The following is a 277,711-nucleotide window of genomic DNA, read 5'->3' on the forward strand; positions in this document are numbered from 1 at the left end:
AGCTACACCTGCATCCTGTGAGACTGTGAAAGGAAACACCGACCCCACACGAGTGGAGCCTTCAGAAGTGGGGTATGGAGGGAGCAGGTGTCTCCCATGGCACTACTAATTGAATTTGGCATCATGGGCAGCCCCACCAGCCTTTTCCAATGCCTGGGTGTGTTTTTTGCCATGATGTGGAATTCTCTGACTGTGTGGGATAACTGACCCAGCTCTCAGCAGAGCAAACATGAGTGGGTTTGATATTCAGTAGTGAAAAAAATTAGATTGTTTCTACATAACCTTTTATTTGGTTTTCTTTCAAATAAAACCCTGTGTGGAAGTTATAACTTTTATAGTAGGAAATACAGCAAAAATACTTTTTCCTGCACATGAGGTGTAGTTAAGCTGTGGAAGTTGCTGCCCCAAGGCCTTAACAAAGCATTTTGGCCAATTTGACCAGGATAAACACATGCCTGTGCACACAAAGCTGTGAAAGCTGTTTGTGTGGGAAGGTTCAAGTACCAGCAGCCACCTTATGCTGGGGTGAATTGTTTTTTCCTACTGCAGCTCCATCAGATTTCTTAACTTCAGGAAAAAGGAAAAAAATAATCCAAAGAATGACTGGATTTGAGGTTTGTGAAGATTTTTCTTCACTTGTCAGATGCTCCCCAAATTGGACATGTTTGTGAGAGGTTCAGAAAAAGTGTATCAGCCATGAAGGGCTGGGGAGGAGAGTGGGGAATACAGACAGATTCAGTTCTGAACTTTAGGGACCAAAGGCTCTGTGTTGCCACTAGAGAAAAAAGCCTCTTCAAAACACTCCAGTGCTGAGTTACAACTTGGAGGTGCCTCTTTTCCCTTCATTAGCCAGGGAACACAGGGATATCATTCTCTTTGCTCAGCAGCACAAATCCTTCTTCTTTCTTTCCCCTTCTGCCAGTTGTGTTTCCTGCTAAGAAGCAACTTTTAATTGTCTGGTACCAGGGCAGAGCTTGTTCCTGGGAAAAGCTGCCTCCTGTGTGTTTCTCTGCTCTTTCTCTTGAAGCTTCCAGTGCTGATGCCTTTCAAGGCACCTGGAAAGCTGAATTTCAGTGTACTCCAATATTCAAGGCATGTACCTGTCCAAAATTGTTTGTCCCAAAAAACACCCTCCTGGGTTATGAAGACTCTGATTTTCTACTGGGTTGAAAGAGGCATAGCAAAAATCAGCACATCCAAGCTTTTCTGTCTTTTTCCATTATGGTTTTTAACCCAAAAGAAGTGTTTGAGAGAAGTTTTAAGGATCCTCCAGACCTTCACCCTTCAAATTCCCAGTAGGGACAACAGCCCTGGCACTGGTTTCTGCTGTTGCTGTTCCCAAATGCAGGTAGGTGCCTCTCTGGTGGTGTTTAAGGCAAATTTAGGGCTTAACAGAGCTTCTACACAGGGCTTCAATTTTGGGGAGTTTTCTCTCACCATGCAAAGCTGAGCTGTCCTCTCCAAGGTCTTCACCCTGTACAGCAACAAGAGAGGAGACTGGAATGATAAATTCTTCAACCAGACCTGGCTTCTGAATGAGGACAGTTTTCCACAAGCCCTGTGGATGTCCTTCTCTCTTTCCAGGTCTGTGGGCTGTGGGAGAATAGCCAGTTGTGTTTTCCATCTCGGAGCAATGAGCTGGCAAACATCTCTGCTCCATCTGTTTTCTTTCATTGATGGATTCTTTAAAGTCAGATTGTGGTCCCACAGGGACACACTCAACTAATCCTCTGCTTTTAAGATTTTATTTGTGCAATAAATGGATGACAAGGTGGTTTGCGAGTACATAATACAATAAATGGGTTTATAAATGCAACTTTTTTGCAGAGCGCTGTAGAATAAAATACAATACCACTCCGGCATTTAACACTGATCTCTGCTTCATTCATATTTCAAACAGTAATGCGCCCATTTTCTCATCTGGGAAGCCTCTTAAGTTTTTTAATACATTTTTATAAATTAACCAGGCACAGATTTAATAATAATAATGTGCTTTTGTATGGCTTTTTTCATCTCTGAAGATCTTGGATTGCTCTGCAGATTTAACAGTGTAATATAGGAATTCTGTGCCAAAGGATCTGTTTGCTCTCTGCCAAATGGCAGCAGTAGTTTGGATTGCTCAGGAATGCTCATGGATGCAAACAACATCAAGGAAGGAAGCTTGAACCCAGCACTGATGGCAGTGGAACCTGGAGGGAAAGGTGCTCCATGGCTGCCCAGGGCAGGGTCCTCTGAAGAGGTTACAGGGATGTTTGGGATGGTTCTGAGCCCAGAAATCAAAATTATGGAAAACAAAGAAAATGCTCCTTCACCTATTTTTCAAACTTTTGGGATGCAGCATCCTTAGTCACAGTGAAGCCAAGAGCATGGAAAACCTTGGGAAATCAGGCTTTTCTGTCCATACTGCTTCTTTACCAAGGCACCCATGTACAGCAGGAAACTGCATCCCCTAGGACAGGAAACTCCTAAGCAGGAGGATGAGGATTCTCCATCAAAATCTCTTCGATTTTGTCAGGTAGGATCTTCTCCTTGCTGGCCAACTTAGGAATGTGTTGAGCTTCTCTCCTTGGAGAATTTCATGCTCTTTGAAGAGCTCCCAGCCAAATTCTTTGCTTCTGGGATCTCCAGGTGAGATAAGGCTTTTCCAGCCCTCTGCCTTGCCCAGTTTCCACATTTTGGTGTCACTGACAGTAGGATATCTACCGTGGAGGTTGCCCATTCCCCATCCCAGAAAGTAGAGTTCAACTCGTGGATATAACATGCAATCAGAAAAAAATATTTACAGGTAGCAAATTGCCATCACTGTAGAAGGAAAACATGACAAAATCAAAACGTGATATTTATGTTAATACAAAGTTTTAAAAATTTAATTTTAGAGACCAGCTGTTTCTGCTTCTCTTATAAGAGTTTAATTGGTATATAATAGCATAGTTAATTAAATACAAATCAATAGTTTAAACCAGCTAATTGATATTTAATATGTATGGGAAAATATAACTTAGTTGTAATATCATTAGCTCAATATTAAATAAGCAATGGAATTGCAATTTTGCCTTTACAACGATTATAAAGTTTATAGTTCTTTAATAAACTTGCAATTAGACAGGGTGAGCTGAAAATTATTAAACAGGTATTATTGGGCTATTAAATGTTTATTATCATTCCTGGTGGGATATAGCTACACAATAGTACATATTATGATTATGTTAATAAACCCTTATTACAGCTTTGCAGCTTTAGCCTTTAGTGCACCGGTGATCTGATATTTCCTTCCCTTCCTGAGTGGTGAGGGAAGGAATTGCCCTAAAATTGAGAAAAAAAAATCCCATACAATGAAAGAACCAAGGAAAAAGCAGAAGGAATCTGTAGTTTGGGCCAGCACTGAGAGATCTTTCTTCCTAAGTAACTTTTCCCTCTATTTCCCAGGCTGAGGATCCCTTGATCCCTTTCTCAAAGACTCCAAAGTCTGTCTTTTAATCGGCTTTTGCTTTGTTGTCACTGGCAATTTGTGGTTTGAAGTTGCTCCTGCTTTACCCAGTGAGTGGCTCTTCTGCCAGTTTGGGGGTGAATTAATGCAGGTACTCCTGAGAGAGTGGAAACCGTGGTTCTGATGCATGTTTTCCAACCAGGATACCTTAGCTCCCACTTCATCACAGTGTGTGGGATGATCAACTTCAGCTGTAACTACTTTTGAGATGCTGAGAAATTCAATTATCATCGCAATGAAATGGATGGGATTGATTTGGGGGAGATGGGGACACACAAGGGTTAAAACATTCTGGTTTTGGTGTGTCTCAGCAGCCCTCCTATAGCCAAGACATTTAAAATGCTGCGTATCTGCTTAACTATTTTAGCTTTAGGTAGCCACTAAAAGCCAAAATGGTGAGACATCCTTAGGCAGCAGAGTCATCTTGAAGTATTTTACCTTTTAAAGGCTCTCTCAAGTATTTAAAGGTGCCTTTGGCTATAAAGATTTTTGCATGTTCTCACAAATTTATGGTATGAATTATTATAATGCAGTGCTTTTGTACAGCTCCTTTCATCATGGGATATCAAAGTGGTTTATAAGTGTTAATTATAGCACCCCTTGGGGAGGCAAACGGGAGACAGGCACCCACAGCAGCCTGCTGAGCCAGGCTCCAGAGAGGCAAGAACCCACATTTCCTCGGGATCCAGCTCAGCCTGAGCCTCCCGCCCTCTCTGAGGGCTCAGCTGGGCCTGTTGGGCAGCACAGCCATTGCCTGGGGCTGCAGCCCCTGCCCACAACCCCCTTTTGGGGAGCTTTCTGCTCACTGCAAGGGGAAGGTGAGAGCTGGACACCTGAGCGGTGGGATTGTCCCAGGACACTGCAGCTCCTGCTGCCCTCAGCACTGCCCTGGCTCGGGTGCTCTGGGGCCACCATCATCAGAAGGAGCTGGAGCTGCGGGGGTGAGTCCAGAGAGGCCACGGAGCGATCTTGGTGATGTTTGTGCTCATGGTGTGTGCAGGGGTGGTAGGCCCCCTCACCCCAGCTCTGTGTCCAGGAAAACCCAGCCAGCATCCATTCACAGGCCCTGTGTGCACATCTGAGCAAGCAGAGCTGGCTTGCTCAGCTGCACTGTGGGCCCTGCTGCCTTGTCTGACACTAATCTAATTGTGTTGTTTTAATTACTTTGATACCTTGGTGCTCGTTGGAGGCTCAATAGCAATCGATGTGGTTTTGTTTTCCTATCAATAAAGACATAAAGGCTCTCACCTGCTTTGCTGGCTCTGCACAGTCGGCCCTGGGGGCTCTGGGCAGGCTCAGGGCTCTGCCAGGCACACGGAGTGTGTGTCCTCACAGGATCCTGCATGGAACCTCCCCCAAGGTCAGCAAAGTCTTATCGATCCTCGTTATCAGCCAGGGCTGAGGGAGGCAGCCTGAGCTGGCTGTCCCTGCCGTCTGAGGCACCCAACTCCCTGCAGGCCAGCACCTTTCTGAGTGTGTTTGTGGCTGTTCACTTCATGCAGACCATGATGGAGCACGTTATCTCCGTCCTGGAAAGCAAGAGAACTGGTTTCCACCATCAGACCCGGACAATGGTTGTTCGTTACTCCTTCCTGTTAATTCAAGAAGCCACTGAGAGTTCTATTGGTTGAGTCATCTGCCCTGATCTTTAGACATCTTCACCTGAGTTAGTCACCGCCTTTTGTGGCCAATGAAGGAGTTACAAGCACCCCCAAAGACAACATGAAAGCTGGAGTCACATTCTGGAAACATCTGTTTCTCTCCAGGGCATTCCCTCCAGGACAAGGCAGATTTAGGGGAGCAATTAAATTTCAGCTTACTCTGATTATTTCAAGAGACTTGCCTTTGTCTGAGCATCAGCCTCAGTGGATTGGCATATGTGATTTGTTTTGGTTAGATGCTGATTCCTCCCTGGTGGGAGCCTTAGACCAGGGGCCTCCTGCAAGGTGGAGCCCTGTATAATGCTAGAGAAAGTGCTTTAACTGGGCTTGTGTGTGGCATCAAAAGAAGTCTGGTTTTTTTCTAGGTTTAGGCTCAAACTCTGCCTCATACTGTGCACAAGAGGAGGATATAATCACTCTGCTGGCATGCCGTGGCAGCGAGGACTGCTAGGGAGGGATTCTCTATGTCTGGGTCTATACCCAGGTGGATCTGGGGATCTTCCCTCATCACATCACACTTCCCTCTTCCTCTGGACACAATCCAGATCTGCAATTCAACCCGAAGTTTGCCTCGTGGCACTGAAAGCCAAGCTTGCCAGGCAGGTCCTGCTCCACTCTCCAGCCACCGCTGCGCTCTCCAGCCTCGCGTTCCGCCGCCTTCCCCTCCTGCGAGCGGCACAACTTCCTCGGCAGAGGGGGCTCCGCAGAGTCCACAGCCACATTAAGTAAACATCAAAGGGGCTTTGATCAGCAGGGCTCTGCAGAGCACAGAAGCCCCCGAGGAGCTCTGCAGGTCCGCAGGCAGCGTTGGGGACATGGTACCTTAATTTTCTGCACTGTGACACAGGAGAATTTGTTTGAAGAACGAGAGCTCTCTGCCTCTCTGAGATGCGCACGGGGAGAGTGCCTGTGCTCGCAGCCTACTTCTGGAAAAACCCACGCTCAGATCTCTCTGTTTGTTACCAAGAGTCAAAAAGCTCCATTAACAAATCAAGGCATCAAAGGCCTGTGCCTCCTCAGACTCTGGCACACTCCTGCTCATAGGGTCACTTGCTTGCTTCTAAAGAGCAAGATTCCTTAGGCCAGAATTATCTTCCCTACTGAGGCCCATTTCCCGTTTCACTTTGCTCCCCACTAAGGGAGAAAGGGATGAAAGAGTCCTGTTGTTGAAACAAGCTGCTGTGGAAGAAGATGCAGCTCATTCCCTCACTTGGAATGGAGGAGAGCTTAAGGACAGGCAAGGGAGGGGATGCTGTCCCTCCTGTCTTTAGATACAGTCTAGGGGCCCAGCCAAGCTCAGCTCTGTGAGGCTGACCAAAGACTTCAGTTAGGTGCTCACCTTCCTGGCACTTTTCCTGAAGGGTGTCTCCAGCAGGATTTGCTCCCTGCAGCAGCCCCAGGTGCCTGCTCCTGTCCCCAGCCCAGTCTAACCCCACGCTCTCTTCTCTTGCAGAACTGGGGCTCCCAGGAAGAGGATGCTGCCTAGTACTGGGGTTCATGTACAAGGAGAAGTACCGCAGGATGACTGAAGGTGAGCAGTTCCCTCACCTTCTCTTCTTCTTCCTCTTTAGCTATCTCATTGTGAGGGGCTTCACCTCTGAGGGTGTGCTGAAATCCTGCTTCCCCTTTGATCTCTGGAACATCTTAGAGGGCATGTGGGGAGACCCCTGTGTGAAGCTGCAAGAGAAGAGCAGGAGCTTTGTAGTTCCATACATCCATGACCCACTGTCTTTTCCTACAGAAAGGATTTATCACACAGGAAGCTCTTGCAGCAATTGCTGCATCTACTCTTCTTGTTCTATTTGGGTGGCAGTGGTCACCATGTCACTTCCAGAATCCCAGTTTCCAGTGCCTCTGAACCTCGCAGAGTCACTGTTACATAGCTCTTCAAACTTCTGCTAAAATCTCCCTATTTTATATTCCAGTCATTCCCCAAGTACTTTATGAGCATTGATTAATCCATAGAAATATCATAAATAATTATGAAGCATAATAACTAAACAAAAACTATTTATGCTCAGAACTGCCATCCTTGCTTCTGGTCGCTTCTTTTCCTGGTGCAGCCCCCTCTGATTAATGCTGGATGAGAGAAGGAAGTCCAGAGCCTGGTGAGATGGGAGGGTCTCCAGGATGTGTCACAGTTTGGCTTCTGTGAGGTCACTCTGGGAATTGGAAACTTGATCCAAGTGTGGATATAACCCTTTTTGGGGATTCTGATTGAAAATAATTTGGACAAAGGGTGTGATCTCTTGCCCTGCTGCACTTCCTTTTCTGGAAACATCCAAGGGATGGGGCTCTGAGTAACCTGGTCTAGAGGAAGGTTGGGTGACCCTGAAAGGTCCCTTCTAACCCAAACTGTTGCATAATTCTTTTTCCCTGCATGGGATGGAGTTTTGCCAGCAGTTAGCCATGGGGGTGTCTGCTCCTGCAGGAAGCCTTTTTCCATGAGAGTAAAAGGTGAGTTTGTTTCCATGAAGTAAAACTCTAATGGAGGCAAGTTTATGGTTCAAATATCAGTTAGAAGATCAAAGGTTCCTTCACATTCCCAGGAGCCCTGATAACATGGGGAAAGTACTTCACGAGGCTTCACCTCATGCTTGTTAATTACCACACACTCTTTAAACATTGATTAGAGGACGTTTTTAATGGGAAGGGGCTGCCCCATGGGACACAAGTGCTGTGAGAAGGTGCAGCCTCCCTCTCGGTACCTTCCTGTCCCTCCAGCCTCTTGGACAGGCTGTCTGTGGTTGTGCCCAGACCCTGGGGATGCTCACAGGGTGTTGGAGGCTGACAGGACCCTGGGCATCCTGCCAGTCCTTTGGGATTGCTCTGGTCCCCTGATGGATTCAGAGCCTGCGTCAGCCTACGAAGTGAGCCCCCTTTTCAGGCTGAGCATGGCTTTGTGTGGAGAGAACAAAGAAACATGAAAGGCCAAAAGTAAAGCTTTTGTGAGGGAAAGGGAACAAAGTGTTCCTGCCTGACATGCAGCCAGTTTCTGGCCCCTGCAGGCTGCAGGGCCATTATGTTTAAAGGTACAATCTGCCAAAAACAAAAGTCAGGGGGATTTCCATGGCTACAAAGACCACCTAGGACTTGTGTTTTCATTAGAAGCAGTTACAGATGACAATTTCAGACATCCAGCTTCCCAGGGTTTTGGTGGATTGCAGTACAGATCCACACTGTATGGTGTGAGCTGGGGTGGGGTCAGGTGCCTAGTCATCTACAGGAATTTCCTGCCCAAGGTGCCTGAGCCAGACTCTTTGGGCCAGTTCCCTTGCCAGGGTGAGGAGAGAAAGTAGCTCCCCTTTTGTATTTATGCCAAGTGAGAGCTTTTTCTCCCTTTAAAAAGAGGCTGAAGAGCAGCCCTATTAATAGTTACAAGGGAGCTGAGAGAACTGAAAGCAAAGGAAGGCAGTGGGGCAGTGGGATAATATGAGGTGTAGGGTCTCCATCCCAGAGGAAACAGGTAATTGCAGGGACACTTAGAACCTTCCTGTCATTTACTGCAGACATCTACAATGGCTTGGAGGAGGATAAGCACAAGAGGGGTTGGAAGCCTAGACAGTGTTGAAGAATCATTTTCTGATGGGAAATAATTTCTTAGGTCAGATTTCAGGAAGAGGTTCTGCCCTCAGAGGGCGCTGGGCACTGCCCAGGCTCCCCGGGAATGGGCACGGCCCCGAGGCTGCCAGAGCTCCAGGAGCCTTTGTGCTGCCAGGGATGCCCAGAGTGGGATTGCTGGGGGGTCTGTGCAGGGCCAGGAGTGGGACTGGATGATCCTTGTGGGACCCTTCCAGCTCAGGATATTCTGTGATTCTGTGAACATGGTGGTTTTGGCTGTCCCCACAGAGAAGATCCAGTCTGGATGCACACAGATCTGTTTGGCAAGCTCTCCCAGCAGAGTGAAATAGATCTGGGTTACAGGTGTCCAGCAAGGGCCTTTGGTGGCATTGTGCTGTTTGTTGACCAGCTGGCAAGGGATGATGTCCATTAGCACAGCTGGCTGCAGATGTGGCTCTTCCAGCTGAGCTGGGCCCCAGGATGAGGAGCCAAGATCGGTGTCCATGGATGTGCCTCTGCCCACGTCAGCTCCATCAGTTCCATCAGCTCCATCAGCTCCTCATCTCAATCTCTGTGTAGTGATCAGACAGGCCCAGGTGCGGTGTTGGAGCCTCTCCCAGCTGTCAGGCACCACATGACAGGTACAGCAAAAGCAGTTTGGGCATTGTCCTTGCACTGCTGTGCTGTATCAGGTGCGACCACTTCTCACTTTGTAAAGCCCTCAGCAGGAAAAGTCTGGATTTGGGGGTGGAATTTGGCTGGGGAGCAGGAAGGCACAGCTCCAGCGTGGCTGCTCTGTGCTCATGTGATTGATGATGAGCTTGTCTCGTGCTGGGCCCGCGCTCTGGTGAGCACTGGGGGCTGTGGGGTGAAATGGAGCTGGTGACAGTTGCAGACAGAGGGAGAGGGAGAGCTGTCTGCAATGACGGCCGCGCAATAAAGACACTTTGGAGTTAATCCTCCACCATCTGTCTTCATTCTGCTAATAACCTACTCAATCAGCTGCTGCCAACTGTTTGTTAACATTCAGAAACAGATACATAATCAGGAGGAGCGTGCTGTTAGCTCAGGAGGGGCTGGATTGCTCCTTAGGAACAGCTCTCCCATGGCCACGAGGGTGGAGCAGTGGGAGCCACGGCAGGTGTCCTGCATGTCCCAAGGCACCTGCAGTGCAAGGGAGGTGCTGCTGGGGCTGGAGGTGATGCTGTCAGCTGAGTTACCCTGCTTCTCCCAGGGCTTGTGCCACCCTGATTCAAGGTGATTTTGGAGTAGAAATATGTTTTCTAGGACGTGGGTCACCTTCGTCCCCCAAGAAAAAGGATTTTGAGCTACTCTGAAAATCTGGGCTTGTTCCTCTATTCCCACTTCTCCTTTCTCATGCAGTTCTCTCCCCGGGGGCAGGCAAGGGTGTGCTGGACTGCTCACCCATCATGCTTGGTCCTTCATTGTCCATACCTGCAGGTCCCAAGCCAGGCTTGCTCTGCTCTCCTCTGCAGTGGTCCAAGGCAGGAATTCAGATGCTGCTCCTGCAGTTTTACTTCTTGTCTCCTGCCTTTGACTACTTGCCAGATCTAACTCGAGTCATTAGCAAGCGTCACTGCAGCAATTATGGCACTTTTTGGCTGCCATTCATAAAGCTACTAACAGGAACGATTAAGCACTGAGAGGTGTCAGCCTTCACCTCCACCACCTGTTCCCACCAGCCACCAGCTGCTGGAAGGTGCCTACAGCAATGTCCCCCCACGCAGGGCAGTGGGGCAGGGCAGCTCCTCTGACCTCCCCTTCCAGACACTTCGCTGGCTCTCGTGTCCTTACATGTGGAGGGCAGGTGGCATCTCCATGGGATGGACACAGCTCTTGGAGTATGAGGGGTGAGCTCCATCCCCATGTCCAGCACAGAGCAGGGAAAAGGACAGAAGGATTTGGTGCAGCATCTTCTCCTGGAGCAGTGAGTGGTTAATGATCTGTGCTGAGGGAAGGACAAACCCTCCTCTTCAGAGGGATGCAAACACTGCCTGCTGTGCCAGGAGGAGGTTGTGCCGCAGTTATCTCCGGCAGCAGCCACTCTCCGTTTGTGTCGGGGCTGGGTTGTGCATTCAAGGTGTCTCCATTCACCACACAAAGCACAACAGAACCAGCAGCCTGTGCTGCAGAGCTGCAGCTCCACATAGCAACGAGTGCTCTGCCTTCTGTGTGAGAGGGAGAGCTTGGCAAGTCGCCTCTGCTGGGTCAGGGCTCCAGAAATCAGCTCAGGGAAGGGCTGCCCAGATCCTGGATGCACAACTTTTCTTTAAAAGCCACGTGCAGCTGTTGGGCAGCATAAGACAAATATTCACTTTTGGGAGGGTAAAGAGTAAGGCTTTGAAAGTTTTGCAATCTCACCTTGACTCTTCTGTTCTGAAGGTTTGGGATCTTATCTGAAGGCACTAATGGAAAGGACTAACGGAAGGCTCTGTTCTTTTGTTCATGGACTCCCCAAATGTTAAGAGTTGGAAGGGACCTTAAAAATCATCTGGTCCCAACTTTCCCCTGCCATGTTCAGGGAGACTTCCCACTAGACTTGGATGCTGAAGGACTTGTCCAACCTGGCCCTGGACATTTCTGGCAATGGGGCATCCACAGCCTCCCTGGACAACCTGTACCAGTATATCTCCACCCTTGCAGTGAAGAATTTTCTCCTGACATCTGGTCTAAATTTCCATTTGTACCCAATCCCCCTTTTCCTGTCACTACAGTTCCTGACAGTGTCCCTCTCCAGCTTCCCTGTGGCTCCTTCAGATACTAGAAGGTGCTGTAAGGTCTTCACACAACCCAATATTCTCCAGGAAGGTGCTCCTGTCCTCTTGTCAAGTTTATGGTCTCCTCTGGCCTTGCTCCAACAGCAAGTTCTTTGGGGCAGGGGGAGGTGCTGCAAAGTTGGGATTCATCCTCATACCTCAGACATGGGACAGGGGTGAGTTGGCCCAGAGAGACAGGGACAGTGGTGGCCTAAAGGCAAGGAGAGCCACCAGCCTGCTCTGTTTGGGGTGATTCCTGCATCCATGCAGCCCTCACAGACTGCAGCTTCTAGGGATCAGAGAACCATGGAGTCAATACAGTGTTTGGGTTGGAAGGAACCTTCAGGATCACCCAATTCCAGCCTCTGGAAGGTTGATTCTGCCCAGCCCCTGCCTGCCTGCAGAGCTGGGTAGCTGCTCGTGTTCCAGCTCATGTTCCCAGCTCTGGCTTCACATGGTGACCTGCGAGCAGCTCTGCATGGGGTGTTTGTCCTGAGCTTCAGGGTGTCTCCAGTCTGCAGCAAGGTTTTGGTGCTGCCAGACATGGGGAGAGAATTGTGTGTGCATATGAAAGCTGGGTTTATGGCTTGTAATTATCTCATACCCATCCTTAGAATAATTATAGCTCCTCCATTATTAATAACTGGAATTCCAGTCCTTGTCATAGATCACAAAATGGAGAGGAAGCTCAATCCAGGGTTTGCATAATGTACCTTGGCCTAAATTGAATAATTGGTAAAATGGTGAAAATTGTTCATTTTTTCCCCCATTCCTTGGTGCTGGAATTAGTGAGATATTAGTGCAATTAGCCAGTGCTTCCATTTGAGGCTGCAATCATTTGGTTTGTAATTTAGAATAAATGTAAAAGCCCACTTATGCTTCCAAACGGATTATTTGTCCTGTTTAAAAGTATCTAATGGGGTGGCTGTCATCTAAGCAAGATACATTTGACCCATTTCAATTTGTTTCCCTTTTAATCTGCTATCTGTTTTCCTGGATCTTTTTTAATAAAAACATAAAGAAGAAGTGGGCAAGAGAGACCAAAGAGGGAGAGAATAGAGGCGTTATAGATCCAGAGTTTATCATAAGCCAAAGTAACTTGAAATCAAGGCTGTTAAACTGCAGAAAGCAATAAAAAGAAAACACTATTTGGAATCGTTTAAAGGGCCGAGTGCCTTGTCAATGAAAGGTTGCTCTATTTGACTGCTTCTTAATAGCTTCTCTGAGGCAATCTGCAGCTCCCGCAGGAGCCAGGGCTGCAGCTCCTTCTGCAGCAGCGCTGCTGCGGGGCAGAGCTGGGGTCCCTGGGGAGCTGGGCAGCAGTGCTGAGGTGGAGAAACACAACACCAAGGAGGACAAAGAGGAAAGGAGATGGATCTGAACACCAAACTGGGTTAAAGTTTTAAAGGATGTCACAAATATTGAAATCCTAGATAATGTGGTGGGCACAGAGCATGGATGCATTGCTGCTTGTAGGGCTGTGGGCAGATGTGTGCCCTGTTCAGTCACAGAATCACAGAATCAAAGAATGGTTTATCTTGTAAGGGACCTTAATGCTCATCTCATTCCACCCCTGCCATGGCAGGGACACCTTCCACTGTCCCAGGCTGCTCCAAGCCCTGCCCAGCCTGGCCTTGGGCACTGCCAGGGATCCAGGGGCAGCCACAGCTGCTCTGGGCACCCTGTGCCAGGGCCTGCCCACCCTCCCAGGGAACAATTCCTGCCCAATATCCCATCCATCCCTGCCCTCTGGCAGTGGGAGCCATTCCCTGTGTCCTGTCTCTCCATCCCTTGTGTCCAGTCCCTCTCCAGCTCTCCTGGAGCCCCTTCAGGCCCTGGCAGGGGCTCTGTGCTCTCCCTGGAGCCTTCTCCTCTCCAGGTGAGCACCCCCAGCTCTGTCAGCCTGGCTCCAGAGCAGAGGGGCTCCAGCCCTGGAGCATCTCCATGACCTCTCTAGACTCACTCCAGCAGCTTCACATCCCTCTGACATCCCACCCCTCATCATCCATCCCACCACACCCTTCTATTTCTCCAGTGGAGAACAGAGGGACTCACAAAATTTTTTCCTCCTGGAGCCTGAGCATCCTTTCTACAATGGTCTGATTTGCAGTTCCTTTCTCTGTCAGGCCCCGTGTTACTGCCTGGAGAGAAACCAGCTGGGCTCTGGGATGGAGTCTCTGCTCTTTTGGGAAAAAATGGCTTATTCAGAGAAGCTGGCTGTGCCCCTGCTCCAAATGTCTCTCTGCTTGACCGCCTCTTCTGCTCCCTGCCATAGCTCAAACTGGGTTCAGTGAACCCTTCCTGCCAGGAAAACCTCTGATTAGAGCGTGGCACTGAGGCACAGTGGCATATTTGTGCCACCCATTAACAGCCCAGCAAGGCAGTTGCTGCCTCGGAATTACTTGGATTTATGGGAACACTTAATCTGGATCTTGCAAGTGACTTTTACATCTGCAGCAGCACAGGCTGAGCATGAATCTTCCTGAGCCTCAAGGATAAATAGGACCTAGTCCTCTTATCCCTGTAAAACGTGACCTTTCTCCTCTACCAGATGCCAAAAACCTCAGTGCTGCTGTAGAAGGTCAAACTGCTCTTGGTTCTCTGGCCTGACAGTGGAAAGGGTCTGTCCTTTGGGAGCAGACCTGTGACATGTCACTTGGTTTAGTTCAAACAGTGTTGCCTCTGTTCAGCCTCCTGTGCACACAGCAGAGCTCAACAGCCCAGAAACAGCTCCAACAGCACACCGGCATCTTCCTACAGCCTTGCCCTCTGGGCTTTGCATGGTCTGCACCCTGGAAATGGGATTTCTGCCAAGCTTTGCTGCAAGCTGCAGGAACCCTGGTGCAAAGGCGGTGGTGGCTCCATTATCAGCTGATCTCCAGGGCTGGAGACTCCGTTATCAGCTGATCTCCAGCTCCCCGCGGGATGCAGCGGGAACTTTGCATTGCTAACGCTGCTGTCACTCCCAGTGAAGGTGCCACCCGCCCCGGGGCTCGCAGCTCTGTGATGGGGGTGCTGCCCTCACCCAGCGCTGTCACTCAGCAATTGATTAGGGCCGGCAGCTCAATGAGCTGCATTGAGCCTTTTGTTCTTTATCTGACAAAGGCGTTGGGAAGGGAGAGGAGAGTGGATAGAGCCGTTCTCAAGGAGTTGTTAAGGATGCGTTGTTATCTCAGAGGTCGCATTGATATTTCCGTGATGCTTTGTGTGTCTGGGAGCTGAACAAGGCAGGGATGTAAGTGAAACCTGAGGAAAACCAGTGTAGGAGCTGCCTGTGTCTGGTGTCAGGGGGAAACTGTGCCTGGGTTGGGTCAGCTGGAAAACTGGGTAAGGCAGGACCTCTGTGGCCACGAGCCAAGTCCTGGTGGGTGCAGCATGCACATTCCTGAGGATGCTGCCGAGGGAAGGATCCCGTGTTACCTTCTGTTTGTTCTCCCTAATTTCCTGCTGCTCTCTGCTCCTTTGGAGAGGGGGAGCAGAGCTGCATCCGTGATGTCCCAGTCGTCTAGAGCAGCTGTGGAGCGGCTGAACAACTCTGCTGGTCATAAATCTGATCAAAGCTCAGGAGCTTTACGGTAACAGTGTTGTTGTAGCAGTTAATGGTCGAAGGGTATCATTTTATCTATTGATTTGAGCAGCAGTCCCCTGTGGAAAACTATTGCTGCATGGTCTTAAATAAATGAATACGATCTTTCCTCACTCCCTGAGTACCAGCATCAGACATTTCAGGAGCTGCTTCTCTCACTGTTCAGCCTGCAGGTGTGTACAGGAAAACCTGGATCCTGTGGAATCTGTGCACTGTTCCCTTGCAGGGACTTCCTTTGGGGAGCACACTAAAAACATTTCAGGAGTCTTAGGCTGGAGAAGGACTCTTCACAAGAGCATGTAGCAGTGGGACAAGAGGAAATGGCCTAAACCTGAAGGAGTTCAGGGTTAGGTGGGATACTGGGAGGAAATTCTTCCTTGTGAGGGTGCTGAGGCCCTGGCACAGGGTGCCCAGAGAAGCTGTGGCTGCCCCATCCCTGGAAGTGTTCCAGGCTAGGTTGGATGGGACTTGGAGCAGCCTGGGATACTGGAAGGGGTCCCTGCCCATGGCAGGGGGTGGAACAAGATGGCCTTTAAGGTCCCTCCCAACCAAACCATTCTGGGATTCCATTATTTGTATACATGGATCAATATCTAGGGTGGAATATAGATTATTTCAGCCACTTGAATTCCACTGCCCTCACCATGCCCCTTTAGTTCCTCTCTGGCACTGAAATGGGATGTGCACCTGAGGACTATGGCAAGTTGTTGGTAAAAGCTTGTCCTGTGAACTGCACCTGGAGGATGACAGAGATAAGGTTGTGGATCTCACCTCACCTTGCCACAGCTGCCTGGACATCTTTTGGTGCTGTGGGCTTTGGGCCAGTTTATTTTTAATCAGGAGATGGGGGGACATGAGTGACAGGAGATCCAAGGCTTTTGTCTGGAGATGGCAGCTCTGGCTTTCCCACCTCCACGCTACTCCAGGCTGTTTCCCCTGGAGCTGTATCTGCTGGTAGTTTTCCCCTCTCTGCAGAGCTGCTGCTGCAGCCTGGGGTCTGTCATTTAGCTTTCCTCCCTTGTGTCCCTCATGGGGACCCTGACAGCAGTGTGATCAGTAACCCCAGTCACACAGCCAACACACAGTCATGGAACTGTTTAGATTGGAAAAGACCCCGAAGATCTCTGAGTCCAACAAATAACCCAGCCCTGCCAGGCCACCACTAAAGGATGTGGTGACCACCAGAGCAGAGCAGATCTGGCTCTGCCATTGAGTCAGGTGCTGATGATGCTGTAAATCCCCCTGACATGGACATGATAGCCTGGCTGTGTGGAAGTCTCCAGCTCTCAAGGTATCTGGAAGCCATTGCTTCCAAGGAAACAATCCAGATTTTGGTCAGAAAGGGGGAAAGATTGTGACAGCACATCTCTACCCAAGGCTGGAGAAAGGGAGAGCATAATTTCTGCTATTCTGGGGGGCACTTGTGGGGCACAGACATGGCTGCAAGGAGACACCAGGATTGTTCCTGCCTGCTCTGGATCCCTGACCTCCCTCTCCTGGAGACAGCCACGTGCTTTCTGCAGGCAGAGATGGTTTGCTGATGCCCAGACTGGAGCAATGAAGCAGCACCAAGATCCTGTCACTTAGAATATCAATTAAAACAACTGCAGTCTTGTAAGTCCCACCCTGAGACACACTCAGGATCGACAAACAGCCAGGCCTGCCATTGAAATGGCTCTTGAACCAGCACGAGGAAATCTGCTGTGCAATTGTGAGCAGAAACTGGAGTGCTGGAGCACTTCCAGCCCAACAGGCTGTGGGTGGCAGCTAAGACTGGTGTGAAGATGAAACCCTCTGGTGTTCTGGGCACTGGGGAGCCAGTGGTTTTGCTGTGCTTGAAAAAGGCTTAAATAACTCATTTTGAAGCTCCTTCCCCAGGGCTTCCCTGTGTGCCACATAACACCATCCCTGCAGTCCCAACCTGCATCATGAAGCTCCTCTCTTACAGGAGCACTGTGAGGCAGCTCTATTTCACTGCTGTAATGACAAAATGGGATGAAATTGTGTGTTTCAGGCCAGCAAAAAGATCCTGCTTCCATTCCTCAGTGAAGTGGGACTGTGTTGGATTTGACTGAAAGGCACTGCCAAGCACCCAGCAATGCACACAGCTGTGTTTGAGCTGACTTGGTTTTAAACCCTTCTAAAAATCCTTTTTTTATTGTAAGGAAATAGGGAAATCTGGTTGTGAAGTATCCAGCTGAATGCTGCAAGTCCTGCTTTTCTTGTTTGCCCCAAATTATTTGCTGTATCTGGCCAAAGTCTCCCACCTGTGTTCACTCAATGTGATTGAAGCCTTCAGGTTGAGGCTGATGAAGGTGGAAGGACCGGGAATGGTCAAAAACCTGCAGGATAGGCAGGGATCATGTGTGAGGGGAATCCCCCAGGCCAGGCAGCCAATGCAAGGATTATTTAGCACCCAAGGCTGCCATGATGAACCTTAAGAGGGAAAAGAACATTAGGCACAAACCTTCCCAGTTCCCTCCAGTGCAGCACCAGTCTCAGAGTCAGTATCTCCATGCCCTTTTACACCCTTTATTTGCTCCCATGGGTATTTACTCCTCTATAAATGTATTAATGGAGCTAATCTTAAAGCATATCCAGAGATATAACTTGAGATGGATTTTTTTTCCCCTTTAACAAAGATGAAGCTTTTATATAGATGGGAAAAGAGAAGGGAAGTGAAATGTTCAGTGACTAATGATCCTCATCAATATTCATGAGAGTCAGTAGCATTCCAAGATTTAAAATAAAGGAAGAAAGAGAGAAAGGCATTGACTTCTTTAGAAACTAAATGAAATATTTAGGTTGACCTGGAGATAAGTGTGCTGGGTTGTTGTTGCCATCAGCTCAGACCAGTGTTCAATCCTGGAGCTTTCAAAGGGGGAGCCATGCTGCCCGCAGATTTTTCTGAAGACAGGAAATGACTGGGTGGGCTCACCTTCAGCTGAGGGTCAAGTCCATGCTGGGCCAGGTGCTGTGGCACCTCCCAAACAGGGCGGGAACAATCCCTGCCCCAGAAACCTGCTCCTAGCCAGCCAGAGCTGGGGTATGGAATTGCACCCAGGGGTTTGTCCAAGCCAGGCTGGGATCAGGCATGGCCTGTCCAAGGTGAGTCCCAGCTCACACCAGCCACCAAAGGGCTTCTGTCCCAGCCATTCCCTTAGTGAGGCTGCTCTGTGGGACAGGGGACAGCCTGAAGTGCTGGCTTGGAGGGTGCAGTGTACATTGATGGATCTAAAGCAGCTGCAGGGCCCAACTGCCTCGTGAGAATATCCTTCCTTCAAGCTGCAAACAGCCGTAGATACTGGGGACCTGATTTGCTGTTGTGGGCAGGGTCTCCTTATCTGTTGTGCTGTTTTCCTTCCTTCTTGCCCATCCCTGCCCCCAGAAGAACACCCCAAGTGTACCTAACTTGGAGGCAAAGCTTTAAACCCCTCAAGATACTTGTAAATATATGGGGGAACCTTAATCCTTCCCCATCTCAGTCTTTTGTCAGCTGGGTGGGAGGAGAAGGAAAACTTCTGCAGGGAAATAGCTGAAATACAGGTTTGTGAGGAAGTAGCTCTGGATGTGCAGCAGTGATGGTGGAGACAGAGAGAATACCAGGATTTAACTGCAGACAGAGCACTCCAGGCCAGGAAGAAAGGCTTCCCCCACCTTCTGCATGTCTCCTCTTCTAAATCCTTTTCCTTTCTGCTTCTGCAAGTTGCCCTTGTCTCCCTCTGCTTCTGAGGCTGCTCCTTTTCATTTCAAGCCATCCCTTCCCTCCTGTGAATGACAGCTGTCCCACCCCTGCCGAGGTCGTTTGCCCTTGAGACCATCTTTGATCTGTGCCCTGATAGAAGGGCCGAGTATTGACTTTGGCTGCAGCTTCATTAAGAGGCAGCCTCATTTGTCAACTTGTTTGTTTCCAGAGCTGCTTGGGGGACGGCAGAGCTTGCATCCCCTCCGAGCCGAGCGCGGGCAGAGTCCAGAATTAACTCCCTTTTCAAGGGTTTCCATCAAGGGCATTGCAGGTGGCCCTGCACAGGTCTCTCCTCCTCATTTATCGATGTCACTGATGTTTTAAGCAATGTTAGATCCAGTGGGAGTGTGGATGGGAGACCTGCCCAGGCTCTGGGGCCTGCAAGGACCCAGGGACAGGTGTGTTAGTCAATCCAAGGCACTCCCAGCTAGAAAAGAGGTCTGCTTCTAGGGAAATCAGAGCTGGGGGCTGGGATGAGCTCTCAGTGGTGGGATCCTTGCAGGGGGTTCTCTAGCTCTGGCTGTGTAAGGATTGTGAGTAATGCAGATGAATTTCTCTTGTCAGTTGTCATCAGGTAGCTTGTCTGCCAGTAACAGCCTTGGTTCCCATCCAGGTGCTCAGGTGGGTGAAGTGAGTGAGCTGCCCAGGCTTTCCTGCACTCCTGGTGGTCACTGAATAAAGCACTGACCAGTGTTTGCTTGTAGGGTTTGCCCTCTGCAGGGGTCACCTCCCTGCCCCACAGGTGTCCAGGGCAGGGACCTCAGCTGGTGCCAGGTACAGAGATGCCAGTGATGGATGTGCCCCATGGGCTGGTCCTTGGACAGTTTGGGGGAAACCATCTTGCCCTGCAATCACATGAAACTGAAGCTCTAAACACTGGCACTCTCAGGGTAGTTCAGGGATTTGGAATGGCTTCACACAACAGCCCTGGGAAAGAAGAGAGACTCATGGGTATCACAGAATCAAAGAATTATGGAACAGTTTGGGTTGGAAGGGGTCTTAAACACCATCTTGTTCCAATCCCCTGCCATGGGCAGGAATACCTTCCACTATCCCCGGTTTCTCCAAGCTCTGTCCAGCCTGGCTTTCAACATCTCCATGGATCCAGGGGCAGCCACAGCTGCTCTGGGCACCCTGTGCCAGAGCCTGCCCACCCTCACAGGGAACAATTCCTAATTCCCAATATCCCATCCATCCCTGTCCTCTGGCAGTGGGAGCCATTCCCTGTGTCCTGTCTCTCCATCCCTTGTCCCCAGTCCCTCTCCAGCTCTCCTGGAACCCCTTTAGGCCCTGGCAGGGGCTCTGAGCTCTCCCTGGAGCCTTCTCCTCGCCAGGTGAGCACCCCCAGCTCTCCCAGCCTGGTTCCAGCCCTCAGAGCACCTCCATGACCTCCTCTGGCCTCACTCCCGTTGGTTCATGTCCTTCCAATGATGAAGACCCCCAGCTGGAGGCAGCACTGCAGGTGTGGTCTCATCTGAGCAGGGCAGAACCCCTTCCCTCACCATCTGGCCACACTGTCCCATCGCTCAGGGCCAGAGCAGAGGGTGGAGCTTTGCTGCTGGGAGCTGATGCTGCAGCACAGGGCGTTTCCAGACCTGTCTGACCCTGTGCAGGAGAAGCAGGTGAAGACAAAAAGCCAAACTTCACTGGGGTCCACTTTCCTGCAGACCCTAAAGTTTCACTGCCCTTTGAGGAGGGGTTTGGTGAGGCTGTTTCCATATTCCTGGGGGATGCAGCAGCCTGAGCAGGAGGTGTGGGAGCACCAGCCCAGCCCATGTGAAGGAAAGCAGCTCAGAAACCAGAAGTTCGACAACTCAGCTGTGCTGCAGGGGTTAAAGCTCTTTGAGTGCTGGGTACTTCCACACTCCTGACAGCACTGAGGGAGCTGAAGGAAAGATGTTCCTGGCTGTTGCCACGGGCATTTTGCTTCAGCAGGTCCCGAGGTGATCAGCAGCAGTAATTGTGCAGCTCCACGTGGGCTGTGATGGGACTGGCACCGCAGCAGCACCGGGCCCTGCAGGGGGGAGCACAGAGCAAAGCCAGGGAGAATTCTGACTGTGGTAGCAGGAATGGCCCAGGGATTCGACAGCAGGTTGTAAGAGGAGAGACTGGAGGAGGTAAATTTATATAGTCTAGAGGAGGCTCAAGGGGAGACACGACCAGAGTCTATAAATACACGCAGAAATAGAAACCAAGGGAGGAAATTATTCAGAAGGAGGGAGGACAAGGAGCAGTGCCTGAAGCAAAGCAAGAAAAGTTTATTCTGGGTCTTGCATGGAGGGAGAACAGCCTTCAGTGCCCAGCAACTGGCTGGGGGGGTTCCAAGCACTGGCAAGCTCCTGCTCTGCTCCCCACCCCTCTGATGCCTCCCAAAGCTGGATGCTCCCCCTCCTGACACAGCTCTGCTGTTTTACAGCAGCCCCACCTCATTTCTTCCCTGCCAGCCGTCTCACACGGGCGTCTGGCACCCAGCCACCCCAGCATGCCTTCGAAGGTTTAATAAAACAGATTGAGATGCACTTGGGCTTGTGGCTTGACAACTGGCTCCCCTTGGACAGGAACATTTGCCTTGCTGGGTGACAATGCTTTGAGTCCGTCGCCTTAGGCACTGTGGCTCATTGCTAGTCATCTCTCCAATGAATAATACACAGGCCTGAATATCTGTCTGCATACATCTTCCTTTTCTGTAGGATAATTTAATGTTATCATTGGGCCTTCTGCTTCAAAGATGAAGAGATTACTTCGAACCTGCAGCCTGCAACCACAGCCATTGGTTTCAAACGTCATTAAGTTTCATTATAACAAATAAACACTGCAATGACATTTATAAGTTACCAGAGAGCACAGAAACACAAATATGAAGCAGATAAACTGCATTTGATCCAAATAATTACTGCAGGCAATATCGAGCTTAGGCTGAGCTGGCAGGCGAGTGCTGGGTAATTTATAGGTGTCCGTAAGGCACTGTGGTGCACATTGCTCCTTAAAAATGATGATGATGGTTATGTGTCTCTCTCTAAGGCCTCAAACAGGTTATGTTCGTGCCGCCTTGAAGGCAGGGAGCTTTTCCTCAAGTCAGAAATAGACGTGGCACAGGCAACTGTTACTGTTTGGGGACTTTCCTCTCACCATTCCTCAGGATTTCAGCTTGAGAAGGGGCTTGCATTTGAAGTTTGCTCTGATTTAAGCTGCAAAAGAACCTTATTTATTTATTTATTTGTTTGTTTATTTTTCCTTAGGGGTATTTATCCCCTCTGTGGATAAGTTCTCAAGAGTGGGGAATCCTTGGGGAGAAATTTCCGCTGATTTACTCCAAGGGACTATAATTCTGTACTTAGAGAATAATGCAATACTAGAATACACTGACTCAGAAAGGATCTACAAGGATCACCGAGTCCAGCTCCTGATTAATGATAATGAAGTTCCTTTCATTTTGACTCCTGGCTTTACACTACCAGCTCTGAACCTTGAGCAAGAGCTCCTCTACCAGCAAACCAGGTGGAAAAGCATTTCCTCCAGCTGTCCCCCAAGAACTTGAGTGAAAGGCCTTTGTTGCTGTGCTGGTTGTGTGAGCTCCCCCAGAGCTCTGCCTCTGCTCTGGGGTGAGAGCACTTCATCTCCTGAGTGACCCCAGCAGGGCTTGTCATTCCCGAGTCCTGCAGGCAGCGCCCAGGAGGGGGGTCAGACACGGCTGAGTTTATTGATGAGCATCTCTCATTACCTGCTAATTAACACAGCAGGCTGGAATGTGCTAATCTGCTCTTGGGCTGGGGTTTTGCACCAGGCAGCCATTGACTCTGCAGTGGGAAACATTGGGAAGGAGTTGGTGACAAAACAAACAGCAAAATCCGTGTTAAATAATCCGAGTCCCCTCCGACCCCCCTTCTCCAGCAGGGAAGGGGAGAAGCCACGGGGTCTGTCTGACAAGGCACAGCCCCTTCCCTGGGCCTTCTCCCAGGGCTGCACCTGGGCTGACAAAGCAGTTGCAGGGCTGTAAATATTGACTGGATTCACGTTGCCTCTCATTTTTCATGGTTCTTTGCTTTACTGGGTAAAACCCAGGTAAAAAGCACCAGCTGGTTGTCAGCAGTGGTGCAGGTCACTGGCCTCTTCTGTGATGGATAAATGCACTTTCTAGGTGTTTCCTTGGCTCTGGGGATAGTGCAACCATGATTTTTATGGAGAGGAGCATTTTCTACGCTTCCACATATAGACAGAGAAGTAAGTGAATTTTTAAGCACCTTCCTGGGATAACAAGATGGGCACGTGTGTGAAACATTTCCTACCCCAAGATGATCTGCTCCCTGTCTGTTCATCTCAGCATCTCCAACCCCTCCTGCCTTCCCCCTGCCACTTTTTTTTTTTTCTGTGTGTGTTGCATATACTTCACTTTAGGCTGTTTTTCAGAATAATTTGTTTTAATTTTAAATATGAATCTTGCATGTGTAAAAAAAAAAAATGCACATATTTACAATCACTTCCACTTGTAAAAATCCAAGCAAACAATAATTATAGCAGAAACCTGCTAATTCTCACTCCACTTCATCTTCAGAGCTGATAATTCACACAGCACAACCCCGAGCAATCCCGCCCTGCTCTGGTAAACAGCAGGAGCTGGAGCGAGTCCACGGCCTGCTCTGCAATATCCCGGAGCTCATCTGGCCAGGGGCTCCCCCAAAAGCCACCCAGGTGATGTTTCATGCAGACAACAGCTTCCCAGCCTTCCGGGGGAAGTTTTATTCCTGCCTTCTCTTCCCTCCATCCGTGAGCTTTGAAGACAACAGCTTCCCAGCCTTCCGGGGGAAGATTTATTCCTTCTCTTACCTCCATCCGTGAGCTTTGGTGCCACCAAGATGTTTCTTGTTCAGGGAAGTATCTGGTAGGGGAATCACTTCCAACACCTGCAACACCCTGTAGAGAGACTCATTTAACCACTCCTTGGATGGATTCTCCAATCTACACAATATCTCACCAATCTGTAGCAAAACTAGTTAAAATTAGTGTGAGAATGAGCAGAATTTTCCACTCATTTTAATATTATAGAATCCCAGAGCAGTTTGGGTTGGAGGGGACCTGAAAGATCATCCAACCCTGCTTCCATATGCAGAGAATGTAACATTCACTATCTGTATTTTCTGTTCTGAGCTGCATCTTCATTCTGATTTCTCTGCATGCCTCATAGCGTGCGATAACATATTTTGAAAAACGAGGATGGAAGTGAAACATGGTGCGACCCAAGGCAAGCTCTTTGCTCTAATTTTCCACCCCGTGAACTGCACAACTTCCAGTTGCCGCTCTTCCTGGGAGCAGAGCCAGACTTTGAAATCTCCAAATCGTTTGTGAAATGGATTATTCATCCTTCTCGTTTTCCTATGGACGAGTGTCCTCTGTGCCCTCTAACTCAAAGATGAGCTGAGATTTAAAGGACTCTATTTCAAAAGAGCAGCGCTGATCTGGGAATAAAGGGTGGGCAAAGGGGAGGCACTTGGATTTACTGTAATCCAGGAAAGAGGGATCACCTGAGAGATTTCAGAAGGTCACAAGGGATAAAATCCTTAAGGATTTTATCTGGGAGACCTGGTGCAGGCAGGCTGCTGCCCACTGGTTTGCATATCTGCTGTTATTTTTAGAAGGAAAAGTTCCTTTTTCTTCTCTGTGGATTGAAGTGGGAGGCTTTAGGTTCCAGGAGTGTCTGTACAAGATTCCTGCAGCTGGGGACCTGCCACCGCCTTTCTGAGCTACAAATAGTTATCATCTAAAAAGCAGCTGGAGTTACCACAGAGAGAGCTGCTTGGCTGGAGTTACCAGAGAAGGAGCATCCCCTGCTCTGTTCTCCCCTCTGAGCCCATCAGCCTGGCCCTGGGGAGATGTGCCAGGACACTGTACCTTGACAGGAGAACAAATGGTGATTTCTTACTGTGCCACAGCCTCCTCAGGAGCGCCGTTAACAAAATATTTCTTGGAGACATTGGCAGCGCTCAGTGGAGCCGGGCATGCAGGTGGATCAATGGGAGGAAATCTATTCCCCTCTGCTCTTGTCTCCATGAGGGATTGGTGCTCAGCGCCTGCCCAGGGTTTCCAGTGCCTCTGGAACAGCTGCTGCTGCCACTGTCCCTATTCCCAACAAGGACAGGCATCACCCTGTGCCCTGAGCAGCCTTGGCACAGGCTCAGAGCTTACAGCTGCCCTTGGAGAGGGAGCCAGCCCAGGCTCTGGGCTGAGGTGCTGGCCCCAGCCCAGGGTGTGGGGAAGCTCTCACACCCTCTGCCACAGCTTTAGTGACACCACCAGCTTTGCCTCTTGCTGATCCTTCAGCTCCTCTGCCACTCCCCTGCAACACCTCGCCTGCTTTTCCCCCTCCTCCTGTACTGGCCCTGGGTAGAACACCACGTAATCCAGTTTGCTGCCTCTACCTCCTACCCTGCAAAAGTCCTGTGTGCCCTAAAGAACGCATCCCAGCTCTAGCAGTTTGTCTAATAGGAGATAATGCTGCCTGCTCAGAGCTCGGTGTATCTGGGCAGCAGGAGAGGCTGGGAGAGCGGAGCAGCCAGGAGCCATCCATGAAGCCTGGAGCCATCCACGGAGCTAGGAGCCATCCAGGGAGATAGGAGCCATCCAGGGAGATAGGAGCCATCCAGGGAGATTGGAGCTGTCCATGGAGCCTGGAGCCATCCATAGAGCTTGGAGTCATCCAGAGAGCCTGGAGCCATCCACGAAGCTTGGAGCCATCCATGGAGCTTGGAGCCATCCATGGATCATGTAGTCATCCACAGAGCCTGGAGCCATCCACGGAGCCTGGAGCCATGCATGCAGCTGGAATATTCAGTGTGATCCAGTTTGTAAGGTCACTTGAATGCTGCTTTTTGGCACCTCAATGCAGTACATTAGTTTGTTTCCTATCAGTGCAGCTCCCAGGAGCAGGTGTTTAATCTCACAAGAGGTAATTCTGCAGGCTGCTGCTGGGAAGAGTTTGCTAATAAATATCCCACGGTAAGGATACTCTTACACCTTTCCCAATTGGCAGCTAATAACAGAGCAGCCGATGACATTTCAGCCCTTTCTGCATGGCTGATCAAACTCCTCACACTGACTTTGAAAGGAGTGCTGGGATTTCATGTGGGTATCAAAGCCAGCGGAACACTCGATAGTTCAGATCTCTTGCCTCTGTGACTAATAGACAAAAAGATCTCTGAAAGGTTTAATGTCTTACTCAAAATTTCCCTGTTTCCTGTTTGAAGCTACTTAGTGGACACAGTGGGATGTGGATGGTTCCTCTCAAAGCAGTGCTAGGAAAATATCTGACATCACTGCGGGATGAGCTCAGCTGAGCACGTGGGCTTGCTGAGGGCTGGTCATGGCCAGGAGACAATGCATTCCCGGAGGCCAGGCAGGAGTGCAGAGCACTGGCTTTGCACCTTAAACTCTGCTCTGGCAGCTGGCATTAGGACCACAGGGTCATTTAGTTCAAGAAAGACTTCAGATCATCAAGTCCAACCCTCAACCCAGCACCCCCAGCATGTTCATCATTAAGCCATGTCCCCAAGTGCCACATCCACACATCTTGTGAACACCCCAGGGATAGGGACCCCACCACTGCCCTGCCAGCCCCTTCCAATGCTTTGCAACACTTTCTGTGAAGAGCACTTTCCTAAATATCCAACCTAAACTTCCCCTGCTGTGACTTGAGGCCATTTCCTTGTCCTGTCCCTTGTTCCCTGGGAGCAGAGTCTGGTCCCCACCTGGCTGCCCCTTCCAGTCAGGAGTTGTGGAAAGGGAGAAAGTCCCCTCTGATCCTTCTTTCCTCCAGCCTCCCTCAGCCTGTCCTGGTTCTCCAGCCCCTTCCCCAGATTCATTGCCCTACTTTTCATTGCTCTTCCTGGGCATCCCTTTGGCTTTGGTTTTACCTCATGCATCCCACACCTCCCCCTGGGAGCTGCACAGGTGGCTGGACTCAGTGGGGACCCCCAGGCTGTGCTTCCAGGGAAAGCCTCATCTCCCTGTGTTTGTGGGTGAGCAAGGCATGAGCTCAGCTCCTGCTTCCCTCCTGGAGCAAGGACACCTCTGCCAGGTCACACAGCTGGTCAGTGACCAGCACCATTCCACACACCTGAGTCATCCCTTGACTGAAGGTGTTGTGCTTTCATTTCTTTCAAGTTGAATAATTCAGCACTGAGGCCACATGAGCCAGACTTACGCAGTCTCTCTAAAAAAGGCCAAACTGGCATTTTTGTTCAAACAGATTTGATTTTCTCCCCAAGGAAGCCAAATTTTAAAAAATTGGAATCTTATGCAAGGGCTGAACTCAAGCTACCTCTCTTATTTGTGCTGTGAAGCCCAAGGAAGTGTCTGACTTGGCTGTGGCCATACCAGCAAGGGGCTGTCCCATGGGGAGACTGATCCACATCTCCTCACTGAGGACAGCATCACTGGTGCCATCCCTCTGCTCCTGTGTGGGCAGCCACAGCTGTTTCTTTCTCTGCTGGTGCAAAAAAAGCTCATCCCTGTCCTTGGCTGGAGAAATCCTTGCCCCTGGGAACACATGGCTCCCTGTTCCCTGTGCTCTGTACCTGGCCAGGCCTTGGGCTCCACCTCAGCACAGGTGTGGGTGTTGTGTCCCACCAGGGAGGGAATTGGGCTGCAGGCAGGAAATGAGCAGCTCTGCTGCCTGCATGGCTCTTCCCCGTGCTTCCCCATGACTGACAATTCCAGAGAGCTTTGTAAATAATGTAAAGCTTTTGTCTGCTTGCTCTTCCTCCTCATCTGAAAATCAATGCGGGCGCGTGTTCCGGAGCATGATGGGCCCTGTGCAGGGGGCTCGGTGTCCTTGGCTCCAGGGAGGGGACCCAAAGGAGTGCTGGGAACCAGCCTGTTTGTCACAGAGCCATAGCAGGAGCTGTGTGGGGTGGTGCAGAGCCAGGCCCTGCTCTGCTGGGAAATGTGGGCATGGAGCCATCTCTTCCCAGTCCTCTCCATGGCCAAGAGATGGCTCCATCTCTAGGTGTTGTGCCACAAGAAACCAGCCCCAAGCTGGGCTGATTTTCCTGAAATCAGGTGTAATTTCAGCCCCTGGGCTGAAATGCCCTGATTTCCATTGGGTGGGATCTGCTTGGTCTGAAGACAGCCCCTCCTGGGATGTTGCATAGGATTAGGATGTCTCACAGCAGCCCCTTGATCATCCTCCTACCACACGTCGTGACAACTCCAAGCTGAGGGAAGGATCAGCTCTTCCCACTGAGGGACAAGGAGAATGTCCCACCACTCCTAATCACCAGGCCTTTCATTTCAGAACAGTAATATTTTGACAAGGAGCTCATAGTCCTCCTTCTCCACTTCTATGCTCTCCTCAACAAAAAGGACTAATTCTTTTCAGAACACAATGGACATTCAAAGCTTCACTTATATAAAAGCAGCCACAATGTCTCCATTTCTAATGAGTCATTGTTCCCTCAGTGAGTCCCTCGCTTCCTACTACAATACTCACTCCTCTTGGGTAATGAAAATTTAACTTTCTGCTGCTCCCGGTTGCTGGTTTGGGCACAGGAGGCTGCAAGCTGAAATAATTCAGCCAGGAACTCATGCAAACAGATTTCAGTCTTCAGAGAGCTTTAAAAGCCTGTCAAAGACTCTGGCTTCAGCAATGGAAAGGACTTCAAGGTCCTGCTGCAGCACAGACCGTGGCAATGTCATTGTGTAGGTGCCTTCCTCTCTATTCTGGGTTGTTAAACAGGATTTTTGGGCCTTCTCGCCATCCGTGGGCATTGAGACATCTGAAAAGCAATGCCCTGGCACTGGCAGTGTTATTTCCCTTGGAAGTCACAGAGAAGAGTCTCAGCCTTTGTTTGAAAGAACAAGGCGACATTACAGAGAAACACTGAGAAACAGGAGCCACAGGTGCAAAATTCATTAAGGAAATAGAAAGAGTTCTAAAGTGGTTCTCTCTTTTTCCCTCCTTTTTTCTTCCTTTAGCTTTTATGACACACTTGTAACTTCACAAAGATCCAGCCTGGGGTTTTTGAAAGCAGAGTTAGTGTTCTTGCCTGCTTGCTCTTCACTGTGGTGCCTTTATTGTCCCCTTTTGTTCCTGCCCTTCAGGATTGCAGTGGCTGCAGAAGTGCCCCCATGAGAGAGACTCCTTGAGGAAGGCAGGAGCTTGGGGACCAGCAAGGGGGCCCTGCTGGTGCCTGGCAGTATAGGATCAAAGGCGTCCCAGAACATTGGAGAGGAGAGAATGATGCATCTGACTCCGTCTTATCAGAAGGCTAATTAATTACTTTTTTATACTATATTACATACATCTGAACTGAATCTGCCATGCACTCACTCTGCACACAACTGCACAGAACTGCACTCATCTAGTGACTCTCCTGTGGCTCTCGTGACTGTCCAGACACACACACACTCTTGGCCCTGACAGGCCAAGGAAACAAAACACCATCACTCTGGGTAAACAATCTCCATATTGCATTCTACTTTTGCACAACACGGGCACAGCAAGTGAGATAAGCATTGTGTTTTCTTTCTCTGATGTTCAGAGATGTGAAACCCAGAAATATTCTTGGGAAGAAGTGTGCCTTGCTTTTCTCTGTGAAGAGAAATGTGGCAACATGGCAGCTCCTCAGGGAGAGGGGCAAAGCAGCAAGCAGGAGGAGATGGGAAGGCTCTGGGATCAAGAGCTCCTCTGGGCACAGCAGGTGACCTGTGGTGACAGCACATCCAGCTGCAGGGCAGCTCCAGAGTGCAGGTGGGACACTGGGCTCGTGCTGGACCCTGGCCAAATGGCATCATTAGCATCTCATTTCCATAGCTGTTTGCTTTTAAACGAAACCAAAAAAATTCAACAATGAATTCAGAGCCCTGAGCTTTGCTTCTGCTCACACAGATCCTCACATGGAGACTCTCAGGGGCAGAATCAGTGCCCAGCGACTCCCTTTGAGGAAGCCAGGCATCAACTGAGTAATTTCTTTGAAAATATTCCAAGTCTCTGCACTAGAGGGAAGATGGGATGTGGAAGTAAAACAGGGCTACATTTGGGCTGGGGACACATGGACATGTTGTTGCATTTCCCTGCTTTGTTATGCGGCACTTCCCAAATCCAGATTTGGGGATGCTTTGTGCAGCAGGAGGTGACAAGGAGATGGGTGACGAGGGTGCCATGTCTGGACTCTTGTTGGGCTCATGTGGCGAGCTGTATCTGCCTCTGGGGTCCCAGCACAGGAAGGGCCTGGAGCTGCTGGAGCAAGTCCAGAGCAGCCCTTGGAGACACTCCAGGGCTGGAGCCAGGCTGGCAGAGCTGGAGGTGCTCACCTGGAGAGGAGAAGGCTCCAGGGAGAGCTCAGAGCCCCTGCCAGGGCCTGAAGGGGCTCCAGGAGAGCTGGAGAGGGACTGGGGACAAGGGATGCAGGGACAGGACACAGGGAATGGCTCCCACTGCCAGAGGGCAGGGATGGATGGGATATTGGGAATTAGGAATTGTTCCCTGTGAGGGTGGGCAGGCCCTGGCACAGGGTGCCCAGAGCAGCTGTGTCTGCCCCTGGATCCCTGGCAGTGTCCAAGGCCAGGCTGGACAGGGCTTGGAGCAGCCTGGGACAGTGGAAGGTGTCCCTGTCTATGGCAGGGGGTGGGGCTGGATGGGCTTTTAAGTTCCCTTCCAACTGAACCAATTCCATGATTCTCTGATGAACTCCTATTCTGCAGAGATTTGGATTAACCAGTATTTATGGCTGAAACTCTGTATAGTGGAAGAAGAGAAACTGGGAAGCTCCTGCTTGCCCAACAGGTTGGAGTCAAACCTCTTGCTTTGAAACCAAAGCATCATTTTGTAATTCCATTTTAAACATTCCAGAAAAAATACCCAACTGACATCTTTCAGCCCATTTTCTTGTAGCTGAAATCGCTCAGCCTGCATTTGTAAATCACCCTTTCCCAATCTCCCCATTTTCAGTTATTTTCTGTCAAGTATCTTATCTCCCTTAAAACTTTTCTGCAAATTACTTGTTCCTTTGACATTAAGACATAAGCTGTAACGTGGACAGGCCTCTGATCTTCCAAACCCAGTTAAACCCAGTAATCAGACTTTAAGCTGATTTGAAAGTGAGTTGAGCTCTGTCTTCAGTACTTTTTTCTTTTTTTTTATCTGAGATTTAGGGAGAGATGATCCTGCTGTGGAGCAGGGACTGGGCCAGGTAATGCTCTTAAGGTCCTTGCACCCATCTTTTCTCTCCTGTGACTGAGTCTGAGCTGTTTGTAGATGAAATGGAGCCTTGGATGAATAAAAAATGGGTTTAAGTGACAATTCTTCTCACTGAACAAACACAGGGAAGGAAAATACAGGAGACATATGCCATGTTTCTGCTCTGATTTTCCATGGCCATCAGCTCATCTTTAAAACAAATCAAGAAATAAGAGAAAAAGGGAAAATAAAACATAAAAAGAGCTTCATTTCCAGCAGCAATTACCAAATGAAGCCTGTGCTTAATGGGCATTTGCAGAGGGCACAGACACCACTTTGTGCCTCTGCGTTCTCATTAGAGTTCGTGCAGCTCCCAGCTGACAAGCTGATAATTCTCACTGATAAAACAAATCTTTTTGGGTTATTGCTGCCTTCCTGCGCTGTCCCTGCTCGCCCAGCTCTGCCTTGAGAATTGTCAGGATTACAGAGTGAGCTGTGAAAACCCAGTTAGTGGGTGGAAAGTATATATTAAAATAAAACAACAAAGCAAAACACCTACTTTTTCTGCTTTCTGAGTTTTCTCTCTCATCCCGTTTTTCCCTGCTATCCTAGGAGTGTTTTTCCTTTATGAATCCAAAACCAAAAAATACAGAGCTGACTCATATTCCCTTTGAAATCAAATATTTAAATCTCAGCACAAGGGTTTGTGTCAGAGGCCATGACTTCCAGTGAGTGCCTCCCAGCAGGAAAAACTGGAATCTCCTCTGGAATTAACCTGCCCTGTTGTGCAGGCAGCACCATGCCAAGAGCCACAACTGTGGTCTTTTGCACTATCTGGGGTGAAAATCAGAGTTCCTTGGAGATATGGGGGTGCTGGGAGACCTGGGATCTCCAAAACACCCATGAATGAAGTGCCCAAGGAGCTCCTGGAGATCTGCAAAAATTGCAGCTGGGCTTCTTACCGTCCTGTAATGTAAAGCATCTGGAATTTCGAAAGGACAGCTTTGCTTTTCCCTGTGTTCCTTTAGGTGGCTAACAGCGAGCTGAAGCTATAATAAATTAAAGTGAAATATAAGCACTCATGTGGGGGCACACGTTGGTTCAACAGTGTGAGCTGGAAAATGATGGAGCTTTGGAGCCTTGCCCTGTAGGAAAGGCCCAGCAGCTCATCTGGAAACAAGTTCAGATGTAAGAACTTGTGTCACACTTAACCTTGGTTCCGGATTAATCATCAGTCAATGATTAAATGGAGTCGGTGTAAATTAGGATTGAATTGATTTGGGGTGGATCACGTGGAGACGGTCCTGCTTTGATAAATTGGTTTTAAAGAGGAATTTTTCCTCCAGCCCAGTCCTCTTCCATGGACAGAACAGAAACTCAGTGGAGGGCACAGGCTCTGAATTCCTGCCTGATACAGGGCCATAATTCCTGCCCAGAGAGGTTCCTGGTCCTACAAACCCCACAGAGAGGCAATTCAGTGCTTCTGCCTTCCCCCCAACACCTCTCTTTCCCAGGTCATCTCCTGAATCCAGAATCAGAGCAAGAATAAGTGGGGGCAGAGCAATTAGGATGCTCTTCAACCAACTCACACAAAAGACTGTACTCACAGGAGCCCAGATATCAGCAGATCTGCCTGAAATGGCCCCACATTTAGGATCTTCCAGCTTCAGACTGTGGCTCTGCAGGGACATTTTGGGATTGTCCCATGCACTCATTATGGAAAGAAAAAAAAAAAATAGCAGGATTTAACACTTTGAATCCCTGGAACATCCAAGGCCTGGTTGGATAGGGCTTGGAGCACCCTGGGATAGTGGAATGTGTCCCTACCCGTGGAAGGTGCCCCTGCCCATGGCAGGGGGTGGAATGAGATGGGCTTTAAGATCCCTCCCAACCCAAGCCATTCTGGGATTCTCTGATTCTCTGAATAATTTTCAATCATGGCAAAGCCAAGGGAGAGTGAAAATAAAACTTAATGCTGGGTAAACTCTGCTGTGGAAGAGGTTAGAGTGACTAGAGTGCTTCCCATGGAAAATGAGAAGTGCCATGTCACACCTGCAGTGTGAAACATCCCACCATGGCAGGAGATGACCCGGGGCTGGGATTTGTTATTGCAGCATTGCAGCTAGGGAAGGATGAGGAGAGATTTGTGAGTCTGACAATGCCGCTTCAAGAAAGGCAGTGCTGAGGGAGAGCTGGGCCTTCCCTTCCCCTCCAGATGTGTGGAAAGCTCCCAGCAAATGCCAGGAGGTGACACCTGGGGAGGGAGCAGAACAGCAGCAGTTGGTTGTTTCCCTGTGTGTTTTATAGCAGGTTGTTTCCTTGCACATCCTGATTTCAGAGAACACATGAGGTGGGAGCAAGGCTCAGAAGCAGAGGATCAACATCCTCTTTTATTATGTGTAATATAAAATATTGCTGCTGCTGAACATCCTGCTGCTTTTCTGTCTGTGATCATTGTGGCTGAAACACTACCACGACAATTTGGAATAAAACAGTTACAGGAAATTCTGGTACCTCTTGGTTGGAGCTTTCTTTTCCCCCCAAGGAGCAAAAATATTGCAAATATTTGTCTGTCACAAGGTGCAGTGTCCACCTCTGGGTCCCCAACACAGGAAATATTGGGGGAATGAGTCCAGGGGAGGCCACAGAGGTGCTCCAGGGCTGGAGCCCCTCTGCTTTGGAGCCAGACTGGCAGAGCTGGGGGTGCTCACCTGGAGAGGAGAAGGCTCCAGGGAGAGCTCAGAGCCCCTGCCAGGGCCTGAAGGGGCTTCAGGAGAGCTGGAGAGGGACTGGGGACAAGGGATGGAGGGACAGGACACAGGGAATGGCTCCCACTGCCAGAGGGTGGGGTTGATGGGATATTGAGAAGGAATTCCTCCCTGTGAACAGGATGAGCTTTAAGGTCCCTTCCAACCCATTCTATCATTCTATGGGGCAATCACATAATTAAGCAAACACATCATTAAGAGCTGCCGAGCTCAGTCTCCCATTTGTGCTGTGCCAGGAGCATCCTGGCCTGCTGCATCCCAAGGAACTGCACCGTGTTGGAAGCCACTGGAGAGCTGACAGCGTGGTGTTCCTCTCTTGTTCCCTGTGCAGGCCAGGCGTCCTCGTTCACGCAGCAGCCCCAGGACCAGGTGGTGATCGCGGGGCAGCCGGTGACGCTGCTCTGCGCCATCCCCGAGTACAATGGCATCGTGCTCTGGATCAAGGACGGGCTGGCCCTCGGCGTCGGACGGGACCTCTCCAGTAAGTGGGGACACCACCCTAGGCACTAAGCATTGTAAACCTGCTGTACTGGCAAACACTAACCCCTCAAGAAAACACTACATTTAACCTAAAACCATAAAAAAACTTCCAAAAAGTAAGTGGGGACACCAACTGTTAGAAACCTAGGTACTAAGAATAGTAAACTTTCTGTACTGACAAGCACCCCCAAGAAAACACTACATTTAATCATAAAACTGTAAAAAAACCTTCCAAAAAGTAAGTCAGGACAGCACCTGTTAGAAACCTAGTTGCTAAGAATTTTAAACTTTTTGTACTGACAAACACTAACCCCCAAGAAAACACTACATTTAACCTAAAACTGTAAAAAAAACCTTCCAAAACTAAATAATAAAGCAAAAATTATGTATGTATACTTTAAATAAATGTGTTTAATATAATGTAATGAAAAACTTAAAATTTAACATTTTTAAATATTACTATATTTTATATATTCATATATATTTATATATTTTCTATATATATAAAGCAAAATAATATCTAGAATAAAAATTATATATATAAGATATAATATAATAATATAGTATAGCATAGTACAGTATAGTATATATAATAAACATATATATTTTTTATATATAACGAATATGTAATATATAATATATAGATATATATAATTTTATACATATATATACCAAAATAAAAGTTTTAAAATAAAAACTAAACCTTCTTCTTCACCTTCTTCTTCATAAGTTTAAATAATATTATATAAATAAATAAAAACAATAAAATAATATAAAATAATAAAGTAATAAAAATCTTTTAAAATAATAAAAAACTAATGAAAATAGAATAAATTATAAATTAAAAATAAATATAAATAAAATACTAATAAATAATAAATTAATATAACAATAATAAATAGAAATAGAATAAATAATGAATTTAAATAAATTATATATTTATAATTATCAATTATAAATTTAAATATAAATAAAATAAAACAAGTCACAAATAATTAGTTATTAAGTTAAAAATAAAAATAATTTAAGTGTAATTTTTTAATTAAACAATTTATCCATTAGAAACCTTATAAATAAAATACAACTCCATTTCTAACTTATTTAAATAAAATACTATGAAACTCACAATTTATAAAATTGTAATAGAAATAAAAAATAATAAACATCTATATCCAAACAAAAAATACCATCTCACACATTTAATCCCAACTTTAACAAAAAAAAAACAACTGAAGATAACAAAAAAATCCATAACGACCGTCCATAAACAAGGAAAGCAGGAGCTCTCCTTGCCCAACATTTATTTGGGGAATAATGTTTTCATTTCAACTCCAACACCTTCCAGTCCCTCCAAACACAGGCACTGGAATAAACCAAAATCTGTTTCACTCTGACCTGAAACAGAACTGTTGGCTCCCACAGACGTTGCCTGACCCTTTAGAAAGGTCTGGTTTCATTTCCTTGGAAATTAATGTCACCTTTCCAAAATGTGGGATGAAATGTTTTATAGATGTTGCAAGTGCCTGTTTTGATATTCTCAAAAATGAAAAGAACGATAGAATACCCTGAGTTTGAAGGGACCCACAAGCCTCTGTTTGCTTTGGACGAGTGTTTGTGTCTTCCTCAACACTGGTTTTGGCAAATCATAATTTGGTCAGAAGTCACATGCCTTAATCCCACTCCCACACTGTGATTGAGGGTTAATTGCAGCTGGTGAAGACAGGTGCAATACTGGGGAAGTTTTGAGTTTATTCTGTATATTTAGCTGGAAAACACTAATTTAAAACAGAAATATTTTACATGAATAGGAAGAGTGTTTGCTGGAAACAGCCCGGGAGGACATGGATCCCTGCAGGAGCTGCAGTGTCCCCCAGGCTCTGCAGAGTTTGTACACGTGTGACACTGCTCAGCTCCCGGTGACCTGAGAGAGTTTTCCCCAAGGCAAGAAGCAGCATTGAGAAACCAGGGGAGGCTCCATGCTTTTTGGTCTCTAGGGATCCTGCTCTTCCCTAAAGTGCAGTGCCTGCTTCTTCTTTCCCTCTATTTTTTATTAATACATATAATTGCTCATTTACAGCTGTGCCCGAGTGAGCAGCCCCGTCTTTGCCTGTTTTTCAAAGCTCTGAGCCACAATTTTTGCATCTATTAGAGAGCTGAGCTTCCCATGCAAGACCTTGCAACACGACTGAGTAACAAGAGCTCCAGTGAAGTAGGGAGCTGATGTGAATGACTTCCACAATTAACAGAGCCGGGGCTGCTGGAAGCCACAAGAGCTGCCAGCTCATGATACCAGCTCAGCCAGTGTCTAATTAGCACAACACAAACAAACCCATCATTTGTAGTCCTCGCAGTTCAGGAGAGCAAATCCTGCTGTTGATAACTCGAGAAACAACAGAAGCACAAGCGTGTGCCAGTGCTGTGTTACACAGGGCATTGGGCACGGGAGGGCACGGGGGTGGTACCTTTCTTCCTGTGTGTCCAGCCAGGCTGACCAGAGCTGCTGGTGCCCCCAGACCCCTGCCCAAGCTTTACACAGAGCTAATCATGGTTCTATTCCAGGGTGTCACTTCAGTTGACTCCAGGAGCTGAGGATATTCCATGATGGGTTGCAGAGGAGCAGGAGGTGGTGGGTTTCCTGATGGAAGGGCTCACCCCTTTTTCTTGCCCAGGGAGGCTGGGAATGCCCCAGCCCTGGAAGGGTTCAAAGCCAGGCTGGAGAAGGCTTTGAACAACCTGATCTAGTGGGAGATGTCCCTGCCCATGGCAGGGGGTCTTGGGTCCCAATGATCTTTAAGGTCAAAACCAAACCTTCCAACACTTAACATTCTATGATCCCATGATTCCTTGGGATTTCAGTTAGTGTTCCTTCATCAGCACTTCATTTTTGAACCTGTAGAGCAAAACATGCAGTCCCTTTCCTGGATTTGGCAGGTTCTTTCTCTCTCTTTTGGCTGGCTGCTAAGGAGGGGAGGAAGCTGCCTGGATCCTGGGAATTGCTGTGCAGTGCTGGGGCTCTGGACCCATGCTCTGCTCTCCTCATCCCTGGGCTCAGGGCTCCAGCTTGTCGCAGCATATGTTGCAGTTAAGACAGCCACGAACACAGAGTATCATCATACAATTTCAGAAAGCTTCAACCCATACAGAGTAACAGCACTGCAAAAAGCTACAAGTGCCTGCCCTTCTTGTTCTTTAGCCCAACCTTTTATCCCCTCATGTCCATGCCTTACACCTGGGTGCCCTCTGTTCCCTGTGTGGTTGCTCAGCACACCTGGGCACTCCATGGCTCATTGCTGTCAGTGCTGCTCACCTGCTGCTCACAGCTGCACCCGCTGGGGATGAGGTTCAGCCCCATCCCAATCAGCACACACCCTGTGCCTACACCGGCTGCCTCCTGACCTGTGCTTTGCCTTGGGCAGGTTACCCGCGCTATCTGGTCGTAGGAGACCATCTGTCAGGTCAGCACCACCTGAAAATCCTGCGAGCTGACCTCCAGGATGATGCCGTGTACGAGTGCCAGGCCATCCAAGCCGCCATCCGATCCAGACCTGCCCGGCTGACCGTCCTCGGTGAGTCCCAGCTCCTCACACCCTCAGAGTGTTTGTTGGGGTTTCACTGCCTTCATGGGCACACTGAGTAGCTTTTAACAAAATGTTTTGTTGCTGGATCAAGAGGACTAGGAATGAATCCGTGGTGAGAGCAGTGGGGGAGCAGCTCAGTGCTGAGAACAGGATCAAAGGAAGCTGCTTGGGGAGTGGAGCAGCTCTGGGGTAGAGTATGACAGTTCTAGGAGTAACACAGCCACCAAGGGTTTGGCACTTCCGCTTTATGGATTTATGCCCCAATTCAAGAGAGTCTGTCCATAAATATAAGGATATGAAGAGTGTCAGTGTCATCACTTATGCGTCACTCTGCCTACAGGATTGGGACAACTCCACCCCCTGAGGAAAGACTGGTTTCATACTATGCAGTACTTTTAAACTATCTACTAATATTTTTAAGCTATATACTAATATTTTATCACCCTGCGTTTCTCAGTAATTCATCTTTCCCATGAGCAGCACAGGAGGATATTGCCTGGGATTGCAAACTGGAAGTGGCTCCCAAAATCATGCAGGGGACCTTTTTGTGTGGTAGATGGGTGGGGAGCACTGGCAGAGCTGGAGGGCTTTGTTGGCCATCTGGCAGAGCAGGAGGGAGGCTCTCCCCACAGGAGTGCTGGGAAAAGGCAGGCACGTCAGCGAGGCTTCCCGGCATGGACGTGGCTTCAGAGAAATTAATGAAAATGGCATTTTTCTTAAACCGTTTGGACAAAACCCAGTCTGTATTGCTACTCCCAGATTCATCCTGATTATTCAACCCTCAAAATGAAACTATTTGCATATTTAAGTTTGTTTAAATTGAAGATTGGATTTCTTTTTCCTTGTTGTCTTTATTCCTGGTTAGTTTCTAGGGAGAAAAAAAACCCACGTTTTAAAAAGATCCAAATCAAGAATTTCTGTGCTTTTAGTCAGATCAAGGATGATTAGTTTTAAGCAGCCAAAAGTAGTAAATTAAGCTACCAGCTGTGGTTGAAGGTGCACCTCACTGGAGTCTGCACTATGAAAATTAGTTCAAATTCCTGGTTTGCAATTTCCCCTGTATTTGTTTTCCTCCCTCCACAACCCTACAACATTCCCTACTCCCAAACTTTCACAGCTGCCATCCCTTCCTTCCCTGACCCTGACGATAATGATGATTTTCCTTTGATTCCTCCTTCTTCTTAATCAACCCTTGGCAGCAGCTCAGAGCTCTGACATGTGCCCATACATGAAATAATCCTGGGAATGAATAGGAAAGGGGAACGTTGTCTTGCTTACCGCCAACCCCTCCTTCGCCTGGACTCCCTCCTTCTGTTGTGAAAGCAGAATACATTGAGGGAGCCAGACAAAAGAAATAATGTTATTTAATTAGAGCTAAAGATTTCAAAACTAATTTAGTCCCAGGGCGTACGTCAGAGCTGCTGTGAAGCGTTGATTGAGCAGAGAGATGTTTTTATGGATCAAAAGGAAATCGTTATTATCTTTGGGGTTACAGAATGTGTTGAATAGATGGTAGTTAATGTTTATGTGGATATACATAGTAGTTGCTAATTGGTACATTTACCTAAGATGTTCAGCAACTTATATTTGCAGAGTGTTTTCCTTTTAAGAAAATTAAAGTTACAGCGTGTTCAATTTAGGCCAAATCGATGAGCCAGTGTGGGTTTGGAACTGACTGGTAGCTCATCTTTAGCTTTAGGGAAATTTAGGCAGATGTTCTGAGGGGGGAAAAGTGGTCACAGCCCCAAGGCTGCCAGAGCTCCAGGAGCATTTGCACAATGCTCTCAGGGATGGACAGGGTGGGATTGTTGGGGTGTCTGTGCAGAGCCTGGGGTTGAACTCAGTGATCCTGTCCAGCTCAGGTCCCTTCCAGCTCAGGAAATTGTGTGATTCTATGACATTTCAGGCTGGGTGGGGAGGTAGGCGCGATGATCCCACCTTTGCAGGAAGTTGGTGATCAGCAGCTCACACTGATCCTTTGGGATGGGGTGCTCTGTGCTGGCAGCGAGGGCAGGGGCTGCTGTGGGATCTGTGCTCTGTGTTTTAGCCACCCCAGTGGAGGGGACAGATGTGGCACATGAAGAGTAGAAGCCTTAAGCCCCCGTGTTCCTGACAGCTGGGGACAATGTGCAGCCTGTCAGGCTGAACTCACTGCATGACAGGGGGTAACACTTGTCTGTGAAGGGGGAGAGACATTTCTGTTGCTTCCAGATGTGCAGCATCACCAGCTGTGCAGACATGTCTGCTCTTAGCATGCAATGTGTGAGCCTGCTGTAGCTGTGAGCTAAGCAGCTGTGTCTGGAGGGAGCTGGATCTCCCAGATTTCATCTCCCTGGGTTGGGAAGAGATGTGCCAGGCTGCCTGAGCCGCTCACAGGAAGGTGCCTGGGGGGCGTTCCTTCATCCCAACTCCCTCCTGCCCAGCTTCACCTGAGGCTGCAGGCATCCCCTGGGCAGGAGAGGATCCTTGAGGCATCCCTGGAGCTGGGTGCAGACCATGCAGCCCTCAAGGAAGCGATCGATCACAGCTGAGGCAGCGCTGAGAGGCTCTGGTGGCTGGGAGCCCGATATCTGCTGCTGGTTTCTCAGTGACTCAAGGGCTGTTCAGCCAGCTGGGTGTTAGAGGCAGTTCTGGGGAACTCTATCCTGCTCTATCACCCCCAGCCTTGTCTCTGGAAAAATGACCCTCATTGGTTTTTTGTATGGTTGGTGCTGCATTGTCTGTCCTTGCCAGATTTTCCACTTCCTTGGTATCAAGAAATCCCCTAATGCCTCCAGATTCAGGCTCCAACTGCTGTCATTCATGTCTGACAACAGCTTTATGGGGCTGATGCCTCCTACCTCCCTGCTCAGATACAGAGCTACACCATATTTTAATTAAATATTTAAGGTTTTGTCACATTGTTTTCAAATCTACATCGTTAAATGTAGTGGAACAGATCATTCCATAGCTTGGAAGTCCAAACACTCAAACAGACGAGCCTATTACTGTCATCAACATCAGGGAAAGTCTTTTCTTTGTGGAGTTCCAGGGACAAATATTGCTGGGAAATGTTGTTAATGCATCCCAAAGCTGGAGGGTTCCCCTTCTCCGGGTCTACCTCACCTTTCCTCCTACCATTGCCCAAACTCTCTGGGGAAGGAGTCACTGTCCAATATCCTCAGGATATCTGCCCCAAGCAGGGAAGGTTGATAAATCTGACAGGATGGGATTTGGGACATATGGAGGCATCCAGATTTTCTGCAAGTGAAGAATGTCAAGGCAGTTTGGCAGGGGAGCCCAAGCCAGGCAGGCTCTGGGAAGCCACTGGAGGGCTATTTGCTACCTGGTACATCTCTAATGGCAGGACTGCTTAATTTATGATCTATTTAACTAAGCCAGGGTATTAATTAAATAAAGTAAGAGCCTGATTAGGACTTGGAGAAATTTAAAAATAAAATCAGGCAGCAATCGAGCGAAATTGCAAAGCAAACACTTTGGCTGTAACCACTGGAGAGTTCCCTCCAGTCTTCCATCAAAGCTCAGAGCAGGGAGGGCAAATACAAGAGATTATATTGCCAACAGATGTGTGTTGTTAAAATATGCATCTGCCAGCCGTGTAGCTTCAGGAGCCAGAGGGCTCGCTCGTGGATCCTTCTGCACTCGCGGGACCGTGAAGGAATTTGAGGCCCCGGCAGCCGAGCTGGGATTTGCAGACACGTTAATTAGCGTTGAGTTCCCAGATCTCGGAGGCAGCCAAGCGAGGAGAAACTTTGAAGAGAGCTTTGGTTTCCGTGGGAGGGAGCAGGGAGGGAGAGGGGAGCCGTGGCTCACGGTGCCAATGCGGCTGTGGCATGGTGACACCTGGGCCTGCGGGGACATCTTGGCCTGCAGTGACATCTGGGCCTGCAGTGACACCTGAGCCTGCAGTGACATGTCGGTCTGCAGTGACATCTGGGCCTGCAGTGACACCTGAGCCTGCAGTGACATGTCGGTCTGCAGTGACACCTCAGCCTACTGTAACACCTGGGCCTGCGGTGACACCTCGGCCTGCAGTGACACCTGAGCCTGCAGTGACATGTCGGTCTGCAGTGACATCTGGGCCTGCAGTGTCACCTTAGCCTGCAGTGACATGTCAGTCTGCAGTGACACCTCGGCCTGCAGTGACACCTCGGCCTGTGGTGACACCTGGGCCTGCGGTGACACCTTGCCCTGTGGTGACACCTCGGCCTGTGGTGACACCTGGGCCTGCGGTGACACCTTGCCCTGTGGTGACACCTCGGCCTGTGGTGACACCTGGGCCTGCAGTGACACCTCGGCCTGCAGTGACACCTCGGCCTGTGGTGACACCTGGGCCTGCGGTGACACCTTGCCCTGTGGTGACACCTCAGCTTGTGGCTGTAGCAATGTATCTGAACAACTTAGGCCACACTGTGCACCAGCCAAGCCACTTGTAGTTATTCTTATCAGAGCCCTCTGGAATTCATCAAGGTTACTAAGACATAAACTGTGTTAAATTAAGAAAGAAGTTGAGAAACAGAATTCCAATACCACAAAAACTAGATAAAGGAGGGTGGTGAACCACCTGGACTGTAACCAATCACATATTCTGAGAAGGGTGTGCAGAACACGTGGACAAGCTGGAGGCACCAACCAAGAGATGCGTGATCAGCCTGTGCAGGAGGGTTAGAATGTATAAATAAGTGCATAATGTAAACAATAAAGGGCTCCTGCTTAGTCATATTGGTTAGTTGTCCCGGAGTCCTGATTCTCCTGCATGTGGTGACACCTCGGCCTGCAGTGACACCTCGGCCTGTGGTGACCAGGGCTGGCAGGACCCACCGTGCCCAGAGGATGGAGCAACCAGGACAATGAAGTAGATGGATGATGAGGTGTTGGGAAACTGGATGGCTCCTCTCCTTCATGGCACCTTGGCAGGAGCATGCCAAGGCTGTCCTGGTCTGTCCTCCCCAGCAGGAGATGTGGCACTGCCAGCCTCGTGATGCCTTGGGAAGCTGACCTAGAACAGAGACCAGATGGAGTTAAAGTAGGGATTTATTAGGAGGCCTCAACAGACACACCTTGGGCAGCACAAGAGCCCATCCAGGGCTACACCCAAGATGAACCTAAAATGGTCACAAAAATGAACAACGGGTCACGAGGCCTCACACTTTGATAAATTCTGGTCCATTTGCATATTGGAGCTAATTGTCCAATTACAGCTTTAGGTTATGAAGTCCCATCCTTTTTGTTTTTCTCTCTTCAGCCCATGTTGTTTATGCTTTTGGGCCTGAGATCTGCATCATTTGTCCCTGGTGCCCAGCTGGAGCAGGAATTGTTTTGTCTCCCTGCTCTGTGCAGAGCTCACCATCCCATAATGTGAAGCCCAGACCCACACACTAAAGCAGCACAGAATCTGAAAAATAGAAAAGCGAAACCTGAGGTATCGCCAGCCACGTACCTCGGGCTGTCCCAGGAAGCTCCCAGGCAGCACTTGCTGGGCACAGGGGAAAGGTTGGTCCCAGTGGTGCCAGTGGGAAATTGGCCACAAGCAGGAAAGGCAATATGAGGGTGTGAGGAGGGAAGCAGGGGAGCTACTTCCAGAGACTTAAGGTGAATAATTGATAGGCAATTAACTTCTACCTTCACCTTTTATAGTCTAATTCCTTCTCTCCTCCCCTCCAAGGCCTCGTCTAATATTAACTCTGTCTTCACGTGTGTCCCATTAGGAATAAAGCTTTCTTAAATCAACATGAATTATTTAACTCTACAGATTAAGTTAATTTGAAATGAGAGCTCCTGTCTCTCTTACAATGGCATAAGGCAGAGACAGGAGGAGGGTCACTGGGGTGTCAAGTGCATCCACATCCACAATCACAGCCATTTTCCTCTTTTTATTTTATTTTTTTATTTTATTCCAATCCTCTTTCTTGCCAGGTCTTTCCAGTCCTCCCCTGCAGAGCAGAGTAAGCATTTCCATTACCAAAATGATGGTTGGCAGCTTGAGACATCTGCATTTCCCAGCTTTCAAGCCCTTTATGGAGTTTGATCAGGAAATAAAGAGGTTATGTCCTGGGTAAAGGCCCTTTCTCAACATTTGTTTGTAATGCTGAGCTGCAAGGAGAAAATATGAGGAGGTGATGTTTCAAATCCAGAAACAATTCCGCTTGGAACCCTTTTTCCACACTTTTTAATAGAATTCAATTATCTGAATGCAAAATTCAGAGCACATAGAGGTGGGATGTCAATTCAGAACAAAATTTAAAAAAAAAAAAAAAAGAAAAAGAAAGAAAAAGAAAAAAAAAGTGATGAAAATGTGATCATTTTCTTCCAGACAGTCTCTTCTCCTTGAACAACTTTAGGTCTTCACAAAGCTGCATTTTCTGCTGGGAATATTTTCAGTGGCAAAACAGCAAGTGGCTCTACTGGGAATGAAACAGAAACATCAAACAATCGAGCGCAAATCCCAAATAACCTAAATATTTGATGTCATGTCTGAGCAGCTTAAGTTTACAGCTCTCTGAGCCAGCTCCTTCTGATAGCTGAGGGTGGCCGGGTTTCCTTGCTCTCATCCCTGTGTGGCTCTGGGGTGGGAAGGCATCTCCATGGGATTGACCATTCCAGGCAAACCCAGGGGCTCAGAGGGGAAAGGCAGCCACTGCCTTGAGCAGTCTAGAGCTGGAAAACAGATCACAGAGAGAGCTAAAAAACTGGGTCTTGAGATCTCCCTAGGTGGATTTCACTATTGGAATGAGACTCCATTTTCTTCATAGTGGAAAAAGCCCCTACTGTATCCACATAACTCATTTCTATGCAGTTTTACAGACCTCCTGTGTGACTCCAGTGCGTAAGGCAGCTTTCTTCCAATTACTTTATTCGTTAGTAAAAGGTATTTTACTTGTCCATCAAATTTCTCTAGTCTTCAATTGTTTACATATTTTCTTCACTGGTTTTCATGGGATAGGTTTAATGTTTATGCAGGTGTTAGTGGTTTTTCACTCAGGAATAGTTTGTTATGTTAATGAACTGCTCACACCAGGATTGCTTTCACATGGGAACTTGCAAAGTGCTAGCTTGACAAGGCCAGCCATCTATTTAACAGAGCAGGCCTGATTTTATGAGATTTTTTTTCTTTTCTAATTTTTCTACCTTACTGCAGCGTTTCACTTGGGTGTTGGGAGGGGCTGCTTCCCCCATTCTGGAGGGGTTTGCGACCTGTCTGTGAGGAGAAGGAGGAGAAGGGAAGGCAGCATCTGCATGAGCTCTGTTCTAATAACTTTGAAGGAGACAAGCAAAATGACATCTTTATATCCCCAGTAAGTACATCTGGGCTGGTGCTGGGTGCCAGGATGAAACTCTCCATGGGACAGAGCCACCCACCTCAGGCTCTGCCAGGGTCATAGCAGTGGAGTAACAACTTTGCAGTCGTACAAACATAGGGCGAAGAAAGCTAAGGAAGGGGTTTGTTTCACCTTACAAACATTAAAAATTATAAATATAATAGAACCATAGAATGCTTTGTCTTGGAAAGGTTATTAAAGATCCTTTAGCTCTGCTTCCTTGTTCTTCCACTATCCCAGGTTGCTCCAAGCCCTCTCCAGACTGGCCTTGGACACTCCCAGGTTCCAGAGGCAGCCAGAGCTGCCCTGTGCCAGGGCCTCACCACCCTCACAGGGAACAATTCCTTCTCCAGCTCTCCTGGAGCCTCTTTAGCCACTGGAAGAGGCTCTGAGCTCTCCCTGGAGCCTTCTCTTCTCCAGGTGAGCACCCCCAGCTCTCCCAACCTGGCTCCCGAGCAGAGGGGCTCCAGCCCCTGGAGCATCTCCATGGCCTCCTCTAGACCCCTCTGCCAGGTCCATGTCCCTCCCCACAGGACAGGGATGTATGTGAGCAGTGGTTGGTGTTCAGTCACATCGGGAGAAGTTCAGCAGGGCCAGGCCAGCATTAAGCAGATGCTGTCTCTGCTCCCTCAAACCCTGCTCCAGATGGGCTCACAATTTTTAAAAACTTTGTATTTCCTAAATGCCCTGGGCCCTGGGGTTGACTCATGCTGCCTATCCCATCTAAGCTTCCCTTCCCTAAACCCTGAGAGCCACCAGCATTCCTACCTGCACACTGAAGTACCACAGAGTAAATAGGAAGAGACACAGATAGAAATGATTAATGTTCATGTTCCTGCACCAATCTGTGATTCCTTGTCTCGATTCAGGGAGGGCATCGTGGTTCTGACCCCTGGTTTTATCGAACACAGAGCACTTGGCTTCTCTCTGCAGTCTGCTGGGCTGGGCTGACCTGATAGATGCAAAGCACAGAGGGCTGATAAAAAAACCCTCCTGATCTTTAGTCATGCCTTTGTCTTTTCCCAGCCTCTTCTGCTGGCTCTGCCACTGCCCTGTCCCCCGTTACTCTGGCTGTGATGGCCATGAGGGTGCTGTGAAACGATGTGGGGGTGCTGGTGTCAGGACCCCTCTGTGCTGCTGTGCTCACCACTCGTTCCTGTGCCTGCACCCCCTCCTGCTCTGGGCACGACCCCTCCGCACCTCACTGCAATTCCCCCACCTGCACAAGCCAGCTGGGGGCCAGCAGCTCCCTCCACATCACACCAGCCTTTCCCTCTGCTGCACCCAGCGCCTGCAGCTCCCTGGGATGCCTGTGGACAGCGGGCATTCTTTTGCTTCATGCGCTGTTGAACCGCTGACACCTCACATTCTGCACCAGCCAGACCTCCCGCACGAGCAAACCTCGCTTTGCTTTCACTCCTACGCACGATTCTCCCTCTTGCCAATCAAGACCCAGCTCCCCCATCTGCATCCTGCCCTGCTCCTCTGCATCTGTGCTCACAGCAGCCCCTTTTGTGCCTCTCCCAGCTGCGCGCACGGATGCGGTGCCGACTGCAGCGCCGGGAGCCGCCACCGCCAGGAGCCCGGTGGGTTGTTAGTGACCTGACACAAGTATTGACTGCCTCTCCCCTTGTCAGCCGGCAGAGAAGAGCGAGGCTCTCGGAGCGTGACATCACCTGAGCGACAGCCCCCGCTTGGCTATCGATCGCCCGGTGACAAATGAACCGGCGGCTCGGCAGGGCAGCGCAGGGCCGGCCGCGAAAGCGGAGGAGCCGCTCTGGGAGAGGCTGCCTGAAGGCATGCCAGCCCTCTGCCCGTGCCCAGCCTGCAGGAATGTTGTTTCCTGGTTCCAAGAGCTTGGCCAGCCGTTTTTGCTTGTCTTGCCTTTCCCTGCTCCGTGAAGCGCTGTCCAGCCTTGCCCTACTATGCCTGAGCTTCGCTGTCATCATTGGATGGTTCAGGCGTCCCAGCAGAGCTCCCAGCACCTCCCAGCTCAGCTCCCAGCTCAGCCAGTGTCTCCCAGCTCGTGGTGAAGGAGTCTCTCTGTTACACATCCATACAGTGCATTCCCGCTGCCCCTGGCAGTGTGAGGGATGCCAGCCTCCCATCCTGCAGGAGCACTGGCATGGGCTGAGAGCTGTGGCATTCCTGGCTTCAGCTGGGCTGAAAAATTGGATGGTCATGTCTTAATAACTGACCTGTGGGTGCCCTTGGTAATTAACAGAGAATAACCTCTCCTGCCTCAGGATATTTCTCACATGCCAAGATGGACAAATTACGCTCTTGAAGGGGCTGTTACTCTTTTTGACATTAAAGGTGCCTGATGCTCAAATTTGCCCCCTTCAGTGGCAAAGAGAGGTGGAAAGCATGGACATGGCATTGGGTGACCTACCCAGCACTCTCCAGCCTCCTCCTGCTCCGGGGAATTGGGCCACTGCTGTCCCACAGGGAGAGCCACAAAGCCATAATATCAGGTTCCTTTAAACTCAACTCTGACCTCACAGAGAGAGACAAGGGATTCATGGCAAATTATGGATTTAACACCTATGATGAATCCCCATTACAGCATGAAATGAGAAAGGAAAATGTAGCTAAATGGAAGATTTCCCCTGGGCAGCAGGAGGCTGCAGTTCCTAAGAGGCTGAGGAAAATAGAATGAAAAAAAATGGGAAAAAAATAGAGAACTAGGAAAAACCTTGTTCCATTAACTAAATATTGCAAAACCTTTGCAAGCCACTGCTTGCAGGTTAGTGGGGTTTAAAGGCCAGGGCGCAGACTCGTGACACATCCAAGGTTTCCAAATCCATCCCCTTGGTTGTCATGACAAGAGGAAATGAAATGCTGTTGATGATGGTCCCTTGGGGGCTCAGAACAACTGATCCCCTCTCTCTGGGGCCAGGACCTGCCCTTTACTACGTTCTGAGTGTAGCCTGATCCTGCATCAGTCATCTCCCTTTGGGAAATGCCAATGAAGCATTGTAAGGATAAAAAAATGCACTGAAAAGTGTACTTTTATCTTAGAGCAGGCTCCTGGCTCCCAAACATGAGGTTTAAGGCCAGGTTGGACAGGGCTTGAAGCAACCTGGTCTGGTGGAATGTGTCCCTTCCCATGGCAGGGGATGGAATGTGATGATCTGTAAGGTCCCTTCCAACCCAAACCATTCCAGGATTTGGGATAATGCATCTGGAGATGAATTCCCACAGGGAGAAGCTGTCAGTAGCTGCCACTGGGTGGCTTTCCTTGAAATGCAGGAAGGAAGACAGCCTTTAGCAACCAAACAGGGGAGGAAAACTGGGGAAGGGGCTCCCAGAGTGCTGCCTGCTTGGCTTGTCCTATGGGCAATTTATGGCCTCAATGGAAACACACACAGCCTGGGGTCACTTCTGTGGTGCCAAAGCCTCCATGTGCAATCCTTCAGATCCCTCTGGCGCAAATCCCTCCCTTAAAGAACAGGAAAAAGGAGCAGGGTGAGGCAGGAACAGGAGCCCTTGGGTCATGGGTTTGGTCCCTGTGCTCACTGCAGCTCCGGCTGAGACAGGAGGGTGTCCAGGAGCTCGGTGCAGTCACTCATTCCCAGGGTTGGGCAGCAGCCAAGCAGAAACACTGCAGAGTCACAGTTGTGGAGACAAGTGTCTATAATCTCCACTGAGTCATAAATCAAGGAGGAGCTGAACTCTCCTCCCTGTGACCCCGTGGATCCTCTCCCCGTCCTCACGGCGATGAGCACCGGACAGCCTGCGGTGAGTTTGGATAATCCCAGGAACATCCTCATACCCAAGGTGGCTGTTTCTTATTCAGGTTGTTGCTAGGGAATTCTGCAGAGATTTCTCCTAGTGGGTGAGAAGTGACTTTCAAATCAGTGGCAGCATGAAAAAATTGCGATGGAAAAATAAGAGTCTTTCATGAGATCCCATTTAATTGCTAACGAAGACAAAAATCACAGCTTTCACATTTGGTTCCCCAACAAAACCCAGATAGCAGCTGCCCTGTACGTATCTGATTCCAACTGGTAGGTTTAAAAGATACAGAAGGTGTTTAATGATAATGATAATGATTTACATTTATATAGTGCCTTGTATCCGCTGGGATCACAAAGTGCTTTATATATGTATGGATAAAAATATACTGGATAACAAGCACTCCATCCATCACCAAATCACAGCCCCTTCCCTGGCGAGCCTGCAAGCTGTTCAGGAAGAGTTGCTGCATTTCCAGAGCCGCTCTCCCCGCTTGCTCCTACAGCACTTGGGGTGCTCGACAGTAATTTTGTAATAAAACCAGGTGATAAAAACACTTTAAAAACAATGTCATAAAAAAGGAGAACCCTCAGTGTCATAAAATGGCACACAGAGGAACAGGAGGGGAAACTTGAGAGGGTGAAGGTTATAACAGTTTTAAAACAGAGTAGGTTTGGGTTGGATATTGGGAAGAAATTCTTCCCTCTGAGGGTGGGGAGGCCTTGGGACAGGTTGCACAGAGAAGCTGCCAAACCCCTGGAAGTGCCCAAGGCCAGGTTGGACAGACTTGGAGCAGCCTGGGACAGTGGAAGGTGTCCCTGCCCATGGCAGGAGAGTGGCATGAGATGAACCTTCCAACACAACCCATTCCATTATTCCACAATAAATAGGAACTGTTGCCATCAGAAAGATCAGCTCTGGAGGAGAAATGTCCTCCAGCTGCTCTGAGTTAGAAAATAAAGAGCTTGGCCAGCAGGAACAGGCCCAAAGCATGGGTACCATCAGAGCTGGGTTGTCAGGAACCTCCCAAAATTACTTTGGAAGTGACAACACAAAGAAAACTCCTGACACCTGATGCTCAAATGACGCTTCTTCTTCCATGCTCTGCTTTGTCCTGCTGTGGAGCAAATCTGTTCCCATGGGTTGGGTGCAACTCAGCCTTCCCCCAGCAAGCTCTGCCCATGCCACCGTGTTTTGGTGCCTGTCCCAGGAGGGATAAAGCCTTCCCAGCCCAAAGTCCTCCTGAATCTGAAAGGAGCCACTCAGTTATGCCCCTTTGGTGGCAGCCTCTGGCTCAGCTGGGCCTGGGAGGCAGGCGAGGGGAGGGGAGGACGGAAGGCTGAGAGAAATCGAGGCTCTCAGAGACATTCATTCAAAATTCATAGGCGCAAAATTGCAGTCTGCATGGATTTGTTTCCTTTGGAAAATTACAGGAAGCTACAGGCACCAACAACTGTTATTCAAATAGCCACTTTGGATGATTAGGATGGCAGGAGGCTGTACTTACACATGCAGACCCAATATAATCAGGCGTGAGGCAGGGTGGGAAGGCAAAGCCGGGGAAGGGAAGCTGGAGGAGCTCAGAAGCAAAAACAGCAGCAGGGTGGCTCTGTGGGAAGAGCCACGGGGCCAAACCCAGCCCCACTGCTGCATGCAGCAGGAACAGCCTGTTAGCTTCCAGGTTTGGGTGATAAGGAGAGCCCAGAGCTGGGAGGTGATTCCTGGGGGTTTCTCAGCCCTCATGGGTCAGCAGCTGGGAACAGGCAGTGCACAGGGACAAGCACCACTCCTGCAGCGAGGCCTTTGCTCCGCCCTGCACATACATGACAGCCAGGAAGCACCACAGAGTCACAGAATCCCACAATGGTTTGGGTTGGAGGGCACCTTAAATGCCACCTCGTTCCAATCTTCTGCCAGGGCAGGGACACCTTCCATCACTCCAGGCTGCTCAGGTTCACCCTCCTCATCTCCTGCTCTCCTGCCTTCCAGCAGAAAAATCCATCATCACTCCCCTGCCTGTTATAAATCAAGAAAAAAGTTTTGCCCACACTGAATTTATTTAAAAAAAAAAGAACTTTAAAGCCACACACACACAAAACCCTGAGCAAATACTGCTTTGAGGATTGGCCTGTGGGTCAGCAATGAAACTCAAGCAAAACATCTGAGCCGTGAAGGGTGAAAATTGTATAATAAAAGTAAACTCTGCAGTACAAGCAGAGGAAAAACTCCTAGCTTTGTACTGGGGAGCTGCTTCTCTCCTTTTTAAAATGCTTCTCTGCAGTACCAGAGGTGTCATGCAGTGCAGAGCAGCCAAGAGCATCTCATCCTCCGCCGGCAGCAGCTCCAGCTCAGCCCAGCCCTCCCCACGGCTGCGCCTCTCCCGCGGATGGCCGGGTTCCAGCCGCCTGCCGCGGCTTCGCGGGCGCCTCGAGGTGTGGGGGAATGTTTGCACACAGGCCCTCGAGGCCCATCTGTGCCTCGGCAGCAGCGGAACACGTGGCTTGGCAGGGTTTGGCTGGAAGCACCGTGGGAGCAGCGGGCACAGACATCCAGAGCCATGAATCCCAACCTGCGGGGCCCTCAGCCTGCCGGACCCGCAGCCCTGCAGTGTGGGATTCACATTCTCTGAACCTGAGAGAAGCAGTGAGAGAAGCAGAGAAAAGAATGATCAAACCAGTTCTTATCTCATTTGCTGCTCCTGTGTTGTGCCAAAGTAGAATGCAATATGGAGATTGTTTACCCAAAGTGGTGGGGGTTTGTTTCCTTGGCCTATCAGGGCCAAGCACGTGTCCAGACTGTTGGTCAGGAGACAGTCACAAGATTTTGTTGAGTTGAGTGCTTGTGCAGTTTAGATGTAGCGTAATATAGTGTAACATAGTATAGAATAATATAGTGTAATAAAGTAATTAATTAGCCTTCTGATATCATGGAGTCCTGCTCATCATTCCTCCCGCCAGTCGGGCGAAATATCACCAATCCTGTAGCAGGAGGGTCCCAGCTCCTCTCCCTGGCTGCAAGGGCAGCAGGGCTCCACAGGGGGAGGGCTTTAAACTGAGAGACATTTGGGTTGGATACTGGGAAGAAATTCTTCCTTGTGAGAATTGCCCAGAGCAGCTCTGGCTGCCCCATCCCTCAAAGTGTTCAAGGCTTGGTTGGATGGGGCTTGGAGCAACTCAGTCTGGTGGAAGGTGTCCCTGCCCATGGCAGGAATTGGAACTGGATGGGTTTTAAGGTTCTTCCCAACACAAACCAGCCTGGGATTCTGAAGATTCTGTCATCTCTGTGATGTCAGTCTCTGTCTCTGCCACAGAGAGAGAACCAGACGGAAGATCAAAGCTGTATTTATGGTGAAGGTGGATGGCAGGGATGGTGGCAGTAGGATTTCTGGAGCTTGAGGCTTGGAGCAACCTGGTTGGGTGGCAGGTGTCCTTGCCCATGGCAGGGGGTTGGAACAAGGTGATCTTTAAGGTCCCTTCCAAGCCAAACTATTCTGGGATTCCATGAATCAATGGGTTTATATTCCATCAAGCTCTTTTCCTGGCAAGTCAGCACTGTTCTGAAGCCCCTTGCTGATGGACAAAGGTGGATGTGGTTGTTTTGGAAAGGAGAGGGACCTAAAACGACAGAGCGCGAGGTCTGGAAGTTGGCTTTCAAGCACAGCTCAGAAGGCAGCTTGGACATCCTGCATGTGCAAGGAGACCTTCACAGGGCCTGTGGACTCCCCTTAAACACAGGTTCCCCCTCCCTGGGGCTTTTTGAGGTGACCTTGAGCATGTGTTGGCTGGACACGGATTGTGACGAGCTACTTTGCACATCCAGCCTCTTTCTTGTCCTTACAAGTGCTTCTCTCTTATCTGGTAGTATTTTGCAAAACTTCACAAGCTTTTAGTGGCAAGACTTTTGCTAAGAGGCTGTTGATAAATCTGGAGTAGGCAGCAGGAAGGCTTTAGTGACGTATTCTCTTCCTTTTGACTGGAAAAAGCAGCTTATCTGCTTTGGAGAATACAGGTTCTTCCTCTTTATCCACGCTAAAATCTTATCTAAACTGGTTCAGGTGGCAGAGCTGAGAGAAGGAAATAATTAAGCAAGAGACAGGTGAAATGCTGGCATTATTATTACTTAAATGGCCCAAACCTTTTACCTCGTGTATTTTTTATTATTATTTTACCTTTTTTTTTACTGCTGGTGACACATAACAAGGGAGAAATCGGTTTTTCCAGGTTATCTCACCCATCCACACACTTGCCACTTCACCCCCCTCCTCCCCACCCAAATATAAATCTTGTTTAACTGGTTCTGTTGGCAAGACAGAGAAATAATTAAGGCGAAGGTGGCTGCAGTGTTGATGTTATTACTGTAATGCAGCAGCCTGTTTAGTTTCTTTGCCAATGAAATGCAACCAGGGGAAAATCAGTTTTAAAGATTACCTCCCAGAGATGCAAATAAAGGAGCGGAAACCATGTAGTCAGGAAGAAATGGTCTCAAACTAGGAAACATTTCAAAGTCGGTGACAGTCTCTTAGGGGCTTTTAAGACCACAATTTACCTTTTGACTGCATTCTATTTTCTCTGAAATCCTTTATTTCCCTCTTATTTATTGACTGGAGAGACAGCACAGAAACGAGAAAGTGATTCTCCAGCCGCTGGTCTTAAAAATCCATAGAAGGAAATTGTTCTCAGGAGTGAGCATTTTTGTTGTTGCTGGGCACTTCTTTTTTCCTCCCTCCTTGTTTTTAGCCCTCTCTGTGAACCAGGGCTTAATTGAATCACTTTGCTATGGAGGGGCCTCGAACTGGAAGGGATCAAGGTCAGTGGCTCTGTCTGAGGGCGAGAAGCCCTGATTAGAGGTGGAGCCGTGGTGATAACACAGCGAGATGTGGCACATCCCGCGCCAGGCCAGCTCGGGGTGGAGGTGGAGGTGGTGATCTATCCATCCACACACAGCAACAGCAGCTGAACCACAGCAAGGTGCTGCAGGGGGATCTCTTCTGTTTCAGGGATGGCACTGCAGGTTGGGAAATGGGCATCTCTGTGTTTGGATTAGCATCCTAGTCTTGGATTAACATCCTGCTCTTGGGACAGGCATCCTGCTCTCCATGGAACATCCCACTTCAGATTAGTATCCTGCTCTAAGATTAACATCCTGATCTCAGATGGTATTCCACTCTAAAATTAACATCCTCCTCTCAGACTGGCATCCTGCTCCTGGTTTAGCATCCCAGATTTAGATTAGCATGAGACTCTCAGATTAATTTCCCACTCTCAGATTAGCATCCCACTCTTGGATTAGCATCATGCTCTCAAATTAATGTCCTGCTCCTGGTTTAGCATGCCAGATTTAGATTAGCATGTCACTCTCAGATTAGCTTCCCACTCTCAGATTAGTAATGTGCTCTCAAATTAACGTCCTGCTCCAGATTTAGCATCCCACTCTGAGAGCAGCACCCCTGTGGGCACAGTGGCTCTGTGAGCCATCCCTTTGTCAGAGCAGCATCCCTGTGGGCACAGTGGCACCGTGAGCCATCCCACTCTCAGAGCAGCACCCCTGTGGGCACAGTGGCACTGTGAGCCATCCCACTCTCAGAGCAGCACCCCTGTGGGCACAGTGGCACTGTGAGCCATCCCACTCTCAGAGCAGCATCCCTCTGAACACAGTGGCACTGTGAGCCATCCCACTCTCAAAGCAGCATCCCTGTGGGCACACTGGCACCGTGAGCCCCACGCCTTGCCTGCTGCCTCCTGCTCCTCTCGCGGTGGTTCCCCCCACCCCACGCACATGTGCTGCCCACAGGTTCCTGTTTGCGGGTGTTCCCTGCTGGAATGATATTGAGACGTGCAGAAAAAACCAATCCCAGAGAATTCCTGCAGTGCTGGCCTAGTTAGCCCGTTCCCAGCTGTGAGCTAACGCTGCTGCCCAGGCGAGCCCCTGGAGACAGCTCTGCTTGGAAGAAATAACTCGATTAAAAACTAGCGCATCAGTTCAGGGTCAGAATTGGTGCAGCCCCGTAATTAGAGCCTGGATTTCATATATTAAATCCTTTAAGGCCAGCTTTCAGTAGCTGTGTTTAATTACTGCTCGCATCTCCCAGCCCTGTCTTTACAGAAGGGACCATGTCAGGACAGCTCCTGCTCCATCACTGAGGTTTCCTTGTTATTGATACTTTTCTGCCTAATTCCTGAGGCTGCACCATTTCTTGGCAATCTGAGCAGGTTGGTAGCAAAGTCCTGCATGGCCACGCTGCAGAGCCTGAGCTGTGCAACTCCTCCAAAGCACACTGGGTGATCCCAAGGCATCACAAGGATCCACAGTAGGATGGTGTCAGGGCGGGGAGGAAAGGGAGAAGCCAGTGCTCTGGGTGGTGCCTCTGGAAGAGCTGAAAAGGAGGATACAGGTTCAGAAACATCCCGGAGCAAGGATTTCTATGCAGAGGCTCCTCAGGTCAGGCTGCACCCTTTCCTGGCACTATTGGTTTCTGTCTCAGCTCTCCAGACAGCACTTGGAGGTATTTGGCTGGTGAAGAGGCAGCAAGAAGAATGGGAGAGGAAAATTGCACAGGTTTGAAAAGTTTCCCCTTTGGAGTGAAGGATTCTGCTACTGAACTGAACAGAAAACCAATTTATTTGGGCAGACTTCCCCAGGGACAAAACCAGTTCATCCAAACCCACCCCCCAGGAAAGCTGCCACTCCCTGGGTGTTCCTGTGATCCTTGGCCTCCCTGGACCTGGAGGTCCCCCGTGATGTGCTGTGAAATGTCTCGGTGCATGAGAGCCCTGGGCTCTGTCCTGGGGTCCGAGCTGTGTCACAGGAAGGTTTGGGGGGATTCTGTCCATTAACACAACTGAAAAAATGAAACAGGAGCCATTCCCAGCCGGCTCCCAGCTTTCTGTGTAGCCTTTCCTGTTTTCTCACCTCCCCTAAACCCTCTCTGATTTCTGCTGCTGTTGCAGACTCCAGGAGGAGCAGCATTCCTGGGACGTGGGTCAAGGCAGCAGGACCCCTCACCCTGCGAGCCCCCCGGCACCAGGACACCCCATGTCCCTTCACCAATCCATTGCTGCGGCGAGAGCACCCTCTCCTGTCTCAGCTCTGCCTGCCTGTCTCCCTGCTCCCTCCCCTGGCAGATGCCAGGGCCGAGGCTCCATCACATCCTGGGGTGAGGCCGTAGGGACAGGGACACAACAGCCCAGTGCCCACACCCTGTTCTGGCATCAGTGTAACCCAGGGACCTCCTGACAGCGGCACAGACAGCTGTTTAGGAGGATCAGGGGAATATTTAAGAAAAAAACAATTTCTAGGACAGGTCTGTTATAATTACTAATTAGATCGGGTTATAATTATCTCTCTTTGAAATCCCATACCTGCCTCAGAATAGCTCCAGTTCCTCTTAACAATTAACAGAGAAAGTCTTTTACGACACACCGGGTGATTACATCGCAATCACAGCCTCTGTGGCCAACACTGCCTTATTAAAGAAGGGCTGATATTTACAGAAGAACATTGTGATCAAATTAGACTAAAATTAACTGGAGTAAATTAAGAATAAGAGGGTTTCTTTCGTCTGCTTCCCTTTATTTTCTGTCACAGAATTGCCTCTGGGTTGGTTATAATGCTCTGTGTGTTGATTGTGGTATTTGACTGGGCAAAAAAACACAGAAAGTGGCAGCAACTCATTTCTCTAGTTTGCCTCAGAGTGAAATCTGCATTCACATCTCCTCACTCATCCACTTCCTCCTGCTCCACAAAAGCTCAGGCTTGAAGCCTGCCATAGCTCAAAGAGCTCAAAGCTCCCAAGACCAGGGTGCAGTTGGGTGTCTGTGCAGGGCCAGGATCTGGACTCAATGATCCTTGTGGATCTCTTCTGACTCAGGATATTCTATGAAACTACAGGGCCAGAACCAAACCTCTGGTGTTTCAGCCCTCCCAGCTTCAGTGAGCTGGGCTTGTCTAGCCGGGAGAAAAGGAGACTCAGAGGTGACTTTATCACTCTCTACAACTTCATAAAGGATGATTGTAGGCAGGTGGAGGTTTGTCTCTTTCTCCAGGCAGCAACTCACCAAACCAGAGGACACAGCCTCAAGCTGCACCAAGGGAAACAGAGGTTGGATATCAGGAAGAAGTTTTTCACAGAAAGGGTGATAAAGTTCTGGAATGGCTGCCCGGGGAGGTGGTGCAGTCACCATCCCTGGGTGTGTTTAACAAAGCCTGGATGTGGCACTGGGTGCCAGGGTTTAGCTGAGGTGTTGGGGCTGGGGTGGACTCGATGATCTTGAAGGTCTCTTCCAACCTGGTGATTCTGTGATTCTGTGAATTCTGTGAATGAGCTCTGCCTGTGAGTCTCTGCCATGCCTGGAGCATCCCAAAGTGCTCATCCCACACTTCCTGCTCAGGGCACGGCTTTGCTCAGAGCAATAGCAGAAATGGGGTGGATTTCCCCCAGCGATCCTAAACCCAACACTTGCTCACATTTAACATGCAGCTTAATAGCTCCAAAACCAAGGCTGGTGCTCAGCATTACCAACAATCCTCCAACAAGGAATTGTGCAATTTTTTTTTAGTAGCAATGGGCCAAACAAAACAATCATCAGGAGGTTTGAGGGTTTTTCATTTATTTTTCAGCACCAATGGAATTACTGGTGAGCAGAGTGTGGTTTCTGGGAGGACCAGCTCTTTCTGCAGTGCTCAAGAAAATGGATGATCAGACTTTTGGCAGTGGCAGTGTGGGGTGGGTACATGGACTGTTGCTTTGCTTCTCCTGAGTAGAAGGCTGAATCATCCTAAAGAATAGCATAGCAGAGGCTGCTGGAGCGAATGAATAGCACAATCTCTGACCCAAGCCTTTGGATAAATAATCCTGCCAGTTCAAACCCATGAATCTGACAGGCTTTGAAAATTTTCTTATTACAGTTTCACCAACTTCTCCACCTTTACCTGATTGCTTCATCCCTAATCCCCAGATCAAAGCCCCACTGAACATGGGGGCCCTTATTGCATCTTTAGCCACTCCTGGTTTTTCCCTTAATCCAGGAGCTCCACCCCAGTTCGGTTTAGCCTTCCATCAGCAGTTCCTGCAGGCTCAGCCTCCATCCAGGCAGCTCCACTTTGAACTGGAATTCCAAGCTGGCCTCTCGATGGGTAAACCCAGGCCATGAGCAGGGAGTGGTGGCGCTTCCACGGTGCCAAGGATGCTGTTAATGCAGACAGTGCCATCAACGTGGGAGGGAGATGGACACAGGGCACACTCCCCATGGACTTTGGGAGATACTTGGGGAAGATGCAGCAGTTGGGATGAAAAGTTTATCAGTGAACAGGCCAAGATGTTCTTTTTCCTCCTTGGTTTCAGTGGAAGACACTCATGTGAAGTTGTTGATAAGGTTTTAAGTTTTGTCCTCCTCTTTCCTCCATTTCTTTCCTCCAGAGAGGAAGAAAGAAAATAAATGACTGAGTTAAATTAGGTGAATAACCTTCATTTTTCAGGTTTTTTTGTCACTGAAAAACTGAAAATTCCATCTTGTCTGTCCAGAATGAAATGTTGGAGTTTATTGTTCGTTCTATGCAGACATGATGAGTTCTGATGGGGTTTTGCCTGCTCCTCTCAGTACCTGCAGAGCTGGCAGTCGGCAAAGACCCCTGCCCTGCTCATGGGGTGACAGGACTGGAGGGGCTGGTGCTGGCAGTGTCCATTGTGATATCTTGGGGGGTGCCAGGGCAGAGGGACAGGTACCAAGAGGGAGGTGGGAAGGGCAGAATCCTCCAAGGGTGTTTGTGCTGCTCCCATTCCTGCACCCCTGCACTCATTTCCCCTGGGGGCTGGCCATGGCTGTATTAGAGGATTTTCCCCCTGCAGGTCGTGCCCTGGGGAATCAGAGAAGGAAAGTGGGTGTTCTTTATTCACATCACACCTGATTATTCACGAGAGCTGTGAATTATCCAGCTATGCCACCTGGGCAGGGCTGGAACGTCTGCCTGGAGCCCCACCCCATTCCTCCAGCAGCCTTGCTGCAGTGAAGGAGAAAATTAACAGCACTTCTTCTGGGGACACTTCCTTCATCCAAATCACTTTTGAAATCTGGCGAGTGTTGGGGGTTTTATTTGCAGACAGCACTCAGGGTTTGTCAGGAACAGGCAGCCACCCCAAGCCAGGTTTCTAAATCTATTCGACCCATTCGAGGATCCAACAAAGGAGAAACCAACCCTGCTCCAGGCAGGGCAGAGCTGAACCCCCGTGTCAGGTGTTCTCCCTGTCCTGCTCCTCATCCTGCCTTTGCATTAGTGCAGCACAGCAAATGGGGAATTGAATTGGTACAAAATGAGCCCAGGGCACGAGCAGAAGCATCGTTTTCTCAACTGGAATGAGTCATTTTTTCTGAAGTATTCCTGCTCTCCTGACCTCACAGTGTTGCTCTTCCTGGTCAGGATCTCCAGATGATCTTTGCAGCTCATTGTCAGCTCTAATTGCTCTCTGCTTGGGCCCCAAACATGGACAAGAGCAGAGCAAGGACAGAGGAATTGGTGTGTTAATCCCTGGCTTTGCTAGGCCACTTGGACACTCCTCTTGGACAAATGGGAACAGTCATCCCTTTCTCTTTTGGGATGTTGGAGAGCAAAATCACCACAGAAATAACAAACCAATGATTGCCTCAGGTGGCAAATCCCAGTGTCAACCACAGTCCTAATGAGCCCCTGTGAGCCCCCCAACAGGAGCTGGCAGGACTTGGCATGGCCAGGATGAGCCACAGCCTGGGAAATCATGGAATGATGCTGGTGGGTGGCACAGTGTGAGGGAGGGACCTGCAGGGACAGCTTTGTGTGTGCAGCAATGCCACAGGCTCTGAGGATGCTCCTGGTTTTGTGCTGTGAGCTGGCACGGTGCTAGTTCCAGCCCTGAAGTGCAGTGACCAGGGCTGAGGTGGCCACTGGCACTTGCTGGTGTCTCTCCAGGAGGCAGAAGTGGCACCTGTGTCCTCAGCATGGTCCCAGTACGTTGGTGCTTGGGACTGGGACTGTGAGTCCATCACTCCTGTGCTCCCAGGGGACCCACCCGAACCCACAGCATATTCCTGCCTGTAGAGCTCCCCAAAAACCAGTGCCAGACCATAATTTCCCACACAAATAAGGCTTTCCCTCCCTTCCATGGCTGCAGATGGTGTGAATGTGCTGGCAGTGCCACAGCCAGGACTGTGGCATGTGCTGTGGGTGCTCTCCCAGCACGGAATGCAGTGAGAACATCCCCATGTCAGTGGTTACAGTGACTAGAGCTGGACAGCCCAACAAAAGCTCCTCAGTGTGTTTTTTTCTCCACAAACAATCCTCCAAACAAGCTCTGGCACAAGGGTGGCTGTTTGCAGACATGTATAACCCTTTTTATTTCAGCTGGGTTTGTTTGGGAAGCAGCTGCTGTGAGGCCCTGGGATGAGGCTTAGAAACAGCTGTGCTGCACAAGTGGCACTCCAGAATCAGATGTCAGGTCCCCAAAGCCTTGAGACTGCATGAAGGACTGAGGGAATTTCTAGTGAAAATAAAACTGCTTTTCCTCTGTTATTGGTGGAGCATGCCAGGGTCATGTTCTGAAGCTTTGCAGTGCTGAACACAAGCGACGTGTTGGTTTTCCTTGATGAAAAGCTCTGCTCCTCCTCACCTCCAAGGGCTTTGGAATCTGGGCTGGAAGAAGAGTGAGAGATGATGTGACAAGCAGGGTACAGCTGCTGTGGATTTGGTAACGCTCAGTTTGCTGGCAGATGTTCACCCCCATCCCTTCTGCTCTGCAGAAGCCGAGCAAGGCTCTGTCTAAACAAATCCAAGACCCTTGGGAGCTCTCTGGGCAGTGCCATAGGGGCCATTTCTGGCAAGGGGGTGACTCCTTAGGTGGACAGCTGTGCCCTGCATTCCCTGACCCCTCTCTGGGGTGGAAAGCAAAGCTTGAGGTGGAAGGACCTTCTTGTATGAAGTCACTATGCCCAGCCTGGGACCAGCCCAGGGCTCCTGCCAGAGGCAATTCAAGAGCCTGTGCTGAGTCAATCCACCTTTCCCCCTCCTTTCCATCTGTCTTTCCAAGGTCCCCCTCCTTTCCATCTGTCTTTCCAAGGTCCCCCTCCCCTGGTGTCAACACAAGCTTAATGAAAATGCAGCAGATGTTGCTGTGATTTCAATTTACTCAAGATTTTAACCTAATGCAAATAGTAGTTTGCATCCAGCTGTGACAAGGCAACCTGTGCTGAGGCCCGACATCCCTGCCTGCAGATCTCCTACCTGTCCCATGGCTGGGATGGCAGTGACTGACTTCCAAAAATCTTCTCCAGAAGGTTGTCTTGGGACCTGCCCTGACCCAGAATGTGCAACAGGACTTGCAGCAGCTCCTGGTGGGAGAGCATCGCTGTGGCCTGGGTGGAAATATTTGTGTGTGTTTTGGAGGTTTCTCATGAAATGGAGAAATAATTGAGAAGAAGAGCAGTCAGTAGCAAGTGATTCATCTGCCACATTGAGCTTTGCTCTCCCCCTTAGGATTGCAGAAGCCAAGTATGATTTCCTGACCTTATCTCCTCTCCGAGTGGGTAAACAACAAACCAACTCCTCTGTCGCTGCCTGGAGCAGCTGGAACATAGTCACAAGCAGATCTTGTTTGTTTGTTTGTTTGCTTCATGGGAAACAAACACCTTCTCCTCTGCCTTGTATTTTCACCACCTGAATTCCTGTGTGTGGGCAGAGCTCCCCCATCACTGTGGCACCGCCAGGTCTGTGACCACCATCCTCCTCCAGAGCGTGCAATGCCACGGTCACAACACACCTTGGAGGCTCTCTGTGCATGGAGAGCACCCCCAGCTCACCCCCACCACCTGCCCCTGATGCTGTTGAGTCAGGGAGGGAATGAAAGACTCCAGTCTTCAGGTGGATCAGAAGGTTGGAGGAGAAGGTTAACTTTAATAAAAGTAGTGGGTCTTTTATAACGTGACTCACTAAGGTGATCCTTGATTGGTTTCAAAGTAGAAACATCTCACTCTACTTGTGACTATGAATAGCACACTGGAAAAACCACAACTATAAACAATGGTTACAGAAAGAGAGATAAAAATTGCTTTAATTCTTTCCTCTAAGATTCCCAGGCTCAGCCTGGGAGAAATTATCTCTGTTCTTTCTTCGACTGAACTGAGAATCTCCACAGCCCCCATCCTTGAAAAACTCTGTACCATTCACAGCCCTTAGGGCCAAGGGTCTTCAGCACAGGTGGAACAGGCATGGGGAAAGCACAAATCCACATTCCGGTCTTCACCACCTTCCACTTCTCAAAAAAAGATGGGAACAGGAGACAGCCATGTTCTTGCAGAGCCAAAGTAGTGGTTTGCCTCTTTGTGAGACACTTTTCAGATGGTTTTGGTGGTGTGCAGACCAAAAAAAGGAATGGCATCCTAGTCCATACATCCCTTCCCAGAGACTCCTGCCTCCCTCCTGCCGGAGTCCTGCAAACCCATAATGGACTGAGATGAGCACAAGGGGAAGGAAAGTCTTCTGTCACTGGGAAAAACATCCTGCATTTCCCCCTGGAGCAAGACAGGGGAGGAAGGAGTGTGGTCAGCGTGGAGCCCATCAGAAATCTCTGCCTGATTAGGAACAGTGATCCCCTGACACGGAGCAGCAATTTACAGGCACCATTAGCCCACGCCGGAGAGACAGAGATGCCGAGAATGTCCTATTTTCTGCACCTCTGGAATGCCACACAACTCGTGAAGGATAAAAATAATTAGCTGGAACATCTCAGGGATAACTGACAAGTACCCAGGGGCTGGGAGTTCCCCCGATGTGCTGTCCTCATCTCCAGCACTTCGAAAGGGAAGGAGAGAACTTTGCTGAGAGCTGGCTCAGGGCGGCAGATGCTGCAGGATCCATGGGAGTGGGATGGGCTGAGTGGAACTCGGAGAGTCACTCCAACCTTCACACAGGGCCCTGCTGCATCTGGAGGGGCTGCTGCCCCTAAATCTGCTGCTGCCAGAGGAGCTGGTCACACAGGGACAAGCCAGGCTTTGGCTGTCCCCTCCTGCTGCAGTAGGACTTGGATCCTCCTTCATTGACCTCTGAGCAGCCTCTCTGCTTTTGAACCTCGTGGTATTTTCTAATTATTAGGCTTGTTAAATGGCACCATCGGGCTGCCATGAATAATGGTGAGGGCTCAGGGACAGGGCTGGGAACTTGCTCCATGGGCTACAGGGATGAGTGGGGAGCTCAGGAAGGACCTTTGCATCACACCCCTGCCTTCCAAGCCCACATGTCCAGACAGGACCTCATCCTTTCCAGCCAGGTTCCCACCAACTACTACTTGGATCCCCCTTCTCCCAGCTTTTTGCCTCTTCTTCCTCAGTCTATTCTGTTTAACCCACCACCTCCAGGCCTGCATGCCCTGTCTCTCCGGTCAGGCAGAGCTTGTCCCAAAATGAGAGCTCATAAAGTGATGGAGCCAGTGATCCAGAGCTGGGTGACTGGTTTTCCATTGCTGATAAACTCACTGGGAGCTGTTTGTTTTGTGAGTCAAAGCTGGGAAAGCATTCCAACTGGGGCTGGGCAGCAGAGGGCTTTATGTTCCTGAAAGTAGCCAAAAATTTAATATGAGCTTTGCAAAATGAAAGGCTAGGCAGGGAAAAGCCCATGTCCTGTGTTTTGACATCTTCAAAACATCTCCTTTTGTGCTAACTCAGCACTTCTTGTTTAAAAAAAAAAAAAAAAATAAATAAATTCCTTAGTAGGATTTTCTTTCCATTCCCTTCCCATCCAGCACAGTTTCTGTCCTGCCTTCTCCCTTCTGCTGTGACAGAGCAGGGTTCTGTCCTGCCCCTTGGGCCAGCCATCTTTGGGCTTTGTCATCTCTCTTCCCTTTCTCTTCCTTTCAGCAGCCAGGACCCCACTGATGAAACCCTCAGGAGGCAGGAGGGGGATGGTGATGGATGCTTTGGGTAATGCCAGTGGCATCTCTCTCTGTGCTCCTCACCAGGGAAATTCATCTCCCCAGAACAGGAGCACCTTGGGGCTCCAGACCAGGGGTACAAAGATGGTGTTTATTTATCTTTTATGGGTTTATGATAGATAAACTTGGGGATCAATTAGTGAGTCAAATGGAGAAAGAGCTCCTCATGCACTTGGATAGTGGGAATAATGGGAAAAGTCTGGTAGAACCCCTCAAAATGGGCTTTCCCATGGAATGAGATGCTGATATTCCATTACCAACAGCAGCATCACCTCCCAGCTTGTTCTGTGTCCTTGGAGGCTCCTTTGCTGTGACTGAGCAGGGTCATTTCTGCTCTAACCTGGTAGAGCCAAGTACACCTGGTGAGCAGGAACTGGGTGTGGGGGGACTGGTGAGCAGGAACCAGAGCTGGCATGTCATTAGTGCTGTCCTAATTGCTTTGTGCATGTCTCAGTCTAAGGAGGGGAACAACCCTAGGGGAGCTGCTGCTTCTCAGCCCGTAACATTTCAGAGGTGTTGGATAGAAAACCATAATGAGAACTGCCAGGAAAGAGAAAACAATAAAAAAATCAAGTAAAAAAGTCAGAAGGAAACACAAATATTTCTGCTGCAGAAGCTCCTGGGAGCCATCACTCAGACACCTGATGCTCCCTCCTGTGCTCTTTCCTCGCCTCATTTCCCAGGTCAGGCCAAACCTGCTCAGATTCACCATCACCTTTCAAGAGGAACGAGACCAAAACATTTCCCCTATTGACATGTTGCTGCCTTTTTTTTTTTTGCTATTGATTCCTTAATTAAAAAAGAATAAAATTCTACCAAAGCAGACATTTCTCCGAAACACTCCATCAGTCAAAATAAAAAACTAAAAAAAGAAGACGAAACAAAATCAATATCCTATTAAAAAAAAAAAAAATAACAAACACATTTGGGAGCAGATTTTGGAGCAGCCCCAGGTAGTACATCTACTCCCTTCTCTTGCGAGTTCTGTTTGCTCTGCCTTCCTATGCTCTCCAGTCCCTCTTCTCTTCACTGGCGTTCTTTCCTCTGGACTTTACCCACAAATCCCACTATTTCTGGCATGTTGTCACTATTTCTAGAGGGTGAAGCCCGGGGAACCTGCCTGTTTCCCTGCAGGGTCCTGTGCACAGGCACCATGTCCCTGAGGATGGGTGACACCTCTATCTTTGTGCTCCTCTCAAAGAAGAACCTTTGGCAAATCATGGAGGCAGAGCAAACCCAAAGCCAGTATTCTCAGGATCCTTGTGTCATGGCTTTAAGCAGGATTCCTGCTTTTCCAGCCCCATTTTCCTGCTACTATGCAATTTGCAGGCTCTCTGGAAATGCTGTATTAATGGCTCTGGCTCCATAGGGATGCCTTCACAGAGGGACTTGACTGTGAACAGCCACCCCAGGGGATTCCCTCTGAGCAGAGGTTTAAAGATTTGGGTAATTTATCTTAAAATGGGGCTATGCTAATGGTCTATACAGGATGAATTATCCTGGGAAAGGCTGCGAGACTGGAGGGCAGACAAGGGCACTAAAGCGTCTGTGAGGCTGAACCTTTCCCTATGGAGCTGTACTGCTGCCTGATAAGGGATTCAGACCAAACCCAGACATGTGTCAATGCTGGGACATTGGGATTGATCGTGCTCCATCCTGGGCAGGCTGGGTTTGGTTTGCTCCAAAATGTGTGGCCCAGCCACGTTGGAGATAAGGAATTGCACTGCATTGATCCAACTCAGCTGATGGATGCTGGATTCCTCCCTGGGGGTTTGCTCAGCCCTCACTGCAGAGCTGCTGAAGGTCTGCAGAGCCTGTGACCTCTGCAGCTCAGGGACACATCCCTGGTGTCCAGCAAGCTCCCGGGGGACCCGCCACAACACCATCAGTGGCTCGGTCTGTTTGATCTTTAAATGCTCTGCACGGTGCTTAAAGCAGAGCTGGGGGGTGTTCCTTGTTTGCCACAGCTGGGTGCCCAGTTCCAGCTACACTTTTCCCTGGGAGATGGTCAGCATGGCTTCCCTGGCATTCCCGTGTCCTGAAGGAGGGAGAGGGTTTAGGACCCTGTCCAGCAGAGCAGTGGGAGGATGTGGGGTGTGAGGACTGAGGTGGCTCAGGCCAGGTGTGTGACCTGCTCCCAGGTGTGTTGAACAGGGAGTGTTTTTATCTGGCTGGAGCTGCCACAGGGGGGTTGAGTCCAGCTGTTTGCAAGCCCATGGTGCTGGGGAGAGGGGAGGGAAGCAAGCCACTGACAGACCTGGGACATGGGATTAGTCTCTTTCCAATTGATTTATTTCATTTATTATTTCTGATGATGTCTTACACCTGGGAGGGTTTGGCTGGTACCCAGATCAAAGCTCCCAGCCCAGCCCTTCCTGCCTCATCCATCTCAGTGCCACCACAAGGCAAAAGCAAAGCACTGAATTTCCATGTCCCTGTGGGGCTTCCTGGTGTGAGCTGCCCTTGATTCCTCTGCAGCAGCACATCCAGGGATCTGAGTGGGAATGTCTCCTGGTGGAGGCTGGAAAGAGCATCATTCAACACAATGCACAGCCTGTTCCTGCCAAGGAAGGAGGGATGCAAGAACTTCCATTTGGTGACCTGGAAATGAGAGTATTCACAGAGTCCAACGATGGCTTGAGTTGGAAGGAACCTTAAAGTTAATTTCATTCCATCCCCTTCTGCCATGAGCTGGGACACTTTCCCCTATCCAGGGTTCCCCCTATCCCAGGCTGCTCCAAGCCTCATCCATCCTGGTTTTGGACACTCCCAGGGATCCAGGGGCAGCCACAGCTTCTCTGGGCACCCTGTGCCAGGGCCTCACACCCATGGCCTGGAAAGGGTGCTGGAAAGGGACAGATCTGTCACAGCTGTCCTTTGTTTCCAACAGCCACAGCGTAGACATGAGCTGTAGGCAACACCCCACATCCTCCTCTGGTCCCATGTTAGCCCATCTCATCACAGTCACCATGCTCTAAGGTCTTGGGAACCTCTCCATCCCTCCAAAGTCAGTCTGTGCTGATGTCAGGTGCTCAGCACTTGGGAACAAGGATCCATGCCCAAGGAAGGGTGGTTGGGTCAAGAAATTGTCTCATCATTCCTGCAGAGTGAGGTAGGAGCTTTCCCAGCCCTGGTGGGTCCATCCCAACATGTCCATGGAGAGCAGCACAAGACAACAGCCTAAAATCCTGGGGAACATCCACACTTCCTAGTGACCCAAATTGAACAGGTGTGAAAAATCTTCATCCTTTCCCTTGGTTTGATTCTCCTGCTGTGCAAACAGCCAGGGACAAATCCTTCCCTGTGAGGGTGGGCAGGCCCTGGCACAGGGTGCCCAGAGAAGCTGAGGCTGCTCCTGGATCCCTGGCAGTGTCCAAGGCCAGGCTGGATGGAGCTTGAAGCACCGTGGGACAGTGGAAGATGTCCCTGCCCATGGCAGGGGATGGAATGAGATGAGCTTTAAGGTCCCTTCCAACCCAAACCAATTCTGAGATTGTACAAATGAAAAAGCATCCTTCTTCCTTGAAATGGCAGTCATACTTCAAATCCTAGACACTGGAAGTGCCAGGGAGATTTTTCCCAGCCTGGCCTAAAGTCTTGTCTCTTCTCACCCTTTCCTGTTCCCAGTTTCCTCGGTGACACATCCCAGCAGCCAGATCCAGGTCTTCTCCAGCCCTGGGCTGCAGCTGGGAAAAGCAGCAATAGCCGTGGCTTTGGGACAGGGAATGGTTTAAGGGGCAGCACACAACAAAGCTGTGGCCTTCAAGGGAAAGAGGAGAAGAAAGGAAAAATCAGCCTTTCACCTTAAAAACAAATGAATAAAATCAGTCCTTCCAGAGCCAAAGGAAGGTGGAATCCCTCCGCTCTTCAAAGTGCAGTCTGGGAAATGACAAAGCACCCCTGGGATGTCTCCATCCCGTGCTGGAGTGCCTGGCATTGGTGAGAGCAGACACTTCTCTGCCATTTGAGTCTGGAATAGCTGGATCAGACCAGGAACCTGCACATCCCAGCTGGGCCAGGCAGGGAAATGCCAGGGGAGAGGGGAGGGCAAAGCCTCTGGCACTGAGCAAGTGAATCAGCACTGGGGCCACAAGGGCAAAAATGAGATTTTGAGCTGGAAACTCAATCTCGTTCTGTCTCCTTGTCCCTGAGCACCAGACAGGAGCCCGGGGCTGAGGCTAGGGATGTAGCAAGGCTCAAAATACAAACCTCCCCTCGCTCTCCTCAGCCTGCAGGGCGTTGGGAAGGGCTGTGCCCATCCCTGGGACCCTGGATGCAGGCTGAGACAGGGAGGTCTCCTGCTGCTGCACAGTGGGAGGTGGTGCCTGCCTTGCTCTTGGACCTTTCCAGCTCCCTCTCAGGCCCATCCCAAGGGAAATGCAGGATTCAGCTGTGCTCAGGCTCCTGGGCCTGGAAGGTGCTATTAGGATAGTAAATACCACAGCTAATTAACAGAAGAGGTGTTGGCTAATGAGCTCAAGGCACGTGCAGCCTCAAAACAGATGCAGATAATCAAGCCCCAAACCTTAACGACCGGGTCCCAGTCTCCCATGTCACCCTGCTGTGAATCACTGAATTTCCATGGCACCTCCTGGGAGGAGACAGGCAGGAGTTCTCCCCCCATTCTGCAAGAGAGGGGATCTAAGAGCAGCTCTCACTAGAAGGGGACCAGCTCAGGGTTTTGCTCCTGTTTTCATTTTTTTCCTATTTTTAATGAACAGTAATAATGCCCCTCTTTTTTTTTTTTCTTTCTCTCTCTTTTTTTTTTTTTTTTTTTTTTTTTTTAACAATTTGAAACTATCTGACATATGGGAAAAATAATGAATTCAGTTTTTCGCCTGCGTTCTCTGATCTGTCAGTCTGCACCCGGGAGCTGCGTGCAGGGGGAGGAGAAGGCAGGGGTGCTGGCCTACATTGGGGAGATAATGATGTTCCTGCTGATCCCCCTCCCAGGAGAAGGTTCAGGCATGTCCTGCAGCTGAGGCGAGCCAGGGTATGGCTCAGCCTTTTCCTTCAGCTTTGTGTTTCTCTTTGTAGGAGGGTGGTTTTTAGCTACAGCAAAGTGAGATGTGCTTGGAACATCTCTGCAATCTCCTGTGCTCTTCCCTGATTCCCAGGGGCTCCTGGATCCACCAGGTCCCTGCTGCCTCCAAAGAAGATTGACCCAGGACTGTGCTCTTTAGTTTCAGCATCCCTAACCATCACCCAGTGCAGGATCAGTGAGGATGCTGCAGCCTCTGTGGAGTCCCAGATTCATTTGGAGGGTTCCAGAACCATTGTGGCTGGAAAAGACCTCCCAGACCACCAAGTCCGACCTGTGACCAATCCAAGCCCAGAGCACTGAGTGCCACATCCAGTTGTTCCTGGCACACCTCCCGATGTGGGGACTCCAACCACCCTGGGCAGCCCCTGCCAAGGCCTGATCACCTTTCCATGGAGAAATTCCTCCTGATGTCCAGCCTGACCCTCTCCTCATGCAGTCTGAGGCTGATTCCTCTTGTCCTGTCTGTTGTTCCCTGGGAGAAGAGCCAGACCTTCACCTGGTTCCCCTCTCCTGTCAGGGAGTTGTTCCCCCTGAGCCTCCTTTTCTCACAGAAGATCCCAAAAATTTGGGACACCCAAACCACAGCCCCCTGCTGTCCCTCCAGTGCAGGTGGGGGTTTTGCACGGGACTAGAAAAGGTCTTGGTGCTGGGCAGAGCAGGAGGCCTGCACAAGAGCAGAGATGAAGAGTCCCCTGCCATGCCTCCAGTGGATGGGAGGGGTGTGGTTTGCATGGGACTGCCACAGGTCTTGGTGCAGGGCAGCTGGGCAGAGCAGGAGGCCTGCACAAGAGCAGAGATGAAGAGATATTCCAGCTGGGAAAACCTGGGATTCAGAACACCTGGTCTATCTGTGCCTCAGTTTCCCCTGTGCCCAGAGAAGCTGTGGCTGCCCCTGGATCTCTGGCAGTGTTGAAAGCCAGGCTGGACAGGGCTTGGAGCACCCTGGGACAGTGGAAGGTGTCCCTGCCATGGCAGGGGGTGGAACAAAATGAGCTTTAAGGTCCTTTTCAGCTCAAACTGTTCCATGATTCCATGATTTTATATTCAGCTGCCTGTGCTGGGGAGGGGCATCCCCAGCACAGGGATCCTGTGTGTGACAGGGGCTCTTATCAGTAAATTTGATTACATCAGTGGTAACAAGGCCAGGTGGGCAGGTAATTTTTCCTCCACTCCTCTCCCATCCCTGCTGACACGTCTGGGAAGCTTTACCCTGACTTTCCACCATCCTGACAGGTAGAATTGGAGCCATTAATCATGGTTGTCCTGGATCACGGACCCACCTCTCTCAGTTGTGGGCAACAATCTTCAGTTTACAGGCAGGGCAGACACAGCAAAGCAAAACAGCTCCCTCCAAATCCCCCTGCCCTGAGTCAGGGCTTGGCAGTAGCTGTTGACAGGATCCACCCCCAAACACTGCCTTGTTGGGGAGAATCGAACGAGGACCTGGCAAATGCAATGTATTCTTTGGCATTGTGTTGCCCTTTCAGCTGGGAGAGAAAATTTTAAGTTTTTTACTCTTTGCAGAGTGAACATTCCACGTAAACAATCCATACCTGGCCAGCTACCTGCCTGCACTGCATCTGGATCTTTGTTGAAGTGTGGAAAGGGGCTGCCAGAACTTCTTTCTCCTTGCATAGAAGGCTTTTCACTGGAATACAAATGCTCACTTATCCCATGTCAGATCTGCTTGTGTGCTCTCTAAAATGGATCCTGCCCAGAGCCAGCTCTCACAAAGGATTTCAGAACTCTGACATTTGCTTTAATTCCAATCCATTGTGAAAACTGAATATTTAAAACACTCTCTAGCCAAGAATCTGGGAGCAAACCCCTCCTCAGCATGAAAAAGCAGAGTATTCCAGTGATATTCTTCAAAATGACCTGGAGAGGGCTTAGATGGAGGAAAATCAGCCCCTCCTGTGCAGTGAGTGGGAAAGCAGAGCTGTGCTTTGCTACAGTGAGATGAAACCGTCTCTAGGAATCATTTCTGAATTTTAGGCATCTGCATTCTCCAGCAAGACACTGTTCCACTGGAGAAATCCATGCTGCTGACCCTAGAAATGTGGAACATGTGAGACTTTCAGTGGTTGGATGAAAAAAGAGACAAATCATCAGGAGAAAATAGGGGGAAAAAACAGGGGAGGAGAATTTCAGGAAATATTAATGGTTTGTTTCTCATGAGCTCCTTAATGTGAGGAGGGTCCATGAATGAGGCTCAGCTGGGAAAGCAGGGACACAGGTGGGTGCTTGGGATGGAGAGGAGGCAGCATTCCTGGCAGGCCCCCGGCCCCTCCTGCTTACACACACACACTGAAGTGCCACAAGACAAATAGGACTGAGAGAGAGATGCACTATTTAAACTTTCATCACTATTTTTCTCCCTGGCTCCCCTTGTTTCTTTTGATTTATTTTTTAGTGTGTTTTCCCCAGGCTGTGCTGTTTGCCTGCATCTCTTTCCTCTCCCTCTCCTGGCAGCAGTTCTGGAGCATCAGGAGCTGCCCAGCATTTTTCAGGCTCTCCAGGCTCAGCTTCCATGGGCAGGAGGGAGGAATGAACCTGGGAAAGATGTGCCAGGACACAGCAGGGACAACAGGGAACCTGTAAACACGACATCCTCCTTTTCCCATCCACCCCTGACCGAGCAAGGACTAGGGGACAGCTCTGTATTGCACAGAGCAAGAATCCCATCCCACTGCCACCCAGCCCAGGGTGGGTGACCCTGCCAGGGCTTGGCATGGGATGGATGCAGAAAGGCACCCACAAAACACCAGCCTTCCATGCCATGCCAATCTCAGCAGGGCCAGGGGCTGGCAGCACACAGAGGGGGCTGGATGCTTGGAAACAACGCCAGAGCTCATCCCAGAGTAGTGTGGCCTCTGTAAATTGGCCATGGACAGCACAGGCTGGGCTGTTTTCAGCCTGTCGTGTGTAGGGAAGGTGCAGACAGCTCCAGGGATTGTTTAAACAATCACAGAGGCATGGAATGGTTTAGCTTGGAAGGGAACTTAAAGCTCATCCAGTGCCACCCCTGCCATGACAGGGACACCTTCCACTGTCCCAGGCTGCTCCCAGCCCCATCCAGCCTGGCCTTGGGCACTGCTCAGCTCTGTGGATGGGGCTCACAAGGGCAGAGCAGAAGGGCAGGATCCCCTCACCCATCCTGCTGCCCACACTGCTGGGAGTGAGCCCAGCATGGAAAGACAAGGATGAGAGTGGAGCCTCCTCCTGCGGAGCAGCTGCAGACAGGATTGGTCTCCAGGTTTCAGATGTAGGATGCCAAGGAAGATCTGCTCAGTCATACTTGAAGGGGGAATATTCCACTCTGGAGTCAGGAAGGACTCTGAGCCCCTTGCTGACCCCATTTAAACTCTGACCACTCACTCTGTGTGGTTTGTTTTTCCTTACCTGCCACAGCAAAAGGATTGAAATCCTAATTGCATCAGGAAGGGGAGAGGTAGAACAGATGAGGACAGTGGAGGGGAGGATGCAGTCAGCATCCAGGGCTAGGTTTCCTGCAGATCTTTGGTCACTGAGCCCCACAGTCCTGCCCCAAGTCCCCACTTGGTGCTGCCCTGAGAAGCCCAGCCCATGGCAATGCTCAGACAGCAAAATCCCTGCCTTTCAAGTGTTGGACAAAACCTAAGAGTCTGTTTATATCCTTCCTAGCTCTGAAGAACTGCTGGAAATCTGAATCCTAAATGTGTAAAGTCCTGATAAACGGAAAGCTAAACACTCCTGGAGCTGTAAGCTGCTCTGCAGTGGTTTAGGCCCTCACAATTTGCAGCCTTCAGGGTTGATAATACAGCGAGACCCTGAGCAGTCTGCTGGAAAACTCTGCCAGAAACACAATCCCTGTAAGGGGATTCTCTTATCCCGTGTAGCAAGCTTCATCCTAAAAGCAGTTTTGTGTTCTAGCCCCTTTTCCCCCCCCTGGAAAGCTTTCCTAGACACTTGATGGAACAGAGAACCTTCTTTCTCCCCCAGCACCCAAATTTTCCTGCTTTTTCCTTTGTCTTCTCCCAACCTACTTTTGGTTCTTTCACTGTAACTCATGCCAGTGAAGCCTCCCAGCCTTCATTTTGCCAATTAAACAGCCCAACCTCTGCCGATTTCTCCTGGCAGGGGAGCTGCTCTTTTCCTTTGATCAGCTCCAGGGAGTTCTGCATCCATGAGTGTGGCCAAAACACCCCAGAATCTCAAAAGCATCGTGCAGAGCAACACCACTAAAGCTCCAAAATGCCCCCAAGGCTGGTGGGGAAAGCAGATACTGTCTGGGAAGAGAAGGCAGCTCCCTGCAGCTCTCAAGCAGAGAAGAGGATGCTCTGATCCCAAATGATGCACAGAAATGATACCACAGCCAATTAACTCTTCATTCTGCTGAATATCATTAGCAAGAGCTTACTGCCAAAGTCACAGCTCCAAAGTCTTGATACATTGACCACCTTTTGGACCAGGACAGAATAATAGAGACACAGAATTTTTGGGGTTGGAGGGCTGTCTGGTCCAACCCTCCTGCCACAGGCAGAGACACCTTCCACTAGATCAGAGGATCACAGTCTTCCAGGGAAGGATTTTCCAGAGGCTGCAGGTTGAATCCTGCATCTTTCACCAGTGCCTTGCCAGCCAGCAAACCTGCACTCCCAAAGCCCCAGCATGGAGCAGAGATGGGATTTGCAAAGGCAAACTCTGTTTGCAGGGTTTGTATTCCAAACCCTCCCCAAGGGCAAGCGGCTCTTGCAGGTCAGGGCAGCGCCAAATCCGGTCAGGCCCAGCAACTGCTCTGTGATGCCTCATAAGCCTGGCTTGTCTACAAGAGCTGAACATGCTTCCCTGACAAGCTGCAAGGCCGTGTCAGAATGCACAAACACTTGGCAGTGCAGAGCAAAGCTCCCACATCCCCCCTTGCTGCACGAGGTGCTCAGCTGAGCCAGCTGGATCTCTGGGGCTTCCCTTCCTGCAGGGTCAAAACACAGCAGCAAAGGGACCTGCGCTCAGCCTGGCTTTTTCATCCCCACAGGGCCTTGTGTTCTCACTGAGTGCTCATTGGGAGGCAGCTGTCCCCACTGGGGAGGCTGGGGATACTCTTGATTCATCACAGAATCACAGAATAGGTTTGGAAGGGACCCTAAAGCCCATCCAGTTCCACCCCCTACCATGGCAGGGACACCTTCCCCTGTCCCAGGCTGCTCCCAGCCCCATCCAGCCTGGCCTTGGGCACTGCCAGGGATCCAGGGGCGTCCCTCTCCAGCTCTCCTGGAGCCCCTTCAGGCCCTGGAAATGGCTCTCAGGTCTCCCCAGAACCTTTTCCTCTCCAGGATAAACAAGCCTAAATTATTTACACTTGTTCTCTCACCTTTGGGGCCAGGAAGATCCTTCCAGTGGTTCATGGCACATGGTGATCACCAGGAGCTTCCTCTGGTCACTGTTATTTGTTTAACTCCCACATGAGCTGGGCCCAGAGCTCATGAAGATGAGCAATGCATCAGCAAGACCTTATCCAAGGGATCTCATTCCACAGGGGATCTTGTGCTGAGTCTAACACCAGCTGAACACTCCTGGCAGATATTTGGCTCAGGGCAGCCCTCAGGGGCTGCTGTGTCTGCCTCTCCAGCCCAGCAGCTGGGTGACCCTTGCCACCAGAAGGTGTTGGGGTTGAATCACTTAACACTGAAGGAGAGCTTGGCCCCAAGAAGAGGGGTGGTTACACAAACCCAGCAGCAGTAAGGTACCAGGCACAACAAGACAGCAAAACAGCCTTAATTAGGGAAAATGTACTGCTGGCTGCAGGGCTTTTTGCTTCCTGCACTTCCAGGACCTGGCTGCTGGAGGATCCTGTTATCTCAGCAACTATTGCTAATGACTGAGGCTCTGTTTGCTTGCCACATCCTTGTCCAGCTGCTGGGAGCATTTAAAGACATCCAGGTCATTCCTAAAGGCAGCGTTAGCCTGGGGTCTCAGCCCAGCAGAAGAATTCTGTGGGGGTCACTAATTAACCAAGTTGTGCAGGATAGGACAGTGTGCAGGAAAGCCTCTAACAAGTAATTTTAAAAGCTGATGAATGCAGCAAGAGCACCATCATTTAGTTGTGTTTCTTTGTGATGATGTGCTGTAAGTGCACTTTTCCATAGGGCAGAGACCCCAAGCTGTCCCCTCTCATCCAGGCAGCCCAGAGCTATGGAGAATAGATTGAAGCCTGTCCAAGACTGGTTTAAAAATATTCAGCAAATCCTGTATTTTGACAGAAAATGAGAGGTTTGGCAGGGAAAAGTTTGTCAGCATTTCTTTGGAAAGTTTTTTCTGCAGTGAAGAGAGAGACAAGTGTCCAGCTGAGGTCTTTAGGGCAATGTGAGGAACAGGACTCCTTCTGCTGGGGTGATTCACCTCCACCCCAGAAGGTCTCACTCTCATGTCCATTTGGGGACAATTTATGGGGACATGGAATCATTCAGGTTGGAAAAGCCCTGTAAGCCCATCGAGTCCCCCCAGCACTGCCACCATGTTCACCACTAACCACGTCCCCAAGTGCCACATCCAGGGATGGGGACTCCAGCACTGCCTTGGGCAGCCTGTTCCCACTTGACCATCCTTTCAGTGAAGGATTTTTCCCTAATATCCCAACTACACCTCTCCTGGTGCACCTTGAGGTCCTTTCCATCCAGCTTTCTGCTCCTGTGGGCTTGAGCTGTCCTGGGTCCCTTCTCCATCATTTCAATCTTCCTGGGCATGAGCAGGTTAACTTCATTTGCTTTGCTGTCAGGAATAACCCCCCCTGCAACCCCAAACAACTCTTCCTATTTATATCCCTGGTTTAATCAGGAAGGCTAGTGCTTCCATAGCTACGTGATTAAAAATTAGGAGACCAGATTCTGTAGTGGTGCCTCATAATAACAACCAATCCTGGGAGCACAGTGGATGAATAATGGATCACGGCTTCTTGCTTTCCCTCCTTTCTTCTTCTCCCCTTTTCATCTTTTCATTCTTCTCCTCCTCCTCCTCCTCTGCCTCCTCTCCAGGCTGGAGTAGGGGTGGGGAAAGAATACCTCCATCCTTCATATTGCAGAAGTTAGAGAGACATCACTGATTCCTCTTCATCAACCCTCCACCCCAAGCAAATTCCCTGTTAGGGAGCCGGGAGACATCAATAATTCATGGCTACCTGGAGGACTGGGTGGTGAAAGCCATTTACTTGGGAAGAGATAGCCAGAACCCATCCTCTCCTCATTGCCATAAGCAGCTCCTCAAGGCTGGCTGCTGATCCCATAAGGAGAAACAGGAGCGAAACTAAAAACTGAGGATTTCTGGCACAGGCCAGACAAGTGATTCTATGTTTGTTTGCATTATGTTCTCCCCTGTCCCATAATATCCCCTAATGGACACGCTAGATTGCTTTGCAGGGGAGATGTTGCTGCAGGAAATGCCAGGAAAAAAAAGTCAGGAATGTCAAGCATCCCACCATAAAAGTTCCTTCATTAAATTCCAAGATGGTCTTCAGAGAAAGATTTTTGGGTTGTTTTTTTCCCACTCTACAAGATGAATTTTCAGTATTTTTTACAAGCAGAGGTCAAATTCAATTAATGGATTCAGTGAGGGGAGAAAAAACTACTGAAAAATGCCAGATTTTGTTTTAAACAGCATAAACTCATCCAATGAAATAAAATAAATAAATCTTAAAAATTAAAATTCATACTTCCTTTATAGTTAAATAACATCAGAACAGAGCAAAATTGTTCCCATTTTCACATCTCAGTGACAGCCATTCCAACTAACCCAAACCACAGATTTTCACTTTCTTGTTCCACTCTTTTAGCCTGAGGAAAAAAAAAAAAAAAAAACAAAAAAAAAAACATTTTGGATCCGTGTAGAAAGCTTTTTCCCCGGTCCTTGGGTTCCACCCACTGAGCTGAAAAATCCCATTACTCCAAGCACTTGGCAGCCGCGTGTGCGCAGCAGGGTGTGCCCGCAGCACATCTGCAAATCCCGGCCTGGGGCAGGCAGCCGCCTCTGGATTGTCAGGGACCATAATCCCTTCCCAGTTCCCACCCCAGCCCGGCACTGGAGATTTTAGATCCTCCTCAGCCAGCCACAACGCAGGGGCAGCTCAGGAGCAAAGCCAGGCTTGGGGATATCAGAGGGGGCTTAGGCCAGCTTTGGTTCTGAGGGGGAGCAGCACTGACTTGAAACAAAACCAGCTCCACTTTGGCAGAAAATCGTTGGATTTCACACAACTGCACCCCCTCTGGAGATGATGAGAGTTGGAGGGTTCTGCCACCCACTTCTGAGCAGGGTGTGAAGGAGCAATTTCCCAATTCTTGAGAATGCCTTTCACATGTCCTTCACATTCCTGCTGGTCTCCCAGCCCCACACGGGCCCCAGGACAGATGTGCCCCAACACATCTGTCTGTGGCAAGAGCAGCATTTGTTTTCCCAAGGGTGATGGTTGGGAAGAGCTCAGTGCCTTTGGGCAGTGCTTTGGGCTGGAAGGGCTCTCAGGGAGGGGGTTGCCAGCAGCTTTCAGCAACAAGGAGGTTCCCTGCTTTTCCCTGGAATGACGTGAGGCGCCCATGGGATTGGGGATGCTGTTAAAGAGCCAGGGAGAAGGAGGGCTGAGCTCGGGTCTCTCACAGAGCAGAAATGAAAGTGCACTTGTCTTACTTAGTCAGGAACTTTTTATCCCTTGATGAAACACCCACCAGTGGTCAGTAAGGCCAAACTTTTTCTGGTTCACCTCTGGAACAGGCTGGAGTCCTCATCCCTGAGAGGATTTAAAAGCCATGTGGATGTGGCACTTGGGGACATGGTTTAGTGGTGGGCTTGGCAGTGATGGGGAAATGGTTGGACTTGATCTTAAATGTCTTTTCCAATGCCCTGATTCCATGAGGAGCTGGACAAAGCTCCATCTCCAGCACAGATCCTGGATGGAGCAGACCCTCAGGGTAGCAGAGATAACAGCTCCTCCCTTCAGGATTAAAGAGCAGCCCCTCCTCTCCAGCTGGATTTCCCATCTCTTAGCATTCTGGGGTGCCAGGTTCAAGAGCTGGTCCCAAAAGAGAAGACCACACTCAGGTGTCCCTCCTGTGCTTCCCTGTTTCCACCTGTCCCTGTCTCTGGTTTCATTTCCAGCAGAGATGCCCAGGGCTGTGAGATACCAGCAGAGCCTGGAGCTGCAGCCTCCCACGGGCTCTCAGGTGCCTTCAAAGGAACACTGAGGTCTTAAATGTCTCTGTTCCCCCGTTTAGATCTGCATTCCCAGAGGGAGGTGCTGAGAAGCCTCTCTGTGGCAGGACCACAACCTGCTTGTGGGAGTGAGAGGGACATCAAAGAGAGCAGGGAGTGCCCCATTCCTCCGTGGTCCCTCTGGGACAGAGGGCTGCCAAGGGAGCCCTCCTGAAAGGCAGGCAGGCACCTGGAGGTGACACTCCTGATGCCCAGAGGTTATTCCACCCTCAGTCCTACAGGTCCAAATCCAACTTCCCCTGCCCTTCCACCCCAAAGCAGCCTCACCTCCCTCCCCCTTTGCAGCCAGAGCAGGGGTCACACCCATCCTCTCCAAGCCCTGTACCTGTGTCCAGCAGCAGCCAGTCACAGATCCCCAGGGAGGAAGAGAGGAGCAGACACAGGAAACAGGCATATTTCAAGCAGGGATATTGCTTTCAATATTCACCATCCTCCCAGAGTTTGCAGCTCAGGGACATCCAGGGCTTTGAGGATTTAGTAGCCCTCGGTGGATTTATCTGCCACAGACCTGATCCCTCATATTCCTGCAAAGCTTGCAGCCACCTGGCCCAAGGCCCTTCAGAGGCTGCTGCTGCTGGAGGTCAAATCTGGGGCACAGAGCAGCAGAAGGCAGGTGGCTCTCACTTGGGGACAGGAGGTAGCACTGCCATGGCCATCCCAAACCATCTGCAGAGTCCGAGAGGTCACAGGCCAGCCCTGGCAGCTCAGCCCCCACAGATGACTCCAGGAAGGTGGGGTTCATGCTTCTAATGACATTGTCTGCTCTGTGCTGTTTTGTTGCAGTTCCTCCAGATGACCCTGTCATTTTGGGGGGGCCCATCATCAGCCTGAGAGCAGGAGACCCCCTGAACCTGACCTGCCACGCAGATAACGCCAAGCCAGCAGCCTCCATCATCTGGATGAGGAGGGGAGAAGTCATCAATGGAGCCACCTATTCCAAGGTGAGGCAGGATGGGGCTGGGACAAGGCCTGTGCTCATGAAAGGGCTACCAGGCCTGGCACTTCACACAACCCCAAAATATTTGGGGCAGCACCCTCTGCAGAGCTCAGACTCACCCTGCATCCCCACTGGGGAGCCTGGAGGAAAACAGTCAGCAGGATGCAAGTGAGAAGCCACATACTGTCACCAAAATGGGCTCTGCTCTGAATTTGGCTTTTTGTACCTTCTCACAGCTTGTATTCACCTGGTGTGGCCACTTCTCCCCTGTTAATCCCACCTGGGTGTGGTGTTAATGTTCTGTACAGCAGCACTGACCCAGCCCTGGTTCTGGCTCTGCAGCAAGAGCTCTGGATCAAAGGGATGGTTGCAGTGAGATCTGTCCCCTCCTCTAACTGCAGTTTTCCATGAAAAATTGTCCGGGTTCTTGGCATTTTTTAATTTAGACAGAAAATCTTTATTGGGTCATGAAGGAAATAATCAAAGAGCAATCAGCAGCACACTGGGAATGGGACCCCAAGTGTTCTCCTGCTTATGGGCTCCTGATGGCTGGTGAGTGTGAAAGATTCAGTAACACTTGACAGTTTTAATGAAATTTTCTAAACAGCAAAATTTGAAACCTAAAATGGGTCAGTTTGCAGCCAAAACTTCAAAGTGGGCAGTCAGAACCATTGCTCAAGCTCCCAAAGATCTTTAATAAACATTTCATCCTCTGCTGCCACTGTACAGCATCCATCCAGCCTCATTCCAGCAATATCCTGATTTGCTGGGGAGAGCAGAGGAGGCAGAACACCCTCCATGCCTCCTCCCTCTCCTCCTCTTCCTTGCTGGAGCTGAGCTGCTTCCCTGCAACCAGGGGTGAGCAGGGGGAACGTGCCCCATCTCCCTGCCGGCCATGCGAGAGGCAGCACTAATTAGAGCCAGGGAGAACTGACCCCTCTCTCTCTCTCCCTCTCTCAAATCGAGTGGAATTAATTAAAATCCAGGCTGTTGATGTGCAGTTGTTCACAGCTTATCCCCCTCGCCCCCAGATTTCCCTTCCAGGGGTGTCAAATTTTGAGCCCTCTCCCTTGCAGACCCACAAGCAGTGGGGAGCAGAGAAGGAGGAATGCCCATCTTTAAAATATTTCTGACAAAACACCCTTCCAAAGCAGAGTTTTCCAGGCTGCAGATCCATCTCCCACAGCACAGAGATCTCCATGGCATTTTAAGCAGTTGGCAGGAATGGGCTGGGAGAGGACCCCTGTTCTGCATGGGGGGAGGCATCCTTCCCTCCTCCTGGAGTCAGAAAACCTCTGTTTCTGAAGCTGAACCTCATTTTTTCCTGACTTCCTGAAGGTTTCCATGAGACCCTTCCACATTAAAAAAGAAAGTCAGCCTTTAGAAAACTAGCAGACAATTTTAGACATTTTTTGAGTGGGAAGTTTGGATTTTTTGGGGTCTTAGAAACATTTCCCTTTTGAAGCTCCATTTAAAATAGTTCATCAATTTGTCTCTTTCTGCTTTTTCAAGAGAACTGAAACCCAACCCAGCTTTCCTTTGATCCATATATTCTAGCCAACCAAAAAAGAAGTCCTGTTTGGGTTACTGACTGCCTGAAACCATTCACACTGATAATTTCGCTGTTACTCTGAATTTCCAGTCCACCAAATGATCCATGTACAGCCCCCTGCAATCCCAGCCAGGCAGCACAGAACAGCCACAGCTGACTGAAATCCCCCTGAGCCCTACTGAACGGGACAGGGAACATTACAAGATCCTGCAGGATTTGGAGGTTAACCTCAAATAGGTGAAATTCTGCACAGACTTAGGGTTCACCTCCACCCCAGCACCAAAAGTGGGGTCTTGCTCCCCAAGGGAAGAGCACAGAGGGTGACAGTAAAGCAAGGACAGGGCAGCATCCTGCATTTGTGTCCAGAGGTGGGAAAGGAGCTGGGGAAGAGGCTGGAGGACCAGGAGTGCCTGAGGGAGCTGTGGGGGCTCAGCCTGGAGAAGAAGAGGCTCAGGGGAATCTTCTTGCTCTCCCCAGCTCCCTGGGAGGGGAGGGAGCCAGGGGAGGAGTCAGGCTCAGCTCCCAGGGAGCAGGGACAGGAGGAGAGGAAATGGACTCAAATTGTGCCAGGGGATGTTTAGATGGGATATTGAGAAAATTTCTTTACTGAAAACGTATTCAGCCATTGGAACGGGCTCTCAGCATGGTGGTGGATTCCCCATCCCTGGAAGTGTTCCAAAAACCTGTGGATGTGGTGGAGAGGGACGTGGTTTAGTGGGTCAGTGCTGTCAGTGCTGGGTAAATGGATGGACTCAGTCTCAGAGGGCTTTTCCAACCCTCATGACTCTGGGATTCTGGGCTAATAGTGGTGACAATTTCTCAGCATAATCCCTTGTCTCATGTGTCTGAGAGGCACAAACCTGTGTGCATGAAGGCTGTGCCATGATGACCCAGGGAAAGCATTAGTCTTGGAATCAAAGAATCATTTAGGTCAGAAAAGCCCTCCAAAATCAAGTCCAACCACTCCCCCAGCACTGCCAAGGCCACCACTAAACCACATCCCCAAGTGCCACATGCACACATCCTGCTGACATCTGTGTATCTCCCAGTAAAGTCCTGTCTTACACTGTGAGGAACAAACTTGAAGGATACAGACTTAGAAGGAAAAACTGCCTGGCAGGGTCCAAAATCCACTGTGGATAAACTAGAGAGAGGTCAGAGGTTGGAGAATGATTAAAAGACTGAAAATCACACAACATCTTGAGAGCTCTGAGGGCTCAGCTTATCAAAGTCAGGGTTACGGGGTGACGTGACCTCCTGTAAGAACATGCAGGAGGATTAGGGGATGGTAAGGAAGCACTCCCAGGCTCCTGTGCTCCCAAAAGAGGTACAGCAGGGCACCACACTGAAGTCAGATAAATCCAGGGAAGAAGCACAGTGCCAAGGCTGAGCAGGCAGAGCTGGTAACCACCTGTCTTGGTTTGAACAGCCAGGTGTCTGCTGAGGAAGGCAGGAGCCTCCGTAACACAGATATTATAATTTATGCCATCACAATCAGAAGCCAACTATCTCCTAATTACAATACACTATAAGTGTTTCTTGGCCTATCAGATTTGCCACACCATGCCTTAAAGCCAAACATCTAAAATTACCCCTTGTGGGTCCTACTACAACGCATCTTTCATAGCTCTATTTCTCCAAAGTATCCAGTCTTATTTGTAAGGCCACCTTTAAAACTTGTTTCTAGTTCCATTTCTCTCTCAACAATGTCTGTCCTGCTCCATGGCATTTCTAAGTCAGCATGTCTTATCTCAAGGTTTACATACAGATGCACACTGTGTGAGCCTTCTGTCAGGCTTTGAGAGTTTTCTACAAATTCATTTCCAGCACTTTCCTCATCCCTGTTTCCCCCTGGCAGACACTCCTCCGTGATGGCAAGAGGGAGAGCATCATGAGCACCCTGTTCATCGCCCCGTCCGACATCGAGAACGGGGAGAGCATCGTGTGCCGTGCCACCAACAAAGCCATTCCCAGCGGGAAGGAGACCTCTGTCACCATTGACATCCAGCGTGAGTACACAGCTGCCTGAGCCACCTCTGGCTGCCGGGACACCCAGTCCTGTCTGCCCTCTCCAGCCAGGGCTGCCCGCAGCGCTCTGACTCCAGGCAGGAGCAGCATGGGGGGTTTCTCCTTACTGGGATTTACTGATGTATCAAGAGTGAAGTCACAGCCAGGAGATTTCATGACCCCTGAGCTCCCTGAGGAACACCCACACTACAGAGATATCCTGCTTCCTGTATGTCCATGGATCTGAGCAAAGCAGCACCAGCTGCCATGCTCTGGGTGGCCCAGCTGTGCCCTGATCCAGGCCGTCGGGGGTCTTTGGAGCAGGGAGGGATTACAGAGGGTTTGGGTGAGCAAGCAACATCTCTGGTCATGGCCAGTAGCAGAGATAAGTCCCGTTAGGATTTCTAGTGCAGAATTGTGTGTTTCCAAACTTACAGGCAGTTCAGTGATATGTTTTTTGTGAGACACCTGATCAGGACAGTGCCCCTCCCATGACACAAAGCCAGAGCCAGTCACCACCTCAGGGTACAGGGCTTTACCATTCACCCTTTACTGTAAATCCACAGAGCAAATTCTGCCTTCTTCCAAAATTCACATTTCACAGGCCTCTTCCCTCCTCCTCTGCAGCAGCCATTGCTCTTGGGTTCCTCCTAACCCCTTCCAGCCACGCTCCATTCACACACCCAGTTCCTGCAGCTGTATTTACCCACGACTTGCAAAAGCAGGATGTTCAATATTAGCATGCCAGCTGCTTTCCAGAGACCAATTAAAACTGGCAAACTCAACTGAACAAACTCAAGCACAGCAGAAAATTCACCATTTAAGACTTCCAGCTTTTGCTGCCGGAAGATTACCAGGCTCTTGGGTTGCTGGCTGCATGTCCTGACAGAACTGGGCAGATAAAATGAGATAATAGCTTGGGTTATTTCACAGCCAGCAAACAGCTACAATAGCTGGAGACACACTCACACAAACAACGTGGAGCGGAGACATCATTACACCAGGGCAGTACAGTGTGGGCTGGAGACGTGAGCTGAATCCCCGAGCCACATGGAATCTGCTTGGGAAAGAGAAAAACCCAATAAAGAGCACCAATTTCCACTCTGAGCTATTAAAATTCTCCATGCTGTGAATATAATAACAGTAATATTCTACCCAGCTATTAAAAGTATGTTGTTCTTAATGGTAGCTAATGAGGATATCAATTTTCCAAAGCTGGATGGGTGATGGGATAGAAAAATAGTAAGATGGATTAACCAAGCTGAGGTGGGATGGATTTTGAGCTGGATGCAAAAGCCTGCTCTAACTGCATCCAGTAACAGAATCGTGGAATCGTTAATGTTGGAAAAGACCTCTAAGATCATCAAGTGCAACTTTTAACCTTGCTTTAGCTCATGAGGTCTCACTCCCAGCCTAGTAGACAACCAGCTGCTTTCACTTTGCAAAGAGCTAAAGGTGCTTTTCCTAAGCAAAAAATATCTGGACCACTTATTTTTCCCTAAGGAATTATTCTGGGAAGTCCTGCTTGTGGGTCTTCTTCCAATATCTAGCAGAGAAGCAGCACTCAGGGAGAGAAAGAAGTGGTTTCTGGAGGAATAATGAAAAGCAGGCAGCAGCTCCCCTGGCTGGGGAGCTCTTCCCAGGCTGGCATGAGCTGCAGCATCCCCCTGGACCCTGCACTCCCCACCTCCAGCAGTGCAGGTTGAACTCACACCATAGCAAACATCACCCAGCTGCGTGGTTTGAGAGGTGGCCTTACAAAAAAATCCCAGGGAACCAAAAATAATCCTTCCCAGGAAGAAGCAGCCTGGTAAATCACTCCTAGTGCTTTCTTTCATTTTCTTCTGCAACTCAAAAGAACATCAGCAATGCTTACAGGCAGCAGAGAAACACCAGGATGGAGGTTATCCCTAGGAAGGGTGTGTACATGGTGGGAGAGATTATCCTCTTTCAGTTGATGGAAAATTGAAATTGGGGTCCCATCAATCTCATGCCTGACCATGAGAGCAGCAATGAAAGAGCTGAGTCATAAAACCCTCCCCTCCCAAATATATATAAAAAAGGGGAGTTGGCAGAAAGAGCTGGAAAAAACCCCAGTGCAGGCTCTGTAATGGAAACACTAAGCGGCTCCAGCTGGAACATCTGTTCAATGTGATTTCCGTTCCACCAGCCACATCAAAGTCAGCCTCCTGTGAGTTATGCGTCGAACATCACAAGTGGGATTAAAATCATGTTTAATAGTTTGATATGCCATAAACTATTTATACTGCAGGAGCCCAGTGGCTCCATGGAAATGCACACCCAGCGTGCCGGGATGGGGAGGAGCAGGGTTATTGCTTATCCAAAGCCATTGCTCCAAGCCTCTGCACACACATGTGCAGTTGCTCATTTTTACACCTTTTTTTGTCACAGCAAGAAGGGATTTGGCTGCATCTGTATGTTTTTACAGGAGGTGGGAGGAGGAGAAGGAAAGTGGAGGGTGATGAGGGGCACATCGCTGTGCTGGAGGGTCTCCTGCTGTGTTTATCCTTGGAGTTTTGCAGTGTTTGATTCCCTTTTGTGCTTCCCACTGGGGAGTGGAAAGCCCAGGGCTGAAGTGGCACCTTAGCCCCAGTGAAGAGGTTGGGAAGGGCTTGTCCACAGGGCAGAGGAGCACGGAGAGGGATCTGCACCTGGCAGGGCAAGTGCCAGCACAGCGCCTGCCGCCCCCAGAGCTCAGCCTGCGGCCATTCCTGAGGTGCTGAGGGGGAGCAGTGGGAGCTGAGGGGTTTGCCGAGGTGCCTCCCAGGCTGCAGGGCTGCCGAGGAGTGATGCTCACCCCGGTGCCCATCCCAGTGCCAGTCCTGGTGCGACACAGCACCCGCATGAGCACTCACACCCTCTGCTCCTGCCACCTGTGGGCTGGCTCTATCTCATTCCATCATTCAAATTCATTACAAGAAGCCAGGCAGGAATTATAATTGTAACTGAGTGGAATTACATCCTGATGAGTTACAATTTGTGTCTTTTTTCCCTTTAAAATGCCCCGAAACACAGTGGCACACGCAACCCACGCTATCCGCAGCACCCACAATACTCGAAAGCCCAATCCCCTTTCTGAAAGGCGAGATCAAAGACTTTAATTCATTTCCTTTGCTTTTTTTTTTTTTTTTTTGTCTTTTTAATTTTATTTTTTTTTATTATTTTGAGTGCAGGAGGGAGACGGGCTCATTTTAATACAAAGAGGTTCCTCTCTGTAAATCGTAGGCACAGCTCCTAACCCATCAAACAATGGGGAAGCTACTAAAGAGAAGTGTGATTCATACTTAACAAAGGAAGGTGATTAGCTGTTGTTGTCTAACAATAGGGAAGTGTCAGGATGCCTGGGAATGAATTAGGAGCCCGCTATACATCTCTGGGCTGCTGTGTCAGGGAAGCTCATTTATATTCCCAACTGCGCCCATCTTTATTGTCATTTGAATTGCACATTTTAAAATGAAATTAGGGTAAATTGAAAATACCTATAATTTCCTCGTCATAATTTCCCATCAGGAAGGCAGGTGGCTTTGCTCACAACAAAGCCAGGCTCCGGCTGGGTAAATACCACGGGGTGGAGAAGAAGGAGGCTCTGGAGCGCTGCCGGGACTCCGCCTTTCCTTCTCCCCTCCCGCCCAGCCAAGGTCACTGCCGAGGCCACCTCCGACCCTCCGCTGCTGTCCCCGAGCTGACCTGGCACCTCGCAGGGCTGGAATAACCCGGCCGTGCTGTGGAGGCAGTTCCCACACCGGTGTGCCCAGCTGGAGCCCGCAGCCTCCAGCAAAGCACTGAGCAGGTCACTCCAGCAGGACCTGACCTGGCTGTGCTGGAGGGAGAGGCCAGCAGGGAAACTTCCATCCCTGGAAAACCAAGGACACTCCTTGGGCTTGGCTGGAGCCGTGGCTCCACAGCATCCCCACAGGAACTCGAGCCCTGTGTCCAGTGCTGGCCCCACACCCAGCCCAGGGCTCCGGGATGCCCCAGCACACCTGGGGCCAAGGGAGGTGCCCTGGCCCAGGGGGTACCACGCATCTTCTCTGCCCCCCTGCCCTGTCACCTACAGCCTTTCCCTGTTTTCCAGCTGGGAAGGACATTGCTGGAGCACTTGGAAGAGGAGAGAGGCAGCAGGGAAAGCTGAACACGTAACATGTCCTGGTTTAGGATGTGGTTTTGCATATGTGCAGCAGACTCTCACCTCAAGGGGAGGAGAGCCCCTCAGCTGGGTTGATGAGCCCCAAGTACTTCTGCCATGGGACAGCTTGCTCTTCAAGCACCAAAAAAAAACCCACAAGGCCTTTTCTTTCTACTTTTTGCCCTCAAATAATCCCATGCTTAAAACCAAAATCTGAAGACCTCAGTCATCATGAAAAATTAAAACTCTGGCTATTCTGCATCTGAATGTTTCACCCATTTCCTACTTGCTTTTATCAGTTCTTTCCTAAGTTTTATTTGCTGCTAAAGCATTTAGATGCTTCTCATGTGAAAAGGAGGAGAGAAACTGAGGAGCAGTTGGAAGACTGGAGCAGGCTGTGACACCAGTAAGGCCTTGGCAGAGATGATTAGGCTGATGAAAGAGCAGAAATGCCACTTTAAAGTTAGAGAATAGACAAAAAATCATTGTTATACAGTGAGATATTAAACTGGAGTGTCTCAAAGCAGGCGAGTTTATGTCCTTAAATGAGAATCAGAGCCAGCAGTCACATTTTCCAAGTGAAATGTTACATCAAATGGTGTCTGTGGCTCCTCTTCCTGTCTTATTCGCTGAAGCCCCTCAAGAGAAGAGCAGCGTTCATGGCATCAACCTGTCTGACAAACCTTACATGGCTTTAAGCTGAAAAATGGCTTCCCACTGCCAGAGGACAGGGTTAGATGAGATCTCAGAAAAAAATTCTCCCCTGTGGGGGTGATGAGGCCCTGGCACAGGTTGTCCAGAGAAGCTGGAAGTGTTCAAGGCCAGGCTGGGCAGGACTTGAACTTGGTCTAGTGGAAGGTGTCCCTGCCCATGGTAGGGGGTGGAACTGGGTGATCTTTAAGGTCCTTCCAACCCAAGCCATTCTGGGATTCTGTGATATCACAGCACCAAGGAGCCTCAGTGCTTTTGCCAGGCTTCCTTACAGCCAAATTTTTCTTTGTAGCCTGAGAAGCTGGCGGGCAGCAGGCAGGGGATGCCTCAGCTGTCCTGGGTTGCTCATGGGCCTGTCTCTCTTTGCAGACCCACCCCTGGTGAACCTGTCCGTGGAGCCGCAGCCGGTGCTGGAGGACAACACTGTGAAGTTCCACTGCTCTGCCAAGGCCAACCCTGCTGTCACCCAGTACAGGTGAGGTGGCACTCCTGGCACCCCTGGCACCTCAGTCCAGCCCTCTGCTGAGGGCATCTCGCCTTCCCCTCCAGGTGACCCAAAAGAGCTCAGCACCTCTGGCTGTGGTTTCTGGTGGCCGTTCCTCCTCCTCCCGCGTTTCTCCCTGCTTGGTGCTCAGTGTGGCTCATCCCCAGGGCCTCTGCTGCCCTGTATGCCATGGCTGGAGCCAGCCCCCCTCCCTGCTGTGGCAGGGTCCTTGTCCCCACTCTGGTGGCTCCCTGGTGCCACTGTGGCCTTGATGGTGCTGTTGCACGTTGAGAGGCTCCTCTTCTGCCACTCACCAGTGTCTGCCACATTCTACAGCTTCTCAGTCAGGGATTCATGGGCACCTGGAGGAGGTTAAGAGGCCTGGCACTGAGCTGGCAGAGCCGTCTGTTTGGGGGCATCATGAGCAGTGCACGCTGAGTGAAAAGTCTATTATGGGAGAATTCCTCTCCTTTTTTTGCACACTCTTTTATGATTTGAACAAAGCGGCTCTGTCACCACCTCCGTGTAACCTTTAAGCAGCCGCCTCTCTGTGCCCTCCCTCCCAGCTGAGCTCGGGAGGGGCCAGAGCAGAGGTGCAGGTGCCAGAGATGTGAGGGGACACAGGGGATGGGATCTCCTTGAGTGGGACATTCTCCCTGAGTGGGTGGGGTCACATCTGCTAGCCACAGTCTGCAGTGCCCCTGCACGAGGTGAGCTCAGAGCAGGGCACAGGTGCTTGAGGAGATTTGGAGCAGCAGGAAATGTGTCACTTTTTGCTGAGGGAGGTCTGGGGTACAGGTAGTGCATGGGGTCCCTGCCAGCCACAAGCCTCCCTGGGTTCTCTCTTCTCTCTGCTGACCAGGGAAAGGATCTGAAGGAACAGCTGGAGCTGTGCCAGGGGAGGTTTAGGATTTTAGGAAAAGGTTCTTCCCCAGAGGGTGCTGGCACTGCCCAGGCTCCCCAGGGAATGGGCACGGCCCCGAGGCTGCCAGAGCTCCAGGAGCCTTTGGGCAGCGCTGCCAGGGATGGACAGGGTGGGATTGTTGGGGGTCTGGGCAGGGACAGGGGCTGGGCTGGATGACCCTTGTGGGTGCATCCCAGCTCAGGAGATTCTGTGATTCTGTGAGTGCACATCCAGGGACTGATGGGCAGGAGAGCAGAAGCTCTGCACTGAGCAGAGTCACTGCTGTGGGCCCTTGGCTTTAGGTGTGAGGTCTCCTGCATCAGAAAGCACCCCTCCTATCATAGTTGGGTTTTTTTGGTTTTTTTTTTTTGTCTAAGCAGACAAAATATGGGTCTGGGAAGCGGGGCAGGCTGTCAGCACACTTTGGGAGAAAAGAGCTTTGTGTAACCAGGTACATCCCTGTCCCGCCTCATCCATCAGCCACTCACCCCTCCTTCCTGGAAGGGCTGAGCATGCACACACAGGCTCACCACCCACTCTGGCTCTGCACAACCATCCATGGGTAATAACAGGAGGCACCTCCGGGGACAGGTTACCTGACCTGCCTCCTGTTAGGCTCATACAGCTTGATTAGTACAATCAAGTTTCCGGGTAGGAACTATCCCTTCCAGCTGGATATCAGCACAACGAAGCAGTAATTGTGTTCCTGGTTACACAGAAGAGTTATTAATTCAAGAAGTCAATTAATGTCAAAGATACAAATAGCTCTGGTTTCATATTTACAGCTGCTAGGAAAACAAAGTGCGTGGCAGGCTGGGTGAAGGACCCATGTAGTTCTTACCCCAGGACTGATTCTGGTACAGTCCAAGGCAGAACAACCATTTCTAGTCAAGGAACCAGACAGTGGCAAAACCCTGGCTCCATCAGCCTGATTCTCAACAAAGGAACCTTCCACATCATCCCTGAGCCCAGCTGGGCTGATCCCTTGTGCACTGAAGCAGCCTGGAAGGCTCCAGTCCAGGGTTTCCACTTCCTTGGACTTTGGACAAGGGAGAATGGCTTCCCACTGCCAGAGGGCAGGGCTAGAGAGGATATTGGGGAGGAATTCTCCCCTGTGAGGGTGGGCAGGCCCTGGCACAGGGTGCCCAGAGCAGCTGTGGCTGCCCATCCCTGGGGGTGTCCCAGGCCAGGCTGGATGAGGCTTGGAGCAGCCTGGGTAGGGGAAGGCGTCCCTGCCCGTGGCATGGGGTGGAACAAGAAGAGCTTTAAAGTCCCTTCCAGCCCAAACCTTTCTGGCATTATGTGATTTCTCTCAGCTGTTTCCAACCTTGGGATCCATGCACAAGCCAAGTTGAGTGCTTTTCTCCACCAAGCAGAAGTGGATCCAACACTCCTCTCCCATCTTTGCTGCTGCCTTGATAATGCAGGTTTTTGCTGTCCCCTCTGGCTGCAAATGCCACCCTCTGCCCTCTTCCTCCCTTCTCACCTATCCTGAGGCCACAGGTCTTGTCACCCTTCCTGTCCCCTGAGCCTCCGTGATTCTACTTTGCTTCAAATGGCTTTGGGATTCATTTCATGATGGATTTTACTCTTAAAACTAATTGCATGTTTATTCAGGCTATGCTTTCCCATATAAAGGATTCTGGGCAGGAAGAAAAGAGGCATGACAAATTCAATCACTTTGGATTTTTCATTTCTTGAGTTCCCTTAGCATGTAAACTTCACAGGAGGTTTTTTTCCCTACCACTGTGACAAGCAAACAGGACTCAGCAGTGCTCGCTGGGGCTTCCTTCTGCTTAAAGGCTCTGATTGATGAAGGGGGGATTTGTTTCCCTTCCATAAGATCCCAAAGCTCTTCACTATGTAAAAGTGGCAGATGTTCCAGCACTTAAGCTTGGAGCCCTCTGGAGTGGGTCATCCAAGCAAGGAGCCTCCTGCACCTTGACCTGGCCAGGAGAGAAGGATGGGACGTGTAAAGCCCCAGGACTGAGACATCTGCAGGTTTGAGAAGGAAGAACATGAGCTTGGTGCCATCCCCAGGCTCACTCAGGACCCCACCACTGGTGATAGTGAACTTAATTCTGCCTTAAAAAAACAATAGGAACTTTTTTTCTTTTTTTTTTTTTTTTTTTTTTTTTTTTTTTTTTTTTGTCCTTCGGGAGGACCACTCTGATGTATCTCCTATGGCTTCCCTCAGGCTTGGACAGAGATCACAGATCTTCAGACAAGATTTATTTTTTTTATTTTTAATCTCCCCCAATATGTTTATCAGTAAATAACTCTGAATACAAAGGAAGAATGTTTAAACAACCTAAATCCCCTTTTGTGGCCATAAATCCACAGCCAGCTTCGTGGGGCCATCCCTGCTACCAACACACCAGCAAGCTGTCACCTTGCTGGAGTTTTTGAGGAGCCACAGGTTTTACACTGGGTTTGCATCCTGGGTTTTCTTCCTGGGAAAAGCACATGAGGTCAAATATCTCACCCATAGATGTTCCTTTGGGAAACATCCATGAACTGGGCTCTCTGTTAGGATGAAGCCACTAAACCACCTCCGTGGTCCTGCCAACCCAAGATTTTAAGCTCAGGCCTCCTATTCTCTTAGTTAGGAGGGCAAAGGAAAAGAAACAAAATTCAACACAATTCCCCAAGAGATGAAAAGGCCCCTCTGCCCCTATAGAGAACATGGTTTTGATTAAATTGAGCTGCTTTTTCCTTAGGAAGTTTTCTTCATGCTCGCTTATATAATCACACAGAGGTCGATTTTAATGCAAGAAAAACCTGGTTGGAAAAGAGACCTTGGAGCAATCTACTCCCAGAGTCAGAGTGGAAAGTTACAGCCTGCACCTTGTCTTCTCTTCTGAAAGCAGAGGGTTAATGGCATTTTCTCAAAACTGACAGACTTTCACAAAATCTTTGGCCTCAGTGGCATTTTCTAAGCAAGAATCCCTCTTCTCTAAAATCTGTTGGCATCTCATGGTGTTGGGAAGCAGGCAGGGCTGGGGCTGGCTGTCCTGTGCTGGAGGCACAGCTCCTCTGCTCCTTTCCTTAGCTGAGGAGGCTGGAGCTGAAATCCCAGCCCCGCTCCCTCACTGGCAGCAGCGGTTTCGTGGTGAGGAGCAGCATTTCCCCAGAGAGGTTTGTTTGCCCACGATGTCACTTGGGCTGTCACTCGCTTTTGGACCCAGGACAGGCCAGTGTCACCAAAAGCAAGGGGAGGGCAGAGGCTGGTGAAGTGTCACAGTGATCCTGAGCAGGCGGTTCTGGCACAGGGGTGAATTAACCCTCTGGCAGCAGGGGTTTGCTCATTTGGATGTTTTCCCTCCTTCCAGATACAGAAGTACAGACACATCCTACAGCTTCTGTAGAGTCTTATACACCATCTGGCCTGGGTTTATCCCACCTCTGCCAGGTTCCCTTTGGAGCTGAAGAGCAGCTCAGCCCACCAAAAACCTCCTTGGGTATTGCCAGTGCAGCATCCTCCACTTGGAAAAGGCTCAAGGGGGCCTGGGCTCCTCAGCAGCACTTCCATGGATGTGTCCCCATCTGCTTTAGCACCATAGACATGAGGCTGGAAGCCCAAAGAGGCTCCCTGGTGTCCCAAGGGTGGTAGGGGACCACACTAACCTTTCCTCTCCCCTCCCTTGAGCCACTGCCAGCCTCTGCCATCCCGGTGCCAGGCTGGAGCAGCAAACAGCTCCAGTGCACATCCCACCCCAGCACCCTCTCCCACGCGCCTCTGCAGCTTCCTGGACAGGTCTGGGATGGGGAGGGGGGAGTTTGGGAATTTACTGGCTTTCTTTTGCTGCAAGCAAACGGGCAGGAAAGGGAAAGGGAGAGTAATTAGCTGTCGCCGTTGTTCTGCTACCTGCGATGGCGGGTGAAATTAATGGAAAGCAACAGAAGTCAGGGCGACGTGAACCGACTCCCAACCAGGCCTCCTCTTTGCTCCCTTCAGATCTCTCTATTTGCCAATCTTCTCGTGGCTTTTGATGTCTGTTGTGTGTCTGTGGGGTGTTTTTTTGCTGTTATTATTTATCACTCGCAGTAAGAAAGAGAATCTTTAAAGTGGCAGAAGAAAATGGGAAGGTTTAATATTGCAGGAGGCAGAGTCCCTGAGCATTTCAGGCTCCTCAGCTGATGATTATTTTTGTGGAGCGATGGGGAGCTGGTGCAAGCAGGGCAGTGATACAAATCTCATTCTGTGCATCCACACAGAGCTCTTGCCCCCAGGGCTGGCGGAGACCTTTGCAAATAATGTTATCTTTGGTGGCAGAGGGAGACCTGTGCAGGCACCCTCCAGCACCAGCTGCAGTTCTGGGGACCACTGCACTTCCAAAGGAAGGTGTGGGACTGACAGACAGACACACAGACATAGCTGGGAAGAGGGAGACAGCCCTCCCAGCTGCTGCAAGGTGTTAAGCACAGCAGCTGTGAGCAATACACAGCTAGCTCTTCATAGCTGAGGGATGTTGCAGAAGGTCCAGCAGGTGCTGCAGCAGGAGCAGAGGTCAGGAGGAGCTGGGGGGCATTTATTTGTCAGCTACCCAAGGGATGGTGCTGCCTCACTTCTTCCCATCCCACAGCCAGACAGGGATCACAGCAAGAGCAGTCCAAGCAAGTTCCAGCCATCCCTGCTGGGCTGAAGCCCAGGCTGCTGCCTGCCCAAATCACAGCTTTGTGAGTGGCAGCTGCAGCTCAGGGCTTGAGCCCCGCCATCCCCCTGGACCTGCTGAGCCAAGCTCAGAGCCATCCCACAGCATCCCCTGTCCTCACCTCCACATGCTTCCCCCTGAGCACTGTTTGTTTGCTGGCTCAGGGCTGGCAGGAAAGCCCTTGCTCAGTAAATAATGTTTTATCTCTGAACAGCAGCTCAGTGTCGCTCATCAAATATTAATCCAAACTCAACTGCTTCTTAACGAGGTTTTCTTTGAAGCTATTGGGGCTGGAACACACCTGGTGGGAGGCAGTGTCCTGGCTTCCCCCTGGCTTTGCCCAGGGAAAACAAAGGGACAACAACAGGGAAAAGCTCCCTTGTCCAGCTCCTCCAGCTTCACCACAGGATAGGTATTTCCCACCCAGCTTTAGGAAAACAAATGGATGAAAAGCCCAAGTGCCTTTGGTAGGTCTGGTGTCTCCAAGGATTGTACTCCAAGGTGCTGCCCTTGGGGGGAAAAGTGGCAGAATTTTGTGGGTTCAGAGAAAAATTTCACCTGATATCAAGGAGCTGTGAGAGAGAAAGAGAAAATCACAATGTGCATCATCTGTGCTTTGGCCTGCCTGCCTTACACTGTGCATCTTGGAGGCATTCCTCCCACGGAGACACATTCCCACAGTTTGTTTGAACAAACCTGGGGAGAAGTTCAAACTCCACAGAGCTTTGCCGCTCTTTATCCTCTGAGCCTTGTCTGCACCATTTGGGGACCTGATGGCATCTCACCAGATTTATTCATGAGATGCCTCAACTGCCATGGGAGAGTCAAGTTCTCCAAGAGCACGTGCCCCATGTCTTGCTGTAAATGGCTTGGAAGTTTGCTCAGACACTTGAACCAGCTCCCTCGTGGCTCAGCATTGCTTTGGAGCCTGGCAAAGAGCAGGAAAAGCAGCAGAAATCTGGGAAAGCCTTATCAAAGGGGTGAGGAATGGAGGAAGGAGTGAGCAGCTGGTCAGCCCTTGCTTGGCTTGGCAGAATCATTGAACTTTCCCTGCCCCAGTGGACGAGGCTGGATGGACCAACTCGCTGCCAGGAGCACTTCCATCATCAGTCAGTCGTGGGCTCAGCACACAGACCCAGCTTCTCCAAAACCAATCCCAAGGAAAGAGCCAAGAGACATTCCCTGACAACCCTGAGTGGTTGGTTATGGCAGAGGGGGAAGCCCAGAATGAAGGTCAGCAAGTGGTGGAATCATAGAATCAATTAGGCTGGAAATACCCTCTAAAATCATTGAGTGACCTGCACTTCCAAGGCCACCACTAATCCCTGTCCCCAAGTGCCACATCCACACATCTTTTAAAATCCTCCAGGGATGGGAACTCCACCACTGTTCTGGGCGGTCTGTTCAGATGTCTGAGCCACATTTTAGTCAAGAAATGTCTCCTAATATCCAATCTAAACATCCCTTGATGAAATTGAGGGTGTTCCCACCCCTCCCACATCATTGATTCACATGGAATCCCAGGGAATCCCATCCCTAAATTCCTCACACTCACTTCCCATGGATCAGACCTGTTCCCATGCCAGAGGTCTGCCCCCAGGGATACATCCCTAGCAGAATAAAAGGGAAGGTGAAATAAAACTGCCTCCCACACCCAGGCAGTGAGGAGAGCTGGGCTCATGAATGGGTGCGCCCTGTTCCATTCGAGCCTGAGGAAGCCACATCTATAATAGAGTCAAGGAATTCAGGTCTTAGGGAAGGAAGAGCCACGGGAATTGTTTGCTGCTGCAAGGTCGGATGAGCGGAAGGAGAAATCACCACAGACAGTGGGAGCAAGATGTCTCTGTTCCAGCTAGATCTCCATTGCTTCTTTGCTTGGTCAGTCAAAATTCTGGATGTGCACAGATCCCTGTTCTGGGTGAAAGGCCAGGGAAAGGCATGTTTGGGGTTTAACACCCTGTCATGACACCAGAGTTGTCCCTTCCTCTTCCAGTCAGCTGAATATATTCACACATCCATAGGCTGTAAGGGCCAGAAGGGATTATTGGATTGTGGGAAGCTGATCAGATATTCAGGGCAATGATTTCATTGGCAACTTTTGAGAGAGAAGTGGCAAATGATCCATTTAATGGGCACTGCCTCCAGCCAAGCCAGAGCAGGGGCTGTTTTCCCTCTTCTGGCACTATAAAACCTGGAGATATTTTAATATGCAATTCTGGTGGCTTTGAAAAGTGTCTCCTGGGAGCTGGTGTGTTTTTGTGTTCCTTGCTTTCCTCTGCCCATTCCTGGAAGGCCCAGGATAAAAGTGACCAACCCCTCGTGCCTTACATTCCCAGAGCTTCTGATCACCAAGACCACAACCAGGGAGGAGGATCTGCCATATTAACTCCTATTAAATTACAATCACGCCTCTCTTAGTATTTAAAAGGGATTGTCAAGTGTTTGAAATGCTGCAGGGCCCCGGTGGCTGCAGACAAGGTGTGAAGTCTGTGGGTGCACGGGCACTTTTCTCCACATTCATTGCACTCAGTGCTCCACTCACAGAAAAATCACCCAGACTTCTCCTCTGGGGACTGCACAGGGACCCTTCCAAGGCTGGTTTGGATGGGCCTTGGAGCAGCTTGGTCTGGTGGAAGGTGTTGGAATGAGATGAGCGTTGAGGTACTTCCCACCCAAACTGTTCTGGGATTCTATGATCTGGGGCAGCCCCACAAGAGCTTCTGCAGAGTCTCAGGGTCCCCAGAAGGCTGCAGAGAGATGAGGTGGAGAGCAACTCAACAAACATCTGGTCCAGACCAGAGGCATTTCAGCATCTTGAAATGGAATGGTCACTTTGGTTTTGCTGCCATTTCTTGGCACGCTTTGGCCCTTCTCCCCCCCATCCAGCTCCCTCCTCCCGTCCAGCTCGGGAAAGTTCTCATTTCTGCCAGTGTGCAGTTTTTGTTGGCCTCCTCCCCCCGCTCCCATCTGCTCCCTCCCGCTGCAGTGGCCGAGGCTGCCGTCTGTCCGGCGGCAGGACGCTGGGAGCCCATATGCTGTCCCTCGGCAGGGCTGTCACCTCTCCTGCTGCCTCCTGCAGCCAAACTTGGCAGGGGAGGGAAGAGAAGCTGGAGTGGGGAAGGGGCCCGCAGGCATTTCACAGCAGTAACAGAATAAATCTAATTTATAGACATAGCAAAATGCAGCTAAAGCGGGAGTTGAAATAAATGCAAAGCACACCGAGGTCTCAAGTTATCGGCACTGTAACATTTTTCCTGACTATCTCTGTTTTTCTGCCTGGGTTTGTCTTTGTAGCTTCCTCCCAGACAACTGGACCTTTGCTCTGAAGTGAAAATGAAAGCTGGGGGGAAAAAAAAATACCAGGAAATGAATTCTTCAGATCTCCTTCGTGATGCATCAGCCCCATCTGCCAGCTCCCTGTGACAGGGAGCGGAGCATGGCTGGGTGGCAGGTGGAGAGACAGGCTTTAAAAAAAGGAAATAAAGTGAAATAAAAGGCATAACTATCCCTGCAGCTGGGAAGTGAGACTGGGCTGCTGGGGGGGCTCTGCCAAGGCACAGAGCTCCAGGTGAGACTGGGAAGACAGGGTTGGAAGAGCCTTCACTCATGGAGTGTGAGGACAGGGAGATTTGTCTTCCCATTCCCTGGCTTGTCAAGGTAATGGGAACAAGCGGGTGGGAGATGTTCAGAGGCAGCTTGAACTAATTAGAAGAGAGAACAGAGGGGAGAGAGTCTGATGGAGGGGGGGAAAGGCAGGGGAAGGAAAACACTTTGTACTGGTGAGCACCATCCCTGACACAGAGATGATGAAAGGTACCAGAGCAGAGTGATGGAGCAGCCAGCCCGGGGCTGGATGGAGCCTCTCCCACGGTGGGGCTGCCAGAGGGAGTTGGGTGCTCAGGGAGAGCTCACAGAAACATGGGGTGCCCCACGGTGGTGCTCAGCACCATCCCAGCCAGGACCACCAGCATTCCAGGAGGCATCAGCATTGTGAGATTTCCAAACTCTGCTCCAGCCCTTTCCCAGGGTTAGAGTGAACCTGTCTCCATCTCATTTCCAGCAGACCTCAGGGTTGTGGTTGTGTGTTCCCAGCCTTGTCAGTCACCCCTCCTTCAAGACTTGCTCCTGGAGCTGGGAATGAGATTCAGAAGGGAGCATCATTGCCTCCTCTGGTCAGATCTCCTCTCCCTTTGCAGAAGTGGCAGCTTTTTGTGCCTAATTTAGCAGTCTTTAATCTGAGTTATTCCAAACCACACTTGCCACTTCCTTCATGCGTTCCCGCAGGATGATGGGCTGATTTCACAGAACGAAAAGCCTTAAGCAAATCTTGTCACACAAGAAAATTGATTTTTCAAAACTGACTTTTACAAGATTACTGGTGGTTTTTTTCCCCTCATCTTTCTTCTATATCGTTCCCTTCCAGTCTCACAAGGTGGCTTCAGATCTAAGGAAATTAGAGATGCTGTGACTAAATTGAAAATGTAAAAATGGGGAGAAAGAGGGGAAAAAAAGACACCCAGCACCTCCTCTGCTGCTGCCTCTGAAGGATATGGCTGCATGTGCTTATGAAGGGGCAGAGCTGTCTCCTTGACCTCTCCCACTGCCATAACATCAATGCCACGTCACAGTAGAGTCTGTCCAAGGATTATGCCAACACCTCACAGGCAACATCCCCTGATGGGCATTCCTTGGTGATCCCAAGCTAGATCATGGGGGTTTTTCGTTCTCTCCCTCAGTCTGTACATATTATTTTATCTTTTGGAATTAAAAAAACAGTTTCCCCCTGCTGCATGGTTCAGAGACATCTCAATGTGTTTTGTTAAAAAAAAGAAGACAGAGGAAGAGTTGCCTTGAAGTTGTTTCAGACAGCTTAAAATATGCTAAGCTTTTGTGTTTCTGCCACATAAATAATGAATCCTCTTACAGCTTCTGAGTCAGGAAAGACGTTGATTTAAGAGGTCTTCAGCTCTGTTTGAGGCTTTTCTGCCAGAAAGGGAGGAATGTGACCAGGGACGAGCGAGGCATGAAGGATGAAGCAGAGTGTGCAAGGAGGATGTGGGATAGGGATAGAGGTGGCGCCCACCACAGCCCTGCAGGAGCTGTTCTAAGGGATTTCACTCCTTGATTCCCTCTTTGCTCCTTTATTACAGACCGTGGGGGCTAGAGATGTGTTTAAATGGAGGACAAATCTGTGAGCATCTACTTCTGTCACTGTCTCTGCCCCAGTAAACCAGTGAGGATTTGGTGACTGCAGCAGCATCAGTTGTTGTTCATGTGACATTCCCCAAGTCACCCTTGGAGATGTCTCTGCCAACAGAGCGGTCAGGAGAGCTGCAAAATGTAGGCCTGCAGGCATGGCAGGAGAATGGGAAAACCCAGTGGGTGCTGGTGCCCCACAACAAAGCCAGGGGGTCCCACATGACCTCCAGGACAGCGTGTCCTGGTGACCTCCCCAGTACCTGTGACCGGACCCTGCAGTCAGAGGGCTCAGCTGCTGGAATGTGGATCCACTGCCGAGCTGGAGCTGGGAGGTCAGGCTGAGTTCATCAGGAAACAGCAAAAAGAGAAGCAAGGGCCAAGCTGGCTCAGGCTGAGCTGGGGCAGGGGAGCCTTTCCTCCCCAAACCTGCGTGACAGTGGTACCTGTGCCGAGGACGTGCTGTGCACCTTGAGCATCCTCCCCACCTGGCTTGGCACAACTGTTTGGGGTTCACAGCACCTACCCTGCACACCCCATCCCAGAGAGACCCCAAAGGAGTTCTGGGATTGGAGAGTAACCCTGTTCACTTCAGGTCTCAAAAATACCCTTGGCTTTCTGTTCTGCTCTAGAAGCTGCTGGCAAATATTAAAGCAAAGAGAAAAGGCAGGGTGTTGTCTCTGGGTTAGAAAGTTGTTTGGAAACCATCAGCCAGCATTTATTGCTTAGCTCCAATTTGTAACTGAAGTGGGTAATGACGAACTTCATGGCTGCTACTTTGGGAGATGTCTTTTTTTTTTTTTTTTTAATACTGTTTCATGCTCTTTTATGGAGAAGTCGGTAGATAACCACAGACCTCTTTGGGTCAGTCTCTTGTACCAGGACAGAACCAGACTGGGTTGTGTTCCCATGACATGGCTGAGAAAGGCAGAGTCGTGCCAGGGTGTCAAGGGCATGCAAGAGAAGAGGGACTTGACCATAATTTTGGGGATGGATGGATGGACCGATGGATGAACTGATGGATGGCTGAGGGAGCTGGGGTTGTTTCAGCTGACAAAAAGGAGGCTCAGCACAGACATTATTGCTCTCTGCAGCTGCTTGAAAGGAGCTTGTAGAGACGCGAGGGTTGGTTACTTGTCTCAAATAACAAGTAATAGAATAAGAACAAACAGCCTCATGTTGCACCAGCAGAGGTTTATATTGGATGTTAGGAACAATTTCTTCCCCAGAAAGGTTGAACAGCCCTGGCACAGTCTTCCCATGGCAGTGGTGGAGTCCCCATCCCTGGAGGGATTTAGAAAGTGTGTAGCTGTGGCACTTGGGGACACAGGTTAGTGGTGGCCTCAGCAGTGCCAAGTAATGCCCAGACTCAATGACCTTGGAGGTCTTTTCCAAACTGAGCAATTCTGTGATTCCATGGGATGAAGAGATCTTTTGGTGAACTCCTAGCTTTATTCTACTCCCCTGTGAGCTGCCTGTGTGTTTGCATTAGCACGAGACAACACTTTGGATATTTATTATTCCTCCTCGTGACTTGCCAGATCCCCAAGCTGCTCACACTCCAGCCAGCAGAAATCCAAGTTCCTTACACAGAAATCCCTGCCCTTGGCATCTTCTGTGAGGAGATTCCCACAAAATGAGGGCTCAGCCCATCTCACCTGCGTGACTCAGCTGCCTCTGTTGATAATCCTAACATGAACCTGATATCCTGTTGATAATGCTAATGTGAACCATCTGATCTAGACACAGTTGAGCCCTGAATAATTAACTGTTCTGGCAGGGCAGGCCAGGGAACCTGCCAGAGAAGGAGCTGTGCTTCACACCACCCTGAGAACGTGCCAGGAGTCAGACAGAGCACAAGGAACAAGCCTGAGTGATGAGATGGGAACAGCGGCTGTCATAGGGAAGGAGGAGCTTTAGGGGCACTGCTGGGGCTGGAAATTCAGACAGAGACTGCTCAGGCTGGTGGGCACCATTTTTGGTAGCTCAAAGCATTGCCTGGGCTGCTTGACATGTCCAAGGTTGGCCACCATCCTTGAAGAGTCAATATAAGCTTGGCCTGAGGTCTGTCTCCTCTTGCCATGCCAGAGAGAGAGCAGACCCTCTCATGCTGCAAAGATCAAACCACAAAGCTCTTGAAAACAAACTCAGGACCGGGTCAAGGCCTCAGAAGAGCTTTAGGAGCCAGCCAAGAAAAAGAAAATCCTTGGAGAAGACCCAGACACCCAGCAACTCTCTGTTGCATGAGTTCCATGTGCAGAAAGGCACAAGCCATTCCTGCCTCCTGTGCCAATCACATCTGCCCTGAAATGTGTGGATTTGGCAGCTCCAGTGATCTGGAACATGAGGTCCCAGCCCAGCACCACTTTCAAGATCCCCAAGCAGCAGCTTTCTTATGCTGATGAAGACCTGTGAGTTTCTGTCTCCTTTCACCATTGTCTTTTTTCCTGCCAGTCTCAAAGGAATTGCACATCGAGGTGTAAAGTTGCAAAAGCCTCAAGAACAGGTGGAAAATAAGAACTGGAACAGAGGAAAAAGCAAGTTTGAGCAGCTTCACAGCACTAAGATTCACTTTGCACTGAGGAGGAGGATAAACAAAGCAGAGAATTAGCTCCTCAACATGCCAGCATCCATAAATCTGGCTAAAGACATTCTGCTACGGGGGTGGAGTGGGGTAGGAAGACCCCAGAAAGGACTAATCCTGTTAGACTATTTGAGAAAACACAAACCACGTGATGAAATTGGATTACCCAAAATAATAGTTAAGCTATTAGTCATGTCTATTGTGTGGCAGGGTAAGTCAAGATGATGTAGGCAGGAAAAATGAAATGCAGCATCACTGCCAAAGGGGTAAAAAACTCTCCGAGGAGAGGTGACATCTCCAAGCTCATCCAGGACTGGAGGTGATTCACATCCCCAGTATTTCCCCAGGATAAGCAGTTTTGGCAGCTGGCTGTCACAGTCTGAATGGTTTTAAGCTTTCTCCACATGCATTAAAATGAGGAATTTAATGTTCATAATTTAACTTGGGGGGGAAGTACAATTTTCATATGATTCCATGACACTGGGGCCAAAGATTCTTAAATCTAAAGTCCCCTCCTTAGAGGGAAAAGGAGTTCTTGTGAAAGAGGGTGAATTTGTGAGAGGGGAGGGGCAGAAAAACACCCAGAGTGGCAAGAGAAGTGCCAAAAAGGGATTAATGGGGACAGGTTTAGTGCCCAGCCCTCTCATGTGATGGGGTGGAGGAGGAGGGGGGATTTTAAACAGCAGGATTAAAACAGCACATCTAAAGCATCTGCATTTTGTTTTGATCTGTCACGAAAACAGCTCAATTTGCAGAAGGAATCATCCAGTCCATGAAGTTTAATGCTTTCCCTTTGAAAAAGTAGCAGCTTTTCCAGCAGGGCCTCTCTGGTTTCCTTCCAGGGGAGGGACGAGCGTCCTTCCCAGCCCCTGGTGCAGGGAAGGAGCCAGGAGGACACAATGGGATGGGCTTTGGCCACCCCGTGTGTCTTGTTTTGAAAAGCCAGGTGTCTACTACGAAAGACAGGAACCTTCCTTGAAATGGAAAATGTAAACCTCCTCCCTTTGAATTATTATAATTTTGAAATGAAGGGGATCTCAGCCAAAGATATGGGAATACAAATAACAGATCTTTAATAGGAAAACTAAAAACACAAATGCAATAGTACAAACAAACAAAAAAAAAAAAGGCTGACAGCCCTCCCTGCTGCTAAATCCAGCATTGTAATCCTGGCGGCTCTGCTCTGCTCTGCACACTCTGGGGTGCACGTGCACGTCTGGGCAGGTTTTATTCCCCCTGTGCCCTGGCCAAGCCCTACCAGGGTCTCCGAGGCCCCTCGGTGTCTCTGGAGCTCTGTGCAGCCCAGCTGCAGCCCCGGCAGTGCCGGTCCATTGATTACCTGCACGGCTCATCAGCCCTCTCCAACTATTCCCCACGGTTGATCAGTCAAGTCATTGACAAGTTAACAGCTTTGTTTACTTCTCCCTCTCGCTTCTGCAGCCAATTTGTTCCGATCATGGTGCTGAGAGAAAGGCTGTTTTGATTGGTTTCTCACCCAAAATGAACCATGGTGGGTGCATGGACTGGTGACATGGCTTTAATTGTGTCATCTGCGAGAGAGAAACCTTCTCACCCCACTTCTTTCAGGTTCCTGTGCCTTGGGCAGCACAGACCTGATCCCTGAGTGTCCCTGATAATCTCTCCTCCTGTACCCCAATGCTCTCCTCAGAGCTGAACTCTCATTGAACATCTCCAGGTGTGATTTGGGGAGCTCTAAGTAGCTCCTCATGGGTTTTTCCCACCCACGGGACCTGCTGATGGCGAGGAGGAGATGCAAAACCCAGGCACTGCCCTTGAAGACTGCAGCTGAGGAGCAATCAGGCTCATCCCAGCCTCCTGACTTGGCAGGAGTGGGAGCACTGGAGCCGAGATGAGATGGAAAATCAAGCCAGAATTTTCCTCTGCATTGAGGTGTTATTATTATCATCAAAATCCCGGAGTGTTTAAAAACAATCCAAACTCAGTAGCAGCAACTGCTGCATCGTGGTGAGCGCAATCAGACACCAAACATGTCCTTGTCAGGGGTAAAAATCTGAAATTTGGGGAAAGGTTGCAATCTTTCTCCCTCTTTATTTGTTTTAAAAAATAAAATTTAAAAAAAAAAAATAGGCAGGAGGAGATGAGCGAAGTTGACATCTCTGCATCTGAGCTGCAGCATTTCCACAATTAGAACTCGAGGTTCACTTTGTGGTGGAGCCAAGATCCCTAAATTGGGATAGAGAGGTTTGGGAAGAGGTGATCACTGCAGCAGCTGTGTGTGCCTGGAGGTTTGTCAGGATGGGAGCTGGAGGCCTGGAAACATTTCCTCAAGTACAGGAGATACAATACACAAGGAAATGTCTGTCCATGTGCTTTCTTCCCCTCTAGTCAGCACAGGTGAGGCCACATCTCAAATCCTGTGTCCAATTTTGGGCCCCTCACTACAAAAAAAGACATTGAGGTGCTGGAGCATGTCCAGAGAAGGGAATGGAGCTGGGAAGGAGCTAGAGCACCAGGAGAGGCTGAGGGAGCTGAGAAAGGGGCTCAGCGTGGGGAAAAGGAGGCTCAGGGGGGACTCCTGACAGGAGGGGACAGCTGACAGGACAAGAGGAAATGACCTCAGGTTGCCCTAGGTCAAGTTTAGATTGGATATTAGAGAAGATTTTTTATGGAAAGGGTTGTCAGGCATTGGCACGGGCTGCCCAGGGCAGTGGTGGCATCACCATCCCTGGAGGTGTTAAAGAAGCTGTGTGGTTGTGGTGCTTAGGGACACCCTAGGGTTAGTGTAACCTTGGCACTGCTGGGTCAGCAGCTGGACTGATGATCTCAGAGCTCTTTCCCAACCCAAACAATTCCCTGGCTCTGTGATTCCACACCCCAGCCCCTGTGCTTGAGGGCCAGGCAAGCCTCAGCCAGAATCCTCAGGTCTCTGAGTTGGATGGAACCCAAGCTGGAAGGAGCAGCCGTGTAATTCAGATGGGGAGAGGTTACCCAGGGCCTGCTGCTGATAAATGAACCCACGCTCAGAGGGGGAGGTGGAGGAGCCACACAAGCCCCACACGTCTTCATTAGGCAGGGAGAAGAGGAACAACCCCATACATCACCATTATGAAAATTTACCCGTAATAAAGAAATAATTTGTGTGATGCATCACGCCGCAGCGGCGCGGGGGGTACCGTGACACCGCTCAGGCTGGGAGCCTCACTCCATCATTCCTCACAAGGCTGGTGCTAGCAGGAGCCATCCATTGTCCCTGTCCCCGTCGGACCTCCAAAGGATGCCAGAATGTCAGCCTCAAAACACCATCTCCTCCCCGTGGAGGTTACCGAGGCTCTGGGGCCTCGGGGGATTTGGGGTAGTGCTCAGGGCATCCCTCTGGGGACAGCTCTCCTGTGAGGGTGAGAGGAGGGGACTGTCACATCACACCCTAGGAACTGAAGGTACTGCTGGCAATAAAGCAGCAAAACCCATTCTCTGAGCAATTTGTAGCAATTAATAGCCATTCCCAGGAATGAAATGTTAATTAATTCTTTCCCTGAGCCATGCATTTATTTAAGGTATTTGTGGGTGTTCTTGGTACTTTTATTAAGCAATTAAAATGCGTCCAAGAAAATATTTATCCATTTTAAGTAATTCTTAGTAAACACGATTTATATGGCAAGCAACCACTTTATTTTGCATTGTTAATTAAAACCGACGACACACTCCACTTCCCCGGGTTATTCGCCACCAGAGCAGCCTCGCTGCCAGGAGTGCTGGTTCAGAGCTGCTGGCAGCTCCGAAATCCTCCCTCAGAACCTGCAGGGTGGAATTGTGCAGTGCTGGATGGGCGTTTCAGAGCCCAGAGACCCCCAGCAGCCCCTGCTAACCCCCAGGAGTCCTGTGCTGCTGTAAGGAGCTGTGGCCTGATGGAGACCTTTCTAAAGAAGATTTTGTTGAGTCCTACAGCTTTGCCAGGGCTGGGAAGTCAGTAGTTTGTTCACCACATGCGGGGTGTTGAAGGATTACGAGCTCTTGTAGGGCAGACAGAGGGAGGTGTTGGTTCAGGGGAGCGTGGGCAGGGATGAAGTGCTCGTGAGCAGGGATGTTAGCAATGCTCTCCACAGACTGACACCCTGTGGGGTTTGCTGTGCTCTCACTGGGAGCATGGGGAGCTCTTTGGGGGCTCCAATAGCCTGGCAGCCCAGCCAGAAACAGGATTCATGGAAAAAAGGGATGGAACTGCTGGGTAAAGCCCCTTGTGCAGAAGGAGACAGCTGAGCATCCCACCGAGAGCCCAGCAAGAGGCACAGGTGTGCCGTCCCAGTTGTGGCAGGTTTCCTTCAGAAACCTGAGCAGCAGAAGAAAAAACATTAAGACATGAAAACCAAAACAAAGCCCCAGCATTGTTTAGGAGCTGACAAATCCCAGACTGTCCTCTCTTATTTGCTTGTGTGTACTCTTAGCTGGGAAGCAATCGATGGAGTCAGAGAAATGCTATTTCCCTGAAGAATGTCTCCTTAGAAAAGTTCTTCCCTCCCTCTTCAGTGTTAAAAGGACTCACTGCAGGTATTCTATTTTTTGTTCATTCTTTAATCACTGGTTTTCAGTGCTGACTGTAATAACCCCTTTGAAACTTGGATCAAAATATCTCTTTCCTGGTTGAAATTTGTTTTCTTCCATCACCCGAGCAAATTCAATTTGCAGAAGATACTGAATTGGGAGGCACCTGGTACTCCCTCCAGAGAGGCCAGAGGAAAACAAAAGCACATTAGAAATATGAGAAAGGAAACAACAGAATGAAACCCAGCCCACAGGGGAAGAAATGCCCATGTGGGGACACAGACTGAGATGGTGCTCGGTGAAAAGAAATGAAGATGAGAAAATGTGCACATCTCTGCCCTGGAGCCAGGCTGGGAGAGCTGGGGGTGTCCAGGCATGAGAAGACAAGGCTCCAGAGATAGCTCAGAGCCCTTTCAGGGCCCAAAGGGGCTCCAGGAGAGCTGGAGAGGGACTGGGGACAAGGGATGGAGGGGCAGGACACAGGGAATGGCTCCCACTGCCAGAGGGCAGGGATGGATGGGATATTGGGAAGGAATTGTTCCCTGTGAGGGTGGGCAGGCCCTGGCACAGGGTGCCCAGAGAAGCTGTGGCTGCCCCTGGATCCCTGGCAGTGCCCAAGGCCAGGCTGGATGGGGCTGGGAGCACCCTGGGATAGAGGAAGGTGTCCCTGCCCATGGGACATGATGAGCTTTAAGGTCACTTCCAACCCAAACCCTTCTGGGATTCTGATTCTGATCTGCATTGGTGATTTGACATGGGATGGTGGGAGCAGGGTGAATTTGGAGCTGAGTACTCCAAAGGTGCCTGTCAGTGGTAGAGGGTAGGAATGGAAGACCCCCCCCCAGTCACCCTGTGGGGACCAGCCAAGAGCCACAGGGGCACTGGGACAGGTCCCATGGCATCGCCTCTGCCTGTGCTGCCCTTCAGCCTGGAGAGCCCAAGGCAGTCACAGAAACAGGTCCTGTGGGCAGGATCCCCACAGACAGACCTCAGCCCTCCCCTGCACAGGGCAGCCCCCTGGCCAGCCCTTCCCTGCAGTGGAGTCTGGCCAAGGGGGAAAATCAGCACCAGCAGTGGCAGGTGAGTTAGTGGCCAAGTCATCCCAGGAGAGACTGAAACAGGTAAATTTATATCGTCTGGAAAAGACTCTGAGTGGCACATTTGCAATCTATAAATACCTTCAAGGGAAAAACATAAATGAAAGGAGCCCCTGATCTCCAGGCTGGCAGGACCAGGAGCTCTGGCTGGGAGCCAGGCTTGCTGCAGTACAGCCACGGAGACAGGAGAAAGAAATCAGAGAGCTGCAGCAGTGGAGGTGGTGGATGGGGCTGCAGGAGCATCCTCCCCTCTTCTCTGCTCCATTTTATTCAGGTTCTGTTTATGAATAACAACTGAATGGTTAATAGGCAAGCAAGGCACGTTATGGGCTCGTTAAAACCCTCAGTAAGTTGCCTTCTGGCTGTCCACGAGCCCATCACAGGAAGCTTTACAAGAGGGTTATCAGCTGCCATTATTAAAAACCAATTTGACATTATAAAAGATCCATACTGCTCGTTCAGCCACATTGATTTAGCCATGTTAAGCCTTGGAAAACTGGAGCAAGAACCTTGATCTCTGCTGAAGCACGAAAAATTGGTGTTTGTGACACATCAGGAAACCCAGTTTTGCAGCAGCGATGGGTTTCGAACAAATCCATAAAGCACCGTGCCACGGTTGTTGGGAAGTGTTTTCCCAAGCAGCTGCGATGTCAAACGGCTCTTGGAAACCTTGTTCGCTGTTTTGCAACATCCAGAAAGATCTCATCTGAGCTCTGCCCACCTCAAACCCACCTCCAGACACTTCTCCGTCTGGTTCCAATTCCTGGTGCTCTCTGGGAATATTGGGAGGATGAACTGCAGGCAGGTGCAAGGACTTGACCCCACAAGTCACTTTTGTCCTCATCTTGAAGCCTCCTTCTTGTCCTTTGCACAGCAGGAAGGGTGGATTTGTGCAAAATAACCAGGGAAGTGCCTGGCACAAGAGAAGCTCTGGATTGTCCCAGAAGTTTGGTGCCATGCCCTGTCCCATTGACTGCTGAAAAAATGGCTTCATGTACCTGCTGCCTCCCTTGAGCACCTGAGGAGCAGAACAAGACCCTCCAGAGGCTGGGAAACTGCTCTTGGTTGGGAATCTCTACGGGGAAAAAGTTGTAAAAGGAGCTTAATGGAGCAGAAATATTCCTGACAAAGAGCATGGGGCATTTCCCCATTCACCAGCTGGAGTTTCCCTGTCCCTCTAGCTCTGTTCCTTCCTTCCTTCCTTCCTTCCTTCCTTCCTTCCTTCCTTCCTTCCTTCCTTCCTTCCTTCCCTCTTTTCTTTCATCCATCTGCAGTTCCTGAGATAGGAATTCAGGTCTTTTGGACCAGCAAACCAAAGAGGTGACGTCAGGAATGTGTCTCCTCTCCATCCCACAAGCTGCGCTAAGCTTTGGGCACGAGGTGCCAGACCTGTGGCAGATGCCCCTGTCCCTCTGCTGCCCCATCCCCAAGGAACCAGCCGCTGCCACAGCTCTGGCAGATGCCTCCCACAGCGGGCAGCAGCGTTCCTGTGGCAGGGAGGCAGCAGGGCAAGCAGATCTGTCGGGAGGCAGGAAAGCAGGATGCTGAGGTCAGCTTGCCTGAACAAGCTTGGGATGCAATTCCCTCTGGGAAGAGAAAGGCATCACCAAAGCACCGCTGCCCATTCAGACCTTTGGAGCAGCACCTGGAAGGCTCCGTTTGTGCAGGATTTTCCATACAGGACCTCCCTCATTAACACACGAAGTGCAGCCCTAGAAATAAAACTGGCGTCTCCTGATTAATTATTGGAGGGGGAGGTGAGGGAGGCAGGGGAGGGAAGCTGAAGTAGCCAGTCAGCATCTGTTAGAAATGTGAAGATAAATGGAAGGCGAGGGCAGGTCAGTGCATACAAATCACTTCCATCCCCTGGGAACAGCTCTCAGAGCGCTGTGTCACCACGGGGGAGGCTGAGCAGGTCACTGGCAGGAGGCACTGAGGCTCACAGCAGCAGGTGCTGGGGGAATCGGCTCTGGCAGCACTCAGGGTGTTCTCCAGCCTGCCATGGAGCAGCATTCTGCTCTTTCTCCAGCCCCACTGAGGCACGTCAGTGCCTGTGGACCTTCAGCAGGAGCTCCCTGCAAGTCCAGTTGTCCTTGGCTGCCTTTGGAGCAGCATTGAAGCAGTGAGGAACCATGGCAGAGTGACAGGAACAAGCAGAGGGAAGCAGGAGACTGCTGGGAGGACCAAGAGCAGATGCTGCTTGCCTTGAAGGGGAGAGCTTTCCCCAAACCACCCCACCCACCCCGTGTGGGGAGCAGCCTCTGTGGCTCCTTCCTCTCTCCAGAGAGCCAGCTCCAAGTGCCTGCATCTTTCCCAACCTATCCAGCACACCCAGAAGGGCAGCCCCAAAACAACAAGGCAGAGATTCCTCAGAGAAACCCTCTTCCCTCCAATTTACCTGTCAGTTGTTTGGGGAGGATTATTATATGTTTTTTTCCCAGGCTTTTTTTCCCTTCCCCAAAGAGTGGCTGGAGTTTCACGCTGCCTGACAGCATCTCCCGCCTTTTCCACCCGTTCCCCAGTGGCAGGTTGCCAGATGGTGCCCCATTAGGTCACATTTGCTCATTGTTTGGCAAACAGGGCTTAATTCAAGTGCTGAGTTGACAGCTTGTTCTCCAAGACAATTTGCAAGTTGCAGTGTTGCAAATGCCAGCTTGGCTTTTCGGGAAATGTTATTTCAGCTGCCTTAAAGGGATAAAGTTCTCTTTGACTGGTCAGGAAAAAAAAAAAAAAAAAAAAAAAAAAAAAAGGCAAGAAAAGGGCCAAAGCAGGGGGCAGCAGAAAATGTTTTTAGTGGTTTTGATGTGGACCAGCAGTGTTGTTGGCAAGCATTCAGGAAGGGACTGTCATTCCCCATCAAGTAGAGACCCTCCATGTCCCATTCCTCCCATCACTGAGGTCCTTCACAATCCTAAAATATTAGGTATATTCCAAGGGAAAGAGGGTAACAGAATGTTGGTTTCTTTTGGAAAGGTTTCTGTAGGGGTACACGTACACATCTCTCTGATGGCTCCTCTCCAAAACCTGTGGCTGTAGTCCCTAAATCCCTGGGGAAGGGGACGATGCTGAGAACAAGTTCATGTTCCTTCTGAAGTCAGGGGCACTCTGGGTGTGCTGCCCCCAGCACTGTGACAGCTGCACGTGGGCATAGCAAGAGACACAAAACAGCACCACAACGATGCTCTGTTTTCTTCAACAGGTGGGCAAAGAAAGGCCAGGTTATAAAGGAAGCCTCTGGTGACTTCTACGAAACCATCGTGGACCACACGTTCTTCTTTGAGCCCGTCTCCTGCGAGGTCACCAATGCTCTGGGCAGCACAAACATCAGCAGGACAGTGGATGTCTACTGTGAGTAACCTGTTGGCTTCAGTCCAGCTTCCAGGCTCAGCAGAGCTGCTGGGAATCAGCGGGAAGCAGACACAGCTCAGTCTGACTTGCCCAGGGTGGCAGGACTTGCTGGGCTCTCCCGCAGCTCACGCTTTGTAAATGCTCTGGAAATGCTGTGATCTCCTTGCGAGCTCGCGGGGTGGTCACTGGGGAGCTGGTCCCTCTGGAGCTGCAGCAGGCTCACCTGCCTGAGGCTTTTCTTTGTTTGGGGCCCATCAGGATCTAGCACTGCTCCCTGTGACCTGTTTGGTTTGGGGGTGTCTGGCTGGCAGAGCCTGTCACTGGCAGTAACTCCAGTTTCCTCTGCACAGTTGGGCCCAGGATGGCCACAGAGCCGCAGTCCCTGCTGGTTGACCTGGGCTCGGACGCGGTGTTCAACTGTGCCTGGACCGGGAACCCCTCCCTCACCATCGTCTGGATGAAGAGAGGCTCGGGCGTGGTAAGAGCTGCGGGGGGCAGGGGCACGTCCTGGGCACGGGGTGCTGCAGGACCCTTCCCATGGAGCAGAACCCGTGTGGTCTGGCACCTCCTGGCTGATGAATGCTGGCTCCTCCAAATGCAAAGGGGTCCTAAGAGTGGGGTATTTATTTAGTGATGATGGACAGAAGGGTTGAACCAGAGCATCACTTAACACCTCACTGATGGGGAGCAGTTCTGCAATTCCCCTGCATGTGGAGCCTTCTGGGATGGTCCTGTGTGGGATAGACCTTCATGGGATGGACCTTCCTGGGATGGACCTTCCTAGGATGGTCCTTTCTGGGATAGACCTTCATGGGATGGACCTTCCTGGGATGGACCTTCCTGAGATGGACCTTCATGGGATGGCTCTTCCTGGGATGGTCCTTTCTGGGATAGACCTTCATGGGATGGTTCTATCTAGGATAGTCCTTCCTGGGATGGACCTTTCTGCCCCCCAGGCCTGGGATCTCGCACCCCTACATGTTCACCCCAGCACTCCCTGCTGTTGGCTGGAGCCTGCTCCAGGGAGGAGCGTGGATCTGTCCCAGCAGACTTCTCCACATCTCTTTTGTGCTGAAAATCCTAAGGAGCTTTGCCAATCGTAATCACAGCTCAGTCAGGTCCAGGAAGCAGGAGATGCTCTATCCCTCCTTACAGCCAGGAAGGCTGAGCAAAGCCACGGGAAAAAGCTAAAGGAGGGCTGAGATGTGAAACTCATTCAGAAACACGCACAGGTTTGGGTTTGAAAAGCATCTCCCAGCTCCACCTGGGCAGATCTGTGGATGGGGGAACGCTGCTGTTCCAGCTCAAGGCTGTAATTGGAGAGCTGGACCCCCACGGAGGGGCTGAATCCTCCCTCCTCTGGGGACACTGAGGCATTAACTGCTGGGCTGCTTTTTCCAAACCATAATGACCTTGGTGAAGGCCATCTCCTGGGAAGATGGGAGAGCTGATGGCTTGAATCAGCAAAGGAATCCCAGTGGGTCAGTAGTTCCTGGGCGGCTTCCCATCCCACAGCTGCTGTGGCTGTATCTCTGGGTTATCACTGCAGGCTCTCACACACAGACTGTTGTTCTGCTGCAGGAGCTGGGAGCAAGGGCTGCCTCACCCTCCTGCTCCAGTCCAGCCCCCATCAGGGCTTGCCTTTGCTGTCCAGCAGTGTCCAGCCACAGCCTCCTTCTCCCTTTTTATCTGCCTCTCTCCAGCTGAGTTCCATCACATTGGAACTTCTTGGAGCAGAATGAAGGAGATGATTTTGCCCTTCCACTCTGCCCTCATGAGACCCCTGCAGTGCTGTGTCCAGTTCTTCTGAAGTTCTGTCCCAACTTCAGAAGGACATGGAACTGCTGGAGCGAGTCCTGAGGAGGCCACGGAGATGCTCCAGGGTTGGATGCCAGGCTGGGAGAGCTGGGGGTGTCCAGCCTGGAGAAGAGAAGGCTCCAGGGAGAGCTCAGAGCCCCTCCCAGGGCCTAAAGGGGCTCCAGGAGAGCTGGAGAGGGACTTTGGACAAGGGCCTGGAGGGACAGGACACAGGGAATGGCTTCCACTGCCAGAGGGCAGGGATGGATGGGATACTGGGGAGAAATTCTTCTCTGTGAGGGTGGGCAGGCCCTGGCACAGGGTGCCCAGAGCAGCTGTGGCTGCCCCTGGATCCCTGGCAGTGCCCAAGGCCAGGCTGGGCAGGGCTTGGAGCAGCCTGGGATAGGGGGAACCCTGGATAAGGGCAAGTGTCCCTGCCCATGGCAGGGGATTGGAGTGAGATATGTTCGAGGTGTTTGAGGTCCCTTCCAAGCCAAACAATTCCACGATTCTGTGACTTCAGGACAGACCCCCAGCTGGTGTAGCCCAGCAGAGATGGTTATGTTGGTCACCAGAGCCACCTCCACCTGCCCAGAGGTAGCAGAGGATGGCAGAGGATGCTGCTTTGTAAAGCCATCAGCACCCAGACATCCCAGTTGGATCTGGGATCATGGCTGCTTCTTCCCCAGCCCCTCTGTATTCAGAACCAGGTTGAAGTCCCTCAAGATTGCCTTCTTTTCTCCTTTATTGACAAAAAGGAAGCAAGTCAGAGACCAAAGAGAGGTGGAGGCCAAGTAAACACAGGTGTTTTTATGGCTAACTTGCAATCGATGCTAACACAGTGGGTTTAAAAGGGATCTGACCCTCTGTGCCTCTGCCTCGTGCCAGGTTAGGGCTGAGACCCCCACCTTGCTACAGAGAAACCCAGATCCACATCCAACCACTACATCAGTGCTGATTCCAGGAGCTGTGGGAGCAGCAGGGCCAGAGGCTCACCCAGCTGAGGAGAGATGATGGGCTGTGACCTGCAGAGCCCTGGGGGAGAGGGCCAAGGGCAACTGGAGGAGTTTGCTCCAGAAACCAGACTCTGTTTGAGATCTGCCATGGTTTTTTTTCAAACCCAGCAGAGCCAAGATCCTGCTGACAGCCTCAGCCAGATCCCTCAGCTTCTGTGCTTTTCCAGGTTTGATAAAACTGCATATTGCACAGCAGGGCAGGGGAGCAACAGTCAGACAGTCCATAGCAGGGGGCTGGCCAGAGCCAGCTGAGATTTCCCTGGGTATCCAGTCCCTCTTCCAAGGTGTCTGCCACCTCTGTCACCACTTCTGGGCTTAAAATCCCCGAGTCAATCCCAGCAGCCTCCCTTGTGCCTGTAAATGTGGAGGTGCAAGTGTGGAGTGTGGTTCTCTCTGAGGCTTTTCTGCCTGTGTCACTGCAGCCACCAAAATTTTCCTCTTGCATCTTGAACTTCTTGCAAAACTGGAGTTCGTAAAAATTCAAATTAATAGGAAGAGGACTTCTAATTCCACCCCAAAACACCTGTGGTGTTTCTTTATTCTTTGGGCAACAGCAGTAAGTGATATTTCCATGCAATGCCAGACTTTGGGCTCATCCACTTGGCTTTCCAAGGATGCTCAGGAGCTGGTGACTCAGCTCTTGTAACTCAGGTCATTTGTTTCGTCTGTAACTTCTCATGGCCCACCTGAAAGCCCCCCTCCTCTCTTTCAGGTCCTGAGCAACGAGAACAAGCTGATCCTGAAGTCAGTCCGCCAGGAAGACGCTGGGAAATACGTGTGCAGAGCCGTGGTGCCGCGGGTGGGCGCGGGGGAGCGGGAGGTGACGCTCACCGTCAACGGTACCTCCTGCTGCCCCTGTGCCATTCCCTCCTCCTGCTTCCCATTTGCCATTCATTCCCTCCTGCTTCCCTTCCACCATTCCTATCCTCCTGCTTCCTTTCTGCCATTCCTTCCTGCTTCCCTTCCACCATTCATTCCCTATCCCCATTCCCTTCCTGCCTTGATCCTGTTGCTCTGACAGCTCCTGTTCCCAAATTATCCACTCAGATACTTCCTTTTGGAGCAAATCCCACCCCCAGTTGGATCAGAGATCCAGGCAATTGGAGTAAAGTGGATTTTGCATTATTTTGCCTGGAAATGCACAAGTTAAAGCAAAAAAAAAAAATCAACATTTGCACAGCCCCACACAGTTCCTTATTATCAACAGGGGTTTATTGAGTAGTTGGGAGCTGGCAGTTTTAAATCTTTAATAGATTAATCTTGCAAAACCCTTGCAAGGTCGGAGAGTGCTGTTGTCTCTATTGTACACCTGGAGAGCTGGGAATTGAGTATGGATCCAAGACCAGCAGCCTAATCACACTCTGCAACCCACATGAGGATAGCTGTGAGGATTCCTGTGAGGATACTTGTGAACACTCTGCCAGGATTCCTGTCAGGATTGCTGTCAGGGTACCTCCATGGCTGCTTGGGGCTCATCCAGCACTGTGTCAGGATGTGCCCTGCACTCACAGCCACATCTCTGGAGTTTAATGATGCCCTGGCCAGGACCTCGCAGCAGCTGGTAACAAATTTCAGCATAAATACGGCAGGGAAAGAGCCAGGCAGGCTGCAAATGTTGTAAGCAGAGGATGAATTTTGCATTGTCTCTCACCTGACAAACTGGCAGGTTTCACTCCCCACTCACTGTCACAAGAGAAGAACGTAAGCAGGAGGCAGCTCAGGCAAGCATTGATTTCAAACACAGATAATGCAGATGGTGGATGCCCCAGTTCCCTGGAAACATTCAAGGACACGGCTCTGAGCACCTGATCTAGCTGAAGATGTCCCTGTCATGGCAGGGGGTTGGACTGGATGACCTTTAAAGGTCACTTCCCACCCAAACAATTCCAGGTTTCTATAATCCTAGAAAAGGAAGCCAAGGGCAACACAGCAGGGACTGAAAACCAGCCACTCCCTCGACTTGGCCTCAGCTCCTCGGCGCCTTCAGTCTCCTTCCCCAGCAGCTGCTGGGTTTTAATTACAATTAAATGAGATCATGGAAAACAAAGCAACAAATTAGCACGAAGAACATGCTCCTTCCCTGACACCTACCAGGCACAGGGATGCCCTGAGAGCAGAGCAGAGCTCCCCACAGGCTTGGGCATTTGGAGTGTGCAGCACTGGCTGGAAAAGTTTCCCTCCAGCTACTTTTGTTTTTTTTCCCCCAGCTTATGCCTGGGGAAACTGATGGGGAGCAAATGAAATCCATGCAGGGGGTTCACTGCTCAGCCTTGAGCATCTGCCAGGAACTGACTGCCTGCACATCCCATCCCATGGGAGGTGCTGCCAGGGGCTTGGTGCACTCCGAAGGTGACAGTGTTGGGACATGTCACTGCAGGTATTGGAGCAAGGGAGAACCCCACACCTCCAAGTCAGGATGCCCTCCAAGTGAGGAGAACCAAGCCCCTGAGCAGCATCCCCACATCCCACATCCACCAAGAACCAGGCAGCCTGTCCTGCAGCAGGAGCAGCGTTCCAGCTGCAGAGCATGGCACAGTGTGCCTAATCCAGCTAATGAATTCTGCTGGAAGCCTGTTCTGATGTAATTCAAGGGGGAAGTTGAATGCCTCACATTTTGAAGTGATTTTAAATCCAGAGGGTGATACAATTGTCTGTTATTACCAGATGCCTCCCTCTGTCACACAAAAATCAGGCACTGAGAAGTTGTGTTCTGGGCTGGCTGCACTGCCCCTGATCAGGGCACCTGGACTTTTAGGGGGCTGGTCCATCCCACCGAGCACAGAGATCCCAACTGAGGGATCACCCGACCCAATCTGAGCCTGTGGTCCCACCCAGCCCATCCATTCCAAAAATTATCCAAAATCATGGCATGATGATGGTGGGGTGGGAGAGCATCCTCTGCCCTTCCCACCCAGCCTCATCAGACAGGGCTGTGGTTACAGAGCAGCCCAATCCCATGCCAGAGCCAAGGCCACCAGCCTGCAAGGAAGCAGATAGGATTCAGAGTCTGGTGAGTAGGAAGGAGGATTATGCAAAGCAGCAGCATTTGGCAGGACCAGAGCAGCAGAGGCTCGAGGGAAGGGAGGAACTTGGTGCCATCATAAATCAGCAGCAGCTGGATTTACAGCCAAAGCCTCTCGATGCTCTTGACTGCACCCAGCCTGGTCACAGCTCCCACCCCAGCAGGAGCACCCCGAGGTCACCTTCACAGGAAGATCAGCAGCAGCCCCCTCTGTCACTGCCTCATCTGGGCTTGGCAGGGGCTGCTGAGCAGGGACCACCACCTCTGCCCACCTTGTTCTGCAAGAGAAGTTTGTTGGAAGGGCTGGACAGCTCCAGGTGACTAATTTAGGATGTAATTTGCCTGGGATTCACCCCAAAAAGGAAGTTGGGCATGCCTGAGAACTGGGAGCAGGGCTGAGCTGCCACCCTGCTTGGTCAGGAGCACATCATGGTGTCAGGAAATGCTCAAGGCCAGGTTGGAACAACCTGCTCTGGTGGGAGGTGTCTCTGCCCAAGGTAGGGGATCTGCAATGAGATGGGTTTTAAAATCTTTTCCAACCCAAATCAGTCTGTGGTGTTCCTTTGTAATACCAGGCAGAATCAGCCAGCCCAGGACTTCTGCAGGAAGCAAGGAGTTAAACAAAACTCTCCTGCCAAATCATTTTGAGTGCCTGGGAGAAAGGTTCAGATGGACTCGAGCAGACTGGAGAAGCCAAGGCCATCCTATCCTTTCATTCCTGAAGGCTTCCACCTCAGACTTCTCTTTTGTGTGAGCCGCCAGGACCTCACAAATAAATTGGCACTGAGGTGCTAAAAATAACCTCCACCAATAGCTCCATCATTTATATCCATAGCAACATTGCTTAGAGCCTTTTCCCTGCCTGTGGGCTGTCTCACACTCGGTGCTGAATGCCAAGCTGGAGATTGGCAGCTTTCATAAGGAGCCAGAGCCTGGTGCAGAATCAAACACCAGCCCTGAATGCGAAGAGGCTGCAACTTCATGCTATTATTTCTGGGCATGTTCATCTCACAAATAGTCTTTAGTCATCGACTATTATCATGATGATAAGCTTTCGACTCTGAACTCCTGAAGCAATAATAGAAGCCAAAGCCATTGGCATTTGTGCCATTAAAATCCACTCGCCTTGGGGAAAATGATCCTTTTAATGATTATTAAGCCATTTTTCTCTAGCGTCACCCAGTCTTGGAGCACTTCCAGAATTTATAAGTAACATACAACCATCAAAATGGAAAGGAGATGGTTCTTTTTATTACTGTTTAGGTCTGGCCTGCAGATCCCATCACTGCTCTTGCCTCTGCTGGCTTTGGAATCATCAGGTGGGCAGGAGCATCAACAGCCTCAGCAGGCTCCTCAGGCAAAGCAAGGAGTCACCTCCACTGAGACCCTTGGGAAAGCTGAGCTTTCAGCGATGGATAAACAAGAACTCACACCTTGGGATCGTGCCTAGAACAACATCTTGAGCATTTAGAGAGAAAAACACAACAAAGTGTCTTTTTTTTTTTTTTGCCCTCTTTGATCAAAAAAGGGCACAAGTCTCCACTACCGTACTGCTATGTCCATTACAGCAAAACAAGTCCTGACCTTCACGCCCAGCTCCTGCTATTCCTGATGCTGATGGCAGCTCCCTTCCAGTAGTAATTTCCTGAGCTGCCAGAACTGTGGGCACTGGTCAGTGAATTGTGCTTCAATGAGCTTGTTTTCCATCCATCTCCCCTTGGAGCAGTGTAAGGAAGCAGGGACAGGGCTGTGCCTCAGTGGGAAGTGTGTGGGTAATGTGCAACTTTGGTGCAGGAAGGGGTTATTGGGACAGTTCCAAAAGGCAGCTGTGTGTAGAAATTAAATCCATGAAGGATTTAGCATTTTGGTACATTTTTGTGCATCCATGAAATTTATAAATGGGTGATTTGGATGAGAATCAGGCAGGAATACCCAGGCAAATCTTTCTTCCCACTTTACCCCAAATCCCTAAGACTTTTTTTGAAGGACCAGGGCAGAGAGGTGAGGAAAATTGAAAAAAAATCCACAAGGCTGTATTTCTGATAAACTCAGTGACATACCCTAAATCACGCATGGCAACCTCAAGTGAACACCCAAAGGTCCAGAGCTGGAGCAGGGGGAGTTCTGACAGCCCCTGCCATCCCTCTCTCCCTGCCCTGCAGCCCAGTTGTTGCTGTTTTTTTTCTGCCAGCAGCAAGCCACTCATGGAAATGTAAATCTGCTTTAATTAAGGAGGTTAATAAGCAGCAATTAGGATCCCAGCTCATGTGCTGCTCCCCTGGGGCCATCAGGGCTGTTAAAAGAGTGAGGGACACACCACACACTATCCTCTCCCACCCCTTTTCTCCCAGTCACAGGATGTTCAGCAGGGCAGGACAAGGACATCTCCCATCCCAAGCTGGTGTTTGGCTCAGGAAGAGCCTTTCCTACCCTTTCTCCTCGGCTCCTTTCATGACCCACTTGGCACAGGAGAGCCCAGCTGATGAGTGTCAAGGTTTTCCAGCAGAAACTCATCCACCACAACTTCCTTAATGCCCTGGAGAGCAATTAGTTTAATGGTTGCTTAATGAATCTGGGAGGGCACAGAAGAGGAACACCAGGTGGGATGGGATCCTGCTTTGCTTCTGCAGCAAACAGCCCTTCTCAGAGGCCAGGCTCACCAAGGAAATAGGAGAAGGACCCTTTACACCAGGGACTGGGGTACAGAGATGGGGCACCCTGGTGCTTTGTGGGGGCTTTTCAAAAACCCAGCAGATCCCAAAGCCTCCACTCAATGTTCTCCATCACAGGAGGTGATGGGGCTGTTTCTCCATCCCTGCTCTTCAGAGATGGACTCCAACATCCATTCAGGGCTCCCCCAACACCCCCCATCCCCACCAGTCCCATGGGGTGCCAGCAGCCTCTCCTGTCTCCACAGGGCCCCCCATAATCTCCAGCACCCAGACCCAGCACGCCCTGCACGGCCAGAAGGGGCAGATCAAGTGCTTCATCCGCAGCACTCCGCCGCCAGACCGGATTGTGAGTATCACCCTGGGCACGGCGGGGGCCTGGAACACCCCGGCCTGCCCTGGGCTCACCCTTATACTTTGTAATAGTTTTGGTTTGGTTTCCCCTTATTTTTCCCAAATGGTTTACCCCTGATTGTACCCCCTCCCTTTATCTGTGTAGTCCCTCTCCTTTGTTGAGATCATCCCCAAATCCCTGCCCTGGGTCTCTGTCAATCACTCAGCATCCCATCCTTTCTATCTAGAACTTTCAGTCCAGGCTGTGATTAGTCAGAGGCCAGGGGTCAGTCCCTCAAGTGCTGCCCCATACACTGTCCCAAATGTCCATTCCCTAAGTTTTCACCCCTGAAGTTTCTTTATTGGTCAGCAAAATTATCTACTTTTTGTTCACACCTCCCTTTAAACATACCTTGGCACCTCTCCCGGGCACTCTGAGCAGGGGCCCCCTGAGGTGTGGGAGCTCCCAGGAGCTCAGAATAAAACCTTGGATTAACCCCTGCTAAGAGTCGGCCCTTTCATCCTCTACCAATGTCTCTAGCGTCCCCTCTGCTGCAAAGGCGACTAGCCCAGCTGCCTTCAGTACCCTCGGGGCACGAGAGAGTGTCCCCCGCTCTCGGGGCTGTCCCCCCACTGTCGGCCGAGTTGGGGCTGGCCGGGGTTCCTGGGGGCTCCCAGAGAGACAGAGACATCACCCCTCTCTCTCTTGGCAGGCTTGGTCCTGGAAGGAGAACGTTCTGGAGTCTGGGACCTCCGGGCGCTACACGGTGGAGACGGTGAGCACAGATGAGGGAGTGATCTCCACACTGACCATCAGCAACATCGTCAGGGCTGATTTCCAAACCATCTACAACTGCACGGCCTGGAACAGCTTCGGCTCCGACACGGAGATCATCCGGCTCAAGGAGCAAGGTGGGCACTGCTGGGGAGCTGCTGGGGCTGCTGGGCAGTGGGAATTAGCACCTGGCTGGGTGTGAGAGTGGGGACGTGCTGTGAGAGGCAGGAGGTGCTCAGGAGAGCTCTTGGGATGCCAAAGAGGCAATTAGGAAGGACGGTGACAAGGCTCCAGCTGTGCTAGCTGTAGGATTCCATCCTTAGGGCACATGATCTTGGTGAAGGGGCAGGAGCAGGGACAAACCCTGTAAAGTCTCTGCTTGGTAAGGTATTCCTGATTTTACCTGTCCTGCTGAAGCCGGAGGGCACGGACTGATCCTGCACCCCTTACTCCCTGTCCCACAGTACAAGGTGATGTCACTGCCCAGGCTGGAGGATCATTTATAGCCTTGGAGAGACAGGAGTGGCTGCTCCCAGCAGACCCCACTGCTCCACGGTGATGGGAGTGAGCAGAGGAAGGCGTTTGGACTGGTGGCAACTCTCCATCCTGGCCACCAGCCACAATGCCAGCATATCACATAGGGCTGGTCTCACACACCCAGCAATTCCCAGGGGATGGCCAGGGAAATTCCACTCTCGGGGCTCTCCACAGCAGGGGAGGGAGAAGGCTTAGCTGTGAGGAATGCTCAGCTCCTGGAGGAGCTCCAGTTCTCCTCTATTTTATTAAATGCCAGGGCAGGCAGGTGGATTGTTCTCATTAAGCCGTGATTTATAGGCAAGGCTGGCGTCCAGATTAAATCAGAGCTAAATGAACCCCTTAAAATTAGCCTTGGGCTTCTTCCAATGCAAACAGAGCCAGTGGTTTTTCCAGGTCGTCTGCCAGTCAGCAGGAGTGCTCGGCGGCGAGCCTGGGTCCCGGCGGAGGGTGCCGGGCAGCAGAGCTCACATCCAGGCGTCCCTGCTGGGCCACGAGAGGGGACAGCCCTGCCCGGGCCAGGGGACAGCGCAGGGTGGCACAGGGGACAGCCCTGCCCGGGCCAGGGGACAGAGCAGGGTGGCACAGGGGACAGCCCTGCCCGGGCCAGGGGACAGCGCAGGGTGGCACAGGGGACAGCCCTGCCCGGGCCAGGGGGACGCCGCAGGGTCCCTTCACGGGGCCAGCCCCGGAGCAGAGCGGAGCAGAGGGCTGAGCGCTCAGGAAGGCTGCGGTGGGCGCGTGGGCTGTGCAAGGCTGTGGACACTTGCTTTATTTTCAAACAGGTACGGAAATGAAATCAGGAGCTGGTATTCAAGCAGGTATGGAAATCATGAGCTGACGGTGAATGTGAATTGTCCCCAGCCATCTCCACACCTGGGGGCCCAGCGTCCTCCTCCTGGCCCGGCAGCTTTCCATAGGGCAGGCAGGGCAGGAAGGGGTGTAGGGAAGCTGCAGGGCAGTGACTGGGGCAGGACTGGGAAGATGGAGTGGTCCAGTCCCCCTGTGCCACCAACCCACTCTGCAAACCAGCACTTTCTTTGCCCCAGCTCCCCAGTCACTGGAAGGGGGATGCTGTTACTCAGCCATGTTTAAAATGTTGCAGGAGTCCCACAGAGTGCTACTGTGGGACAAAAACAAAGAGGGAAAAGTACATGTTTCCAGGGTCATTTGCAGACATCAATTTGGCTCAGCATAGTGGGAGAGTGATGGCCAGCATCCACTGGCACCAGAGCAGGTCTGGATGGATCTTGGGGCAGGTCTGCAGGATGTGCTGCCCTTGTGGTTCCTCATCCTGTGCCCCACAGCAGAATTCCTGGGGGAGCCAGCAGTCTGCCCCTCCCTCAGCTCACCCACCCCTACAGGAGAGTTTACCATCCCCACCATTCTGTCACTGCCTCTTTGCAATTTCCTTTATCCCAGCCCAGGAGAGCCTTGGACATTCTCCCCACCCCATTCCCTGCATGGCTCTTCATCCTCTTAATCCCCATCACAACCTGCTTCTCTCTGAGCTCTGCCCTGCAGATCCATTCCCCAAAGCTGAGAGCCAGCCAGCCCTCCCAGGGTCTCCAGGCTCCTGTCTCTCCAGCCCCTTGCTCCATATTCCCCTGGGAAAGCTGAAAAATCCCATGAGGAACTACCACTGTTGGCAGGAGCACTGCCTAGCAGGTGGCCTCAGTAACTCCTGTTTTCTTTGTGCCATGGCTCCGCTGCTGGGTTGGAGGATGCAGATTTTAGGGTGAGCTTCTTGGGGCAGCTGGACCCAGCTGCTGCACCTGTTCCCTGAGCTCCAGCAGAGGACTGAGGGGATTTGCCTTTTCACCAGCTGGGCACTCCCAGAGGTTTGGTGATGGATTGGTTCAGTGCCACTTGAGTCATGTCACCAGTGGCCCAGCTTGAGTGACGTGTGACACATCAAGGGACCAGCAGGCCCAAGCTGGAAATCCATGAGCAAGCCACATCAGTTCTATTTTGATCAAGTGTGAGCAGAGCCTAAACTCAATCAGCACCACATGTTTATCACCCTGCAGTTCCCAAATTAGGGCTCAGGACCCAGGAGCTCCTCAGCCATGGCTTAAGGGTACCATGAAGTGGCTTTAGAACTCCCCTGTCCCATTTGGGATAGGGTAAACAAGGATTACACCCTTTGCTGACTACACAGTGGATGCTGGTGGAATGAGAGCTGCCCCCAGTCCCACCAGCAGGGATGTTTCCCCCTTGGGAAGGATGAAAGGCACAGGTGAGATCTGTGGTGTCAGGTACAGGATGAAATTCGTGCCCACCCCCAGCTCCACACCTGTGGGCAATGGGAAATGGTTCTTGTATCACCAAGTGACAATCCCTGGGCTTTGCTTCTCAGCAGGGTCACCCCCTGTGTCCTCAGGGTCCAGCAGCATTCATGTCCCCATCTGCACAGACCTCTGAGGAGAGCCACCTCTCTGAATACATTTTTCCATAAATTCATCCCATCCATTTCCAAGGCAAGGCCTCCAAGGAAAAAACACCTTCCAAGGAGGTGTCCAGGAAAGTTTTGAGGACACACTCACCTTATCTGGCCATCCCAGACAGGGTTATCCCCTCTTGGTTCACAGGATCCTACAGAGTGTTTAGAAAGACAAGGAATGGGAACCTAGAGATACCTGCAGCTTTAGGGGAGAGGATCTTTGGGATGCAGCTTTATCATCCCAGCCAAGGAGGGCAATTTGTGGTACCCACAGCTGTGGTGTCCTACAGTGTGAGTGCTGCCCATCACTGCCCCTCCTTAATCCAACCCAACACTCACTGTAAAGGCAGAGCTGTGCCTGGAGGAACTGGAGAGACAGAGCAGGGAGATGAAAAGGCTTTGGGGCTCCAAATCTGACCCTCTCACCAAAAATGTGATTTCCCGTTCCACCCTCCCCACACCTCACAAGCTGCTGCCAGGGCCTGCGTAGATAAATCAGCTTTGCTGCCTGAGCCACAGCCCAAAATGCCTCCCAGGAATTTGGTGACAAAGTTCTTGTAGGCAGAAGGATGTGAGGGTGCTCTGCCTCCCACACACCCTGCCCACGCATCCCAAGTGCTCATTCCCAGCATGGGCCATCCCTCCTGTCCCAGTCTTTGTAGCACCCTCAGGAATTTTGGAAGGATGACAGTTGATAAGCCACAGGAGAAGGCAGGAAATTGGGATATAAAATAGGGAGGGGCTGTGAATGATGACTTGGGTTAAGTCATCCATCAGCCTGCTTGGATGCCGTTTCTCTTTCTTTATAATATTAACACACAGTCTTCTTTTGCACTTAATCCTTTAGAGAAGCTCATTCATTAACCCACAGGGCACTAACAAGAGCAGTTACTAATCTGCTCCTCTGGCTCCCCCCTCCTCTCCTCCCAGGGTAAACTGAGGCACAGAAGGAGCAGGGCTGTACAAACTGCAGCATTCCACAGGCAGCCCGTGCCGACATCACCACGCAGGGATGGGGGAGCAGGGAAGGAGGCCCCAAAACCCTCCCCGGGCTCATCACTGAGCCTCTTGCCAGTAGCCAGGGGTGGGTCCCTGGGGGAAAAGCCCCCTCTGTGACCTTCAGCCAGCTTCACGCTTCCTCTCGTTGCTCTTGCAGAGTCGGTGCCGATGGCGGTGATCATCGGAGTGGCCGTGGGGGCCGGCGTGGCGTTCCTGGTGCTGATGGCCACCATCGTCGCCTTCTGCTGCGCCCGCTCCCAGAGGAGTAAGTGTCACCCCTTTGGGAGGGCTGGGGGAGAGCTCTGGGGAGGGTGAATCGCGTGGAGCAGGGAGAAAGCAGAGCCTGAGTTTACCGACACAATTTACTGGATTTACTTCTCCACACAAGCTGCTTCTCGTGTTGGTCTACCAAGAGTTTGCTGCAAACAGCAGCCCTGTGGGAAAAGGGAAGGGTTTGTGGAAGACATGCCAGGGTAACTGCTGATCCCTCTTAGCAGCTCAGGAGGTGTGCAGGGGACCTCTTAATCTCTCCCTAGGAGAAATCCTGAGGTACAAGAGGGAGAAGCATCCTCACTGTGCCGTATCGGTGCTTAAAAACCCTCCACAGTTCTGCTTCTGTTTTAATTCCAATTTTCCTGACATGCATATTCCTGGCAGGAATGACAGCCAGCAGAGGGGTTTTTCATGGGACTTGTGCCTTCTGGAGTCTGGCTGCAGTGGGAATACAAGTTAAAGTGACATTAGAGACGCAGGTAGAGGAGGAGGAGCAGGAAGCAGTGCAGCATTGTCTGGCCTCATTAAAAAGACACCGGGACATTAAAGACGGATTGTTGGCTCCGTGAAAAGGCACGAAAGCTGGAGGGAGAAGAGTGTGATTGTCTAGAGCATTCCAAGCCTCTGGGGAGAGGAGGAGATCCTTGGCGCTGCTCCCGGCTCGCGAGACGCGTGGTACGGATTCCGGGATGCCAAACTCCTCACGTGCGTGCCAGAAAACCCAGTTGTTCTTTTATTTTTCCCCCCTTGATGGTTTACAAAGCCATCAAAGACACCAGGCTGCTTCTGGATTCAGTAAGGACACACAACCCCCCACTGCAGAAATGTGTTTAATTTTCAGCATGATAATGATGCCTCTCCCTGGTTTATCCTTTTTTTTTTTTTTTTTTTTAAACTCCCACAGCCTCCATTAGCAAGAATTAATGAATTAAATAGGGGAAGTCATTTATCTTGCTTTTTGGGGAAGGATTGCTGATGGACAGCACCCATGACCAGGCGAGTTTGATGTCTTTTTGCATCAAGAGACAATGCAAGCACCTGAAGGAAGCAGGGCCGAGCCATGTTCCCAAGTCCGTGGGCTGTTTTTTCCCCAAGCCACATCCTTCAGAGAAACAGAGAGCGTGTGGTTCATTATTTCCCTCTTGTTTGATGGAACCAGATGGTGCAGGGCTCTTTACAGGACACACAATTTCACAGGAATGCCATGACAACAGATCCCAGACGTGGTGGAAACGCCAGGATTTAGACCCTCACAAGCTGGAGGCATGCAAGGATGGGCTGCTCTTCAAGGGGAATGCCAAGAGGGGACAAGGCCATCCCAGCCAAATGCCTTGTGTTATCTATCCCATTGGTAAATCAAGAAGAAGAGGCATTTTTCTCATCAGGACTGGGAAGACAGGTTCTGGAAAGAAGGCACTGGGGACATGGTGGCAGGGTTTGAAGCCCCTTTTCTCCACTGGGTTTCTGGTGCTATCCCATTTAGAAAAGGTTTTTGGGTCTCCAGTACACCAGAGGCTACTGGGTCTGGGAGTGTTCCCTGCTCTGCTGCTCCCCTGGCAGTGTGATTCCCTGGGGAGAGGTCAGCAGCCTGCCCAGGCCAGGACAGGGGTCCCTGTGCTCCCTACAAGGCTTCTTTGCCACTTCACACCCAAGGGATCAATGAAGATCCCTGCCCTGATCTCCCTGCCCTCCCCAAAACCTTGTGGGAAGGGAAGAGCCAGACCAGCTGGGGACAGCAACAAATCCAGAGTGCAGGTGGGATTCCCCAGCCTGAGATCCATGTTGGTGGCACTGAGGCCACTCAGTTCCCCTTTACTGGCTCCAAAAGCCACTGGGAGCTGCCAAAACAGTCTCTCCTTGGGTTTGGAGGGAACTGGGAGCACCAGCAGCTGAACCAGAGCCCAGTGACACTCAGGGTGCAGAACTCTGCCAGGTGGATGGGCTTTTACCCCAGTTTTGAGGTGCTGGTGCCAACTGAATGCTGTGGCCACTGTCTCCAGTGGCAGGAGGGTGGGAACACCAGGCTGAAAGGTGAGGAAAGGAATTTCATCACTGTTAGTGGTGTGCGATGTACAGAGTTATTACAGAGATCAGCTCAGGAATGATGGGATTGACAGAGCACTTGGATAGCAGGAGAAGGACTCATTTCCTGCCAGGATGACTTCAGATTCCTCTCCCAAGACAAATACTGGAGCGCTGTGCCATCATTTATAACAACAACCTGGTGCAGGCTGCAGGAGCTGTTGTCGAGGGGACACAGTGACCCAGCAGTAACTCTGGAGAAGGAAGCTCCTGACCCAGCCACCAACCACAGCTAACAGCAATGGGGGAGGCAATTCCTGACCATGTTTTGGGAAAATGCAGGGGAAAGGAAAAAAAAAAAAAAAAAGACCAGGTGCAGACACACTGAGACTGGAGGCTCTGGAAAAGAAAAAATTTACTGTGCATCTGTTGTTATATCTTCAGTGACTTAACGGCCCAGAGTTATTTGAGGGGGAACACTCCTGGGAGAGGAGCTGCAAGACACTGATTAGCATCTCCTAGTGATTAAAGACAGAGGCTCCAGCACCAGGAACGTGGTCCCAGCAGGACAACATTAAAAAAAGAAGCTGTAGTAACTTCCCAGTGAAAGGCTTTGCCTTGTGCCCTGAGACTTGGAGAGGCCTGGGGGCTGCAGGTGTGGTGGACAGGGGATGCTGGGAGAGATGGATTCAAGGACAGAGCTTCGAGCTGGTGTCAGTTACATCATCTGGTTTGGTTTAGAGATAAAACTCCCGGGGGGTCCAGCCTTTTCTGCACTGATCCCCGCAATCCTGGCTTGGCAGGGCACTGCTGGATCCGTCAGCTGGAGGTAGATCTGACAAACCGGTGGCTCAAGGCAGTTTTTGGGTCTGGGAGGGCTGGCACAGCCATCCTGGGAGGTGAGAGCCAGGTCCGTGGCAGGGGGACGGCTTCAAAGCTGTTGAGGTCTCGCTGCTCAGATTTGCCTCCATCTCTGCTTTTCATCTCGGCTTTGCGCCGCCGTTCTGCTCCCGCTGCTCCGCATCCGCGGTTTACTTCTGCTAAAATGACTTGTTCAAAGCACGCCTGACACCTTCAGGGAAGGCAGGGAGTCTCTCCAGGAATGTTTCTCTCTTCTCTCATTGTCATTTCCAGGCTGCCTGGAGATGATAAAACCATCCCTGGTTTGTCTGTGCTCATTGCTTGGCCTTTTCCATGTGTTGTCTGCACCCCAGCCGGGGGGAGGCTTTTCTCAGGGGTTCCCAGAGCCTGGGCAGAGCTGGTCCATCCCTCAGGAGCAGTATTTCTTACGGATCAGCAGGCTGGACAAGGATTTCACTCCCTGTGGGAGCAGTTCTGCTACAGCCCAGCCCCTGGTAACAGCACCGTGAGCGTGGCAGAGGCCAGCTGAGCTCCAGAAGGAATTCCTACAGGAATCTGAGCTGTCCATACCTTCTGGCAATGCAAATATTGCTCCTCCAGCTCTCCAGTGGGCTTCCTGAGCCGGGTTTATTTTCTCAGGTGCTGTCGGGAGTCCTCAGTCATGTCCCTGCAGAAGCTCGGACTAAGCCCCTTGTCCATCTCCCTCTTTTCCCAGATCTCAAGGGTGTGGTTTCTGCCAAGAACGATATCCGAGTGGAGATCGTGCACAAGGAGCCGGCCTCGGGCAGGGAGGCGGAGGAGCACCCGACCATCAAGCAGCTGATGGTAAGGAATTCCTTCCCCTCCCCAAGCGATTGCTCCAGGCAGAGTTTGATGGTAACGAGCCCAGACACGTGTCGTTCAGCCCCGTAATAACCACTCAAGGCAAAGATGCTCTTCCAAAAACCCTGCTCTCGAGATCCGCATTCTCTTGCCATAAAAACTCCTCGAGTGAAACTTGGCTAATGAGGAGGGAGAGCTGCTAGGGGTTTATTGCAGCGGCCCATCTGCCCGCCGGGCTAATTGCGAAGCAAATTTGCCGCCTCACACCTGGAAAGCTGCAGAGGGGCAGGGAGACACACAAGGGGCGAGCACGAGGTGACACCGAGCTCGGTTCCCAGCGAGGGCTGCGCCCGGAGGCTCCTGCGGGCAGCGCCGAGGGCGCGCACGGGGCTGGATGCGCTCCGGAGCACCGGCTGTGGGGCCAGCCTGCACTGGGTCTGCAACACCGGGGAGCTGTCACCTTCCCGAGGCCACTGCCTTCACCCGAGGGGACCGGCGGACACGGGCAGGGCACGAGGTGGATGGCTGAGATCCGGGAAGCGCAGCTTGCGCCCTGACGCTGGTGCATCCTCACCACTCTGTGCTGTGGTCACTGCTCTCTGTGGCTCAGCCCCAGTTTGCTTTGGCTTCCACTGCTGGTGGCAAATAGAAGCTGAAAAATGGCAAAGAATCCTGAAAAAGAAAAGGAGATAAAAGAGCAGATGGGAAAGGGGAAAGGGATTGAAGAAGCCAGTGGCTGCTTTCTAGGCTACTGGGTGATTTTTTCCTCCTCTAAATCTCAATTTTTTGGGCAGCACTTGTATGTCCTGCCTGCAAAAGCTGTTCCAGGAATGCCTGGTGGGAAGGAAAGGCTGATCATCGTAGAGTGGGTGGAATTGCTTGCTGAAATTGTCAGGATTGCCAGAGTATTTAGACACCCAGACAGCCTCCAAACAATGAGGAGGGAGGAGGTGGAGATCTGGCAACTTATCCCAGCATCACTGAGGTTCCTGTGCAAAGAACCTTCATTCCCAGCAGGGCTTTGCCCTGAGAAATCTGCAAGTCCATGGTGGGATTTGCAAGGCTGGAAGGGCAGAGGAGGCTGGGCTTGGGTTTGGAGCAATCTGCTGGGATGAAGGGAAATGAGAAGTTTTCTCTACATGGGACCCTGTACATGATCTGTGTGATCAGCAGTGCCAAGCCCAGATCTGGCTCCCACAGGGGCATCTGGGATCATCCCAAATCCCACTCCAGACCAGGCTGGAAGCACACACAAAGCCTCAGCAGAAGAGAACATTTACCACTCTGAGTGAACAAGGAAGAGGATGGTGGTGGGAGCTCAAGCACAGGATCTTGGAAAGCCATCCTGGGAACTTTCTTAGGTTATTTGCAGGAGCCAGGGGGTGATTTCACATCAGCTTGTGCCTTGGTGAGGCTGGGAGCGGAGCTGTGCCGGGCACATTGCAATGAGGATTCTGGCAGGGTGGAAATGGTGCAGAAAAAATTACAATATTTGTTTGAGAGCTGGGAAAAAATGCCTTACAGGGAGAGGTTTGGAGCTCTTCTGGTTTATCAGCCAGACTGGTGAGAGGTGGTTTGGTCACAGCACAATGGAACTGTGTAGGTGTGAGCAGGGTTCACACTAAAGCTGAGCACTTTCAGATGTGACACAACAGAGACTCACAGCCTGGCTGGACTGAAAGAGGGCAATTCTTCCCCTTTCTTGGCCAAATCCAGACATTTTTCCTGAAAATACAGCAGTTGAAAATGACATCATTGGATCAGCGCCATTCAGGAGCTGGAAGAGATGGTCCATGATCTCTGACCCTGGTGCTGGCAGGGTTTGGGACAGCTGGGACATCCTACCTGCAGGGAGAAGGCTTCAAAGCCCCCTCCCTGCCTGGATCAGAGCCTCCCCACCCTCACCTGCCCTCAGCAAGCACGTTCCCAGGAAATATTCCCCAATTCCTTCTCTCCACAGAGTCTGCAGGACCCCCCTCTGTCCTTCATCCACACCTTTGCTGTGTCCAGCAGCTGGTGTGGGCATCCTCCTCTGGCCATCAGGCACCAGCCTTGGAAGCCAAATAGTCCCTGATAATATGTCCCAACTTTGTCAATGAAATGAAGGATCAAGTTAAAAACTTCCCCTTGCTGATGAGGAGCAATGAGACTCTTTAGCAGGAGGAGGAGGGCAGTGCCCAGCACCTCCCTCCCCTCACCCCGGGATTTTCCAGTTCTCCCTCCTCCCAGTGCCAGCATTACTCCCTCTGCTTCCCTATTTGTCTTCTCCGAGCGTCCTGTGAGATCTCCATCCCTTGAGATGATCTCCTCACCCTCAGCAGTGTTCATCTCGCCCCGCAGTTCAATAGCAGCTGTGACTGTCATTGCCACGCTCGGGGCTCGGGATCATTAGTGTGGATGTTAACGAGGAGCAGCCACGCTGGCAAACAGCTCCTCGCTGCTCTCCATCCTAACCCCGGCCTCTCGGCCGAGCCCGTGACTCCAGCACAGCCTGACCTGCTCCTGCTGAATTTCAGGATCCTCAGCCCCTGGATGTGCCTTTGTGCGCTGTTTCCCCGCGTCCCGCTCTGCCGGAGCATCCTGGCCGCAGGGTGCCGGCGTGACTCTCCGTCCCCACAAACGCTGTTTTGTCATTCTCCAGCCATCTGTGACCTCGGCAGCTCACCGTGCTTTTCACAAGTCATTATTCATGCGTCTATAAACTCATTAACACCTTAGGATACGCGTCACGCTGGCTGATTTGCATATGTTCACATTGCCTCAGCGGCGTTCCCACCCCCTGCTCCGAGAGCTGTTCTGCCAGGCAGTGCCTACGGGCAGGGAAAAGGCTGCCAGCTCGAGTGGCTGCAGGCAAAAGAGCCTGGTAAAGGGTTTGATCCTGGGGAAAATAAACCGCAACAGCCGCATTGTCCCTCCTGCGGGACGCATTGCATGGGCACGGCAGCTGCGGGCTGTGAGGAGGGAGATGAAGAGCATGGGCAGCCCCGGCGTGGAACAGCCTCCTCCTCCCTTACCACGGCTGGGTTTATTCCTGGCTGATCGGACCCCGTGCCTCCCCCGCTGTGAAATGGGGCTGATAATCCCAAAGGAGCCATCCCCGCTGCCATGAGCAGTCAGAGACGATCCCAAAGTGACAGCAGGCAGGGGCATCCCAGAGGTCTCCTTCCCTGCATCATTCATCCCTTCTGGATCATTCATGCCCCACTGTGGCCAGGCAGATCCAGACATCACCTGTGGTTCATATTTGGAGTGGGACAGTCAAAATAATCAATCCAGTGATAGGTTTATTTTTTCCTGTGTCCTTTAACCCATCCCTCTGTTCCAAGGGCTATTTCTAGTTTGTTCACAGCTTTTACAGGTGATCAGCGCCAGACACCTTTTCCAGACAGATGGAAGAGGAAAAATCAAAGAAGCAGAATTTCCATTCTGGGCGAGGCTCCTTCCTACCTGCAGCCCAGCGGACACAGCATCCCTTTCTCTGCCCCTTTCTCTGCCTTGCCCCTGCCCGCGGGCTCGGACGTGTTCCATGTGCCCCGTGGCCGCCCTGGGAAGCACCGGCAGCCCTGAGCTGTCAGACCGGGACTGAACTGGAGCCGGGCTCCACAACATCCAGCCTCGCCCGGGAGGCTCGGGGAACATCCCTCCCTCACAGCCGGCCCCTCCAGCGGCACCAGCCCATGCCAAAGCAGGATTCTGGGGAGAAGTGGGACAAGGCGGGCAGCTTCTCCGGTGGTGGGCACCTACACCAGCGGGAGCTGACATCGCTGGGCGACCGGGGCCAGAGCCGCTGTTTGAAGGTGATAAAGCTTCATCGAGTTGGGAATTCCCAGAGGGGTTTTTTATTCGTGGGCTTGTTCCATCCCTGGGAGCAGAGGAAGTCGCTGTTCGAGAATCGTCACCAACATCCTCACCCTGGTAACGTCTGGCCCGCACAAGTGCTGCCGGGTGGCGTCCAATTACCCAACCAGCCGGAAATATTGCAATTAAACGTGGAGCGAGGCGGGGGGAGGCACTGCGAGCCCGCCGGGTCTGGAGGATACTCAGGAACCTGAAGCAGCATTTTCAAAAACATATTGTGTCCACTAATGAAAGCCAAGAATTTAATATCCTGTCGGATTCTCCATCTCAGGGGCTTCATTTGGTGGCGTGAAACGCGGGAGAGCTCCGCACTGGCAGAGCGGAGCGGGGGGCACGGCACTGCCCGCTGCTCCCAGCCGGCGTTCCGCGGCGCTCAGGGACCCTGGGAAGGCGCTCCCGGGCCGGGGGAGCCGGCACTGCCGGCCTGGGGTGATGCTTCAGGACCTGGAGAGGGTCCCTGCCTTCTGCAGAGGGGAAACCGAGGCAGTGGCGGTCAGGGATGCAGGGATGCGGTTTGTCACATCCCTCAGCCACGCTGATCCAGGAGGCAGCGGCGGGGTTTGGGAATGGGCAGGACTCGGCACCCCACCTGCGGTGCCCCGCTGTTCTGGGGATGGGGAGGGCTGCTGGCGCCTGGCAGTGCCAGGCAGGATGAAGTCCTGGCAGGAGGGAATGGTGGGCACGTGGCTCTGACAGGCGGGTGGATCCCCAGCCATCTGCACGGCTCGGAGCATATTGGTGCTGTCTCCTGGCTGCAGAAAGGATGGCTCTGGAAAAACTTCCAGGAATGACGCTGGGGCATCCCATGCCAGGGCACTCAGACATCTCTGGTCTCTTTTTCCATCTATTTCCCTCTCCCCCTTTATAATCCCCGTTAATATTGGTGATGGAGTGAACTTGAGTTAAGGTCGGTCCCTTCCCGGTGTTGACTCAGTGATGACAAAGAGGAAATCACGCTAACGAGGATCCTACCGCCCACTAATTAACGGTGTAAAACTTTAATAAAGTTGACGTTAATGACCGGCTCTAATGGGGGAGTTGGAGGTTCGGTGATGTGATGGCGCCTTGTGGACCTCATGTGGAGACTCCCTGCAGTCCCCAAATCCACGGGGTGCAGCCCAATTCAGAGCTTCGGGGACAGGCAGGGTCCCCACGGAGCTCAGGGAGCATCCCAGTACCTGGATCATTCCCACCATCACTTCAATGGCTTAAATAAAATAAATGGCTTAAATAAAATGGCTTCTAACATCCCATCAAACCCGATATTAATTCCAGGGAGGTTTGGTCACAGTGGGATTGTTCCTTTGGTTCCCACCTCCCTTCTCTCCTCTCCATCTCTGGATCTGGCCCTGCGTCATCCACGCCAACACAAAAAAAAAAAAAAAAAAAAAAAAAAAAAAAAAAAAAAAAACAAGGGGGGAAAGGTTTTTTTCCTGTGATTTTCCCTTTTCATTCAGAGCTGGGATCTGTTAAACCCTTCCGAAGGGTTAACAGCCCCAGTCTGCCTTTGCAGAGATGCTTTAGAGGATCGAAGGGGTCGCCGGGGCTGGCAGAGCAAAAAAAACTCTCCACGTCCCATTTTAGCTGCACTCGTTTAATCCTCGGCGACACTTGTATTTATCCTGGTAAATCAATGGCTGATACAGGCTTTCTTTTCCCTAGGAAAACTCAGGTACTTTAATTTATTGCCTTTAACAGCCACATCAAAGGCTTTCGGGAGATGAACAGCAAGTGCCGCGGGGTGAATTTCCACAGCCACTTACCATCTTAAAGAGGAGAGAATTTGGGCAATAAAAGGGGATTTTGGGGCTGATGTGGGGCTGTGATCCCAGAGAAGCCGGGCTGGAGGCGTCCGGTGAATACAGAAGCTAAAAAAAGGCAACTGAGAAATTGGTTGGTAATTATCCTGCTTCCTGCACAGCCCCGCGTGCTGAAGGAAGGGTAATTAAAGCTGTGGTGTAATTAATGTGCACCTTGCCCCTCCTCTCCGCCTCCCCCCTATCACAGCCAGCCTTCAAAGAAAAACTAATGAGGCGGCCAAGTTCAGCTGAGGAGGAAAGGATGAAAAGAAGGGAAACAAAAAAAAAAAACAGGCGATTTTGAGGGTGTTGCTTTGGGCAGGAGGGTGCAGCCCCAGCCCTCATCACGGTAAATAATTCGTTTTCTGCACCAGCCTGCCATTTTCTGTCCTAAACAGGGAAAAACAATCTGTAACCCAGGGAATTGTGTGGCTTTTGGGAATCCGCCCTCGGACACTGCTGGGACCCCCTGGGCAATTCCTTGAATCGAGCTGGTGGCAACTTCCCAGTGCCCTGGGGCTGATGATGGATGAGGGGCTCGGCCCACGTGGCCTGGGGGCGATGGGGAGCGCGGGGTCAGGCGGTGCTGGGATGCTCACCCTGCCTGTGTCCTTTCCTAGATGGACCGGGGGGAGTTCCAGCAGGACTCGGTGCTGAAGCAGCTCGAGGTGCTCAAGGAGGAGGAGAAGGAGTTTCAAAACCTGAAGGTGAGTTGGATCCTGGGGTCCCCCGGCCCTCCTGGCAGAGGGGCTGCACGCCGGGGTGCTGGGATCCCCTCCCTGTGCCCACCACCGGGCAGAACGAGCTCATGCCTCACCCAGCACTGCTGCTGCCAGCTGTCTGTCCTTGGGCCATGTCCCTGGTGGTGGCCTGTCCCAGAGGGCTGTCCCTGTGCAGGGAGAGAGGCTCTGGCGTGCTGGCACTGTTTTGTGGGCCCAGCAGCTTTTAGGGCTAACACGAAGGTGTGGTGCCAGGACAGTGGCGTGCAAGGGACACTTGTGTCCTGGCCTGGAGGGGGCTGAACAGATTGGAATACACTGGTGGCACAAGAGGACATTGCTGGACGGTTTGGTCATTGAGGTGTCCTCCAAAGGGGGGCTATGAAAATGGGGAAGGGTCTGGAGGGTTCATATGAGGAGTGGCTGAGGAGGAGACCAAGGGGAGACTCATGAGGGTCTGCAGCTTCTTCCTGAGGGACAGCTCTAATCTCTGCTCTCTGTGACCAGCAACAGGACCTGAGAGAGCAGCTGGAGCTGTACCAGGGCAGGGTTAAGTTTGATATCAGGCAAAGGTTCTTCCCCCAGAGGGTGCTGGCACTGCCCAGGCTCCCCAGGGAATGGGCACGGCCCTGAGGCTGCCAGAGCTCCAGGAATGTTTGGACAATGCTCTAAGGCACAGGGTGGGATTGTTGGGGGGTCTGTGCAGGGCCAGGAGTTGGACTGGATGGTCCTTGTGGGTCTCTTCCAGCTCAGCATATTCCATGATTCTGATAAGTCTCACATGTCCTGGGTGGATGGGCAGGGCGGGCACCCCAAATGCCACGGTACCAGGGATGCCACAACCAACCTGCCCCGCTTCTCCCACTGCCCAGGACCCCACCAACGGCTACTACAGCGTGAACACCTTCAAGGAGCACCACTCCACCCCCACCATCTCGCTGTCGGGCTGCCCGGCTGACCTGCGCCCGGCCGGCAAGCAGCGGGTGCCCACGGGCATGTCCTTCACCAACATCTACAGCACCCTGAGCGGGCAGAGCCGCCTCTACGACTACAGCCAGCGCTTCGTGCTGGGCATGGGCAGCAGCTCCATCGAGCTGTGCGAGCGCGAGTTCCAGCGCGGCTCCATGAGCGACAGCAGCTCCTTCCTCGACACCCAGTGCGACAGCAGCATCAGCAGCAGCGGCAAGCAGGACGGCTACGTGCAGTTCGACAAGGCCAGCAAGGCCTCCGCATCCTCCTCCCACCACTCCCAGTCGTCTTCCCAAAACTCAGACCCCAGCCGGCCCCTGCAGAGGCGGATGCAGACGCACGTTTGAGCCCCCCCGGGACGCTCGGGACCCTCCGCGTGGGCTCCGCGCTCGGACAGTGGCGCCCGCCGGCAGCGGCCGTGGGAAGAGCCGGATCCAGCCCCCCGGAGCGGGGCTGCGGGGCAGGGGACCGGCCGAGCATCCCCTCTCCCTGGCACATGCTAAGCACAACCCCGCCGAGGACGCGCTGAGCCCCGGGGAGCCGTTCCCCCCGCGGGGCTGGGGACGGCCCTGGCCCCACCGCGCACCCCCGCGCCCCCAGCCGCTCGCCTCCGCTCCCCGCTGCCCTCTCCCCCCCGGCTCCTCCCTTTCCTTCGTGGTGTTCGGTGTCCATACTTATAGAGTCCGTGTCGGGGGGTCGGGGGGTCCCGCCATGGGGGACAGGAGGTGGGGGACGGCGGCGGGACAGGGACTCCCCGGGAAGGGCCTCTCCACGCTGTATCGCGGCACCGCGGTCAATACAAGAGGTGTTTCTCGTGGCACGCCTGGGCTGATGGCCACCCCGCGGGGACATCGGCTTCCCTGGCACTCTGCCCCGGCACACACCTGGCCTGGGTGTGCCGTGGCATCTTGGGGCAGGCCCCATGGGGGCAGAAATGGCCGGTGGTGGAGGGAAACTGAGGCACGGGGCAGCTGGGGCACCCCACAACCCCAGCGTGGGAGCCAGGAGATGGGGCGTCACAACAGGTAAGGGGATGTGGGGACACAAGGGCATGGGCACAGGCTACCCTCCCTGCATCTCACAGCCCCAAAACTTCCTCACAACCCCCCACCATGCCCCAGGAGCACCCAGCCCATCCCAGCCTCACCAGGACTTTATTGGGTGCCAGCATGAGCCCCAACACCCCCATCCATGGGTCCCCCCAACACCTGCAGCCCCACGGGGGCAGAGGGGACCCTACAGCAGCAGGGAAAAGGCACCAGTCAACCCCTCCATGGTGGGGGGACATCCCAAATGCCCACCCCTGGAGCCAAGCAAACACCAGCCCACCCGAGGCCCCTTGTCCCTGACACCAGTGGCATGCGGGCCCTGGGTGATGGCTCCACCATAAATAAGCATTTAAATTAATTAAATTAATCTGCACCACCAAAGGGCCCTGGCAGACCCTGAAGCCAAGCACCCCAGGGTGCCCCCACCCAGGGGGGCTGTGGGGACGAGTCCCTACGCCAGCGCTAAGGCACAGGACAGGGCCGCCAAGTAAAAAAGGAAATTAAAAAAAAAGGGAGGGAATTAAATATTTGGGGGGAGGTCCAGGGCAGGGAGGAGGCAACATCAGCCTCCAAAGACTCCCATTCCCTGGGCGGGGAGGGGCCAGGACCCCAAAATCAGCCCCTCAGCAGGGCCCTCGTCAGTGTATGAGGGAATTAAGGGAAAGAGAATGTCCAGGGCAAAGGCTCCTGCCCTGGCTCACCCCCTCAGGCCCGCTGGGAGGGAGGACCCCCTACCCCAAAAACCCCCTCCAAGTCCTCGGTAGCTTCAGTGCGTCAGTAGAAAAGGCGCTGGGCCACGGCCCCGCCGGGCTCCCTGCACCCCCAAGAGCTGCCCCACCCTGGGCACCCGCGGTCCAGCGCGGCCCCCAGCCCCGGCCCTGCTCCAGGAGTCCCCGGTCGTGGTGGCAGCGGTGACAGCGATGCTCTGCCCTCGGTCACTCTGGCCTTGCCAGCGCAGTGTCCCCTCACTGCACAGGACGGTGTCCCCTCGCCCTGGGGACGGTGTCCCCTCGCCCTGGGGACGGTGTCCCTGCACGGCCCTGCTGCCCTCAGAAGTAGGTGAGGTTCCTGACGAGTCCCAGCTCCAGCATCCGCTTGATGGCCACGGCCTCGTGGGACACGTTGTGTTCCGACGCCTGCAGGACAGGGAGCAGGGGGTGACACCAGAGTCTGGTGAGCAGGGGCCACACGCTTTCCTTCCAGCCCTCACACCTTCCCACCCTCCACTGTGTCCACCCCACCAGAAGGGACTTCAGCCCCCCAAAAGCAGGGACGGACCCCTCCCCACCCAATCCCCCTGTCCACGAGCTCTTCTCCTCACACATAAACTGGGAATGGATCCAACTCTCTGTGCCTCCAAAGACATTCAACTACCAAGAGAAGTTGGATGATGACCATCCAACAGTGGACTTCAACCTTCATCATGGGAGGGGAGTGAGAGGGAAGAGCCTCCCACACCGTTCAGCATCCTGGCACTGCTCCCCTGGGCTGCCATCCCCCGTCCTGGGGGAAAAGTGGGGGAAGCAGAGACAAAACTGTGGGGCAAACACTTACGGCCATGGACTTGAGCGTGATCTGTTCATAGTAGTGGATGGTTTGCTTCTTGTTGGCCGAATCGGGGTAGCCAAAGCCCGCGATGTGCACCAGGTCACAGAAGTGCAGTGCCAAGGTGATGGCCAGCAGCCCTGTGGTGGGCTTCTGGGGGACAGAGAGCCACAGCCTTCAGGGAGCTGCACAGGGACAGGCTGTCCCCCCTCAGGGTGTGCAGGGTGACTGGCCATCCCCACCCTTTACCTGTTTGATCTTCCGCGGTTGCTTCATGGGGAGGTTGAGCAGTTTAGCAGCAGTTACTTCCATGTAGTAGGGATTGAGGACGCGCACTTGCTCCGGGTTGGCATCCCAGATCAGTGGGGGCTGTTTCCAAAACCCTTTCCGAACCTGCAAGAGCCCAGATGTCCCCAAGGGTGGGGTGGCATGACAGCTGGAGTCTGGAGCAGCCAGGGCTGGGCTGGACCTGGTTCCCCACCACACTCACCCTCTTCTTGTCGTTAAGGATGGCCTCCATCCACTGGAAGTCCATGGGCTTGAAGGGCACGAGCACCAGCAGTGTATCGGGGTTGTTCTCAGTCCGGGGGTCGAAGTGGGCTGACTCCGGGTAGAAGAGGCGCATGGTGGTCTTGGAGCCCACGTCCTGCTCATAACCATGCACCGGGGCGTTGTTCAGCCTTTGGGACATCACAGGTGTCACCCCAGCTGCGGTGGCACTGGGGAGGGAGCGGTGGGCCGGGCCGGGGCTGTACCTGATCACGACATCGTAGGTGTTGATGGTGTCCCCCATGGAGCTGTTGCGGAGCCGGTGGCCGTTGCCCACCACGGCACACCTCCGGCACTTGAGGCTGCGAGAGAGAACCCTGTTTCAACCAGACCTGCTCCAAAACTGGGGTGATTTTAACCCCTGGGGGGTTAAACCTGGTGTTGTCCAGTCTCCAAACCTTCCCATGCTCCATCCACCAACCCTGGGTTGCAGAGGTTCATTTTGCCAAATCCTGGACCCACAACAGACAAATTGCAACCACCCCCAAGAGAGCAATGATGAAGCAAAAGAGAGAAAAGCCCCTAAACCCACCCCAGTGTTACCTCTGGATGCTCTCGGGCAGGGAGTAGTGGGTGATGGACAGCAGGCGTAGCAGGACGTCTTCTGCAAAGCAAGGGCAAAGACAGGGTGAGGAAGGTGAGGAAGGCAGCTCCTGCCTGGTACAACACTCTGAGTGCTGCCCCATCCCTGCCAAATTTGCTCCTACTGTTAATCCCAATTTCAAGCAAATAATCTGTCTCTGGGGCTTAGTAAAACCTGGCCCACCCTAAACTCTTTCAGAGGCACCATGTGCACCCAGGGTGAGGAAATAGGCACTGCAGAGTCTAAAAACCAATAAAATAGCTTGGGAAAAGTCCCCAACAAAATCAACCTGCAGATGTCTTTAGGAAAAGGGAAGTTGAAACCCCAGGAGCAGCAGCAGGATGGACAGACAGATCCCACAGAGCATTGTCACGCTTACCACTTCCCTTGGTGCCGTAGGGCAGCTCGTAGAGCGACGGCGTCTTCACCCAAAAATAGTCCTTCAGCTGCAAGAACAGTGGGTGGTCCCTCGTGTAGCTGCCAAGGAGCAAAGGGTCAGTGAGACTGGGATCAGGGATAGCACAGGGAGGGGGGTCCTGGCTCTGCATCCCCCCACTGCCTGCTCCCAGCCCCAAAACTCACTTCCCGATGAGCTGCGCCGCTTTCTTTTCCACCTCCCCAAGGGGACACGTTGTCTTGTTGTTTTCTTGCACAGGGAAATAAAAGCTGTAAAGGAAGAGGTTAATTAAATCAAATTATGCCTGTTCCTCTGCAGCCCCCTCCTGGCGAAAGGGGCTCTGGCATCCCCAGGCATCCCCACTGCGGGATTCAAGCTGTGAGAGAGATTTCCAGCTGGATTTAAGGCCGGCACTGCATGGGCATTTCTCTGCTGGGCTTGCAGCCTTGCATCAGAAGAGGTCTCTCTTGCTCTGCTCATGAACCTCACACTCCACTTTCCCCATCTCTGTCAGGGAAGAAGAGAGCAGGGCTTTCCCAGACTCCCGGGCTCAGAAAAGCACCAGCATTTGCAAAAAACCCCACAGAGCCCAACCACCACCACACACCAAGGGGGAGCCTCGTTTGTGTCCCCCATTCTCCAGCAGCAGCCAAGGATGCTGCCAGCTCCCCTGTCCCCTCGGATCCAGGGAATCTGCCATGCTCTGGCATCCCTGTGAGGGATGGGCAGGAAGCAGCTGCCTCCCAGGAGTAAGGAAAAGGGCAGGAGGTCCTTTAAATTTGAGTAAGAAGCACTCACAGCTGTGTGTACCTGTCTTCCCGGTAGATCGAGTACCAAACCATCACCAGAAACAGCACCAGCACCCCGAGTATCTTCCCTCCTGCAAGCCCAGAGGGGAGGGGGAGAGATAAACCAGTGTCAGCCACGGCGTTTAGATGATTGCCTGTGGGGTCCCACAGCATCCTAGCTAGACCCAGGATGGCAGAGCCTTCTCCTCAGGGAGCAGGTTCAGCTGGCACCACGGCCCGGAGAGGAGCGGCTCTAAGATGAGTCAGGTGCTTTTGTCCCAGGCTTAAAAACCACTGTGACGTTTCTGTTTCCTTCTGCCTGCTTTTCATGAAAGCCTAGGCAAATATTACTTTTTCCGTGTGCCTCCACCCCATTTCTGTGCAACAAAGTCCAAGGGGTTCCAGGTGCCCAAGCCCAGAGATCAAGGTCCCCAGACCCACCCTCCCCACTGCGACCTTCTCTGATACCCCAACACTCCATCACTCAACTGCAACCACAGCAAAGCAGCATCCAACCCCCAGAATTCCAAATGTAAATTCCCCAGGCTCCCCATCCCTGCTTGGACAGAGGCAGATGGGATCCCTGGGGGACTCACGAGACTTGTTGATCATTTTTATCAGCAGGAAAGGGATCAGGCAGGGGCCGGAGCTCTCATTGTGGCTGGTCACCTGCAGCAGGAAAACAGGGAAAACCCATCAGAGCTGATCCTAAAACCCCATCCAAGAGGAACCACCCCCTGCTTGCCCATCTGCAGCTGCAGACAAGCAGATGCAAGGGTTTCCCAAAGGATTTATTTATTTAAATTCAGATTTCTTTGCTGCCAAAAGGTTGGTTTAGAGAGCTTATCAAAGCCAAGCAAGCGGCACTTCCCAAGGAGCTTCAGCCCTACGGGTTAGAGGCCAAAGGTAAAAAAAAATAATTAGAGAGGAAAAACAAGCCCGCAGTAGGGTTTCAACCACAAAATCCCATGGCGGAGACTTTAAAACCAGCTTAAGGATCCACCTGGCACCAACAGGTACAAAGTCCAACGTGCCACCACAAAGCCAGTCAGAAAGGACAGGAGCAGCCGAGCAGGATCAAACCAAAGAGCATCACGTACTTGGGGAACCTCCAATGCCTTGGATCCACCCATCCCGGCCTGGGGAAAGGAAGCGTCAGAGCTTAGGGCCCACACAAGCACTGCCCAGGGAAGCAGGGACACTTTCGTGCTCCTCTGAAACCTCTTGCTCCTGGAATAAGGAGCAAAGAGCCGTGGTTGGAGCCATCCCAGGATCGGCTCGTCCCATCCCACCAGGACATGGCAAGGACGGAAAATGAACTTACCAGCAGGGAAACGCTTTGGGGTACAGGGGTGGCTTTACTCCCAGGGTGAATCCTGCTCTAAGCCAGGCTCAGAGCTGGGTTTGGCTTTGCCCCCAGTAGCTGAGCTCCTCCTGGCTCTGACCAGCCACGTCTCAGGGTGTTGAATGCCAGCCAAGGGGAAAGGTGCACGCGGGGCTGGGCGATGCAAACAGTCCCTCAATCAGAGCCTGCCCATCAGAGCCTCCAGGGATTACTCACCTGAGATGGGAGGGCACCCATCTCACCCCCTCCCTGCCCAAGGAAGTGCCACTAACAAACCTGACACCTGCCAAACACTTGGCAGGGCCACGGCCTCAGCCAGTCAGGAACACCGGGTTTGGGGGCAAAAATGTATCAAGAACGAGGAGAAATGGGACCAAAGATGGTCCCACAAGAGCCAGACTCTTCCTTTCCCTGTCATGGGCTTCTGAAGTTAAAAGGGCAGGAGAGCAATTAATTTAAAAGGGCAGGAAGGACAATTAAAAGGCAATTAAGGACAATTAAACCACACTAAAAGCAACCGGACAGGACACTAGAAAAAGAAAATTGTGTCCATTGACAGCAGAAGGATGGGGCAGGTAAGGTGTTTCCCTAGGAAAGCGTCTCCCTCTGAACCACTTCTCCTTTGCAAAACATGGATAATTGTGCCTCCCCTTTCGGGGCGCTCCAGAAAGGGGAAGCAACGCCCCACCCCAACTGCCTCTCATCCTGCATCTGTATTTCCAGCTCAACAAGACCCTCCTGCTTGGGAAGATGAAACCTACAGCTGGGTCTTCACAGGTGGGAGCAACACAGGGAGAAGGCACAGTGGGGTCTCACCCCTTCACATATTACAATTGCTTGGGAAAAGTAAAATTAGGAGAAGGTGAAAAGCAACTTGTGCTTCCTGGGGAGTTTTGTTCTTAGTGAAACTTGCCACAAAAGCCCCAAGGGGAAATCCACTGCCTCAGCTGGAGGCTGGGTTTGCTCCTGGGGGGTCTGACTACCCCTGTTTGCCCAGGGCTGGGAAATTGCTGGGCATCAGGACCTAATTTTAGCACCAAATTCATGCCCAGCTTCATCCTTGGGTGCCAAAACACCCAACCAAGCACACTTCACCCCTTCCACCAGTGAAAGCACTGGGAAAATCTGCTCTGCCCACAATGTTTGCCTTACATACCAGCTTTTTTTAAATAATATTTTTTAACAGCTTTATGATCTTTTCCCAGGCTTGCATGCACAAGCTGGGCCTGATGCAAAATTTATCTAAGGCAAACACGGCTTATAATCCCTGAGGAGAAGGAACGTTGTTTAGTGAAGCGATCAGGGAATGCGGAGCAAAACAGAGCACACCCGGCTGCCCCCGCACCCTTGGTGCCTCTGGAATGAGCTCAAACTCCCCACAGCTCTCCCAGATCCACAGCCCAAAGCAGAGCAGCTGCTGAAAGCAGCTGAACACCCTGAGCCAGGTCCTGTGTCCTCCTTGTAGGGTTGCTGGAGGGAGCAATGCCAAAGGGTCCTGCTGGTCCCCACAGCATCCCCAGTCTTGCAGCATGCTCAGAGCCTGCAGCATCCCTGTCCCATCACAGCACTCTCAGAACACCCTCTGAGTATCCCTCACAGTGTCCCATCACATCACTCTCAGAGTCCCCTACAGGATGCCTGTCCCATCACAGTATCCCCAGTGCCCCCTGAGTATTGCTGTCCCATCACAGTATTCCCAGTGCCCCCTAAGTATCCCTGTCCCATCACAGTATCCTCAGAGCACCCCATGGCAACTTGGTCTCACTCTCCTCAGAGCTCTCCCACAGCATCCCCAGTCCTGCAATATCCCTGTTCCTGCAGCATCCCTGGTCCCCCACAATGTCCTCAGAGTCCCCTCCCATTGGCATCCTCATCCCACCACAGGATCCTCCAAGCCCCCACAGCATCCTTCGAGCCTCCCTGAGAATCCTTGTCCCATCACAGCATCCTCAGATCCCCCAGCACAGACCCCTCACCACAACACCCTCCCTGGATCCCGCACTGCAGCATCCCTGTCCGGCAGGGAGAGGCTCAGCACTCACTGAGATCAACCCTTGCTCCCTCAGGGCTGTTCCAGGGCATTGCCTGCCCCACCAAGCCCTGAAGCTGGGGGGAAAGTCCCAGTTGGGTTCGGCTCCCCACACCTGGAAGAAGTGACTGGAAAAGCCCTTCTTTGATGTTGGAGGATGCGCCCCCACAGCACCGCAGGCTGCAATTATCGCTGCACAGAGGATCCAAAAGCCCCATGGCCCATTCCCCATCTCCCACTCCCTTCCCCACCCTGTGTTCTGGGAAAGCCCCATCCCAGGATGCTGCAGAGGCAGCTCATGTCCAAGCCTCGTGGAGTTTCCCTGTCTGCCTCTGACCTGGAGCAGTGTTTTGCCTCCCTGTTTCACCATGTCCCCTGGGAAATGCCAGCAACACCCATACAGACCGACCCGCCTGCCAGGGGGGAAATTCAGAGAGGTTCATCCCTGTATCTCCATCCACCCATTCCCATCTCCTCCCATGGCCTCAATGGCTCCAACATTTCCAGATTTAAGTCATGTCAATCCACAAAGTGGAAGCAAGCACCTGCCAAGCTGCTCCCAGCCAAAAAAAAAAAGGGGAAAAAGAAATTTAAAGGCATGAAACAAGCACAGAGGTGGGGAGTGGTTATAAATTCCCCCACACCATCCCAGCATGGATGGATGGTGATCCCAGGCCATCCTGGCAAAGCATCATGGACCAGCAGGCTTGGTACTTTTATGTTCCCATGGTAACCTGTGGATTGGGAAAAGCATGACACGAGGCAAGGACACCTCTCCTGTGCTCCCACTGTCCCATCCCACATGGCCACGGGACATGGAGCCACCCACTGCCTGGTCCAGCTTCCCTGGCTAAGGATGCTCACTGAAAAATAAGCATCTCCGACAGTTTATCCCAAAAAAAACATGCCTTTATTTTTAACTGGAGGAGAGCTGGATAGCACCCGAGGAAGGGATGCACTGACAGTCCCTAAGGATTCACCCTCAGCAGTGGGAACCAAAGGGAGACAGACAGACAGACAGACAGCCAGGCCAGCACAGACCCCTTCAGTCCCAGCCACACCATCTCTCCCGAGCTTTCCAGGCACAACAGGAAACCAGCAGGGCAGATCCTGTGCTCCCTGGAGGACAGCAATGTCCCCCACAGAAGCAGTTTACAGCCCCAGGGTGTTCCAAGGCCCCGTCCCGCGGGTGTTCCACACGCGGTAGGGCCGGGATCGCCCCCACGCCGCGCCCTGCCCCGGCACAACCCGCGCCTGCCGCAGCCTGAGCGCAACCTGGGAGGCGGCCGGGGGCCACCCTGCAGGGACAGGATCCAGCCAACTGCAGGCACTGCCTGGGCTTGGCAGAGCATCAAAGACACCCAAATCCCAAGCCTGGCATCCCAAATCTTCCTTGCCCCGGTCGCTGCAAGCTCCCGATGCTCGGGGAGTTTTTTTTCCATGCTGGGGAGAAAATCCTTGTGGGATCGCAACAACCACCACCGCAGGCCCAAAAGGCAGCAGGGATCTGATCTGAGCCCCCTCCAAGAGACGTTGCATGGCAGGGAAAGAGGGATACCAAGGGGATGCTGGGAGGGGGCAAGGGATGCCAAAAACCGCAGAGCAGAGCAATGTCAAGAGCTGGAGCTGCAGTGCCGTGGGCTGGGGGCATGAAGAGGGTCAGGAGGGCACAGTACTGCAAAAATCAACTCCACTGGGCACAACCCCACAGAGGGTGTGGAGCCAGCCCAGCCTGTGCACTGATACCTACATCTATCCTGTTTTAAGAGCCCTGCGAGTCACTTTAAAGGAATCTTTAAAGGAATCTTAATTGCCTCTTACTTGGAGAGGCAGCGCTGTTTCCTTTACCATGGTATCCCAAGCACACAATAACCCAGCCAAAGATTTACGATAGGGGAAATAAGCCCTCGTTGGCATGTGAGTCCTAACAAAACATTTACCCATGACCAGGCTGCAATTTTGAAGGTGGCAACAGCAAATAAGCTCAGGTACAACAAGTATTTCCACAGTGACAGGTCCTCAGGATAAATCCAAGCTGCTTCTGCCTTCCCATGGCACTGTTGGCTTTAATGTGCTCCAGAGCGATTCAGACCAGCCCTGGGTCTATCCTCTCCTCTGCCCCCATGTTTTTTTACATCCATGCAGCAGAAAAAACAAAGGGATGGGACACAAATCCCTTCCTACAGCCTCAAACCACCAGCTATGTGGGTATACCTGTTTATTTCACTGCTCTGGGGTAACCCCGGGCCATCACAGAGTTACAGGGCTACAGTTAAGCTACAATGTTAGAGATTACATATTATTTTTATGATATAGGTTTAATCACTCTTTTGCTATTTAAAACACTAAAATAAAGACCTTTTCTTGCTGTATGCAGCTCTCCACACCCTGGAGGTTATGGCCAAGCTGCTGAAGACAGCAGGGCCACCCATGGGGTGACAAGCCCCTGCTAAGGAGATGAGGGCAGTGATAATCCTGTTGGATTTCATCCCTGATCCCCTGACATCGATCCAGGCACACCCTTCTTCTACCTGCCCCGTCCAGCCCCGCTTTGCTGCCACGCTCACCTCGGTGCCGTGTTTACTCTCCTTTATTTCCATCCTCAGGGATCACCCAGGGATGCAGCAGCAACAGCAAAAGTGGCTTTGGCAACCCAGCTTTGAGCCCGTGTTTTGGGCTAAATCCCCCCAAAAAGCAGCAGAAAGGGGGAGGCAGTGAGCTGGGGGGGATGGCAGGGTGCAGGCAGGGTGCAGGCAGGGTGCAGACAGCCTCTCCCCGCTCTCCTGGGAGCAGCAGGCAGAACACCCACCAGGAGCACCACTCCCTTACAGTTCTGGAAGGTAAAAACTAAACCATGGAGATGCTCCAGCCCATCCCCAACCCAAAGTCAAGCAATGCCCCAGCTCTTCTGGGAAAAGGGGTGGAAAATGAAGGGATATCAAGCTCCAAGGCTGAGTTATCTTGCAGGGAGTTCCTGCTCCCAATGGCTTTTGACCCTTTTGGGGCTCAGAAGCTGCCTGCCGTTGCCATCCCCCCTGCAAGGCTTACGTGCAACCTTGGCCCTGTGGTTTTTCTGTTTCCTGTTTTGCACCAGATTCAGAGGAGAGGAACCCCCAGAGCAACCCGACAGCCTGATTTGTCCAGTCTCAAATCCCCTGGGTTTTTCTCTGCTCTTTTTTCTCACGTATAGAGGGAGGCTCCCAGCAAATAACCCGGTCCATAACTTTGCACCCCCAGCATCACCTCAGTGCTCCGTTAACCCACGCAGGGAGGAGAATTCCCATCCCAAGGAGACCTTTTCCTGCATCCCCAGCGGCGGGAGAGGCTGAAGCCAGTCCCAGCAGGGCGGGGATTAGCTGGCAGCAAGTCACGGCTACTTACGGCCCGTCCTCTTGGTCCAGGCGGAGCAGGCGGGAGCTCGGCGGGGTCTACGCGGCCGTCCTCTCTTCCCCTAGGAGAGGAGAAGGGAGAACATCCTTAGGGCGGCAGCCACCCAGGGCAGCCAGGCTCCTCCGGAGGATGCACGGATCGCTGCGCATCCCCGGGCAGGGCAGCCCGGAGCGCCGGGGCAGCGGGGCCCGGCGAGCCGCAGCGAGGTGTGAGCCCTCCGAAAAGCCTCGCACCTCCGAAAAGCCTCCCACCTCCGAAAAGCCTCCCACCTCCCACCCACCTCGGCCGGCAGCGGCACCCCGGGGCCGGGCCCCCGCCGCTCTTTAAGCAGGAGGTGTGGCCGATCGCAGCGCAGACCTCGCCGCAGCTTTCCCCAACATCCCTTGGCCTTTCACACCGAAATCCCCTTCCGTGACTCACTCGGACTTTTAGGAAGACCCCACGAGATGGAGCGGTGGCCTTTCCCAGGTTAAGGTGAATGCAGCTTTTCTGCCCTCCTGAGCAGAGAACGCTCCTTACTCCCGCATCTCTGGCATCTTTTCCCCCAAAACTCTCCAAACTGCACATCCTAGCCCAGCACTGTAATATCTTTATGATTTGGGGGAGGAAAAGCCCTGCCGAGAAACCACGCCACGCACAGAAACCCTGCTGCCATGCTGCCTGTCAGAGAAAGCCTCTGCTCTGCATCCCAGGTCACGCTCCCAGGCAGGGGAAAATGAGGCAGCCAGTGGAGCGAGCCCACTGCTAGCCCAGTCAGCCCCAGGGCAGCAGCTGTGCTCTTCTCCCTGTGCCCCTGGGATAGAAGGAGTGCGGTGGGAGCCACGGCTCTCCCCAAAAAAACACACGAGAGGGAATGTCAGCTCATTTCAGCGCAAGAAACAGAGATGCAGGTGAGGAACACAAGCCTTTCTCTGTCAGCTGCTCCTTAAGCCCTGGCAGGGAAGGTGCTTCCAAGGGAAAGCTCTGAAGGGCCAGAGGTTTCCTCACCTCTCTCCATCTCCTCCAGCTAGAAAAAGCAGAGATGAGAGAGGTGCAAGCCTTCCCCACAGCATGCTCCTCTCTTAATATCCCATTCATTTAACAAAGAGGGCTACAGCCTTGTTGGAGGGGTGGGGATGGAAACCACCCAGGAGCCTGAGAAGGTTTCCCATGGATTCTTCTCATGCTTTCTGCACATGCCCCGGGATGACAGGGATGGCTCCATCCCAGTGTCAAACCTTCCCTCTCCACCCAAAGAACCTTTTCTTCCTCTCTCCATTACTGTTTGCCTTGAGGGGCAATTAATCCCAAGGGCTCAGGGCAATCAGCAGCCAAACCAAATGCACTTGAGGCCACAAAATTCACCTTTGGCACCAGGGTCTTTCCAGAAGCCCTGAATCCACCAGAGCATCCAACACTGCTGCATCTGACACAGAGCCTTTTCATTTAGAGCTGTGAATTATAGGATCCACTAACAAGGTTAAACTCTCCCTGGGGAGCTCCTGTTAAAGCACTTCATGGCACAGCATCAGCCCCTGCCCGTGGAAATGAGGATGAGGATGTGCAGAGCTGCCTGGGGGTTCCAGGAGGATCCTGCAGCCCTGGGTGAGCAGGAGACTGCGATACCTTAGAGCACATCAGCCAGGCAGGATCCTGGTGGATCCGAGGTCTTGCCCTGAGCTGGTCTTTCCAGCTCGACTGGAAGAGCCAGGAGCTGGATTGCTGCCGCTCTTCCCAGGGTTGTTTTCCAGCCGCCCGAGTGGTTTCCCTGCCATGAGCCCATGGTCATGGTTGTCCCCAGCCCAAGGTCCAGCAAAGTCCCATCATGGTTCCAGCATCCACCATGTCAGGAGCCACAGGCAGCTCGACCCATCCGGCAGCTGATCCCAGCAGGAAATTAACGTCGCAAATCCCAGACCCCTCAAGAAGCCCTAAACAAGCTGGATTTTGCTCCTTTCCTTCTCCAGCCGTGTTGCTGGCTTCAGTTTCCTCTCCTGCCTATCAGTTTAATCCTTTAAATAATAATTTCCAAATCTGAGGGGGAAAAAGGCACCTTCTGCCCACTCCCCAACACCTCCCTCCAGGATGCTCATGGCTTTGAACAAAAGAAAACAAAAACCCAGTGGGCACATCCCTTCCTGTGCTAAAGGCTAAAGCCAGCCAGAACTGGCCCTTTGAGGGGCTCAGCATCCTCAGGAATGGATATTCCAAAGGCAGGAGGGGACACACACAGGGCAGGGATGAGCCTCCAAATTCCTCCTGTCATCATCCTCCCCACAGAGGACCGAATCTCCCCAGGGCTGTTAAAATAGGGGAGGGGGAGATGGAGAGGAGTCTCCCACCAGACCTGCAGGGAGGCAGCCGTCCGCCCGTCCGTCCCTCGGTGCTCCATCGCCGGCGCCAGCCTCCCTTGGTTAAAATTACCTCCCGAGGGGGGAGAGAGCAAAAGCCAGGCTGGGAGGGGAATAAAATCCAGGTGAGCTCATCCTCCTCCAGAGAAAACGGCTCCAGCTGGCAGGAGCAAGGTGTTTCCAAGCCCGGCACATCCCTCACGTCACCCCAGTCACTGTGGCCCCGGGACCAGCAGCTTATTCATTCAGCAAGTATTTAATGGGAGATAATCCAGCTGCTTCCCAACCATCCTTTGGCCGAGCCTAAGTTGTAATTCCAGTGTGGGAATTACACTTTGGGAAGAGGTTTCACTAATGGTCATCCCAGTGGATGCTCCCTGTCCAGGACAGCACAAAAGGGCAACACCAGCAGAACCCCCATCCTTCAACCCTGTGTTTCTTTAATTCTATTAATAATTTATTAAATTTATTAAACTATTTTATTAAAAATAAAATAATTTAATAAACCTATTTCTATCAAATCCCTGAGAATGGGAAGAAAAGCAAAGCTGCCCAGCCAAGCCGGATTATCCAAAGCAGCGACCGACCTAAAAATAAACCACTGCTATTTAAGGATGAACCTCCCACAACAACCACCCCCCACCCCAAAAAAAAATAAAAGAAAAAATAGACATATTCCCAAGCTGGGGTGTTGAGCATCACCCACCACACCAAAAAAAGCCTACTTTAGGTTCATTTCCTAGCACAAGTCTGCACTTCCAAGAGAACAGCATCCCCAGGCTTAGTGCTGCTGATTTCCAGACACCCCATGCAAATAAATAATTAAGATTTAAAGCTGCGTTTGCATAATACAGATAATCTGTCAATTTAACTTGTAAATGCAGGGGGGATTATGCAGCAACGTTGTTAATTAGGCAGCAAAGGGGCCGGGGAAGCCCCAACTCCAGGGCAAATGCCAATGGACCACCAGGATGCTGAAGAAGCCAAATGTGTGGGGGACACAGGGCTTTGGCAGTGGGACCTGGTCCTGGGGCAGGTCCTGAGGTGTCAGGGCTCCAAAACCTTGTGTTCATCCACATTTTAACTGAAAATCCCCCCCAGCTCCCCCAGCCCTTCATCAGGAGCTGCCCATCCCTTCCCACACTGCCTGCACCACCCAAGCCCTTGAGGGCTGCCGTCACCCCACAAGAAAAAAAGGCAGTGGAAAAGGAGCCCGGGGTAAGATTTCTGAGGAAAAATCACATCTTTTTGTTGCATAAAGAGCCTGCTCTGACAGCCGGGCTCTTGTCCACCCTCAGTTCCCCCACCCCAAATACCAGACCCCGCCCGGGAGCAAAACCTGTTGAGCCCGAATATGCCCGAACAGAAAGTTCTTTGTGATTCTTTTTTTTTTTTTTTTCCGTCTATTTTTTGGTTTGGAAGCAGCATTGGTGATCGCACAGGGATGGGCCCGAGGAATTCCCAGCCCTTGGCATTGCTCCTGATGCCTTGTTCGAAGGCAGCACCACATTTAACCCCTACCTCACTGCCCTTCATTTCTGACACCACCTCACTTCCCACACCCTAGTCCTGTTCAGTCCTGCATCCCCTAAGATCACTTGCATCCCCCCTCTCTGCATTTTTCTCCCTCACTTCTCACTTTCCACCTCATTTTTCCCCTCAGTGCTTCAGTGCTTTCCTCCATTCCCAACACAGATAGGTCTGATCCATCGTCATGCCACAAAATTTCACCCACAGAACACAAGCCAGGGGGGTCAGATGAGCCCAACAGCCACAGAGCTGCTGTGCTGGGGGTTCACTGCCCATCCAGGGGTGTTTTATTCCCACGGTGGGGATGCTGGGCTGGCTGGGCACACTCAGCATCAGCAAAGCCCCAGAGCAGCATTTCAGACTCCTCAAGTCTTGCTCAGCACTCTCCTGCCTCAGTTTCCTGCCGTTTTGGGGCTGAGGGAAGCTCTGCCCCATTGGCAATGAGGGCAGAGGGCGCAGCAAGGGATCCCAAACCCCAAACTCCATCCCAGCTCATTTACCTCCATTTTAAAAGAAATTTAAGAACCACCCGATGTCGCAAGCAGCTCAAACCCCGCCGGAGGATCCACCCCGGGGCTCCGGCTTGTGCAACGCCGTGGGTGAGTTCCAACCTCCCGCCACTGGCATCGGGCTCTGGTTAAAAAATTAAGGCTCGGCTTACACAGCCTGGCCGGATATCGGGATGTCGAATCCGGCCGGGAAAACTTCGGCGGGCTGGGGGAGACATTTTGCAAGGGGAAGAGCCGGACCGGGAATGGCATCTGGAAGCGATTGAAGGCAAGGAGCCTCTCCCTGGCGCAGCAGGGAATTCCAACGGCGTGAGCTCAGGTTAAAGCCTCCTTCACAGACCCAGGATTAAAGAGAAGAACCAAACTTCAGCACAGATATATGTTTTTACACCTACAAAAAACAGGGGAGAGGGAAGCAGCTTCCTGCGTGGTCATATCCGGACGTGGTTTGGTGATTTAGGGTTGTTCTGACTTGCAATAAAAAGAAAACAAAACTCCAAAACGGTGCAGAAATCCTTCTGTGGATTTGTGGATCTAACTTCTGGTGTGGTGTCAGGAGTCTTCCTTCAGCACTGCACCATCCATCCCTTGGGAGCACTGCATCCCACATCCGAGAATCCCTTGCCAGCACAGACTGCATCCCATGATGGTCCGGGAGCATCCCAGCATCCTCAGGATGGCATGGAAAAGCCAATGAAGATCGCCAGCCTAGCTTGGACCGAGCAGTCCTCCACAAGGAACTGACCCAGCGGGGAGTCCCCAGCCCCTTCCAGTCTTCCCTGAGTCAAGGGACAGGGAGCAGCAGCTGGCCAAACCCACCTTCGCTGGACATCCCAGCAGAGCAATCCACGCAGGGCGGATCCACGTGGGCCGGGCAGACCGCAGCCCCGCTGTGCTCCTGCCCCATCCCCCGGCTCGCTGCCCCGGGCCCATCCCGCAGCCGGAGGCGCGGAGCAGCCCTGCCCCGGCCCGGCCCGGCCCGGCCCGGCCCCGCTCGCACGCACCTCCCCGCCGGGGCCGGGCCCGGCCCGGGCCGGAGCAGCGGCCGCGGCTCCGGGGACTGCGGCAGGCGGCAAAACTCATCCTGGAGAGCAGCCGCAGCCTGCGCCAGCCCGAAACCGCTGCGAGCACCCGCCAGCCCGAAGGAAAACCAGGATGGAGAGCGGCTCCTTTGGTTTTTCCGTTCCCTGACAGCCAAATGCCTTTCTCCTTCCTCCAAGGAAACTTTCCAGCCCAACCCCAGTCACATGCAAGGGGTCAGCAGCTGGAAAAGCAAGAGATTAGCAAGTACTGGGGTTTTTTTCCTCTTCCCTCCCAAGAAGACACAGCGTTTTCCTAGAAAAAGCTCAATAAACACGAGGATTACAGCTGGAGGACTGAGAAGTGTGAAAGTAAAGTGACAGGAACTTAAGAAACACCAAAAAAAAAAGAGAACCAGAAGTTGCAACGAGCAGCATGAAAGCATCAAATAATTTCCCTTCCTCACTGCAAAACCAAAACCACTCGTGCAAGTGAACCTGGGGGCAGCATATGAGGAGGGGTCCCAGCCTGGAATGGGTAAAGCAAGATGAGATCCCAGAGGGATCCCAGTGAATCCAGGATGCCAACCTCTGCTGGAACAGGACGACATCCCTGCTCCTTACACAGCCATCATGCTACATCCAGAGGAAAAAAATGTAAGGGGAAAAATAACATAACATAAATCTTAAAAAAAAAAAAAATTACAATAGGGAAAGCTGTGGAGAAGCAGATTCCATGCTGCCAGCCTGCATCAGCTCTGGAATATTCGAAGCTAAAGCAATGGGACCATCACTTCATCAAAGAGAATAAGCAACAGAATACATGGGATTTAGACTTATTGCCAAATAATTAATTAGCAGGACTCAACCTGAGGATTTCAGCTGCCAGCTGAAAACCCCTGAACACAGGCATGAGGAGGGCACTGGTCTCAGCATTCCCACATCCTGCAGCCTGGCATCCACCTCTGATGCCGGTTGCAAGAATGGGGATGACACAAGTTATAAAAATACAGGCTTGTAGACATGAGTACAGCTGCTCCAGAGTTCCACATGGATGTTTTCCCTCCAGGGTGGATCCTCCAGGAGGATGCTCCAATCCCAGATGTGGAACACACCCTACTTGCAGATCTCCATAGTGGACATCACTTAAAATCAGTGTCCACAGACAGTTCCTCCTTTTATATTTACATTTGCAGAGGCATTATTTCTCAGAATTCGGTGCCTTGCTGGAGCAGCTGCTATTAACTCCCTGCCTGAAGCTGGATGAGCAAACAGCCCTCTAATGATGCAGACAATTAGGGACAGGGGTTAGGGAGAGTCCAGCAAAGCATGCTGATCCCATCCTACAACTTACAGCAACATGAGGAGCTCGTTGGACACATCAGGGGTAGGAAGAGGACACCTAAACCATCAGTTCTACCACAGATCCCAGGTTCTGGCCTCAGAGCCAGCTTGGATTGCCAAGCCTGGGCAATCCATCACCTGCCTCCAGGAGCATCCAGAGGGAGAGCCCAGCAAAAAAGATGGGGAAATTCAGCAGAGCTTCCCAAAAAAGTTCCACCACAAGACTTTATTCAGCTCATCTTAAAAGAGATTCAGATCAGACTTGCCAAGCAGCCAGCATCAACCCACCAGGCATCACCCTACTGATCCAACAGGAGAGATGGTGTCCGAGCTGAGGAACACAAAGAAAATACCCAGAGGAAGAACTTTCCTTTGTTCTCCACTCCCCAGAACAATAAAATGTCACTAGTTCACTGCAAAGACCTGACATGAAAAGATCAATGGGGAAAGGTCCAGCTGGTCCCGTTCCTGCTGGTCTCAGGCAAGCATCCTCATCTCTCCCTGGAAGCAATCCTGTCCCATGGGAGAAGAGGGCTCCAGGCACACGGAGTGGGACAGGACAGGGCTGATCCAGCACAAACATGCCCAGATCCCGCTGCCAGCAGCTCTGTCCACACCAGCATTGGGTGGGGGACCAGCAGGGACCTCTCCTACCCCTCTGGGATCACCAGGCTACTGCAGCACATCCACCCACCAGTCAGGATGCTCAGGGTTGGGGAAAAGAGGCTCAGACCGCTCCATAAACGCTCCTCAGCCCGTCGTTCCACACGGGAGCGATGCCGTCCTGAGCTGCACACGGGGCACGTCCTCCCCTCCCAGGGCCTCCGGGAGGATTTTCCCTTCCTCACCCCGGCTCCCGGGCATTCCGATCACCCAGACCCATCGCAAGGAGCCCACCCTGTACTAAGGGGAGATGCCAGACCCTCTCTTCCCGGGGCTCTCGGGGTGGGATCTCCTGCCCCGGGAGGGGCCGTGGGCAGGAGTGATGCCAAAGGCCGTCTTTTCCCGGCGAGATGAGGGGGTTTGTTTTGCCAGGAACGGGGAGACAGCAGATGGAAGGGCACTGGGAGAGCGGAGGTTTTCCTCTCGCCGCTGCCCACACTCACACTTCAGGCGCTGATTAATCGCGCTAATTAGAAAAATAATTATAATTATTATTTTTCCAAAACCCACAAAACGTAGAAATAAAGCCGCTTTCTCCCTTTCCCATGTTCCGCGCTCGCCAGGACATCGATGCCAAAGGCGTGGGATGCTCGGGGGGGGTCCGAGCTGGGGTGAACGGGGAGCACCCCTGCACCCCCAGTGTGCACCCCGCTGCCAACCCTGCCTGGGAGCTGCCAGGCGGGCACAGCTCCTGCCCTGCCCCGCGCCCTCCCAGCGCGGGGCGCCCCCTCCGAGCCCCCCAGCCCCCCAAAAAACACCGGGGCTTCGCTTCCCACCCCTCTTCTCGCGCTCAACACCCCCGACTGGCAGCCCCGCTCCGGACACGCGGACCCGAGGGGGGACCCGGGGGGGACCCGGGGGGGACCCCCGGCTGCGGACTCACCATGGGGCGGCGCGGGGGGGTCGGCGCGGCCGGAGGATGCGGGGGGTGGGTGCGGGATGCGGGGCCGGCCCGGAGGGCGGGCGGGGGGCGGACACGCTTGCGCACAGCGCGGGATGGGCGGCGGAGGGAGGAGGAGGAGGAGGAGGAAGGAGAGAGGGAGGGGAAGAGCATCCCGGGAGCTGGAGGCGCGCGGTCCCTCAGCCCCGCTCGGGAGAGGCTGGGGAGGGCAACACCGCCTTCCCCTTGGGACCCCCAGAAATCATGGGGCTGGGGGCAGCCCCTCCCAAGGCAAACCCCGACCCAAAACCCGCCAAAATTGGCTCGCAGCAAATTTTGGGGGCGTGGGCAAAACTCATCCTGCTGGAGATTTACACGGAGTCAGGGGGTTTGTACTATTCCCTCATTGAAACCCCATAAGATTGCGCTGGAAGTCCCATGAGATTACTCTCAAACTATCATGAGATGACACACAAACGCCCTGGGGATGGCTTTGCTTAAAATCATCAACTAATATTAAGTATTTTTCTTTTTCCTGAAAATGAATTACTCCTCACCTCAGGAATGCCCCATATCAGGCCACCTCGCTCTCCTATGGGATTCCATTTCCATCCCACCCCATAATACACAAAATAGCAGTCAATTTTTGAAGTTTTTTTATTTCCCTCAAAACTTTTTTTTTTTTTAATTCTGCAGCCTCAAACTCATCCTCCTGCCTGGGGTGAGTTCTGCCAATCCCTGAGACAACATGGACGGTGCCAATGTAAATTGATAAAATACCTGTTGAGCTGACACACCTGATTTTGCCAAGGGAAATACATCAATATTTTAAGAGAATCTTTGCCTCATTCCTCATCCTCCTTAAGCTGGGGTTTCCTTGCCATTAACAAGTGGGGCAGTTTTACCCGTGGTGACAGGAGAACTTGCCGTAATTAGGTTTTAATTGCCATGGGCTTGTAGACAATCTGGGATAATTAGTGGGGCCACAGCTCGGCAGGGATTTGCTTGAAGGATATTTTGACCCTTTGGTCTCATGGGTTCCACAGCTTGGTTTATTGCATCTGAAAATAATAAACAGCATTCAATGAAACTCCAGCAATAATAATGCATCCCAAATGTCTATTTTTGCTGTGCCCCCAAGACAGAAAGAATATTAAAAGAGGCTGCAAAGCTTCGTTCCCCAGGTCCTTCTCAGTCCCCAGCAGCTGTGTCCTGCTGGTGATGGTGGATGGGCTCGTTTTGGGGTGATGGTCTCCAGCTCCAGCATCCCCCCATGGCAACATCAACAGGACTGGGAGCAGAATAAAAGCCCTTGCAGAGATGCAAATCCAGGATCAGGGATGGCTCAGACCTCTGTGCCAAGAGGTCATGGTGCTGTGGCTCAAGCATCACCAAGGTTTGGAGAAGCAATGGTGATCCCATACCAAGTGTTGGACACCAGCTGTGTCCATCCCACAGGGATTTCAGGACATCTGCTCCATGGAGCAGTCACAAGGTACCTGTGTTGCTTTGGGTGGACCCAAAAACCAGCCACAAGCTTCCTGTGGCCACCAAGCCTCAGCAGACAACAGGGGTTTAAAGCCCACCAGAAAATGGGAATATATTTGCTGCCATAGCAGAGTGCCAGGAGCTGGGTTGTTAGTCACTGTGAATGACTACACCCTGCCCTAATATTTAATTTACAAAGAATAAACTGCCACTTGGATTAATTCAGCATGATGAGCGCTGAGTAATTTGGAGAAGAAAAGAGGAGGGGAAAAATTGCTGGCTGTTTGAGAAGTGAATTTGTAACGAGCTCTGCCATCACCCTTCGGAACTCACCCCGACAGAAGGGTTTGGGGAACCAGTGCAGGACAGGACTGGTGTCCTGCCCCACCAGGGCACGGGCAGAGGCTGTGCCATCCATCACACCACAGCCAAAATGCTCCCAAAAGGGTGACAAGGCCAAAGCAGGATCAGTTCAGAAAAGAGGAAGGGAATGCTCTCAGCAGCATCTGCTCCAGAGGGACAAGAATGTGGCGATTCATGCCCAGCACAAGCCGGCTTTGTCCTGGATCACCTCAGGCTCACCCTTCCTCAAGCCACAGCCTGGGAATGCCATCTGGCTTTGCAGTTCCAGCCCCAGGACCACAGTTAATCCTTTGAAGGCTGCAGATCCATCAGAGTGCTTCCCCCTGACCCCTTCTTTTGGGACAGGCAGAGGCAGCCTCCATGCACCCCCTGCTCTCCAGTGCAGTCTCCCAGGAAAACGATTCAGCCAGCAGGAGCCAGGCAGATGGTCTGTGGAAGATGTGCTGCTTGATTGTCTGTCACAGCCCTCTGAGAGTCTATTTTCAAGACTGAGGGTGTTTTTTCAATACCTGAGGACCAGGGAGCCTTCCTTAGAAACACGATGGGCCTGTGTGTTGTTTAACCATCTCCATTCCTGGGCTGGCCTGGGGGGAGATATAAAGCTGGAATTTTATGGCAAAACAAAGGAGACCAAGCTCCCCCTTGGCAGAGAAAATGCTTTGGTGTGGGAAAAAATTATCCCTGTCCCTTAGCAATTTAAAACCTAGGGAAGGGGAGAGCCATTGGGACAGGCAACCCTGCTGACCATGTCCAAATCCTAAAGCTCCCCAAATCAACTGGCCTGCTCTGCTCTGCTCAGGAGATGGGTAGAGCTGAAGCAAGAGGGAAAGGGTCCAGCAACAGATCACCGCAGCTTTCTTACTACGGATTGCACTTCTAGACTCCAAAAATAATTTGGAGGAATAGAAAAATTCCTCTAAGATCACCAACCCAAACTGTTCACCCAAGAAAAGGAGAATTTCTGCAGAGAAATAAGGGAAGGTGGCTGCATCCAGCTGCTCTGCCTCTCCCTGCTGCTAAAAGGCATCAGGGAGCTGCCTGACCTCAATACTTATAAATGGGATGAGCTGAGCAGAGCCCCAGGGCAGCTCCAATGATGGCACTTTGCTCCAGCCAGCTCCGGGCTCTGCTCTGGCACAGCCAGCAGCCTGGAAGAAATAAATCACATCTGGGTTTTCCACCATCAGCAAAAAAAAACTCTCTTAGAGCTCAGGGTGTGGGAAGGAGCAAAGAACTGGGGTAGCAGCAAGATGATTCCTGCAATTACATCCCCGGTTACCAACCAGAAACCAGAGCCCTTTTTGGCACCAAGCACTCATGAAGTTTTCAGAGGTTGGTGCTCAGTGGAGAAGCTGCCAGGGAACCAATGGCTGGGTGGCCAAGGAAGCTCCCTGCATACAGAGACTGGGTCTTTCACCACAATGGATCACTGAATCCAACTCCTGGCACTCTCCCTCAGCAGAAGGAAGAGCACTATTATTTATTTCTGTTCTGGGGGGCTTTAACCCATAATCCTTGCAAACCCTTAAGCAGCCTCTGTCAGAAAGGGCTGCCCCAGCACACAAGGCTGTTTCAGACACAGATGACTAAGGAGCAGCAGAGGGGTGATGGCTCTCAGGCTGGGGATCAGGCAGCACACAGCCAGACAGGAAGGGTGAGGACTCGGGTTAGTCACTGGAGTTCTTTGGAGCAAGGCACCCCTCCCTGCTCAAGGAAAGCACAATCTCACTCCCAGGGGTAAATCTGTAGAAAAGAAACACATGAAGCTTTCTGAGGATAGCAGGGTTTTTTGGACCTGTCCACCTACCTGTTCCCTATTTGGGCTGACATCTGGGGACAGGTGGAAAAGATGGATACACAAAGCCACTCCCACCCAAAGCCCTCTGCTCACTGCATCCCACAGGCGCCCAGTCTGAAGTAAAATCCAGCACACTCAAAGGGGTTTATTCAATCAGTGTTTTAATGGACTTGAACAGACAACACGGTTTCCATAGCAAAGGATCATCAGCCCCACCTTGTACAAAAACAGTTTAAAAACATAAAAGGAACACAACCTTAAAAAAAAAGCCCAAAAATTGGAATTTATTTTAAAAAAAATTATACAAAAGCACCTCTGCCTCCTCACACTTTTCCTGCCTCTTGGAACTTCTTAAACAGGGGTTCATCAGCCCGCAGGGGGAAGGTCAGAGCCCGTTTCTGGTAGTACATGGAGTCTATGGCCAGGTTGTCGATGACATCAGCCAGGAGATGGGCTCTCTCCACGGAGCTGCCCGGTGCATCATAGCCCAGGGCAGTGAAATGCACGTGCAGGTGGTGGTAGGAGGGCTGGTAGTGCAGGTAGATCCGCAGCTGGGAGCCGGGCACACCAAAGCGCTTCACTATGGCCTCCTGCAGAGGGGAAACAGAGATCAGCACTGGCAAAACCTTGGATGGATGGGGAAGAGCATCTCTGGATGGCAGGAATGGTGTAGAGAAAGGTGAAAGGGAGTTCAGTTCCCTTCCAGCAAGGGAAAGGGGGAAGTTTGGAAGGACAGAACTCTTCCCCATCCTCCATTTCAGCCTCCAAGGGGACAGAGTGAGGCCTCTGGCTGCCCCACTTTTATCTCTCCACGATGGGATGTGCTATCCACCCCTATCATTTTCCCTTTCACCCTTATCACTCCAACTCATTGGAGAAGTAACAGGGATCCGTTACCAGCCAGTGTAATTAAAGCTATGAACAGCAACAGCAAACTCCGGCACACCGGCTCTGCTCGCTGCAATCCCCTGACTAATCTCTTAATTAATCTCCCACCTTTCCTAGTGCAATTACTTTCCAAACTCTTAACTCAGTGAAAGAAAGAGAAGCTACTGCACATCTATCTCCCAAACACACCCTGTGGAAAAACACATCAGCCACTGAGAACAGGCAAGGGATTGGGGCAGGGCTGTTAATATGAAGAGCTCACTGCTAACGGGAAGTTTAGAGCATGCCTACAGCACCTGGATGTGGCATGATCTGGAGAAGGTGCTGATGGAGAGCAGGAGCTAGGCTGTCCAGGCAGAGAGGGCAACACAGCCCTGCTTCATGACTCACTATCTCCTGAGGAGCAGTCCCCAGGCAGATGCTGTGCCAGGAAACCCAGGGAGTGCCTTTGCAGAGGCAGCCAAAGCTCTCCCTGGCCAGGACAGCAGCATGGGACCAGCCTCACACTCACCTTCCCTTCCTGCAGGACGTTCCTCAGCAGTGGGAGGTGCTCAGCTGTGAGGTCCCTCAGAGATTTGATCTCCCGGCGGTGCACGAGGGCGATCAGGTACAGGTCATCCAGCTGCAGAGACACAGGGTGGCCATGCAGGGGACACAGAAAGAGCACATGGAGGAAGCACTGCTTTGGGCCTGACACACCAATCACAGCTTCCCAGGCCGTTCTAGAGGGATCCTGGTGCCATACAGGGATATTTGTCCTGCACAGGGATACTCATGCCATACAGAGACATTTGTACCACGCAGGGATATTTGTGTTACACAGGTCTGTTTGTGCTACACAAGGTTATTTGTGCTGCACAGGGATACTTGTGTTACACAGGAATATTTGTGCCACACAGGGATTCTTGAGTCATACAGGGATATTTGTGTTACACAGGGATATTTGTGTTATAAAGGGATTCTTGTGCTATACAGGGATACTTGTCCTCAACAACCACATGGGGCTGAATCTCCCAGTATGGGATGAGCTCACCCACAATCCCACTACACCTCAAAGCATCATTTCTGGTGAAACTGGGTTTTGTCCAGAAATGACCAGAACAACCTCATCCCAACCCATAAACAGTGGGATCACAAATACTTTCTCAGCTTTAGAGGCAGGTGGAGTGATCAGCCCTCTCGTATCCCTCTGTGAGCACTGCGCTCGCTGCTGCCCTTCCACCTTCCTAAGCCCCTCAAAAATGTTTTCTGTGTATGACTGGAGGCTAGAGACCACGTGCAGGCACCCACCAGACATGTGGGGTCACTAAGTCCCTGCCAGCACCCCCATGCACAGCCCACACAGTTTCTCAGTGCCAGCTGATATGCAGCACCCTCAGGTGAACATTCACAGTGAACCACTGTGAAGACCCAAGAGCCTACTATGGAGAAAACAACAGTGATGCTCTGGAGAGATGCACCTTAGGCTCCAGGCATTCCTCCAGCTCAGGGTGAACAAAGAAGCTTCCCCCATGGTACTCTCCAGCACTCTGTTAATTTGGCCCAGTTCTCTCCTCCCCATTGGCCCGTTAGCCTTGCTACCCCTTTTACCCTTATATGCTCATGTTCTAGAGAGCTCTCCCTTCCCCATCACCCCACTGGTTTGTGTAACCCTGCCCATCCACCCTGGCATTCCCTCTTGGTCCCTTTCCTGTGTATCACCCCTGAGCCCTCAGATCACTGGATCCCTGAGGCTCTCCTGTGCCCCCTCTTTCCCTGTATTTATACCCTGGACCCCTTCAGCATGTTGGAACTCCCTGCCTGGACCCTCCCGTGCCTTCCCAGCTGAGCTGCTGTGTGTGTGAGAGAGTGTGAGAGAGTGTGAGAGAGTGTGAGAGAGTGTGAGAGAGTGTGAGAGAGTGTGAGAGAGTGTGAGAGAGTGTGAGTGAGAGTGAGAGAGAGTGAGTGAGTGAGTGATGGTACTGTCATGGCTCCTGCCTACTGATCTCAGGGAAGGTTGTGTCCACCACCACCACCACCACCACGGACTGCAACAAACCAGCGTGGCTAAAACTGAAACGGAACACTTCCCCAGTGATAAGCTCTCTACTTTTCCACTGCGCAAAGAGCTGGCCACTTTTGAATCGCATCAGTTCTATAAATAACAATTCTCAAGACCTAATTGGTCACAGTACAAACCCAGGGCAGTTAAAATATGTCCCTTGAGGAGCTCTCAAACAAAGCTTTGGCATCCCCTGAAGCACTCAGCGCATTCAATGTTTAACGTGATGCAAAGTTGTGGATCATTACACTTTAACAAAAATAAAAATCCCAGTCTCCTCCAGCTCAGTTAGTGGCTTTATAATATAAACACTGGAAAGTAAAGGGGTTGGATATTTGAGATCCAGCAGATCTCTTCAGGGCTGTGAGAAACCCAATGCAGCTCTTTAGAAACAGATGCTGGTCTCAGAGGTGCTCTCAGGACCCTTCACAAAGCTCTTGAAGCAGGGAGCTGTTCCTGCACCCAGCCAGCACAGCCATGCTCAGCGCTCCATTTGATTCCCATGCAAAGCTCCAGAAAAAGACAGTGTATCAGCTTGTGCTCTTTGGCTCCAGGCTGGCTGGTGAGAAGAAAAGCAAACAGCTCTTCTCCTTAGAACAACATCTGCATGTTGCTGTTTGAAACAAATAAGCCTGTTGCTAAAAAGGCCTGGAATGATGTCATGCCAGGCATCGCTTCAGGCAACGCCTCAGGGCTCCTGCAGATTTGAAACCAACTCAAAAGTTGTGAAAGAAAAAAAAAAAACAGACAAAAAACAAAAAAGCCCAAAAAACCAATTCAAACCATTATCAAGGTTGGGGAGCAGCACCCAGAAGGCTGAGGGCAGCAGATTTCACAGTGCTAAAGGGAATTTTCCCCCCCATCCAGTAATCTGAAATAACTGCAGGTGAATTCATAGGATCTGTGGGCCAGGGACTAAAGGAGTGAGGCCACACTGCTAAAAGGACTTCTGAGGGAGAGTCCTGCTGGGAGCTGCATCTCACCTGATTTCATTCAGCAGCCTTGCCTGTCAGGTGGGATGTGGCAGAAGGAACCGGTGTTCCCTGGCCGCCCCGGGGCTGTCAGGATCAGCTCTGGCTCTGTGCCACCCACAGCCAAGAAGAAATTCCTTGGCTCAAAGGCAACCTGGATGCTGTCTGCCTGCCTGGGAAGGAGATCAGCAGTGCAAAGGGCCCCAGATAGCTCCAGGGATGAGTGGGATGCAGACAGCAGCCCAGCAGCTGTGGAGAAGTCCAGAAGATCCTGTTCAGCACTCCAAGAGGCAACAGGAATACGGGAAAACCTCCCCTAAGGACAAACCCTACCACTGAGGCACTCCCTGACCATGCCAGCTGGGAGATATGAATGCAGCAGGTCTCTGGAGAAACCCAAAGCACAAATTTTTAGCCCAATTCTAATGTGAGTGCAAAGCTTGGTTGCAGCACACAAGAATATCCACCAAGGCTTTGCTCACAGCCAGGAAAGGGACAACATGCTGCATGTTTAGGATCTGTAAATATTGCTCCACTGGCAGGGCACTGAGCAGGGCACATCCTACAAGCTGGACATGCGTCCCCTGTACTGCAAAATCTCATCAGGAAGAAGGGTGTGTCTCTGGTGACCAAGTGGAAATTCAAGCTTAGTTATCCCATCAGCACTTGACAGGGGATTTTTGGAGTAAGTGATGTGCAAGGAATTCACAGGGAACAGACACTGCCCTGCAGGGACTCCCTGAGACAGCTCAGCTCTGCACCACAAGCAGCTGCTCCCTGCACAGACACACAGGATGGAGCTGCCCACCAGCAGCCTTCTGTTCCCATTTTTTTGAGTTTTAATTTCCATTTCTAAAGTCTTATTCATACAGCAACTCTCCCCACATGCCCCCTGCAGAAGTATATGAGGATCAGAAACACAATGGGAACTTTTTTTGATGCCACCAACTTCAAGGGAGGGGTATGTGTATGCAGTTTCACCTCCCCAAATTTAAAGCACAAAAGGGAGCCAGAATCCAAGAAATAATTCTCAGTTTAGGATTACAGCCTGGTCTTAGAAATCACTTTCACCAAGTGGCCACTTCCACAAGGGGTAAAGCAGCTGCTCATCAACCAAGAACCATCTGTTTAACACTGTGGAGGACAGTTAATTGCAGCAACCAAAGGGCAACACAGCTGCTTGGTTTGCACCTCAAGTCAAGGTTTGCAAAAAAAAAAAAAAAAAAGCCCAAAAAACCAGACAAGTTCAGCAGAACAAATACACAGGGTTTTGGTTTGAGCACATCCTGACAACATTTGGGCTTATATGGACAAGTGAAAGTGAATCTAACAAATACATCTCAGCAGCAGAGAGAACAGCCTGGGTCTGCAGCATCCCTAATCAGCCTGTGCTAAAAGGCCCTGGCAATGTCATCACTAACAACAGTGTGCACAGAAACCTACTCAGACTCTCTCAGGGTGCTCTTAGTAGTCTGAAAGTGGACATTTCCTCTGGATTACCTTCAGACAGGCAGCATTAGAGGAGCAAACCAACCTGGTTTTGGTTCCACTTTAAATCTGGAACCAGAACAAAGCCATTGGAAGGATCTGGGTTTTCATGGACAATTCGATCAGCCTCAGCTTTCTTCTCCAGGATATTATACACCCACTGAAAGAGAAATATGTGATTTATAAATCAGCAGAGAATTAAACAACAGCACCTCAGGCACATTTAGCCCTAGCTCATGGATTACTGAACATTCTCTGCAACTAGAATATATAAAAAAACCCCGCCAATTTTACTTTAAATGACCAAATAATTTGTAATTAATAGCCATAAAACACCTAATCAACCAATACACTCCAGAGTATTATAAAAAACCCCGCCAATTTTATTTTAAATGACCAAATAATTTGTAATTCATTAGCCATAAAACACCTAATCAACCAATACACTCCAGAGTATTATGAGCACTTCATAAAAAGCAGTGGAACCCAGCTCTTATGGGACTCAGCACACACCTCCTGCAGCACCATGGGGCAGTTTACATCTTTTTTACCCCCCAAGCTGCAGCAAAATCTTTACAATCAGGTCTGGGAAGGGAACTTGGCTGATTTTGTTCTCTATTCAAAGAGGAAGGAGCAGAGTTGGATGTGGCTCTGGCTGCTGGCAGCTCTCTGTAGGGATATGAAAGGCCTGTGTTTTTTTGGGCAATGCATGTCTCTTGGCTCCCTGGCTGATTAGAAAACAGCTCACCACTCTTCTTCTTCCATACTTAAGGTTCCAGCCTCCAGCCTGCCTGTAATCCCTGCTCTGGTTATCCCCCCGTGCTCCTCCTGCAAGGCAAAGCACCATTCAGAGAAGAGTAATGGAAATGGAAGATACCAGGGATAAGTGACAGAGTAAGACCAAAGAAAAGCATCTTTGCTCTCCCTGGCTCCCAGCCTCAGCTCCAGCATCCTTCTTTACACCGTCTTTACTCCAAAATGCATGTTATGCTCTAGCTTAAGCCTAGCTTAAGTACTGGACTGGCAAGAGACTCCTCAGCCAGGTCCCTGGAAGGTGGTAACACAAGGCAGCAGGAAATTGCTAAAGCTTGGAAGCTGAAGATGTTTGGAAACATCATTTTCCTCACCAAATACAGGTCTGAAATATTCTGGCTGCCCCAGGTGGGTAAGGAAGGTGCAGCCAGGTTCACAAATACACCAAATGAGCTGGGCTGGCAGTGCTGTGCACACCAGACACTTTGGGGGAAATCCATCAAGAGTTTCATTAATCTAATAAACACTCAGGATTGCTGTGAACTGACCTGAATACATCTGGAGGGAAAAAACTACTTCTCATCCCTTGATCTGGGATTTTGGGCTTAAATTGCTATCTTTTCTCCTTAGCATCATCTTAGAGATTAGGTTCTTTAAGTGATTCTCAAAAACACGACACAAGCTCACTCTGTTCCATAACCCTGGGAGGGAAGTTCAGAGGGAAGCTCAGCAGAAAATGGACATTTGCTTTTTGGGGTTTTTAAGCCTGCTCTGATCCCAAGTGCCAAGCTATCAGTGCCCTAAATAAGTTCACTGATGAGATGAGCTGAATTTTAAACCCAAGGCTGCCTCGTGATGGGCAGGTCCTTGGCTGGCTGCTCCTGCTGCTCCCAGCACAAGCCTAGCAAGCAGAACACATGTCCAGGGACTGGCACCACAATAAAACCATTATCCTGAAAGCATCCACACTTTGTATCTTCCAGCAGGAAACACAGATGCCTCTGTAGTCCCCTGGTATTTGTCACCCCTCACATTTCCCCTTCCACTTGGCAAAACCGGTTGGATAAAGACAAGGAACAGCATTATTAAATCCCAGAGGTCAAGGACTGACCATGATTTCTCAGCAGATGCTCCTGATGGTCACCAGGAACATGTTTCCATGTACTGAAACCAGCTGACAAGCATTTGGGGCAAGAGGCAGAGTGAGAGCTCAAGCAATTCCTAAAGGCAGCTGCTACACCAGGAAACATAAGAAATTTGGGAGCAAAAGCACAGAGAAAATATTTCATGAAGGCTGTGGCCTGGAAGAAACACACACTTGCCTTTCTCCAGCTAATAAATGCTGCAGTTTAAGGCAGCAGGAAAGATGGGGGAAGGCAGGGGGAGCATCCAAGACTCCTGGTTAGTTTTGGGGAGTTATTTTTAATGGAGAGCTTCAGCAGCCCCAGGATTTGGTTTATTCCCCCTTCTGCAAAGGCTGGCATGAACTGATCCCTACAGACTTGTATTCCTTTGATCTCTAAAGGAGAAAGACAGGGAGATGAACAGTCAAAAAGGATAAAGCCAAGGAAAAAGCTGAGGCTGCCTGGGGCAAGTAGCACACTAAAAGTAACAGTTTCACCACATGGAATATGGACTGAGGGGATGAATGGCAGAAGGAGTGAGTTGTGATGCAGAACATTCTGTGCCTTTCCATTTCCACAACAACCCAGAGACTCCTAAGAAGCCCAGTGAGTAACGCCCATGAAGCCAACCTTGGAAAGGAGAAAAGTTTCTCCAGAAACCTTGGGAAAGGCAACTTGAAGTCCAGCTCCAAGGCAAACATTTTTCTGCAAAAATGGAAAAGGATGTCCCAGCCAACCAAATAAGAGGGGACAGCACCACAGAGCTGACTACACAACCAACAGGGAGATGGGGCAGAACACTCCCAGCTCTCCAGTCTGGGCTTCAGAGAAGCCTTCTGACAGCAGTTTTGAGAGAGGAAACCAAAGACATCTGTGTCTGCAGGAGAGGGCGTGGTACCCGTACCTGGATGCTGAAGCTCTGGGACTGGATGAAGGGCAGGGTTATGTTCTTGTAATCCTCCCAGGTTTCACGGATGAGGTGCACTTCCTGACGGAGATATTTCTGGATGTGTTTCTCCGTGGCAGGGTACACCACTGTGGCTTTGATCTCTAGGAACAAACACGTTGACTGAGTTACCAACCACGCTGCTTCCTTCAGTCCCCAACAAATCTGTTTTCCCTTCCAAAAAAAGCCACATTAAGACATTTTGAAGAGAGGGTGAGGGAGAATGGACACGGAAAGCAAACAAGTGCTTTAACCTCCTGCACTGCTGCTGCTTTTCTGAAGGAAGAAAAAGCCAAGGGCACAGCCAGGGCCTGTCTTTCCAGTTCAGGTGGAGGAGTTCGCTGTCTGAGTTTTTCCACACTTGCTCTTTCACGCCTATTAGCAACATTGGGGCAGAGGTGGGGCTCCCAGGGCAGTGTTTATGTGCAGTCAACAACCAGGACAGAAACACCACCCTGGGGACAGAGACACATCTTCTTCATACTTAAATTCAAAGCTCACAGGACGCACCCAGCAACTTCATCCAGCCACAAAACCAGATGAACTCCAAGGAGTAGCTTCTTCCCAGAGCTCAGTCAGAGTGCTTGGCCTCGAGCCCCAAGTACAGGAGGCAAAGAAGTCAAGGGCACAGGAACAGATCCAGAGCAAGCAACGTGAGCTGATAGGTCAACACAGCCCAGGATGAACCAAGGGAAGAGGGCTGAGTGACCCTCTGCCCACAAAAAGCATTTCAGTATTTACCCTGGCAAAAAGAAAACATCTTCTGTTTGCCTCAAGATTGGAACTTGGCTGTGTAATTTCTGTGGCATTAAACAGGATGCAAGTGCTCACCTTGTCAACCTGGCAGCTGTGATGCCAGCAGCAGCACATCCTACTCACAGGGCCAAAACACACAGAAAACATCCGTCTTTGGCCAAGATTGGATGCGTGATATGGAGCCTGCCACAGCTCCAAGGGCACAGGAGTGTCTCTGCCTTCCCAGCTGATACAGAGCTGCTATAAACTTCAGTGCACAAAGGAGAAAAGCCCATGAGCCTGACCAATCCCCAGGCAGACCAGACTGAGGCAAGTGACTGGGGCACTGTGAACACTGCAGTCTATGCCCAGGGTCTGCCACAGACAACCACGGGCTGCACACACAGCCGGGCACCAAAGCTGTGCTTCATGCCTTAAGTCCGTATACGGGCTAGCTAGACACTGAACATAAACACCTATTTGTTCCCAGAGCCAGGATTTAGGATGGTTTGAGTATTTTTTAGTTTTCTGCTTTCTGTTTTTTTAAGGTCAGCGCTACACAATCTGAGAGACTCTGCCTTTTCATTCCATGCCAAACCCAGCTTAATGAAATCCACAGGAAAATGCTGGTAACATGAAATATGAAAATGCAAACCACAAGGGCAGTCTGGTCTGATTCCCACCATACACATGTTCAAACAAGGTTGTTTTCCAGGACTCAATTAGCGCTTCTAGCAGGATGATGTAATACCAAAGACAAAAAGACAAGGCTGTAGCTCTCTTCACTTAAAAAGATCAGCAAAGCACTAGGGAGAAAACAAAAAAGGCAAAACATAAAATACCACAGCCAGCCTCAGGCTGAAACCTTCACAATTTGATTTTATACCCCCAAAATAGAGCAAGAACTGCAGCAAAAGCCCCTCAGTGCTGGGTGGTGATAACCACAGTGCGTGGGGGTGCAGGGGACCCATAATGGCTTCCCTGGCACCTCCCCAACTTGGGGGTGGCTGCTCATGGTGCAGAGAGAGCTCAGGGTGCTTTAAATGAGAGATCATAGGACTCCTTAATGTGCAGCTGCAGCTGAGCAGATGTTTGCAAGAGAAGGCAGGGGAAAGGCTGTGGTTCACTCATGATTATTTCCCTTCTAAAGGTCTCATCAACCCCAAAATGCCCCAGCGATGCTAATTAGCATCAATCACTGCAGCCAGAGAGGCTGTTTGATACCTGCTCAGAGCCTGACAGTCCTGAGGAGCTGCACACAGGATGCCAAGTCACAGCTGAGCCCAGACTCGGCTGCAGGAAACATCCACAGCGAGACCAGGCTCGCCCCAAAATCTTTCCAGTGCTGGCACACGGCCACGCTCCGGTTTCCAAGTCTGCTCCTGGCAGGCTCCACGTGCACCGGAGCAGCACGTAGGCTGTGGGGCACCCAAAACCTGCCCCGGCCTGGAAATGGGGGTAGGGAACCGCTGGACACGTGATGTGGGTTTCTAAGCTGGCTGAAGCATCAGGGATTGTCTCTGCTCACATCTGAGTCACATCAGCCAGCCTGTTCCTGAACGCCGGCCCGGGGCCACCACACAGCATCTGTGGTTTATTCTGGAAGGCAGAGCTGACCATCAACTAACTGGAGGTTATAAAAAGTCAGGAGGTTTAATTGAAGGAACCTGGATGAGCAGGAGGCAGAGAACAACTGCCCAGGCTGGTCACTCTATGACAGGCACTTGAAAGGAATCACCACAGTGCTGGGAAACTGCCCAGGAGAAAAGGAGGCTCAATTGACCAGGAACACACTTCTCCCCTCTCCTGCTAAAAACAAGAGAGGAAAACACAACCCAAGACAAAAGGAAAATCAGAACACCGTTTGGGAAACTTAAAGGAAAAAAGGTTGGAGGCAACTGCTGTCAGGAGAGGGTGAAATATGAGCAGAGAGAGCTCGTGCAGGTAAGAAAGGGCACACTGAGCTCACTAAGGATGCCTCACCCCTTCTCATGCCCCAGGCTCTGCCAAAATCCCCCTCCAGCTCAGCACATCGGTGAGGAGAGGCCCCACACTCTCTTCTCCCTCCCCACTGCAGCATTAACACCTACTGCCAGCCTGTTTTAGACAGATGTAAGCCTGCCAGGGAGCCAGGAGAAGCACACAGGGCAGGCACAACCTATTTCTCCTTTTGGGCAGGGGTGCTTTTTCCTCTCTTTGCTAGCAGGAAGAGGAGCTTTCATTTATAAGCTCCCTAATCAACCTCACCATCAGGTGCAGGAAGGTGCCGAGGCTGAAAACAACAGGCAAGTCAACATTTGAGCTCTTGCAGGGTTTTTTTTTTTTTTCCTCTTTCCTGCTGCACCCAGCTCTGATCTGTCTTCTCACGATCAGGTGGAAAGACAGCATCTTGGATGCAGCCCTAACTAAATATAAAATGCCCTAAGTAAATATGTAACACACAACCTCCCCTTCTGCATGAACAGTCTCTATTTGGTTTTACTGTCACAACTGCAGAGGGGTCACTGGATTCCAACCCAGCCCCAGCCAGGTGTGCCCATGGCTTTGTCCCAAACAGCTGGGGCACTCTTAAGTGAATGAATTAAAGCTGCAAAGGATAAAGCCTGCAAGAGCTCACAGTTTGCAAGGCCAGCACATGCCAGGGCAAGACAAGCATGCTGCCAGGGACCCAGCTAAGGCTGCCTGGCCCTTGGGGCTCGTGCCAGGACTTGCAGGGCTCAGTGGACTTTAGCTGCAACAGGCACTGCCAAGAGGAAAGCTGCAGTTTACCACCCCTGCAAAACACAGAGTAAAGTACAATGACACCTCCCACCATCCTCCAAACCACCCCACATGTTCCCACAGCTTCAGGCTCGAGCTTTTTGTTTTAAGTGTAAATATAAGAAGTTTCCTTGGCTGGGCAAACCCCAGAGGCAGCCAAAGCATGGAGACGCAGGGAGAAGAACCAGCCTTCCCATTGCAGCTCCTGCAAGTTTCTCCAGCTCCTCACTGCCTGAAACCAGACTCTTTTGGGATGTGGATTACTTCCTGCATGACTGAAAATTTTCCTTCCACACTCTCCCATTTCTCCCACAATTTCTCCACCCCGTGTTGGAGAAATGGAGACAAGAGCTTCTCGCGTTGTGCTTGTTTTAAGATGTTTTTATCTTAAGATAAAAAAATAAGAAGCTTAGGCCTGCAGCCAAGGAGCAAAGACTCCTTAGAGGACTGATAAGAGCCCTTAAATCACACCAGCACAGCTTTGGAGAAACACAGTCCCACAGCAGCCAGGCACGAAGAGGCTGCTTTTTGCCACTAACATCAAGCTCTCCTTGGCAAATGGGTGTGAGGAATTAGATGTTATCAGGCAACATGCATATTGAACCATCTGGCTTTTACAATCCAGCCTTGGTAGTCAGATAATGCTTCCCTTTCTGTGAAATCAACCCTTGCTCTCCCTGCAGGGGAAAGCCAAGGCTGGGGGTTCCTCTCACATCTAGGCTTAAGCTGCCTCTTAAATCAAGGCAACATCCAGAAAGTGGCCCTAAAATAAGATGCACTGCCTGCCTTTGGTAGCAGCACAGTCGTATCAGCTGTGATACACTACTCCCCACAAATTCACAAAGTCCCCTTTCCTCACTCCACAGGATTGGGCTGCCCTTCAGACAAACTCTGACCATTACTGGCTTGTCTGCAAATGTTATTTCCCATTTTAGCCTTGACACATGCAGTAAAATCAATGAGATGAGCAAGACTCATCTGGTGCTGCCTTCACACCAATGTGCTCCCAGACCTAAAAATCTCATCAGAGTGAAATTCATCTTCCCCGAGTGAAATGTCTCTTCCGAGGTCAGAGGGGAGTCATTTGCTCAAGTAACATGCTTTGGCCTCCCTTTCCCTGTGTCACCATACAAACAAGTCATCATTGCATGGGGTCTGTGCTGGTTTGACTGCACAGAGGGAGCAGCACCCAACTCTCTTCACAGAATCACCAGGTTGGAAGAAACTTTCAAGACCATCGAGTCCAACCCAGCCCCACCACCTCAACTAAACCCTGGCACCCAGTGCCACATCCAGGCTTTGTTAAACACATCCAGGGATGGTGACTGCACCACCTCCCTGGGCAGCCATTCCAGAACTTTATCACTCTTCTGTAAAAAACTTTTTCCTGATATCCAATCTCTATTTCCCCTGGCACAGCTTAAAGCTGTGTGCTCTGGTTCTGTCAGTGCTGCCTGGAGAAAAAGACCAACCTCACCTGACTTACAACCTCCTTTCAGGAAGGAAAAGAGGCCTATCTCTCTTTCAGAGAGTGATAAGGTCACTCCTTTTCTCCAGGTGAGCACCCCCAGCTCCCTCAGTCATTCCTCCCAGGGTTTGTGTTCCCAGCCCCTCACCAGCCTCATTGCCCTTCTCTGGACATGCTCCAGGACCCTCCACATCCTTCCCAAACTGAGGGGCCAGAACTGGACACAGCACTCGAGGTGAGGCCTCATCACTGCCAAGTACACGGGAAGGATGACCTCCCTGGTCCTGCTGGCCAACACGGAGGTGGGGAAAGAGTGAAGGAAGTCTACACTTGCAGCTGAATGAAGAGCCCCAGGTACCTGGGAGCACAGAGGCAGCATTGAGAAACATGCTCTGGAGGCAGCTCCTCATGGCATCAGCACGAGTCACTCACAGTCACCACTTCCTCTGTCTCGAGGTCTATCTTACCTCAGAAGCAAGAGGCTGAGTGTGGCAGGGTTCAGCTGCCCAGGGTGCTGTGAAATCCCCCAGGTAAATTCCTTCATCACACAACACAGGACTGTTCCAAGAAACTGCTTAATGCCAGTCTGACCTTTTCTACAAAATATTTTACTGTATCTTGTACCCCAGTGTAAACTTGCAAGGACCAGGAGATAAAACCCTGTAACTCTAACCCTGCAACTAAGGAGCCAACAGACCCTGTGCAAGGACTCCCTGGGTCTCCACATTATCACTGGACATCCCAGGTCAGTCAAACCCTGACTGCAGCCTTACAGGCAATTCGTCCTGTTTAGGTTTTTAAGCCACATTCCTCATATCAGCTACATCCTTGGGCTGACTCAGCTCCAAAGGGTAATTTCCTTCCCCTCCTGACACACAGGGCTGTTTGCCCATTGCCAGCTGCTCACCAGCAGCTCATGCAATGTGCCCACCAAACAGCTATTTGCTGCTAATTGCTTCAACGAAGAAGACTCCTTGCTCTCCATTCTGACTCAGGGAGCCTGGACAGCAGCTCCAGGGTCTACAGCCCCCTCCTGATCTCCTGCCTGGGGCTGCTCAGCATCCAGAACGACTTGAGGGGTGCCAAGGAGAAGGGTGGGAAGCAAAGATGCTCCACTGGATAATATTACAAATATTGCAAAAAATTACCTTTTAAAGACAGATATAAAAGTCATTAAAAAGATAAAGCCCAGCAGAAGAAAGCCAGAGGCTTCTTCCCCATTCAAACATGCAGGAGGGGTTTTGCACCTGGCACAAGCCTTAAACAAAATAAGCAATTCTGTTATCAGAGCAATGTGGTGTTAGTTACACAGCACTGCAGCCAAGTGCTGTGAGGAAGGCAAAGCAGGGCTGAGCTGGAGGCAGCCCAGGGGATTTCAGTCTTGCAATGCCACCTCGTGGGAATCACTGCAACTCCTGCAGGGCTGGAATACAGCAGGCACCCAAGTAGGAGCTTTCCCAGCTAAGAAAGAGGAGCTTTAAGGACTTCCAACAACACCCGTGGTGTTATGGTCTTTTCCTCAGACTGAAACTCACAATTTGTAACAAAAAAATCTTTAATTTTGAGTCCTTCACAGGAGAAAGGAGTTTTGCACAATTCAAGCTGACAAATCCAGACAGTGCTCCCTCCTACACTGTGGGAACAGAGCTAAAACAAGAGCATTTTTGGAAAGGCACATCAAACATCCTGAAAATTTAACTTGGCCCTGTAACAACATATTACTTAAGGGACTCAGATTAGTTTTGACTATTAAACCTGTTTGGCTGTTATTGTGTTCATGAAAGCATTGACGTGGAATTTATCACTGCACTTCTGGAATTTAAATATATACCAGCATTCACATGGAATTAATTGTGGAAGGTGATTCAGCTCCACTCAGGTGAGACCCCACCTGCAGGGCTGCCTCCAGCTCTGGGGTCCTCAGCACAGGAAGAACATGGAGCCACTGGAGCAAGTCCAGAGGAGGCCATGGAGATGCTCTGATTGGAACAGCTCTGCTCTGGAGACAGGCTGGGAAGAGCTGGAGCTGTTCAGCCTGGGGAGGAAAAGGCTCTGGGCAGAGCTCAGAGCCCCTGCCAGTGCCTAAACAGGTTCCAGGAGAGATGGAGAGGGACTTGGGACAAGGGCCTGGAGGGACAGGACACAGGGAATGGCTCCACTGCCAGAGGACAGGGATGGATGGGATATTGGGAATTAGGAATTATTCCCTGTGAGGGTGGGCAGGCCCTGGCACAGGGTGCCCAGAGCAGCTGCAGCTGCCCCTGGATCCCTGGCAGTGCCCAAGGCCAGGCTGGGTGGGGCTGGGAGCAACCTGGGACAGTGGAAGGTGTCCCTGCCATGGCAGAGGGTTGGAACAGGATAAGCTTTAAGGTCCCTTCCAACCCAAAACAGTCTGGGATTCTGTGATTAAAATGAAGTGCCCAAAGACCAGCCTAGCTTTCCAGTGGCAACTGGAAAGCACCACCACTGCAGCATACCTTCCCACTGGGACCAGAATCCCCTCCACAGGATGAGAGCCTTCCACTGCAGCTCTCCAACCTGCCCATCAGTCCTTGTCATACTTGGTTATCAGCAGTTTTGTAACACAGAGATGTGTGAAATCTTCAGGGGGATGGGGCTCATCTGCCCCAGCACTTGAGGTTGTCAGCACTTAAATCCTCCCCCCCCCAAATACAAACTGCCTGTCCTTACCAGGTGACAAAAAAGCCCATGAGATGCCACCATGGGATGAAAAGCAGCTGCATGTGCCCTGCAGACTGTTTCAGGAGAAACATTCTGGAAGGAGACAACTCCTTCTCACCCAAGTAAGAGCTCTGAGAGCACTGACAATCACCCACAAAGAGCCCTCACACCCCTGAGCCTTTCTGCACCTTCATGTATAAGGTCATCAAGTGATGGCCATTCAGTGCCTCATCAGCTGAGCCCCCTGCCATGGGATGGGAAAAAGGGGATGAAAGAGGGCAGCATTCAAAGCCTCAGATGAGACATTGCCTTCAGCATGGCAACAGCCCACTGACCTCCCCACCTGGGCCAGGTGTGCTGCTGTCACCAAACCACAGCTGGGGTGGCAGAGCCAGGTCCAGCAGTGCCACCTGCCCACCTCACTGCATCCTCTCCTCTGGAATGGGCAGGAACCATATCCTGGCATCCCAGCAGCCCCCCAGGATCCCTGGGCAGGGCTGAGGGCACTCACCACTCAGCTCCGGGGGAGGGCTCAGGTAGAAGGTGCAGTAAATGTCATTCTGCATCTGCAGCTCTGTGTGCATGGGCTTCTTCAGGAGGTCTGGGATCTTCTCCTCCTGGAAAGGAGTCTTTTCCAAGATGACTACAGCATCTGTGCCCTCTCCAGAGAGGCCAGTCCTCTGGAATACAAATGGATAAGGTCATCAGCAACACAGATCCAGCAGTGGGTGGACAGTCTGAGGTCAGGGATCATGGCAGACACCTCACAGTCCCCCAGCAGGCCAGACACTCATCCAAAAACAAACAGCACATTTGGTCGGAAGCACAGCAGGAATTTGCTCCCCACCAGGGAGCACAGGTGGTTTTTGGGAGAGCAGGGGATGTGGGCAATGACTCAGGCCATCTGCACCTCCCCGGATGCTCCCAGGTTTCCTGCTGACCCACAACACCAATTTCATCTCTGATGCTTCCCAGGAAGAGGGCAAAGGCAGGCGTGGGGATTTGCATCACAGTCAGGGAGCAAGTTCTGGGGCAGGGGGCACTTACTACTGCCCTGCTCCAAGGAACCACAGCTCCCGATCCAGTGGCCTCAGCGTGCTGGTTTTGAGGGGTGCTGGGTGTGGAACATCCCCCAGCCTCACTGCTGTCTGAACAAGACTCAGGTGAGGCCTCACCACATCACCTGGGGCTCCCAGCTCTGTCAGCCTGAGAAGGAAGACGTGTGCTAATGCCTTTACAAACAATTTGATAGGTGTTAATGTCTTTGAAATGGGTCTTAATGTCTCTATTGACTTTGGGCAGTTTGGCTCCTGAATCAGACACGGGTCTGCACTAGCCTGAACTTCTGAACTTTGGGGGAAAATGACAAGCTTAAGGGGGGATGTGGGGTAGGCGGTTCGGGAAGGCTGTATCTCCCCAGTAACTCAGCCAACGGGGAAAGGAAGAGAGCAACATGTGGCCGGGAGTTAGGATAAAAGGGAGGCTGCCTTCCAAAACCCCGAGAGAAAAAAAATCCTGCGGGCATGTGGCCCAGTGGACTCTCTCACGGCATTCGAATAAAGCTGAAGGACTCCTCTATCTCGTTTTAAATATAAACCTCTGGCGTTTGTGGATTTTCCTGACACGCTCACAGGGCAGAGCAGGTCTGTGCCCAGTTCAGTTACAGCAGCAACCGACCCCAGACCAAAGAAGCAGCCTGGAACCTCCCCATCCTCATCTCCTGCTTGGCTGCACATCTTCAGGAGACAGAGGCCGAGGCAGCTGCATGGTTCCCTCACCATGCACAATCCCAAGAATTACTGCACATTTTCCCGTAATGGCTGTACTATTTAGTCCCAGAATCAGCACGCTGCTGGCAATCCAGTGCCACTTTACCTACTAAGCACGAACAACGTGCTGGAATCCAAAAGCACCAGATCATACCAACAAGAAAGAGGATTGCAATAACGTCTCCAGCAGCTTCCACGGCCGCCAGCTCCGCCTGGTTCGGGCAGCGCCGGGCTGGAAAAGCGAAGCGAGCCGGGCCGGGCCGGGCCGACCGGGGGCGCCCGGGGGCTCGCGGCACGCGCTGCCGGGGGCGGGGCCTGCCCGAGCGCGCCGCCGGGGGCGGGGCCGTGCCCTCAGCGGGGAAAATGGCGGCGGGCGCGAGCGCCCCCCCCCACTCTCCGGTACCTCCGCGTGCAGGAACACGATCTTGTCCCTCGCCGACTCCCGCAGGACGCGCCGCACCCGCAGGTCCGACAGCGTGAAGGCGGCGGCGGCTCCGCCTTCAGTGGCAGCCCCGCCATTTTTCTCCTCTTCCTCCTCCCGCTTCCTCTTCGGCTGTGGGCCCTCCGCCATAGCTCGCGCCCGCCCCCGCACTGCGCACGCGCGGCGCCTCGGGGAGCGCTGAGACATCGCGCCCCCTGGTGGCTCGGAGGTCGCGCACCCCCGCTGCTCCTTCTCCCACAAATGCCCGAACCGGGGATTGAGACAAAATCACGGAAAACCACCAACATTTAAAACTTCTGCATTTTCGTAGTCGCAACGATTCCGTGCAGCGCACCGCCTGCCTCATCTTGTCCTGCCCACAGGTGCCCAGCAGGTGTCTTGTCAGCTTAGTAGGGGTCCTGGACCGTCAGGACAGAGAATGCCAGCACAGTAAAGAGCTCTCATGACCCCGAGAACCACCCGGTAACAGAGCTTAGTGTTTGTGTGATGGATGTCCCTGTCCCTGTCCCTGCTGAGGAGATTTTGGCCACCAGGACGTGGTGGGCTCCGGTCTGCTGTCCCTCATGGATGCGGAGAACTCCCTATCTTTGGTCCCAGGTCTGGTCTGAGCAGCTCAGGTTTGACCTCAAAGTCCAATGGGACATGCCAACACCCAGATCCAATGGCGACAGCTCCATGATGCCTATGGAGATGCATCTTCCTGCTTCCAGCACTACTCCATGCTTTTTGTGGAGCTCCGGCACAGTTCCTGGAGGTCTGCAGGGACAGCAGATGAGCTCCATTAGCAAACAATTACTCTAAAAATCAACTTTAAGTAAATGTATGGAATCTGGTCCCTTCCCATAGTCCTCACCCCAGTGGACTGACGTTTCACCAGCATCCCACAGGATACTCACAGCGCATGACAGTGTCTCTGATCTGCCTGAAGCTCTTCTCCTTCAGCGCCATGTAGATGTAGTAGATGTTCCGCAGCTCCCTGGGATAATCCTTGCGATCCACGTCCTTCAGCACTGGGATGGTGCGTCCGTTGGCCATGGGAGCCTCAGCCAGGGCCTGGTGCATCTGGTACCTGCACCAGGGGTCCTGCAGGAAGCCGGGGGTTATGAGCATGACCCAGCAGTGGCTGTTCTGCACGGCGTCACACAGCTCCGTCACCACCGCGCTCCCCGCCACCGCATCCCGCAGCTGGAGGAAGCAGCGGAAGCTCTCGGGTTGGCCCTCCAGGTAGGACACCAGCTCCGACACCAGCTCCACGTCCCCCTCGCTGTGGCAGATGCAGACGTCGTAGCTCTTGTCCCACCGGGGACTGTCCGAGGCGCTGATGTCCACTGCTGACACAGGTGACAGGGAGATGGAGCTGGTGGCCAGGCTCGTGCCAGGAGAAGAGCTGGAGCTCTTGGCAGAGGATGATGAGGAGGAGGAAGGTGAGGATGAAGCAGAGTGGCTGGACTTGAGGCTTTCCGCTGAGCTGGGCTTGGATTTGTGCAGGAGCCTCCTAAACCAACCTGCAGAGTGAGGTCAGAGTGAGTTTTGGGGGCTCAGCACCCCCTGGACTTCCCAAGCACAGCATCATTCAATCTGCAGGACGCCCCCAGATAGAAAGGGGTGGGTAGAATCTCACCTTGACCCCCAAAACCATCCTGGTCCCTGAAACTGAGCTGCCACCAACACCTGAATGCTGAGGCATTGTGAGGAGCAGCCCATGGGCACCTGGTGTTCTGTTGGGGAAGGGATGCTGTGAGGGAGGGGACAGAGCCAGGTTTATTCCCAGACTCACCAGCCATAGTGGGCAGCACGCTGCTCAGACACTGATTGCCAGCAGGACACCTCTCCTGAGAGCAGAAAAGAGGAACAAAAAGTGAGAGCAAGAACTGCTTCATGGCAGGTCTCAGCCCAGTCTGTTCCAGGGATCTGCACCTCGGGGGTGCTCTTACAGCCCCAAAGTCACCCCCAGCACATCTGCCTCCCCAAAATGTGCTGGGAAGGAACACTTACCTCTTACTGGCTGTCTCCACTGGAGATACACACCTGCAGCAACCGAGGCCAAGAGAGAATGGGGATGAGAAACCCTCATTCCCATCAGTGGGAAAAGGATCCTGTGGAGGGGAGAAGTGGGAATCAGCTGGGATCACCCGGGATGGACTGGGTGCTGGCAAACCAAAGCAGTGTGGTGATGCCCAGGGGTGATCCTTGGTGCTGCCTGCCCTGGCATTCCTGTCTGTTCCCTGCCAGCTCACACCATCCTCAGCACTGTGCTCCCAGCATGGTTTAGGGAGCCCAGACACTCCCTGCAGACACCCAGGAACAGCAACATGGCAAACAGCTGCTGTTTTCCACTGCTGGCATCACCCCTTCCGAAATGAAACACCCCAAGTCATGCTGAAGCCTTTCCCCTATTCCAAAAACGGCACAGGACTGCAGGAAATGCCCACAAAACCCCAGCACACCCACGGAAACCACAGTGCCCAAGAGTCACCACTTAGTGACAACCAAAAGCCCAAGTGTGAGTGGAACAATGAGCATGGACAGTGAGCAGCAGGGGGAAGTTGGAGGGATGCTTACCTGGAATGCAGGAGTCCAGCACTGGAGCAGGGAAGGGGATGCATCAGCCCCTGGGTTTGGCAAAGAAAGATCTTCTGGGATTACCTGGGTGGGAAAGGACAGGCAGGATGTTCACTCTGCAGTCTAATGGGATCTGCAGTGAATGGCGAGGCTGATCCATCCCTGCAGCTGCCACATCCAGGAGCGATTCCCAGTGAAGCTGCCCTGGGGTGGAAAGGAGGGCAGGGGCACCCACCTGCCTCCCGAGGGACAGAGTGGAGGAGCTCCCTGAACACCCAGGTGCCCCCAGCTGCCAGCAGCTCCAGCCTCTGCTGGGGAATGTGAAAGCACAGGCGGGGTAAATGGGCCAGGACTGCAGGGAGGGGAAGCCAAGCCCTGCCAAGGGCCTCCCTCCCACATCCGCCACATGCCGTCACTGCCTGGGTGTCAGAGTGCCCAGCCCTCACCAGCACCCAGATCTGTTTTCCTCTCTGGTTTCCTGACTAGATACAGACAGGTCCATGTTTGCCACTCATACTTATTTTGCAAGTTAAATTTACCTAGCAGTCATTTTTTCCACCCCAAAATCCCCCCTGTATTTCTCCTTCCCCAGGTGCTGCTAGTGGTGGCCAACAACTGACACTGCCTTCATCTCCTCATCATCCTCAACCCCTCCAATGCCTGGTGGTTCCTCCTCAATGCCCTGTGAGAGCTGAGCTCCAGGTGAGTTCCATCCCCCAAGAATGTGGCGGGTCTCCAGGGCCTGCAGGCCCATCCAGCTCCCTGACAGGCTGTTCCTGGCACAGGAGATTTCCCCATCTTTTCCCTGCCTAGGAGACAATGCCTGGACCTCTGATGTGGACACTAAACCCTCCACCTGCTGTTGCAGTGTCACTGTGTCCAAGCTGGTGGCCCAGCACAGTGTGGAGGTGATCCAGGAGGTGTCCCACACCCCATGGGACACCAGGAGGAGGGGGCCAGGGGGTCCAGCCCTGGTGCTGAATGTGTCCCTCCCATCTGAGTTGTCACCCTGGATAACAGCAAGGCCCCTGACCTCAGATCCCCAGAGAAGCTGGCCCTGGCACTCACATGGAAGCATCTCCAGAGTGAGCCCAGAGTGGACCAGAGCACAAAGCTGGGTCAGCATCTCCCTCACTGTTAATCCTGAAGCGGAGTGGTGGCCATCACACCCCACTGTACACTGCTCCAACTGTGCGGTCCCCAAGCTGCAGGAGCTGGGCCAGGACCCACCCAGGTGGGTCCTCACCTCCACCTCAGCAGGGAGAGTCGTAGAACCCCAGAAGAGTTCGGGTTGGAAGGGACCTTAAAGATCATCTTGTTCCAAGTCCCTTCCAGCAGTCCAGGTTGCTCCAAGCACTGGCCTTTGAAGGCCTGGCCTGGGCAGATGGCCATGCTCACCTAACTCAACGTGTTCATGCAGAGGGCAGTCCGTGCCCAGTGCCCATCATTCCAATTTCAGGACTGCTGCACTTGCCCCCAAAACACACCCCAGCATCCCCCATCTGCTTGCAAGTTCACTGGGAACAACAACCCCCACACCTCCATGCCTGAAGGGAAGTATTTCCTTCAGGGAAAAGTCCCATGTCCTCTGACTCCCAAAAATATCCTCCCACCCCATTTAACCTCAACACCCCATGCCAGGGCTAGTCAAGACTCCCCTTCATCAATGCCACCATGAGCCAGCTGTGCCCCAGGGCTGAATCCACCTCCTTGCTCAGCACACTGCTGTTTGCTTTCTCTCCCCCTGGGAAGAAGGGCTGAAGGTCAGGAGATCCCCCAACACTCACCAGCACCTGTCAAGCTTTTGGGGACCCCATGCCCACACCACTACTGTGTCCCACAGGTCTTTGAAAAGCTCCTGTTGGACACAAATGTTCCTCCATGCCACCACCTGGCTGTGGCTTCCACAGGTATTTCCATTTCTACTCACCCACCACCTTCAGCAAAACAGACTGGGACACAGTAGCACAAAACACAAAACCAAGTGAAATGGGGGGCTCCCTGATGGCTTTGACCCCTTGCCATAAACACTTCCCCATCCCCAAGGATGTCCCAAGCCAGGCCATCTATAAGCCCTTGGGGGTGCAGGAGCAGACAGGATCCTCCTGCAGGGCCCCCAGCCCACCCTCAAACACGGTGCTGACAGCCAGAGGAATGCAATGAATGCAGTGAAAAATGCAATGAATTCCCTGAGAGACACTGGGCTCCTCCCCACTCCCTGCCTTGGCTGCCTTTCTCTCCAGCAAGCAGGGGACACCAGCTGGCCACTTGGTGGCCAAATCCCAAAGGAAAAAGCACAAGGCCGAGTGGTACTGAGCCCCACAGGGACCTACAGGCTACCACCAGCCATGGGCCCAGCACCACTCATCCCACTGGAACCCATTTCCCATTAGTCCCTGCCCTGACCTACTGCCACCACCCCAAAAATCAACTCCTCACCCGACGACAGGACCCAGAGGAGGGCAAGTCACCTGGCTGTGTGAGTCACCCCACCTGGAAACCCCAGAGAGGGAACCTGAGTGAGGGTGAACCCACAAACCCTAAACCCCAAGAGGCAGCACCATCGGGATCAACCTCCATCCTACCTCAGCAATAACAGAATCATTATTAATGGAGTAATTAAGCAGACACGGCAGCAGCACCCTGCTGAAATCCCTGCAGCACGAGTTTCGGAGCCTGTGGTTTACAGGACTGCCTGTGGAATTAAGAAACGGTGAACACCACATGCTGCAAGGCAGGGTGAAATAAAGGTAGTTCTGGTGAGAAAATAAGGCTAATTTTGTCCCTAAAAACCACGAATGTTTCATTTACGGTGCCAGTACAGTGCGCAGCTACCTAGAAAACAGAATAATTTTTTCCTGGAAAGCTCTAAGTACACCCAAATTCCGCCACACATATGCTTGAAGGCATCATAGCGGCCGTCCAGGCCCAGGCACCGCATGTACCTCATAGGGCTAGAGACGCGGTCGCACATGCACGAACCCAGGCAGCGGCAGCTGGCGGAGGAGAAGCCCCTGAGGGGTAGGGGGACACGGACAGGCCCGGCGCGGCCGTGGTCCCGGCCCGGACAGACGGACAGACAGACGGACCCCCTCGGCGCCGCCTCCCGGCCCGCCACTGCACCGCGCATGCGCCCGCACCTTCTATAGCCTCGCAAAGCGCCACGAGAGCATCGCCGCGTTCCCACGCCTGGCCCCGCCTCTTCCGCCGCCAGCCAGTGACAGGGCGGGGCTGGAAGAGGGCGGGGCCAACTCGTCCTGCGGGGCGGGGCGGCTGCGCGCGGCGCGGCGGCGTCTCCTCAATGGGGCCGCGCGCGCGGCGCCAGGTGCGTGCGGGGCGCGCGGCGGCGGGGGGCGGGCAGGGCGCGGTTGCCATGGAGACAGCGGGGGGAGCTGTTGCCATAGCGACGGGGCCGCCATAGCGGGGGGTCCCATGGCCGCCGGCCTGAGGGGACGGAGCGGCCTGAGGGGAGCGAAGGGGACCGGCGCGGCCGGGGGCGAGCCGGGGGACCGGGGGTGAGCCGGGGGGCCGGGGAACCTCCGGCAGCGGCGGGCTGCCCGGCTGAGACTCGGCCCCGCCGCGCCGTCGCCCTCTATAAAAGCTGTTTTTTATTGATGTGTCCCCGTGGGAAAGGAGCCTCGGTGTCTCCCCGCCTGCTGAATCCCCGTGTTGTTGCTTTTCCCGCAGCTTTAGCGAGGAGGGCACAACGGAGAGCACAGGTAAGGGCTCGAGCAAACCCGAAGGTGTGAACCTCCCCTCCCCGCTTCCCTTTCCAGAGTCAGTTCTGGAAAACCAGCGTGCGTCCGTGGGAGTCTGTGGGATACAGAGCTCCGCCAGGCTTTGCTGTGTCACTGCCTCTCCTTGCTCATGGAGCCATTGGGAAGCACGTGGAGGATCACAGCGTTGAATAAAAACCTCTGGTGTGTTTTGACTCACATCCAAGGAGGCCGAATCCTGTGTTTTTGTGGCTTGGACAGGAGCAGGGCTTGTCCTCGGTCCCTTTGTCCCTGGAGCCTGTGTTTTTCTAGGGTGGTTTTGATCCAGCTCCAGTGCAGTTCCCATGTGGAGGGGTAGGTTTGGGAATTGGCCAGGGACAGCTCAACTTTCAGCTGAAACAAAGTGGCTTTTACACTATCTTACCCCAGCACCATAAAGCCACTGAATTGAAAGAGAAGCTGGGAATTACGTCTGTGCTGTTGGCTGTTCTCAGCACTCAAATAAACTAAAGATAATGAATGAGCAGTAAATTTGTACTTGTTTCTTTTGGGAATTTGTGGGGGCTCTTCTGGAAGAGCCCATCTTCCAGCGTGGTGCTGGATCACTTGGCTTCAATTGTAAACATCCACGTGTAGCTTTAGTTCTGTGTTGGGTGCTGAGCATGGAGATGGTGTCAGCAGCGACTTCTCCTTGAGGTGGGGGAGAAAATGTTCCCTTAATTCCTCGTTTTGGTTCTGCAGGTTGGGCTCTGGTGTTGACTGTGTGGCGTGGTTGTGTTTTGCAGAGCTGCAGAGAGGTTTTTGTAAATACACACCCTGTGTGAACCTCGGCCTTCCTTTGACACACGTGGTGCTCAGGTGTTTGTTTTACCTGGGATACACCTTCACATTTCCAACATTTCTGCAGCTGGATGTGTCTGTGTCACACAGGGAGTTGCTGTGGTTGGGTTTCTCCGGTTTTGGTGACTTGGGCACAGTTTAAAGCTGAAGTCTGGAAGGCTGTAGGATAAATTAAGGGATTTCTGTGGTGTGGAGGAAGAAAGAGAGCACAGCAAACCCACACAGGGAGTCTCTTACCATCCCTGATAAAAGTGATGGGGACAAGGCTGGGACAGGGGAATGGGGCAGCTGGCCAGGAATCCATGGAGTGTTGTGTTTACAGTCTTCAGCTCCCTGTAGTCTAAATAGCTGGAAAGTTCCCAGTGTCTGAAGAAGGCTGGAGAGACACTTCTTATCTTCTAAGTGCCTGTGGCTCCCTCTCCTCCATGGTACCTGTGTTCCCAGGGGGAACCTGCAGTACCTGCTGTGTTTTTTTCCCATGGCAGTCTCATGCTCTGAGGTAATTCCATTTAATTTTGGCTACCTCAGCTGTGCCAGCACGATCCATCCCTCTGGCAAGCAGAGTTTCTCCCCAGGGCTGAAAACCAGAGGTTTCTATTTCTTGGCTGAATCCCCATGAATTCTTTTAAAGACCTGTAATAACTTTTTTTTGGAACTAGACTGTATTTATAATGGGGTTTTTGTTCCTTTATGGCTCTCTCCACTAAGTAATAGACCTGAAGGTTGAAGGTCATTATGTCAGAAAACCTTACAAGGTGATTATAATTCCAAAAGGTATTTTTTCGTAAGTTTAAAATTGCTTTTGAAATGTCATTTAGAGGCACTTAAAATTGATTTGATGGCTCCATTCCTGCTGTTAATAGCATGGGAATGTGCAGGGTGAGTGAGATGGGAGCAGTGCTGAGGCAGGTGGAAGCAAACAGGGGAGCTCTAGGTGGGAATTTACAAAACAGCCTTGATATTCGAGGCTCAGCTGATGATTCACAATGCAAAGATAATTATAAGCTTAAATTATATCCAATTTAGAAAGCAAGGAAGGATTTACCTTTGGCTGTAGCTCTGCTTCTGCCCGGGGCTGAGGGCAGACCTGGCACCAGCAGGAGCTCAAACTTCCCTCTGAAACACTCCAGTTATCTACTGTTAGTCCCTGCCTCATTTAAAGCATCTTTGCACCACTAAATAAAATCTGGCTGGCTTTGTGGAAGCAGCCTGTCCTTCCAGAAAAATCTAAAAGGAGAGATGGGACCCTCCTGGGAAGGAAAAAGAGGGGCTTTTCCCCCCTTTATCCTGACTGTGCTTGGCTGCATTCACTCAGCAGGGATTTGATGGTGAATCTGGCAGATGTGTGTCCAGCAGCTCCTCCTCTCTTCCTGAGAGTCACTGCTTTGGTCTTTGGAGATGTAAGCCCCCAAAATGGTTCACCATGAGGCCTGACAGGTTGCAGGGATTCAGGGGTGATGAGGCTGCAGAGATTCATTGTCAGAACAGCACTGAGCTCCTGGGCTCAGTGTGGGTTGGAAAAATACAGGGTACAATGTTCACAAGAGGGTGTGATGGAGGAGCCCTGCCTGGCATGCACAGAGGGGGGAAAACCAGGAGATTCCTCACTTGGTGAGGGCCTTTGACACTTTTATCCAAAATCTGGGCCGTACAGTAAGGCCCAGTAAGATAAAAAGGTGATTATTTGATGTGATGAGCAGCACATGTTCAGTAATGTTTCAGGAGGTAGGTAGTGAAAAGCAGCTCTTTGAGGTGTTCTGCTGTTGGTACAAAGATTTATTATTGAGCAATGTGGTGTGGTGGAAAGTGTCCCTGCCCATGGCAGGGGGGTGGAACGACATGAGCTCTAAGGTCCTGTCCAGCCCAAACCAATCCATAATGCCATTGTATAAAGTTTTCCGAAGGGATCAGAGGGTAAAGGCTGCACACACAGCGTATCTGAGCGTCTGACAGTGTCACTTTGCCCTGTTCTCGTCATCCAGAGCTGAAAGGTTGTGCTTTCCTGGAATACTGGCTGGTTTCTCACCTGATCCATGCCAACACTTGCAGGTCCTACCTGGAGAGACCTGCCCACAGTCACCTGCTGGGCTGCCAGAGAGCAATCATAGCATGTCATCTCTAGAGCAAACCCTCAGCTCTCCCTGAGATGGCCAAAACACTGTGATTTTGAGTCAGCAGCTCTTCCTCAGCATTTCCTCTGGCCAAAAGCCCTTGTCTAACAGAGTTTTTGATGGACTCTTCATTACAATTGGCAAGGAAAAAGCAGAGGAGGATGAACAGTTCTGTTCATTTTCATTCCCTTTTCATAGACTTATTTGGGAGAAGCAGAGTGGGAGAGTACTGCGTGCTGGCAGAGCTTTTGTATTTTATGTGACGGGCTGTTGAAAGAGTTCTCAAACTGCACTTCCTTTCTGTGGGCTTTAAGGTCATTTCCCAGTGCTTGCGGACTCACAGCGGGCTGGGAAACCCTTCTCTCATCACCAGGGAATGAAATGCTCTCCGTGGCTTTTTGGAGCCAACAAAAATCTCTTTGTCTTCTCTTCCCTCCCACTGTTTCCCAAGCAGCAAGTTTGCTGACAGGCCTTGTCGGGAATGGGGGGAGTGCTGCTCCAAGATCCAGGCTCTCGCGGAAAATGAGCGGCTGAGGTGAAACGAAGGGTCTGGCAAAGTGTGTTCTGCTGAGGCAATCACACCTGGGAAAAACAGCCAAGGATTTTATGGTAAAAGAGGTTAAGGAAGAGGATGAGGCTGTGGGACAAAGTTCAGAGACGAAAACATGCAATTCTCAGCCCAGAGGTGATCTTGGAACGATAACGAACCTGAGATTGATCCACCTGTGCAAAGCTGGTTCTGTAAAACCTTGTTGTCCCGGTGGTGTTGTCCTTGTGCAGTGACTTTGCTTCTGGTGATCTGTCTACTACAGAAACTGGATGGCTTCTACGGTGAGCCTGGGCAAGGAAACATTGTTGGAAGATGGAATGCCACCTGCAAAAAAGCCCAGGTAAATTTAATTATGCTCCAGTGAGTTTGTTCTAACAAGAGCCTTTTCCTTTGCCTCGCATTGTTCTTTAAGGATTGTGACCCCTGGTGACCGTGGCTGTTTCGTTTCTTGATCCAAGAACTGTGTGCTGGCTTCTGGCCATGCCCTGGGCTTTCCTGCTGTTTGTGGAACAAACACCTTCACACCCAGAATGTACTTTTTTGGGGTTTTAACCCTCAGCCAGGGAACGGGGTTGCTCTCATAGCTGTATTTTGCTGTCCTGTCTCCATGGTCCTGTCCACTCGCAGTGTCAGGTTGAACACAGTGGTTGTGCTTTTTCACTTGAGTTGGATGGTGGTTTCCAGGAGGACAGGGAGTTACTCAAATTGGTATGGTTGAACTGCATGTGAAGACTAAATAATTCATTTTGAGGCTCCCTGTGCTTAGAAGTAGGTGGTCTTACAGTTCTGTGAGTGGGGTCTGACTGGTGGATTATTCAGTCTGTCAGAGACTGAGACTGTGGCTGCTGCAGGCTCAAAGGCTCTTGTGAACAAGCAGCTAATTCAGGTGGGAGGTTGTCTCCCACTAATTTGATTTATTTGCAAGTTCTGGAGGGCTGCAGGATAGTTCTGTGTGGTCTCGAGGTTGATCGGTGACCCTGGAATGTGCAGAAGAGATGCTGGGGGATGATTTTTTCCTTGCTCAGGATATTAAGGTAGAAACAAGTGCATTTATCAGCAGGGCAGGCATGCAGGACATTAAGACTTGGGTATTTGTTATTATTTTGGATTTCAGTCCCTGTATTTCCAATAGTGTTGTTATACTAGCTCATTAGCCTGAATACTAATTTATTCCTCACATAAGGCTTGCAGTCCTCAAATTAAACCCTGTTTATCAGCAGTAGCAGTGAAGCCCTCCTCGAGGAAGGGGTTAACAAGTCTGTTTTCATAGGCAGGGGCTGAGGGAAGGCACAGCTCCATCTGTGTGGTGTTGGTTTCCTCTCCCCTTCTCACTAAATATCACGTGTTTGCTGATAAAGCCCATTTCTTCTGTACAAGTGGCTTTTCCAGGCTGCTGCTCCAATCCTGGGAAGCTGCAGCAGGTCCCCACTGCAGAAAGCAGCTGGACACCAGGCAAAGCAAGGCAAGGAGCAGCATATCTGCTTAATAAATGATAAAGGTCATGTTTAAAAGCTCTGTGCAGGTGTAAAGCCAGGAAAATAGGGAGGAAGGGAGGAGGAATAAGGAGAATACAACCCTGCAGCCCTTTCATGTGACTCTGTATCATCTGGGATATTCCAAAAGATTGGCCTGGAGCATCCTGCTGACATTGCAGGCATCACAGGGAAGGGATTGCTGGTACAGCTGAGGGGGTTCCTCAGCTAACTGGGGCTGGGCCCCTCCAGGGCAGAGCTAGGAGGAAGCCTTCCCTTGCTTTTCTCTGTGCTGGGATAAGTGGAGCTGTTGTCTCAAGGCCCCTGTTCTGCACCTTGTTTAAACCAGGTCGCATTTCCGACCTGCATGGGATCTGACACGTTTTATCTCGGGACACAGAGCGTGTGTGTGTCTCAGTCTCTCATGCTTTCCCATGCCCTCCAGCCCTCCATGTAACTTTTATTAATAGACTTCCCTTATTCCAGATTTTTAGTGGATTAGCTTTGCTGCAGAAGCACCCCAGGGCATCATTGACTTCCCCAGTAACCATCCTGGTAACAGATTTGATTCCCAAAAATGTTGTAATTATGGACCTTGTATTGGGAGCATTTGTGCTGCTGATCCATGCAGCTGCCTGCTGTCCTTTAAGGATACCAAGCTGCTCCTCTCGTGCCCTTTTTATCAGAGAGCCCCAATGGATATTTGATTCAAAATTCAGGCACAAGGTATCTCCCTCTCCCTCAATCTGCCAGACACCCTTCCATTCATGGTGGTACCAGCTGTGCTCCTTTCTCCTTTTGCAGGAAGCTGCTGCCAAGTCTCAAAACCAAGAAGCCTCGGGAACTTGTTTTGGTGATTGGGACAGGAATTAGTGCTGCAGTTGCTCCCCAGGTCCCAGCGCTGAAGTCCTGGAAGGGGCTGATTCAGGCTCTCCTGGATGCTGCTATTGACTTTGATCTCCTGGAAGATGAAGAGAGCAAACGGTTCCAGAAGTGTCTTCACGAAGACAAGAACCTGGTCCATGTTGCCCACGACCTTATTCAGAAGCTGTCTCCGGTCAGTGTGCTTGTACTTGCCCTGAGCATAGGATTTGGCTTTTGGAAATAGCCAGATTTGGTTCTCCAGCAATGGTGTCCCCATCCCAACAATTCCTCTATGTACATGGAACCACAGGTGCACTTACTGTGCCAGGTGCCTTGGACATAATAACCCTGCTGTGGACGTGGGTTTTGGGTATTTCACCTGGACCAAGATGATTTAAGGGTGGAGCACCTTCCTATGAGGAAAGGCTGAAAGAACTGGGATTGTTAAACCTGGAGAAGAAGGCTTCAGTGGTGACCTAATTGTGGTTTTCCAATACCTGAAGGGACCTGACAAGAAAGATGGGGAGAGACTGTGGACAAGGGCCTGGAGTGACAGGACAAGGGGGAATGGCTTCACACAGCCAGAGGGCAGGGTTAGATGGGATATTGGGAAGAAATTCTTCCTTGTGAAGGTGGTGAGACTGCCCAGAGAAGCTGTGGCTGCCCCATCCCTGGGAGTGTTCCAGGCCAGGCTGGAGGGGTTTGGAGCAGCCTGGAATAGTGAAAGGTGTCCCTGCCCTTGGCACAGAGTGGGATGAGATAGCAGAGTGGGCTTTAAGATTTTTCCCAACCCAAATCAGTCTGGGATTCTGTGATCCTACAACTATGCTGAAGGAGAGCACCCACCCTGGTGCAACCAAGGCTCTGTGTTTGCCCTACAAGGACCCAGAGCTTTGCAGGGTGTTGGGGAAATGTGGGTGGTTTTTCGTGGGGTCATTTGGTATGAGGTGTTACGGGGCTGGCTCTGATCTCAATCTCTCCCCTTCTCAGCGCACAAGCAACGTTCGCTCAACCTTTTTCAAGGACTGTTTATACGAGGTGTTTGATGACCTGGAATCCAAAATGGAAGATTCTGGGAAGCAGCTGCTTCAGTCTGTGCTTCACTTGATGGAAAATGGAGCCCTTGTGTTGACCACAAACTTTGATAACCTGCTGGAGCTGTATGCAGCACACCAGGGGAAGCACCTTGAGTCTCTTGACCTGACTGATGAAAAGAAGGTAAAGATTATTATTTCTTTTGTCAGGGACTGTGGTGGTGCAGAATGTGCTCTCATGCTGCCTGAGGACATTGTACTCATTATAGTGGTTTAACTGGTGGCAGACAAGCTCCAGGCAGAGGCTCTGACTGTCCAGTGCAGCAAGCAGAGGAATGAGGAGGAATGCTCCTTTCTGGAACGCTGGTTTGCTGGCTGCCATCCAGTACTCAGGAGGAGTGCTTAAGCCTGCTATTCCTTTGATCTCTGTCCTTGAAACTTCTGGCTTAGCCTTGCTTCCACATAAGGCTCGGGTTGATGTTCTAACCCATATGAGAAACTCCACACGAGCTGCAAAGCTGAACTTTTTATTTTTATAAGGAGCTGCATAGTGCTTTTTATGATGGGTGTCCAGGGCTGCAGCCTTCGAGGCTCCCCTTTTGCCCCATGTCCTCTTCCCGCAATGGCTGGAATGGCTCCTCCTGCTGCTCTCTCAGAGCTACTCTCTTTATGCAAAAATTCCTGCTCCTGCCCCAGTCACGCTGTGAAACCCTGAACTCTGCACCTGCCCACCTCATCTCTCCATCATGGGTTTTACTGGTGGGGAGCATCTCATCCTTCTGTTTGCATGTTAAACACCCCCAATGTCTGTCCTGTGCAGTCCTTGCTCTCTTTTCATTCTCATTTCTGTGCTTCACGTTTCCTGCGTGACCTCTTAATCTACATGGCTGAAAGTACTTACAGTGTTACAAGTAAGCATTCTAATTATTGCAAGCTTAAACGAGCTGAGGTCTGCAGGAGTAAACCGAGAGCCTTGGGAGCAGCTGTCTGAAATGGAGGTCAGCTCAGCTGGTGACTCCCTCAGAGCCAGTAGGGGCCACAAAATAAAACTTGGTAGGCTTGAGAAACATGCTGACATAGGAGTTGTAGTTTTTTCCCATTTTTCTGGTCAATCTGGCATTTTGCTTTAGTCTTCTCATCACATTCACCAGTCACCTGAAGTGTTGACCCAAACGAGCACCACAGGCTGTGGCTGCAGGCCATGGTGTAGAGGCTGATGGAGGAGAGAAAATGAGAAGATGAGAAAGAAGCAGCCTCTTTGGAATGTTTCCCCAAAATGTTACATTTAGCAGTGCTGTGGTCACCACCGTGATGCGCTCAGAGACGTTGCTGCGGGTTTGTGTTGTGCAGGTGCTGGAGTGGGCACAAGAGAAGAGGAAGCTCAGTGTCCTGCACATCCACGGCGTCTACACCAACCCCAGCGGCATCGTCCTGCACCCGGCCGGCTACCAGAACGTGCTGCGCAACACCGAGGTCATGGTGAGCCACGCTGGGGCCAGGCCTGTGAGCTGCAGCTCCAGCTCCCACCTGGGTCAACCCACCTGGGTCAACAGCTCAGCTGAGTTTAGACTGAGCTTCACAGAGGGAGGGGGAGAATCAAATAGATATGGGAAATAGGAGGGGTGAATTCCCTGGCTGCTAAGGTGCTGGAACACTTCCCACACTTGCTGAAGGATGGCATTGCTGCAGAGCCTCCCCAAGGGTAGGGCAGGTGCTGTCTCTTGTGAGGATGAAGCTCACCTTGACCAACATCTTTCCCTTTCTTAAAGCGAGAGATACAGAAGCTGTATGAAAATAAGTCCTTCCTCTTCTTGGGCTGTGGTTGGACAGTTGATGACACCACGTTTCAGGCCCTGTTTTTAGAGGCTGTCAAGCACAAGTCAGACCTGGAGCACTTCATGCTGGTGCGGAGGGGGGATGTGGATGAGTTCAAGAAGCTCCGTGAGAACATGCTGGACAAAGGGATCAAAGTGATTTCCTACGGAGACGAATACGCTGACTTGCCCGAGTACTTTGAGCGGCTGACAAGCGAGATTGCCATGCGGGGCCGCACAGGTACGGGGCCAGGGGCTGGGGGACCCTTGGCTGGCACCATGCAGAGTAGACAGGGGTAGTAGCCCCCGTTCTCCATGCTATGTAGATATTCCTGAAGCCTTTTTTTTTTAAAAATAAGCAAATGTGTCTCTAAGTGTAGCTTAGAGGATCTGCGGGTTACTTTTCTGAAAACACTGTATGTTTTAACAGTTTAAACAGCTGTGCTGCCTCCCACGCCCGCCTCCCAAACTTTGTTTTTCATGTGCAGCTGTTTGTTCCCTTTTTAGTGAAGGGGCATTTAGTCTCACTGACCCTCATGCTGCTCAGCCTGAGCCAATGCTTTTATAAAAGAGGTATCACTAATAAATCATTAAAAATGGGGCAAAGTGGGTTCAGTGGCCAGAACCTTGCTGGCAGGTATTCTGAGGGTTAACCCAGCCAGGAAAGCCTGTGTGAAACCAGCACATGGGCAGCTGGCTCTGCATCTGAGACTGGTCTCTGCTCTGCCCCAGGTGTGCCCAAGGAGGGGCAGCAGCTGAACGGCTCTGCCACTGCCCACGCTGAGGTGAAAGGTAAGGAAGGCTCTCTGGAGCCAAGGGGCTTCACCCTGTGGTGCTCCCTGGAGTCCCAGGCAGGTTTTCAGCCTTTGCTTCCATGCAGGATGCAGCCCCTGAGCCTCAGCCCTGCCCAGGCCCTGAGCTGTGTCAGGGGCTCCTGGGACAGGCCCAGGCCAGGCCAGCAGCCCTCAGGGAGGCCGGAGCCCCCAGTGTCCCACTGCTGTCCAGCACCGAGCCAGGACCCTTCTGGCAGGGACGAGGCCAGGACAGAGCTGCCACGGATGAACACCTGGTCTAACAGTAATCGTGGTTTTACTGGGGCTGCACGTGCCTGCAGAGCACGGTATCCCTGAGGGAGCTGCAGCCTCCTCTAACTTCATACCTAGTGCTTTTATATTCTGTATTTCAATTAAAAAATGAAACTTGAGCTTTTTTTTTTTTTTTACTGGAAGCTCTAGTTTTCTAGTCCTGTCTTTTTACTGTACAGTATTTTGTATGTTGAAGTTGTATTAAAGGCCTGCTCACTGAACTTTGGCTGCTGTATCATTTAAAGGCCCTTTCACATCTCACACTGGTGGGAGTTCATCTCCCCCCAACCCAGTAGGAAACAGGTCCTGGCTGGAGGCAAGTTATTTATACACAGAGAACAAATTATGAAGTTTATTTTATATAAATTATGTCTCTTAGCAGACAGCATTCAATTTATTGCACTATAGCACATCTGCAATACAGAGCTACAAGACATCATCAGAGGTTTGTATTACTCAGTGTAGCACTTCCAACCGGGATCAAGAGGCACTCGGAGCGGGGAGAAAGGGTGCAGGAAAGCAGCAAGCAGCCACCATTCTCTTCCAGTATTAATGTGGTTTGGTTTTTTTCCTTTTTACTAGCAAATAACGCCAAGACCAGCAGGCAGGGGCCAGGCAGGACACCTCCTGCCTTCCTCCTCTGGACCTGGCTGCTGCAGCTCTCCAGCTCCTAGCCAAATACATGGTGTCTGGGGACCCTGTTTCAGAGTCTGGGTGAGGACAGATATGGGGGACTTTAAGGCAATTTAGCATGTCCCCTCCAACCCAGCACAGACCGTCACCTTTTTTTGGTTTATCAGCTTCAGTGGAGCTGCCACGAGCAGCAACATTAACAGCCAGATCTAACACTGCCCCTAAGTCAAAGTCCCTCCTGCCTCCTCCCTAAGCTGGTCTAAAAATCAAAAGCAGCTCAATAAAAAGCCTTCTAACCCACCAAAAAGCACAGCAGATCCTGGCACCGCCCACCCCCCCGTGCAGCACGAACAATACAAAGCTCTGGATTCGGCCTCCCCGCAAGGGAGCCTGCGTCACTGGACACAGAATGGAGGAACCCAGGGAAGGGCTTTTTCTGGACAAAAGCAGGTTAATCCAAAAAAAGTACTCCTCATGCTGCTATTCCTCCATTCTGTTCTTCACTACACGGGAAAGACTAGTTGGTGACAGGGTAAAGCAGGTTCTTCTGGGACATCTGCACACAGCGATTTGGTGTTTAGGCCTTCATGAGCGCTGCGACCACGGCCTTGGCGTTAAGGCTTCGCAGATCACAGTAGGTTTGTCCGGTACCAACGAAAACGATGGGCTTGCTCGTGATGTAGGTCATGGAGATGGCGGCACCCACCTGCCGGGGACAAGCAGCACTGTGAAATCCTCTGCTTCCCCTCAGGGAGCTCGTCATTCATTCATCCCCCATGTGTGGAAACCAGACTTCTAAATTTGGGTTCAATGGCTCAAACACAAGGAGAAAGTGCAGGAGTGCCCTGTGTTTAACAATTCCCATCTCTCCCTTCTGGTCCCTGTCAGACAGAAGCTCTGTGCAGAGTCACCTCAGCAGCCTCCTTACCTTGTCATCGATGGTATCGAACTTGGTGAGGACGATCCCATCGATGAGCCGCGGTGTCTGGGCCATGGAGTGATCAGCCAGGGCCTTGTTGAACTTGACCTGAGGGAGAAAAAAAATCCGAGAAAAGCGTTTGTGGTGCTGCCATCATCCAGTTCTCTGGTAAAACCTACAGAAATGGTTTCTTTTCCCTCTTTGTCTCTCAAGAACAAAGCCTCCACGCTCACCAGCTGATCCACAGCTTCGTTTCCCACCAGTGCTTCCCCAACAAACAGGACCAGGTCGGGAGCGTTGACAGCGATGAGTTTGGCCAGCGCGGTCATCAGGGGTGCGTTGTCCTGCATGCGTCCCGCCGTGTCCACCAGCACCACGTCAAAGCCCTGGTTCCGAGCTGGGGCGGCAGGGAGGCAGCGTGAAGGACGGCGCTGCCCCAGGACAGCACCACCCGCCCCCAGCTCCGCGCATACCGTAGGAGATGGCCTCCATGGCGATGCCCGCAGCGTCCTTGCCGTATCCCTTCTCGTAGAGCTGCACCATGGTGCGCCCGCCGTGGCTCTCCGGAGGGTGCAGCGCGTTGAGGCGGCGCGTGTGGGTGCGCAGCTGCTCCACCGCTCCCGCGCGGAACGTGTCACAGGCCGCAATCAGGACGCTGAAGCCGTTCTCGATGAGCCAGAACGAGATCTGCAGGAGGCAACAGATCAGAAAAGCCCGTTAGTAGCTACAGAGCCTGACCCCATCACCCCACTCCTGTGATCCAGGGTATTGTATTTGCAGGGTGCCCAGACAAAGGCAGGAAGGAATGAATCTGACTCCATGTTCTCAGAAGGCTAATTGATTATTTCATGATACTACATTACATTAAGGAATACTATACTATAATAAAGAATACAGAAAGGACACTTACAGAAGGCTAAAAAGATAATAATGAAAACTCGTGACTCTCTCCAGAGTCTCGACACAGCTTGGCCCTGATTGGCCACTGAGTCAAAATAATTCACACCAGAAACCAATGAAACAACCACCTGTGAGTAAACTATCTCCAACCACATTGCAAAGGAGCAAAACACAGGAGAAGCAAATGAGATAAAATTGTTTTCCTTTTTCTTTGAGGCTTCTCAGCTTCCTAGGAGAAAAATGCTGGGCAAAGGGATTTTTCAGAAAAGGTGAATGTGACACCAGGGTCCTGTCCTACCTTGGCCAGGTTGGTGGACTTCCCGACGCCGTTGACACCGCAGAAGGTTATGACGTAGGGCCGGCGATGGCGCTGGGCATCCATGACGTCGCGGAGGACGTCCACACGGCGCTGGGGCTGCAGGATCTGCACCAGGGCCTCCTGCAGCGCCTGCTTCACCGTCGAGGTTACCGCTGGGAAAAGGGGATGGAGAGAGGACACGTCACGCATGGGGAATACTCCCGAGCTCCAAACCACACACTGGATGCCACACAGGCACTTACTGGTGAACGTGCCCATCACCTTCCCTTCCAGTTTCTTGGCCACAGATTCACAGAGCTGCACTGCAATCTCAGCTGCCACATTTTTAGCTTTGAGAAAGACAGAGCAGGGAGTCAGTGCTGCTGAGATGGTTATGTACATCCCACATGGGTGTCAAGGGAAGGATGGAGTCAGTGTGCAGGATTCCCACCAGACCTGACTGCTGCCCTCTCGAGGGCTTCTCAGGGGTGAGACAGGAACCCACCACAGCTCCTGTGGGCAAGAATATCCCAAACCACGGGTACTACCCACACCAGGGCCCACCCAACAGAGCACAGGGAACTGCCACTAATCCCTCACACCAGGGATGGATCCAGACGTACCAATCAAGTGATCCTTCATCTTCTCCAGCACAGGGTCCATGTCCTCTCTGGTCAAGCTCTTGGAACCCACCAGGCCCTTCAGCATGCCAAACATGCCCCCCAGGCCACCCTTCTTCACACTGTGGAGAAGCAGAGGAGTTACACTGAGGTTTGGAAATGATAATCTGCAAAGGTCAGATGCAGAAGGGCTTGCCCTGAGAGGACAAACACACCAGTTTGTGCTTCCTGCATTACTGGTTAGACTGGAACAGGAGTTATGGAAGAGAAGTCAAGAACCATGTGACAAGCAAGGGCTGTGGGAGCCTCTACCTGGGTTTTGAAGGGTTCTGAACAACTTTTTCCTCTTCAGCTTCATCATCACTCTCATACTCCAGGTCATAGAGGCGGCCAGGCTCCCGATTTTTATCCCCCAGGGCCTGCAAGGAGAAGAAGCAGCTTTATGGGCTGAGTGCCACAATCCTTGCTTCATGTCTCTTCATGATCCCTTCTCATCCAGGCACAGAGACAGGGCTGGGTTCGTAATGCCCAGCTGATCCCAGAGAATGCACAACAGCAAATGGAGCCTGACTTTTCCTTACCATGTCATGGTCAAACTCCTCCACAGGACAAGCCTCTGCGCTGCCGTTGGTAGCAGAATTACTGTAATCAAGTACTTTGGCATTAGAGTTCCCCAGATCCCACACCCGGGGCTTCTTCCCCTTCTCCTTCTGTGCGTCGGGCTTCGGAGATCTGGTGGAACAAAGACCAGAAACACACTGTGTTCAGTGCAGGGAAGCAGCAGCCATCACCTCGTTAGGAGACGTGAAAAATAAAAGCCTGGATTACCCAAAAAGGCAGAAATTTACCAATCCGATCTCCAGAGTTTATTTATCTGAACTTTAATCCTGTATGGCAGCACTTCCCTCAAGCCAGGTATCAATGCACTACTGCTGCCTGCTCACTAAACACAGGTCTGGACCTCTCCCAGGGTTTCTGCATGTCCCAGCAAAGAAAATCAGGTTCTATTACTCCTCCAGGACACCCTGGTGTCTTCTCTCCATTTTTTTCAGCAAGGAGGGAAATCAGGGAAATAAGGTCCAGGCAAGTCAGGTCTGGCTTCCAGGGGTCACCAAAAGAAGAGATTCAGCCATGGCCTAGTTTGAAGCATAGGCAGACTGACCATGCCCCCATCACCCACCTGGACTTCTCCCCAGCTTTCATGTGTCTCCTGAAGAATTCCTCCCGGTTCTTCTGCAGGATTTCATCCTTGGTCAGTTCCTCCTTGTCCCCTGCTGCTGAGAGCTGCTTGTCACCCGCAGATGCTTTAGTGGGCGCTGCCACAGCTTCAGTTCCTGACAGGAAGAGCCCAAACACAAGCTCAGTCCAGCTCCAAGTGGATTGGGAAAGCACAGGCTGCAACACATTGCTCTGGAATATTTATTTCCCACCCATTTATCTTCCCCATTAACTCACCATCCTTTTTGGAACCTTTGTTCTTCTTGTTCTTGACCTTCTCCTTTGGTTTCTCCCCTCGGGTTTCAATCATACACTTGACAGTCTTCTGGGATTTCAGAGACTGCTCAAATGTCTTCATTACCGTGGGAGCTCGGACTTTGCTGCTCTCCTCTGCATCCCTGCAGGGAGGTGACCCATTAGCCTGGATTTCAGCTCTTCCCCCGCTCCCATCTCTGCTCAAAACAGAAATTTAAGACAAAACCCAAGTTCTGTACCGGAGGAGGCGCATGAAGTCATCTTTAAAATCAAAGGTGCCATTTAGGAGGCCCAGGGCTCCTTTCTGCTGGAACTCGTTGCGGTACTTGTCCCTGAACTCCTTATGGACATCGTCTATCAACTTGTCCACGTAGGTTAGAGTCAGGATCTTCTGGAAGCCCACCTGCCAAGGAGCACGGCCAACAGGCACTGCACTTGCAGCTCATTCAACAGCAGCAAGCAAGCAAAAACCTCTCTGTTTAATTCAGAGTTCTTTAACTTGGGCAAGCTTCAGCCTGCACTTTCTGCTCCACCTTCCCAGGCTTTTAAAATGTCCCCAAAAGGTAAAAAACAGCCCAGAGCTTCGCTTCAACAGGTGACTGTAACACACAGAGGCTGTCTCATGGCAACAGGGACACGTAGGGCAAGGCCAGAAAACCTTCAGTTTATCTGTGGGTCAACAGGAAAGGTTGTATGGATTTATGGAGGTAAGGTGCCAGGAAACTAAAAGAGCTTTAAATGCTCCATAAAGTGAAGGGAACAACACACTTCTGGCTTTTTTTCAATAGCTCTGGCCAAAGTGAAGTTTTACAAGGCTGCAGCTTCTGTTTGAGGTTTGATTAGTTTTAATCCTGCTGCAGATGATTAAAATAAGCTGCTCCTGCAGTGGCATTCAGCTGACAGACACCCATGTCCCCCCTTCTGGGGGGAACCTGGCTACACTGGGGTCACTGCTCAACATCCCCCTGAATTGCTCATCACAGCCCCTTATCCCCCAAAATCCCCGAGACAGAGGAGCCAAACCAGTCTGGGAGCTGAGCTCCAGCCCTAGGCAATGTAAACAGCTGTTTGCTCAAACCTCAGCACAGGGGGAACTGTTCCCCCTCTTTTCAGGGACAATCCCCTTCCTTTGGGTTTGGGGGCACGTGGGGGGCTGGAGGGACCCTCCTGCCACCGCAGGGGTGCCTGGGGGGGTCACTTACCACAAACACCAGCTCAAACTGGTTGTCCAGTTTGTACTTAAGTGTGAGGGCTTCATGGGTGAAGGAGTTGTTGCCACCTCTCTCCTGGGGGAGAGCAGCTGTCAGAATGGGGGTGCCAGCAGCACTCACCATGCCCTCATCCCAGTCATCCCCCTCTCCCCACCATCATCCCTGTCCCCCCCCTTTCCCAAAGCGGTCCAGCATCCCTTACACATGACCCCACACACCCTGGGCAGGTGGTCCCATCCATCCCCCTCAGCTGGGTGATCCCACCCACCCCGGGGTGGCCGTGCCCTCTGTGCCCCGTCCCAGGCAGGTGGTTCCATCCAAGTGTGTCGCCTCCCCAAGGTGATGGTCCCATCCCCACGCCCCAAATGGGTGACCCCACACCCGTCCCCCCTCCCCGAGCTGCTCGTGCCCGTGTGTCCCCTCCAACAGGTGGTCCCACCTGTGTGCCACCCCTCTCCTCCCCGTCCCCAGGCAGATGGTCCCACTCACGTCTCCCCTCCATCCACCTCCGCCCCTCGCCGGGCTGATCCCACTCCCCGGAGCTGCTCGTGCCCGTGGCTGCCCCCGCCGCAGGCAGCTGGTCCCGGTGCCCATTCCCCCGCCAGCTCCGTGGGCTCGGCTGATTTCCCTCCCCCGGCAGACGGCCCCCCCCCCGCCCCCCCGCCATGCCTGCGGCCTGCCCTCCTCTCCCTCCCCGGGCAGACGGGTCCCACCGCCCCCCTCCCTCAGCCGGGCGCTCCCTCTCCCCCCTCGCCAGGTATGTGACCCCTACCCAACCCTCCGCCCGCCGGCAGCCGGCCCCGCCCGACCTGCAGGAGGACGGAGCGGATGAGGGCGTTGACGGGGGCGGTGGCAGCGGGCCCGCGCACGCCCTGGAAGCACCAGAGGACGAGGCCGCCCTTGCTGAAGATGGTGAAGAAGTCGAGCATGGCGGCGGCGCCGGGCCCGGCGGGGCGCACACGTCGCTCTGCCCCGCGCTTCCGCCGGAAGCCCCGCCCCCCGCGCCATTGGCGGGACGGAGGCGGGCGGGGGCGGGGCGAAGGCCCGGCCCAGGGGGCGGGACCACCGCGAAGGGGCGGGGCCATGCTGCGGTGGCGGCGCGCTCTGCGCGCGCGGGGACTGGGGGCGTTTGGGGGGGGGACCCCGAGGGGGACCCCGGAACCGGGGGGGGTCCCCGCAGGGGTCCCGGGCCGCCCCCTCCGCACCGCGGCTCCGCTCAGCTCAGACTTCTTCCGCGGTGAGATCCGGAGGGGTCTCCGGCACCGCACCGGGGATTTGGGGGACACGGGGAGAGGGCTCAGGGAAGAATGGAGGGGGGGTCGGGGTGTGGATGGCGTGGAGTGGGGAGGGGGTCAGGTAAATTGGGGTGTCCCAGGGAACGGAGGGGTTGCTGGGGTGTATGAGGATATACGGCGGGGTCGGGATTGCTGGGAACGGGAGCGCTAGGAACAGGGGGAAGCTGGGAACGGGGGCGACTTGGGAATGGGGGAAAGTTGGGAATGGGGGGCGCTGGGAATGGAGTCGCTGGGGTGGCTACGGGCGTGTATGGAGGGTGCCAGAGGGGCCTGGGGGTGATCCCTGGGGGCTGCGGGGGATGGCACGGGGGCATTGGAGGGGCTGGGGAGAACTGGGCAGCTGGTGGTCTCACAGGGGACTGGGGGGTTCCACAAGGCCCAGGGGAATGGAGGGGGGGTCCCAGTGGGGACCGGGGGTCCCAAGGGGACATGACGAAGGAAACTGGTGGAGGTCTTGGGTGATTCCCAGCGTGGACTCTGGACTCCCCAGTGGGAGGGACTGGTGTGATTCCAGGTTACTCGGAAGCGGTTCTGGTGGTTCAGAGTCCTGGGGCATTTTCCCGGTGACCCAGGGGGACCTGGGGGGGTTCACCGAGAGGCCTGGGGGGAGTCTGAGGGGTACCTGGGAATGTCGCGGGGGGGGCTGGAGGGTCCCGAGGGATGCAGAGGGTACCGGGGGCTGCCAGCCGTGCCCCAGGCTCGGCAGCCCCGTTCCGCCGCAGAGCTGGGGCAGAGCCTGGAGCGCGTGGCCCAGACCCTGAGGGATCAGCTGCCGGCGCCGGGGAGCGGCGGGCGGGGCTGGATCCCCCCGGGCACCCACCCCGACCCCCGGCCCCCCGACGAGGCCGACGTGGTGGTGGTGGGGGGCGGCGTGGTGGGCTGGTCCGTGGCGTACTGGCTGAAGGTGCTGGAGGGCCGGCGGCGGCACGGAATGAGGGTGCTCGTGGTGGAGCGGGACCCCATGGTGAGACACCCCCTCCCAGGGCAGGGTGTGGCCTTGGGGACCCCCCTGAACCCCTTCTGTTTTGGGGGGTCTTCTCCTTCAGTATTCCAGAGCCTCCACAGTGCTGTCGGCAGGAGGGATCCGGCAGCAGTTTTCCCTCAAGGAAAATATCCAAATGTCGCGTTTCTCTGCCAGCTTCCTCCGCGACATCAACGTACGTGGGGGCATATGGGCCAGGGGCAATTTGGGGAATCCAGCCCCACTCAGTGTGGCCCTCTGTCTCCTTACAGAACTACCTCGGGGTGCCGAATGAGCCCCCCATCGACATCCAGTTCCGGCCTGGGGGATACCTGTTCCTCGCATCCCCCCAGAACGCTGCTGCCCTGGAGGCCACTGTCCAGTTCCAGAGGTGGGGGACCCACATGGGACCCTTCCGGGGGGGTTTCAGGGACTGGGGGTCATCCTGACCCTCCTCCACATGCTGGCCATCCCCAGGGATGAAGGGGCGGAGGTGACCTTGCTGTCCCCCACCCAGCTGAAGGAGAAATTCCCCTGGATGAACACAGAGGACGTGGCTGTGGCGTCCTATGGTATGTGGGAGGATGGGGCAGGGCATGGAGACCCCCCTCAACATCCATCCTCATCCTCCTGCATCCTTCATCCCGGCTTTATTTATGAAGGGGAGTTCCAGCCCCCCACAGTGCATGTACTGGGGGGTCACACAGTAGTTTCCCCCCATTTTCCCCTGCCCAGGTCTGGAGAATGAAGGCTGGTTTGACCCCTGGACCCTCCTCAACGCTTTCCGGCGCAAAGCTACATCCCTGGGAGTCCAGAGCTGCTCCGGGGAGGTGCGAGGTGAGGGATGGGGGTGCACAGCAAGGCTTCCCCCCTGCCACCCCCAGGACCACCCACCTCACCCCAAAACCCTCCAGCTTTTGTCACCTCGACCAACCACATGATGTCATCAGCACCGCCGTCTGCGCGCATCAAATACGTCCACGTGAGTGTGTGTGTGCCCCCCCAGCTCCCCAGGAGTGCCCGTGACCCCCTGCAGCCGTGACCCCCCGTCTGTGCCCTCCCAGGTCCACATGGCAGACAGCCTGGAGTACCAGCCCGTCGCCTGTGCCATCGTGGTCAACGCCGCGGGCGCCTGGGCTGGCAAGCTGCTGGAGGCAGAGGGGCTGCCCAGGGGGCTGTGCCAGCCCCCGCTGCCCATCCAGCCCAGGAAGAGGTACTGGGGGCTCACAGCAGGGACAGCCTGGCAGCACCCCTCTGTTGGGGTCAGCTCCTGGGCTCAGAGTGGGGGCACACTCCTTTTGCAGGGGGGTGATGCCTTGGTGCTGTTTTGGGGGGGTGCTTTAGCACCCATCACCCCTGTGTCATGGGGGAGCACCTCAGCACTTCTGTTTTGGGGGGGGGTGTCATCCTGGCACCCTCTGTCTATGAGGGGGTGACATGAACCTATGGTGGGACACATCCCAGCACCCACCATCCTCCAGCTTCTGGCAGGGATGGTGAGCTTCCTCAGTTTTTTTTTTGGAAGCGGGGCCTTGCATCCTGGAGCTCCCATTATTCCTCAAGTGCGCCCAGCCCCAGTGTCCCCATTATGTCCCCACACTCCCAATCCCAGTGTCCCCATTATCCCCCTCAGTGTCACCTATTGCGCCCCAGTATTCCCAATAACCCCATTATTCCCCAGTGCCTCCATTGCCTTGCCAGTGCCCCAGCCCTGTTCCCCCCACAGTATTTCAATTATCCCCACAGCCCCTCCACTGTGCCTAGGAGTGACATGACCCCTCAATGTGATTTTTGTGGGGGGGGACAAACATCTCCACATCCCAGCCCCACTGCCCCATACTGGGGGTCAAGAGGAGCACCTCTCACACTCTGTTTGGGGGTTCCCCAGGTATGTGTTCACCTGGCACTGCCCCAATGGCCCTGGCCTCTCCAGCCCCTTCCTCATCGACACCTCTGGTGCTTATTTCCGTCCGGACGGTGCTGCCGGGAACTACCTGGGTGGGATGAGCCCCCCCGAGGTGAGCCAGCAGGGTCCCCTCGGATCATTCACCCCCTATTCTTTATCAGACACCCCCAGCTTATCCTTTTCCAGGAGGAAGAGCCGGATCCCAGCGACCTCTCGGTGGACCACGATTATTTCCAGGAGCAGATCTGGCCCCGGCTGGCTCAGCGGGTCCCGGCCTTTGAATCCCTGCGGGTCCGGGGGTCTTGGGCGGGATACTACGACTACAACACCTTCGACCAGAACGGGGTGCTGGGCCCGCACCCCCGGCTGGAAAACTTGTTTTTAGCCGCGGGTTTTAGTGGCCACGGGCTCCAGCACGCGCCGGCCGCTGGCAGGGCCGTGGCCGAGCTGGTGATCAAGGGCCGCTACGAGACCCTGGATCTGCGGAGGCTGGGCTGGGACAGGCTGGTGGATGGGGAGCCACTGGAGGAGCACGGCGTGGTTTGATGGGGGCGGGGAGAGGGGAACTGAGGCACGGCCATGGACCCCCTCCCCAGGCCAGAGGTGGTGTCCTGTAGGAATAAAATTAATATATGGATGATGAGTGTGCCAGAGAATTAATGGGGTCATCGCCTGCCTTGTTCCCTCCGCCAGTGCTACCAGTATCCTCCCCAGTATCCTCAGTTCTAATGTCCCCATTGACACCTTCCACAACTTCAGTGTCCCCACTACACCCCATTCCCTCCCAGTATCCCCATTGTGTTCCCACACCTGCAGTCCCCAGGATCTCACAGTGTTACCAATTGTCTCCCCAGTTCCCCCTAATCCCAGTATCCTCACACTGTCCCATTTCCCCAGTGCTCCATTATCCAGTGCTCTAATCCACTCCAGCCCCAGTACCCCCATTACTTTCCTGTCCTCCAGATCCAGTGTCCGTGTTATTCCCACAGTGTCCCTCGCTGTCCCCACAGTGTCCCCTCTAACCCCTATTTCCCCCAGTGTGGTATTCACATTCTCTGAATAGAGAGACATAACTCTCTCTCCCAGGATTTTTCCTGGGGAAGGCAGTGAGAAAGCTCAGAGAGAGAAGGAGGAAAACAATTTTTATCTCTACTTGCTGCTCCTGTTGCTTGGCACATGTGGAATGTGTTATGGAGATTGTTTTACCAAGAGTGATTTGTTAATTGGACTGTGATGGTTGTTTGGACTGATTGACCAGTTGGGTCAAAGCTGTGTCGTGACTGTCTGGAAAGAGTCACAGGTTTTTCTTTAGTGTAGTTTAGTGAAGAGTATAGTGTAGTATATAATGTAATATAATATAGCTTAATAAAGCTTTCCTTCAGCCTTCTGAATCTTGGAGTCAGAGCACGTTATTCCCCGGCTGGGGAACACCTGCATGGATACCCCCAGTACTTCCATGATGATCCAGTGCCCTCAATGCTCCCCCAGTGCCTCCAGCCCCTGTATCCTCCGTATCCCACCTACAGCCCTGCAGTGTCCCCATTTCCAGTGCCCCATTATGCCCAGTATCCCCTCATTACCTGCCCCAGTGTCCCCAGATGCATATGCCCATTACCCCATCCAATGTTCCCATTATCTCCCCAGTGCCCCCAGCCCCAACATACCCCCAGTGTTCCCAGTATCCCCACAGTGCCCCAGCCTCAGTACTCCCATTCTCCCCAGTATCCCCCAGTGTTCCCAGGATCCCTGCAGTGCCCCCGGCCCCAGTATTCCCATTGCTCCTGATATCCCCAGTATGCCCCCAGTGTTCCCAGTATCCCCCCAGTATCCCCCCAGTGTTCCCAGTATCCCCCCAGTATCCCCCCAGTGTTCCCAGTATCCCCCCAGTGCTCTCAGTACCCCCCAGTGTTCCCAATTCCCCTCCCTATGCATGTGGCGCCCTCTGGCGGCGGGCGGCAGCAGCGCGCACGCGCAACTGCATTTGGGACAGAAGTGTCCGCACTGGCCTTTGGCGCATGCGCAGTGGATGCGGTGGGCGGTACCGGGTGGTGGGCGGGTCTCCGTTATGGGCGTGTCCCCTTGGTGGGCGGGGCCGGCGGCGGGCGGGGCCGCGGCAGTGCGTGTGCGCGGCGCGCGCGGCGCATGCGCGGTGGGCGCGGCCGGGCCGTGTGAGCCGGGCCCGTCCCGCCGTGCGCCCCCGGCCGGCCCCGGTGAGTGCGGGGGGACCGGGGGGCCTGGGGGCACACGGAGACACGCTCGGGGGGCACCGCCGGGAACCGCGGCCTTCCCGTGGCGAAACAAACCCCCAGCGGTTCTGGGCACTGCGGGGGCGGCCCTGAGGGCATTTGGGAGCCGTCCCCCTCACGCACTGCGCGGGGAGGCTGTGGGAGCAGCCCGGGGTAAAGCGGGGTCCGGGCTGTGAGGGACACGCAGACCCCCGGCAGCCACGGCGGGGTTCTGCCCCTCCGCCGTGCCTGAGGGTCACCCCTCAGCTGCCAGGGGTGCAGAGCCCAGGTCACCCCCTTAGCAGGGGCGATTCCTGAGGGTGCCTTGCTCTGCACGGTGTTCCGTGACTCGGGTTTTTCGGAGGAAGCTGCCTGCGATTAACTGGGTAATAAATGTGGAGGTCAGTTCTGGTTCCGCAGCTTAGATCCCGGCAGGGTTTGACTCAGAATAACCAAAACAAACCCGTTTTTAAAATGATTTTAAATTGTATCCCCAGCACTGCCATGCCGGGGTTTGACTTCAGCCTGCTCCAGAGCTGCCGGGAGCTCTGCCGCAGCTCGAGAGCTTTGCATCCTGGTGGGAAAGCACTAGTTTTGTTAGCCGGTGCTTTATTTTTGCCTTGTTTCAGACGCTGGTTTGATTTCTCTGGTGGTTTACAAGAGCTGTTCCTCTAACCCCGGGTTTGCTAACTCTACCATATGCGCAGGATGGGTCCATTCCCTGGCCTGTTGGAGGATGTTGCTGTGCCCAGTGAGGGCCGGGAATCCTGCTGGAAATCGCTCGGGTGTGACTGAACCTGTAATTCCCGGTCAGCCCGCTGTTACCACTTGTGCCGTGTGTTCTCTCCGCAGGCTCCCTCCGTTTCCGTCTCTCCAGGATGAGAGAGGCTTGGGTCCGGCTGTCCCCCTCTCCCTGTAGTTGATAGTTTGGGAAGCAGAGGTGATGCTGGAGTCGAGATGGCCGACAGCGTGAGAATCTTCCTTCATGACCTCGTCAGGGTGAGGCTCCTGGGGCTGCTCCTGGCACTTTGGGAGCACCCTCCTTCCTATGGCATTGCTTTTCTGCTGTTTCAGTGCAGATTTGGGGAATTAATAAAGGTTGAAAGAGTCCCCCTGATGTAAGTCTTGTAGAGACTGAGAGATGGTGTGAATCTGTGCAGGGATTCCTTCCAGGATTTCTGTGTTTGGATAAAATCAGGTGCACAACAGGTGTTGAGCTGGTTCTTGGTGACTTTTCCAAGGAAGGAAAGGGGTCTCCAGGTGTATTTCAACCCTGGTGTGTGATGTGTCTGTTGCAAAAGGCTCAGTGTTTGCTGCTGAACGTCTGACAGATTTCCTTTGGGCACAAATTAATAAAAAATATAAATAATATTAATAACAATAATAATTATAATATTATATACAATACACAAAGTTTATAAGTATATTTGAATATAGTATGTATATGTTGTGTATAATTTAATAATAATAATACAAATAATAGGTGAATGTCTGTGACCACAGCAGCTCTGTCCTAGCAATAAGTTCTGTGTCACCTCACTGCTCCCACCCTGTCTTCCATCATCCAGGGTTAAATACAGGCTAAAAGCCACTCATGCTGTGTCACTGAGCAATAACTTGTGCTCAGAAATAACTCTGTTTGGAAAACAGACAAAGGTTTGATCAAAGCCCTGTGGCCACAACCTAAAAGCAGGAGTTGTGTCATTTCCCAGTGCTCCTACACCATCAGCTGGAAGGGCTGCCTGGGACAGGGCCCAGCTCTGCTGTTTCAGATGTGAATTTGGGATTGGAATTTATCCTCTTTGGGCAAGAACTCCGTGAACACAAACAGGGTGGTGACACCATCCTGGCTCATCCTTTGGATCTTTATTTTAATGGGAAATTGTGATGACGATGGATATGGGATCACCTGGAGCTGGAAATAATTAGGCAGGATCCCAGAGTGGTTTGGGTTGGAAGGGACATTTAAGTCTTTCTCTTCCATGTTCCTGGCAAGGGCAGGGGCACCTTCCACTATCCCAGGTTGCTCCAAGCCCCATCCAGCCTGGCCTTGGGCACTTCCAGGGATGGGACAAGCCAAGTCCTAGGAGGCAGCTCTGCAGATCTCTCAAACATGGAGTAAGGGAAAACTTCTGGGCACTCTTATTAACAGGCATGGAGGTGGCTGGTGGGAGGAAGTTTCTGGGATGAGGACAGATGCTTTTATTTGTGAAGGTATAAGCATCAAACTCAGCATACACTGAGACTTCACACATCCCAAATATTAGTGTAATTCCATTTTATTGGCCTCAGAAAGCTGGCAGGGGATGAGGGGCTTCCTGCCAGACAAAGCTGGGAGAGATTGGACTCTGATTTTTTTGCCAGGGTTTAAAATAGTGCAGATTGGAAGAGAAATTACACCTTTACAGACAAAATTACTGCTGGTCACGGAGGTGCTGGAACATGCAGTGATTTAGGTCACTGGGCCATGGAGGAGATGTGGTGATGCTGCTCCAGCTGAGCCCAAGCAGCCAGGGAGCAAGGCCAGCTGTGGCACCAGGAGGGTTTGGATGGCCTGGGTCAGCCACATGCCATTGCTCCCCTCTCCTCACGTCCACAGGGAATTAAGGACTCCATCTGGGGCATCTGCACCATCTCCAAGCTGGATGCCCGGATCCAGCAGAAAAGGGAAGAGCAGAGGCGGAGGAGAGCCAACAGTGCACTCGCCCAGCGGAGGTTTCACATGGAAGAGAAGAAGCAAGAGAAGTGAGTATGGGGTGTGGCTGGTCAGAAATGGGGTAATTCCCTTCTCCTCTGGTAGCCAGAGCCAATAAATGGGAACACGTGGTATGAAACTCCCTTTCTCCACTGCGTAATGGAGCTGGAGCTGTTAGCAGGAGATAAGGAGTCAGACCTTTTATGTTGTTTGATAATCAGTTTGAATTACCACTGAAAGAACGTGGATTTGTGGGTTTCTTTTCCTCCTGAATCCTCGTGCTATCTCAGATCCGTTGTTGCTGCTGGTAATTGTGGGATCAGGGAAGAAACAGCAGCTTGGATCCAATGTCCATGTTGAAGCAGATTGAGTGTCTCTTTTCCTCAGCCCTGCTGTGTTTTGTGGAGTTTGGAGCTGCAGAACCTCAGTGGCTCTGGAAATGCCAGAATTATCCCCATGCAGGAACAAACAGCATCTGTTCCCATGTCTGACTCCTTGACCATGCCAGGATGTCTCTGCTGCCCTGATGGCACTGGGCTGGCACCTCACACAGTGCTTTTGGGCAGTAATGCACATTCTGTGACATATTTACCAATTATTTTGGCTGGCTGGTTGGGAGGCTGGCTGAAAGGTGAAAGAAGTCTCCCATGATCCCAATACTCCTCAGGGGTCTCTGCAGCTCCACATCACGGCTGCCTCTGAAGAAAAATGCAACTTTTTTGCTGTTGTTGTTTATATAAATAGCTGAATTGTGGTGGATTTCTTTATAGCAAAATCATTCTGGTGTCAAGAGCTCACTGGGAGCGTGCTGCCTAGTCCCACAGAGCTGCTCTTGCATGTCCAGATAGAGACACCAAAACCACCCTGAGCTGAAACAGCCTCTTCTGAGACCAAAAAATACCCCAAATTTCACAGTTTTATTGTGGCAAGAGTTTGGGGAGAACAGAGCTTGAGATCTACAATATGTGCTTAAAAATCTGGAAGAAAGCTTTGCTTTTCTTCTGTTTTGGTGCAGATTTTGGGAATTAATAAAGGTTGAAAGAGTCTCCCTGATATAAGTCTTGTAGAGATTGCACTGACTGAGAGATGGTGTGAATCTGTGCAGGGATTCCTTCCAGGATTTCTGTGTTTGGATAAAATCAGGTGCACAACAGGTGTTGAGCTGGTTCTTGGTGACTTTTCCAAGATGCCCAAAACGTAGGGGAGAAGCAGTTGGCACTTGTGAGGGAACATTTTTCCAGGTGCTGGGACATTAACACACCTCTCTCCTACAGTGAACCGCGGATAGTGAGCCGGATATTTCAGTGTTGTGCCTGGAATGGAGGTGTCTTCTGGGTATGTGGAGATTGTTCTTATTTATTATGGTTTTTATTTTAAAACCCCTGTGAAAACTCATGTGCTGCTCCAGCCCTCAAAGGCTGTGAGTGGTGACCCATCAGCATGGCAGCAGGAATTTTTGGGAAACCACCATATTCCCATCCCAGTATTGTATTTTAAGGGATTCACTATGGGATACAGGACCACAGACTTACTCAAGAGACCCACATATGAAACCCAAGCTGCTTTTTCAAGTCTGTGAGACTTCTCTCCTCCTGAACATTCAGTTCCTGCTTTGCTGCAGCCTGGGATACTGTTTTGGCAATTGGATACTGACATCTTAAAGACATTTCCTCAGCTCTGACTTGCTATGCCTGGTTCACAGGGCTGATCCTTAATGGAGCCAACACTTTATAAATCAAATAACCAAATAAATGGCTTCATTTTCTCATTACACTGGTGCAGAGTAAGAGGGATGGGCATGGAAATGTTAGTGTTCTGCTGTAGATTATGGCTGGATTTAAACAGAGATCCTTGCTCCTCTGTCTTTGTGGATTGCTGGGGGAGGAGAGCCACATGTGCCTTTGCATCTGTAGCCACAAGAGCACAAAATGCCCGTGCAGTGCCTCACTGAGGGTCCTTGTTTGTTTTTCCTGCAGCTTAGTCTCTTCTTGTTCTACCGAGTGTTCATCCCCGTCCTTCAGTCGGTCACGGCGCAGATCATCGGTGGGTGCCTTTCCCCTGGGGGTTCCACAGTGCTCAGCAGTCCATGGGATGAGTTCAGGGTCTTTGTCCCATTGAACTGTTCCTCACACCTCTGTCTCCTTTGGTTGTTTTCCTCTTCTTCCCAGTACCAACCAATCCCATCAGTAATCGTCCAGTAGAAAACCAGGGGTGGATCACTCTGCTGTGCATGACAGGGATCCAGCCTGGGGGTCTTGCCGTTTGAAACACATTTGTCTGTGTGTTTTTGCATTTAAATAAAAATCAAGTGGGTGAAAATGTGCTTTTAAAGACATTAGAGAACTAGAGTTAGGAGAAACTCCCTGATGGCTGTGCCAGGGAGCATTTGGAGGTTCCTATACCAGTTCCTCACGTCTGTCTCTCTTCCACAGGTGACCCTTCCTTACATGGTGATGTCTGGTCTTGGCTGGAGTTCATCCTGACCTCCATTTTCAGCGCTCTCTGGGTCCTGCCCCTCTTTGTGCTCAGTAAGGTGGTCAATGCCATCTGGTTTCAGGTGGGTGACAGGAACCTGGGCCCTGCCTTGAGCAAACAGGGGGAGTTTCCTCACTGGGTGGGGTTTGATCAGGTGGTGTGGGAGCACAAGGTAAAATCCCACCCCAAAACAAGCTCTGGGCATATTCCTGGTGGGCACAAGCAGCTGAGGAGCATCGCCCTGGCTTTAATTTCCCTGAAGCCCCCATTGCTCTGGAGTTCCATGTGCCTGAAGCCCCTGTCTCTGCTGGCAGGACATCGCAGACCTGGCGTTCGAAGTGTCGGGCAGGAAGCCTCACCCCTTCCCCAGCGTCAGCAAAATCATCGCTGACATGTTGTTCAACCTCCTGCTGCAGGCGCTTTTCCTCATCCAGGTGAGACAAGCAACCACCCCACAGCTCAGGTGCTGCCCTCCCCCAAATCTGAGCATCCCTCTCTCAATCTGCTCCTTTTCTCTCCCAGGGAATGATCGTGAGCCTGTTCCCCATCGACCTCATTGGGCAGCTGATCAGCCTCCTCCACATGTCGCTGCTCTACTCGCTCTACTGCTTCGAGTACCGCTGGTTCAACAAAGGTGAAGGAGGCTCCCTGCATGGAAAGGGGGAATTTGCTGGAATTGAGCCTTTCTCAACTGAAGGAGAATCCAGTTTGGGTGTCAGAGGCTGATCTACCATCAGTTTTTATATGGGATGAAGGGTAAATGTGAGCCAGCAGAGTGCTCAAGTGGTAATAAGGCCAGTGGTATCTGGCCTGTAGCAGCGCCAGTGTGGCCACAGCTCCAGGGCATTGCCTGTCCCCCTGTGCTGGGCACTGGTGAGGCCTCGAGTGCTGTGTCCTTTTCTGGGGGCCTCACAACAGGAAGGACGTTGAGAGGCTGGAGAATGTCCAGAGATGGGGAAGAGTCTTGAGCAGCTGGGGGAGCTCATCCTGGAGAAAAGGAGGCTCAGAGGGGACCTTCCAGCTCTGCACAACTCCAACAGGAGGGGGCATCTGGAGGGGTTGGGCTCTGCTCCCACATAAAAAGTGACAGCATGAGAGGACATAGCTTCAGGCTGTGCTGGGGAGGTTCAGGCTGGACATCAGGATGAATTTCTTCACTGAAAGGGTGGTCAGGCATTGCAAGGGGCTGCCCAGGGAGGTGCTGTAGTCCCCATCCCTGGAGCTGTTCAGGAGGTGACTGGATGTGGCACTCAGTGCTCTGGTCTGTTGACAAGGTGGAGATGGATCAAAGGAGCTGATTGGAGGTCTTTTCCAGCCTAAATGGTTGTGTGATTCTGCAGTGAGGGTGTCTCCTCCCCATGGGTTCATTTCCACGGGATTCTCCTCTTGGCAGGAATCGAAATGCACCAACGGTTGTCCAACATCGAGAGGAACTGGCCCTACTACTTCGGCTTTGGCTTGCCCCTGGCATTTCTCACGGCCATGCAGTCCTCCTACATCATCAGGTGGGAAAGCCACTCTGGCCCCTCCTCCTCCTGACACCCACCGAGTGCCCCTTATTTTATTGTATTTTATTGTATTTTTCCCTTGCAGCGGTTGCCTCTTCTCCATCCTTTTCCCTCTCTTCATTATCAGCGCCAATGAAGCCAGGACCCCCGGCAAAACCTAGTGAGTATCCTTCAGTGCCACCCACTGATCCTTGTGCAGCACCCCAGCCTCCCCAGCGCTCCCCAAAACCCTCCGGGGGCGCTCCTGGCACCCACAGCTGATGGACTCTCTTCCCTTTCAGCCACTTCCAGCTCCGTCTCTTCTCCTTGGTGGTTTTCCTCAGCAACAGACTCTTTCACAAGACCGTTTACCTTCAGTCCGCCCTGAGCGGTGCTTCCTCCTCCCCCTCCTCCTCCTCCTCCTCCTCGCCCTCTCCTGCCAAACACGCGGCTGCTCCGGGGCACTGAGCTGCCCCGAGCCCGGGGAGCGGGGACACCCACGGGCTTCTCTGCGCCCCCGATCTCCAGGGACGGGCAGGACCCAGCCTGACGAGGTGTCACTGTCAGTTCTGCGTCTCCCCCTGGAAATTTTTTGGGGGAAAACCTGGGTTTTTAACACCTTTGTGAGTTTCCAGGAGCCGGGTTGTGCCCTGCGCTTGTTTTATAGTGGACTCTTTTGTACGCCTTTCCCGTGCCATCTCCCCGCCTCGGGCCGTGGGTCGGAACCCCGTCACCCGTTTTGCCGTCGTGTTCCTCCCGTGTCCCCCCGTATCCCCCTGCCCCTCGTCCCCCTTCCCGCTCCCTCCATCTCCCCTAACTCAGGTCGTGGGAGGGGGGCGGGCATTTCTGGGAGCTCCCGCTGCCGTCGAGCACAGCGTCCCCGTGCCGTGCATGTACCGTTTCTGTCGGGTCGGGGAAGGAACCGGTGACGTTCAAACCCCTTTGAATATTTCGGGCCGGTTTATCAACTTTTCTCTAGTATTTTCACACTGAAACATTAAACGGAGAGACCACGATTCTCAGCCGCTCTGCGCCTGCCGCTCTCGTTACTCCGGCCGGGGGTTCCGGGCCGGGCTCCCCCCGCGCCCCGCGGTGGTTCCGCCGCCCACGTGGCCAGGCCGGCGCGCTTCCGCCTCCGCCCACGTGACCCGCCCGGCCCCGCCAACCCGGACGGACACGTCACGGCTCATTCCCCGCCGGCACCGCCTTCCTCCCCCTCCACCAATGGGGAGGCGCCGTGGGCCTCGCGCACCGCCCCGCATCCGATTGAGTTTTCGGGGCTTCGGCCAATGAGCGCGGCCGCGGTTGGAGTGGCGTGCGCGGAGGCCAATGGAAAGCGGGCGCGGGCGGGGCGCGGGCTGGCAGCGGCGGCGGCAGGGCGGCTGCGCGGGGCGGATGGACGGGGCGGCGGGGCCGCGGTGAGGGACGGGACCGGGACCCGGACCCGCCCGGGCCGGGGGAGCTGCGGGGGTCGGGCCTGGAGGGGCAGGGGTGCTCGGACTGCAGGGTGCCCGGGTGTGCGGGGTCTGCGGAGTGAGGGACCTGAGGGGTCACGGGGTGCCCGGGCCTTGGCGGGTGCCCGGGCGTGTGGGGAGAGGGAGCCCGGGGGCTGCGGAGTCCCCAGGCGTGAGGGCCGGGAGCCTGGGGCTGGGCAGCGGCCGGGGCCTGGCGGAGCCCGGGGGCAGCGCGGGGGTCGGGAGTGCTCTGTGTCACGGCAGTTCCTGGCGGTGAAGGGTCCCGCCCGCCCGAGGACATCGGGGCACCCCGGGCAGAGCCGCTCGTGCCCGGGGGCATCTGCACCGTGCTCCGTTATGGCAGGGGATCCAGGAAATCAGCACCACACGGCATTTCTGTACCAGGCAGTGCCCAGCGTGCGCCAGTCGCAATCACTCCTGGGCACAGCAAGGCTTTTCCAGGCCCACTTTGGGTTTTAAATCTCAGCCTGTCCCACTGCATCCTGCCTGATGCTATAGCAGAGACCTGAGCTGCACATTTACCCAGCCGTGCTGGGACCGAGCCTGCCCGGAGCAGTGGGAGGGGTTTCTGACTGATTGGGCAAGAAACGATTTGAAGAAATCAGAGTGTTTTCGAGGTAGAAAGATGTTAAAGCTGTGATTCTTCAGTGTGTGTCACTTCCTTGGTGTGCAACCCTAGGATTTCTGTGGCTTTTCCTCCCCTCAGGGAAGTTGAATTAAACAGCCACATTGTCTGGTGTGAGCAAAACCAATTTACTGTCTTGGTTTGCATTAACAAACTACTACTGGCAGATATATATATATATATGTGTGTGTGTGTGTAGATATATATGTTTGACATAAATGATCCAAACTGGGAGCCATTCAGATCTCCTGTGTGTGAAAAAAGCACCCATTTCTTGCATTCTCCATGGATTATATGTTTTGTGCTTTGCTTGCAGGTGATGGTTAATCCTCAGAGAGCATCCAGAGGGAGGGCAGGGGTTTTGCTTAAGTTCACACTGTGGTTTTGTTCTGTGCACAGAGAAACAGGCGCGTCCTCTGCCCCGGAGAAGTTCTGGGCTCTGTAAAGGAAGGAAAACCAGCCAGGAGTGAGGTCAGGACAAGAGGTGAGGGGTTCGTGGGGGCAGGCACAAGCACCTGGCAGGGGTGAAGGCTGGGCCAGAGTGGGGGGATTTAAAGTCCAAAGGCTCGTGAAGGCTTTAACGGCTTTTGATCTTCCTGATTGTGTCCAGGCGTTCCTCAGGCCCTGCATTTGATGTGAAAATGACCAAGTTGGGCTTTCTGCGGCTCTCCTATGAGAAGCAGGACACGCTGCTCAAGCTCCTCATCCTGTCGATGGCAGCTGTCCTGTGTAAGTCTGTGCCCTCAGGGATGGCTCCTGGTGCAGGAAAACCAAGGGTAACTCGTGAGCTCTGTGTGTTCACTGCCCCTTCTCTGTGTTTGCAGCTTTCTCCACAAGACTTTTCTCTGTATTAAGATTTGAAAGTGTCATCCATGAGTTTGACCCGTAAGTGTTGTTTTCTCATTTCCTGGGGGCCTGTTGGGCTTTTCCTGTTCTGGAGCACACAGAATTCAGGTGATGGTGCCAGGCTCAAATTAATCCCCATTGAGGATGTGGGATTTGGAGGATATGTTTCAATACAGCTTGGTTTTTCTCTTCCACACCCAAATTCACTTAGTACCCAGGGCTCTTCTTGCAACCCAGATCCAAGAATCACCTCCCATTGCTTTTCTCCTGGGAGGTGGTCACTCCTGACCTGGGCACAGCAGGAGAGAGCTCCTGGCAGGATTTGTGTCAGTGTCCCAAGCTTGTTGCTGATTGAATCAGTCCCAAGGGACACCATCACCTTTGTAAACGTGCTGTTAGGCCCACTGGGAGGAGGAATGAACCTTTGCAGCTGAGGTTTGGGGCAGCTGAGGGAAACTGGGCCAGTTCTCTGTGCATGGAACACACAGGAGCAGCCCCCACAGTGCTGTCACACCCTGTCACCCTTACAGGTACTTCAACTACCGCACCACCCGCTTCCTGGCTGAGGAGGGCTTCTACAAATTCCACAACTGGTTTGATGACCGAGCATGGTACCCCCTGGGCAGGATCATCGGGGGAACCATTTACCCAGGTAAAGCTTTTGCCAAGCTGAAATGCACCTGGTGCAAGGGAAAATCGGGGTGGGGACTGCAGCCATGAGTGCCAGCTGGCTCAGAGGGCAGCTTGGGGATGCATCCCTGGCAGCAGCTCCCTGCTGGTGAGTCTGGAGCACCCTGATAACGGTGTCATTTCCATCCCCAGGCCTGATGATCACATCAGCAGCGATTTACCACGTGCTGCACTTCTTCCACATCACCATCGACATCCGTAACGTCTGCGTGTTCCTGGCTCCCCTCTTCTCCTCCTTCACCACCATCGTGACTTACCACCTCACCAAAGAGCTCAAGGTACAGGGCCAGCAGGGTGTGCCCCACAGGCTTTGGCTTTCCAGAGGAGCAGGAGCTGTTTGCCATTTGGGAGAGCAGCTGGGTCAGAGGTTTGGAGGTGACTGCCACGCTGCTCAAAACCCCAGCCTTCTGGGAAGTGGCAGATCTGTTTGAAAACTGTTTCCACATGCAATTTTTATTCCTTTGAGTAATAAAATCCCTAAACCCTGATGTCCTTTCCCTGGCTGTTTTTCCCAGGATGCAGGGGCAGGACTCCTTGCTGCTGCCATGATTGCTGTTGTGCCTGGGTACATCTCCAGGTCTGTTGCTGGCTCCTATGATAATGAAGGTGAGTTTGTGATCCTCAGGGAAACCTTTAAGGACTGTTGGGTGCTGGAAAGCGGTGCTGGAAAATGCTGCAGAGCACAATAGAGGCTCTGTCCTTTCCTGGTGATCACTGCTGGCTTTGTGCTGAACAGACCTGACCCGTCAGAGATCAGAGATGGTTTTTGGCCATGCTGTGGAGTAGAGGGAGTGTCTCCCAGCTCTGGCAGTGAGTTTACTCCAGTATCCTTGTTTGCCAGTCAGAAGGGGTTTTGTCACCTCCTCAAACTGCCTGGAACTGGAGCTGCTGTGTGGTTCCTCTGTGCTTTTATCCCTGTTCCAGCAGTGACGTTGGGACTGGCAAAGGCAGCAATCTCACTGCCACTGCCTGGGGCAGAGGAGGATCCTGGCTCCTTTGCTGTAGCTGGGTTTTTGGGGGCTGTGTAGGAGTTCTTCCAGCTGGTGTGGCTGGAAGAAGCCACGTGAGCTGTTAGACACAAACTCTACAGTGTTTGGGTCTAGAAACCAGATATCAAATGCTTTTCCCAGGCCTGGCTCTTTGTGTGATGGAGCAGCAAAGGCATTTACAGATCTGTTTTTAATGGCTTGAGTTCTCTGCCGTGCCCCAGGGGTGGCATTAACAGCTCGGGTCCTTCCACAGGTATCGCCATATTCTGCATGCTCCTGACCTACTACATGTGGATCAAGGCTGTCAAAACTGGCTCCATCTATTGGGCAGCCATGTGTGCCCTCGCCTATTTCTACATGGTGAGTGTCCCTTCTCCCAGCTCTGGGGAAAACCTGACTCTGAGATCCCTCTGGGTGCACTCACCAGGAAGCCATGGTGTGCTGTTCCTGTGTCACTGTGTCCAGAGAGCTAGAACCTCTATGGAGGTGGAAAGGGAATGGTCCTTCTTGCAAAACTAGTGGGTTTGGTGTGAGGTGTTCTTAGTAGTGTTGAAAAATCCATGTTTCTGGCAGCTGGGTTGTGGAGGATGCTCTAAGATAGGGCAGATTTCAGCTGGTATTGCTACTGTGTGAAAATCCTGCCTGTGATCCCAGGAAAGCTGAACCTCTGTGTTTCACCTCGTCTCTGCAGCTGTTCTGTCCTGGAACTTGTGGGTGTGTGTCTGCTTTGTGTCCTGGCAGGTCTCCTCGTGGGGTGGCTACGTCTTCCTGATCAACCTCATCCCCCTGCACGTCCTGGTGCTGATGCTCACCGGGCGCTTCTCCCACAGGATCTACGTAGCCTATTGCACGGTCTACTGCTTGGGAACCATCCTCTCCATGCAGATCTCCTTTGTTGGCTTCCAGGTGGGCACCAGGAGGGTTTGCAGACTTGGGAATGGGTTCTAACAGAATAGCAGTGTGCTGATATCTGGTTTTACTTCTTACCTTCATCATTGAGGTTATGAGTGGGTGCTCACTCCTTGTTCCAGCTTCTGTTATGCTGATTCCTTGCCATGTTTGGCAAAATGAGCCTTTGGCTGTGCTGGGTGATTTTCAAAGCACTTAATAACCTTCCCAGCACTGGCTGTGTTTCATAAAAATATCTTTGGTTTTGCTGAAGGAAGCATTCGTGCCGTGTGTGTCTTGGTATGGCGGGAATCAGGCCTGTCCAGCTCATGATTTCAAGAGAATCTGGTTAATTTTCCACATGGATTCTTATCAGAATCAAAGCGGATGTAGGAAAAGAACTTGTGCCAGCTGTGCCAGTCCCAGGGAGGGAACATTTGAACATTTTCCTGTGGCTGGCAGAGATTGTGCCAGGCAGTGATTTCTGAAAAAAGCCAGTAATGGCTCCTGTTCATTGCTGTGTCTGACCATGCTCTGCCCCACTCCCAGCCTGTCCTCTCCTCGGAGCACATGGCTGCCCTTGGAGTCTTCGGCCTGTGCCAGATCCATGCCTTCGTGGACTACCTCCGGAGCAAGCTGAACCCACAGCAGTTTGAAATCCTCTTCAGGAGTGTCATTTCCCTGGTCGGCTTCGTCCTGCTCTCCGTCGGGGCTGTGCTGATGCTCACAGGTAGCCTGAGGCTGTGGCCATTACAAGGGTGTTTCACCCTCTTTCCTTGCTTCCAAAGGCATGGAATTTGTCCATCCTAACTCCATGTTACTGTGGTGCCAGTGCCTGTGAGTTCCTGTTGCGGTGCGTTATGAGGTGGGGGCACCCCGGGAGTTCCCTCGAAGGGGGAGGTTGGGACCTGCCCAAATGTGTGCATTAGCAAGGAATATTTAAACAGCCGCTGTAAGGTAGGAGGGCAGAAACTCTGGGGACACCAGGATGGTGCTGCAGATACTGGTTGTTGCTCTGTAGTAGCAAAGAGATGCTAAAGGTAGAGGTTGGGCAGGGAGGAGTTTTTTAGAGTGAAATTGCATTGTATTTCCTTTCTAAAATGGCAGGTTTGAGTAGTAGAGATTCTAAATGAGGTGTGGGATCACTCGTTCAGCCTCACATGTGCTTCCCTGGGAGACTACATTGTGTCAACATTGCCCATTACTCTGCTGGATCCAAAGAGGATTTGTTTTCTCCACTTTCCTAGGGAAAATCTCCCCATGGACAGGGCGTTTCTATTCCCTGCTGGACCCTTCCTATGCCAAGAACAACATCCCCATCATCGCCTCTGTCTCTGAGCACCAGCCCACCACTTGGTCCTCCTACTACTTCGACCTGCAGCTCCTTGTTTTCATGTTCCCAGGTGAGTTGCCTGACCCTGAGTTAGTCACCAGAGGCCTTTCCTGCCTCTTCTGGCGTGCCGAGCCCGCTGTGTCCCTCTGCATCCCTCAGAGCCTGCTTTTATTTCATCTCTGAACTGAACCTGACCCCTTTTTCTCCCCCCTCACAGTTGGTCTCTACTACTGCTTCAGCAACCTCTCGGATGCCCGTATCTTCATCATCATGTACGGCGTGACCAGCATGTACTTCTCAGCTGTCATGGTGAGGGCTGCGGGCACCAGCCCTGCCACCGAGTGCTCATATAACAATTTAATTTGTTTTTCTGAACTTAGTGATGATTCTTTCACCCTGAGGGCTTTTCTCCCTTCCATAAATGTGGTTTTGTTTCATCCCTTTGCAGTGAGGGAAGGTGAAGTTGCAAAACTCAGTGGTTTGGGTGTGACTCGTGTCCCTGGGGCCAGCACTGCCTGGTCAGTGTTCCTGATCTCCCAGAGCCGAGCACCCAGTGCAATCTCAAACAAATTTTCTGGGTTTTCAGGCAGGGACTGCTGACAAACAGTCACTGATGAGCCCATTTCCATTCTTCCTGTGGCACCCTGAACACTAAATGTGGTTGAGTTCTGGTGTGGACGCAGCTACCAGTCCTTGCTTCCACCTAAGATTGCTGAAGTGACCTCAGTTTCCATGTGGGCCAGTTTTGGGCACTTGGGAATTTCCCTCAGGGATGCCTGGGATGGTGGCAGCTCCCCACTAAAAAAAACCAGCCACAGGTTTATCCTGAGGCTGATATATCCACTGAACTTGAGGTGCTGGATTAGGAATGGCATCCAATTCTCTCTTCCCTTGGATTTCTGCTGGATTCCTTTTCCAACAGTTCTGCTGTTGCCATAGGTGCGTCTGATGCTGGTGCTGGCTCCAGTGATGTGCATCCTGTCTGGCATCGGGGTCTCTCAGGTATTGTCCACCTACATGAAGAACCTGGATATCAGCCGGCCAGACAAGAAGAGCAAAAAGCAGCAAGACTCCACCTACCCCATTAAAAATGAGGTGAGCGCCAGGCTGGCTGATGGGCTGAGTGCGGGAGGCTGACAGCGCCATTCCTCCCAGTGCTGAGACCCTGGGTTGTTCCCACAGGTTGCCAGTGGCATGATCCTGGTCATGGCGTTCTTCCTGATCACCTACACCTTCCACTCCACCTGGGTGACCAGCGAGGCCTATTCCTCCCCCTCCATCGTTCTCTCTGCCCGTGGCGGCGATGGCAGCAGGATCATCTTCGATGACTTCCGAGAAGCTTATTACTGGCTGCGGCACAACACGCCGGAGGTACGGGGGGCTGTGCCCTGGGCACCCCACGTTGCCCACTGAGGCACTGATGCCCGGCCGCTGTTCGGTGCAGGATGCCAAGGTGATGTCCTGGTGGGACTACGGGTACCAGATCACTGCCATGGCCAACCGGACCATCCTGGTGGACAACAACACCTGGAACAACACACACATCTCCCGCGTCGGCCAGGTGGGTCCCTCCCTCCCCCGCTGCCTTGGCCAGCCTTTCTGGGCACCACGTCAGCACTGGCTGACACCACATCTGCCCCAGGCCATGGCATCGACGGAGGAGAAAGCCTACGAGATCATGAGGGAGCTGGACGTCAGCTACGTGCTGGTCATCTTTGGCGGCCTCACCGGGTACTCATCGGATGGTAAGATCCTGCTGTGAGCCGGTCAGATCCAGCTGGGGGTGCTGGTGGCAGAATCCCATCTCCAGCTGGGGCTGTGGAGTGAAAACAAGGCCAGAATGCTCCTCTTTGGAGCCCTCCCTCAACTCAGCCTTGCTTTTGCCCCCCCACATGACCTCAACCCTCCTGGCCCCCAGCTCAGTTTGGCTTCTCATTCTTTTACCTCATCCCAACTTCTTGTTCTTTCACCCCAGTTCAACCCCTTGCTCTTAGGCCCCCAAATCAGCTCAAGCCCTCATTCCTTTGCCCCCCAACTCTCTGCCTTCCAGACATCAACAAGTTCCTGTGGATGGTGCGGATCGGGGGCAGCACGGACACGGGGCGGCACATCAAGGAGCACGACTATTACACCCCCACCGGGGAGTTCCGGGTGGACCGCGAGGGCTCCCCGGTGCTGCTCAACTGCCTCATGTACAAGATGTGCTACTACCGCTTCGGCCAGGTCTACACTGAGGCCAGTGAGTCCCTGAGCCACCCCCGGGCATGGCACTGCTTTTGGGGAGCCCCACTGCTCCCTGACATCTCTGGGGCGCGATGCAGCAGCACTGCCTGTGCTTTGTCCTCTCCTAGAGCGACCCCCAGGCTACGACCGGGTGAGGAACGCCGAAATCGGCAACAAGGACTTTGAGCTGGACGTGCTGGAGGAGGCGTACACCACAGAGCACTGGCTGGTCCGAATATACAAGGTATGGCACCAGAGCGAGCCCAGACCCACCCAGTTGGGGAAAAAAACACGGAATTCTACCTAATGAACCTTCTTTTACTGCCCAGGTGAAAGATTTGGACAACCGCGGGTTGTCGAGGACGTAGAGGAGCCGGCGCCGGCCGCGCCAGACACCGCACTGACCCAGCCTTGCCTGTGCAGCAGAGATTTGGGGGTTTGGTGGGATTTTGAGGGGGGCTGTTTCGGGTTTGTTTTATACCGTTTGTAAGCGCAGGCAGCGGCGGGAGGACCCTGCCCACCCCGTCCTGCCGGGAGTGATTTTTATATACACACGGAGCCGTCGCCAAATCAGGAATTGCGGCTCTCACCGGGGCTGATTGACCAGGAATTGTGAAGAATACAAATAAATAAAAATAAATTTGGTGGGTTTCACCCCGAGTTCTGTCGGAGGGACGTTGGGGCCGTTTAGCTGCTTTTAATCGAGTTGAATGGAAATAGAGGCGGGGGGCGTGGCGAGGGGCGTGGCCTGTAGTGGATGTGGGATCCCAGGTGGGGGCGGGGCCTGTGCGATGTGTGGGCGTGGCTTGGGACGTGCGCGCGCAGGGCGGGGCGGGGCTCGCGGCTCTGGCGGGAAAGGGCGGCGTGGCCGGGCCGCTGCCGGGACCGGGACCGGGATCGCGGCCCGGAGCGGGCCCGGGGCCGGGGATGGCGGTGCCCTTCGTGGAGGACTGGGACCTGGTGCAGACGCTGGGCGAAGGCGCCTACGGGGAGTGAGTGCGGCGGGGCCGGGGGGCGCGGGGTTGTTGCCGGCCGGGTCCGCCCCTTGCACGCCCTTGCCCTGCCCCTTGCGCGGCCCAGGCCCTGCCCTGCCCTGCCCCGCCCTGCCCCTTGCGCCGCCGCTGTCCCCTCTGACCCCATCGCGTGCTATTTGCACACCCGCTGCTTGTCCCTGCGTGGTTCTGCGCGGCCACTGCGTGCCCCCTGTTCGCTCGCCTCTTGGCCATCACATGCCGTGTGCGTGCCCACAGCTTGCCCAGTCCGCACCGCTCGCCCATCACATGCCCGCTGTTTGCCCACTCTCCGGTCGTTGCATGTGCTCTGTGTGCCCACTGCTCGCCCATCGCACCCCCTTGCACCCCTGTGTGCCCATCGTGCACCTGCCTGTTCCTCCCTGGCTCCAGGGGCACCATTTGCTGCCCATTCCCTGCCCGGTCCTTGCCTCCAGTGGCAATATTCCCTGCCTGCTCCCTGTCTCTGCGGGAAGCATTCCCATGCCCATTCCCTGCCCGTTCCCTGCCCACCGCAGGGTGCAGCTGGCCGTGAACCGCCGCACTGAGGAGGCCGTGGCCGTGAAAATCGTGGACATGAAGCGCGCGGCCGAGTGCCCGGAGAACATCAAGAAGGAAATCTGCATCAACAAGATGCTGAACCACGAGAACGTCGTCCGGTTCTACGGACACCGGCGGGAGGGGGCCACGCAGTACCTGTTCCTGGAGTACTGCCGCGGCGGAGAGCTCTTCGACCGCATCGGTGCGGCACCCGGGGATTTAGGGGCACTGGGGCATCCTAAATTGTCATCCCCACACGGCTGAGGACTGCTCTTCCTCTTCTTCTTCCCCACGTGCAGAGCCAGATGTCGGGATGCCAGAGCCGGAGGCGCAGCGGTTCTTCCAGCAGCTGATTGCCGGCGTGGTGAGTGCTCACGGGCAGCGCTGGGGGCGGCCGTGCCGCGGGTGCCAGTGGCGATTCCCGCACGGCGCTGACCCTTGCCATGATTCCCACACGGCGCTGAGCCCCTGACCCTTGCCGTTATTCCTACATGGCACTGACCCTTGCCGTGATTCCCACGCAGCACCGACCCTTGCCGTGATTCCCACGCAGCACCGACCCTTGCCATGATTCCCACACGGTGCTGACCCTTGTCGTGATTCCTACATGGCACTGACCCTTGCTGTGATTCCCACACATTGCTGACCCTTGCCGTGATTCCCGCGCAGCACCGACCCTTGCCATGATTCCCACACGGTGCTGACCCTTGCCGTGATTCCTACATGGTGTTGACCCTCTGATTCTTGCTGTGGTTCCTACACCATGCTGACCCTCTGACCCTTGCCATGATTCCTACACAATGCTGACCTTTGCCATGATTCCCACATGGTGCTGACCCTTGCCATGATTCCCACACGGTGCTGACCCTTGCCATGATTCCCACATGGTGCTGACCCTTGCCATGATTCCCACACCATGCTGACCCCCTGGCCCTTGCCATGATTCCCACACCATGCTGACCTCTGACCTTTGCCATGATTCCCACACCATGCTGACCTCTGACTTGCCATGATTCCCACGTGGCACTGACCCTTCCCCTCCGCAGGTGTACCTGCACAGCATCGGCATCACCCACCGGGACCTGAAGCCGGAGAACCTGCTGCTGGACGAGCGAGGTGGGGCGGCAGGGGCAGGCGTGTCCCTCTCCGACCTCCATTAAGTTTTCATTTCTTAATTTGTGGTTTTTTATTTGAGTGTTTCATTTAAAGCTTTAATTTGAATGTTTAGATTTTGCATTTCAATTTCTAGTGTAAGGGTCTAATTTTATTCTGAATTGAAATTTTACTGTGCATTTTTAGCTTAAAATGTTTACAATTTTTTAGATTAATTTCTTAATTTAAGCTTTTATTTGAATTTGCATTCTGATTTGAATTTATTCTTTTAATTTTATTTGTATTTTAATTCAAATTTTCAGTTCAACTTTTAAACCTAGAACTTTAGAATCTTAAGTTTAAATTCTAGTTTGAATTTCTTCTTTCAACTTTATTTGTATTTTAATTCAAATTTTCAGTTCAACTTTTAAACTTAAAACTTTAGAATCTTAACTTGAATTTTTATTTTAAATTATTTTCGATTCAAACTTTTAAACAATTCTTGAGTTTGAATTAATAAATAACATTTTTACTTACGTTTTGATTTCTATTTAAAATTGAACTTACATTTTAAATTAATTTTGTGGGGGGTGTGAGTTAATTTTGACTTTTGATTTAAAGTTTTACCTTGGCTTTGCTTCTGTTCGGGCCCAGACAATCTGAAGATCTCGGATTTCGGCCTGGCCACGGTGTTCCGGCACAACGGGCGGGAGCGGCTGCTGAACAAGATGTGTGGGACCCTGCCCTACGTGGCCCCCGAGCTGCTGCGGCGCTCCGAGTTCCGCGCCGAGCCCGTCGACGTCTGGGCCTGCGGCGTGGTGCTGACTGCCATGCTGGCCGGAGGTGGGAATGCTGGGATGGATGGATGGATGGATGGATGGATGGATGGATGGATGGATGGATAGAATTCACAGAGGGTGATGTGCTGACTGCCATGCTGGCCGGAGGTGGGAATGCTGGGATGTACAGAATTCACAGGGAATGACCTGGTGTTGGTGGCCATGCTGGCCGGAGGTGAGAATGCTGGGATGGATGGATGGAATTCACAGGGGGTGACCTGGTGCTGATGGCTGTGCTGGCCAGAGGTGGGAATGCTGGATGGATGGATGGAATTCACAGGGGGTGACCTGGTGCTGATGGCTGTGCTGGCCAGAGGTGGGAATGCTGGATGGATGGATGGAATTCGCAGAGGGTGATGTGCTGATGGCCATGCTAGCCAGAGATGGGAATGTTGGGATGTACAGAATTCACAGGGAATGACCTGGTGTTGGTGGCCATGCTGGCTGGAGGTGGGAATGTTGGGATGTACAGAATTCACAGGGAGTGATATATGGCCTATGGAGGCTGGAACGCGGGAATGCCTCTAGGAATGGATGGAATGCATGTGACGTGTTCAGGGGGTGTGGGGGAGATGCAGGAGTGGTGCAGAGGACATGGGGGAGTGTTTGTGGAATGTGCAGGGATGTACGTGTGGAATGCAGAGGGGGTGCACGGGTGGAATGTGTGAGGGGAAGTGCCTGGGGTGCACCAGGGGATGTATGGGATGGGGAAAGGTGCACATGAGGTGGGAGGGATGTGTGAAACAGAGATGGAAAGTGTGGGATACACAAGGGAGATGGGAAATGCATGGAGGGTGATGTCTGGAATATCTGTAGGGATGCATGGAGGGAATGAAGGGGAATGTGTGTGATGTTTAGTGGAGGATGTATGAGAGGCAGAGGGGAGGTGTGGGATGCGTAGGAGGAGTTTGGGGTGCATAGAGAGGTATGGGATGTGTGTGAGAAACCGGGGATGCACAGGGAGGTTTGGGATACATGGGGAGCACACAGGATCCGTGGCAGGGCAGGGTCACCTGGCACACCACGTCCCCACAGTGCCACGTGTGTGCCCAGGGGGTTGTGGCACTGGGGGGTGACAGCAGTGGGATCTCCTGGCAGAGCTGCCTTGGGACCAGCCTAGTGACAGCTGCCAGGAATACAGTGACTGGAAGGAGAAGAAAACCTACCTCCCACCTTGGAAGAAGATTGATTCCGCTCCCTTGGGTAAGCGCCCGGCACCCAGCAGCTCCCCAAATCCATTCATAAATATACACACAAACATATACATACCCACACACACACCATATTGTGTTCCACCCCCTCGTCTCCCCCAGCACTGCTGCACAAGATCCTCACGGAGAGCCCCACAGCGAGGATCACCATTCCTGACATCCAGAAGGACCGGTGGTACAGCAGACCCCTCAAAAAGGGTAAGGGGCTGCGGGGGAGCGCGATGGTGCCCCCGGATTTGGGGGTTATGTGGTGTCCTGTCCCTTTGCAGATGTCAAGCGGGCTCGGCTCTCCTCGGGGGGAGTCACCGACTCCCCTGGAGGCTTCTCCAAGCACATCCGATCCGATACAGACTTCTCACCCGTGAAGGGAGCGCTGGGGTGAGCCTCTGCTTCCCTCCACACGGGTTTGCAATTCCTTGCACGCCTCGGGGCTTTCCAGGCACTTTCTCCAGGAGGTGGTCGGGTGGAAACCCCGCACAACCCCTGTGATCGACCCAGATCCTGCAAAATCCCGTGCAATTCCCACATCCCGCTTTCTCCAGCGCTCCTAACCCTTGTGTCCCCCCTTGCCTTGCAGTGAGGACAAGGCAAGCTATTCCACGTCACAGCCGGAGCCCGGCACGGGCGGGATGCCCTGGGAGAGTGGCACGGGAAGCATCGACCAGCTGGTGCAGGGCTTCAGCTTCTCGCAGCCCGCCTGCCCCGAGCACATGCTGGTCAACAGCCAACTCCTGGGCACCCCAGGCTCCTCCCAGGTCAGGGGCTGCAGGGGCACCTGGCACCACGTGGCATTTCGGGATGCTGCCTCGCAGTGCTTGGGATGCAGCTGGGCGAGGTTGATCCTCTTGGGATTTCACCTGGCGGCACTTGGGGCGCAGCTCGGCATCGGCGATGGTGTCAGGGTGCTCCTTGCGAGGGTTGGGGGCTGCTCTGTGGTGCTTGGGGTGCAGCTTTGCCTGGTGGGGAATATCAAGGAGCAGCTTGGCAATATTGGATGCGTAAATTTTTGCTACTTACCACCTTGGGTGTGAATTTGCAGGATTTGGGGCACAGCTTTTCAGTATTTTCAGCATCAGGGTGACACTGCCATGGCCTTGGAGTGTTTGAGGGCAGCCTCACGTCCAGTTTTAAACACTGGGGTTCAGCGTTGCATTGTATAAATTGGGGTGAAGCTTTGCATCATGCATATGACAATGAGGAGCAACTTTGCCATGTTTGTAACATCAGGGAGCAGCTTGGCAATGTTTGGGGTGTGGTTGGGTGAGGTTTATCATCTTGGGGTGCAGCTCTGCAGCATTTGGGGGGCAGAGTCTCATCCAGTTTACAACATCAGGATCAAGTGCTGCACCTTTTATGGGGTGCAGCTTTGCCTTAGACATGTAAGATTAAGAAGCAACTTTTGTTGTATTTACAATATCAGGGAGCAACTGTTGGGGCTGTGGCTGTTTAGTGTTTACCACCTGAGGGTGTCAGGTGAAGGATTTGGGGTGCAAATTCGCAGTACTTTTAGTGTCAGTTTGTCACTTTGCCAGGGACTTGAGGGGCAGTTTCACATCTGATTTACAGCATTGCGGTGCAACACTGCTGTGTAAAATATTGGGGTGCAACTTTGCTGTATATGGAATATCAGGGAGCAGCTTGACAAGGCTGGGGTGCAGCTGTGAGTTTTATCATCTCAAGGTGCCACCTCCCAAGATTTGGGGTGCAAATGTGCATCATTTATGGCATCAGAGTGCACTTTGTGCAGTGGTTTGGGGGCTGCTCTGTGGTGTTTGGGGAGCAACTTCTCATCTGATTTACAATATCAGGGAGCAGCTTGGCAGCATTGAGGTGCTGCTGGGCAAGGTTTGTCATCTCAGGGTGCACCTGGTGGTATTTGGAGCACAATTTTGCAGTATTTTGAGTAATAAAATGCAGCTTTCCAGTTCCAGGGTACAGCTCTGCAGCATTTGGGAGGCAGCTTCACATCCAATTTACAATATCAGGGTCCTTCGTTGCACCTTTGGGGTGCAACTTTGCATCCTATATGTGTCACTAAAGAGCATTTTTATGGTACTAGGGGCCAACTTTGCAGTGTTTGGGGTGTGCTGTGCAGCATTTCTGCTCTTTGGGGTGTGCAGTGCAGCATTTCTGCTGTTTGGGATGTGCTGTGCAGCAGTTCTGCTGTTTGGGATGTGCTGTGCAGTATTTCAGCTGTTTGGGGTGTGGTTGTACAGCATTTCAGCTGTTTGGGGTGTGCAGTGCAGCATTTCAGCTGTTTGGGATGTGCTGTGCAGCATTTCTGCTGTTTGGGATGTGCTGTGCAGTATTTCAGCTGTTTGGGGTGTGGTTGTACAGCATTTCAGCTGTTTGGGGCGTGCAGTGCAGCATTTCAGCTGTTTGGGATGTGGTTGTACAGCATTTCTCCTGTTTGGGGTGTGCTGTACAGCATTTCTGCTGTTTGGGATGTGCTGTACAGCATTTCTCCTGTTTGGGATGTGTTGTGCAGCAGTTCTGCTGTTTGGGGTGTGCTGTACAGCATTTCTGCTGTTTGGGGTGTGCTGTGCAGCAGTTCTGCTGTTTGGGGTGTGCTGTGCAGCAGTTCTGCTGTTTGGGGTGTGCTGTACAGCATTTCTGCTGTTTGGGATGCGGTTGTTGGCTTGTGCCATCAGGGGGTGCAGCTTTCCAACATTTCCTCACCGAAAGCCAGGATGTGTCGGAGCTGGGGCTGGAACCTGGTGGGATTTGTGACCTTTTGGCGGGATTTATGACCCTTGGAACGTTTTTTCGGGGCGGCAGAGCCCGTGGCAGCGGCTGGTGAAGCGGATGACGCGGTTCTTCACCAAGCTGGACGCCGACGGCTCTTACCGCGCGCTGAAGGAGGTGTGTGAGAAGATGGGATACGGCTGGAAGATGAGCTGCACCAACCAGGTGGGGGTCAGGGGATGGAACTGGGGCTGGGACCCCCTGTGCTGGGTCACCAGGGAGTAATTCAAGGCGTCCTCCCCCTTTGCAGGTCACCATCTCAACCACAGACAGGAGGAACAACAAACTCATCTTCAAGGTGAACCTGGTGGAGATGGAGAGCAAGATTTTGGTGGATTTCCGCCTCTCCAAGGTGTGTGGGGGGTCAGGGTGGGTGGTGGGGGTTGCATGGCAGGTGCAGGGTGGGGAAGGAGCACGTTAAGTGGGTGCAGGGTGGGGGGTGCCAGGGGAGGAGGGGTGCAGGTGGGTTAGGGGGATGCCAGCCCCTGTCTCCCCACGCAGGGCGACGGCCTGGAGTTCAAGAGGCATTTCCTGAAGATCAAGGCCAAGCTCAGCGACATTGTCAGCACCCAGAAGGTCTGGCTGCCCGGCACCTGAGCCCTCACACCCCTTCTCTGCCTCTTCCTTCTCTTCCTCCATCTCCTTCTCCGCTTCCTCCTGGCTGGGCTCTGGCAGCAGCACCCAAATACTGTGAAGGTGTCTGGTCACCGGTTTTAGGTTTTGAAGGTTCAATAAAGCCCTGGGAGACGCAAGGCAAGGCTGGTTGCTGCACGGGTTGCGCTGGGTTGTTCACTCTGAAACCTGCTGATGGCGCAGCTTTGCTCAGCCGGGGTAAATCCCATGTGGGATCTCTGCCGAGCCCTAAACCCGCCCCAGGGGCTGGGGGCTGACCCCCCCGCCCCCCATTCCTGCCCTGTCTCAGGGCAGTGGCTGCCCTCATTTTCCAACCTCTCTAATTGCTTTTCGGAAGGACTAACGAGCCCGAGAGCTGCCAGGGGTTGTTAGCGCTGGAGCGAGAGAGGAGAGCCAGGGATTAACCCCATCCCCCCCAAAAAAGAGCATCCCCCCAAAAGAACCCACCCCAGGGTGCAAACCCTGAGATAACACCACAATTCCTCCCTAAAGCTGCATCACTGTTTAATTATTGGGCTAAAAAAATTGCATTTTTTACTTTTTTACCCCTTCTTAAATTATTATTTTTTTAATATTCCTTTCCCCAGCCTTTTTGTTTCCCTGGTGGGAACCCCCCTTGGGCGAAGCAATTAGCAGCGATTTTTTAATTGCATATTTATATTGCAGCTGGGGAGCGAGACCCCGGCAGCGGGCGAGGGGAAAGCAGGAAGACGCCGCGCTCCGACCTTGTTTGCTTTTCAGCTGGGATTAAGCACTTTTAATTGTCCCAGAGATCACAGATTGCGGCCAGGGGGGATAATTAGGCTGAATACAGGGTTTTCTGGTTCATTCCCCCCAGGAATTTATATTTCTGAGGGCATAAAAAAGAAAATCTTTGGGAATGCCTCGGGAAGGGAGGGTTGTGGAGGGATGTGAGGCTGGACACAACTCATTGCATGAATGGGTCTCGTTGTCAAAACAAATTAATTTTTCACCTGTTACCTGCTGTAAATGGGATATTTTTGGGGGTCTGGACACGTCCCCTCCTCCCCAGGATGCCTCAGGGCAGGCTGGACACTGCTTCTGCTCCACCACGGTCTCGTGCGTTAATCAGGCTCCATTCCCATGGGAATCATTTTCAACCCTAATTTTTAGGGTCCTTTTGGTTTTTTTAACTCCGTGGAGAGGATTATTTTCCACTTTTGGGGTCTGTAGGGGAAACTCGAGGGGATAAAAGGTTTGTGTTCCTATGTGGCCGGGTGGGGGGGGCTGTGCTGAGCGGGGCCCTGAAAGCGCCCTTTGTGCGGCCCCGCCGGGGACCCGGCGCGCTCGGAGGCACCGGAGCGTGGCAAATCCTAAAACCAACAGCACGGCCGGGCCGGGGGCTTCTGCCCCACCTCATCCCAAATTCATGGCTCTCCAGCGGGCACAGGGGGTTCTGCCAGCCCTCAGCTCCTGGCAGCATCCCGGGAGCCGAGTTTGGGATGCGCAGTTAGGGATGCGGCGCTGGATGCAGGATGGAGGTTTCAGGGATGGGATGCAGGATTTAGGACACGGAGGATGGAGGATTTGGGATCTAGGTGTTGGTTGTGAGACAGAATTTGGGATGCAAATGTGGGACATAGGATTGGGGATGGAGGTTTAGGGTGTAGATGCAGGATGTGAAACGGAATTTGTGATGCGGATATGGGACTTAGGATTTAGGCTGTGGATGCAGGATTTAGGATGTAGATTCAGGATGCAGGATAGAGTATTTAGGATTTAGTCATGGGATTTGGGATTTAGGACACAGATGGAGAACGGGGGATGGAGGATTTATGATCTAGATATTGGTTGTGGAACAGAGTTTGGGATGTGAATGTGGGACGTAGGATTTGGGATGTAGGCACAGGATGGAGGGTTTAGGATGTAGATGCAGGATGTGAAACGGAATTTGTGATGCAGATATGGGACAGGATTTAGGCTGTGGATGCAGGATTTGGGATGTAGATTCAGGATAGAGTATTTAGGGATGCAGTAGAGGATTTAGGATGTAGATGGTGCCATAGGATTTAGGACACAGGTGCAGGTTTCAGGATTCAGATATGGAACACGAGATTTAGGATGTAGATGTGGGACATAGGATTGGGACATAGATACAGGATCTGGGACAGATCCCAAGAGAACCTGGGATGCAGATATGGGACATAGGATTTAGGATGAAGATGCAAGACACAGGATGGAGAATCCAGGATGCAATTGCGGGATAGAAGACTGAGGATGTAGATGTGGGATAGAGCTTTTAGGAGGTACATGGAGACTTAGGATTTCAGATGTAGATATGGAGGATTTAGGATGCAGATACGAGACACAGGATTTAGGACAGAGATGCAGGATGGGGGATGGATGATTTAGGATTTAGATGGGGACAGAGGATTTAGTATATTGGTACAGAATGTGGAAGGAGAACTTAGAATGCAGATGTGGGACATAGAACTGGGGTTGAAAATGCAGGATAGAGGACTGAGGATGCAGGTGGGGTACATAGCATGCAGGACACAGAATGGAGAAGCCAGGATGCAGGTCTGGAATGGAATATTTGGAATGTAAATGGGGACATGGGATTTAGGATATAAACACAGGATGAAGGATTTAGGATGCAGGTGTAGGACACAAGATTCAGGACATAGATGCAGGATGGGGGATCAAGGATTTAGAATGTAGATGCAGAACACAGGATGGAGGATTCAGGATGCAGATGGGAGACACAGGATTTGGGATGCAGATACAGGGTGCCAGATGTAGGGCACAGAAGAGAGACTGTGGAAGCATTTAGGATGTGGAATGCAGAATTCAGGATGCAGACACGGGATTTAGAACAAACAAGGAATTTAAGAAACAGATAAAGAATTTAGGATGTAGACACAGGTCCTCAGATGCAGGATGGAGGATTTAGGAGGCAGATGCAGTTTTCCAGATTCAGAACGTGTGACATGGATGCAGGACACAGGAGAGGGGCTGCAGATGTGGGATGCAGGACACGGGACATGGGATGAAAGGGCAGATGCAGAATATGGGATGCAGATACACAGAACATGGAGTACATAAGTAGAATTTAGGATGCAGAAGTGGGATATAGGACAGGTGGTGAGGGACATGGAATATAAAATACAGATGAAGGATGTACAGGGCATGAATTGCAGAAGGAATTTGGGATGCAGAGTTGGGATACAGGACACAGGAGATGGGATGTGGATGCAGGACATGGAATGCAGGAGTGGGATTTAGGATGCAGATAGAGGATGGAGGTGCAGGACATGGGATGCTCCAGCACAGAGCACCACAGCACAGCCCCAGCTCTGCACAGGGATTTTGCAGCACCCCTGGAGCTGGGGAGTGCGTGCAACGAGCCGGGAAATGCAAACTTCCAAGGAAAAAATTATCGCTTTCCAAGCCCGTACAGACATTTTGCAGCTCGTCCCCCATCTGGGAGGCAGATCCTGGCCCTTTGGCCACATCTGCCTGCCAGATGTGCTGGGGAGGGGAACAGAGCCCCTGTGGATGGGAAAGCTCCCCACTCCCCTGTGGGCAGGCCAGGTTGGGAATGCAGCTCCAGCATATCACACCTGCTCTGGAGAAATGCCTGGATGGGACCAGGGAGCAGTGGGAAGGAAGGACTGGGTGGGACAATCCAGCCTCACAAATGGTTTTCATTGCCATTAAGCTTTTGTCCTGTGGCTGGGGGAGGTGGCAATGAGACACAGCCAGGGCACAGCTGTAGGGGACACAGCCCAGTATGGCCCAGTAAGGACCCTGGGCTGAACTTACCCAGGGCCCTGGGTGGGGTGGGAGCTCCTGGTGAGGCCAAATGGACCAACAGGGGTTGGTGCCCTTGGGATCCAGGCAGCGGGATGGGGATGGGGATGTGGGGGGTGGGATGGAGATGTGGGAGCATGAGGAATGCAAACACAGAGTTTGGGGTGTAGGTGCAGGACAAGGGATGGTGCAAGGTGCAGGGGCAGGAGGGGGGGCTGGATGCAGGTGCAGATGGAGGACGTGGGATGAAGGCTGCACATGCAGGACATGGTGCAGATGCAGGATCTGGGATGTAGATTTGGCATGCAAGAATCGGGATGCAGAGTGCAGGATGCAGATGCTGGATGCAAGAAGTGGGATGCATAGGGCAGGATGTGGGATGAGAGGTTCAGATGCAGGGTGTGGAATGCAGGGCACAGGGTACAGATACAGGATCTGGGATGCAGGATGCAGCTGCAGGGTGTGAGAAGTGGGATGCATGGTGCAGGGTGAGGGATGAAGATGCAGATGCAGGACATGGTGTGCAGGGCTGATGGTGCAGATGGAGGATTCGGGATGCAGGAGACAGCCACAGGATGCTGATCCAGGGAATGGGTGTGGAATGCAAAAGCAGGATGTAGTTGGAGGGTGCAGCTCTAGGAGGGAAGGCATGGAATGCAGAATCCAGGGTGCAGGATGTAGATGCTGGATGCAGGATGGAGACGTGGGGTACCAATGAAGCTCCAGGATGGTGATGCACCACCTCAAGCACAGAAGAATGGTGGAAGCATTTCCCATCTGATTATTAGGGGCAAATGAGAGAATCTCCCAATAACATCAGCTTTTGGGGATTAGAAATCCAATAGGATTCCAGAAGCATTTTTATTTTCTGAACTGCCCCCATCAGCTCACTGTCTCCAGGACAGAAACATTTATTTAGAGAAAAAACCCTAAAGCTGGAGCAATTCCATCTGAAGACACCCAAATCCAGCATTTCCCTCCTCTCTCCTTAGCATTTCCCACTGTGGAGGTGCCTGAGGGGCTGGATTTGTTGGATTTTTAACTCAGGAGATGTTTTAGCTCTTGCAAAAGCATTGCAGCAGCCTCGGGAATGCCGCCACATTAATAAAAGCAAAAATGCAGAGGAGTCTGTTAAGGAAACTCCTGCAAAAATCCCTTCCAGAAACATCGTGGGCAACATTAGCTCTTGGTTTGAGCTTTTTTCCCATTTTATTTCATTGGGAAAATGAGTTTTGGAGGTCATCACGTGCCCAGAGGATGGTGCAAGGTGGGTTTTTGCAGCAGGTTTGGTCCCTAAATCCTCCTGCCACTATCAGTGAGGGGTTTTGTAGGGAAAAACCTGGAATTTACAGCTCAAAATTGGAATTTTCAGGTTAAAACCTACAGCCATCCCCCTGAACTGGAGGATTGGCACTGTGGATGCAGCCTGGCAGCGGTGCCAGGGACACGGGTGAGGCCCCAGCAGTGCCTCTTGCCTGGCAGGCAGGAGAGGGAGAAAAATGCTTTAAAAAGGTAAAAAAAAAAAAGCTCCAAAGCAGAACGCTGAGGTCATTTTCTTGGCGAGGAAGTCGGCTCCTTCCAAATGCCTCCGGGTCGGGTTTAATATCAGCAGAAACATTCTTGGGCAGGGTGGGGAGAAAGTGCTGCTCTCACCATCGAAAAGCAGAACCCTCAAACCCCCAAATGCCCTAGGAAAAAAGCCCCAAACATTCTAAAACCCCCAAAATCAGTTCCCCAACCCCCAGACTGCTTCTTTGGAACCTTTGGTGTGGAGTAATTGAGTATTGGGGTGGGAGAGGTGCGAAAACAGCTCATGGAGGAGGGGAAAATCCCCCCTGGGAGCAGACAACTGAATCTTTAAAGTGGCTTTTGAGCATCATTTGGCCACTGCTGGGATTTTTGGGATGTGGAGAGGAGGAAAGTGAGGGGGCCTGGCAGGGAAAATGCCATTTTTCCTGTTGTCCTGGAGAGTTTTATCATCACTTCGATCCCTCCTTGATTTAGCATCATCTTGGCGGGCTCAGCACCCAGCAACAACCCCCTGGGGCAGAGGGACCTGCGTGAGAGGAATATCCTGCTGGAAAATACATCAAAAAGGAGGGGGAAAATTAAATGGATTTCATCTGCTATGCTCTGCTCTCAGGGCTGCCTGAGAAGCTCAGGGGCCTGCCAGTGCCTTGTGCGAGCCCTCGGCCGCCCTGCGGAGCTGTTGTGGCTTTTCCAGGGATTTTACACATTAGGAGGGGGTGGTTTGACCGTGTTTGTTTTGTTAAACCTCACCAAAACCCAAACCAGAGCTCGGAGGGAGGAGGAGGAGGTGGGAGATGCAGGGAAAGGTTATTAAAAAATAGGAGCAAAACAAAAAACAGGAGTCGAAGTGGGGATATGAGTTTGGGATTGCAGCAGAGCAGGGATGTGGCACTGGCAGGGATGCTGTGGGAAGCAGGGATGTGTGGGTGGCAGGGATGCTGCACCTTGCTGGGGATGTGCATCCCACAAAAATCAAGATGGGAAAAAATTCCCCAGGAGAACTGGGAGGATAAGAAGCCTCAGGAGGGCTCTGATCCCACTGGGAGGGAGGCTGTGAGGCGATGCTCTGGCGTGGAAGGGGATTTTCCTCCATGCTTGCACATTCCTCCCATCAGCAGTATTTACAAGACGGCACCAGGAGAAATCCCAGGTCGGCCGGATCTCCTCCCGCCGGGTGTGGCCCCACAGCCCCGTGCTCCTTCACCTCGGGGCTTTCTCCCTGATCCCTTTGGGCTGCGCTATCTGCACCCCACAGCTGCAATCCCTCCTGTGCTAAAGTCGTGCTCGTGACATTCCAGAGCAGCCCTTCCCAAGATTTTCCCCATCCCAGCACACATAGCTTCCCCTTCAGCCTTCTATAGGGACAGGGCTGCTGCCAGGCTGCCCTCGGGTGCAAGTTTTGAGGGGGACTCCACGGGGTTGCTCCAGCTTCAGGCAGTGCTGGAAGACCCAGCAGCAATGTCCTCTCCTGGGAAAAGGCCTGGAAGTGTTGCAGGGTGCAGAGAGGTTTGTGGGATGCAGGGATGCAGCTCACAGGGATGTTGGCCATGCACAGGGATGTTTATGGAATGCAGGGATGCAGTACACAGGGATGCTGGCCATGCCCAGGGATGTTTATGGAATGCAGGGATGCAGCTCACAGGGATGCTGGCAATGCACAGGGATGTTTATGGAATGCAGGGATGCAGTACACAGGGATGCTGGCAATGCACAGGGATGTTTATGGAATGCAGGGATGCAGCTCACAGGGATGCTGGCCATGCCCAGGGATGTTTATGGAATGCAGGGATGCAGCACACAGGGATGCTGGCCGTGCACAGGGATGTTTGCAGCATCCAGGGCTGTCTGCAGCAGTGTGCAGGGATGCTGGCAGAACACAGGAATGTTCAGGGTGTGTGGGATGTCAGCAGCACACAGGGACATTGGCTGTGCACAGGGACATTTGTGGCACACTGCGATACTTGCAGCATGGAGGGATGCACGAAGCCACTTTGCAGGAACACCTGCAGCAGCTTTCCAGGCCTTCCATGCCTCAGTTTCCCCTTCCTGGGAGCCAGGGCTGTTGGTTTCTGCGGGCTCAGCCCCACGGGATGCTGAGGAGCAGGGGGACCTGGCCGTGTGGCTGCCTGGCCGTCGGCTCCGCGCTTGGCCGGCGGCCAGGGCAGCGCTGGGGCCCGCTGCTCGCCAGATGCGATAAGGAAAGGTTTGGCCCAGGCTGGAAAAAAGAGACAAAAAGAGGAGGGGGGGGAAAAAAAGGGGAAAATAAAAAAAGCAAAAGCAAAGCAAATTCCTTGGCAAATCAAAGCAAAATGCTTGCACACGGCCTTGCATCCAGCCATCCGTCTTGATAAGGGGCTCTGGGGAGGAGGAGGAGGTGGAGAAGGAGAAGGAGGCAAGCTGACACTGGAAACCTGACAGCAATCCCACTTCATGGCAAAAAACCTGCCAGATTTCCCACTGCCAGCTGAGGAGGGGCCCAGACCTGGCGTGCCTCAGTTTCCCCACTGCATGCACGCATTGAGGTGTGGCAAAGGGGTTAAAACTGCCTTGGAGGGGTTAAACTGGGCGATTTTCTGCCGGGTTTTATCCAAAACATATGTTTTCACCACTATTCGAGTTATCTGGGATATTTCCTGCGTGTTTGCTCCTATGGCAACCGGCCCAGCATGAAAGACCTATTTACTGGGCCTGGGGATAAGGAGCAGCCATATGGTGTCAATTTTGAAGGCGCTCCATCCCCTCTGCCCGTCTCCAGTTCTCCCTCCACCACGGTCTTGGCCCCTCGAGAGGTATCCACCATGAGCAAGGTCCAGCTGGGGATGGGAATGGGCACCACCAGCGAGGTGAGGTGGTGGGTTGGGTTTTGGGGAGCTCAGAGAAGGTGGAGATTGGCTGCAGCAGTGACCTGGGATCCCTCAGGAGACAGGGATGGAGTGAAGGTACCTGCAGCATCCCCTGAGATCCCTCAGGAGACAGGGATGGAGTGAAGGTACCTGCAGCATCCCCTGGGATCCCTCAGGAGACAGGGATGGAGTGAAGGTACCTGCAGCATGCCCTGAGATCCCTCAGGAGACAGGGATGGAGTGAAGGTACCTGCAGCATGCCCTGAGATCCCTCAGGAGACAGGGATGGAGTGAAGGTACCTGCAGCATCCCCTGGGATCCCTCAGGAGACAGGGATGGAGTGAAAGTACCTGCAGCATGCCCTGAGATCCCTCAGGAGACAGGGATGGAGACACAAGACCCACAGCGCTGACCTGGGATCTGCCAGGATGATAAGGATGGAGACAGCCTCCCTGCAACACTGAGGTCCATCCAGAGAGAAGGTTGAGGACAAGCTGCCAGAATTGTGGGCCCAAGGTCTGCCCAGGAGACCAGGCTGGAGAGAGCCTCCAGCAAGGCTCATTCCAGCTTGGCCTGGGGCAGGCAGGTGCTGGAGAGCTCACGGGCCACGGAACCTTTTATCACCCACAGAACCCTCCAGAGGGGTTCAGGGAGCTCTGTCCCACCCCAGCAGCCTGGGTTCTTCCCAGAGATAACCCCAGTGCCCAGGGAAACCCAACAGTCACTGCATGGGGAGGTTCTTTGCTCCTTCCTAAAGGCTGGGGCAATTTTTGGTGCCAAAGCAGCTCCATGGAGTTAAATGGCCAAAATACAGGAAAATGAGGCAAAATCACCCTCTAGTCTGCTGGGGGGGGGGAAAAAAACTAAAGTAAAAAGAAAAGTATTTCCTAATAATTCTTATTTTCTTTTGTTGCCACTGGGTATTTGCTGCAGGGGAGATGATAAAGCTGGGCAGGACCAGGCACAGCGTGGGACAGGGGATTTTGGGAATGATTCACTCCCAAAGCCTCCCACAGAGGTATTTCTGATGGAAAAAAAAAAAAAAAAAAAAAAGAAAAAAAAAAAACAAAATAGATTAGTTGGGGCTTTTTAAAAGAAAAATAGAGGTTTTACAGAAGTGACCCTTCCCACCAACCTCACCAATTTTCTTTTTAATAAGGAATAAAAAGCCTTTCAGCCAAAAAAACCCTTTGCTATGAAAACGTGTGTTTGGGTCAAAAAGCCACTTTTGACTGAGGGGAAAATAAACCAACAAAACTCCCCTGATCAATGCATGATGTGATGGGTTGGCAAATCTCAGGGGGACATACAGCTTCTTTAGAGGGAACATCTCTCCTCTCCTCTCCTCTCCTCTCCATCCTTCAGTCCTTCTCCTCCTCCTCTTTCCCTCTCCTGGTGTTTCATCCTGTCTCTTCTATCTCATCATTTTCATCTTGTCTCTTCTCATATTCATCTTCTCTTCCCAGGTGAAGTGTTTCCACGCATGCTCCATCCCAACACCCCTCCAGCCTTTGTGCCCCGTTCCTGATCCATTCCCTTGGAGTGGAAATCCCGGGATTCCCCACTCACACACATTGCCTGCCACGCTGCAGGGCACATTCAGCAGCTGATGCCACCCAATGCCACCTGCACTGCCAAGGTTGGGGGGCACCAGGCTGACACCAGCTGTCCCCTTCCCAAAAGGGACCCAAACCTTCCCTCGATGGAGATCACTGGATGCCAAAGGGCATTGGGGTGTTGGGCTGGCCCTGTGGAGAGACAGCAGGGACACAGGGCCATGTCTCTGGGACAAGGGACATGGGACTGCACAAGGGACATGGGACTGGGACATGGCACCTGCTGGGATCTGGGCCAGTGTGATGGGACAAGGACAAGGTGATGGGGACTGGGATGTGATGACAGGGCTGGGATGATGGGGACTGGGATGAGTGATCCCAGGGGACAGGGCTGGGATGATGGGACCTGGACAAGGCACTTACTGGGGTCAGGAGAATGGGAACAGTAAGGAGGTGCCTGCCAGGGATGGGATGATGAGAACCAGGACAAGGAAGCTGCTGAGGATGTGGAGGTGGGAACTGGGATCAGCTACTGCCAGGGACAGAAGCCAGGGGACACAAGAAGGAACCCATGAAGCCCAGCACGGGGCGATGGGCAGCATCTCCCAGCTGAGCCCCTCCACGCCGGGCCCGAGCTCCGCGCCCGGCCCGCAGCAGCGAGCGCAGGGCCCGCTCCCCCCGAGGCGCTGCGCTCCGCGGGGCCGGGAGCGCGGAGGGCCGGGCAGCGGCGGGCCCAGCGCCGGGGCCCCGCTCCCACGAGCGGATGAAAGGCTCCCTGTCCGAGCGGCATTAGACGCGCTGCGAAGGCTCATTCCCGATCGGTCACGCTCCGAGGCGCAGCTGCAAAACCCCCTCCGGGAGCCCGGGATGCTCCGGGGGCTTTGTTCGGAGCAGCCCCGCTTCCCGGGGACCGTGACAAGACGATGGGATTACGGGGCAGGAGAAATGAAATCAAATAAAACCCAACCTCGCTGGGACCACGCTGGCTGGGCGGAAAAACAAAGGGGACCCTCAAATTCCCTCGTGCTCCTGCCGGGAATGATGGCCCCACCTGGGCGGGGGGAAGGGGCACGGAGAGGGCTTGAGGATCCCCAAGGAGGGAGGGTGGTTTTTGGGGGTGTCCCCCCCCATTTCTGCTCCCAAACCCCAGCACTGAGCAAGCAAGGAAATGGAGGAAAACTTCCAGGGAAGCAAACCTTATGAGGAGGGGAAACCTTGCATGGAGGAAAAGCTTGTGAGGAAGGAAACTTCACAAGGAGGAAAACTTGCAAGGTAGTAAAGCCTTGAAAGGAAGGAAACCTCCAAGGAGGAAAACCTTGCAAGGAGGAAAACTTTACACGGAGGATAAACTTTGGGTGGGGGAAAAATCGCAAAGAAGGAAAATCTCTCAAGGAAATAAAACCTGGCAATGAGGAAACCCTTAGGCAAGGAAGTAAATACTTGAAGGAGAAAATCATTTCAAGGAAGGAAAAACTTTCAATGTAGGAAAATCCTGGTGTGGAGGAAAATTTTACAAGAAAGAAAACCTTTGACAAGGAAGGAAATCTTGCAAGAAGGAAAACCTTGAAGGAGAAAAACCTCGCAAGGAAGGAAACCTCACAGGTTTGGAAGAAGTGAGGAGGTTGAAGGAGAGGTTCTGCACCTCCCTTCTGGGAGCAGCCCGATCCCTCCTGGCACAGGGCCCGGCACGGTTTGGCTGAAGTTAATTGGGTTAGTGAGCGGCTAAAGGGCATAGCTTGTCCGGGCGCCTGCTCCCTAATGAGCATCTCATTTGAATCTATGCAAAATAGCAGGGAGCATGGAGACATGCTAATTAAAGTGATTGCTGTTCGCTAATTAAGCAGCAATTCTCCTGCCCAAGAGGGTATTCTCATGCAAATGGGCTCAAGGAGGGGAAAACATTGCCCCAAAAATTGTACAGGGAGAAATTGCAATTTGGCACCACCCCTGGTCTGCAAAACACCTTCATTATGATCCTCATTTAGAGTATTTTTGTCCCAAAAAAACAGACTTGGCTGTCTCTTCTGTGCTGAGAACAATCCTGAAGCCCTCATATTTTCCAGTAGCTGTCATAAATCAAGTCACTTAACTCCTCAGCTGTGCCAACCCCGATTTTGTTTTATTTTGGGGTGTTTTCTTCAGATTATGGGATTTTTAATCTGTTGAGGATTTTTCTACTCTTCACTTTCTTTCTCTTTTTTCCCCTTTCACACTTGTGGAAATAATGACGTCCTACAGGAAACCTCCCGAGGGATAAAATTAGGGCTGGTAAACACAGGGTAGTGCAGCATTTTGGTCTCACAGGTTTGTCTGAAAACCATGAGATTTTATTTCAACTCGGTTTTTTTAGGGGGGGTTTAAGCTTATTTTTTCTTTATTTTTAAACACAGCAACTGTGTTTCTTTGCAGTCCTTGTGCTGCTGAAGCCTTTCCCGGTGAAACTCTTTGGGATAAATCCCTTTCCAGCTACCACTTGTGGATGTGACCAAAATACAGCAAATTCCCAAAAAACAAGACACGTTAGGCGTATTTGGGTTCTTTTGGAAGGGGTCAATGGTTTGTGCACAGTATGAGCCCTTGATAAAGCCCCTTTTTGCTATTTTTAGCCTGAGTACGGAGTTCTTGGTGGCATCATCTGGAGAACGATGATGCGTGGAGCATGTGTGGGGGCACTTCCGAGCCCTTTGGAAAAAGCCAGAGCCACCCCCTCACTCCAGCGGCACTCTGGACATACAACTGCTCGCAGGAGAGCCGGACCGGGAGCCGTGGGCTCTCCGCGGGCCGGGCTGACCTCTGCACCCGCAGGGGCGGAGGCTCCCGGGAGGCCGCACAGGTGAGCGGCGCTCGGAGCGGGCACGGCGTGCCCGGCTCTGTGGGTGACTGTCACGCACAGGTGACAGGCGGCAGGGTCGCGTGGGTGGGGAGCGCACGGAGCGCGGGTGTGCGGCTGCCCACGGCTGCACAAGCGCCCGGTCCCGGGGCAGCGCGGCTGCTCGGCGCCCGGTCGCGCACACGGCGGCACTCCGGCCGGGTGGGTGCCCGGTGCCGGCCTGACCCGTCCCGTGGGTGCCCAGTGCACCTGCTGCTCGGGCCGCGGTGCCGCGGGTCCCGGCTCGCACGGATGCCCGGTCCCGGCGATTCGGGCCGCGGGTCCCGGCTCGCACGGATGCCCGGTCCCGGCGGTTCGGGGCGCGGGTCCCGGCTCGCACGGATGCCCGGTCCCGGCGGTTCGGGGCGCGGTGCCGCGGGTCCCGGCTCGCACGGATGCCCGGTCCCGGCGGTTCGGGCCGCGGTGCCGTGGGTCCCGGCTCGCACGGATGCCCGGTCCCGGCGGTTCGGGGCGCGGGTCCCGGCTCGCACGGATGCCCGGTCCCGGCGGTTCGGGCCGCGGGTCCCGGCTCGCACGGATGCCCGGTCCCGGCGATTCGGGCCGCGGGTCCCGGCTCGCACGGATGCCCGGTCCCGGCGGTTCGGGGCGCGGTCTTTCGCCGTGCTGTGCCCGGCAGCGCACGGACCCCGCGGCGCCCCGCGCGCACGTGCATCCCCTGCACCCCGCCCGTTCCCCTTAAAGGGCCCGCAGCGCCGCGCTCGTCGCACGCTCGGGCCCCGCTCACCGCTGCCTGCTCCCTCCCCTCCTCGGGCGGTGGGTCCGCCCGCGGGGCACCCGTGCTCCCCCTCGGCCGGCGTTGGTTCGCTCCGCGGGGCGGGGCGGGGCGGCGGCGCCTCCCCCGACACGGGGCGCCGGTGGGAGCGGGGCGGGGAGCGCAGCGCGGGGGGAGATAAGCGGCGCCGAGCGGCCGGGCGGCGCTGGATGGAGGCTCCCGCCCGCCGGGACGCCCGCCCCAGCCTGGAATGTCCTGGCGAGCCGCCGCCGAGCGGCACCGGCACCAGGACCGGGACCAGGGAGGGGGCGCGGCGGAGAGGTAACGCGCGCGCTTCCCGCCGCCGGCGCGCGCTGAGGGGGGCGCGGGCGGGCGCGCGCCGGGAGGGGCGAGCGCGGCTCCTCCGTGAGGGGCGAGCGCGGCCCGGGGCGGCCGCAGGTGGCGGCTGCTGTCACCCCGCAGGGCTCGCCCGCGCCGTCCGGCTCCGCTCCGTGCCCGCGGTGCGCGGGGCTGAGCCGGTGCACAGCGCTGCGGGGAGCGGGACGAGCCCTCGGCGCTGCCCGGCTCTGATTTATGGGCTCATTTCGCAGGGAACGCGCCTCCACTCCACTCTATTTGTCATTTAAACGCAGCTCCGCTTGAAGGAGGTGCCCTAGGGGATGGGTTTGGGGTCGCGTCCAGCCTCTTAACCGCCTTAAAATGGTTAATCTCAATGTTTTTAACCTGTAAGGTCACTTTTCTCTGCAATTAGAGCGGTGGAAAGTCAGTCCCTAAGGCAGGAGGTGGTGTGTGATGCCTGAGGTCTCTGGCTGTAAAGCATCCTGACATCTTATCTCTGTTATTATTATTTTTATTGCATTAAGCTGCCTACCTTCTTAAAGCCACGCGATTCTTGAATTTTAAATTACTTTCCCTTGCTTTATCCGTCTCTTTGCCAAAAACAAATATAAATTATACCGCTCCTGACTTCTAATGGAAGAACTTTCCAGCCGTCTGTCCCATGCTTCCAATACTGATGTTTTTAAACCAAAAGGGATGTGTTTTTCAGCCGTGACACACTGTCGGGCAGAAAACAGGCAATGTTTATTTTGCTCCCGCCTCGTAACTGTGTAAAGGCTTGGTGAAAGGGTAAATGTGATGGCTTTATGTAGCTTTTTCTTTTTAATTATTATTTTACTGCTTTCCCCTACTGCCTTGCTGCCTCTGGGAAGGAGTAGTCGCGCCGAGCCTGTGGCTGTAAAGCTGTCAGCTCTGAAGGGCTGTTTACTCAGTGAGTTGTATCTTTCACACATGCACCAGAAATACAATTTACCAACCCAAACACCAGCCCGGTCGCCGAGGTTACGGGCAGCGTGGAAGCTTTGGTTCTCTGGGGTTTTCTCCTTCGTGGCCCGGCGTTTTCCTTGAACAAAGCAGGTAATCCTGGGGTGCTGGCGCTCCCAGCCGAGCTGTGTGGAGCCCGTTTGCTTTTCTCTTCATCTCCCCCGACTCGGGTGTTTTGACAGTTGCGATTTATGGGATGTACAGCCTGCCCGTAGCTGCTTTAAGGAGAAAAAGTGCTTTTGTGGTAGCGGTTGCTGCGGGCGGCGGCCAGCTCCTTCTATATTCCAAAAATTCGCAGTGAACGTTTCCCGGCACAATTTCTTAACGCTCTTCTGTTGAACTTGATATTATTTGCCTTAATTACAGCCAGCATGCTTTTGTTCCACCAAATTAGAATAGGTGTTGAGAGCATGAGTCAAACACATTGAAACCAAGCCCTGCTTTTTCGAAGCAGCTGCAAGCCTATCTTGTGGGGAGGACTTGGTAATGAAGTGATTAAAAAGAAATAAATATTTTTGACCTGTATTCCCCTTTCCATAAGAAGAGGGAAGCCTCTGACTGGCTTGGTCTGCATCCCAGAAAATCCTCAGGTTTGTGGGGAGACGCATGACTGTTGCTCAAAGTTGCTGAAAGCTGGACTCTGATAGAAGGTGGGATCCACTGAGTTACCTATCATGTTAAAAGGTATTTTTTTTTTTCCTCCTCAAGGGGTAGGAAGTGAGATGGGAACTGCTGCGGTGTGGAGGGATTAGTAACTCACCCGAGGATGAGCGGGATGTGGCTTTGTCGCCTGGATTAATGTGATTTACACCCTTAAGCTGCTCCGAGTGCTCGTAAACAGCCGTGCCGTGTGTGCAAGGTGAAGTGTGGGCGGGCAAGCTCGGGTACACCATGGGAAGTATCTTGAGGGGTTGGTTTTTACCGTCCTTCATGCAGTCTTGGTAATCCTTTTTCTCTGCTTTTTTTGCCCCCAAACTCTGCATTCTTTGCCCCCAAACCCCGGCATAGTGGCAGTGGGGTTTGGGCTGGCCCCCCTGTGTGCCCCCTCTGCTGGATCACTGGGCTGCTCTGGTGCTAAAATTCTTGGGTTTTCCCCCAAAACTGAGGAGGGGGTGGAAAAAAGCCTTGCAAGGAGAGGCCTGACTGCGGGGCAAGTCCCACCAGTGCTTTCATTATCTCAAGGTGTGCTGTAAGCTCATAAACGAGGCTCCTGCTTACTTTGGCTTGCTGGTGTGCCAGAGGAATAAGGCAGCTGTGCTCTGACTTCAGGTGATGTCACTTGAGGATTTTAACTGTCAGAGCTTAAAAATACCCTGGCTTGTTTAAAGACTGCTTCTGCAGATGTGGAAATGGGGAAGCAAAGCAATGGATTGTGAGTGCACAGCCACGTCAGGGTCCAGCATCTCATAAATCCCCCTCTGCCTGTCCCACAGCAGATCTGCTCTGCCTGACGAGGCCTCAGGTGTACCATGACCAGGGCATTAATTGGTGGGTGCTCAAGATGAGGCACTGCCATGAACTGCAAGACCAATAAAGTCTCAGTGCCAAAAAACTAATGGGGTAACCTGTGATGATTAAATCATTTTGGGAATAAAGCTGTTTTCTGATGCGATGGTACAGTCAGCAGCACTTTCTCCTGTAGGGGTGTTGGTGTGACTGGACGTGTACAGGACCAGCTGCTGTGATTTCAGGTTGTTTGCAGGGCTGGGTGTGAGGAGCTGTGGGTCAGGGGCTGATCTCTGGGTGTTTCTATGTGCACATAGAATGAGATATATTGAGAAGGTTCCCTGCAGGTCATGTGAGCTGTTTCTAGTTCTGTGTGTAAAAAGGCATTGAGCTTCACCTGGATTTCCTGTATCACCCACCAAACCCACTCTTCACACCTTCTCCAAGAGCACCTTTACCTCCTGTGTTTCTGCCAGGCCTTTGAGCCTGTGGTGGAAAACCTCCTACTCTGCATCTTCCTCATTCCCATGTCCACAGATGTGACTCCTGAGGGGTTTCATTGCAGTGCTGTGCTCTTGGCACACAATCCTGTACAAAATGACATGGGAATGTGGTGAACCTGTTGGTGAGCTTCCGTGAAGCTTTGAAAGCTTTGGTTTAGTGCCAGAAGCCCTGAGACTGAGTGGGTTTTCACCCACAAACCTGCTGGGATTGGGTATCTCAGGTGATGTTTTTTGTGGAATCGCTTTAATTGGTGACTTGGAAATTGAACGTCTTTTGTTAGACAACATCTCATTTGTATAAATTAATTGATACTGTAAACTTGCCCTTTGTATGTAGAGTCAGGTTTTTGTCTCTTGCCTTGCTGATGAGCTGCTGACTAGCGAGTGGCTCCCTTGAGCTGAGTCCTGCCCCTGCCTCCTCACTGCAGTGGTCTGCTGTCAGTTCTCTGGTTTTTGGCATTTCAGTGGGCTGGGGAGCTTCAGAGCCAGTTGCTATCTGCAGCTGAGGTGAGACTGAGCTGAAAACCTTGTTTCAAGTGAAACTAGTCAAATTTTCTTCTTAAATGGGAATTTGCAGCTTGCCTTGCAATCCTGACTCTCAGAGCTGATACTTGGGCACCAAACCGTGTTCTCTGTGCACTGTTTTGTTATTTTGACATATTTTGTTCATTTGGACCTATTTTGTTGTTTGGGCTGGTATTTGGTTGATTTTCCAGGTGTTTTCCTACTCACTTTCTGCTCTCCTGGAGGCCTCCCTGAGCAAACCCTGCTATTGTGTGTCTCCTTATCCTGCATCATTTGCTCTGGGATGGTGTTTGTCTTTGGCAAAATCAGCAAAAGCCTCTTTGCTGTGTTACTTTGGCTAGTGCAAGGTCTCCAAGTGTGCTGGCCCAAGAATTTCTAGACTAGATAGTTTCCTCTGTGTGTATGTTCACTTTTTTTCAGTTGAGTGTTCTTCCAGTAATTTCCTTGGTAGATGGCTCAGTACAGCTTCCAGTGCTGACTGTGTCAGAGTTTTCCACTTGTGTTCCCTAGCTCACTTCTCCCTTTCTGCTGGGGATGATGATTCTCCAGTGACAGCCACCACTTTAGGGAAATGCTTGTTCAGCCCAGTAAGGGATTGAGCCTCGTACATCCAGACCACCTGCCATTTCCATTAAGCCCATACTCATTCCTTCTGTGTGAGAAATATCTGCTGTCTTTCAACAGGAGGGAAAACAATCATGTAAGGTGGGTTGTTTTCCCATTTTCCATACCTATGAGATGTCTTGGAGCTCTTCTAGCCAGGTGGGACTCTATTTTTTTTCTTTTTCCCCCCTTTTTTCCCCCTCCCCAGCTCCTTGGGCGCAGTTTCACGTTACAGCTCCATCTGAGGACTCGCTGCTGCAGGAGGTGGCAGGTACATTCCTGCCTCTTCCCTGCTGCGGGAATCCAGCACTGGAGCAGCCGCAGGGGAGTGACTCCAGCTAACCCTTCAAAAAAAAAAAAAATACCCAAGCCCCAAACTTTCCTGGATCTTGCCCTGCAGTTAGAGTTGCTAAATCTTCCACTTGGATGACTGGGAAGGCCCTGAGGGGCTGGTGGGGGGATGGCCCCTTTTGGCAGCACTGGCTTCTAAATTGGCTTTGCTGTCTCCTGATCCTGTGTGCTTGCTCTGCTGCTGAGCCAAGGGTGGGTGCCTTGCAGAGAGGGAGGGGTTCTGGCCAGCTCCCTCCATCTCCTGCCTCTGGGAATGCCCATTTGAACCAGTCCAGCTCACAGAAACAGCATGGGAAAAGGATAAAATAATTCCCTAAAGCTCAGGGTGAGCAAGACCAGCTTGGCTGGGATATTGCCATCAGGTTGGCAGCAGGAGGGAGCTGGGGCAGGGGAGCTGAGCGTGCCAGGGAAGGAGAAGGAGACCATCCCCGTGGCAGTGGCTGAGCTGAGAGGTGAAACCACACCCTCGGCCTCACCTGTCTCTGATCACATCCTTGATTTATACCCTGGCTTCTGCTGTTTAGCTTTCCCCGCAGACTCCAACCATTGAATCTGATAATGAACCAAGTGGTTGAGTCTTATTTGTTTAATTCAAAAAGAAGTTTAATGCTTCCTTCCTTGCAATGTACGGAGCTTCTGCCTTGCAGCCTGTGGTTTTCTTTGCAGTGAACCTATAAAATGCCAAGACAAGGACTAAAAGGCTCGAGCTGTGAGCACCTTGTCATTGAAACAGTCTTGGCAAAGAGGCTGAGCACCACAAATTCACATTTTTGGAGGGGTTCACAAGTGTTTTGTCTCTGCAGAGGTGTATGAGGGTTGTGTTGCCTGTCAAGTATTCCCTGCCAGCTCACCTTCTGTGTGCTGGTGAGCCCTGGGCATCGTGGGCTGCCAGCTCCAGCCAGAGGGGAGCTGTGGGGAGCTTCTTGGCCCCCTTTAATCTTAGATGAAGAACAGACAGATCCTGAATGTCTCTGTGATCGCTCTGTGGCATCTGCTGAAGGACCAAAGTACAGACATGCTGGTGATGTCCAACCTCCTGGAATTGCTGTTATATTCTGTGTAGACACCTTCTGTCCAAGTGCAGCCTGCTCTGGCTGGAGATGCTCCTGCAGAGGGATGGGATGGCACCAGGGGGTTTTGTTTCCCAGTCCCCAGTGAGTAAAAGAAACCATTTCTCTGGGTGAAAGGCCTCACTTTAAAAAAATCTTGCAAGAAATTAATGTTTTTTCCATGTTAGTTTGGATGGTAAGGACCCAGGTGACTGTTCTTCTCCTGGGGAAAAAAAACAAGGGAAGGGACAGTTCATGTGGCCCCTTCTGGAACAAACAGTGATTGTTCGGAGTCGAAATGCCCTGCTTGCTTCCAGATCAATCCACTTGAAGTTACTGTAGACAGGTGGTATGTTTTCAGTTTTTAATTTCTTTTTTCTTTTTTTTTTCCTTGCTTGTTGTTAGTTGAGAGCTGATAGATCGGCCCAAATAAGGCCATGAGAAAGCCTGGCCATTTCCAGGAGGATCCACAGACAGTCAGTGCATGACTTGTTGCCTTTATCTCTGAGATCAGGAGATTCCTTTGCAGTGATGGATTAATCCACCCTTGAGTGAATAATATAACTGAGAACAAGTAGGAGCCAGCGCTCCAAACAGATGATTTGTTCAGTACGTGTGTGCCTCCCCTCCCCCTCTGAAAAGCATCTTTCTTCACCGTTTCATTCAGCCTGTTGAAACCTCACAGCAACCTGTGTCTGCACCAGCCCCCGGCCCGGCGAGGGCCAGGATGGGGCTGTGCCAAAGGCCTCTGCTCCCAGGTGCAGGAGAAGATAAACCGGCATGGAGAGAAGGTGCCTGTGGGCTGCTGGGCTGTGATGTCACCTGTCTGCTCTGGCCATGACATCACCTGTCTGCACGTTCTGGCTGTAGGTGAGAGAGTTGGTGCTGGCACCTGCCCGGGGTGAGCTTGCACAGCTCCGGTCCCTCGCTGGCAGTGACTGTACCCCCAACATGAGGCAGCGGGCTCTGCATCCAGAAGTTGTGTAAAGGAACTGGAATATTGGGGTTGGGGGAGCGAACTCAATGGGCACAAGGGGGGATGGCAGTGGGTGGCTTTATTTAGGAAGATGGTTCTTCAGTTGTGCTAGGGCAGATCTGTAACTCATCAGCAGAGCCACGGCTTCTGGAGCTGCTTGGGGGTGTCCTGGAGCCGGACACCAAAGGCTTCTGTGACATGTGGGCAGTCCTTGTTAGCACACCTCCAGTACAGGAGACAAGGCTGGAAGGGAGTTGTGCAGCTATAGCAGTGGAATTCAGGTAGAGAGATCTGTTATCATCCCTGTGGATACACTGGAATAATTCTTTGGCAGCTCATATGCTGGGTCTTGTTGCTTTAACATCTTGGAATGCATCAAGGTCTGCTCCTGTTGATAGGCTCAAAGAAGGTGTGAGATGCCCGGGGCTCCTCCTGCTCGGGGACCCCCCCAGGCAGTCACAGTCTTACTGAGAAAAGCTTCCATAGCTCAAGGTCAAGTTGATGGAAGTCCCCAGCTTTGGGGACTTTTCCCCAAAGCTTTCCTTGCTTTTCCCCACAAGCTTTCTCTGTGTCACGAGTGCCAGTAGCCTTGCCTTGATCCCATGCTCTTGGGGTGTGGGATTGGAAGCATTGGTGGCAGCTTTCAGCTGCGTTTTGGAGAGTTTTGTGCTCTGTGGGGTGAAGATAACATACTTAAAATGGCATTCTCCCTTTGGAGACCGGGCTTTGCTGCTGTTGGCTGTACATAATTTCTGGGAGCTGAGGAGTTTTGCTGTGTAATGTTCCAACTCCATGTAGATTAAATGTATTGCGGAGTCAAAATAAACAATAGCATGTGGTTTTCCTTTGTTCCCCCCCCTTCCCCACAATAAGAGTTCACAAAAGTTCTTGAATTAGGGCTCTGCGTGCCATACGCTCAAGCGTAGGCTCAAATTTTCATAAAGCTTGCTGAGGGCTGTTACTGCTGGGGAGCACTTTCTCCTTTGGGATAGCTTTGGAAATCTCTTTGTTTCTCAGGAGCTTTTTCCGAAGGTGGATTTCAGTGTAGCACTCAGGTACTTGTTGCCTTAAATGCTTTGCAGTGACAGTATATTGCAGCTTGATGGAGATTTGAGACTCCTCTAATAAAATGCAAGAGAAGGAGGAAAACCCTGAGGGTTTTTTGGAACAGAAGATGTTTTCTGTTCCTGCCACTAATCTCTGTTGCAGAATGAAATAGGAATGTATACTTTAAATCTCTGTCAGGGTGTAGAAGGAAGCTGGCAACGGATGTAATCAAAAATGTTATTATCAAAACTCTCTAAGTATGTTGAAATTTCAAACTTAATGATATAATTTTAAATTCAGCTATTCAGACTGAGGCATGGTTTTGGGGTGCAGATTGCACTTCCAAATTGTGCATAGAGATGGACCAGAGAGGAGTTTGGAGCAGACTGTAGGTGGTGGGTACTGCAGTGGTATGGCTGGAGTCTTCAGCCCTGTGATTTCCAGTGACGGGTGGCAGCATTAAATTGAGGTGTGGTTTTCTAGATTAAGGACTTTGTGGCTGAGCACTTAAAAAAGGGTCCAGTTTCCAAGTTAGCATTTTTCCTAATTAGTGCGTTTGCCGTGGCTTGTACGTAACCAGCACATGTAGAAAGTGTACGTGTTCAGAGTTTGTCTGAAACAGCTCTGGGCACAGTGAACACAAGGAAGCACACCAGATCTGATGTGCAGCAGCAGAGACTCTACTCAGTGCAAGAGGAGACAGAAAGTTTCCAGCCTTAGGCTTGGAATAAGGGAACTGCGAGTAACCTTCACCCTCGTGACCCTTCAGCCTTGAGTGGAGAGGCTGCAGGTTGAGGATGCAGAAGAAGCTCAAGTCCTTCTCTGAGCCAAAGGTGTGAAGCTGTTTATTTTCACTGGGACAATGTATATATTGCAGGAGGCAGATGCTTGCCTGCTTAACTAAGCACTCCCTGCTTATCTGGGCTCTGGCGAGTGTACAAGTGTTGTCCCTTCTAATCCCCCAACATTAAACAGTCCAGGCACCTTTCCCTGGCTGAGCCTGGGACTGCTTTAAAAAACACACAGAGAGAAGCCAACAAAAAAGAAACATTTGCTTTCTTTGCCAAGTTTAAATGAAGACTAATGCCGTGGTGCTGCTTAATCTTGTTTTTCTTGCTATCTGATGGATGCTAACGTGGGATGGAATCAATCCCGGCAGCCGGTTATCTTTGCAGGGCCCCCATGTTGCTGAGCTCGGCATTAAAGTCTCGTGGGGGAGTTGATTTGCTATGAAGAGTCTGGAACTTTCGTCCTATGTGGTGAAGCTGTGGCTGTGGCATCCATCTTTCTTTGGGAAGGTGTCTCCAGGAATTGCCAGTCTGCTGTTGGACGTCCAAACAGAAATCCTGTTCGGCAGAGCAGGATATGTCTGAGCGAGTGAGAGCAGGGCACAGTCAGGTGAACCTGGCGGAAAGTTCTCCCTGGTCCCTGTGATGAAACTTAACTCCTTTCCTATCAGTTGCTCGTGTTTGAACTGGTTCTGCTGGGAACAGCTGCCATGGCCCCGATTTGCAGGAGGTTTGGGCTGTGACTCATGACCTGCCACCGTGAGGGTGCTGCCCCAAGTGCCCCCAGCCCTGGGCAGGGGTCCCTGCTGCTGGCAGGGCTGAGCTGGCAGCCTGGGCTTGGCTGCAGTGAGTGAAGCAGGAGGGCTGCAGGAGCCAAACCCTCAGGCCAGAGCTCCATGATGACTGCTGCCTCCCTCCCTTGGATCAACGCTCTCCTTGGCTCTGCTGGCATGAGGAAGGAGGCGGGAAGCTGCACCGGTGCTGGGTTGTGCAACACCACTGAGCAAAGCCAACCCAAAGCCTCCCTCTCTTTCCCCCATGCTCCACTACCCTTCTCCTTGCCTGCGAGCCAGGTTGGTTTGTTGTAGCAAACCTGGCCTGACCAACACAATTTTTTCATTTCTTTTTCTGCCGAGCTGCTGCTTTTATCTGGGCCTGAGGCAAAGGGGCTCCTTTTGCTAAGCAATATTGTCAGTTGTGTCAGGATTCCTTCCCTCGAGGTGAAGAAGTGCAGAAGTGTGCATTTGCCAGAGAGCTCGGACTTCAATTTTGAAACCAGGTTTGGTCTTTTGAGCGTGGGGGAAGGGAGGGGAGGAGAGCAGTAAAACTGAATTACTGTAAGGCTGGAGGATGGATTGTGTGAAGGCTTGTTTTAATCGGGGGAGGAAAGGCCGGGGTCTTTCCTGCTCTCTCCCTCAGCTGTCCCTGGTTAGCTGGTTTGCTTTTTAATAAGCATTGTTCTGCCTGGAGCCTGGGTCCAGCAGCAGGGAGTGTTGGCATTGCCTGTGACAGCCTGTGGACAGCTGTAACAAGGGGGGGAAGCAGTGACTTGGAGTGCAGGGCAGCACTTTTGTTTAGAAAGCAGAGTCCAGATGGGTCTGTTGCTCCAGTCTGAGCACAGTTCCAGCACGGTGAATTCTGAGGTGCCTAACGACTGTGCTGTAACACGGGCTTGGCTCTCTGGTTCCAGTGCACCTCCCATATCCTGCAGCCATGAGTTCACAGGCTCCTAATTGCCTATGATGTAAGACAGCAGTAGATGAGGTTGCTATAAATTCTGGCTGCAGGTGTGGATTTAATGGCTGTGCTTCCCTTTAAGGGCTCACGGATAGCATGGATCCCTGCAAGTTACAACAGACCGAGTTGGACTCGGGCTAGCACAGCTAAAAGAACCCATTTGTCTGCGTTTTTTAGAGCTGTTGCTTGCTGGAGGCTACCAAAGGACGAGGTGTCAGTGTTCATCTGGAATTGCCTGGGGAATGAGCTCGCTGTCCTCTAGCAGAGCTCAGCCATGGTTCCAGTTCTTTCCATCAATGTTCTCTCAGGGCTAAACCACACAGGTGAGAGAGTGCCACTGGAAGGGGACCTTTAGGCAGCCTGTGTGGAGACAAGCACCTTTGTCTGAGAGTATGACAGCTTTTTCTGATGACCAGAACAAGACTGTGATTCTTCTAGTCTTTTTTATTTTTTATTCATGCTGGATTCTGGTTTTAGAAGCCATAGACAAATTATAATCATGGGTGATGGTCCTTGACATGCACAATGAAAGCTTTTTCGAGGGGAGAAAACCACTCCCTGAGGCAGTTACTCCAGCTTGCCTGTGGTGTGTGCACCTGTAGCGTGGATAATTAGGATGGTGAGTTCCCTAGCTCCCTTGAGAAAAGGGGCATGGCTCACTTGGATTTTGGTTTTGTATATTTTTCTTGCACACATTCTTGCAGTCCAGGGTTTATTCAGCATACCAGGGTGGTGCTTCATGAGTTGGGCTGAGGCCTCACGCTGTTCAAGTGCTAAGTTCCTGTTCTTGGATGTCCCTTCCCAGCCCCTCCTTTGGGCTGGTGCTCCAGGACTGCATGGGGAGCTATACTGCTCCCTCATCCAGGTGAAAACTGAACCTCATTTTTTCCCTGGCTGAGTTTTCAGCTGCATCTGCCAGCAGATCTGACTCACTTGCTGGCCACAGGATCCCTGGTGCAGATAGGAGAATGCAAGCCAGGTCCTGAAGGAAGGTGTTGCTGCCCTCCTCGGCAGCAGCCCATCTTTAAATTGGCTGAAAAACTGGTTGCGAAATCTCATTCTTGCTAAAACCCAGAGCTGGAGAAGTAAAGCAGGCGCCTCTCTCCGAGGCTGAGGCCAGCCCTGAGGAAGGAGGGGAAGGGGTGTTGGCCCGAGGACCCTCGGAGAGACATGGCTGAAAGCAGCAGAGCTGTCACAGGTGTCCCTTCAGTGGTGTGGCACAGGTGTTGAGCTAAATGTGGGGAAGAAAATGGAAATATGAGGCAAAGTAGTGCCAAAGCAGGAGAGATCAAGACGGGGGAGGTCTGAGGGGGCCTCGAAGAGCAAAGGGTGAGAATTTTGTATGTATTTGGCCTACTGTGATGGAACTGTTCAACTAATGACACCCTTCGCTCCCTTGGGGGCTGAAAGCCCTGATTTAGGCATTTAAGCATAATTGCAGCCCAGCAGAACTATGTATCAGGCTAATGCTCTGTTCTCTGGCTTCCCCGAGGCCAGAGGAGGCAGGAGCCATTCCCACTTCATTAGTGTGGCAGCAGGGGCACTGTCTCAGCTCCTTTGCTGAAGTTAATAATAAAATTAAACTAATTGTTACGCCTGTTTGTGGAGAGGAAAGTGTGGCTTCTGGGATGATTTATTTATTTTCCTCGTGATGCCTGTCTTGCTGTGACCGGTGTTGGAATGGCAGGATGGGATCCCCAGCTCTCCCCCCGGGAGCACAGATGTGTCTCAGGAGCAGAGTCGTGACTCGGGAGTGTTTTCATCCGTGTGTGCCGAGGCACAGTACACAAACTGTTAAATTTCCTTCCCTCAGCTCCCAAATCCATTCCTCCAACCCATGCCAAAGCATGCGTTCTTCTATCAAGACCATATGTACGCCAAGACCAAGGTTCTAAAGTCAAGGTGTTTTTGAAATATTGGAGTGCAAATTAAGTATCTGAGTAATCTTAACTGTCTTCTAAAAAAAAAAAAAAATTCTCTATCAGCCTCACATATAACTCAAAAGATTAATGGAAGGCTAAACTTTGATCCCAGTCCAACAGCTGATACCAACCATGAGACTTTCCAGGCCTGAAATCAAAATAGAAAAATCCAATAAAAAAATACATCCTTCTCCATCTTTGAGGCATACAGCCTCTTGGCCATGGTTTGGGCTATTACTGCTATTTTTTTCCTCACTTGCTTAACCTCTTCTTGTGTCACCTTTGTCCTATGCACTGGACCTTACCTAGAGCAGTTTGAGTAAATTAATGACAATATTTAGGGTGTTTTATAGCTTTGTAGAAAACACATCTGCCTGATTATTGAGAAAGACCGTCAGGCTGTGGGATCCCCTGTCCTCTCTGGGGCTCAGTCACTGTCTTGTTTGCTCAGCACTGTTTGTTTTTCCTGCCATCTGCCACCCGAGCAAACACTTGCTCTGTATTTTGACAAAAATATCAACTTTCATGTATTTAAGGTCCCTTCCAATTCAAGCCATTCTATGAAGTGATGTGCCATTAGAAATTGCTGCACAATTGATAAGGGATTTTAGTCCCCAAAATATTTCTCTTTGGATTCATCACTGATTCATGGGGGGGTTAAATGGTATGAAGCAAGAAAAAAGCTCCACGCAAGGCTGCTTACAAAAAGATATGTTACCTAAAAAGAGGTAAAAATACCAGTTGAATCCTTAGGTGGGAATTGGCATAGGTAGCACTTGGATCTGGCTTAGCCCTGGTGGGTGTGGGTGCCAGGCATGGGTATGGGCAGGAATGTGAAGGCATTACTGAAATCCAAGCTGAGGATTGCAAAGTTTGAGCAACTGTAATTTCTCTCCTTTATTCAGGAGATCCTTATCCTTCTGATAAGGATCTGGAGGGTGCACTTTCATTTGTTTAAAATGCAATAAATAAATATGAACAGAACATCAAAGGATGCTTTTTCTTGTAATTTTTGACTGCCTCTCTCCTCAGTGTTTCTGTGGATCCCTTGGCGTCCGTTTCATTGTGTTCTGACCCGTTTGTGTCTCTCACACTTGGTTTATGGGGTTACTGTCAGCAAACTGATTTTTCTGGGGTTTTCGCTTTCACATGTTTTTTTTTGGGCATTAAGAAAATCCCGGGCGTATGGGACTGTTCGGCAGAGTTCTGTGTGTTTCCTAAAAGCACATGCAAAATCCCTTTGAAGAATGTAATTTTATTGCTTACACTCACAAAATCCTCTCTTTGGTGATGCCATAATTCCAACACGAATGCTTAATTACGGTATTTTTTTATAAAATCCCCAACCCTTCTGTAGCTGCCTGGCTCCTTATCTCCAGCCCTCGGCTTCCTGTGATTTAGTAGCACACAGACTGCAGCTCCAGTGCTCGAGGTGGAGAAGGGTAAAACGGGAGCACTTGAATGTTTTCTGCCCAAGCTGTGATTACAGCCCGGCGTTTCCCGGCGCTCGAGCCTTCTCTTCGGAGTGTAATTAGGAACACATTGATTCTTATTGCAGCTGGCAGCTGCTCGCTATTGCCTTTTTCAGCTTCTGACCCCCATAGTCCCGCTGACCTTTCCTGGGGTTAGTCGTAGGCCCTTTTCATTGTGATGGGCTCGAAGTGGCTCATGTGGAGTTGATTATTTCCTTGCTTGTCTGGCCTTTTTGGTGCCATAACTCCAAGTCACTTCCATTTTTTTCCCCTGCTTTTGGCTGACCACAGTGAAAGGAAATGCTTTTGCTGGCGACAGGATCGGTTTGCACGCTTGACTGACTCGATTGAGACCCTGAAAGGGGGGGAGGGGGAGGGTAATGAACACTGTAGGTGCTGCATTTGCTTTTTAAAGGTTGATGTTAATGATTGAGTGGTCATTAGGCATTCATAAAAATGACGCTTCGGCCGGCTCCGTTGCCTTTTGGCACTCCGAGCCGCGCGGGTTGGCATTAGGAGCTGGCTGTCGCATCCCGCGGGCTGCGCTGTCCCCTGCGCTGTCCCGGCCCCGGAGAGCTCCGCTGTCACCTGTACGGCACCACCGAGCTGTCACCCGTGCGGCCCCGCCGGGCTGTCCCATCCCCGGAGCGCTCCGCTGTCACCCGTGCGGCCCCGCCGGGCTGTCCCGGCCCCGCAGCGCCGGGAATAAACCGGGCAGGTTCGCCCGTGAAGCCGCGGGCAGGCTGCCGGTGGCTGCCGGGCTGGAGCCCGCTCCTCCCAGCCCCGAAAGCTAATGAAGTCTATGTGCCAGCTGTTACACTCATTTTGCCAGACCCCAGGAGGACAGCATGAAGACAGTCAGTGATCAAAGGCTCTGGAGATCACTGAGGAGCCGAGCGGCAGGAATGTCTGATTGCTTTCTCTTGGAATGCCACAGGCTTCAATGCCTCCTTTTTTTCTTTTTTTTTCTTTTTTTTTTTTTAAGGTGTCTTGGTGTGAGATTTAATGATCTAACTCAACTTGCTCACGCTGAAGCCAGAGTATTTTACTTAATTCAAGGGGATTCATTTGCTCTAAATTTAGGTGGTTTGAAAATTTGTGGGTTTTGTTATACTGATAGCAAGTTAAAATGAAATTTTTCTTGGTAATTCTAATAAATGACCTAGGGGAAAAAAAACAATTTGCTGAGCATTGGGTGTTAAATCACATATGGCATTATAAAGTGAGGTGGGATAAATCAATTTTGAGTTGGTGCTGTTTAGGAAAAATGGGAAATGTGTGTATCCAAAGCTGGTACACTCCAGAGGGCTGTCACTCCAGAGTGGAGCTGGTGGGCAGTGCCGTCCCTGAGGCTCAGTCACTTTTTCCTTGGGCTTCTTAGCAAAGGCTGTCAGCTCCTGGCGGTGGAGTGGGCAACCTGAATAACTCCCTCTGTTCCCGAGCGTGCTGTTTCCTTCCTTCTCCTTCTGCTTCTACACAAGGTTTATAGGACCTGGAACATTTGGGTAGTGCAGAAACCCTTCCTCATTTAGCTGCTCGTGGAACAGCTTACTGAAGGTTGGGAGAGTGCTGGAGCGGGGAGTGATGGAGCACCAACAGATCGAGGTGGGGTGGCGGCTGTTGGGAAGGGAGGTCCTGGTGGTGTCCTGCCAGCTGGTCTGAGATGGCAGGAAGATGATTCAGGGAGCTAAACCAAAACGGGGATGAGATAATGCTCTTTTCATAGTGACTCTGCCCTCAGCTGCAAGGGTGGAGAGGAGAAGTTCACGGTCCAGTAAATAAGTGGGGCAGGATCTCAGCTGTGTTTGGAAGGACACTGGAGCTTGGCACCGTGGGAATGCATGGCAAACAGCATTTTATCATCTTTTAGAGGTGAAACCTTACTTGGGGGCGAACATGGGTAGGAGTGAGTTAATTTGGAGGTGAGCGTTAAGTTACGGTGCCAGGAGCAGACCTGTGAGGTGTGCATTGAAGACCACTGGTCTGGAGGAGCAGAGACAAACATGAAGCTTTGGGAAGGACAGGAGGATTGCTGCAGAGCCAGGGCTGCAGAAATCCTGGCTGCTCTGGAGCCTGTGCCTCCCCATCTTGGCTCAGTAGGGTGCTCAGTGAGCCCACGGGCTGCTCTCTGGTCTGGGATGATCCATGTCCATGTGGGGAGGTCTCCAGGCCACGCTGGCTGTGTGCCAGCTGCCCTGCAGCATCCTGTGTGCCAGGCTGATGTGCCATTCTGGTGTTGGGGACAGCCCTGCTCCTGTGCTGGGAAAACACTGTTGAACTGTGCCTTCCCCTCTGTTTGCAGTTAGAGGTGATGGTTTATTTTCTTGCCTGTGCACAGCATTCCAGGGTTGTGGGGCTGAAACTGGGAGCCTGGATGCCTCAGCTCTGTGCTGAGGGGTTCCTTTCATAAAGGGTCTGTGACAAATGAGGCACACAGTTGTGTCATGTGCAGAAATACTTCATCTTACTAATTATGTCCAGAAGTAGCAGGCACACATTTCTGGGTGCCCCTGTGTGTGCAGCATGCTTCCCAGGGGCAGGCAGCCATTGGAATGGTCAGGATGACCCCTCCCCCTGACACAAGTCTGTTATCTTCCTTGTTTCCCTTGATCCATGAGCAATAACCTACTTTAGAGCTGACAAGGAGGTCAAGTGCTGCATGAAGATAACTGGAGGATGACTTTAGGTGAAGAGGTCTGGGTGGAAGTAGGAGAAATGTGGCCTTTGCCATGCTGTGCCTTTCTGCTGGGCTGGAGAAATGGCCAGTGAAAGTGAAACATACATTTTCCTGGTGCATAAAAACCATGTCTGTCTCTATTTAACCTTGAATATTGTTTATATTAGTAACTCCTCTTTTAAAATGCTCAGACAGTGGCACCTCTTACTTCAAAATAATTTTGACTGTTTGATCCACAAGTGATGGAGGTACATCCTTCCAATCTAGGAACAGTGAGCAGTGGGCAGAGTTGTTCTGAGCAGAGCTCATCTTGGAGTCCAGGACACTAAAACGGAGTCACACCTAACCAAGATGCTCCTCTTTCAGATCCCAACGGGACCCCAGTGACTGGTATTTGCTGTCAAAATGTCCCAGTTTGCTGTCAAAATAACACCTTAGGGTTATTGAAAAAATGGCAAAGGGGAAGAGTCATGTTTTTCCATCCTTAGGGCTTTTTTGATACAATATTGAAGAGGCAGAGTTTCTCCATGGGATTTCTAAAGACCAAGAAACTATGAGCTGTGGTCTTGCCCTCTTCTGTATTTAAGAAGGGGCTTCTGGAGTGTCACCATCTGTAGAATAAAGAGAAAGAAGCATTTTTGGGTTATGTTGGGTTGCTGGGTCTTATCTTCCCCTGTGTTCCCAGATCTACTGGTGAGCAAGATGTTTCTGCAGATGTTGAGAAGCTTCATTCAGATGCCCGAGTGTCAATGCTGAACAACCCTACTCCAGTTAAAGACAATATTTTTCCTTTTTTTCCCCCCAGTCAGAGAACTTTGGTCTTTGTGGCTCACTCTGTGTACTCACTGCTTTGCAGTTGATCTTACCACTCCACAAGCCTGCAAAAGCCAAACTGGTAGGTCAAAAGAGGAGTAGCTGTTGACACTGGCAGCGAGGAACATGTAAGGAGAAAGATAAACAGAGGGAAATCAGAGCCTGGATAAAGTAGATCTCCAAAGATAAAGTTTAGTTAAAGATAATGAGCTGGCCTTGTTTAAAAAGACAGCTGCAAAATAACCCAGTAGCTCCATGTGCTGGGGTTAAAGTTGACCCAGAATATACGTTTCATTGCTTTTGATAAATAAATAGTGGAGGGAAGATTTGGCAAAAAGCAACATTGCCCCCAGCCCTCTTCAGCAAAGTGTTTGATGTTAACAAGTTCTCTGGGTGTTTACTTTGTCCTCTGCGTGCGCTGGTGGAGCGGCGCTCCTGCCCTTGAACCGAGGGAGAATTCAAATAAACCAACCCCTTCGGCACAGCTGGGCTCTTCTGCCATCTGTGGCTTCCCAGAGCAGCTCCGGCTTGCCTTGGGAGCCAGCCTGGGCCACAGGATCGCCGGGTCTTCCCAACAGCTGAAATAAATTTGCCGGATCAGATAAAACTGCCTAGAAATGGGAGCAGAACTCGACAGCGTTTTTTGCTGCCCTCTCAAGCTGTCAGTGTAACCCAGAGTGCAGTTTGTGGGCAGAAGTGGCAGTGAGCAAACAGCTCCGTGAAATCCAGAGTGATTATTTAATTATGATTGGAGGCTTTTCCTGATGCTTCATTTGCATATATAATTCACAGTGATGCTCTGATGGTAAAATATGGTTATTTTTAAATAAACCACAGGAATAATTTTGTTGTTGATATCTGGATCCAGCTTCTTGGAAAGCAAATGGCTCTGTGAACACTCAGTAAACTGGGACTTACTCCTACCAAGCATGTGTATTTCTGCACTTGTTTCTGTGCTGAAGTAAAACTCCCAGTTATTGTGTGTGTGTTGGATACATGTTTATAGACGCAGCTGATAGATGAGATGTTTAAAGTCTATGTTGAGTGTTATCAGCAGTGGAATTGTATGGCTGGGCTGATAAATGAAGTAACTGTGCGAAATGAGCTCAGATCTTATCCATCATGGCATTATGCGAGGCCAGTTGGACATTTACATGAATGACAGCTGTGGATTTATTGTTTTCTTGGAGAAACCAGTGTTTGATTGAGACTCAGTGTGTCAGAAACACCATTCCTGAGACTCACCTCGGGCAAGTTCTGTTGCTGGTTCCATGATTTGGTTTGTATTTTGCTGGTGTAACAATTTATCGTAGAGTCATTTAGGTTGGAAACAACCTCTGGGGTAATATTTCGCTTGTGTTTTGCTGGTTTAGTGATGTAATTTTTATTTTTGATGATGAACGTGAGATCTCACATAGCTGAATGGCCATGTGTGATATGGCCAAGGAAAGGACTGCCCGCTCTAGAAGCAGCTATGGAGATAAAAGTGGATATAATGCATGCCACAAAAGGGTATAGGAGAAAGCACCAATTTTTGGGAATATAAATGAGAACAAGACCAGCATTGGTGTTTTTTCATTGCTATGGTTTGCCTGTAAAGCCCAGCAGAAGGAGCCAGCAGATGACAGGTCTCAGTGAGCAGGTTTAGAGCAATTGAGAGCGGTAGCGGCATCGCGGCAGTAGTTTCATAGAAACTTGTAAAACAAGCGCGGCCTGATGATAGATGGTCAAATGATTATTGTTTGCAAACAATATTATCTCCAATAGATAAGCTGTTTACTTTGGACTCCAGCTCCTCTGGGTGGAACAGAGTCTAATTTATCAAGGCAGAGCGGTTCAATGCGGATGCCTCATGCCCCAGCTGTGGAAAAACTCTTACATTAAGAATAGTACTTGGAACCACAGTGAAGTTCAGCTCTAACTCACTTTTACAGATGGTTTCTATATTGCAAAGAATATTAGCTGCTTCCTGGTTGTGCTTCTTTTTTTTTTTTTTTTTTTTAAACCCCAAACACTTTGTTGTAAGAGAGTTAAAAGACGAACTCCTGAAACTCACGGTAGACATGTGCCTGTTTGTTTTGTAGCTGTTTCCGTGCCTCATCTTAGTCTGGAGCTTTGGGCTTTCAATTTGGATAATCTGGCGCTATGCATCCAGCCCCTGGGCGCTTCCAGGCACTGCTCCTCATTGCTGCCACCAGCCTTGTCACTGTCACCAGCACAGGTAAGTGCTGGGGACTTGGAGGTTTTGGGGTTGAGCTCAAACTTTGGAACAAACAACGCTTGGGAGTGCATTTCAAAGTGGCCAGCTTTAATAGATATTGTCAATAAGCTGCTTTTAAGGAAGCATGGAGCACTGAAACACAGCCTTACACTCAATATATGACTTTGCTTGTGAAAACTTGGCTCAAGACAAGCTCCAGAACATGGAAGACTCTGGGTTATGTGGGCTTGTCATCCTTGGGATCTCCATGGATTCAGCTGGACGCCGGTTCTGCTGCATGCAGTGCATCTTGTGTTCCCAGGGGTTGGGAGGGGTTTGGATTTTCAGGGGGAGAGGGGAATCAGCCCTTTGAAATCCGAAAGCTGATGCGTGGCTGCAGTTGGAACAGCTCTGGTGTTAAAAAAAAAGAAGAGGGATGGTTTTAATTGACACATCTGCTCTGTGTAGTCAGCTTGTCTTAACGTAACCACACAAAAAAGAAGCTTTTACTACTTTTAGCACTTCATAGCCAATCGTTATGAGCAAATGGGATAAATTTTATTTTTCAAGCAGTCATAGGAGATAAGTTCCAGCTGCAGGGTCACTGCTACCAATTTTGCCTTTTACGCGAAGTGCAGCGTTGGTGTCAGAAGTGAGGGCAGGGGCGAAGATGAAAGTAGCAGTATGATTTCATAGCAATTGGTGGCAAGCAAACTGAAAGGTCAGTGCTTCCCTCTTATCCCTGGAAAGTCAAACTGAACTAATAGGAAAAACAGTTTTCTAATTACAAGCTAAAAATGGACATCTGGAGTCCTGCGAAATGCTTGGATGCCATTTTTATGGATTTCATCTTTTTTTGTTAAGTGAAGCCACACTTTAATTTCCAGTTCTATTTTATGTTTATGCAGATAGTTTATGGTTCAGTTAAAAATGTGCAGTTTCTCATCTGAAACTCATAACCAGAGCTGGGATGGACTGACTTGAGAAGAAAAGCATGAACCCAGGGCCCCACCTATAAGAAAACTGTCTCTGACTTGGATGTCATTTAATATCATCTTGACCCGTACTATCTGGAATTCCTTAGATCCTTTACAAACTAGAAGTTGCTTTTCCCTGCCAATGTGTCTATTTTTAATTTAGTTTTTTCTCCTAATTTATATTACTAACCAATTAAATATTACTGGTGTTAATTGCCTTTTGCTTGCTTCCTTCATGCAAAATCTTTAGTCAAGAATTCAATAGAAAACAAATGGAAATACTTCCCAGTGTTTCATTGGCCAGGATAGGAAAAAATCTCTTCCAACAAGCAGGAATTTTCTTCTGGCAAATAAATGGATTCTCATAACCAAGTTCTGTGGAATTGAACCTTTTATTTATTAGCAGCTCTTCCTGTTTCTGTTCATCTTTACTGAGTAAAGATAATGGATGCCCAATTCATCATCCTTGTCCTGATGAAGTCCATGTATTTGGAATTAGCAAGAGCCTTTGCTGTTCGTCCAGCTTTTTTTTATCCGGCTATTTTTAATTAGTTCTGCAGACTCGGAGACGGTTCTGTGTAAATACCTGGCAGGCTCCTGCCATTTCTAGCATTTTACAAGTCACGTCCAGGCCTGCTTCATATGGGACAGATCAGCTACAGCTGCGTGTTCCTGTGCTCCATCTCTTCAGGTGACGGGTGCTGTTTTCCTCTGGATAAATCCAGTGGGATTGCAATTTTTGCTGGCCCTGGCAAGCGTGACGTCTGTGCCTTGTGCACACTTGGAGATGTACCTCCCCCTTACTGAACCTACCTCCCATTTAATTGTTGTTACCCACTTTGTGGAGTTTGAATCTTGATGTTTTCCCTGTGTTTGAGAGCGAGCAGGAATCTCTCCTGAGTTCCTCTTGCCACAGAAAAGACTTGCTTGAGTATCACTTGCAACTCAGAGTTTAGAGACGCTTTATATGGTGAGTCTTTCCTACCAGTCAACACATTGTTAACCTTATCACCTGTGTCCATGCAAAATTCTGGTCTCTAACTCAATATATGTGTTTTTTCCCTTTTAGATATAACTCCCCGTTTCATTTCTGAGCCCTCATCTACTGTCCAGAAGTCTGGTGATCCCGTCCAACTGCGCTGCTCTGCCGAGCCCTCCACAGCTCGCATTTCCTGGCTGTTTAATGGGGAGCCTCTGAGCAGCAGGGTGGGAGAGGTGGAAATCCAGTCAGGATCTCTGACAGTCGTGTCCCTGAGCCCGGCGACGTGCGGGCGCTATCAGTGCGTGGCGAGCAGCGGCGTGGGCGCCGTGCTGAGCCGGCCGGCCACGGTGTCCATGGGCAGTAAGTTCATCTGCATTTCTGTTCTTTGCTCCTTGCCAATTCTCAGCTGGCTTGCATGGTTTGTTCTTTGACTTTTAGAAAATGCCCAGATCAGAATGTTCTGGGGTGTTTTTTTCCACAGCCAGTATGAACAATGTGATGGATTGTACACTTCTTGCCTTTTTTTTAATTACATCATCTGAGACATCATCAGGTGATGCAGCCGTGGAACAGATTCCCCAGAAAGCTTGTGGGTCCCCATCCTTGGAGGCTTTTAAAACCTCAGCTACATCAAACTATACCTGATAGATTTAGTGTTGGTGTCAGCCTCATTTCGAGTTGAAGGACCTTAAGGGTCTCCTTCAGCAAACACAAATGTTATTCAAGGAAATAATATTAATTTCCATGAATTGGCCTGAAAATACAAGATTCCCAAATGCTTCCCTTCACAAAGGATGTTGAAAGAACAGCTGAGCTGCCACACCATTGCAGAAGTGTGCTTGAGAGTTGAGGAGAAATCTGTGGGAATTGTTGCCTGGGAAATAAGTGGGAGCTGCAGATTTTCATTTTCATTTGATTTGATCAAACCAGTGTTGATGTTCTTCAGGTGGGGACAGTCTTCTCACCTCTTAGGGACAGTTTCCCATCTCTTAGTTGCACTGGTTCTTCTGATCAGTCTTTGCCTTGATTCTTGATCTGTAAATTGTGTGGCCTCAAGGGATTTGGAAGAGGAAGGACAATGTCTTCCACATGGAAAGGACAGTGCAGTGCTGAGGATGCGAGTACAATATTCCTGCATGAGCGTGGTTTGTCTGATTGGGATCTCTGGGCTCTCTGAATCAGGTCTTTGTCAAGCAGGGTTTGAGTGATTTCTCTGGAAGGGTACCTCATCTATGGAGCATGTCCAAAATCCCCTTGGGAGGAAAATCTCTTATAAGTGTTTTGGTAAAGTACTGACCCATGGCCAGTCCCTCTCAAGAGAGCTCCAAGGGTGGCCAACATAAGAAAACTTCACAGCCTGAAAGAAGTTTGAACATGGAGGGAGTAGGAGAGCAGCTTTTACACTTCCCTCCTCCCTTGGAGTTTTGGCAGCGCACAGGAAGGTGCTGGGAGCTCTCTGCCTGCCTCATTATCATCCCAGAAAGACAATTCCATGTTTTTATGGACAGGCTTCCTGCTGTCAGTGTGAATTGTCTTCTGTGGTGCCCTCAGAGCGTGTGAGGAGTCCTGCAGCCTTTCCAGTGTCTCTGCTGGCTTTTCTGGGAGCAGTTGAGGGAATGTAGGAATTTTTTTTTCTCCTCACTGTTCCCAGGTAAAAGCTTTTTGTAGCAAGGAAGTGGATAAGGAGGGTTTATGCTGTTATGGGCTGCAGGATAGACTAGACCTGTTGATGTGAACATCCAAAAGCTGCACCAGAGAAGATAATCAGCATGAAACCAACTGTATTCTGAACACAAATACTGAGCTTGCTGCCCTTCCCCTCTCCCAAGCCGTGACTGCTCTTATCCTGTCCCAACTCTCTCCAGGTTTAGCTGACTTTGATGCCTTGGGGACGGCTGCTGTTGCAGCAGAGGAAGGAGGCACAGCTCTCATTGGGTGCAAGGTGCCAGAAAGTCACCCCAAAGCACAGGTTCGCTTCCAGGTGCGGGGGAAATGGCTGGAACAATCAACAGGTGAGGTGTTTTGTGCAATATAAGTATCCAACAAAAGCTTGCCTGGAGTTTTTTCTTTGAACCTAAAGGAAAAAACTCCTCTGGAAACGTGCAGAACTTCCTGTACAAATTACTTTGTTTAAACCTACCCTTGGAAATGAGTCTCCTTTGCATGGTGATTTCTTTTTGATTCTATATTTAGAATAAATAGGTATAGCTGACAAATTAATGTTAAAAATTACAGAAAAGGAAGACCTCTTCTGAAACTAAATTAAATTTAATCCTCTTTTCACCTTCCCCACTTGTTTAGACAACTACCTAATTCTTCCATCGGGAAACCTGCAAATTTTGAATGTATCTTCAGAAGACAAAGGATCCTACAAGTGTGCAGCATACAACCCAGTTACTCATGACCTCAGAGTAGAACTCACTGCACGGAAGCTCACAGTCACACGTGAGTATTCAGTTCAGCTTTCCAGAATTAATACAGCTCAAACAGAATAAATAACATGCCTTTTTTAGCAAGGGCCTATCTGTGCCTCCAGCACCATGGTGTGTAAGACCTCTCCTGCATTCTTTGCACATTCAGTTCTTATTTCCCCTCACTGTGGAGGAGCAGCGTGACTGCTTTTCAAATCCCAGGCAGTCACCTTTGGAAAGGGAATACTGCTAATACTTCTGTCCCAAATCTCTTTTGGAGCAGGACTTCTGGGAGGCAGTGTTACAACATTGTGCTCAGTCCCAATGCAGTGTTTAAAAGACATGGAGGAGGACAGAGAATGGGATGGGAGGGTGTGGTTTACAAGCTTGGTTGGTTTCTCCTGCGTGGAAAGAAGACAAAGGATCCTACAAGTGTGCAGCATACAACCCAGTTACTCATGACCTCAGAGTAGAACTCACTGCACGGAAGCTCACAGTCACACGTGAGTATTCAGTTCAGCTTTCCAGAATTAATACAGCTCAAACAGAATAAATAACATGCCTTTTTTAGCAAGGGCCTATCTGTGCCTCCAGCACCATGGTGTGTAAGACCTCTCCTGCATTCTTTGCACATTCAGTTCTTATTTCCCCTCACTGTGGAGGAGCAGCGTGACTGCTTTTCAAATCCCAGGCAGTCACCTTTGGAAAGGGAATACTGCTAATACTTCTGTCCCAAATCTCTTTTGGAGCAGGACTTCTGGGAGGCAGTGTTACAACATTGTGCTCAGTCCCGTGCAGTGTTTGAAAGACATGGAGGAGGACAGAGAATGGGATGGGAGGGTGTGGTTTAAGAGCTTGGTTGGTTTCTCCTGCATGGAAGAACTAAGAGAATTGGGATTGTTCAGCCTGTAAAATAAAAGGTTTAGGGCATTGTGACCTAATTGTGACCTTCCAGTACCTGAAGGAAGCCTATAAGATAAATGGAGAGAGAGGGCCTGGAGTGACAGGACAGAGGGGAATGGCACTGATAGATAGCAGGTTTAGATTAGATATTGGGTCCCTGTGAGAGTGGTGAGACCCTGTGAGTGTCTCTGCCAAGAGAAACTGTAGCTGTCCCATCCCTGGAAGTGTTCAAGGCCAGGATGGACAGGGCTTGGCACAGCCCAGTCTAGTGCAAGGTGACCAGAAGCCCAAACCATTCTGTGATTCTATTCCACGATTCATCTCCTTTCCTGCAGGCCCTTCTTCAGGTGGCTCCCACATCCTTCACCCGCTGGCTCCGCAGAGCCTGGCAGTGCCCCGGCACAGCGCCCTGACCCTGGAGTGTGTGGTCAGCGGGTCAGCTCCGGCCCCCATCCGCTGGGTGAAAGACGGCCGGGATGCGCTGAGGAGGGGCAGGTGGAAGCTGCTGCACTCCCACCTGGTCACCGACCGGCTGGAGCCATCGGATGCTGGGAATTACTCCTGCGTGGTGGGAAGTGACTCTGGAGCAGTGAAATATGTTAACTATTCGCTTACTGTACTTGGTAAGAATTAAAGACGTTTTCACATCCAGGCAACAAACACACCCTTCATATACCTGCTAGTTTTGGCATTTGCTTCCAAACAGCCTTGCATTCTTTCTCAACCTTAAGCATATTAAAATAAAGAACACAAATCTGTTTATAATGACCATATCCCATCATTTCTTCCAAGTTAAAATCCGTAATTATTTATTTCTTCAAACCATTTACAGTCTGAAATAATGAAACGGTGAAGGATAACAAACTCCAAGGGAAGAACTGATCCATTTATTTTCCTACAGAGTGCCAGTGTCAGTAATGTGCCAGGGACCAGATTTACTTCTTTTGAGGTTGTATGTGAACAAAAACTGGTGAGGGAAGGTGATATGTTTGGATGAGAACATCAACAAAAGCAAAAGAAACATAATCATATATTTGGCCTTTTTTGTTTGGCTGCTAGTTGTTCCTCACCTCCCCTTTCCATTGTAGAAGATTTTCCTGGTATTTGAGTTTTTCTGCGTTCGTGACAGATTTTGTTTGGGTTTTAAAATGTGTGTGTTTGAGTTTCTCAGAAAACAGGGTGTTGATGCACAACACACCTCTTTTTGGGGGATGTCACTAATTAGTTGTTTTGAAAATAGAAGTCTTTTATTTACAAGATTAATGCAAACATGTGGCTGTTGAAATAAAAGGGAGAAACCGTTCAAATAAGCCCATGCGTGGGAAAACCAGCTTCGGGCTGTGCAGCTTGTGGCACTTGTTCAGCCTTTGGATGTGATAAGCCTGTGTAATGTTTCACAGCAGTTTTTTCAGGACTTAGTCTAAGGCATTTATGTAGAATCATTTCCCTTTCCAGAGCCTGCCTCACTCTCCAGGGGACTGCAGGACGAAACCGTGGCCGCGGGAGCGAGCGTCCATTTCTGGTGCGAGGTCGGCGGCAGCCCTGCTCCCACCCTCAGCTGGCTCCACAACGCGGCTCCTCTCCGGCCCTCCCCACGGCATTTCCCCATGGGAAACCACCTGCGGATCTGTGGGGTCACCCTGCAGGACTCTGGCCTGTACCAGTGTGTGGGAAACAATGGAATTGGCTTTGTGCAGTCCACGGGGAGACTCCGTGTCCAGCCAGGTAGGAGCACTTGCAGCCTTGAGAACTCACATTAAGCATTTATACTTTAAGCTTTATTCTGTTGTGGTTTTTTTTTTCCCTCTAGATGATGTATTAATTTGTTTCTGACCACTAGTCTTACAAAGAAGGTGCTTTCAGCTGGATTTTAAGAGATGCAGGGATATCAGGGGTAGTGTGGCTACTTGATACTTAAAACCTGGATTATCAGCTTCAATCAAATCAGCTTATGATTGGACTTGATGCGATTTATTCTTAAATGGAATCAGGATCCTGTTGTGCTCGGTGAGCTGGTACTCCTAGTACTATTGGCTGCTGAGTAGTTAAGCCTGTTCCATAATCAAGTTTACACAAAAATCATCAGGCTTGGGGTTAATGCATACTTCCCCTCTATCAGATTGGCAGGATCAGGTACCAGTAGTCTTTTTGATCTCTTTTCTCTCTAAGATACCTTCTAATACCCAGAGAAGTTGATTTCTGCTGGCACAAGGATGCTGGCAAGACTGTTGCTGTCCCTGTTCTCTCCCTGTCGTGCATAGCTGAAGCTTTGAACCTTCTCTGGACCAGTTATAGTTGGTGTGAGGTGTGCAGAGCCTGGCTGAGCAAAGATTTCCTGGCCTCTCTGTGTGTGTGAAATGGACTAAGCCAGTTTTGCCTGTGCTGTGTTCCTCACTGACATTCAAGTCTTTGTAATTTAGAGAAGTTAAAGTGCAGTTTGAGTGTAGGTTTTTATCAGCCTAAGGTGAAGTCTGTGCTGATCTCTTCAGTCTGGAAGGGAAGTCTAGAGATGCTGTGTAAAGAAGAAATAATTGTTGAAATGGTTAGAAAGAATCACACGTGATTTTTTAAATTGACTTGTTCTGGCGTTAAGTGTCGTATCCCTTAGTTGAATTCATTCTTTGGTTGCATTTCCCCCCAGGCAAAGACTCTGTCCCCATCATCACCACTTCCCCAGCCAACACCACTGTGGTGGCAGGTGGGGATGTGACCCTGTCCTGCAATGCCACCGGCCTGCCCGCTCCTCTGATCCGCTGGTACGACAGCAGAGGCCTCGTGATCGGCCACCCCACGCAGGGGCTTCCCCCCGGACCACAGAGCCCTCCCGCAGCAGGGCCAGAGCCCCGGTGCCCCTCGGTGCCCCGGGCGGGCTGGGGCTCCCTGCGCCTGCGGAACGTCACCCCCGAGCGTGCCGGGCCGTTCCGCTGCGAGGCCAGCAACGAGCACGGCTCTGCCCTGTCCACAGCCTTCCTCACCGTCGGTAAGCTGAAGCCCCAAACTTCCCTCTTGGCTCCCTGATTTAGGGGAGAAATGCCTCAAAGTAAGAAATGCGTGGCAGGTGGGTGGGGAAGGAAGCAGAGGAGTTTTGGTTGTCTTCATGGAGCAGTTCCTGCATCCCACCTTAGGCAAAGGAGGAATGCTGTGTGCATTGCACGGGCTCAGCATTTTCTGTGTGAGAAAAACTATGTGAGGATGTGTCAGACTAAGCTCTTTTCTGACTCAGAGATGGGGCAACTGAGATGACAAAATGTCTTTCATGTCTTAAAGCCAATCATCTAAAACTACCCCTCGTAGGTCCTAATACAATACATCTTTCCTAGTTCTATTTCTCCAAAGTATCTGGTCTTTTTTACAAAACCATTGTTTAAAACTTGTTTATATTTCCATTTCTCTCTCAGCAATATCTGTCCTATTCCATAGCATTTCTTGTCTCAATGTTTACATACAAATACATACTATGTGAGCCTTCTGTCAGGTTTTGAGAATTTTCTACAAATCCATTTCCCACAAGGGAGGCATTTTTTATTTATTTCTTGAAATTGCTACTAGAAAAAGACAGTACTTACACTAAAGCAAGACAGGAAAGAGCCTTTCCTCACACTGGAATATTATGTGACATTAATAACAGGTTTGAGCTGCCCCAAGTTCCCTTCACAAGAACCAAGATACAGATTTTTAGTTACATGAAGTTACTTAAGTTTCTCAGCTCTTTCAGCACCTTGCCTCAGTTAATTTAGCTGAATGCCAGGGAGATTTCAGGTTAGTGGGATTTAATATGTGGCCCCATATTTAAAGTTCTTTGGTTAGAGTTTAAAACTCCTGTAAATAACATAAAAAGATGCTTAAAGGTTCACTTAGAGGAAAAAAAGAAAGAAGAAACCTCAAGAAAGTGATCCCATCATGTAGTTTTATAAATCAGTTATTTTTGGACCTTGCTGAGTGGAAAAACGAAACTAAATATCATCCCAGAATTCAGCCTGTGTTAAAGAGAAAAATCCCAGTGCTTTGCCTCAGAATTTTATGGCAGTGAGTTCAATTTTAATGCTTTGTTTATTAACTTTTATCGGTTTCTAATACGTTGTACTGGCTGCTGATTATGGTGCAGAGGGTGGTTAAGGCATTTGGTTTTGATATAAAAGTCTCTGAGGACTTTCTGGGAGCTGTTAGGGGTTTAGAGCACTCCCAGCCATGCCAAAGACATGCTCAGACACTCAGCTGTTTAATGAAGAATTCCTGCCAGGTAACACTTCCGAAGCACCTGAATGACTTCAGCTGGGATTCCATTTCTTCAGTAGAAGGATCACCTTAAACACCTCTCAGCTTCAGTACCTGCTCCTGTAATTTGCCTTGTCCCAGCACACAGTAAGAGAGCCCATTTGGCTGAAAAATATATCTTTTTTTTTTTTTCTTCTTCTGCTGGATCTGTTCCAGACTGTGATTCATTGCATGGTCTTACAGCAGGCAGGACAACTTCAGCTGCCATCATAGTGAGAAACCACCAAAATGTAAAATGATGCCTCAGGATCCTGTACCCACGGCCTCCCTTTTTTGGGTCTTTTTTAGACAGTTGCAGGGGCTTCCCAGAGCTACTGAACACAAGGTTAAATCTCCAAAATAACTTCATCTAATGGAAATGAAGGAGAAAAATACACTGCAGGCAGTTTGAGTAGCAGGAGAGGGAGTGAAAAACACAAGGAGCATTTAGTCTACGCGGGTGGGTGTTTCAGGCTGAAGTTGCTCCTACAGACACCTTAGAGAAGCTCTGAGAAGTCCTAAAGTGATTGGAAACACGTGCCAGGTGTGGGTGACCTCACTGATGTACTGTGTTCAGGTTTTCAGAGGGCTTCTCCAGCCTCTGCTGAGGTATTTGGAGAGCTTGGAAAGAGGGAGGATCCTCTGGCTGTTAAAGGAGCAGGGAAGAAGTGAATGTGACCTGTTTGCACAGCAGAGATGAAACCCAGAGCTGCTGGCTCTGCCTGGGCTGTACCCTGGTCAGCAGGGGAGCAGGAGAACAAGCAAAGGTGCTGTGAAACACAGCAGGTGGGGAAGGGTTTCTGCAGGAGGAGAGGCTGAAAAAGTGAGGGCTCTTCTTCGAAATGAGGCATCTGAAGGGGAGAAACAACAGCAGGCGGTAGAGCACTGGGTATTATGGAATGTGTGAGTTGGAACCAGGCTGGGAGAGTTGGGATGGTTCATCCTGGAGAAGAGAAGGATCTGGGGAGATCTTAGACCCCCTTCCCGTGCCTAAGAGAGCTGGAGAGGGTTTTTGTACAAGGGCCTGGAGTGACAGGACAAGGGGGAATGGCTTCCCACTGCCAGAGGGCAGGGTTAGATGGGATAGTGGGAAGAAATTCCTCCCTGTGAGGGTGGTGAGGCCACAGAGCAGCTGTGGCTGCCTCATCCCTGGGAGTGTTCAAGGCCAGGTTGGACAGGGCTTGGAGCAGCCTGGTATAGTGGAAGGTGTCACTGCCTCATGGCAGGGGGTGGAACTGAATGACCTTTAAGGTCCCTTCCAACCCAAGTCATTCTAAGATTCTATGAACACAATTCTTTTAAAGCCCAAATTTGGGTCATTCTGTCCTTCTCTGGTTGCTGGTGGGATCAGGATTTTTGGTGCATGCAGCCTTTGGCCTGACTCAGCTCAGTGCTGCTGGTGTTCCTGGTGGGATTGGGAAGCTGAGGAAGAAAAATCTTCATGGCTAAGGGGAAAGGGATGGCGCTGAGAGCAACAGCCAGAAAAAGTTGCATAATGACACAGCAGCAGAGAGAGCGCTGATGTGCTGGGTTATATGGGTAGTAATTATACCAGAAACTTTGCAAAAAGAGCTTTGATCTGAATTACTCAATGGGAATTGTTACCCGGGGCTTGTTTTCCAAAGCAAAAATACAACAGCCCAGCAGTTGTTGATGACTCCCCTCCTGCAGCAATAAACACAGCGCTGGCTGTGGGTCTGCTGTCACCAGCTGAAACCACAACTCATCCTCCACTCAAGAGTCCGTGTCCCCAGTGCCAGCAGGCACCAAACCATGCCCACCCACATCCTCGGGGTCCACCACGGAGCTGAGCGCCTTCCACCTCCTCCCATTTGTTTCCAATATCACGCCCTTCCCGCTGCTCCACTGACAGCAGAGATACCCTTTCACTCAGGGATTGTTTTGGGAGTGTCTGGCATTTTAGAACCATCTGGGCTTTGGGGACATCCTCCCCATGTTGTTGCCTTCTTCCTGTCTCTGAATTTTGTGGCATTGCTAAATAAATGAGAAGAAACAAACAAGGAATGCTTGCCGAGAGCATGTCTTCAATTTGAAAAGAGAACTTTCCTTCCCAGCTTTTTAAAAAGTGGCCAAAAATAGCAGCCACACTTGCTGCTGGTATTTTAATGGAGGTTTGAAGGAATCTGAGTCAGCCAGGCTAACACTGCCTAGGCTTTACATTACCAAGGAATTTGTTTGTTTTGTAAACCAAGTTCCCTTCATTCCCTTCCCCTTCCAGACCCCGGCACGTAACATAAACCTACACAAATCTGACAGGACGGACAGGGCTCCGAACATCTGGCTGTCCCACTGCTGCCGTGCGCAGCCTTGAGGAGCTGCGCTGCTTCCCAAACCTTCTTGCTTTAAGTACTGATGGTTTCTTGTCCTGGATAATCTCAGATGTCCAACCTGCCACCCTTTTCCTGCCTGGAATTCTGACGAGCCCTGCGTCAGTCGAATGGGGCGCTTTTTTTTTTGTCTTCTGGCCTCTTTTAGAGTACTGATACTATATAGATTTCTTTTTCATACCAGCAAAAGTAAATAGGATGGAGGAGTGTGGAGAAGGATTTCTAGAAATGCGTTGGTATTAAATTGCATGTAGATCTTCCTGTAAACTGAGTATATTCTCAGCATAAATTTTCAAATGAAGTAGTTGAGTTGTGCAGCTTTCAAAGCTTCTCTAAATTACAGCTAAACCTCAGAAACTGGGGTAGGAGAATGTCCTCTTGTGTGCATGCCAGTGCAGGCCATGAAAAGTTCCTTGTACAACGACGTACAAATTACTCGGTTTGTCTCACAAATTTAGCTATATACTTATTTATTTCTTTTAGCGTGCATTGCCATGACTTAATTTAGTGGAGATACGGTCAAACTGTGCCTGTAGACTTTGAGTTTCAGGTTTTCTCTCTTTGCTACTGTGAAAAAAACACCAAACCAAATAAAACAAACCGAACCCCACTGCTGTGCCCTGAAAAAACACCCAGGCCGCAGCTTGGCACCAGGCTCAGATCTGTGTGGGCACCTCTGGACCTGGTGTTTTGCAGCGGGGCATGTTTGGAAATGTCACTCTGAAATGATTTAGCGTCCCCTCGGCGCGGGGCGAACGTACGTCATGGTGGGGATGTAACCAGACCCTCCCTTTGCAGTTCCTTCAGCAACTGGCACGAGAGCAGGAGAAACAGCTCCTCTGGAGCTTGCCCAGAGCGACGAGAGCGGCGGTGATTTTGGTGCAGAAATGGCATTTTCAAGCTCGCCTCCAACAAAATCTCCTCTGGACGCGGCTGCGATGGAAAAAGCGTCGAGCGCCGCCGCCCCGCCCGAGGCCCCCATCATCCTGAGCCCCCCGCAGACGCCCAGGCCGGACACGTACAGCCTGGTGTGGCGGCCGGGCCGCGCCGGGGGCCTGCCCATCAACGCCTACTTTGTCAAATACCGCAAGGTACCGTGCCCAGCCCCGCGCCGACGCGCCGCGGTTCTGCGGGTTTCACAAGGAACCAGCAGTGCTGGTGTGTTGTGACGGCTGGTCGGGGTCTGATGGCTCGACCCGCATGCCACAACCTTCCCAGAGAGAGGTCCTGCAGGAGACAGCTTTCCGGGGGTCTCAGGCAGTCCTTCAGCCACAGGGTAACCTCAGCAAGGGGCAGGCACCTCAGCTCCTAGCAGGGATTTCAGCTCTGAGCAGGGATTTCAGCTCTGAGCAGGGATTTCAGCTCCTAGCAGTGATTTCAGCTCTGAGCAGTGATTTCAGCTGTGAGCAGGGATTTCTGCTCTCAGTGATTTCAGCTCTGCCCTGCGAGGTGTCCCCAGGCCGACGCAGGGACAAAGAGACAGCAGCTCCGTGTAGCAGTTCACAAAGTTCCTTTATTCCAGCACCCTGAGAAGGGGGCATGGGATGACAGCTCCCTACTGAGCAGGGCAGAAGCAGGGGTTTTTATGGGGAAAAGCGAGGATGGTACAAAGAGGGAAAAACCAATGGGTTACACAGAATCGACATGGGAGCCCAAGCATGCTGGGAACTCGCCATGACCACGGCAGGTTTCTCAATCCAGGAGGGTTGAGATGATCTTATCACGGCCCATTCAAGGGATATCTCTCCAAGGGAGAGGTTTGACACACTTCTGTCTCCACACTGGTGTGAACCAGGACATGGGCTCAGGCCAGGCAGGGCACAGCGTGTGGCTGAAGCACAATGTTCCTGTGCCCACACAGCTTGTTTGAGGGATGGCTGACATTGTCACCAATACACTGCTCTGTCTAGTTTTAAGTGAGATTCATCCAGGCTTTTCTGTCCTTTACAGTGTCATTATGGAGAATGGGGCTCCAGGGCATGTTGTGTGCAGTCAGTGCAGTTAAAAATGCATTTAAACGTGAGCCAGCTTGAAATCTGTGTGCGAGAGCAGAAGGGAAGCTGAGTTTTACCTTTGTGCATCACTGAGTTTGCTGCTCTGGGTCCCAAAGGGACTCAAGTAAACTGAAGTTACCAAATATGAAAGTGAACTGAAATTTGTGGGACAGTACCTACTATGGCATTAAAAATGGTGTGACAGCACCGAGCTCTTTTGCTTAACACCACGTGGTGGGATTCCTGGGGTCTCTTGTGCAGAGCCAGGAGTTGGACTCCATGATCCTTGGGGGCCACTTTCAGTTCAGGAGGTTCTGTGATTCTGAAATCAGAACCAAGCAATGCCTGCATCTGTTCTTCCAAGCAAACCAGTTTTCTGCATGGCAAAGCTGTTTGATTTATTTTTCATAAGCTTTTTAATCCTCTACATCCTGATCTTGTCTTAGCCTGGAGGGAATGCTTAGATTTTTGACCTGTTGGTTCCTGAAAACCAAGTGCCAGAGTTTGTTGGTGATAATTTCTCATCCAGAGGCGGTTGGTTCACATAAGCCTTTGGAAGCCTGGAAGCTCTGAATGCTTTTTTGACCTTTTTGACGCTCTCCCTTCTCTCAAACCAATCCTTTCCACATTAAATGTGCTCACTCATGCATTTCTCGGCACTGAATTTATCCTGGTTTTTAGGGTGGTGCTCTCTTTGTGTCATTAAATTATTTTATTGATTTCTCTCTTTTAATAGAGGAAAAAAAAAAAAAGTTGGGGGAATAAAAGCCCTGGAGTGGCTGCTGTAGAAGAAAATAGTTGAACAAAGACCTCTGGCATAACCTTTGATAATCCACAGCATTTAGATCTGCCTCCAATGTTTTATTAAAGTCTTATATTGTTTAGTAGTTTATTTTTGGTGGAATCTTTGTCTTTTCCTTTGGGATTTGGGGTAATGTTTTCCTGCAAAGGTCAAGTATTAAGAGACTACCCAGAATGTCTTTCTTTTCTTTAATGGAGCTGGTTATTTCACTGCTAAGTTAAAAATTGTTTTTGTTTTTAAAAAAAGGAAACGTATATTGGTAAACCCAAATCTTCGGTCTCCCTGCTGACTTTTTTGTCATCCTTAAGGAGTAACTAATACATACTTTTTGTTGCCCATTTTAGCCAATAAATATTCTTAAATGCTGAAGTACAGGGGAGGCTGGGCAGTACAGGGAAATTGTCCTTCTCATTAGGGTGTTGGGTCCAGCCCTGTAGTAGCACATACTGAAGGCTGACTGAAGGCTTGAAAATCATTTGGGCTTTTGTAGATTTAGCTGCAAGTGAAAATGAAAAACCCAGTAAAAACCAACTGTGTGTATGTGCGTGGAGAGGGAAAATAAGTTTCTCCAAGGAGTGGTGTGGAGCTTATTCCAAGGAGCGACAGTGGGTGCAAAGCTGCTGATTTGTAGTAGAAGCACTTGGAGACAAACCGTAGGTAAATGTAGGAGAACAGCAGGAGTTTTGGCTCAGAAGGGGCAGAGCCCTTTGGGGCATGATTCGGGCTGTGAGCAGTCCCCAGTTCCAAGTGTGCCGTGCTGATGGTTTCTCTTGTGTGCAGCTGGAGACAAACCATAGGTAAATATAGAACAGCAGGAGTTTGAGCGAGAGGCAGAGGTGCTTTGGGGTGCAGTGCAGGCTGTGAGCAGTCCCCAGTTCCATGCCATGCTGACAGTTTCTCCCGTGTGTGCGTGCACCTGGAGACAAACCATAGGTGAGTATAGAACAGCAGCAGTTTTGGTGAGGAGCAGAGGTGCTTTGGGGTGCAGTGCAGGGTGTGAGCAGTCCCCAGCTCCAAGTGTGCCATGCTGACAGTTTCTCCCTTGTAAGCAGCTGGAGACAAACCATAGGTGAACGTAGGAAAGCAGTTTTGGTGAGGAGCAGAGGTCCTTTGGTGCCTGTGTGTGGAGTGATGCAGGTTGTGAGCAGTCCCCAGTTCCAAGCATGCTGTGCTGGCAGTTTCTCCCTTGTGAGCAGCTGGAGACAAA

General features: G+C 51.6%; 11 protein-coding genes across 29 annotated transcripts in view; 7 read left to right on the forward strand and 4 right to left on the reverse strand.

Annotated features, from left to right (window-relative positions):
* Positions 1-2,300: 2,300 nt before the first annotated feature.
* KIRREL3 (kirre like nephrin family adhesion molecule 3) lies at positions 2,301-135,492 on the forward strand. The gene is made up of 17 exons (XM_041480553.1): positions 2,301-2,352; positions 6,602-6,679; positions 34,086-34,235; positions 37,651-37,800; positions 78,875-79,032; positions 82,439-82,589; positions 87,815-87,920; positions 110,086-110,234; positions 110,585-110,712; positions 113,760-113,886; positions 118,987-119,087; positions 119,785-119,983; positions 121,166-121,201; positions 123,980-124,087; positions 127,694-127,803; positions 134,078-134,164; positions 135,049-135,492. The coding sequence occupies exons 1-17, from the start codon at positions 2,301-2,303 to the stop codon at positions 135,490-135,492; spliced, it is 2,334 nt and encodes a 777-aa protein (XP_041336487.1).
* A 788-nt stretch (positions 135,493-136,280) lies between these two features.
* On the reverse strand, positions 136,281-155,120 carry ST3GAL4 (ST3 beta-galactoside alpha-2,3-sialyltransferase 4). 5 transcript variants are annotated; one of them, XM_041480647.1, is made up of 13 exons: positions 152,009-152,375; positions 149,147-149,253; positions 146,812-146,881; positions 140,653-140,725; positions 140,067-140,148; positions 139,454-139,537; positions 139,251-139,348; positions 138,832-138,892; positions 138,495-138,590; positions 138,230-138,419; positions 137,989-138,132; positions 137,749-137,892; positions 136,281-137,330 (listed from the first exon to the last, which is right to left on the reverse strand). In XM_041480647.1, the coding sequence occupies exons 1-13, from the start codon at positions 152,270-152,272 to the stop codon at positions 137,244-137,246; spliced, it is 1,500 nt and encodes a 499-aa protein (XP_041336581.1). In that variant the 5' UTR covers positions 152,273-152,375; the 3' UTR covers positions 136,281-137,243. The 5 variants fall into 5 exon arrangements, with proteins under 5 accessions (XP_041336581.1, XP_041336582.1, XP_041336580.1 ...); XM_041480648.1 differs by having other exon boundaries at positions 140,079-140,148; positions 152,009-152,374; XM_041480646.1 differs by lacking the exon at positions 136,281-137,330 and having other exon boundaries at positions 137,656-137,892; positions 152,009-152,381.
* Positions 155,121-158,888: 3,768 nt separating this feature from the next.
* On the reverse strand, positions 158,889-176,997 carry DCPS (decapping enzyme, scavenger). Its single transcript, XM_041480495.1, has 6 exons — positions 176,773-176,997; positions 175,112-175,280; positions 166,914-167,059; positions 164,179-164,292; positions 160,144-160,254; positions 158,889-159,334 (listed from the first exon to the last, which is right to left on the reverse strand). The coding sequence occupies exons 1-6, from the start codon at positions 176,995-176,997 to the stop codon at positions 159,068-159,070; spliced, it is 1,032 nt and encodes a 343-aa protein (XP_041336429.1). The 3' UTR covers positions 158,889-159,067.
* A 96-nt stretch (positions 176,998-177,093) lies between these two features.
* Positions 177,094-182,579, reverse strand: LOC121360570 (TIR domain containing adaptor protein). Of its 4 annotated transcripts, none has more exons than XM_041480497.1 (6): positions 182,514-182,579; positions 179,374-179,457; positions 178,807-178,907; positions 178,589-178,643; positions 177,708-178,316; positions 177,094-177,567 (listed from the first exon to the last, which is right to left on the reverse strand). In XM_041480497.1, exons 4-6 carry the CDS (start codon positions 178,593-178,595, stop codon positions 177,524-177,526), a joined length of 660 nt encoding a protein of 219 aa, XP_041336431.1. In that variant the 5' UTR covers positions 178,596-178,643; positions 178,807-178,907; positions 179,374-179,457; positions 182,514-182,579; the 3' UTR covers positions 177,094-177,523. The 4 variants fall into 4 exon arrangements, with proteins under 4 accessions (XP_041336431.1, XP_041336432.1, XP_041336430.1 ...); XM_041480498.1 differs by lacking the exon at positions 182,514-182,579 and adding an exon at positions 182,356-182,502; XM_041480496.1 differs by lacking the exon at positions 182,514-182,579 and adding an exon at positions 182,319-182,502.
* Positions 177,904-193,080, forward strand: FAM118B (family with sequence similarity 118 member B). Of its 11 annotated transcripts, none has more exons than XM_041480491.1 (9): positions 177,904-178,035; positions 179,966-180,075; positions 186,853-186,930; positions 188,867-189,119; positions 189,917-190,144; positions 191,311-191,439; positions 191,730-192,015; positions 192,507-192,566; positions 192,630-193,080. In XM_041480491.1, exons 3-9 carry the CDS (start codon positions 186,860-186,862, stop codon positions 192,902-192,904), a joined length of 1,302 nt encoding a protein of 433 aa, XP_041336425.1. In that variant the 5' UTR covers positions 177,904-178,035; positions 179,966-180,075; positions 186,853-186,859; the 3' UTR covers positions 192,905-193,080. The 11 variants fall into 11 exon arrangements, with proteins under 11 accessions (XP_041336425.1, XP_041336424.1, XP_041336420.1 ...); XM_041480486.1 differs by lacking the exons at positions 177,904-178,035; positions 179,966-180,075 and adding exons at positions 182,639-182,698; positions 183,061-183,092; XM_041480489.1 differs by lacking the exons at positions 177,904-178,035; positions 179,966-180,075 and adding exons at positions 182,648-182,698; positions 183,061-183,092 and having other exon boundaries at positions 186,492-186,930.
* A 117-nt stretch (positions 193,081-193,197) lies between these two features.
* Positions 193,198-199,886, reverse strand: SRPRA (SRP receptor subunit alpha). Its single transcript, XM_041480482.1, has 14 exons — positions 199,723-199,886; positions 198,905-198,988; positions 197,942-198,105; positions 197,685-197,845; positions 197,410-197,563; positions 196,811-196,961; positions 196,542-196,648; positions 196,233-196,351; positions 195,873-195,959; positions 195,610-195,782; positions 194,885-195,098; positions 194,645-194,808; positions 194,421-194,519; positions 193,198-194,198 (listed from the first exon to the last, which is right to left on the reverse strand). Exons 1-14 carry the CDS (start codon positions 199,840-199,842, stop codon positions 194,070-194,072), a joined length of 1,926 nt encoding a protein of 641 aa, XP_041336416.1. The 5' UTR covers positions 199,843-199,886; the 3' UTR covers positions 193,198-194,069.
* A 105-nt stretch (positions 199,887-199,991) lies between these two features.
* Positions 199,992-203,712, forward strand: FOXRED1 (FAD dependent oxidoreductase domain containing 1). The gene is made up of 10 exons (XM_041480634.1): positions 199,992-200,150; positions 200,931-201,172; positions 201,255-201,365; positions 201,442-201,560; positions 201,647-201,741; positions 201,905-202,006; positions 202,084-202,151; positions 202,234-202,382; positions 203,058-203,187; positions 203,262-203,712. The coding sequence occupies exons 1-10, from the start codon at positions 199,997-199,999 to the stop codon at positions 203,619-203,621; spliced, it is 1,530 nt and encodes a 509-aa protein (XP_041336568.1). The 5' UTR covers positions 199,992-199,996; the 3' UTR covers positions 203,622-203,712.
* A 1,513-nt stretch (positions 203,713-205,225) lies between these two features.
* On the forward strand, positions 205,226-212,982 carry EI24 (EI24 autophagy associated transmembrane protein). 2 transcript variants are annotated; one of them, XM_041480623.1, is made up of 11 exons: positions 205,226-205,285; positions 206,153-206,299; positions 207,900-208,045; positions 209,270-209,330; positions 209,972-210,038; positions 210,428-210,552; positions 210,785-210,904; positions 210,993-211,104; positions 211,864-211,975; positions 212,064-212,138; positions 212,260-212,982. In XM_041480623.1, the coding sequence occupies exons 2-11, from the start codon at positions 206,258-206,260 to the stop codon at positions 212,423-212,425; spliced, it is 1,026 nt and encodes a 341-aa protein (XP_041336557.1). In that variant the 5' UTR covers positions 205,226-205,285; positions 206,153-206,257; the 3' UTR covers positions 212,426-212,982. The 2 variants fall into 2 exon arrangements, with proteins under 2 accessions (XP_041336557.1, XP_041336558.1); XM_041480624.1 differs by having other exon boundaries at positions 210,428-210,528.
* A 346-nt stretch (positions 212,983-213,328) lies between these two features.
* On the forward strand, positions 213,329-221,669 carry STT3A (STT3 oligosaccharyltransferase complex catalytic subunit A). The gene is made up of 19 exons (XM_041480610.1): positions 213,329-213,375; positions 214,457-214,541; positions 214,668-214,786; positions 214,882-214,942; positions 215,434-215,555; positions 215,726-215,871; positions 216,109-216,199; positions 216,836-216,942; positions 217,324-217,488; positions 218,020-218,200; positions 218,718-218,873; positions 219,021-219,112; positions 219,743-219,898; positions 219,986-220,174; positions 220,248-220,364; positions 220,446-220,548; positions 220,854-221,042; positions 221,155-221,270; positions 221,356-221,669. The coding sequence occupies exons 3-19, from the start codon at positions 214,699-214,701 to the stop codon at positions 221,392-221,394; spliced, it is 2,118 nt and encodes a 705-aa protein (XP_041336544.1). The 5' UTR covers positions 213,329-213,375; positions 214,457-214,541; positions 214,668-214,698; the 3' UTR covers positions 221,395-221,669.
* Positions 221,670-221,840: 171 nt separating this feature from the next.
* On the forward strand, positions 221,841-229,203 carry CHEK1 (checkpoint kinase 1). The gene is made up of 12 exons (XM_041480585.1): positions 221,841-222,018; positions 222,555-222,778; positions 222,876-222,940; positions 223,623-223,692; positions 224,323-224,511; positions 225,606-225,710; positions 225,821-225,916; positions 225,988-226,096; positions 226,296-226,473; positions 228,497-228,628; positions 228,714-228,815; positions 228,965-229,203. The coding sequence occupies exons 1-12, from the start codon at positions 221,954-221,956 to the stop codon at positions 229,058-229,060; spliced, it is 1,431 nt and encodes a 476-aa protein (XP_041336519.1). The 5' UTR covers positions 221,841-221,953; the 3' UTR covers positions 229,061-229,203.
* A 13,331-nt stretch (positions 229,204-242,534) lies between these two features.
* The window catches only part of CDON (cell adhesion associated, oncogene regulated), a 50,560-nt gene continuing 15,383 nt past the window's right edge, over positions 242,535-277,711 (forward strand). The window contains exons 1-12 of the mRNA XM_041480554.1: positions 242,535-242,722; positions 243,701-243,817; positions 244,433-244,583; positions 261,718-261,854; positions 263,880-264,152; positions 265,658-265,804; positions 266,094-266,156; positions 266,626-266,706; positions 267,442-267,729; positions 268,562-268,831; positions 269,748-270,086; positions 274,507-274,799. Coding sequence (XP_041336488.1) covers positions 261,779-261,854; positions 263,880-264,152; positions 265,658-265,804; positions 266,094-266,156; positions 266,626-266,706; positions 267,442-267,729; positions 268,562-268,831; positions 269,748-270,086; positions 274,507-274,799 — 1,830 coding nt within the window. The 5' untranslated portion in view covers positions 242,535-242,722; positions 243,701-243,817; positions 244,433-244,583; positions 261,718-261,778. The remainder of the gene's footprint in view (positions 242,723-243,700; positions 243,818-244,432; positions 244,584-261,717; positions 261,855-263,879; positions 264,153-265,657; positions 265,805-266,093; positions 266,157-266,625; positions 266,707-267,441; positions 267,730-268,561; positions 268,832-269,747; positions 270,087-274,506; positions 274,800-277,711) is intronic.

Source organism: Pyrgilauda ruficollis, unplaced genomic scaffold, assembly GCF_017590135.1.
Source record: "Pyrgilauda ruficollis isolate IOZ18807 unplaced genomic scaffold, ASM1759013v1 scaffold52, whole genome shotgun sequence".
Lineage (NCBI taxonomy): Eukaryota > Metazoa > Chordata > Aves > Passeriformes > Passeridae > Pyrgilauda > Pyrgilauda ruficollis.

Bases quoted from the DNA above. Each gene is read 5' to 3' on its own strand.
- KIRREL3 (XM_041480553.1), top strand. From the start codon at position 2,301: ATGCTCCTTCACCTATTTTTCAAACTTTTGGGATGCAGCATCCTTAGT. The intron at 2,353-6,601 runs GTGAAGCCAAGA...CTTCTCTTGCAG, and splicing joins ATGCAGCATCCTTAGTCACA to AACTGGGGCTCCCAGGAAGA. The intron at 124,088-127,693 runs GTAAGTGTCACC...CTCTTTTCCCAG, and splicing joins CTGCGCCCGCTCCCAGAGGA to ATCTCAAGGGTGTGGTTTCT.
- ST3GAL4 (XM_041480646.1), bottom strand. From the start codon at position 152,272: ATGAGTTTTGCCGCCTGCCGCAGTCCCCGGAGCCGCGGCCGCTGCTCC. The intron at 140,149-140,652 runs GTGAGTCCCCCA...CTGGGCTTGCAG, and splicing joins AAAAATGATCAACAAGTCTC to GAGGGAAGATACTCGGGGTG. The intron at 138,133-138,229 runs GTGAGTGTGGTG...GGGCTCTTGCAG, and splicing joins TCCTTAACGACAAGAAGAGG to GTTCGGAAAGGGTTTTGGAA.
- DCPS (XM_041480495.1), bottom strand. From the start codon at position 176,997: ATGTCTCAGCGCTCCCCGAGGCGCCGCGCGTGCGCAGTGCGGGGGCGG. The intron at 175,281-176,772 runs GTACCGGAGAGT...TTTGTATTCCAG, and splicing joins TCGTGTTCCTGCACGCGGAG to AGGACTGGCCTCTCTGGAGA. The intron at 167,060-175,111 runs GTGAGTGCCCTC...GTTTGTTCCTAG, and splicing joins CCCTCCCCCGGAGCTGAGTG to AGATCAAAGCCACAGTGGTG.
- LOC121360570 (XM_041480497.1), bottom strand. The intron at 177,568-177,707 runs GTGAGTATCCTG...CTGTCCCTGCAG, and splicing joins CAGAGACACTGTCATGCGCT to ACCTCCAGGAACTGTGCCGG.
- FAM118B (XM_041480491.1), top strand. From the start codon at position 186,860: ATGGCTTCTACGGTGAGCCTGGGCAAGGAAACATTGTTGGAAGATGGA. The intron at 191,440-191,729 runs GTGAGCCACGCT...CCTTTCTTAAAG, and splicing joins TGCGCAACACCGAGGTCATG to CGAGAGATACAGAAGCTGTA. The intron at 192,567-192,629 runs GTAAGGAAGGCT...AGTCCCAGGCAG, and splicing joins TGCCCACGCTGAGGTGAAAG to GTTTTCAGCCTTTGCTTCCA.
- SRPRA (XM_041480482.1), bottom strand. From the start codon at position 199,842: ATGCTCGACTTCTTCACCATCTTCAGCAAGGGCGGCCTCGTCCTCTGG. The intron at 197,846-197,941 runs GTACAGAACTTG...ACCTCCCTGCAG, and splicing joins GACTTCATGCGCCTCCTCCG to GGATGCAGAGGAGAGCAGCA. The intron at 196,962-197,409 runs GTGGGTGATGGG...TTGTTCCACCAG, and splicing joins AAAGCTGGGGAGAAGTCCAG to ATCTCCGAAGCCCGACGCAC.
- FOXRED1 (XM_041480634.1), top strand. From the start codon at position 199,997: ATGCTGCGGTGGCGGCGCGCTCTGCGCGCGCGGGGACTGGGGGCGTTT. The intron at 201,366-201,441 runs GTACGTGGGGGC...GTCTCCTTACAG, and splicing joins GCTTCCTCCGCGACATCAAC to AACTACCTCGGGGTGCCGAA. The intron at 201,561-201,646 runs GTGGGGGACCCA...GGCCATCCCCAG, and splicing joins GCCACTGTCCAGTTCCAGAG to GGATGAAGGGGCGGAGGTGA.
- EI24 (XM_041480623.1), top strand. From the start codon at position 206,258: ATGGCCGACAGCGTGAGAATCTTCCTTCATGACCTCGTCAGG. The intron at 208,046-209,269 runs GTGAGTATGGGG...TCTCTCCTACAG, and splicing joins GAAGAGAAGAAGCAAGAGAA to TGAACCGCGGATAGTGAGCC. The intron at 210,905-210,992 runs GTGAGACAAGCA...TTTCTCTCCCAG, and splicing joins AGGCGCTTTTCCTCATCCAG to GGAATGATCGTGAGCCTGTT.
- STT3A (XM_041480610.1), top strand. From the start codon at position 214,699: ATGACCAAGTTGGGCTTTCTGCGGCTCTCCTATGAGAAGCAGGACACG. The intron at 215,556-215,725 runs GTAAAGCTTTTG...TTCCATCCCCAG, and splicing joins CGGGGGAACCATTTACCCAG to GCCTGATGATCACATCAGCA. The intron at 220,365-220,445 runs GTGGGTCCCTCC...CATCTGCCCCAG, and splicing joins ACATCTCCCGCGTCGGCCAG to GCCATGGCATCGACGGAGGA.
- CHEK1 (XM_041480585.1), top strand. From the start codon at position 221,954: ATGGCGGTGCCCTTCGTGGAGGACTGGGACCTGGTGCAGACGCTGGGC. The intron at 223,693-224,322 runs GTGGGGCGGCAG...GTTCGGGCCCAG, and splicing joins CCTGCTGCTGGACGAGCGAG to ACAATCTGAAGATCTCGGAT. The intron at 228,816-228,964 runs GTGTGTGGGGGG...CTCCCCACGCAG, and splicing joins TGGATTTCCGCCTCTCCAAG to GGCGACGGCCTGGAGTTCAA.